This window comes from Argentina silus, assembly GCF_951799395.1.
Source record: "Argentina silus genome assembly, chromosome: 13".
Taxonomy (NCBI): Eukaryota; Metazoa; Chordata; class Actinopteri; order Argentiniformes; family Argentinidae; genus Argentina; species Argentina silus.
This window is the reverse complement of record NC_139667.1, coordinates 12,733,869-12,986,368: the sequence shown is the minus strand read 5'-3', so window position 1 is coordinate 12,986,368 and position 252,500 is coordinate 12,733,869. Positions and strand designations below refer to the sequence as shown.

Below are 252,500 nucleotides of genomic sequence, written 5' to 3'. Positions count from 1 at the left end.
AGGGCTACAAGGCTAGCCAGGTGCTGATGTCCAGCATGTGTGTCAGAGGGGAAGATGGTGGAGGCAGAAATCGGAATACAGGCTCATTGTAATTCATGTAATGGAATGAGGAATGATATCAAACATGCATGTTTGATACCATTCCTTATTCCATTCCATGCATTACAATGAGCCCGCCCTCCAATTTCTACCTCCACCAGCCTCCCCTGCTGTATCAGGACATCACTATATCAGACTGGTGCAGCTGAGCAACCTGCCTGGGAGACAAATGACTGCAGCAGAGAGACAGAGATAATATCTCCCTGGTTGCCTGGAACAGCAAAGACACCCATTGCCTGCCATACACAGGAATGCACACACACGCATGATGCACACACACACATGCCTACATAAACACACACACACACACACACACACACACACACAGAGGCAGGAACAGAACACATGCACGCATACACACACACACACACACACACACTGGGCACACACACACTAGGCACACACACAAAGGTCACCTAGTGTGTGTGTGTGTGTGTGTGTGTGTGTGTGTGTGTGTGTGTGTGTGTGTGTGTGTGTGTGTGCGTACATGTGTGCGTGAATGTGTGCCCATTACATATAGCCTAGAGAGAAACATACAAAGACCTAACCGACAATTCTCGTGACAAATATGAGATGTAATTCATATGCCCTGAGGTCTATCCAAATGGATCAAAACCTCAACTCTTGACCTTTCCTAAAGCCACATGTCTATGATTGATCTTTATTCAATACAGTTTGGCCCTACGTCTAGGAGCAGGGCTGCAGTGGTCCTCCCAGTGTGGAGAATGAGGTCAGGGGTCGCAGAATGTTTCAGTTGAAACCTGTTTTATGTCTTTGTCAGTAGATTTCTATTTCCTGATGGAGATTGAACTGGTTCCAATCGTTCCATTCTGTTGCCTCAACCTTCTGAAATGCTGTGGTATAATTCTAGCATTGTCAGTTAATGATAAAGGAATGCACAAATATTCTCTTGTTCCTGTATTCTTATCTTCTTTGGAACATTTATTTTCCTCGTCTGGCACACTGGTGTATGTTTTATGACAGTATGCAGTTAACGAGATCTGGCTATACACCAAGAGATAAACCTAACATATTGTTGGCTTCAACAGCTCAAACTTCATTTGACTTTAAACTTTCCAGATCAGCCACAAGCAAATGATCCAAGAAGGGAAAATCTCACCTTTGAACATTAACCTCTGACCTTAGTGAACTCTAGTTCCCTATTGGTGGGTTTATCTCGAGAAGACCCCCTGTTTCATTCTAATGCTAGGCTCTGTGTTGTTTTAGCCCTGGTTCTAGGCTAGCTAGCTCTGTGTTGTTTTAGCCCTGGTTCTAGGCTAGCTAGTTCTCTGTTATTTTAGCCTTTTTCTAGGCTAGCTAGCATCTCTGTTTATCTTCTCAGACTGGCCTTATGATAACATTTACAGGCTCTCCCATGATCTAGTCGGCTGATTGCTTGATGCCAGTTCAAAGAATCAAACAAAAACAGGTTCAGTTATCAGACGACCTGACCCCATCAGTCTGCAGCTTAAAGCTTTATCTCCTGCAGAGGAGAAAAGGGGGTTGGGTAAGAGTTGGGTGGAGGAGTTGTCTTAGGGAGCTTGATTTGTGAGGTCACTAAGACATAGAATCATAGAGATAGAACACAAGTTAAATTATCTCCATGTTCTTTTTTGGTTGTTCTACAATGTTTTTTTTTATCATCATAGCATTGGTTTGAGTGATATCCCTTCCCACTGACATTCCTCGCCATGGCTTTCTCATTCAGCTAGCATGAGAGCATAGTTTGCATGAGAGCATATCTGCAGGGAAGTCTGATTGTTATCATGTGTTCAGGTGGAGACGTGAGGAGAAGTCACCATCCTTCTCTCTCAGGCAGTTTGTTATGTGTTGGTGGGTGAATGATGACTATCTTAATGGCAATAATGGATTCCGATGGGTTGTTCAGGTTTTTTTTTTTATCATGAGGTCACTCACTAAATGTGTTTTGTTAATAGAACTCATATTTCAAATAGCTAAAACAGCTGTTGCATTATCCCATAACTAACAAATCCCCTTCGGTTGTTATTCATGACAAAAAGCATTATTTCATTGTTCGAAAATAATGTGTATTTGGGGGAGACCTTTCAGTAGGGATCCTATTCTTCAAGCCCTCTACCTCTGTTGTGACGTTGATACAAATTCAAGTGGAAAGTGTTGAAATGTTTCCATGTCTCTTCTTATCAACAGTTACTGAATACCCCTATTGGTGAATTTTCACACCTCTCTCTCTCATGCCTGATCTCATCTTACCTCACACCCTGCAGGGCCCTCTCTCTCTCTCTCTCTCTCTCTCTCTCTCTCTCTCTCTCTCTCTCTCACTCTCATATAATTATTTTATTGTCTGTCATTGAATGTTTCACTCTTAGTATGTCTTGTCTTATCTGTTGTGCCTGTGCACTTTATCTGTCTCACCGTGGGAGAGTGAGAAACGTCCTCTCGATTCCTTTGTATGTCTTGACATGTGAAGAATTGACAATAAAGCCACTTTGACTTTGACTTTGATAACTTCTTTCATCATTTTATATATATTAATTTGTGAGTATGTCAACCCAAATTCTCAATGAATGGATTGCTCTGATGTTGAAGTTTGGACCAATTCATTCATTTCATATCCGGCAGATATCGAATTATTCTGATTAAATCATGCTGACAGTATAATCCTTCACATCCTAGAGGTTTCATTGAATTAAATGTATAGGATTAAGTCGGGTATTGGCTACAGCTTTTTAATTTCCCTTTATGATATAGATCTCCTATGTATTTATTGCTTATTTGCTTTGCCTATGGACTAGTCTAGTACAGCCAGACGCTGTATTCTTGCATCAAAACCTACACTCACCAAACACTTTATTAGGAACACCTGCACACCTTCTCATGGTGGAGGTGGTGGAATGGTGTGGGAAATGTTTTCTTTGCACACTTTGGGCCCGTTAATACCAATCAATCATCTCTTGAATGCCACAGCCTATTTGAGTATTGTTGCTGACCATGTGCATCCCTTCATGGCCACAATTTACCCATCTTCTAATGGCTACTTCCAGCATGATAATGCACCATGTCACAAAGCAAAAGTCGTCTCAAACTGGTTTCATGAACATGACAATGAGTTCAGTGTTCTTCAGTGGCCTTCCCAGTCACCGGAGCTGAATCCAATAGAACACCTTTGGGATGTGGTAGAACGGGAGATTCACAGCTTGAAAGTGCACCTGTAAAATCTGCAGGTATTGCGTGATGCAATCACGTCATCATGACCCAAAGGAATGTTTCCAACATCTTGTAGAATCAATGCCAAGAAGAATTAAGGATGTTTTGAGAGCAAAGGGAGACCCTACCCAGTATTAGTATAGTGTTCCTAATAAAGTGTCAGTGAGTGTAGAACCCCTGGCAAGCAAGGCTAATATTAACTGAAGTCATTCATGTAATTCAAAGAGGCAAGGCTGAGTCTGAGTGTTTTTTGCCCGCTGTGCAGACTTGACCTATAACCCTGCATGCTAATTGCCCAGGTATCAAACCCTACATAGACTTTAGTCCACTGTTAGCTCCACAGGCGGAGAGCCTTATCCATCCCCAGATCTCTCCAGGTCTCCCCTCTCCTCTCCTGGAGAGCCAGGTAATGGCGGACGTAGCAGACTACCTGGCACCAGCACTCCTTGTTAACCTTGACATCTCATAAAGCCAGTGTGTTGCAGAGCAAAGGGGAGGGGAGGGCAGGGGGGCAGGGCAGGGGGGCAATATGGAACCCAATGAGCCGGAACCAACCCAGACCCCCAGACCAGAACTCTGCAGTAGCTAGCTACCACTCTCACTTCCCTGTAGGCCTCTCTTGGCTGGCTGTCTACTACATTGGAGTAAGATTAATGGGACAACAGCAATGTTTACCTCTGCCCAATGGGCCGAATCGTCTACATTTGGTTTACTGAGGTAGCACAGTTGTCAAAATGGTGAGGAAATGGGGTAGCTATAAAATGAACATGAGATGAGTGTTTCTTTTCAGCGATTTAGTCACCCAAGTAGTTCATTTTGAATAGACATTTAGTTATATGTTGAACTTAAAACTATAAGTTTATAAGTATTTTAGATGTCTGTTAAACAGACTATCCAATAGCAATGAGGAAAGACAGACATTCTGTACTTGGGTCTTCATGAACATCCATGCAGTTATTATGTAAAGGAGGTGATCGAGCTTACTGTATTTCAGTTGTCATGTATGCTGAGGGGCAACTCAAATGAAGTAGAACAAAGTTGCTCTCATAGGAAACCACATTAGTTCCACTGACTGAACGACACAGCTGAAAATAGCATAGGCCAACGTTTAATTAAGTCTTCACAGAGATCATTGGTAATGAACTCCGCAAGTCTGTGTGTGTTTGGAATACTACACCTCAAATTGAGTGTCCAGTCCACTAACGTTTACGTTATGGATACCATAACGATTAGTTACGGATACCTTTTCTGACATCATATCCTCCTATTTCATCTGATCTCCCAGTTCTCTCATGTCGTAGTTCTCTAAGCCTGGTGCTCTGCATTCCAGAACGTTCTGTGGGTGCAGAGAGGCATAAACTATTTAGCCAGGATTCCTCTCCTCTTATTCTTCCCATCTGGAGCAAGAAGGAGGTCTGCGTTTAATTCATCTGTGAAGATCTTATCAACGGCTGTGTTTGTTTTAGCCTCCATGGCAGCAGCAGGAATTCACCCCATGCCGGAGCTGAGCATCAAAGAGCTTCTCTCACTGCTCAAAACAACTCATTTCCCTTTTCATTTGGGGCTCGTTGGCGCGGGAGTGAAATCTGCTGATTACGATTCAAAGGGAAATTAATCATTATACTGCAATTATACATTCATTATAGATATACAAACGTTGTGATCTTAATTCATTTTTAAAGGAGTCCACAACACACACTGAAAAGTTTTCTTGGCCTACATCATGTCAAAATATCTCTACTAGTTTTCATTTCATACAGGGCCACTGGTTGCCAACTTTTACTCAGATCTTTTATTTTCTCCTCGCCCCATCTCCTCTCCTGCCGCGTCCACCGCCCTCCAAGACACTCCTCTCTGTGAGTCTCCGGTCCTCATGAGAAAGAAATGACATCCACTTTGTCATCTCAGACCTCGCTGACTCGGCAGGAGAAAGGAAGGACAGCCAGAGACAGCCACAAGACAGCGAGGGACAGCTCAGCCTTTCACTCAGCAACAACAGGACTGCTGGAGACTGGTGTGCTGGTGTTGAACTTCAGACAAACAACTCATTGTCCAGGGCCAGAAGCCATTGTCTTGGTAAAAGGAGAGCAGATTCTATGTGCTTGTCAATCACTTGACTTTTAACCAGCGGCTCGGCAGGGTTCATGTGAATCTGAGGGGATAACGTCCAGATGGTTCGTGTAGTAGGAGAAAAGGAATTTCCTTTCGCAGTGAGGCCTGTCTGACGGTTGTCAAGAAATTCAAACGGACGGTTATTTTATGTTGGGAAATTGATATTGTCGGAGAGTGATTATAACCATTTGACTGACACATATTAACTGCTTCTGGATAATGGCTGTCAACATGCAGATTGTAGTTTTGTACAACTGGAAAGTGAGGTAGCTATATGGGAGCCTGGGCTGTGATGGCACTGTCAAGCATTGCAATGGATGGTTAAGCATGGACTGCAGATGTTGATGTATCTTCTCAGCCTAAATGGGGCTTGAAGTGGGACAAAGTGGCTCTCCTTCCTCATCTCTAAGTCAACAACAACATCCTTCGGCATGCTCCTTGAACGTCTGACAGAGCAGGGCCGTGTTTGACCTAGTGGTTTGACCCAGTGGCTGACCCGTAGACATTTACTAGATATATCTGCAATAATGACAAAGAATCTGACACATTTTGGTCTTTGGTCATTTTTTGATCTCCTCCTCTAAGTGAATTACTGTCAGCTCTGTGGTGTCGATGTGGAACCACTTAGAGATAATCTGACGTTCTTCTCACGTTGCTGCCAATTGCAGCGGCTGACTCACAGACTGGTCCGCCATTAAATCAGTTTGTTGATTGCATTTTGAATTTATAGACAGGTTGAATGTTTCTCTATGCTCAGGACTGTTGCTAAGCTTGAGTTCTGTAAATAATTACGTACATACTGTAAATGGCTACTTGTCCTCCAGGGAAACGTGTAATTGTTCCAGTGTTGGTGAACTAACTTTTAGGGGAAACTTAACATCACGAGCCAAGGCTTAGTGTCATAGGCAGCTGGAGCAGAGTTCTCCTGTAAACAGAATGACCAAAGAGAGAGGTAGAGGGCCAGGCAGTTGTTTAGTTTCCTAAGGCAGCACAGTTTAACATAATTATAGTGAAAAAATGGGATGACTATAGGAAAACAATGAAGTGCAGTGGAGCTATTGTTTCAGGACCAGGTTGCTGGTTGGCTCAGAGTGAGAGGTGTGACTTTAGGTCATGTAACATTGCTTAGTCCACAATTTAATTAATGGTAGACACACACACACACACACACACACACACAAACACAAGTCTCACACACACACACACACACACACACACACACACACACACACACACACACACGCACACACACACACACACATACATACACCCACATGGTTCTGAATGAATATGTGGAAGGATTCACAACCTCAAGCAAACAATGCCTTCATTGTTGAAACTGAAACAATGTTAGCTACATTTCAAATTGAACAAGCTTTCTAGTTCTTTGGAAAGAATCATTCTTTTTTTTTTTTTTTTACATTTTCTTTTACTTTTCCTGGAAACCCACCATCTGCAACTGGTTGAACTGAGTCCATAGTGATAGTCCATCCAATGGGAGAGTGTGACGAATGTTGTTTTGGGATCCTTCTCATAGTCTGCTGGTGGAGCTTCTAATCTTAATTACATTACATGGTAGGTAGATAGACATTATTGGAGGCACATGGTGTTTCACATGAATAGGTCTCACCCCCTGAGTCACGTTAGCAAACGCACAACAACAAATGTTGCCTTTATTGAAACTCTAACAGCAAAATTCTTATCTCATGCTAGTGTTAATTCTGTCACACTTCTCCCACTCTAGTCTGTCTGCATCACATGCTGACTACCACAGAGTTCTTTAATCTCAGAATACTGAATTACATGGATTCCTCTTCTAAAAAAAGTGTTCAATCCACCAAATCTCGAAGCTATGATGTGGGTGCGTCTATGTATATTCAGTACAAATCCATTGGAATAACGTCACTGCCATTATTGATTTCAGCTGACACAGTTTGACATTTGCTACCGTCGCGACCAGTAAATGGGAATATCATGTACTGTACTGTAGACTAATGCAATGAGTGGAAGTTAGAAGCAGAAGTCCCCCCCCCCCTCTCCTGACTGACTGCCTGGCTTGTATTAGCCGACGTAAGTGTTCTCCCATGATCAATTACAGAGCTAACTATAGGAGAGTATGTCCGTCAGTGGCAGCAGCTGGAGCCGAGACGTTGTTGCAAGACGACAGAACTGTGGAAAGAAAAGAGCTTGTTGTTTTTTCATAAAACCTTTATTTATCCACGTTAGTCTCGTTGAGTTAAAGTTACAGATTACAAAGTACTTTACATTGAACAGTACATACACTGCACATACGGTCAGAGCAATTAGTGTTGCAAGTGTTTATACTTTGTAATATTTACAAAGAAAAGAGTTTATACTGTAGTATTTATAAAGAAAAGAGGTTTTGGACGGCAACCTGATCCCTTTCAAAGATGCCATGCTTTGGCGAAGGAGCTTGCTCCGAAACACGTCAGCAAATAAAACCTCTTTGAAGGGATGAAGTTGCCGTCCAGAACTTATTTTCTGTATATACACTCCATATTCCATGGACTGAGCAGCACTCCAGCGGTCTAACTGAAATTGAAAAACTTGAGTTTTGAGTGCCAGCACTTCTCAGCAGTCTATAGACTGTAGCTCAAAGAGGACTCAAACCCCATTCCTAAAGCCAGAGACAGCGTGCGTGTGTGTGCGTGTGTGTGCGTGTGTGTGTGTGTGTGTGTGTGTGTGTGAGAGTGTCTGTGAGCGTGTGTGTGTGTGTGTGTGTGTGTGTGTGTGTGTGTGTGTGTGTGCAAGACCTTGTTGATAGACCTTGTTCAAGACCTTGTTCAAGACCATGTTGATTGTTGTATCAGGTGTGTTAGTGCTGGGTTAGAACAAAACAATGCCCACTGGACCCTCTGGCCTAGTTGAGTATGTACTCTACTAGAGTACATACATCTGCAGCTTATTGGCATCAAAGGGTCTTTCATTCAGTCAAGTCACCAGCCTTCTCATGTATACAATTGCAGAGCAGGTTAAAGTTATCCAGGAGCTTTGGTGGCATTGTTCAAATGTTTGCGTTCTATCCTATTCATATTCTAACCCCTACTGTCAACAGCTGCCACTGGTGCCACCCTCCCGTCTTAGCAAGCGTTGATGCTAATTCCTATGTGTAAAGCCATGGGGAATTCTCATTTAGTTAATGGCTCTCAGATCCTTCCGAAGAAAGAGAGAGAGAGAGAGAGAGAGAGAGAGAGATGGCGGCTGATAAGGTTAAGTGTTTAATCCCATGATCCAACTTCTTTGGAGATCTCCTTTGTCCTCCGGACGAAACGCTGGTCGCCTCAGATTGGACTAGAATGGAGGAATGCTGGGGGTGAGGAGAGGGAGGAGGGGTGAGGAGAAGAGGGGGAGGAGAGTGGGAAGGAGTGAGTAGAGGAGGGGAGTGGGGAGGATAGGAGGGGTGAGGAGAGGAAGGGGGAGGAGAGGATGGGGAGGCTGAGGAGAGGGGAGGGGGAGGAGGGGTGAGGAGAGGGTTAAGGAGAGGGATGAGGAGGAGGAGAGTGGGGAGGGGAAGGGTGAGGATAGTGGGAAGGGGGAGGAGAGGGAGGAGGGTGAGGAGATTGGGGATGGTGAGTAGAGGGTTAAGGAGAGGGTTGAGAAGGAATGAAGGGGTGAAGAGGAAGAGGAGAGGTGGGGAGGGGAAGGGGAAGGGGGAGGATAGTGGGGAGGGGAAGGATGGGTGAGGATAGCAGAGTGTGAGGAGGGGTGAGAAGGGTGAGGAGAGTGGGGTAAGGGTGAGAGAGATATCTATCTCATGGACTGAGTCATGGTCCTCCAGTGAGTTGTCATCTCTGACAGGGAGAACCAAACCACAGACCTCCCTCTGTCCTGTGCTGACACATTCACATTCACATCCACACACAAATCCAGAGCCAGTATGACTAAAGTGCTATTTGCCTTTGTGTGAATCGAAGCATACCATCAGGAAATCCAAATGTTTAATCACAAGTGTCAGCCGAATCTAACCATTGTTGCCTTTTTCAATAGTTCTCACATAGAATAGAAACCGTTCCGTCTTTCTTAGTAATGTTGGGTAATGTGTTGAATAACAACGCGGTCGTCTAAGGCTAGGGTCAGACTCACACGCAGGCAGTGTGAATAATCACTTTGCCATGTTAATGCAGGGGCCCACCAGAGACAGCTGAGGAGATGTAGGAGGAGGAGGAGGGTTTCCTAGAAGAACCAGTCAACCCTGGCATAGTAAATGAGTATAGATTAACTCATTAACTGATTCTCAGGTACAAGCTGATTATCTGGCCCAGTGGCTCCAACATGTCTACACTGATTAATGCTTCACCCAATCACTACCACACTGGAGCCAACCTGGAGCCCTTACAACAGCCCATGAGAATACACTGCAACACTATCACAGGAATAACTAAGTCTCCATAATACTACAGCGGCCTCCTTTCCTCATCTCCTTATCTCCTTTCCTTCATCTGCCAAATCCCATTCGAAGCGGATAGGTGAAAAGAACACCCCAAGTGGGATTCAGCCATGTTGATTTGACCTGTCCTGCGACTTTAGATGTGCGTAAACGAAGGAGAGGAGACGAGGAAAGGAAGGTTCTAGATGACTGAGTTTCACCCCCGCAACAAAGTGAATGAGGAGAACAACAAACACACTCCACTGAACACAATGTATTACAGCTCCCTTCAACATCTCTGTTTGCTTATGAGATCCACGTTAATCACCACAACACAATAGCTACTAAAACCCTTTACCCAGGAGAGCTCGAGGAGGATGTAGAACAAGGGTAGAGAAAACAGGATGAAAATAGAAATGTAAACAAGTTCATTACAGGAAGTATCACGGCTCCCTACAACATCTCTGTTTGCGTATGAGAGCCACGTTAATGAATGGGGTTCAATGTGCTCCACTCGCCTCCTCACCTTCAATTATCTAACGCACAGCACCGTGTCCAGCGTTAATCTAGTTACCATAAAGTTTGAATCTAATGAGTTGCTACATGTTCACGATGTTTAATGTGTTTCCATGATGCCGAGCAGGAGATCCTGGGAGTGTAATTAAATGAGCTCCTATCCTCTGAGGAGACTAGCCAGTAGCTGCTGCTGAGTCACCAGGGGCTCTCTTGATAAACAACAGAATTATGCACATATGCACACACACATGGCCTGGCTCATTCACATGCACACGTATGCACAGACGCACACACACACACACACACACACATGGGCATGTTCGCACAAGACACACACTCACAGACACACTGATACACATACACGCGCGCGCACACACACACACACACACACACACACATGTACACACACACACACACACACACACACGCACACATTCACACAGACATGCGCACAGACAAACATGCATGCACACCCAAACACACATGCAGATGCTCAAGCACACATGCACAAACACACACACACTCTGATATTGATACAGTATCGGTGTTGTCATAATCAGGCCCATAATCAATTCCTATACATTGACCTGTAAGGGAGGCACTCCGCCATAAAACGCTGGTTCAATACCCTTTCAACTGCATTGGAAAAAGCTTGTAAAAGGACTGATTTTATGTTCTGCTTTTTCTCCAATAAACAAGCTTGGTGCAATCAGAATGAATGGGTTGGGGGGGAGCCGGGTCTGCTCAGCATATCTATGAGGGACTGGATGAGTGTGCAGTGCAGTCATGCATCCTCAGCTTAAAGGAACAATGACCTTGCTCAGGTCCCAAGCTTAAAGGAGCATACACACTGTGAGGGGAAAACAGGTACCAAGCCCCCAATAAGTTCCTACAAGTACACACAGACATATGCAAACACTCAGACATACGTACAAACACGCACTCACACGCACAGACACACACACACACACACACACACACACAGCCTTAGGCGGTCATGCATCATCAAGTGTGAGGATATGCATTGCACGTCGGCTGCTGCACGCACACACACACACACACACACACACACATGAACACACACGCACACGCACGCGCACACACACAGACGCACGCACACACACACACACACACACACACACACACACACACACACACACACACAACCCGTCCTCCTCTCAGTCTACTTTCTTCAGGGGGTTCATTTCACTATTGACATCCAAATATGATTCACACGTCCTGTGCTTAATACCCCATGTATTAAGTACCACCCCCTCCCCCCCCCCCCCCCCCCTCACCCACACCCACACCCACACACACACACACAGCGACCAAGTGCAGGGACCTGTCCCTGTCTCTGTGTCACCATGTGGTGGGGTTCTCGGGGCCCCCGCGTCGAGGCTTAATCCCCCAGATCAGAGCAGTGAGGCGGGACTGATGGGTGAACATTTGGGTGCCTTTTCAGTCCCAGGGATTAGGGTTCATTTCTAGGACAAGCCTCATTCAGTCGGAACGTGATTTCCCAAAGACAATAGGGGGGCTTTTTCCAGGCCTGGAGTCCCGCTTCATGTGATACATGGATTTTGATTCAATCAATTGTGCTCACAGACAATGACTCAGATCTGAGACACACACCATGGAGACACAGTGTGAACAGAGGATTTTTGGTTTAATCTTGAACCAACTCAACATTGACAATACAACACCTTCCCAAAGAAATGAAAATCTCCCCTTCTATACGGCTGTTGCAGGGGAGGCTGGTGGAGGTAGAAAGGACGGGCTCATTGTGATGCATGGAACGGAATGAGGAAAGGTATCAAACACGTGTTTGATACTATTCCTCATTCTGTTCCATGCATTACAATGACTCCTCCGATTTCTACCTCCACCAGCCTCCCCTGGGCTGTTGGTACCTTGTGTTTCACAGTAAAGCCTGCTTTAGTAGACTGTGGGGATTTTGATGTTTACATGTGTCAAACAATGGCAACACTCACAACCACAACAGACTTTTGGATGACATAAGATATAAGGTATTTATCTGTTCTATTAGCTCAGGACTTTATCTGTTTAGCTGCTTGAAAACCCCAAACCCCAAATCATGATTATGACAATCGTCACTGATTCCACAAAGGTCAGTATTCATTCATTCAAGACATGATGGTTGCTCTGTAGCTGACCCTCCCTAAAGGCACATTCCCACTAATATCTCCACGGTTCAAAAGCAGGACCTCTCTGTCTTTTCATGTGACAGACATACAATGGGCCAATCTCACAGCTGCCTTTCTGACTGACAGTCCAATCAGACGCAGTGACAGGAGTCAGCCGGGACTTCTATCTGTCAAAGGGTCTGCAGCCTGGGGATGTGCTCTGAGACACAAATCAACCCCTAGCTCTGATGTGCTCTGAGACTGTAGCCTTTTCTCAAATGTTAGGAACAAGACTCCTCGCCTCCTCACCTCCTCTCCTCCATCCTCCACTCGAGAGGACGTGAGGAGTTGTGTTCCTAACCATTGAGAAAAGGCTATAGTCTCTCTGAGTCCCAAATCAACCCCTAGCCCCGACCCCATAGCCACTCCTTTAGCTCTAAGAGGATTGGATAGGTATAAAGCAATATGGCGGTAATTCCATTTTGCCTATCAGAGGACAAGATGGAGCCATTACCATAGTGCTAACACCCACCTCAATCGTTCAGACCTACACACAGATGCTTCAGGAGTAGGGGCTCAAAGCAGCCGTTGTAGAACTCGGCAATCCTCAACCTCCAGGCCAACCCTCACAATCCACAACCCTCAGCCTGACAGCCACAGCCTCATAGCCTTCCTGCAGCCAATCAGCCAGCCAGCCAGCCAGCCAGCAGCGCTGAGGTTTAGTAATGTGCCTCCGTCAGCTAATGTCCTGCTCTGCTGCACGCTGAAGTGAAGTTCTCCAGCAGGAGAGGAACCAGGAAATATGACATCATAATTGCGGTCCTTCATCCAGCCATCCAGGCATCCAGCGGTGATGCACCCTGGCGTCCCCGGCGGTCATATTAGGTTAAGATGGCTTTAATTAAATCGTAAGTGCACAGCGGGTGTCGTAGGGGGATTCGGGGAGCTGCTATTAGATATAGAGGTCCCCTGAATCCAGATCAGTTTAATCCGGCCTACTTAATCGTAGTCTTAACCCCCCCTCCCTTCGCCCACACACACACACACACACACACACACACACACACATACACACACACACACACACACACACACACACACACACACAAACCTAGATAATGATGGTATTATCGTTGTTGTTGATGTATGGATGTATGATGCTGAGTGATTGTCCTCATTGTTTTAGCCAGACAGCTTGTGTCTCTGTCCCTGTGCAGTGATGCAGAAACGGTATCCTTTCTTATGGAAAGCAGTGATGATTATCACAAAGTGATTGTTGAGTTTACATTCAACGCTGCTGAAACAGGTCTAATGTACTGTGAGGGTTTTGTTGTGTTTTGTGTCCATCAGGGGAGGCTAGTGGAGGCAGAAATCGGAGGTCCTCTGATTTCCACCTCCACCAGCCTCCACTGGCGAACATGATACTGTATGTTTATACACTTGAATAATATGTGATGATGACTCAGTAGTAGCTCACACACACACTTGCATACGCACGCACACACACACACACACACACACACACACACACACACACACACACACACACACACACACACACACACACACACACACACACCGTAATAGCCTCTAATGATCCCATAATGACTTACTGTAGTCATAGCAAATGAAAAACAGATTTATCAATATGACTCTGAATACACCTCAGACTCTCATGGACTCCAATCCTTTGAGTCAATCTTTCTTTGTAGTATAGGGAAAAAGAGGTTGTATTTCTACGTAGACAACATCAGGTCCAGTATGTGAAAGGGATTGGGTTAAAAGAAGCACATTCAGTAAGTGGGCCAACTGTGGTAACGTTAGATCGACTTTGATGTCAGCAGTTTGTCTTATTAATGTTCGGTTCAGTCCAGCTGTTAAATAAATGTCCTGTCTGAAGGAAAACCACAATGTTCTTCCACTCGTGGCCGTTCTGCTCTCACAAAGTCTCTCAAAGTCTCTCCGTTTCAGATCCCGGGACCTGAAGCCTTTTTAATAAGTCCTCTTCATACATACTCTAGAACTCATAACTCATTACTTTTTAATAACCTTGCAAACATATGGACATGGTTGTGTTGATGAACTGCATTGCGGTAAAATGTACAGTATGTGTAACATTGAAAATCAATACATGCACACATATTAGTGCTGACCTTCAAGGGCTCTATACTGCCACATCCATTACAAGAAGGGCTCTCTAAATTTCTCTAAATAATACATTCTACCAAAACAAACAAGGGTGAGCCTCTTGAGGTTATAAAGGTTTCATAATAACCAGTTGCTAAATAATGCAGTCTTCTAAAACTAACAAGTGTCGATGTCTGAGTGTTAAACGCAGCATGATTCTGCTGACATTCCACTTTTCCTCTCTCTCCTGTCTCTCTTTCCTCTCTCCTGTGTCTCTCCTGTGTGTCTGCAGCAGGCTTCACTTTCCTCTCTCTCTCTCCTCTCTCCTCTCTCTCCTACCTCTCCTTTGTGCCTACACTTTCCTCACTCTCACTCTCTCTCCTGTCTCTCTCTCTCACTCTCTCTCCTGTCTCTCTCTCTCTCTCTCTCTGTCTCTCTCCCCTCTCTTTCTCTCTCCACTCTCTCCCTCTCTCTTTTTCTTTCTCTCTCCCTCTCTCTCTCTTTCCTCCCTCTCCTCCATCTCTCCTGTGTGCCTGCAGCAGACTGAGCAGTTTGTCACCGTAGCTAACTCCTGTCAGGTGGAAATGGAGGACAGATTAAATGGTATCCTCCCCAAGAGAATGCACACTCTCTTTCTCTCTCTCTCTCTCTTCTTCTTCTTCTTCTTCTTCTTCTTCTTCTTCTTCTTCTTCTTCTCTCTGCAACACTTTAACTCACAAAACTGTAAAAAGTGTGAGCATGGTCCTTGTACCAGAATAAGCTTGACAGAAGGTATGTAGATGCCAGAAGCTAGCTAGAGGCTGCTTTTCTAGAACTATGCCTGCATGTGTAGGAGTGTATTATGGATTATGCATGCACTAATTACCTTGTATGACCCTTGTTAATTCAGAGGGTAAGACCAATGTTAAACCAGGGGAGGGTGGTGGAGGTAGAAATTGGAAGGTGGCTCATTGTAATGCACGGAACGGAATGAGGAATGGTATCAAACACGTGTTCCATTCCATCCATTACAATGCGTCTGTCCTCCAATTTCTGCCTCCACCAGCCTCCCCTGCATTGAACACCATGGCAAAAAGATGCATTGCATTGGATGAGTTTGATGGGGCTCTGCTTGTGTGCAACGTCAGGTTCTTAAGAAGTAATGCCTAGGCTTTAGCTCAGCAGGCTAACACAATCCTGTGGTGCTCAGGTGACCCAGGATCGAACCCTGTCAGTCACAAAGGCAAGGTTGAGCATTTTGCCCTTCTATTCACGCTGACTGCCTGATTCAGTAACATGCAGACTGTGCATAATGGTTAGGTAACAGCAATTGAGATTCATTCATGGTTTGGGTTAATCTCCTAGCAGATGAAAAATGTCTGGCCCACCAAAGACCAAACTAATGTCTTTGATGACTGTACCATTCGACCTTGGTATTTGTTAGTCTTGGGTCCGCAGTTACGACGTTCTTCCACTTTATCTTGCGGTACCTCGCCTCGCGGAACCAGAGGCCTGCTATTGTCATTAGTCATAGTCCCGCCAGTCCCGCAGAAGCCAAGTAGCCAAGCATTAGATTAAACCAGCGGTTTGTTTAACCCTTCTGCCCTCCTCTCTGATGAAACATGTGATGTTCTTGCAGAATTTCATAATATCTCTTTTATCTTCAGTAAGAAAGTCTGGGTCTGGAGAACTACTCTGCTACGGCCGCCACAAACGGCTTTGCTAACATCTCTGCTACAAGGTCGGCAAGGTCACGCTACGATGGGAGAGAACAGCAGGGTTTAGAGGCAGAGGCATGCAGCATAGGAGCTGTGTTAAGGGTTAAGTTTTGAAAATCCTGTTGAATGTTTTGGATTGAGCCAAACGGACGGGTCAGGATGCTCACCCCAGACTGTGAGTAGACTGACTGTGTGTGTGTGTGTGTGTGTGTGTGTGTGTGTGTGTGTGTGTGTGTGTGTGTGTGTGTGTGTGTGTGTGTGTGTGTGTGTGTGTGTGTGTGTGTGTGTGTGGATGCTCTTCCTCTGCGGGAGCAGCCTGGGAGAACTGCGGGGATACATGACTCCCTTGAACGACCTCCAAGCAAAACAGAGCAGAATTCCAGGGCGCGGCAGCGGAGCGGAGAGAGGGCTGTATTTACAGGGGAGCGGGGCGAGATGTATACAAGGAGCTTTTTGTGTGTCGTCAAGTGGTAGAGCTCTGTCTGTGTGTGTGTGTGAGAGAGAGTCAATGTGTGTGTGTGTGTGTGTGTGTGTGTGTGTGTGTGTGTGTGTGTGTGTGTGTCTCTGTCCCTGTCCCTCCGTCTGTCTGTCTGTCTGTTCCTGCCTGTCTGTCTGTTCCTGCCTGCCTGTCTGTCTGTCTGTCTGTCTGTCTGCCAGTCTGTTCCTGTCTGTCTGTCTGTCTTCCTGCCTGCCTGTCTGTCTGTTCCTGTCTGTCTGTCTGTCTGTCTGTCTGTCTGCCTGCCTGTTCCTGCCTGTCTGTCTGTTCCTGCCTGCCTGCCTGCCTGCCTGCCTGCCTGTCTGTCTGTCTGTCTGTCTGTTCCTGCCTGCCTGTCTGCCAGTCTGTTCCTGTCTGTCTGTCTGCCTGCCTGCCTGCCTGCCTGCCTGCCTGCCTGTCTGTCTGTCTGCCTGTCTGTCTGTCTGTCTGTTCCTGCCTGCCTGTTCCTGCCTGCCTGTCTGTCTGTCTGTTCCTGCCTGCCTGCCTGTCTGTCTGTCTGTCTGTCTGTTCCTGTCTGTTTGTTCCTGCCTGTCTGTCTGTCTGTCTGTCTGAGGTCTAACCCACCCTCTGGACCTGACCCGCTCTCATGGACCTGATGAAGAATGAGATGAGAATGTTAGAATGGAAGTGAAGCTGTTGTTGTTGTTGTTGTTCAGATTCCTTTGGGGGTTAGAGATCTCAGAGATCTCAGCAGACAATTAGACAGGGTTTGTTGTGCCTTTTGTCCTCCGCTCAGCTCAGACAGACATGGCTAAGAGCATCATGGGCCATAAAACAACCCTAAACAAACAAACACAACACTCCATCAACACAGCAGCCAGACTCCTTCCTTCTCGTACACCGCTCACCGAGACAGACAAGGACATTCCAATAATGTGGAAATTATTGTTGTTTAGACGTGATCTGTATCTCGGAATGCTGCATGTTCTGGTGCTAGTATGAAGACTGGAAGTTTACAGACGGCCTACCCTGGTATAGAGGTTGATAGGAGCCGTCCCACTATAGTAACTATGTAATAACTATGTATTAACGATGTAATAACTATGTAATAAGCATGTTTCTATTATGTTAGTAGTGTTAGGTGTTAGGTGTTCTGGTGGTTGATGTGTATACTGGGAGTTTACAAACAGCCCTAGTATAGTTGATAGGACATGTCAGTTGAGTTGATAGGAGCCGTTCCACTGTAGTAACTATGTAATTACTACTGTATGTAATAACCAGTGTTGGGGAGTAGTTCCACTACATGTAGCTCAACTATTAGTTTAACTACAATTTGCTGTAGCGTGGTGGTAGTTAAAGTTACTAAATTTAAATCTTAGTAGTTTTCAGTAGTTAACTACTTTTTTGCCATGTGAGCTACTGTCAATACTCACCCCCCCCCAAAAAAGAAATAGGAATTTAACCATTACTCCAGCCCTTTAAATTCAAAATGTCCCTACTATTTGTTCCCCCACTGCTTCCTGTCTCCCCACTTTGCTCCACCTCACCTGTTTTTAACTTTCTCAGTGATTTCAGAGTGTTTCGATTGTTCAGGTTCTGTCATATGGACTAGTCATCTTTCTGTAACTGACCATCGCATGTTGGACAAAGTGTTTTCGATGGAATGAAGTTTGACAAATTATATTTTTCTTAAGGGTAGCTTTAGTGTAGTTTAACTTCTTCCCTTGTAAAGTAATTGGCCATTTAGTTAAATACATGTTCAGAGTAGCTTCCCCAGCACTGGTAATACCCAAGGTTCTATTACAACACTAGATACTATCTGTCTTCGAGGCAACTGCACTGCTTTCCTCAGTTAACTATCATTCCAGACCATTCTGTGTATTCTTTGCTTTGACAACTGTTCTGATAAGATCCAAGGAATACAAAGTGAATCGTTCCAAGACCACATCAATAACCCGAACCACCAAATAACCTGTAAGTGCTGGAACAGACATACAAGGAGCCAATAACAACAACTATCCTGCTGTGTTCAAATAGGAATAGGCTGGGCAGACATTTGTTTGACGGCTCCAAAATCAACTAATTGTGAAACTCAAGCTTATACTGGTGTTGAAATAAGGCTGTCTATAGTTGGGTCATGCTATAATAGAAGAAGGTGACAATGACGTCACATACAGGGTGTTGGGGACATGCTGGTCACATGCAAAGAGCTGTGTAGATGGAATTAGCCTTCGATATGAATGTGAAAGGGGTTGAATATGAGGTTGTAGGCTATGCTTCTAATCTATCGTAGTGTAACCACCTATTTTCCTAATGTAGTTGTGTTACTCTACAATGCAAATAACTCCTCTCTAACATACATGACCAGACACAGTGGTTAAATAGTGTTGTTTACCTGTTAATACTCTGCACAATGGTGGATAACTGGTTTGTCATTGACAACCTTTCAGTGTTCATACTCATTGTTTGAGGTATTACCAAATGAGTCTAAACCTGGTTGGCTGGTGGAGGTTGCCAAGTGTATGGCATCACGTGTTTGATACCATTCCTTATTACATTCCATGCGTTACAATTAAATCGCTCCCCAATTCTACCTCCACCAGCCTCCTCTGGTCTAAACTCATCTCACAAAGACCCAAAGAGCAGAAACAGAAAGCATACTGTGAGATATAATAACTCTGCACAGCGTAGCTTTGCATTATAAACCACAGGGAGACTGCAGCAGTAGCTAGCTAGCTAATAATCACACTCTATGATTTATAACACTGCAGAGGGCGTTTTCAGTTGTGAGCCATGTTTGAGTCACTGTGAAATTATATGGATCAAGAGTGGATTGGGGAAATGCTTAGCAAAATCTTGACCAATCCAATAGGTAATACTCATTTCAAGGAGTACAGCGCCACCTAGTGTTGAAGATGTGTGCCACCACCTGGCCACCATCCCTCTTTATCACAGAGACATGATGCGCTACTGCCCCCTGTAGGTCACTAGCTAGAATGACATCAAAGTAATTCTGGTCTTGCTGCACAATCACTCCATTTATCTTACTTCAAGGGTTCGAATTCCACCATAACAAATAAGAATTCTAATTTTAATGTAGGCCCCCCCTTAAATGTCACAATTATCTATGTGGGGCCTGGGACAATACTGGTTGAGTCCTCCCCAAGGTCAGTAGGTGATTGCAGACACTAATGATATTCCCCTTGTAAAGACAAGTATACCCTCTGTGATCTGATTGATGTGTTTGTGAAAGCTTGTTTATTTGAAGCATGCATGAGAGAGGTACTAGGAGTGTGGATCATTGGATTTTTAGCCTCAGAAAACGTGACTGGTAGGAGAGAAGTATGAGAGGGAGGAATGCATGAAAATAGTGTGTGTGTGTGTGTGTGTGTGTGTGTGTGTGTGTGTGTGTGTGTGTGTGTGTGTGTGTGTGTGTGTGTGTGTGTGTGTGTGTGCGTACGTGTACACAGTGCATTTGAGGTAAGAGCACAAGGAACACCACTGTGTACAGGGGAGTCGGTGAGGTTGTGAAACAGCAAACAGCTCAGTATGAATGAACCACACTGTGTCTCTAAGAAACCTCCTCAGATCAGGGGTTACTTTGCTATCATAAATAACCTACAACGACAAGCAATAATGCACATGTGTTTTTATGTTTTTGTTTGTCCTGCCACACCCAAGCTAATGCGATAGCCATTAATAGTGTGTGAATGCCTCAGGAGTGATTGTCATTGTAGGGGGAGCTGCACTGTATGAATCATCAACTGGCTCAATCCCAAAACTGTTATTAGAGCCATCGAAAACAACAGAATCCCAGATATTGTTCTATCCAGAGTAGAAGATTCTGGTTCTGCCCATAGAAGTAGAACTTCTTGGTTCCGGAATTCAATTCAAATAACGAGGAATACGCAATATTAACAAAAGCATAATGGAGAGCGACGCGGACCGCTAGCTGGACCCGAGTAATCCTCGACCCCACACTGTTCGTTTACAGCTTGTTAGATAGGACAGTCCGTTTTTTAGATTTAACGCATCATTTTCAACACAGGATTGGACAACTTTAAGGATATTGACGTTTTGCAATGCCCTCTCCACCCTGTAACTTTTCCTGGGTTGAGCCGTCCAAATTGGCAGGATTAGCCCTTCCTCGAATGACTGCTGACTACCAATATCTACTAGATAATGGCATTAAACATCTGGTTTGCTTATGTGAAAGAAAACCACCCTACTATGACACCTGTCCAGGTGTGGTCCTCCATCACATACAAATAACAGAAATAACTTTTGTCCCCCAAGTCCTGAGCAAATTCAAAGATTTTTGACAATTGTGGAGGAGGCTAACAGCAAGGGTGAGGTAAGGACAAAATACAGAAAGGAGTGGTTAATGGTTACAGTACAATGACATATGACTTATACTTTTGCCTTTTACATTACTCTAAATGAACATTAACATACTTAAAGAACACTTAACTCAGTGTGGCAGGTCTCTGGACACAGGCTTGTGAGACCCAACTGGATGAATTTCTCTCTGCTCTAGGGCGTTGCAGTGCACTGCATGCATGGCCATGGGAGAACAGGGACAATGCTGGCCTGCTATCTGGTGAAGACTAGGAAAATCACTGGGATTGATGCCATCAATGAGATCCAGGGAATGCGTCATGGCTCCATTGAAACACACGAACAGGAGAAAGCAGTGGTGCAATTTTATCAGCGGATTAAATAACTGCTTTTCTTTACAGGAAACAAGTTGGTGTTGTCAGGGTTCAAGTTACACGTTCACTCTTGGGGGGTGGTGGTGGGCTATTTTTAAGGTTGAGGGCATCCTGATTTTTTATGGAAGTGCCTTGTTACTCCGTAATCCATACGATGGCTGCTCTAGGTTTACCACAATAAAGCATTCATTTACCTTATGTGAAACATATGCTCATTTGAGTTGTTCAGTGTGAGGCAACAATGAAAACAGAAACATGTAATTCGCATTCAAACTATCTGTACCTTGAAGCAACATGCTAGAACAACATAGTATGTATTTTACTACTGAATGTTTGACTTGTTTGATCCTTCTTCTAGCATTGTGACTGCCGATGGCCCCTGGTCCGAGCATTGATTACTTTTTCTTATGATGACTGATGGATAGATGATTCACTTACTTAAACAAATGTATTTGTTGTAAGTCGCTTTGGATAAAGGCGTCTGCTAAATGCCATAAATGTAAATGTAAATGTAATTCTAATGGTTCCATCTCTGCTCCTTTGGGTTTGTTTATGATTGTCTGTGTTCCGTGTATGAGATGTTCCGTGTGTGAGGCTGTGCATTTGTTTGAATGCCAATTCAAATCCCCCTAAACAGTGTTTCTAGCTCTACTCTGCTACAATGAGATCATCATTGCAAGCACCAACAGCTGCAGGTTGCTACGTAGGTGGGCACACACACACACTTCACACCACACACTTGGCAACAAACCTCACCCCGTCTGTTTCCATGGTAACCGTGGACCGGCCCTGTCACCAGAGTGAGCTGTTGTTTGGCTCTTACAAACACAAAGTTAAAAGTCTGCTTGACTGCATTCCTGACACTGGCAGTGCTTCCACCCACACCCTCAAGCCATAGAAAGTGAGATATAGTATTTGACCTGAGTGGTTGGGACATGGGCAAGCAACCACACCCTTCAGGAGACAGTGAGTTGAGTATGTACACACACGCACACGCACACGCACACGCACACGCACACGCACACCTTCCCATGGAGATGTTTTTGAGCCTTCCACTCTCTTTGCCAAAACAGCTATTAACAGTTAACTGAAAACAGCACGATACAGCTTGACTCAATCTTTCCTTCTGCAGAAAAACACATACAAACAAGTGCATATTCTAACCCTGTGTCACGTTGTAATGTTTCTCTTTCAGGGGGAACTCCAGACCAGTTATTCGTTGTGAGGGTGTGATCTCCCAGCCAGAAGAGGAACAGGAAACAGGGTGTGGCCCTGGGTGGGAGCCAGTTCATAAATACACCCAAACACAGTCCTCCCACAGTCTACCTCTGTCTACATCTGCAACACAACCACTCAGTGACACTCACACCAACTCACAGGTACGTACATGGATTCACTTTCTATTCACTTTAGATTCACAAACTGACCATGTCTCTGTGTTTCAGCCTACTGTATATGGGAGAGATCTGTTGCTATACAGATAGAAGGGAGATACATGCATGTATGGAAGGCTAGTTTCCCTGTACGGAAACAGAGGAGGACATGGGACACTACCAGGAAATAGCCTGATACTGTAGTCAAACCTCTCTGCTGTAGTGGCTAGATCGTGTGGCTGATAATGTGTATATGAAGTAGACTTTGATGTATTAGGAAGTAGGTCTACAAGTAGAAGATGCTGGTAGATGGCTAGATCACCTATTGGACAAAAATGTGATGTCTTATCATGCTCACTGACATGTGAAGTAGCCTGTGGTGTATCTGCACTGTGAGAGGTGTGAGAGAATCATTTGTATATGGCTGTGTATCGTAAAGATTATACCTGGTGATGCAAAATGGCTTTCATCAAGTTTTATACAATTTTTTACAAAAAGGTATAGTAATACCTGTCATTAATGTAAACACTGCAGACCTGGGCAAAATACTTTTTGAAATGGTTTTAAATATTTGAAAAACATGAGGTGTGCTTGATTTAACTTGGCAGGTACAATTGAAGCAATGGAATAGTCTCAGAAGTGTGAACGTAAGTAAAATCAAGCATACCTCAAGATTATTTAAAACCATTTTTAATAAATGTTTTGCCCAGGTCTGAAACACTGTTGTAATTGTGTGAGACATTGATCGCCTCAGGATTCCCTCTCAGCAGCAGTGGTGGAAAACTACTGTAGAGAGAAATGTGTGGAAACAGTTGAGACAAGGAGCTCCTGCTTTCAACAGATGAGTCTACAACATGGGAGGCTGGTGGAGGTAGAAATCGGAGGATGGGCTCATTCAAGCTCCACACGTGTTTGATACCATATTCCACATATTCCATTCCATGCATTACAACGAGTCTGTCCTCCGATTTCTACTTCCACCAGCCTCCCCTGTTGTAGACTCCTCTGTTGAAGCAGTAGTCAACTGTTTCCACACATTTCTCTGTGTTTCTCCTCCTTCGTCACAGTCTCTCTGCATGCCCACACTTGTGTCTCTTTAACAAGCTCAGCAGTGGTGGAAATAGTGGTGGCATATCCTGAAGGAACGTCACTTGTGAACCTACCTAATCTAATCCTCATTATGTTATCTCTATGGTTACAACACAGTATATAGAGTGAAGATGTGTAGCAAGAATCCCAAAGGTACAGTGTCATTTTCAAACTAGGATTAGCCTGTATGCAGGCTTTGTCTGCTGAAATGAAAACCTCCCTTTATAATGGGTGGGGTTCAGGTAGGGTTTCTCATCGATGCTATTGTCTGATTGCAGTCTTGTGATGCTGGACAGAAAAGCATTACCCAGGACAAACACGTCACTATATATGCCTTGCTCCTTATCTTCAATATGTATGTGACTTTATTTGTATGTAAAGTTTCAAGCATTGAGCAATAATTCTAATTCAAACTTCTCACTTTCTATTTCAGATCAAAATGGATGTAAGTAATTTATTTTTCACAATCACAGAGTACATGTCTGAACTCTGTGTATATCTTGTAAAGTAAGAAAAATAGGCTTATGTATCTCAGGAAACAGCTTGACTCATTCTCTCTCTCTTTCTCTCCCTCCTTCTCTCTCTCTCTCTGCTCCTTAGTTGTCAGATGCTCTGGGCGGAGATTCCTGGCCTGGAGGACAACAGAACAATCAGCAGGCAGGGGGCGCTGTTTGGCCTGGAGGTCAACCTAACCAGCCAGCATGGCCAGGTGGAACACAGCCAGTCCAACCAGCCTGGCCGGGGCAGCAGCCTGGAGGGCCAGCCCAACCAACTTGGCCCGGTCAGCCAAACCAGCCCACATGGCCTGGACAGCCTAGCCAACCCAGCCAGCCTTCATGGCCTGGCCAACCTGGCCAGCCCGGCCAGCCTTCATGGCCTGGCCAACCTGGCCAACCTGGCCAACCCGGCCAGCCTTCATGGCCTGGCCAACCTGGCCAACCTGGCCAACCTGGCCAGCCTTCATGGCCAGGGCCACAGCCAGGTCCAGGGCAGCCTAGCCAGCCAAACGCCCCCGGCTGGCCCAGCCCCACTCCTGGACCAGCTCACCCAACAGCACCAATGGTAAAGGAAGACATTTTGTTCTCCACACAAAGAGGGCTGGTTTCCCTGACAGATTAATCCTAGTCCTAGACTGAAAAACATTTTCGAAGGAGAATCACCATTGGAAGTGTGATTTAGTCCAAAACTAGGCTTAATCTACAGTGCTCTCCATAAGTATTGGAAAAAGGAAGCATTTTGTATTATTTTAGCTTACCATTCAATTAAAGCTGAGAATCTCTATTTTGACCCCATAGTATTTGGGGTGTTTGATTTCAAACCAAAACTGTTGGGTGTATACAACTAAAATAAGACAAAATGCTTCCTCTTTCCAATACTTATGGAGGGCACTGCATTTATGAAAAACTGCCCCATAACCATGCTCTCAGGAGTTGATGTGTCAGCTTGTGTGCCCTGATGTAAATTCAACCGCTTTTGATGTTTTCAACAACATTGAATCTCTCTTCAACAGAAAGTGCCATTTGACATGAATTTACCAAATGGATGCTATGACAAGCTCCTCATCACCATCAATGGGACGGTCAAGCCCAACGCTAACAAGTTAGTAATCACTGTACTGTCCTGTATTTGTCATCATTTCATTGCAGGGGAGGCTGGTGGAGGTAGAAATCGGTGGACAGCCTCATTGTAATGCATGGAATGGAACGAGGAATGGTATCAAACACACGTTGTTGATTCCTTTTTGCATTCCATGAATTACAATGAGCCCGTCCTCCGATTTCTACCTCCACCAGCCTCCACTGTTTCATTGATCAATTATTAAATAGGGTAGATTTAAATACTACAATATTTACAACCTGGTGTTGAGTGTATTCTGCTTCTTAGGTAATCGAATGGCATCCACTGGGATATGCTGCCTGCAAATGGAAATACCACTAATCATTTACTGCAAAGCCTTGACAAAGACAAGATTATCCTATGTGTGATGCATGCCTATCTACATTAGGATTTGAACTGATTCTAATGGGAAATTGATGAGAGGATTAAAATAATCACCCACAGCAAATCTAGGTTACTAATCTCAAATTAAAATCAATGGGGCTCCTATGGAAGTGTAATCCCAGCAGGGCGTTGCGACAGTCAGACAGTCTTATTCCTAATCCTTGAACGATTACATTCTCACTAACGCAAAGACAATGGGTGAGAAAAGAACTAATGATCTGTGATGATCAGCACCAGATGCTGTGATATATCAATCACTGCAAAGTCAGACAAGAATAACTATGGTAACAGCTGAATTATCATGATAATCAGGTGTCTCTGATTGCTGTTGAATTGATGATAACCTAAATTAAGTACACTCAAGCAGCATGTTCATCACAACACACATCTCTACCTCTCAGTGCATCCAATTGATTGTGTACTACAGTCAACTATTTGATAATTGATCAATGAAACAGGGGAGGCTGGTGGAGGTAGAAATCGGAGGACGGGCTCATTGTAATGCATGGATTGGAATGAGGAATGGTATCAAACACGTGTGTATATACTTGTTAACACATTTGATACCATGCCGGACTCAAAACTACTTGTCCAGATGTTACCATCCACCATGCAGTATAGTATACTATCACAGTATAGTAGATGACATTGTAATAACATTGTAATGTTACAGTGTAATGACATACAATGACACTGTAATGGACACACTTAATTTTACGGTTAAACTGCTATCTTGGCCAGTTCTCCTTCGAAAAGCTTATTTATTCCAAGGGACTTCTTGGTTAAATAAAAGTGAAAAAAACAACAACAACAGTCTACTATTCCCATGTAGGATCACAGTGAACCTGAGCAAAGGAAAAGACATCGCCATGCACTTCAACCCCCGCTTCAACGAAAACGGGAAGAAGGCCATCGTCAGGAACAGTATGGTGGGCTCTAAATGGGGCAAGGAGGAGAGAGAGCATAAACACTTCCCTTTCACCGCCGGACAGCCATTTGAGGTGAGGATGGGGGAAATACTAGACACAACATTTTTCTCATGAACTTCAATATTACACAGTTCATCATCCTTATAGTGTGTGTGTGTGTGTGTGTGTGTGTGTGTGTGTGTGTGTGTGTGTGTGTGTGTGTGTGTGTGTGTGTGTGTGTGTGTGTATATGTGTGTGTATGCAGTATGTGTCTCAGGTTGAGTACTATGACAGCACATTTTCTAAATTTCCGTTATTTTATTTTTTATTTTTTTACAAATAAAGATAATAAATAAAGACTGTATTGTATCAGAGTTAAACACCCCTTTTTTCCTTCAAATTAAATCTTATTCTATGGCATCAATATATTGACTTACCTCGAAGCTATTGCTCATCATCATCACACTTTGATGACCAGCCTTTGATGTTTGTGTTTGTGTTCCTATCAGATGAAGATCCTGTGCAACTCCAATGAGTTCAGAGTGGCAGTAAACAAGGCTCACCTGCTGGAGTTCAAACATCGCGTTCATGACATCCACAACATCAAAAGCCTGAGTATCTACGGTGATATTGAGCTCTCCAACGTGGAGATGGACAAACTCCACTAAGCCCTGACAACGTCCCGAAGACCTCCCAGGGACTTAACGCATCACAGAGCCCACCTGAACCAGCACTGTGCAGCACTGTATAGGTTCCTCTCACACTGTCCTTTCCAGCCACCGTTTCACACACTGTGGTTGGGTGTGTAACCAGGTCAGCCCAGTACAGCGTAGCTTTGCTCAGCTTAGTTCAGCTTTGTAGTGTAAAGTAGGGTATTGTCCCCTCCCTCAGCTTTCGACAGACACCTAGCTTGCCTTGTACGTTCTCAAAGTCTATCCTATTTCATTTTCTGCGTGGATATATACAAGGCAGTTTTCGTAATATATTTTCATGGAGTATTTTCACAACTTTCTGTATGCACAGGTCCATACATAGCTTAATCCAATAAAAATCCAATATTACAATCAAACTGGTTTTGAAATGTAATTTCTCTGACTCTTCTTGGCACAGGGCCGTGATCCGTGTTGAGGCAGCTACTCTGTAAATATATTTAACTAAATTACTTTCCAATGGAACTAGTTGAACTACTCTAAAGCTTGCCAAACTAAAGCTACTTTAAAAAGGTAGTTCACTACATTGAAACTACTTTGTCCAACATACATTACAGTCAACAGTCAGTTGCTGACAGGTGACCAGTCCTTGACAGAAGGCGAGCGAATGAACTGCTCTGAAAAAAAACCCAGGTAAGGTGGAGGACATGGGGAGACAGGAAGCAATGAGGGAAGAAATACTACCAAGCTACCGCTAAATGTAGTTACACTAATAGTTGAGCTAAATGTAGTGGAACTACTCCCCAACACTGGCAATGATGCTATGAATACCCACTGTCTAACACTAGGTGGTGCGGTTGAGACTATGATAATTAAACAAGTAGGTCTGTATTTTGTAATGGTGGAAAAAAACATACTGTAGTGTATTATTCTGTACCTGCACACCCAGTGGTGGGAGACCATGAAAACACTAATTATGACAGTATTTATGTACTGAACATCACCTATATGATTCTATTCAAACCTTACTGGTGTGCCCTGTTCATCTGGTTTGAAACTGTTTTCCATGCCTAACTAAAGAAAAAATAGCTGCATCATGTGACTATAGCCTACTACTATTATACTTTGGAAACGTTACTTCAGATAGTTGGCTGCACCACTTTCCACCATGAAGGCGTGATGTTTTTATTGTGTAGGGAAACTATTAACAGATTGGCTGTTTTCCATCCCAGTTTGACACACACACACACACACACACACACACACACACACACACACACACACACACACACACACACACACACACACACACACACTTCCTGAAAAATAAGGCAACATGGGACAATGGGAGGTGCATCCCTAGTTCTATCTCTTAGTTGTTTCAACAATGATCAGTCACAACCATTACAGTAGCTGACTTCCCAGGAAACCTTGTGAATCATACATAAAACATACAACATATGCAACACATTGTATACACTTTCAGTAGATTTGAAAGACAGTGAACACAACAACAAAGAGTATGGTTGAATCCAAGCTTTCAAAAAGTAGTAACAGTTGAACGTGAACCGTTATCTTGCATTAGTTTAAGAGGGGTATTATCCATCAAATCCTTTAATTCAGACCTCCTTTGCTTATGTCGGGTCCATTTAAATATGCAATCAGGAGTTCCCAGAGCTCGCTGGTTGGTCATGTGTTATCTTTATATTGTCTTCCAAAGCAAATGATAATTCTGTTGTTTACATTACCAACCTTCAGTTCTTACTTTATAAAGTATATTTAGATGGAATATCATTTGTGTGTACAACTATGATTTACTAGTATCTTGTTCGTTGTTTCTTCTTTCATTCTTTTATGTGCAAATAACTAAACTCACAAATAACAGCCCTGTCAGTACACTTCCACTTCAAAATGGTCATTACTGCTCTTTCCTCATTCCACAGCCCTGAGGCCATGCACTGGAAGCTAACAGTATAGAGACTGATAAGATGCATGTAGACACAAGAGAGAGAAATATCTAGAGACTTCCACCATGCCTCTGTCTGTCTGTCTGTCTGTCTGTTGTCCATAATCTGCCTGTCTGTCTGTCTGTCTGTCTGTCTGTCTGTCTGTCTGTTGACCATACTCTGTCTGTCTGTCTGTCTGTCTGTTGGTCATACTCTGTCTGTTGTCTGTTGTCTGTCTCTTGTACATAATCAGTCAGCCAACCAGACCATGTCTCTTGATAAGTGTTGGTTCTTTTCCCTCCAATAACAAACAGGCAGGTAGACAAGAGGGGCACAAGGGAGAGCCATACTCAAAGACACACGTACACACACACACACACACACACACACACACACACACACACACACACACACACACACACACACACACACACACACACACACACTACTAAACAAACAGGTCAGACTCAGACAGACAGGTGTGAAGCTCATATGTGGGAGTTATAATCAGGAAGGAGGAAGTAATAATTGTGTGGTTTTGTATGTATGTTAATCTAAGTAGTTTTCATTGATGACCTTTCAGTTTGGGTGCAGTGAGTAGCCTACACCCTCTGCTCCAACCAAACCCTGCCAAGGTGTGTGTAGAGATCACATTCCTCTGGGTTTGAGGAGGCTGGCACTTGCTTTTCTGACATCTGTGTTTGTGTTGTGGGAAAAAGGGACACCCAAGTGTCCTGAAGTCAGGTCAGTGATACATTTTTAATGATGGAAACTGACTAGGAAGTCTTGATGGAAACTGAAGACAGCTGTGATTAATTATTCAAACACTGCTCTGTGCAGGCAGCCAGGTATAAACTGCTGTGAACTTAATAAAGGCTTGTACTTTATTAGGACGTTTTTTTATTTTGCACCTTTTTAGTGGGATTTAATAAACTTGCACACCTGGTTTTAGCCCTAGGCAATAGTTTACCTGTCAACAGGTAGAACAGCTACCAGTGCTATCATTGTCATTCATTTTGTGTAAAAATGTTAATGTCACAAAGTGATGATCATCGGTGTTTGTTGCCACACCATTTCTAACAGGTGGGCAATTCAATCTCACCAGGGCTCATTGGATTAATCAGAGGTAGTTCATAAAAGGTTACTGTTGTGTCAATAGTCAAACATAATTGGCGCTCGGTGTTAATTTGCTCATTTATGCATGAAGTACAGTATGTCCCTGCCTCTCTCGCGCGCGCATTTGCGGACTCGATCCCTTCATTGTTTGAAAACGTCAGAACGCCGCGCGTTATAACAAGCAGTGGACGTAGCGGTTGCCAGAGTAGGGCAGTTTCGCAGTGTGTAGCCAGGCAGAGCAGCAGCACGAATTCGTCCTCGAAAGGACGACAGTTTGACTCATTTAATGTCACATATCAACATCATATCACTTTAGGAACGATGGAAGTTTCTTTGAAGGATTCGGATGAATAGCCGAGACGGCGCTGCTTCGCATTGGGAGTGCTTTTTTTTTTTCAGCAAGCGGATTGGAGACCGAGTTATTTCCGAGTTTTCGCCCAGGCAGGTCAGCTTGAATGTCTAGTGCTAGTGCTCTGTATGTGTCTATGCCTTGACAAAGCTGGCTACTTTTGGCAGTATGCTAGCTAGTTTACATTGACTGAAACGATACATGTTTCTTTTGTGTGATAATGTAAATGACAGTTAATTTTAATTGTTTGTCCTGCCAGCGCGCACACCGTGCACCGAATATTGAGCGGAACTCACTAGTCAGCTAAGTGCTAGCTATGTAGCCAGCCATTACATTACTTTGAATGCATGCAGCATGTAGCCAGCTAGTTAGCTACATTTTCAGTGTAACTTTTACAGTGTGCTTGTTGCAAGCAGCTAAATTGCATGGGAAGTCAGTGTGTGGGTGGGGACAACACACTCTCAGACCACTCTGTATTTTATGTGTATTTATCAGATAAAGTGTTACTGAATGGAAATATTTAGCTACATATTTATTATGCACGGTGGACAGTTGAGCTAACCTTGACGTTGCGTGCCTGTACATGGATGGGAAAGGCCTTTTCTATTCAAGCTAACGTTTGCCAGCGCTGGTGCATATGCCATTATGGTTTATCCAGCTTGTAATTAACCTATATGTAAATCTCGGTCGCTGTCAAGTTAATTAGCTAGCTATCTTCTAAATTGTTAACAATTTGGCAGGTTAGTTCCCAAGCAGTACGTGTCACAAGACAATTTTAGTCTTGTTTATCAGGGCAGAGTAGCACATCACGAATTACTGGGTGGTATAATTATGATTTGATCAAATGCTCGTCTGAATAGGCCTCATTGTCACTCATCTAAAATTGAGGGTTAGCTCACAAGCCATCTCATTTAAAGAGGTTGTAGGCCTCTTGCTATGCTGATTTTGTCTATAGCCAGTTAATATCCTCTTAATTTATGAACAAGTTAACTAGTACTGTGTATTAGGTGGGTTAGGTTGTCTTTTATCTTGTCCTCTGGATTTCAGCAGCTGTCAAAGCTGGCTGGTGCTACATGAACAGAGAAAGTCAGTTGAAGGACAGTACAGGACTCGTGGGACTTGGGAACTGCAGTCCTGTCCTTAGCTCCAAATACCATAACAGAGGGCTACCTCGGTATCCATGAAGAACCTCATTCATTCGACACATCAGTGGAGGCTGGTGGAGGTAGAACTCAGAGGACGGGATCATTGTAATGAATGGAATGAGGGATGGTGTCATTATCCCATTCTATTATATGCATTACAATGAGGCTGTCCTCCGATTTCTACCTCCTCCAGCCTCCACTGCAACACATAATGTAGGCTAACCATACCTTGTTGATAACGTAATGATTGTTGAAAGTAGGCCTAGAATAGGGCCCATGGGACTTGAAACTGCAGTCATGTCCTTAGCTCCACAAGCATAACAGAGGTAGCTTTTTAGCCCTCTGTCCATGATTTTCACACATTCTTCTCCCTTATTCAACACAGTCACACAACATAGTGATGATGGTCATCTAATTATGGTGGTGATATGATATTAAAAGTAGGCCTAGCATTTAGACTACTGGTTGGATATAATTGACAGTGTTTTCCAAGAATTCATATAAAGCTGTCAGTGTCTCTCTATTGTTAAGGCAGGGCAGGTCTAACAACAGAAACTCAATAATGTATGTGTTTAATGAGCGTCTTTGTCCTGTGTAATAGGGGTGAATCACCTTGGTTTCTTGCTTTTAAGTTCGGCAGTTCCCATTAAACTGAGTGAGTGGTTTAAGATGGCAGATGTTTTTGAGGAAGTAGGGTAAACAGTTACTTCTTGTTGTTGTCGTTGGAGGCTAAAGGTTATATTGCACACACATGATTATACTATGTTTGTCTTGCAAATACACTGTTTAGGCAAACTTTGAACTCTTGGCCTGTGATTAACAAGTCAGTTGTCTTCAAGAGGCTGATGGATTCAAAGGGCCCGTCTTTGTATTTTATGGGAAGTAGAATGTCCAGAGTGTCAGAGCAGCCTATTAGTGGGTCTAATGCTGGTTCAGTGCAGTCCAGGCTTTTAGTTCTGTGTTGGCACCAGCTATGTTCAAACTAGGTTGGATGTACAGTACCCAGTAAGCTAAATTGAGCAGAATTGGCACTGTTTTCTTCTTCAGTAATGTTATGCCATTAGGTGAAACTGTGAAAACCACCCTCTCTTTCTTCAGTTGTTTACTACGGTGCTCACTAGTCTCCCAACATAGTGTTGTTGTATCCCTCGTCGAGTCAGTTGCTTGGCTTGGTATTATATCACAGTGGTGGTGATGATGTCATCATTGTTCAGAGTAGGGTTTTGATTGGCTGGGTATTACATCACAGTGGTGGTGATGATGTCGTCATTGTTCAGAGTAGGGTTTTGGCGCTCCCATGGCATTGGAACAGATGTTTTAGGGTGGATGTTGTCTCCATTGGATTAAATGTTTTAACAGCACTAGGCCTACTTCATAACACCTCCAAACTACTGTTAGTCCAGTATGTAACATTCAAAAGCTTTCGAAAAGCTTCCTAATGATTGTAATGACTGTTTATTCTGTAGCCATTGGGGATTGAGATGAAATATTGAATTTACGGATGCTGTTTTGCTCCGGGAAAACGTGCTTTCTAAAATGGAGTGTCCTACCTGACACTCGGTTTAAATATGTTACTGCCAGGGATGTTCTAGGGGAGAGGACTCACCTCTGGTGGCTGCCTCTTTGAATTGTGTGCGCATGCAGAAACACAACAGATAATATCTGACACTGCACGTCAATTTCGGGGGGGGGGGGGGGTTATATTATTATTATTATTATTATTATTATTATTATTAGGGAGGATGTTGTTGTTTAGAACTTTGAACAGAATTTAGCTGTGATGGCCGGAGGTGACAGATTTCCGACCAACTTACGCCCTGCTCCTTTAAGGCCTTAGTCAGTCACATTATCTTGTGTGTTATCATTGTCATCACTTGACAAGGCTGCATTGACAATCTGGATTTGTGATGAGCTGCTTGACGTTGCGTTATGGAAATCAAGCTAGCACCGTCAGATTCAGCATGTTCAAGAAAGGTCGACCAAAAGTATTGAATATTTGAAATAAGCTCAACAAATACTGGCATTGAGCAATAGTTGCCATGTGTAAAGACATGCAGTGCATAGGTTTGTTTGTTCGTTCACTGGGGGGAAGAATCCCCCATTCATCAATCAACTCTGGAAGAGATAGCCTCTGGCCTTGCTTGTTATGAACTATTGATGAGAGGCCCTCTGCGTTGTCAAGTGCAGTTGTCCTAATGTTCCTGTGAGTTCCTTTTAACACCTGTTAGAGTGTGTGATCCATCCAACCAAGGCAGTCCTGTCTGACAACTGGACAGCCCAGAAGTGTCAGAAACCTGTTGGGCTAGTCTGTAAAAGGAGTCGTATAGCAGGAGAGTTGTGTTCAACGCAGAAGGTGTTTCCATTGTGAAGTTGCCCTGAGGCGCTGTGGCTGATCTAGGATCAGATTACCCCCCCCCCCCCACACACACACACAAAAAATCCTAACCTGAACCAGTAGGCTAAGGTAGAGAGAGAAACACAAAAACTGACTACAGATCAGTGCCTAGCTAGGGACACCCTCTCGCTATGCCGCATAAGGTGTTTCCTACCAGGCAGAACAAGCTTTTGATTGCCCTTTGAAGAGAAATTGGAGTGGGAGAGGAGAGGAGGCGAGAGCAACAGGTTGTGACAAGCTTTTGTCTTTCAGATAAGTGGCTTTTTAATCCTGTTGCCTCCCTCTCGCTGCTGCGTCGGCTCGCCGTTCCTCCCTCTGAGCCCCAATAAGTCACCCTGGAGAACAACAACACTCAGCTGTGGTGTAGCTCACTTTCCATTTGGCCATAACGTACGAGTACTAGGCCTAATTATGTGAGTACGATTCATACTTTGATTTTTTGAGGTTTGACTATGAATGATTGATTTATGAATCTCCAAACTGTGTGAATCATAGCCTTGCTGTTAGCCTAAGTCCTTTTTGGCATGTCTTCATCACATCAAAAGCCAGTTTATGGAAACCTAATACTTATTCTCTTTGCATCGAGACTGGATTTTACCGTACTGTATAGGCCTAGACCTATGTGCGTGCAGGCTCCTGCATGCTCTTTGTCCCCTTTAGGGTTCAGTGCATTCCAACATGGCTCTCTCTTCTTTACACAGATTCATTTTTGGGAATACTGAATGGGAGGCAATTGTGATTTCATGTTACACAAATCTCACAAAGAGATGGGCCTAGTAAAATGCCTGTGTTTTGAGGACAGGAGGCCTAGGCTACAGACTACAGTCTGTATGGTGTAGTGGGATGTCTGACTACTGTAACACAAGGAAGGCTTTAGTAAAGGGCTTTGAATGGTCGATGTAAGACTGAAAAGGTTCCCGATGGGAAGGAATCCGCTCAGTAAGAGAACAGGGAAGGTTGTTTGTACAAGGTGTGTTAATACTAAACGAGGATCTGGTTTCTCTGGGGGGGAGAAAGTGGCCCAGTCTTGACGTAACTCAACAGGTTTAAGTTCTTCTGTCTTGTAGGTCCGTCTGTCTCTCTCCCTCCACTCAAACATGTGTTGTGCTGGTTGGGTTTCTACTAATACTCCTCTCCAATGAGCAGAATGGCTGGGGGGTTGTGACACACCGGGTGGGCTGTGTGGGGGTATGTGTGAGAGTGACTCCTGTGCTGCTTGTTGCTATTCCTGGTGTCTGGTGGGGTCAGGGGCAGGCGGTAGCTTGGTGCTTCAGTTGGCACAGCAGATTGGATGACAGACTTCAGCCTACCCTGCATGCAAGCACTCATCCTCTCTAGCTCTTCACAGCCCCCCGAAAGCAATTACTTGATAGGTGGGAACTTCTCAGTGGGAGTGTGGAATTCAGGACGTGCCTTGTTGGGTAAGAAGAGGCCCTCGGTCTGTGGGCTTGGTTTGCAGATTGGTTGTTATTGATACTAGTGAATCTGTGTAAAGGAGGTGAGCTCTGTTTTTTTTTTTTGTAATGTCTTAGTCTCATCATGTAGCCAAATAATGCCCTGTTGGCTACTGAACTACAGTAGTTTACAAGTAGGGAAAGTGGGTTGTTATGGTGTTTGTGTCATGGAGGCATGTTATCATGAGAGATCAGAGAGATGGAGAGAGATTATCATCTCCAAATCTGTTTCATGATGCTGACACATTGGATAGTAGGCGACTTAATCACATGGTTGCATCATAGTTATGATGCTGGAGAAGCCTGGCTCCAGATTTGTATCTAACAACTCCTATGACTAAGCTTTCATTTGATTGGTTGTCATACCATGATGCATGCACTATTGTAGCTAAAGTACAGATTTGCTGCTGGGCTCAGAGCGCGCAGCACGTGTGCGTGCGATGTTGAGAGCATAGTTGTCGCTCTACTGACTAGAGCCTTGGGGTCAGCGTATGTACCCAGCCTCCCTGGTCTGTGAGTGCCGGTGTGGTGAGGATGCTGTGTGCTTTGGCCTCGTGTGCCCTGTGTAAAATGCACAAAGCGCACGGACAGCTTCTTTATGAGGTGTTGCGGTAATGATGCAGTGATGCTGAGAACAGGAAAGCAGGTTTGTAGACGTCCAGAATCTATTAAAATGGCTCCCTTGTCTGTGTCCTGATTTATAGCAGGATGTTTTACTAGGTTTTTGGATGTTCTGTTCTGTTCTGAACTGTCCGTTCAGATCTCCTTGTAAAGCCGTGAACAGCGACTGGTCTCCGTTGCACTTATAGCACTTGTTGTCCATGAGTGCTTGGAACGGGCATCAGCAGCAGCTCCACCCCTCCTCTACTGACTACACTGTGTGGAAGCACTATTGTGTTTGGATGGAAACCCTGAGTAACATCAGGTAGAGGGAAGTGCCTTGTGAAAGAACAGGACAGCCATGTTGTCAATAGGAACCTTCTGCAGAGATTCTAGAGTAATGCAGAGATTGTCGTATTCTAGATAGAAGACAGTCTTGGAGGAGTTGCAGATGAGTTGACGTTGGATATGCTGCTCTGCGGACCTCGGTGTCATTCAGGGTGTCCTGTTTGTCTCCCTCGACTAGTCATGGGACTGAAACCGTGTGTGTGTGTGTGTGTGTGTGTGTGTGTGTGCGTGTGTGTGTGTGTGCGTGTGTGTAAGAGTCAGTAGGCTCAATGTGTTTACAAGTGTCCCAGGCTGTGTACGAGTGTGCATGTTGTTGAGTGGAGAGGCAGAATCTGACACCTACCATAATCAGGAGACCGAGGGCCCACTCTCCTTGACAGGCATTCGCAAACTATTGATTATCTGCCATATATAGACACAAGAGGGTTCAGGCTGCTCATTGGCTCACCACAAGACTTCCCCAGTGTTGATTTCCCCCCGGCAGCCACACACGTGTCTGTAAGGGGAGACGCAGCAGGGCTCGGTGGCCAATGGCAGCTGTTTAGGTGAAGCTCTCCAGGTGTCTGTCAGTCCAACCAGTCTAACCACGTGCTGTATGTACGAGGGAAGAGGGAGAGAGAGACAGGATTCAAGTGTGCACTTTACTATCCATTCCACTCTCCTGCCTGCACATACACACATCCACCCACTGACTCTTTAGATGCCGCAGGCAGCCCACAATGGGCAACAGTGTAACATTGAGTTCTTCTTGTCAGGAATCTAAGGAGAAAACGCCTCTGCAGAAGAATGTGGAGGAACCATGTAAGTCTCTCTCTCGCTCTCTCTCTCTCACAGATGGATAGAAAATGATATTTCTCTGTGGAACTATTTATCAAGAGATTGTATGATGCATTTTCTGTCTTACATCAGCAGTTCTTGTAGTCTGGTACAATTTGATTTTGTTTTGATTGTAGCTTGAGTCTGGGTGAGCAAGGCTGGATTCAAACTAATGGCGTAGACCTATTGCATTTTCAGCATATTGTGGTTTTAGCTGTTATGAAGTTCAGATTGATTCCGACCATATTTCTGTTGATTTATAATTTTCAGTAGCTGGGAGAAAATGGATGGAAAATAAATGAGGACATTTGAAGTTTTGCAAGAGAACATGTAGGGTAGTGCTCCCACCCACTTTTGTCCTCGATTGTTCTTGGGATGTGCAGCAAGGGATTCCGTGTCTCTGGAAACGAGGTCATATTAATATTGTGTGTTCTGTAATGCTTGGCCTTTTGTACATGGTTAGCTATGCAGTCAAGCCATTTTCTAATACTTGGCATTGCTGAGACAAACTGCTGTTGAAGAGAAGCAAAAGGCCTACGCCTAGGTGTGTGTGTGTGTGTGTGTGTTGTACTTAGACATTGTTGTTAGACCTTTCCCAGTGCTTTCATATCGGGAGGATAAGCCTCAGACTACATTCACTATCGGAGATGTGCAGAGCCAGAGAAGCATTGAACTACTGCTGCAGTCCCTTATCTCCTGCAAGGGCATCTAGTCTAACCTCCCTGCAGGTATCTGTCCTGGTGATTGATTTAGCCTACATATCGGCCAATCGAAAAGGTAATTGTCTATCGTCTGTACTGTATCACCAACTTGTGCCACTGTTGTAGGCCCTGAAGTTGATGTCAACACAGTTGATTTACTAGGTCGGCCTGTGCATACATTGCACATTGTATATAGTGTAAAGATTATGCATTAAGAGACTTCGATTCAGATTCAGTTGCTCAGCTGTCAGAATTACAAACACTACCGCTCTGTGCACTCAAGTACCTCGAGTGTAGCATAACATTTAGGATTTGAATCACCCTTTTCCATCCATAATTAGTCGGCCTGGTAGGGACGATTAAATTATGCCAGTACCAGGGAGTGCTGTCCGTGACTGTCCGTTCTTGAGAGCCAAGTGATGGTAACACACACACACACACTTTCTCTCTCTCTCTCTCTCTCTCTCTCTCTCTCTCTCTCTCTCTCTCTCTCTCTCTCTCTCTCTCTCTCTCTCACAGACACGCACACAATCCCAGTCCCTTGGCCACTGTTCCCAAAGCAGCTTTTGTTCAGGCTTATCTGGTCTTCATGGCTGACATATCTCTTTGAAAACAAACTGGGCTCTTGTTTTCCCCCGACCGGCCAATGAGGACGCAGGAAGGAGCATGTCCATGTTTCCATCTCACACTCTTCTGTTGTTGGCTCACTGTGAAGCTACAGTATGTACTGTACTCTGGTGTGTGTGTGTACTGAACCCTACCCTGGCCTGCCATGCCTTTAAACCATTTGGACTGGTTTCAATCATTTTGTGAAGTCTTTAGATGTAGCCTGCCTCCATGCTACACACTGCCTTTGTAGCCCCTTTCATGTGTTTTCTTCTGATTGGTCAAAGCTAGAGAATTTACTTCAGGGCCTGGCAGGGCTAATTTTAGCCTTTTGTGTTATCAGTGGTGGGTGGGGGGGGGGGGATCTTCATTTGATATAATAGCCTAGTCTTTGTTTGTATGTGGTTGATTCAAGGGGCTGTTCCATTGATAGGAATGATAGGAGTAGTATTTGTATTGGGGCTGTCTGGCAGATGTAGAGATTGCACATCAGAGAAGGGGATATGAAAGAAAGGTATTGAAAGGGGAAGGTGAAAACAACACTAACTTTGGCAAGGCTCTGGTTTTTGTTTTGCCTGTGTCTGCTTTTGTTAAAAGGAAAGTTCCAGTTTAAGCTTGCATAACATCCATTCGTGATGGGTCCGACTCAAGTTTTTGGTAATCAATTAATTGATGGTTGCAAGGGTTGAGTAATTGACCCCATACCGTGGTGCATAAATTCAACCAAACAATTTCAATTTTGCTCATTTTATTTATATATATATTTTTTTATGACTGCAGAGCTCATGCTTGACCAGCCCACCAGGAGTGATTTGATGGTGACAGTGAAGGAATGAAATAGCAGGGTCTGCTTCTGTTGTCTGTGAGATTTGTCTCATTTCATCCAAGTGGCTTGCTCCAGTTGTGCCACTGAAAGTTTAAGGAAAAGTGGTCTTTTTCGAATCATCGATTTCTACCTATTTTAATCGGTTTGGATGCCAGCGAATGACTACTCGAACCCATCCTTACACTCTATCTAGCCGTAATTCACTATTCACGATATTTAGGCCTAGGCTACTGTACTGAATCTACTGAGCAACTTCTTCCTACAGTAATTCAATGTTATTTCTGCCAAGTCTGTCACTCAATCTCCCATAGAGCGGCTTGGTTAGGCCTGTTTAGTTTGGCTCCCTGTCAGAACGTTGTTCATGGTGCGATTCACTATAATTGCTGTTGAGTCGCTGGTGACTCACTGGTTAGATAATCGAATTGGTACATTGGAATAGCATAAACATACACACACCTGTTCTGTGTCTGAGGTGGTCTAGACCAGTGTTTCTCAACTCTGCTCCTAGGTACCTACCAAGGGTGGCACATTGTGTTCCAGCTCAGCCCTATCACACCTGAGTCAACTACTCAACCAATCATGAGGTCCTTGACTAGTCGTATGTGGGGGGGGGGAGCTGTGAAACACTGGGTCTCAAATGTGATTAGCTAGCTAAACATGCACGAGGGGAGGCTGGTGGAGGTAGAAAACGGAGGATTGTAATGCATGGAATGAGGAATGGTATGATACTATATATTCCATTCCAGCATTACAATGAGCCTGTGTCCTGATTTCTACCTCCCCTGACACAAGCATGTCCCCTCTGTCACTGGGTCTCAAATGTCATTAGCTAAACATAAGCACACGTTCTCTGTGTGTGGTGGTCTTGTTTTGAACTGTGTGTTCTGTGTCTCTTATGTTTCCCTGTAGTGTGGGTGTGACCCTTAGCAGTGAGGTCATCAGATTGACCTGCAGAAGAGAAATAGAGGAGGATTGTGGGAGACAACGAGACGCCACGCCACTCTGGACCTGGGGGGGGGGGGGGGGGAGGAGCTGAATGAATGTCTGAGAAATGTCAACCTTTGAGTTGCTGCAGAGCCGCCTCTCACAGGAAACCTAGGAAACCACCATCCAACCGGCAGTCAGTCTGGAGGTAAGCCACGCCCCCCCTCTCCCCAATTGCACTTTCACCGTTGAGAATTCTGAATTCCAAATGGACACTTAGCGCCCTGTTTAAACGTTGCTTTACCTTGCTTTATGATGGTCTTTTTTTGGGGGGGGGGGGGGGGATATTTTACAATTTATCAGGGGTAGATGTAGGGGTCAGGGGGCGATTCAAAATGTGTCGTTGGATCCACCCACACTGAACCAGACTGTCTGCCATTCCCTGGGATAGCAGACAGCAGGTAAATGGTTGTTTGAATGGTGGGAGTGTCCAGTATGACTAGCTCTGGACTTTCCCAAAGTTGCAAAACACATTTATTGGTACACTATCCCCCCTTCCCTCCCTCCCTCCCTCCCTTTCCTTTACTCCCTCCCTCCCAGATCTCCTCATGTCTTTACAATGACGGCCCGTTTGTTTATGCCAAGCTATAGAGAACCACATGTGGAGACTCGTGTAGTACACACACACACACACACACACACACACTATGCTAGGACCCCCTCTACCGCAGGAAGTGTTGCACCACCATAGCCTAATTACACCTCAACAGACCACTCAGTGATTGCTCTGCTCCGATGACATCATCCCTGACTTTAGAGGAGTTGGACCTGTTCCCTGGCAGGCAGCCCCCCTATGGGGCAGGAGGAGATGTCATGGACTTGAGAAAGGGGGGAGAGGGGGAGGAAGAGGAGGAGGAGAAAAGAGTGAAAAAAAGAGTGAAAGAGAGATGTAGTTAAATTGGAGCTGGGTTGGGTATGAGCGATGAGCTCACCCCATCAGAGCCCTACAGAACCGTATGACTCACCCGTCTGTTGTGCCTCTCTGTGCTCCAGGTCCCGCTTGTTTTGATTTTACATAATGCTAGTTGTACTTCTCCCCCTCCAACTGCTATTAGCTCTGATGTTGGTTTTGGCACAGGGGGGCCTTTGAGGAAAGTCTGAGCTTACAATGGGTGGTGGAGTGTGTGTGTGGGGGGGGTGCTGCTCGGAAGGGTGGTGTAATAGTGAGTAACTGTTGTAACACGGGACCTGTACATGAGTCTGCAACATTACTGAACTTTCAGATAGAAATATATTGTGTAGAACAGGTGTGGGTGTCCCTAGAGCAGGGAGTCAGTGTTGTCTGCTCTATATGTTTGCCTCACACGTGCAGTATACACACACACACACACACACACACACACACACACACACACACACAGACAGACAGACAGAGTAGTTCCACCAGAGCTGGCTCCTGTCCAGGCCAGGCATCGCTTTCTGTTCCTGGAACTCTTTTGTTTAGTGCCTGATGGACAAAATGGCTGATGACACCAGTGATGTCAATGGAACACACTTAAGCTTTTAGACATCTTGTGCTAATGGCTAACTTCCAGTCAGGGTACACCAGGGGAGTATGGTGGAGGTAAAGGTTGGGCTCATTGTAATGCATGGAATGAGGAATGGTATCTCAACACTGTTGATACCGTTCCTCAATCCATTCCATGCATTGCAATGAGCCCGTCCTCCGATTTCTACCTCCACCAGCCTCCCCTTTTTTAGTACCTTTTGTTGACGTCTTGTCTATAGCTAATGGCTAACTACCAGCCAGAGTACACACAGCCTGTTCTTTCCAGGAGCTCTTAGATAGATTTATGGTAATGATTACGGTCTTCAACTGGGCTCTTCTCTGTGTGTGGTAAAGGACATGGAGACCAGCAGTGTTTAGTGAGGTGAATAGTTCATATTTGGTAGTTCATATAACGACGTTGCAGATTAAGAATATAATGTGGAGTACTGACATAAGTGTCTGGCATATCAGAATAGGGTATCATACCTGTTCTACACAGTTAATGTCTCTCTGAATGTTTTGTAATGTTGCAACATCTTGGACAGATCCCAGATTAAACACTAATCTCTTGAACAGGCCCCAGAAGAAACGATCTCTAACCCCCCCCCCCCCCCCCCCCCCCCATCTGAACATGCCCCAGATGAAACTATCTAACCCCTAAGAGTAGCACCTATTGAGCATGTGCCAAGGTCATGTTGTTAAAACCCAGGAAGTTACATGGGTCTGATGCCAGGAAGTGTAAATGTACCAGCTGCCATGGATACATGATCGTGTGTGTGTGTGTGGTGCCCCCAAGTCCACAGCGACAGCCAGGCAATCTGACACTAACCTGACAGATCAATTCTCTTACTGGTCTCCATAGAGCAGTGAAAACACGAAAGGAGAGAGGGAGAGGCAGGGGCTGCAGGCCTTTCAAGGACACAACAACTGCAATTCTCTACTTGGCTCCAGGCTTCACACAGACGCACTCTAGCTAGCCAATGAGTAGATGAAGCCATACAACCCCACCCCTAGAAAACAGTGCCTTTTGCATTGCAGTCCCCTTGTTGTCCTCTAACACCTACACACACACACACACACACACACACACCTACACACACGCACACCTCCCTGCATGCCACCCCCAATTTGGTCACGTGAGCTGCACCCGCATCACCCCCCTGTCCCCCATTATCAGAGCTCCAGGGCTGCAGTGAAGAATGCCTTATATGCACTTGTGCCTGTGAGCTGAGAGCTAGGTCTGTGTCTGTCCCACTGTGGCTGCCGCCGTGTGTGGTGTGAGATTGTGCGACAGTGTGTGCGCGTGGGTGTGTGTGTGTGTGACTCGGTCAGCTGAGAGCTTGTGTAACGGCCCAGCTGTGTCTGGTCTTCAGCAGCTTTGCTCCCATTATGTCAGAGGAGGGAGGGTGGGAGGCAGGGGGAACAGCCAGCCTAGTGTTTGACAGAGGAGGGAGGGAGGCTGGGGGAACAGCAGGGCCAGTGATCAGGTTCAGTGTGACACACCCTCACATCCCCATAAACTCATGCTTTAGACCTTGTTTGATTACTCTTTCAATGCATCCTTCCTTCCTCCCTGCCTTGAAGTAATCTCTGATCTGATGTGATTGTTGAAAGCAATGCAATGGAGAGCTTGCTTTGACCAATCCAATCATGTAAGATCAGATGAGCTACCTCAATGAAGGGAGGAAGAAAGGACTTTAAAGTATGCAAACAGGGCCCTGGGGGGGGGGGGGTAATCCAAAACAAAAAGGGTCACCTGTCAACCTGGTTCTGTGACATTTAAGATGTTACTCTGACCTTTGGGGAAAAAGAGAACCAATAGATAAGCTACAGAAGATAGCTAATGGTGCATACTCGACACTAAATCCACCCCTAATCTGAGCTGAGGTAGCTGGTCTCCAAACACAGCACTTTTCCACTGTGTTCATGTGTTTTCCTAAGGGAGCTTGCTTTTAGCCAGAGGAAAAGATGTTGGCTGAGGGCAGGGTAAACGTTCCCCTGGCCTCCTTTGCCTCTACCTCTGGGTGCCAAGACCAGAGCCCTGCTGTTCCTCAAGCCCTCCTCTCCATCTGCAGAGTACAGCTAGAGCTAGCCTAGCCCTCAATCTGCAGAGTACAGACAGCTTGAGCTGGCCTACCTCTCCTCTCCATCTGCAGAGTACAGACTGCTAGAGCTAGCCTAGCCTAGTCTTTTGATCCTTCAAATACTCCTGTTACATGGTAAGAGCTCCACTAGAATGGAAAGAGTTGTAATGACTCTGTAGTTCTGTACTTTGTTGAATATAGATTTGCTACGTCTTTGTCTCTCTATTCCACTCTTGTGCTCTCTTCTATCCTCCTCCCTCCCAATATCTGTCTCCCCCTCCACCCACACACTACACCTGTTTACACTATCACCTCTCACCTGCATATATTTACTGCACAATAACAAACCCTCTCTGTTTCTCTCCTCTTCGTAGGTCTGCAGCCATGCACCTCAAGCCATACCCCAAACAGCTGCTCCAGAAGAGTGAGCTTCGCCTGGAGCCCAGCCAGGACAACCAGAGAGGCCTGCACGTCAGCGTCAACTTCAGCCTCAGCCAACAGGGGGCGCTACGGACTGAGTGGGGTGTCCGACCGACTCGCGTGGGCTCGTCGAACAACGGCCTGGGCAGCGGCCGGTACCCCCTCAGTGTCATCTCCACCAATACCCTCTGCTGTGACAGCACCACCACCACCACCAACAACAACACCAACAGTAATAGCAATGGACCTACTTCCAGGCTGAGTGGAGACTTCCACAGTACCTGGGCCCGTAAGGCCACAAAGGCCTCCCCAGGATCAGGCTCCGGTCCCCCAGGCCAAGCCACCTTCACCAGCTCCCTGGTGCTCCTGGCCACCACAGGCTCAGAGAACGAGGCCCAGCTCAGCCTCTACCAGGCCGAGGATGGAGAGGGTCCCCTGGACATCTGGGCCGTCATCAAGCCCGGCAACACCAAGGAGAAGATTGCCATCTTCGCCTCGCAGCAGCGCAGCCGCACCAACAGCAGCATCGACGGGGAAAGGGAGTCGACGCCAGATGCGGAGGAAAACCCCAACGCGGTGCGGACCGTGTCCATGAAGGCCAAAGGCTGCTGGGAGAAGAGTGATGGTTCGGTGGCCAAGAGGAGGCGGAGGTCTGGCCCCCACCAGGACAGTAAACCCAGACCCCCCGAGCCACAGAGCCCCAGCCCCCCTGAGGACAACCCAGCATTGATGCCCCTCAGCCCGGCTCCCAGAGTCCCACCGTGTGGGGTGTCAGTGGAGCAGAGCTGCAAGATAGAGGGGGGCGAGGAGAGAGGAAAGGTCCTATCGGTAGTAGAGATGGTGGCCTTCCTAGAGCAGAGGGCCACGGACACAACAATAGACTCAAAACCCGTCTCTCTGCGTAGCTCCACTAGCATCACCTTATCTAAAGGGCTGTCGCTGCCCCTGACCCTATCTCTGGGAAACCCCCCAGCACCGGGCCTGGATAGCCCAGACGGTCGGTCGGATGAGGATGGCGAGAGCGTGAGGGTTCTGGACATGGTTGCCAAGCTGGAGTCCGAGTGCCTGAAGAGGCAGAGCTCGAGGGAAGGAGGGGATCTGTCTCGCAACAACAGCCTGAGGAGGAGTGTGGGTCGGGTGCTGTTAGCTGGGGCGGACGCCTGCTCTGCCGCTGCCCAACCGCCACCTACCCTGACAGAGCCTGAGAACAGGCTGGAGGAGATCCCCAGGGTGCCTGCCATCCCAGCCAGTCCCTCAGAAGGCCCAGCTAGCCTCACGGACAAACCCTGCAGCTCACCCTGTGAGTGGGCCGCTTCCTCCCCCTCCTCAGAACCTGCCTTGCCCTCTCACAGCTTGGAGTCTGGGTGTGGAGCTTCCATCCAGGCCAGAGAACCAGAGGAGAAGGCAATAGGCCCAGGTCAGCTAGAGGACAGTATTGTAGAGGTAGCACAGGACCTCCAGCTCCAGCCCCAGTGTGAGCAGGCCAGCCCTGGAAGCAGCAGGTTGTGTGAGGAGCCTCTCCCAGGCATGCTGTTCTTCTCACACCCTTCCTCCCAGCCTGCTGTGTCAGAGCAACACACACACCCTCACACACACACTGCCCAGGCCCAGAGCCAGTCCCATGTACCCCAGGACACCACCAGAGACTCTTCCCTCTCCAAGACCCTCTGTGAGCCTTCTGCTGCTGCTCCTGACTCCTCTCTACTCTTTGAAACTCATTTGCACGTTGAGGAGAGAGAAGAAGAAGAAGAAGAAGAGAGGGAGGAGGGGAGCGTTGCTCTCAGCCGGGAGCCTGTGCCTTTCCCCCTGCGCCGGCTGGTGTCCCACGAGTTCCTGGAGATGCGCTTCAAGATCCAGCTCCTCCTGGAGCCCCAGCAGTACCTGGCCTTCCTGCCCCACCATATCATGGTCAAGATCTTCTGCATGCTGCCCACACAGACTCTGGCCGCCCTCAAGTGCACCTGCCACTACTTCAAGTTCATCATTGAGAGCTACGGGGTGCGGCCCGCCGACTCCCGCTGGGTCTGCGACCCACGTTACAAGGACGATCCCTGTAAGCAGTGCAAGAAGCGCTACTGTCGCGGCGACGTGTCGCTCTGCCGCTGGCATCACAAGCCCTACTGCCAGGCCCTGCCCTACGGACCCGGCTATTGGATGTGTTGCCATGGTTCCCACAAAGACACAGCCGGCTGCAACGTGGGTCTACATGACAACCGCTGGGTCCCCGCCTTCCACAGTATCAACATGCCAATCTATAAGAAACCCAGGGAGGTTGAGGAGGAGGCGGCGTAGTGGTGCCGGGGACACAGGAGAGGACTGCTGTGCGCTTTGTTTTTGCCTATAAGGGCTGTGTGTGTGTGTGTGTGTGTGTTGTGTATGCGTGTGTGTGTGTGCCTATGTGTTGCCATATGCGCATGTGCATTTACCTGTGGGGAATCTGAGTGCAACATGGTTGCTGAAACTGATGATGAGGAATTTGCTGATTCTCTTCCCCCTTTTACCACTCCCTGCCCCCCTACCCAGCCACCCCTGTCCTGCCCTGACGCACCATCTCCTACCCCAACCCCACCCTCAGATCCTCTGAGATTGTCAGCACTTTAGCCCGTGAAGAATTCTCAAATCCTCATAGAATTCCGTCAGGGTATTTACTTGCTTCAACGTTTTTGGTTAAAGCATCAGCATTTATCCACAGTACAGCACAGTTGAGGAGTGATGCTTTAGTAAGATTTCTCTTCACTTGTCCCTTGGCCATATTTCTTATTCATTGATCCGTTTACATTGAATGGCTATTTCAGTCAAGGCAAGCCTATCAGCTTTATGCAGTGTACCCACCAACAAGTGTGATTTACTCTGACGTCTTTGTTTAAGTGGATACTTGGCTGTAGGGCCCCCATTTAGAGTGAAATGTGAAAATAGCCCCACCCACATCCCAGTTCCCCTGTGTTACTTCCTGTGTCTGCAATGGAGGGGGTGTGGCTTCGTATAGTGGGGTGTGGCTTGTTATGTGGTTTGATTGGAACTTGTGTTTACATTTGTACATAGTGCAGAGTCCTATATCAAAACAGGGTGACAGAATCACAGCACCAGTATATGACTTGAATGCATTTATCTTTGGTAAAATAAATAAAACACCTTTATTTTTACCCTGTCATGTATATATTTATGAATTGGGTGTTGATGTTCTACAGTGAGGGCCGACTGTATAACCGCTGTAACCTAAACAGGCTTGGCCACTGGCAGTGCTTTATTCTCTACCATTCTTAAATGTCAATATGATATCTCCTTTTATGATGCTGTGTTTTCTTGAAGGGAAACATTTAAGTGGGAAAACTTCACCTCAGTGTCTGTCAATGTGTCTTACATGACTTCAACTGGACAGCTTGAGAAAAAAGAATATCAGGATTGATTGCAATGGAAAAATAATGGTCGACTCTTGGAAAGTTAGCCCCAGTTTTCTTTTTAAAAGGTTTGTTGTATACTATCCCTGCTGTTTTCTGTCTGTAAAGGCATTTTACTTCAATAAACTGCATTCTTGGAGGTTTTGCTAACTGTTCTACCTTTTGCTCTGTGTCTGTATCCTAGCTCGCTCCCAGATGTCTGTGCTTTAGCCAACTCCTTAAGCGTGTGCATATCTGGGAACCAGGGGAGACTGGTAGAGGTAGAAATTGGAGGATGGGCTCATTGTAATGCATGGAACGGAATAAGGAATGGTATCAAACACGTGTTTGATACCATTCCTTATACCGTTGCATGCATTACAATGAGCCCATCCTCCAATTTCTACCTCCACTAGCCTCCCCTGCTGGGAACAGGCTATCTTTATCTTGAAAGGAAGTGTAAATGTTACGTAACATGAAATATGATTGTTCTTGACTCTGGGATGGATACGGAGGGATTCTAGCCTTAATGGAAAGAAAGGGTGATCTCTGTTCTTTTCTTTTTTCTCCAAACCTTGATGTCATTAAATAAAGAACATTTAAACGTACATCAATCTTGTGTTCTTCACAACTGAGGGCTGTAAGAGTGTAGGCCTGCCTGTCACTGTGGGTAGGGATCATGGTTAGGGAGGGTTGGGTTGAACAAAAGCACCACTGCACAATGGAGATGTATCCGCCAGGGGAGGCTGGTGGAGGGTGAAATCTCAGTACGGGCTCATTGTAATGTATGTAATGAGGAATGGTATCAAACTTGTTTGATACTGTACTATTCCTCATTCCGTTCCATACATTACAATGAGCATGTCCTCCGCTTTCTACCTCCACCAGCCTCCCCTGATCCACAATATCATGCTGTGAGTGAGAAGTAGTTCTGGTGGAGTCGTGAGAGTGGATGAGGCAGACATTTTGAGGGAAATGTACCCTCCTTGTGTAATTATCAACGCCAAACTGGCACTTCTCCAGACAAATTATCTGTACTGTCCACTTTAAAATTGCAGGGTGAGACATGTACAGTATCAAAGGGTCCTATTATATATGAACATGGTCTGTCACATATGTGCCTCCTGAAATTGTGTGTGTGTGTTCATGTGTATACATGCTCTTGTTTGTTTTAGTTTTTTTTTTTTTTGATTGGGTGGCCTTTGAATACACAACAGGAATGAGGGGGGTGAATACATGACTTGGCAATAAAATGCATGAAAAGATCCTCTTGCTGCCAGTGGTTTTGATTCCTTTCTTACTGAGTTTCAGATATCCTTATTTTCATATGATGAGTGCTTTGTGTACACTGTCATCTCTACCTGGCCGTAGGCCTGGTGTTATTGAGGTTAGCTTAGCACCCTCTGGTGGCAACTATGAAACCGGTTTTGCTGATTATAGGAAGCAATCAGGGGATCAATCGGCCGTCTGACCGTCACGTCGCAAAAGCTAGTGGCCACTCGTGGTACCGTTGTAATTTTCACTTGTAGTTCTGCCCAAAAAGACAGTTGCCAATGTAATTCCAATAGTGGAGTCGGTATTGTTCCTGGCATCGTCATTTGTTTTATAGCCCGATAGAAGCATTTCTCTTACCTCTATAAAGCGCTGACGTCGTATGTAAGAGTCTGAGCCAGCCTAGGGGCGGGAACGCGCAGGGGTTGTATCAGCACGAGCTAGGCACTGAGAACGAGCATGGAAACTTTATGAACCGTGCTAGACTTCGGCGCATTGCATCCAGAAGTGCTGCAACAATTGAACATAACCACTAAAGTACATAAAATCACATTGTGCAGTATAGGCCAGTCCATGCATTATTCTTTTGTATATTCTCAAGAATAGTTGTAACATACCGCACAATCATGAATGCAAGATAACTCTAGCCCAATAAAAATGTAATGATGATTAACTGATTTTAATGATGACTATGATGCATAATACACAGTTCATCATGACAATAAAGACACTAATGTTGAAAATTATGACTTGTGATATAAATAATTAATTTGTAAAGGGCATCATTTGATGGCAAACCATTACATTATGCCAATGAAATTTTGGCTTACTAAAGAGTTCATAAATGATGACAGCGATAATTAGGCTGCACAAAGTTATAATAATTGAGCGTATCCAACTCATATAATAGTGCAGAAATATTTGTACTAAGAATCATGTGTATCATTATTATTAATTTACTGTAATTGCATCACGTTGATGTTGATGAGCTGTGCATAAGCCTATTGGTAACGTGAGTATTTGTCGTCTTGCATCTCATATTGTAGGCATAGGCGTATTTACTGTACATTACAGTAAATATCGTGGCCATATTGAAACTAATCACTTGGTATATTTTGAACACATAGGCAGATTAGGAGTTTCTAATAAAGAAAAGAAAAGGATTTGCACAGAATTTGAATAAATGACACTACGGGTAATAGTGTACACTCCTGTCATTGATCCTAATTGGGCATACATAAATGAATTATGTGCTGTATCTGCATTTTGGTATCATCCTGAGGAGGAACAAGTTGTCAAGGACGATGTATTCTTGTGCATTACTACCACTCATAAAATGTGATTGTTTCGGACAATTTAGTTAAACTTTAGTGTCTCCTACATCTTCAGGGAAATGCTTAATCGAGGGCACTTTTATTTTGAAGAAATTCTCATTTACATACAACGCTGGCGGCGTCGAGAAGTCTATGTGAGCGGGCTTCCTCCGTGCTTCAGACTGGCGTCCAGGGGCATCCTTTGTAGCTCAGCTTAGGGGGCTAGACGGCTTTACTTAACTGTCTTGGCCATACTACGTATGCAAAAACAATGGCTTCTTTCGTGACAGAAGTGCTTGCTAGCTCTGGAAAGCTGGAAAAAGAAGACCTCACAAGTAAAATAAGCAAGCTGTCACGGAAAGTGGAGGAAACGAAGGTAAGCAAGCAAGTTAGCCTAGCTTGCTAGCTAGCTAGCTGTCAAACTTGCTTCCTAACTTGTCTGTCTGAAGGAGACATGTAAGTAGTTTTAAATTAAATTAAACATGTTGGCATCTACATCTCCAAAATAACCTACCTGGCTAACTACTCGTGAACCCTAGTCATAACATTGTACATTTGCACTAGTCTCTCTCTGTCTCGCACACACACATACTACTATTGCTACCTTATTTTATTGTTTTTATTATTAATTAATTGTTGCACTGTTGAAAAGCTAGCATGCCCAAAGCATTTCATTACACCGTATACGACTGTATTCTGTGTATATGACAAATACACTTTGATTTGATTGGTCTATTCATATTTTAACTGTAAGCTCGACTGCTGCTAGCCGCTTGACTAACTAGCTAAACGGTATACAGAGAAAAGGCTGTGTGGGTATAACTTAACCACACAGGTTCTCCGGTGTAACTACTGTCTGACAAGTTCCAATCTTCAGCTACTTGTCTTGCTGTAAATAGGTACTCAGACAGTGACTGCATGTAGCCAGGATTGATGGCTAGGCCAACAATAGCCATTCAGCTATTGACTATATGCACACCGTTGTGTTGACGTGTCACGATGGAGAGACACATAACACACAAGACCCCTTTGGCTCAATATCGCTGAAAGTTTGTCCTCATTGAAGTGAATATGTGTATACCTCACGGTATTTTAAACCAAACCTTCAACCCTCATACTTGAGGTCGTTGAACTTGCTTGCACATTTTTATTTAAACAATGAAGTTAACTAGCTTGATCACACATCATTGTTTCCAAGGAAGTAAGTCCATACAAGTTATTGTATAGCTACTTGTTAGGGAGGGATTTGCTCTTAATCAAATGCTTCTATATAGGCCTAGATCAAGTCAATTTGAATGAAGAAGCATTGAATTTCCAAATGCATATCGTGTGGGGAACAGATCACCAGCTTTATCTACCAGCCTTCAGTATCTTTTCATTATTTGATTTGCTTAATTTACCATGTCTCCCTATAGGAAGAAGTGTGTGACATGATCAACAAGAGATACAATGAGTTCCTACCCAGCATGCAGGGGGCAGAGGCGCTCATGGGACAGGCAGATGAGGTGTCCAAAGAAATTGATTTCCTCAGAAGTTGCATTGAGACTGAGGTAAGGCTTGCCAACTGTTTTTGTTTACGGTGTGGTCTTTTATAGTATATAGTAGTATAAGACTTCCATTACCCAGTTTCCTGAAACCGGGCACCAGGTCCACAAAGGTGGAAGTTCTCCCATTGACAGCTGGCATTATCAGAGACTGTTGAAAATACACACTCATACTTCATTTTGTATGCATCTTTGCCTGTACATTTATCTACCACAATAAGCAGACAGAAAGATGTTGGCAGTTAAAATGGCCTGGAATGATTCCAGGTTAACTAAATGATGTTTGTTGGCTTACGCACATGTATGTTTGCACAGGTGCAGCAGAACCTCCATGTGGCTGTGACTGAGTATGCCAAGCTAAAGCAGCAGCTAGAGAGAAACACCACAGTCATTGCGATGCTCAGACACCTAGAAGAGGTACAAACTGGCTAGTTTTCAGTTTTTCTTTAATGGGCCTTTAAGTCAGTGATCTTGGTGAATAGGAAAGTGTATTGATGTCGCCTTATCACATTTTCTTTGTGTCTTGTGTTATTTGTTTAGTTTCACAATGCAATGGAGGAGTTTCACACAGCCCTACTGGAGAAGAAATATGTTATTGCTGCCAAACAGTTAGAAAAGGTATGACTCTTGAGTTCTGATCCTTTAACCAATGGTCCATATATCAGGCATTCTATAAGCAAAATCAAATGTAATGCTTTCCCATTTGAACTGGACTTATGGATCTCCTCCCAGGCCCGGGGAAGTGCAGAGGCTCTGAAGGCTTCGAAGAGCTCTGAACTGCCCTTGCTACGAGCCCTCAGCGCAGAGCTCATCGTCCAGAGAGAGAACCTCATCTACCACTTAGGAGAGGAGTGGAAGAGACTAGCTGTATGGAAACTACCTCCCTCCAAAGGTGAATGACGTCTTGTCTGAGGGATATTGCTGGATTGATAGTTTATTTCCCAAATTGTTTTTTTTTACTTGCTAGTCATGAGCTTAAAACACATACAAGGTTAGTGTAAACAAAACCAAATCTCTCTGGGGTGTGCTACAGCAGATACTGATTGTGTGTGTCCATTCTTTTTTCTCCCAGAGCTGACTGGTATTAAGTCCTTCCTGAAGACAGAGCTGCATCTGACCCTGGCTGGCACAGAGCAAAGCCCTCCTCCTCTGCTCGCCTGTGTCCTCCAGGCCCTGTCCATCCAGGGCGGGCTCCACCAAAAGATCAAACCCTTCAGTAAGGCCCACTCTTGCATACACCCTACTTGTATTCTGCATACATTTTCTGAAACTGCTTTCATTATCTTTATATTTTCGGAGACTGCTTGCATTCTGTTTACATTTTCGGAGGATACTTTCATTGTTTATATTTTCAATGGCTGCTTGCCTTGGGCTTGTTTTAGGCCTATACACATTAAGTCTGACCTCTTGTCTCTCTTCCTCTGCCCCAGGTCAAGTTCTGCTGAAGTATGTGCTGAAGCCTCTGATCACGTACCCGTCTCTGAACGTGGAGGTGACGGAGCAGCAAGGCCAGGGCATCCTGGTCTCCTTGCAGTGTGTGGAGACCCCCGGGGAGCGCCCCAGCCCCTCGCAGGTCTACACCAAAGTCCTGCTGGTGCTCAAGACCCTACACACACATCTGCTCGGTAGGTCCCGCCACAAATATAGCTGTTTGTCCATTAGTTTATGTTATATAACCCATATATATTTTCCGGTATTATTGACTTCATTTTCCACACGCACATGGTCAAGATGTTTGTGGCACAGCAAAAGGAAACCTATCAAAATGCCAGTCAGGTGCATGTCTCATTGCTTGACATGTTGTAATGCAAGGATCATGGAAATGGACTGGTCATTTCACCTCAAAGCAACATGACAATGTGGCCATGTCTCTCCCCCTTTGCAGATGTATCAGTTGGGGAGAAAAAGGTGTCTGTCATACTGGGAGACTTGATATGGGAGGAGATGTCCCATTGCATCATCCATGAGTGCTTATTGTACTCCATACCTACTAATAACAGCCAACTAGAGAAGTATAGTGTGGTACGTATCAAAGACTAATAATCAACATGGTATCACAGAGAAACAAAAACACACGTTCTTTGTCCTAGTATCTATATCTACATATACAATATATCTATTGTACTATATACAAGAACAATACCCCAAAGGCAATACAGTTCATTTATTCAGTCATATCAGTTCAATAAAGCAGATGTTATTGCGCTACACTGTAAAGACGCATCCTCTGAGGCTTTTTAACAGTTCTACTGAGTAACAGAAACAAGGTGAGAGAACGTTTCATTTCTTTATTCATACAGTACCACCCTGTCTGTGTTTTACCACAGGTGATCAAAGAGACAGAGGAGTTTGAGAAATCCCTCAAGGAAATGCAGTACCTCCGAGGAGACTCCACAGAGCTGCTCAAGTACGCCAGAGATGTCAACTGCCACTTCGCCAGCAAGAAATGCAAAGATGTGATCGTGGCCGCACGCAAGCTGATGACCTCCGAGATGCACAATACTGTCAAAGTATGGCCTATACTCTCCATAGATCGTCTAACAACATGGGATTCTTATTGTGTTTCAGTTAAAGAATATCTAAGCATTTGGTGAACACTGAGGTGACGGTGTCATTTCCTAACCAACAGATTACCCCAGATTCTAAGCTTTCCATTCCCAAGCTCCCCAACCCTTGCTCTGGGGACAAGGGGAAGCAGGAGGCCAAGAGGTCCTCTCAGCCAGAGGCAGTGAGGCTGGAGAACGAGAAGCGTCTGGGCGCGCGAACCCTGTGTCTGCCTGTGTGTCGCATCAGCGAGTCAGTACTGCAGCTGATGGAACTGGCCCTGCACACCCTGTCTGAGGCCGTGGGCAGCTCCAGCCAGTGGTACGCTCCGCCATGACTTTTCTTTTTTTTAACGTTGCCACCAGATGAATGAGATTATAGTCACACAGCTTAGTCACAAGGAATGATTCATGAGGACGGACTTAGCCATGCTATTTAGGATATTGATTCCTAACTCACCTCACACAAAGTGATTGCAGGGAAAGGTGAAATGTTCTTCCTTCTTTCCACTAGTGCTACCCAACTGTTCTTCACTGTGAGGAATATATTCCAGCTATTTTACGATGTTGTGCCTACATACCACAAGTGAGTATTTTTCTTCAAATCTTTATGCTGTTAGTGTACTATACAATGCTTTTGAATTATGATCATTGACTGATGATTTTCAAGAATCATTTGAATATCATCAAACACATGCAAAAAGAGGTCTAACTCAAAAAAAAAAAAGGCTTCTGAAAACCTCACATAAAAATAACATTTAATTCACCTCAGGCTTAGTGTTGTCTGTACTTAGTACATTAGGGGGTCTCTCTAATTCATCTGTGTGTTTCTCTGCACTCAGAGAGAACCTGCTCAAGTTCCCCCACCTGGCAGCCATCCAGCACAACAACTGCATGTACATTGCCCACCACCTGCTTACCCTGGGGCACCAGTTCAGACCGCACCTGCCCGAGCCCCTCAGCGATGGTGCTGCCACTTTTGTGGACCTGGTGCCTGGCTTCAGGAAACTGGGTAAGAGAAGTCTTCTACTACTCCATAACCAGACCACACTGTAAATGCTGACAGCTTTGCTTTTTTAATTGAAGACTCAGAAGCTTGCTAACTCTTTTAACTGACTGTAAACCAGGTGCTCAGTGCTTCCTGGCCCAGTTGAACGTTCAGAGAGCGGAGATGCTGGAGCGTCTCTCCACTGCGCGCAACTTTTCCAACCTGGATGACGAGGATAACTATTCTGCAGCCAGCAAGGCCGTCAGGCAGGCGAGTGTCCATGGATGAAGCAGAAAGAGATCTGTGAAATACAGTCCCAACACAGACATTACATTTGTCTTATAGTATTTACAATATCAAAGTGCAGTTTTTGGTCAGCTGTTCAGTTTTGTCAGGTTGGCATTAATGAGCTGTCATATAATGAGCAAATCATTATTTTTTTGTTTTTTCAGTTTAGCCATTATGTCTCTCTATGCCCTGTCTAATGGTTTCCACTGTTCATTAGTCAGCATGTTTGTTTATTACAGGTTATCCATCAACTGAAGAGGTTGGGCACAGTCTGGCAAGATGTTCTACCAGTCAACATATATTGTAAAGCCATGGGGACGCTCCTAAACTCTGCCATCTCAGAGCTCATCGCCAAAATCATGATGCTTGAGGTGAACTCAGGTTCTTGTTTCAGAATGCCATGTGTGTTTCCTCATTGTATCTGAGGAAGGAAACAAGTCTTGTTCCTGATCCTTATTTTTTCTTCTTTTAGGATATTTCAACAGAGGATGGGGAGCATCTACACACGCTCTGTCAGTCAATCATCGAGGAAGGACCACTGGTGTTCATTCCACTGCCTGAGGAGAATAAGAACAAGAAGTACCAGGAGGAGGTGCCTGTGTACGTGAAGAAGTGGATAACCTTCAAGGAGCTGGTCATCGTGCTGAGGGCTAACCTTCAGGAGATAGTAGACCGGTAAGACTGAGACAGGAACAGGCTTTGCTTTCTGATGCCACATTTGAAAGCTATCGATTTTGATCATTAAAAGAATGAAGGTTAGAACAATCATTTAATCATTGACATTTTTGGATATAGTGTGTTGACTGTGAAGTTTGATTGGAAATTGTGTTATTGTGTTCTAATTGGTTTGTTTGTCTTTGTTTCTGGGCTGAAGGTGGGCGGAGGGCAAAGGGCCTCTGTCGCTGGAGTTCTCCAGTTCGGAGATGAAGAGCCTGATCCGAGCGCTGTTCCAGAACACAGAGAGACGGGCGGTTGCTCTCACAAAAATCAAATAGACTCTGCCCCCTCTTGCTTCCAACAAATGCTTTAGCACTTTTCCTGACCACTGAGGAAAACAGTATTCTTCAATGTCTTTGTTGTTGATTTTCATGCAAGTTGTGAACTAACACAATATTCAATATATGCTATTGTATAACCTTTTTTTTTTTTTTTGCATATAAACTGCAGCTTTATGTGGTTTCATGCCCAGCTTCATTACAAACCCTTTTATACACCAAAGGTGCCTCTTACATTCAGGTAAGCCCTTCTCGTTATTCCACCTGCTCTGCTGTAACTGACTGCATATTAGATCTATAATGCTCCACTAATCACTGTACTGTGTCACTACCAGCTAATCTTCTCTCTTTTCTTCCATTATTATCTCACTGTTTGGCACATTTCATAACATTCTTGAACCGTATTCTTTTTTGAGCATTGTCTTTCCATCTCGATTAAAAATTATATTTTGTAGCGCAGCAATGGCAATTGAATAATTAAGATAATTTGCCATCTGCTTTCTGCATATCATAGAAACTTGGTATCAGGTATTTACTAGCTGGGGGACAATTGTTCTTTTACAGTCATTGATATTATCCCGTAGTGTTGGCACTAGTAACAATCCTGTATTGTTATACCCCTTATTGTCATTAAACCAGAGATAAATAGAATAACTGGTTGTCGTGCACCAGTTCACCTCCTGTGTGTATTTCTTATCAAGAGGATCCTGATTGCTATTGGATAAAGCTAAACACTTTAGTAAAAGAGCAATCACTAGTTCGTTGGATTTGATAAATAGTTCAACCGCTGCAGTTGTCATATTTGCTCTGGAACTACATCTCCCAGCAAAGAGCCATACTTATGATTGTTGTCCCCACGAATAATAATTAATCAAATAAGCAGTACAGTCTGGCTACGACTGCAGCCTAATGCAGTCATTGGAACAAACTCAACTCTGTTTTTTTTATTTTCGGTCTTATATCACATTATTAGTAATACAGTTTGCAGTGGAGATGGCAGTATGCCCGGAGTGCACACATGCTGTATGCGTGTGACTATGACACTGGTGTGACATGATTTAGATAGAGCTGTAGCACCATGACTGACACAACATGACACATGGAAGACATGGGTTCCAATCAGATGTCTATGGCAACAGAGAAATTGCATTTATTCCTTTTTACATACGTTGTCACTGAGAAGAGTCAAAAGGTCTCTACACGGGTTGTCATTCAACAGATGTTTCAGGTTCACTGTCTTGTGAAATATTGCTTAATGTGACATCAATAGTGTAAATGCCTAATCTGCATAATCAAACTATTCTCATTAAGAAATTCCACACTCAGAAAAACAACAACAACCCACTGATGATACATGATGCTGTGACGGCTGGGTTTGGTAGCTAGCTAGATGAAAATAAAGTGTGAAAAGTGTGTATTTTATCATGTTCATATAACTGTACTGTAAAAAACAACACCACCCAGACACTCACACACACCATTGCTTTAGCCACCCACTTTACTTTACCACTTTACCTTCCACAAGCAGCCTTCAATCATAGGTCTGTTGTTTGACTGTTTCAACAAGGCTGCGTTGTACCTCCTTTCCTCCATACAGACAGAAGTAAGCATCATTTATGAAGTAATAATAATAACTGTAAAACAAAGTGCCATGCCATAATGTAGTGAGAACCCGCCCAGATTAACAAATGTCCCTTGGCGTCTAGATCCTTAGCGTTCACCATGTCTGAATGCTTCATGAGAGACGGATGATCCATAGTAATGCATGGAATGGAGTGAGATCAAACACACAGTTTGATCTCATTCCAATGAGTCTGTCTTCTGATTTCTACTTCCACCAGCCTCCCCTGAAACAGACAGTGTGGACAGAGGTCTCTAGTCTGAGTAACAGCAGAACAGAACGGATGTCGAATAAAACCACATGTTTATGTTTACGACCCAAAACCAGTCCAGTGCATTACTGTGGTGTTCCTGGTTCCTCTTGACGTTCCAGAGAACAGAACATGTCAGCAGGTCTGTAGTCTCTCCAATAACACACACTCCATCCCCAGGCTTCAGTTTAGTCTCTCTACAGTAAAGGGGAGGCTAAAGGAGGTAGAAATCAAGAGGACAGGCTCCTTGTAATGCATGGAATAGAATTAGGATTATGTTAGCATTACAATGAGCCCATCCTCTGATTTCTACCAGCCTTCAATGTTCTCTACAATATAACCATGTTCATCTCTGCTAGTTTCAATGACACAAGTCTCCTAGTTTAGAGGATGGCACAGACATTTCCCTCCCTTCTACAGTCAGTCAGGGATTCCATCATGCAATCTAGTAAAGCAAACATCCCTTCCTTGGTGTGCAGACCCAGGGGTGGAGCGAGCAGACAGGCAGGGCTGGTTGACTACAGTACAAAGTAGAAGTGTCTTGTAAATTAAATTGTCTGTTTGGGTGGTTCTGGGTTGCAAAGCTCCAGCCAGGTTTGTCCGGCTCCCGCATCTCAACCCAGCCTCCTAATCCAGGCCAGGCCATCCAGACCCCCCTTCCTTCCTCCCTCCCTCCCTCAGAGCTGGCCAGTGTAGTCTCCATCCTCCCTCTGTCAGGTATCTCCAACCAGACGCCTCAGCGCTGGCCCGTGTAGGCCCTGAACCAGGATGTGACAGAGGCAGCAGCAGAGGAGATCATGCCCCCAGCGTTGCCCACGGGCTGGGACACCTGCATGGCTGTGCTTTGGGACAGGTCCATGGGCTGGGAGGGCATGTCACAAAAGCGCGGGCTGGGAACCGTCTCCCAGTCCGTCCCCAGGTCTGTCTCCTCGTCAGTCACAGCTTCGTCACCGCTCTCCTCTGCCGGGCCGGCCGCCTCCGGCTCCACAAACTCCATACTGTCCTCCAGGTCCGCGGTCACCTCGAATGGACCGGTCCTGGACGGGGAGAGAAGAAGGACAAACATCACACACAGGCTGGGGCTGCTATGGCTCTCTGATGACAGGGAACGAGTGGCTTAAAATGATCACAAAGGCATTTAGGAAAGATCAGTGATTCTCCACTTCAGTCCTAGGATACCCCCCACCCCCTATGGTGCACATATTTATTGCAGCCAAGTGAACCAGACTATATTAACCATATCAAAAGTATCAAAATCTCTCTTACCTGCCAAGGTTCTTGTTGTCAGGGGAGACCAGAAACATGATGTTCCTCAGTGTGTGGTGGGGATGCAGCTGCTCACTGTCAACATGCTAAACAACAACAACACCACCACCACACTGGTTAGAGATATGGGCTTTTCAACACACTACAGAGATTAAATTGTAGTCTCTCTCTGTCAAATGGTCTTTTCAGCTGTGCTCTCATACAGGTGTGAAACCAGCGAGATGAGCTGTCCTCACTACCTGGGAGAAGCAGAGATGCAGGATGTTGGTGTTGAGCTTGGTGAGAGCCCTGGTGAACCTGTAGCGACTCAGGTTGTCTCCACAGAACTCACTTTGGCAGGAGACACAACATGGGGGGGGGGGGGGGGGGGGGTTAGATTGTTACAATCATGGTATTCATATACAAAAATACACTGTTATTTGGCTTTTAGGGAATGGGGGTAGAATTGGCCTTTCCTTCAAGAGAGGACAAAAGCAATCAAAGTGTAGGAGGTATAATTGCACAGACTGACTTGCAATCGGAAAAGGAGTCAAGCCAAAACCCTAGCCAGAACAGAGGAGGAGTGTACAGTACATTCCCTGAGTCTCCAAGGCATTGTTCTGGGGCTAAGGAAAACACTAATGACAGGTTGTGTACCTGTTGCACAGTTTCTTGGGCATGTTGACATCCATGATGTGAGACAGGATGTTGACGAGCTGGGTGGCGTAGCAGAGGGCAGCACTGATGGTGTGGGCTGGGTTGATGTGGTCCAGCTCTGTAACAACCCAAGGCAAAGGAAACACTGTAGAAGAAGACCAAGTACCCTGGCAGTGGAAATCTCCACATGATGCAGTATAGTCCATAGAGGACTAGAGGTAATACGAACTTGGCTTGGTTGGTCATTTTCTATTTACATAAAGAGAATTCGAATCAGACGTCTTCTTTTCTGTTCACATTCACACCTGTTTTGTACTATAAAAGACAATTAGATACTGTATTGGGTTTCTCTTGCAAAAAAAACAACAACATCTCAATTACCTCAATGAGACTAACCTGGATAAATCCAAGTGATATCAATCAGGGTTCTCCCCAGGATTTTTGAACAACGTGGCGCTGGATAGCATTATCAAAACCCGACTTGCTTTTATTCATGTCAAAATGCACAAAAAATACCGCTAAAGAAGCTGAATTCACTGAGGAACATCATACCGCTTTTGTTTTTAACAACAATGTCGTTGGAGATCAAAGATAGTGATAGTCTATCATTACTAAATATATAGTTTAATTTGCCTTGTAATGTTTACATAGTGGCGCCGAATAGTTCAGTGTGGAGCAGCAACACTCTTCCATTCTTTGGGGGAGAACCCTGCCATTTGAATGTCAGTTGTACCTGGGCCCTGGTTGGGGCTCTTCTCCTCCACCCAGGTGTAGTAGGCGGAGCAGTCTCCATTGCTGGGCAGAGTGACGCAGGGTCCGGTGATACTGATGCTGGTCTCTCCGTTCTGGTCGTCCCAGATCCAGCGGCCAGACAGGTAGGTGGTCCGGCGAGCCTCAGCCAGCTCACACACAGTACTGGAGGTCAGGGCCAGATCAGACTCCGACACCACGTCCGCAGGGTCTCTGAGGGACACACGCAGGGGCACAGAGACACTTCTATATGCAATGACAGGTGAATGTTACTGTTCAAACAGTAGCACTGGCACAAAACGGACCAACGTGTGTGTGTGTGTGTGTTATAGCCATACTGACTGACCTGCTGCCCAGCTTCTCCTCCTGTGTGGGGAGGATGTGAGTGGTGAGCTCCAGGATGTGTCCACGGCGGACCTCTGCCAGGAGTTCCAGGCGACCCTGCAGTTCCTTGGCCCTCTTGTCCAGCAGCTCCCCCAGACGCCGGTTGTGGCGGTCGATCTTGTCCCTCTTCTCCTGGTGACGGCTGGCTCGGCGCTGCAGCCTCTGGCTCTCCTCCTGGGACCGCAGCAGCAGGTCCTTACCTGAGGTGGGGGGGGGGGGGGATGTTGTGAATTTGAATGAATCTGGAAAGCATGTAGGCTAACTAAATGCATACGATACAATAAATGTAAAGTATGAAAACCAGAATTAATTCACTACATAATTCAATATGAGGACATCTCACTCACCACTCTTCACCTCCTCGTTCCCATAGCAGATGGCCTCCTTCAGCTGCTCAATCTTCATCTTGCATGACATGATCTTCCATTTCTGAAGGAAACAAAACACAATATGAGTTGAACAGGCGAGATCTAATCTCTAGGCTGTGAATATAATAAAGAAAGGAAATTATGCTCGCTCTCTCTCTCTCTCTCTTTTTGAGGGTTCATCAAGTCTGTGCCTCACAGTAGAGGTAGAAATCGGAGGACGGGCTCATTGTAATGCATGGAATGGAATGGGGAATGGTATCAAACACGTGTTACAATGAGTCCGTCCTCCGATTTTCTGCCTCCACCGATGTCTCATGATTGGTACTCACCATCTGATCTGCCTGGACCTTCCTCTCCATGGCGTTGATAACACTTGGAGAAGAAAGAATGATGTAATACAGCATTTACCAAACTTGGGGTCTCCTGATTTCAAATTGGGGTCCTCTGAGGAAATCAAACTAACCTCTATGATTTCATAAATAAGACAAGCATTTGTATTTTGTATGAAGACAAACATTGTCTGTGTATTGCACCTGTAGCCTATATTGCAGTGTTTTGGGTTCAAATCCAACTAATTAGAGCATATTTAAGGTGATTAAAATAAACTTGGCATCATTATTATGTGTTGGCATAGCCTGCAATCAAGTTGTTGGGGGTCACAGGAAATTATTCATGTCAATTTGGGGTCACGAGAACCCCTGGTGTAATATCAACATGATGACAGAGAGATCAGAGAGACTTGAAATTAAGACAGTTGCAAAGATATTTGGAAACCATAGAATATTGTTCATCAAAGCATCCTATCTTTCTACAGTGTTTGGGTTTTTCAATGACCACAACACGATTATCAAATGCAGTTAATTAACGATGAGCATACCTCTGTTGAAGAAGTTCTTTCTCCTCCTTCAACTTTTTAAGTCTTTCCAATTTCTCAATGTATCTGGAAAAAAAAAAAAGATTTACATTTATTTCCCACAGACAAGTTGAATTTCATCAAACTAGTCATTTGATTAAAACAACCGATACAATAAATGTGGCTTAGTACACTGACTTATAGTTTAGTAATCATAGAAAGGTAGTGAGTGTAAGTAGTGGCATGTACACCTCACAGTAGGCCTGTGGTTCAGACACTCATGTGGTTCCCACATGCCATGACACAGTCATTTCGGTTTCTAGAAATCACTGAGTTAAAACCACTAGCTGTATAAGAATAAACTTCAGGAGTGAGAGTTTTCTCGTGTTATTCTTAACTTGGTGCTCAAATGGCTTGGCTGAAAACATTGGCAACAACGTGTTCATATGAAACTAGGTCAGGAATAGTACCCCCCATGTAAACAAGCTAGCTAGCGAGTTACCCTGACAGGCTAGCAACTCCGAGGCTAAGCCGAGGTAGCTAGCTAGCGTCTTTCCACTTGACAGGACTTGATGTAAACAATGCAGCTAGCAAGCAAGTTAGCCAGCTAATATATTAGCATATCTTGCTGTTGATACATGCAACATTAGCTGATAAAGAATATTCATATCTGATCACCAAAGCATTTTTTTTTAACTGTACAGGTTATTTATCAGAATGTTAACACGCACCGTTCAGGATTTCTCCCGGTGTCGAAGAACACAAAGTCCCCAGCCTGGATGCAGCGGGCACAGGTCAGCCTGCGCCTGGCCGTGTTGCAGAGGGGACATCTCTCCACGGCGACGTACAAACCCTCCGCATCGTCCACCGACTCCACCATCAGACACCCGGGGGAGCCTGCTGTGGTCGTATGTAGGTGATGGGAGCGAAGCGGCGGTCGGGCCCCTGGCAGAGCCCCCAAAGTCCCCTCGCCAGGGCCGATGGGTCGGACTTCACCTCCCGCTGAGGATGCCATGGAACTGGCGTTCACTTGCTAACTCGCTAGCTAGCCAAACAATTCCCTGTTAGCAGTAGAATGCGGACTAGCAGTTTTCATTTCTTCATAACAATGTTATGGAAATGACTACCGTATAACTGTCATCATATTTAGAAAATTACAGCACAACTCATTTACTGCTAGCTAGCTCCTAACAAACTGTATTGCGGGCGAACGCGTCTGTCTGCTTCTGACTTCATACCACGTGACAGGGTTTGTTTATGTACTGTGATCACGTGGACTGTCAAAATAAAGTACTTTTACATTACATCCAAATATACAATGCAAACTTTAAGTTGATTACCTTTTTGCGAAAGTTTATTATTCCTCGATTGTGTGGAATTAATAAGGCTACATGATTACAAAATCATGAGAGTACAGAACGACAGTATCATCCACAACTTTTAGTGGAACACTCAAAATTAAACAATAAAACATACATATAATATATTTCTTCTATTTGTATACAAATTAAGATTGAAGTGCATTCAATGTTCTCATCTTCGCATCAGCAACATAAATACATCTCTTCTTCATTACTTCTTGAATCCTTTCAGAATTGGGTAAATGTTCTCAAAGGCATCATAGATTTCGGTACGTTCCTTAGCCCCTGAAATACACATTCTTCAAGTCAATGTAAAGAAATGTAAGGGGAACATGTCAATCAAAAAATAGCATAGGACAGATACAAAATATAAAACCTTCAGAACAGAGTAGGTAGACATGTACATCTGTGGATATTTCTCTGGACATTTCAACCGCCCGGTCAGGCCCAAACACACCTGTAAGAACTACCTTCCCAGATACAAAAATCAGTAACACGATTCGCGGTTTCACCATGCGGTAAATCAGACCAGGAAATAGCTCGGGCTCATAACTAGAAGGGCAAAGATTATAGCACAGGTTAGAACAGAACAGAGATATTGTTCAGGTCTGGGGTCTATTTGATTATTCAGTGGAAATGCACTTCGCAGTCAGTTAAAAGGAAAGTCTTATTTCTGACAAAAGGGGTGATTATCTAATTTCTGTTTGGATGTAATTGAATTGGTTCAGGCCTGGGAAACTCTATCCAAAGTCGACTGGATCAGGAGTTTCACTTTACTTTATAGCTGAACTGTTGGTGAGTGAGCACCAGCCTTTTAACCTGTGTGTGTGTGTGTGTGTCCAACCTGCTGAACTGTTGGTGAGTGAGCACCAGGCCTTCCAGGCGGATGGGGAAGCAGACGTCACAGCTGCCCACCATGTTCTGGATCTTGAAGTCGAGGAACTTGGCCGGGAAGCCCAGCTTCTGCACCACCCGGGCGTACTTCCTGGCAGCCAGGCGAGACTGCTCCTCACTGCTTGGACAGGCAAAGTGAACTTCATCAAAGTATAACAGTTCATAAAGATATGATACCAATGACAGTTGTTGAAAGGCTAGTCAGGAACTCTGCCTAGATGAAGAGCAGTGAAGTGGCTTGACAAATAACAGGTGTACTGAGAATGATTGCAGGGAGGAGAGCTATGGCAGAGTGATATTATTTTCAAGTGCCTGGATCAGGGGATCATCTCATCCATCCTGAGTGAACTTTGTCAAAAGTACAACCTTATAACTGTTCATAAAGGTTAAAGCCAAGTCAGACACTCGCAGCGAAAATAGAGAGCGGTTTGTGGAATTACAGGTGTACTCAAATTGATTGCAGGGAGGAGAGCTATGAGTGGGCCAGAGGAGGGCTGGTGGAGGTAGAAATCCAAAGACATTGTAATGCCTTGAGTGGGCAGTGTGATAAAGTGCATCATCTCATCTATCCTGAGTGTCCTCACCTCTTGGCTCCAGTACACACCATCTTCCCAGAGCTGAAGATGAGTGCTGTGGTCCTGGGATCCCGGATCCTCATGATGACAGCAGCAAAACGCTGACAAACATGAGTTTAAAGAGTACAATGCTCTCAATGAAGGCGTGACAACGGCTTATGAAAGTGTCTGATGATGATAGACCACAATTCCTCATTCATATGGTGTTGGTAATTTGATACATTGATATACCTTGGGGTTGTATTCAGCATTTCTGGCTTGAAGGGCGATGGATTTGAGGTCCAGAGGACAGGCCAGGTTCACTGTTGATACAATATTCCTGCACATAAACAAGCAGGGGCTCACACTCATGCACTGAGAAGTGTTAACCAAGTATAAGATGCTAGCCAAGCTAGATTACAAAGTAATCGCAAGGGCCATGTGTTTTTCCAGACCACTTGACTCGACCAGAAACATCTCTGGACCCTAGTTATAGCCTATACAACTAGGGCCCAGAGTTCCATTCCTTCCATTCCTGGGTCAGGTCACATGCTCAGGAAAAAACTCCCAGCCCTAGTCATAGTGATTTCACATCACCCACTGTAACATAGGGATAATTCCAGAACTCTCGGCCACCGGTGTCATGGGGGTCATAGGGGTCATGGGACAGAAGGGAGAGGCCCCCGGCATGGACTTGGTAGGGTCCCCCTCTGCAGCAGACTCCTCAGGCCTGTAGCCCTGGAAGATACCACTGTCCTGTGACACGTTAGCAGGGGTGTTTCCACTGGACTCCTCCTGAGTGCTGAGTTCATCAGGCAGGAAGCTGAGGTCCAGGTTATCGTCTTTGTTCTGTCCATTCAGGGTGGAGGACAGGAAGGAGGGGTCCTGAAGCTGGGGAGGACCCTGCAAGCCCAGGTCTCCCCCCTCAAACAAGTAGTCAGGAGCATCCTGGAGACCACATCAGGAATGAGAAAAACACATGCATTACAAAGAGCCCATCCTCCGATTTCTACCTCCACCAGCCTCCAGTGACATGAAGATGATGAAATCTGAAATGTGTACATCATTCAGTTTTTTTATAGCAAAGCAACTTTCAACAATGAGCAACATCACCACAAGTGACATTTAGGTAAACACTGAAACAATAGATATAGACATTGCAGTCCACAAGGTTCATTTGTCAGCCTCATGAATCAATCAACTGATATCAGCAGCACTTTCATAATTCAATCCCCATGTCCTCTCAATTAGGGATAGGGCTGTACCCCTGACTGTATGCACTTACATTTGCAATGGACTCATCAAAATAACTCTCCAATGTAGCCTCATCATCCATGGCTGACAGTGCAGAAATAGAGTCAGAACTTACTTTCAGTGGGACCTTGATGGACTCCTTGATTGACAGGAGGAACAAGCTAAATTGACAACAGGTGTGAACTTCAGATTCCCAGTGGAATGCTCTCCAGGAGCAGAACTGAACTGTAGGTGCGAAAAACAGTTGATATAACGAGACAGTGCATAATCGCAGGTATTGCAAATCAATGCATATACCTTGTTTTATAAAATGATAGTCTTAAGTCAAATAAAAAGAAGTACATTCTATAAGACTCCGGCCAGAAGAGGGAGACGTCTTCCTGCATCAATATTTGGCCATCGTCGTTTATGCAGAAGCAGAAGGAGTTAACGCAAGCGCAGAAGGAGGTAAACAAATATGACGGAGGCTGCAGCACGTTTTTACTGTGGCATGACGTTTCATAGACAGATATTTAATTGTATTATTATTATTATATTGAACAATACTCCTGGCGATTCTTAAAAGTAAAGTGTAGATATTATAGTCTACTGAATTATTCTTTGGGTTATGATCACGTTACATTTTAACGTAAAATGTAATGGCAGAAAATATAGATCTTTTAGTGAAAAAGTGTTTAAAGAAGTTTCCTCGGGAGGCACGTGGTAAGTTATATCTTCCATATCATACGAAAAGACTTTAATCTCACTGGTCTTAACTTGATCAAATCACAGTAAACGACCTGTGTCATGTTCAATCTATTTAGAGCTTTATCTCAATGAAGAGGTGCCGTACCTGGAGCAGCCTCCATCCCCTCTGGAGTTCTACCGTGAATGGATTGGTCCAAACAAACCCTGCATCATCAAGAATGCTTTCAGTCATTGGCCAGCCTTGTCCAAGTGGAATCCCTCCTATCTCAGGTGCAGTATGACAGCTACCTACCTGCACATCAGTGGAGGTAGAAATCGGAGGACGGGCTCCATTCTATGCATTACAATGAGCCCATCCTCCTATTTCTACCTCCACCAGCCTCCCCTGCTGCACATCTGAAGTGGATTGACAGACTCTTATAAGTGTGTGTTCAGCCTACAGCTATGATGACAGCTCTTTCTTTCTCTGTTCGGTCCTCTCTTCATCACAACATGTTCTTTATTTTCCCCCCCCCATGTCTTTTTTCTCCACAGGGAGGTGGTGGGTTCAAAGGTCATCAGTGTTGCCGTGACTCCTAATGGCTATGCTGACGCTGTGTGTGGTGACCGCTTTGTCATGCCCGAGGAGCGCCAGATGACGTTCTCCTCTCTGCTGGACATCGTGGAGGGGAAGGAGGAGAGCAGGGGGGTGTTCTACGTACAGAAACAGTGCTCCAACCTGACGGAGGAGCTACCAGAGCTGACAGGGGATGTGGAGCCTCACATACCCTGGATGAGTGAAGCCCTCGGTGGGTTCCACACAAAGCATCTACAGCCTCAGACTGGAGAAAGAAGACATTTTTTTTTTTTTTAGACATAATCGAATGAAAATGATGCTGTTCTTCATTCATCCTCTCTGAAAGACTAGATGAATATGACTAGTAATAGGTTTCAACTGTTCCTTTACTTTTCTATGTCTTTCCAGGGAAGTTACCTGATGCAGTGAATTTCTGGTTGGGAGAATCCAGCGCAGTCACATCAAGTAAGTTGTTTTCTAGTCATACGAGAAGGTCTGTGATTTTGTCTTGATTCCACCCATTATAAAAGAACCAACCTCTGAACCAATCTCATTGTTTTCCAGTGCACAAGGACCATTATGAGAACCTATACTGTGTGATCTCTGGAGAGAAACACTTCATTCTCCTCCCTCCGTCCGACCGACCCTTTATACCCTATGGTATGGCTGAATCCCTACTTAAACCTTATATGAAACTGACGTCAATATAGGAATTCTGATGTTAACATAAAAAAATGTGCTGATTGTGATGTCATCCCTTACCTGTGTGGCTCTGTCTCTCTCTTCCAAGAGCTCTACCAGCCTGCGACCTACAGACAGAAAGAGGACGGCGACTTTGAAGTGGTCGATGAGACAGAATCAGACAAGGTGGGCTGAGATTCAGAAAGCAAACCAAAATGCATGGAATGAGGCGCATCTCTCACACAAGTTCTCTTCTTATTCAAAATGATTAGCCTAAGCATAGATGATTCTAAGCAATCGTCTTTATAAGACATCATATTGTCAGTTGTGTAACGTTCTAATGGTCTTCTCTTCTACTGTATGCTCTCTTCCTCTCCTTCCCCCAGGTACCGTGGATCCCGTTGGACCCGTTAAACCCAGACCTGGAGCGGTACCCAGCCTACAGGCTAGCACGGCCGCTCCACCTCACTGTGAAGGCTGGAGAGATGCTTTACCTGCCCTCTCTCTGGTTCCACCATGTCCGCCAGTCTCACGGATGCATCGCAGGTACTGTGCTACTGTAACTACCAGACATGTGGAGAAAGGTGCGCTTGATTTCGCTTTCCCGGCTTGTCAGGTTGGCAGAGATTGCACCAGTGCACACAAAACAAACGCTATTTCGACCCAAACCTGAACAACTATAAAACGGACTGCTGAGGCATTCCTTACAGAGGGATGAATATGTTAATCACAGGGGAGGCTTGTGGAGGTAGAAATCGGAGGACAGGCTCATTGTAACACATGGAATGGAATAAGGAATGGTTTTAAACACTTTTGATACCATTCCTTATTCCATTCCATGCATTACAATGAGCCCGTCTTCCGATTTCTGCCTCCACCAGCCTCCCCTGATAAATATGTTCATCAGCTTGTTTTTTTGTCTCCTCAGTGAACTTCTGGTACGATATGGAGTATGACGTCAAGTACAACTACTTCCAGCTGGTGGAGTCCCTCTGTGGAGCTGTGGGGCCATTATGACAGGTCAGAGGTCACAGGTCAGGCAGATCTGAGGACAGTCGTTGGCTCTTCCTCACCAGTCAATGAGCTGAATACCTTCTCATTACTTGTACAAAACCCTTACAAGTTTCTCATTGCTGTTATGCCTGTGATCTTGAAGTCATATGCTTTCTGACGCAGTCCAGTCCCAGTCTTGTCCACCCAGCAAATGTCTGTACTCTGTAAATAAAGTGATCTGAAAACCCAAGCTGTGTGTAATAAATATGTTTATTCATTCTCCGCCAGAGAACTTGAGGACATACAGTAAAAACACTAAAAGGTAAAAACACTGAACTGAGGCCGGTGCAAAACAGAAAAACGGGTCACATCATTTCAGAAAAGGTGATTTCATATAAAAGCAGAAAGAAACTTCTGGTCCATCTGTAATTAAGACAGAATCATTATCATCATATAAAAGGTGAGACTAGAACTACTATAGCGTCAACTATGAGGGAACCAGCCAGTCAGAACCAGTCAGCGAGCTGAATGGACTCCTACAGTGAACAAGCCTAGGGTATCATAAAACCATGCAATCCTACTGTGAAACAAGCCAGTCTCAATACTCAAGCCAGTATCCTTCATGCATATATATATATATACACTCATGCTAGCGGTAGAAAGGTAGCGGTTACCTGTCCTACTGTCCTATGAAATACAATCCTTTGTCTTTATAGGGTCTTCAGTCTGCTAGGTCCTGTGTTAAACATGGCTGCTAGATCAGGACAGGGAGTAATTATATTGAATAAAGCAGAGAATTGAATGACTTTGTATTCTATGTAACAGCATTCATTCCATGTCAGTCTTTTACTACTATCTCAGATTCATTGTCATGCTTTGTACACTTTCTGCAGTCCATGCACATTCATCGAGTCATGAAACAATACTTTAGCAGAAGCGTAAAAGTTTTAAAGTGGCTGACATTTGATGTGTAAGTGTTCCAGACATTGAATATCGAAGATGGAAGAAGGACATTTGGGTCCCTGAATGGAGGACTGTTTCCATCAAAAGTGAAAAGTTACAGAACAAATCTTCTGACCTGTCATGAAGTGATGAGTCATTTTCAAACTCCTATTCAAATCCATTTGTATTATGGTCTAGGATTCCCAAGTATCGTAATCCCTAATGCCCAGAAGGTCCAACAAAGCCAATGAACTACAGCTAGGTGATTAAAAACCAGAAGGTGACTCTTTAACACTATTACTGTATTATGGTGGGACCAACACTGCCAAAACATTACAACTGTTTGAAAGCATCTGGGTCATAACGATTAGCATTGAAAAACAACAAGTTGTCCTGTCAGCAGAAGAGAGAGGTGGGAATGTCTTTTATAGCAGCTGGGCAGTGATGCAGGTACACCAGGAGAGGGCAGTGTTGCGCTAGTGTTTGCCACCATAGCTATAGCAGCAGAATATGAGTAGGACCCATCCAGAAGTAACCCCTAGCCCCAGATCCTCCTAGTAGATATTATCTGAGACAATAGGATAGGGATTATAAGTACAGTAGCCCTAGCCCTATGTTGGGGTCAGGGGAGGTTGGTAGAGGTAGAAATCAGAGGACGGGCTCATTGTAATGCATGGAACGGAATACGGAATGGTATCAAACGTGTGTTTGATACTATTCCTCATTCTGTTCCATGCATTAGAATGAGCCCGTCCTTCGATGTCTACCACCACCAGCCTCCCCTGGATGGGGTAGAGAATAGAGGATGGCCTAGGGATGGTTTCTGGACATGGCTTTAGTCTGTGAGCCTTTGAAGTAGAAACAAGAACAGGTAACAGCATAGAGACCCTGAAGGTTTAGTATCCTAAGGCTAAGCTATTACAAAGCTATCATTTTGACCTAGTACAGTTATATAGGAATGAAAGTGCTTTACATCATCATTGGGGAAACAAGGAGATAGTGCCAGAGACCAGGGTAGGAAATCTGAAGCAGTAGCAGAAATCATGAATCTTTCTGCCAGGTTTGCATCTGCGGCAACAGCTAAGAGAGTGAAACGTTTTTCTAAATATGCCAGGCATTTTGTTTTCAGTTTCACCACAATCTGTTTTCAGTAGCGCTTAATATCGATCATGATTATCCAAAGTAGAGCATTTGGGAAAGGGTGACAACATTTGCCTGTCTATATGTGCTTTAGCCAACTCATATGACTATCATTGTCATGCCATACTTATATCCTCTATAGTTTTCCAGTCAGAAGTTTATAATAACTCCTAAACATCATCTTGGGCCAGGTCCTTCCCTCGGGTAACAAAAGCCCTAAGATGGGGTGTCACTTCTCCACTAGTGTCATCAGAACAAGCTTCTCATCATTAACATCATGTGATTCCTACAGTAGTCGCTCAATTTCAGTAGTCACCTTTTGCCAGGATGCAATGCATCACGTTAAATATCCTGTTGTGGTTGATTACATTTCAAATCTAGAACCATGAATTTAAGGAGTCCATTTTTTAAATGAAAAGCTGGTTTTGAATTAAGGCACCAGTGTCCTTGAGACATGTGTATATCATTTTACACACCTTGGGTATCAATTGGGAGTACAAAAATGTCCTGGGAACACAATATATACGTTTCATATAAAATCATCCTGCAGAGTTGGGGCTGAGGTGACCATGGAGACTCATTTGATGTATTTTCAAGTCTTGACACTAACCCTTGCTCTGGCACCAGCCATACTGACACCGTCAGTAGTATCAAAACAAACTGTACAATTCACCTGTGGGGTCGACACTGTAACATGGACCTCTTACAACACAATAAATACACACACACTTCCCATGTACACAATTAGGACCTCTCAAACGCACAATGTAGAAAATCACCCAGTAAAACAAGATACATGTCTGAATCTGATAATCTGGCTTTTAAGACTTGATAGGGTCTTCAATCCCTTGTGTAATGTGTATTCAAAGTCTGCGAGCTGACCTGTGTGGTCCTTTTCATGTCTGAGTGGGTACAGCCCTGGTTGGGACACTGACACACAGACAGTTCACGTTGTAATGATCAGGGTAGTTCTTCAGCACTGGGGTCACACAGTAACAACGCCCTCCGATTGTCCAAAGGTGCTGCTTCTACCCAACATGACAGCCAGATCAGCTCCAATGCAGTCATCTCATTTCCTTCATTTATATCGAGATGTAAGAAAAGGTGGAACCGCCAACTACCTCCTTAGCAACAGCCTTCTCAAAACAAAGTAGCAGGGCACAATATTTGGCAATGGGGAGGTGGGGTGGGGGTGGAGGGGGGTGGTTGTGAGATTGCAAGTGCCAAATAGCACCCTCTATAGGGAGGTAGGATGGCAGATAGCGTAGTCTGTAGTGCAGTTCGCCCTGAGGAACCTCACCGCCTGTGCTGCTAGTGTTATAGTAGGCCTCCAGGGGGCGCTAGGCTGTGTGCTGAGCGCTGCTGCACCCCTCACAACCCCTCTTTCATCAGTCTAATAGGGAGAGGAAGAGGGACGACCAGCAGAGAAACGACAACTTAGTCCTTACAAAAAGAAAAACTTCTAAAAAACATTACAGGCGTCCTTCCTTCAGGATTTTTTAATCTGTTCATTAAAACAACATAAAAACAAAACTTTAGTTAAATAACAAGTTAGGTCCACGGAATTAAGAATTGAGCAGATATCGTCCTTGCGCAATGGCTTAAGATCCTACATCTTCAAGGAAGGGAGATAGGAGAGGATTCAGTCTTGGGGAGGAAGAGGAAGATGAGGAAGAATAGGAGGAGGTCTAGGAGAGTTTGTTGTCCAGTCTCTTCTCCACGGCCTGTAGGAGGAGTTGTGAGTACTGTTCCAGCAGAGCCAGAGTCCTCTCCTCTCCTGAGCCTAATGCTGGGACCACCGCCAGTGTCCGACTACCCAGTGGACACAGGGACCCCCTGGGGGAGGAGGGCCTGTCCTCGGGCAGGCCGCTCAGCTCTGTCCGCACCGTCTCAAAGACCTCCGACAGGACCCTGGACATCTCCTGGTGCTCCTGGCTGGAGTCAGCTGACACACTTTTCACCTGGTAGGACACCCAACCATACAGTCACACATCCTATTTTCTCAATACCATCAGATAGAGACAGGAGTTTACACTCAAATGACACAGAGAGGTGAATAGGGTGTCATCCAGGGGAGGCTGGTGGGGGTAGAAATCGGAGGACGGGCTCATTGTAATGCATGGAATCGAATGAGGAACGGTATCAAACACACGCATTTACAAGGGGCCCGTCCTCCGATTTGTACCTCCATTAGCCTCCCCTGGGTGTCATCTGAGATGCAGCCAGTGGTTTACACAATAGCAGTCAAGGTAAAACCAATATTGAAGTGAAGGTAAACAGATGGTCAAGTGACGGTTGTTGGCTCACCATCCTGTAGAAGTGGGAGGCTTTCCTGAAGGTGTTCTGCAGCTCAGCGGCCACTACCCTGCAGGACTCCATACTGAGGGAGATGTCTGGTGAACCGAGAGAGTTACACAGTCAGGTCTATGTTTATCTATTGCACTGCAACTCAATTTTAGTTTCATGGTTTAGTAAGAAAGTACTTAGTAAGAAACAGGGGAGGCTGGTGGAGGTAGAAATCTGAGGACTTTCTCATTATAATGCATGGAATGGAATGATGCCTTCCGTGCATGGACCATTCCATTCCATGCATTACAATGAGCTGTCCTCTGATTTCTACCTCCACCAGCCACCCCTGGTAAGAATCTATCCATGGCAAGTAAATCAAGAGAGTTATTTTATTGGACAACCCACAGTTGGTAAACACAGGAGAATAAAGACAACAGGACAGGATGCATGACCACAGGAGGACAATGTTAATGGAATGAGAAAAGAAAGAGAGAGAGGGAGAGAGATAAAAAGATAGAGGATGCACAAAAACAAACAAACAGGAGAGGCAAAGAGAGAGAGAGACAACAGAGCATGCCTCACCCGTCAGGAGGTAATGGTTAATGGTTGAAGAGGGTGAAGAGTACATGGGGGTGGAGGTGGAGACAGAGGCGGAGGCAGCAGGCCACAGACCAGTGGTATAGAAGTGTTTAATGGGCAGGCTCAGGCCAGGGCCCAGGCCTACACCCAGGCCCACACGCAGAGGAAGAGATGACAGGATGAAGGAAGAAGGAGAGTGCTGGAGCAAACCTGAGAGGTCCTGAGGTCCTGTAGCAGACAGCAGGTAGACAGGGCTTCCCTGCAGGGCCACCTCTTCCATCACAGGGCCCTCCTCTGTCTGTGGCAGAGTCTGATCCAGTTTGTCTGCATGGGCCTCCTGGCACAGCTTTGCCATGGGACCGCTTAGCTCCATTGTGGGACCACACTGCTCCGTCTCTGGGCTCTGAGCTGGGCTCTCCACAGGGCCAGTGATGGAGGTGGAGGTGGACAGGGCAGTGACCAGCTGGATGTTGCTGCTGGTCAGTGGAGGGGCCTGGCCCTGGCCCTGCAGGGGCGAGATGCTAACAGGAGGCCTGGAGGAGGATAGGTTGTTGTCCTCCCTGCCTGTCCGGGAGGTCTTTGAGCTGGGGGAGAAGCAAGCCAGGGAGGGCTTGTCTGGTAGGGGCTTGGAGATGTCCAGACTGATCTGAGGACGCGTGCTGCAAGTCAGCTTGGCATGCAGGCTCTTGGAGGCGGGGTTACTGGGAGGTATGTTGGTGATGAGGGTAGGGACAACCGCCACGTGGGGCATGGCCACACCTGAGGAGGAGGAGCCTGAAGAGGAGGAGGAGCCTGATGTGACCACAGCTACAGGGGGAGCGGTGGAAGAGACCACAGCGACGGGGGGAGCCGGTTTGCCCTGGGCCCCGTTCCTGGGAATGTTGGAGGAGTCTGAGGCCCGGCGGTATTCCGGCGATCCGTTCTCCTCTTCGGGAATGTTGAGGCTGTCTCCCATGGAGACAGAGCGGGACATCTTGGCCATGGAGCTGGTGGTCGGGCTCATGTAGGAGCGGGACTTGAGGCCGCGTGGCATGGTGGCGGTCCCGGTGGCGGTGGGCGTGGTCGGGGTGGAGGGAGCGTCCCGGGGATGGGGGGAACTGGGGCTGGAGGGGAGGGGCACCGGGGGGAGGGTACGGCGTGGCGTAGTCGGCAGGGTCACCGGGCGCTGCTGAGGCTGGGGGGCCACCTCCTTAGAGGGGCGAGAGGCCGTCTGGGCAGTAATTGATACTGTCTCAACTACTGAAAGAGACACAAAATCAAATGTCAAGTTTTATTTTCTCGGTTTCAATAAAAAATAAAAAACATGGTCACATTATAGTGCTTTGTTGCATAGAGACACATATAAATATTATAAATATTATATTTCTATCATCATCACGTGAGGCTGGTGGAGGTTGAAATCAGAGGACGGGCTCATTGTAATGCATGGAATAGAATGAGGAATGATATCAAACACACATTACAATGAGCCCTCTGATTTCTACCTCCACCAGTCTCCAGTAATTTGTATGCTTCTCACCCTCGGTAGGCAGGTTCTGGACTGACTGGGACTTGCGCAGGCCTGTGGAGGTGATGTGTGAGGCTGCAGCCCTGGCTACGGGGCTGATCATCCTACGAGAGTCCACCCCGGGAGGCTTCTTCTTGAAGGGGGAGGAGCGCAGACTCAAGCCCTTCTCTGGAGGGTCCACCTCCAGCCTCCCATGAATACTCTTGTCCTCCGAGACCCTCCTCTGGATCGGGGACTTGTCCTGGCCATGGGTCTGGTGGATGTCGGCCTTGTCCTGGCCATGGTTCTGGGTCTGGGTCGGGAATTGGTTCTGCATCTGAACCTGTTTTTCAAGATCAGAAAGCTTTACTCAACCTCAATGAGAAAATGTAATGTGCAGCAAAAACAGGCAAAACAGTAAATGAATCACACATGATAATCACATACCTGGGTCTGGGTCTGGGTCTGCTCCATGAGGGGTCGAACCTCTGAGACCAGGGGCCGGACGACCTCGCTGGCTACCTTCACCTCACCACCCCCAGTAATGCTGCTGGTGCTGCTGCTCTTAGACAGGAATGGGAAGGCTGTCCTGCTGGAGAAAATAGAACTCTGTCAGGACAATGTAGACAAGAGGCAGGGGAGGCTGGTGGAGATAGAAACCGGAGGACCGGCTCATTGTAACGCATGGAACGGAAAGAAGAATGGTATCAAACACATGTGGGAATGGTGTCAAACCCATGCGTTTGATTGCACACCTCATTCTGTTCCATGCATTACAATGAGCCTGTCCTCCGATTTCTACCTCCACCAGCCTCCCCTGATAAGAGGATATCTTATTGAAAACAAGTTGAGAGAAAGTGAGTGAGTGAGTGATCAGTTGACTGAAGTTCTCTATGACCAGCTGAAAGAGGAGGACTGTAGGGCTTTACCTTCCAGCAGTGCCTTGAGACAGGAACTTGGATGATATGCTGGTCGGGCTTGCTAAAGACAAAAAAAAGCACACACATTTAACACACTTTCACATACAATTCTACCTGCCTGAATATTTAGTCAACATTTAGCAGACACTCTTTTGCTTGCTGCGTGCCAATTTCCTGACTTGTTTGTTTACCTGTGTTGCTGCGGTCGGCCAGGGTGCCAAAGTGCTGTTTGAGGAAGGCCTCCTGGTCAGGGGTCTGGGGTACGACGGTCATCTTGACCTCCCCCCTCCCTACGCCCCCCCCCTCCTCGTCCTCCTCCTCCAGGTCCTCCATGTCCAGCTCTGACGAGTTCCCGTCCACACTGAGGGGCTCCGTGGGCTCAGAGTCTGGCAGAGGGACACACACTGGGAGATGAGACAGATACAGCAGTTCAGTATGTATGTGTGTAGCTGTGTGTGTATTTTCTACCTGCGGCATGTGTGTGTGTGTGTGTGAGAATGTCAAAGGGCTGTGTGTGTGCAGGTGACTGTTAAAGGGCTGTGTGTGTTTGCATGTGCGTGCGTGTGTCTGTGTGAGTCTGTGTGTGTGTGTGTGTGTGTGCGCATGCGCGCCTGTGTGAGTCTGTGTGTGTGTAGCTCTCTTACCCTCTCCAGGAGGCTGGTCTGGGCTGGACAGTCTGCTACTGCTGTAGTCTACAGAGCAGGCGCTGTCTGGGCTGTGTTTGTCAGGACCCTGGTTCCTCCTCACACACCTGGTCAGAGCATTGGGCAGCTCCGTCACCTGATACTCACTGGGGAAAACCAGTATGGGTAGAATAGAATAGATTAGACTCAGATAGAAAACATTGTCCACACAATAAGGACATTGGTCAAGGGAGGGAGAGAGAGAGGGGGAGAGAGGCAGAGAGAGAGAGACACAGAAAATAAAACCCTCATCCTTTACCTGCCAGCTTGGCTGATTCTGTCCTCACAGCCTTCAGGGTACAGTACCGGCCCCTCTGTGTCGGGGGTCTGGGGGGACAGCATGATGTAGTGGGGTCTCTGGTGACCCCTCTGACCACTCTCCTCCCCCGACTCATCTGCCTGCACAGAGCACAGAACACACACGACACATGCATCAGAACCGAAATGCCTACCTCTACACGATAATCATATTTTCCATCATAGCTGCTATATTTATACTCTTTATCTGTATATATTCCACATGCCAAGGCTACTCTTAAATGTATTACTATTGGTTGTGTATTGTGTATTGTATTATTTTATTTTATTCTTATCCTTGTATTTCACTGCACTGTCGAGCGGTTCCTCGTTAAAAGCATTTCATTGTTTTATTTACAACTGTATTTTGTGCATACAATGAATAAACTTTAATTTGATTTGGTTTGATTGGATGATTGAATGAATACACTAAAGAAAGGTCAACTCTCTCTTTTGAGTGTAGACCAGTGATGCCACTCACAACAACAAGTTTTGAACAACAAGTTTTTTTTGAGTGTAGTGGTTTTTTGAGTACACCTCACCCATGCAGTGAAGGCGGGCTGCAGGCTGACGGTACTGCCCAGGTCCTGGTCCCTGTAGAGGTCAGCCGGCTGGGCCTGGGTTTGGGTCTGGGTCTGGGTCTGGTTCTGGGTGGAGGATGGCTCCATGGAGAAGGAGTCCAGCTCCCTTAGGTCCAGCATAGACTTGACCATCAGATCCATGCTCCCCATCCGTCTGGACCAGCGGCGCCGGGGGGTCCGGGAGCCCGAGCTGTCGGCCTGGGAAGAGCGTCTGTTTCCCGGTGAGACCTCCTGCAGGACACGTCAGACAGACAGGTTCAGATGGTGTACAACAGACACTTCACTTACTGTTATACTGTGTCTGGTCAGTAGATCGTTAGAGCAGTAGACCGTTAGAGCTATGTGATTCTAAACGTAAGGCCCCAGCCACAGAAAACAGATAACAACGTAGAAGTATGAAATCACTGTTCAATTTGATCCATGGAATTGGCGGATGAACGGACTGTGGAAAGTGAGAGAGAGAGAAAGATGGAGAGAGAGAGAGAGAGCGAGAGAGAGAGAGCAAGGGAGGAGTATAGATTCAGAGTTAACTGAGGTAAGGCTACAGGCCGATACTGACCTTTCTGAGCTCCCTGCCGTGACAGTTGACAGAGTTGTGCTTCTCATCTGAGGTATCTGGAAAACACCAAAGATTCAATTACAGGTCAAGCCATCTAAATAGATTAGACTCAATTAGATTTCACTTCAATACTCCCATAGGAAAACAGTGTGGAAACCCCCCCCCCCCCACAGTGTTACAAGTTTGCGTAGCAACATGTGCGAGTTACCGACCTGTGTCATCCCCTGCGCTGCATCCAGACACCATATAAGGAGAGATCATATCTTCTTCATCCTCCTCTTCGATCCCCTCCTCCTCCTCCACCTCTTTGTCACTGTCGGAGGACATGGTGACGATGGGCGGGGCGCTGTGCACCTCTCTCCTGGCGCTGCCGCGGGCACAACACACAGGCACTCTTAGGGACACCCAATGACATTAAATGTGACCCATTTTCTCAATTACAGTAATGAGGCAGGAACAGCCCTGTTTGAACAGCCACAGCCTGCACTTCTCACGACCCTTAAGTCACAATGCTATCAACCCATTAACTTGTTATCAAGTATTCCACTACCTGAGCGTGCAGGGTTTGTGAGGCGGGGTCTTCTGGGCCGGCTTGCCGCTCTGTTTGAGGTCGGAGAGACGCTGCCTCATGCTGATGGTCAGCTCCGGGTTCAGACGCCACACAAAGATACAGCTACACACACAAACACACACTCATGTCATGATTAGCATTTCAACCCTAACGTGAGATCATGAACACTTTGGGTATGAGTCTGACAGGCTCATTCACACAGCATGAAGAAATTAAGACAGCCAAGACTAGCACATACCACTAAACACCAATTTCATATACGCACACGCACACGCACATGCACGTGCACACACACACACACACTCACACTCACACTCACTCACACCAACTGATTTACCTGTCTCCAGACACAGTTATCAGGTGTTTGCAGTCGTTGGTAAACTTCATTCCAGTCACAATCTCTGTAAACAAGAACAGAGGACGGAGATGATCAGATAAAGCTTCCGTACAATCACACACAGACTGAGATGTACAAGCATCTATTGTTTTACTAGCAGGCCTATACTTACCAGAGTGACCGAACATGGTGGCCACACACTCCCCAGAGTAGAAGTCAAAGATGCTGATGTTCTTGTCAGAGCAGCTGGTGGCCACGTAGAGGCCTGAGGGGTCTGTCTGGACCTGGGGACAGAGGATTACAGGGGCTCAACAGCTACTCACTGGCCTGGCCTGGCTTGGCTTTCAAACATCTGGTAACATGGACTACTAAGGTACTTAGAATAGGAAGAGACTGCACTTGTTTTTCACAGGTGCGTTAGTTAAGGGTATATACATGTTCAGGAAAGGATAAACCTGGACACCACTCAGTAGTCCAAAAAGTCCAAAAAGACTGCTTTTAATGCTGACGTTATTTTTGTTTTTTCGAGGACTCCTACTGAGCGGTGTGCAGGTTTATCCTTCCTGAATATATACTCTCAATATAATTGTAGTATTATGTCACCCTATACATAAGAGAATGTGTCACATGTTAGAGTCAGAAATCAGAGGAAGGGCTCATTGTAATGCATGGAATGTATTGAGATCAAACACATGTGTTTGATACCTTTCCTCATTCCGTTCCATGCATTACAATGAGCCCATCCTCCGATGTCTACCTCCACCAGCCTCCCCTGGTGAGAGATGAGGAGGTGTATTGCTTGAGTGGGAGACGGGGAAGAGTCTGCCCACCTTGATCAGGGTCCCGTCCTCTCCCTGGGAGCCCTTGTACAGCTTCTTCTGTTTGCCGTTACTGATGTTGAAGATCCTGGGACAGAGGAGAAGTTGAGTTAAACCAAGGGCAGGGCTGGATTAGAAGCATTAAGCATACCCAATGTTCCGGTGTATCCCCTTTTAATCTAAATGATGTAGGACACATACTGATATTCAAGGAGAGGAAAAAAAAGAAAGAAAAAAAAGATTTCCACTGCACAAGCACAAAAGGGCTTATCATTCAATTAGTGATCAATCAATCTACATCAAGGTCAGCCAAGTCTCTACACAGAGGACGATGAAGTCAGATACGTCAGTCACATGCTGCCACATCCTGCTACTGTCTCTGAAAACGTTTTAGATCAAGCTGAAGTCATCAGACTGAGGAAAAATGCATTTACTTTTACATTTGATCTGCAATATCCTGACTGAATGAACCCCAATAAAACAGCCCAGCTCAGTTGGTATTGTGTATGCAACCCCTCAGCTGACCACCAGGGGTCACTCTAACTGTTACCTTTCCTTTGAGTGCCAGGGGGGACCCGCCAGCCACCCAGTTAACCTTGGGAAGAGCTGGCAGAAGCTAAAGTGTGTGTGTGTGTGTGTGCGAGGGGTAAACGCCCTTATGTAAAGAAACAAATCACAGCCTGTTAGTGTACCTTGTTAAACAAAAGCCAAGCTTCAAGTGTAAAACACAAAAAGAACCCTGGAGGACATTGATCATAAAAGGCTAGTGAAACAGCATGTATTCACTGGGCTGAAATGGGAGCAGGACTTAAGGCTGTTTACAGTGCAGAAGTACTCTGAGACGGAGTCAAGCCCTATTAGGACCGTCCTTTAACTCTGCCACATTCCACGCTGTTTCACCAACTCTTAAACGAAGAAGCCTAAACTGAGGGAAATGTTTTTTTTTTTTTTTTTTTTTTTAAATGTGTCAACTGTATAGAGAGCATACTGTAAAACAAAGAGAAACTCTGCTGCATCCCAACGTCTGACTGCCCATGGCTACGCCCCATAGAAAGGACAGGCGGCGATCATTCACTAACCATGTAAACAGCAACAAGACAAGACAACGCTCGACACAAACACACAACACAGTGGAGCATGAGTGAGGTAAACAGAGGTGTGGGGGGAGCTCTGTTAGCTCCTGTCAAGACAGGCACGTGGACAACAGTATGCCTGCTGCCTGTTACCAGATTAACCATCCCCAATCCCCGTAATCCCATCCTGTGGCTACCACACCTGAGCTCTAATCCACCTGTTAGGGGTGACTGCACAGTCTGTCAGATTACAGACACATGTACACACACACACAGTATACACAAACACACACACACACACACACACACACACACACATACATTATCAATAATAACAGAAACAGCCAGAGTAAGCACCCACCTGATGCTGCGATCCTGGCAGCCAACAGCAGCGTATTTCCTGGTAGGGTCTATGTCCATGTCATACAGGGTGGTCTTGCGTGCGATGTGGTGGGTGCGAGTGAACACCGTTCCTTCATCAGTCTGTGAATGAGAGGTCACAATGGGTCACTGACTGCAATGGTAGACCATCCATCAACCATACTCCTCACAGGAGCAGTTTACCGGACACAGATGAAGCCTAATCCTAGACTAAAAAGCGATATAGTCCAGGACTAGGGCTTAATCTGTGTCTATGAAACCGCAACATAGGGGCAGTTGACCGGACACAGATTAAAGACACTGAGACACTCCATTAAAGATGCTTTTCAGTGACTGATTAGCCTTAGATCTGGGAAACCAGCCCATACTTACTGAAGAGCTAAACAAGAGGCTGAACTGTGCCTTTAGGTGTGTTTTTGAGGACGTTTTGTTATCATGAGTCATGTTCTGCTACGACACCTGGCCTTGTACGGTCCTTGTAGCTTTTACAGCTTCACCACGATTTCTCAACTAGCCTCAGGATCAAAGGCAGGAATGACTCTCTCAACTACCTTTTAATTAGATTCTACACTCTCATACAGTACCAAGGCCAGAAATATACCCTGATCTCACTGTGAAACCAATGTACTGCTGTAGAAGTCCAGTGGTTACATAAGAAACTGGTTTATATTCCAAGGGCTGAACTAAAATGCCTGTTCTTTAGGATTAGAGTACTTGACCACCTCAAGACTACATGGGTGACTTTGAGTATGTTCCCTTGATGCAGTTTTAATCTGAGATTGAGATTATAACTAGATTGCATGCAGCACTGGAAGACTGTTAGTATGATGACTCAAACACTTTAGGAGATTATACACAAGGATGAGATGGGATGATGACGTCTTGTGAGAAATTATGGGATGAAAATAAAGATGGCATAAAGTGTGTGTGTGTGTGATATCATTCTTCTCATCCTGAATACCTAAAGCTCACTGAACTGCATACCAATACACAGTAGTTAGTATAGAGGGGACAGCTTCAGTATTCTCTCCACACACAACACCTGTCCACATGATTGATGATGTAAGCACCCTCTGTGCCTCCGCAGCATTGTCAAGACACTGTTTAAACCCTGCATGGACACTGTTTAAATCCTGCATGGACACTGTTTAAATCCTGCATGGATTCCAAATTAATTACAGAGATAGAGTACTACTGGGGATAAACATATGATGTATGTCCTTGTATAGGACAGCAATGCTAATTCCTCTCTGTCCAGTCCTAGCCCTTACCCCCTATCCCCTACCCTCTAGCCCCTACCCCCTATCCTCTAGCCCCTACCCTCTAGATCTGTGTAGATCTGAAAGGATTTGGATAGATTTGTCTAAGCAAAATACCATCTCCCATCAGTCCCATCAAGATGGACAACTATTATCATGGTGCTTAAACCTATCCAATCCTCTCAGATCTACACCAGTGTCTAGGGGGGGTAGGCAGGGGGGCTAGTCACTGGTGGTTTGATCTAGGATTCAGGGCAGATGTTTGGGAAAGTGTTCACTCCGGTTCACAGAAAGCCCACGAGGAAACTCTTCATTAACGAGGGCACTTGAAACTTAATTGAGCTGTAAGTAAGTAAGAGGATCTGGATATTAAATACAGCCATGAAGAGGAGTTGGTGGCTGAAGCACGGCCGACTGAATTTGGTCCACTGCCAAAATATGTTTAGAGAGAATCACAAGCATCATGAATTATTGAGAGGAGCCAAGAAGCAGTGAAATCATATCCCTATCCTGGATCTAAAACCACAGCTGCTCAAGGAGCAATTCAGCCATGATGTTTAGACCAGGAGGAAGGAGGGAGGTCTGAGGGGACCGTTGTTCTCGGGTGCGCTGTGTTCCAGGATGGGTGTGTGATGAAGAAGTGAGGGTTTAGGGCTAGGTGAGTGAGGGCTTAGGGAGTGAAGGGTTCAAAGCAGGTGGAGTCAGTGTTTAGGACAGAGTGTGTTGCAGGGGAGGTTGGTTGAGAAATCGGAGGATGGGCTCATCGTAATGCATGGAATGGAATGAGGAATGGTATCAATCATGTACACTCACCGAACACTTTGTTAGGAACACCTGTACACCTTTTCATGGTGGAGGTGGTGTAATGGTGTGGGGACACTTTGGGCCCGTTAATACCAACCAATCATCACTTGAATGCCACAGCCTATTTGAGTATTGTTGCTGACCATGCGCATGCCTTCATGGCCACAATTTACCCATCTTCTAATGGCTACTTCCAGCATGACAATGCACCATGTCAAAGTAAAAGTCGTCTCAAACTGGTTTCATGAACATGACAATGAGTTCAGTGTTCTTCAGTGGCCTTCCCAGTCACTGGATCTGAATCCAATAGAACACCTTTGGAATGTGGTAGAACAGGAGATTCACAGCTTGAAAGTGCACCTGAAAAATCTGCAGGAATTGCGTGATGCAATCATTATGGACCAGAATCTCAAAGGAATGTTTCCAACATCTTGTGGAATCAATGCCACAAAGAACGGAGGCTGTTTTGAGAGCAAAGGGAGGCCCTACCCAGTATTAGTATAGTGTTCCTAATAAAGTGTTGATTGAGTGTATGTCACCATTCCATGCATTACAATAAGCCCGTCCTCCGATTTCTACCTCCACCAGCCTCCCCTGGTGTGTTGTAATAGGACAGGAAAGTAGTGTTGTTTACCTTCTGGGCCGTGCGGAAGTAGATGCTCTTGTCAGCTCCACAGCTGATCATCCTCACCTTGCCTTCATTGGCTGAATAGAGAGAAGAGACATTGTTACTACGTTGTTAACAATAACCACCTTGACAAACCAAACACGAGTGACCCTTTCATGACCCCTTGACCCATTAACAACTCATAGAAGGACACATTTAAATACTTTCAGTAGCATAGTTATGAGAGTGACTTGAAAGCTTGCGGTACTGGCTTAAACATCAACTATAAAACTGACTTCAGAGTAAAGACTTGAGGGCTTGAGGTACAGAGGGTTGGGTTAGGGTTAGGGTTAGCTGTTAAAGGTTCAGAGGTCAGGAAGAAGTCTCACCAGCGAATCGGACGGCGGTGATGGAGGAGGAGTGTTCATCCAGCGTCTGCAGTAGGCTGTACTCCTGTTCCGCATTCAACACGTGGATCAGACGGTCTCTGCTTGCTGTGGCGAGAAGCTTCAGCCCTGCCAGACACAACGCACACATTATACACACACACATTGTACACACACACACACCAGGACGCCACCAACAACTGCTATCCATCTCTGTGGTGATAAACCTGTTTAATCAGACTGAACCCTCTTTCATGTGTCTAACAACCGTAAAGCACCCTATTGAGCACACTGGGTACTTACTCAGCTCACAGACAGACATATTGGTTGTGTTCTAGGTCACCTACATTGCAGCCGTGCTGTACACATCATCAGATTTCACAACGCCTGGACTGTTTAAAATCTCTGGAACCACATCAATATGCTATAGCAATCTGCTGAGCTGCACAGCCTGACTGCAATACAGCCGACCTGGAACTCAACCATCATTACCTCCATATGTAGACCACGTGTGTCGTTGACTGGCTACTATCTGTAGTAGTACTACCCCCCATTAACAAACACGTTAAAGGCAGCCCTAATGAGAGGAAACTACAGTTGCAAACTAAGCTTGTTTCCTTTGAGGGTTGAGTGAGAAATGAGACCACTGCCACAGCACACAGCTTGACAGAGCCAAGCTTACTGTAGCTTCATAGGGAGCACTACTATAACAGATGGTCATAGACACATCCTCAGCCAGGATGAGCCTGATATCTCTCATCAAATGCTTATATGAAAATGAGGTCTATAAAATGGTCCAGATAAAACGTATGAAACTATTTTCTATCAATATGTTGATAGATAGTAGTGACATATTTGCTGGGACAAGGTGAGGGCATTCTTTCACAGCGATAACCAGCGTGCTTATGTAGGGAGAGAAGTGAAGTCACAAATGAAATCACAGATCCAACCGGATTACATTAGCCTAATAGCCACAGTCAACGGACGATTCATGTGGATATTATTGTGTCAACAGAATCTAATAAAGATGGAGTGGAGCAACTCCTAATCATTTGAGACATAATTGGATCTCAGAACCGATTCATCACGCTGAAACTCAAAAGCATTCTTTATCGACTGATCCTCCCCCTGCTGATGTCAACACATCCTTCGGGAGGCTTGATCAGGGGAGGCTGATGGAGGTAGAAATCAGAGGACGGGCTCATTGTAATGTTAATACCATTCCTCATTCCAGTCCTTGCGTTACAACGAGCCCGTTACGTATTTGATACCGTTCCTTATTCTATTTCATGCATTACAATGAACCTGTCCTCCGATGTCTACCTCCGGCAGCCTCCGGGAGGCATGACCTTGGTAATTTTGGACAGCAGCACTCCAATTGTTAAGCTTTTGTATTGCAATAAATTTTAAAAGCTTAACAATTGATGTGCTGTTGTCCATACTTTGTTTCCTCTGTTATTTTACGAGGATCCAGCACGTAAACAGTACTATTGGATTAAGATTTGAGTGGAGCACATTGTTCCTTATACTTCATAACTGACTCCAACCAGATACAAGTCGGGGGAGGCTGGTGGAGGTAGATATCAGAGGACGGGCTCATTGTAATGCGTGGAATGGAATGAGGGACACCATTCCTCATTCCATTTCATGCATTGACAATGAGGCTGCAGTGGAGGCAGTAGGGGGCGACTTGGAGGAAAGGGGTGGGTGGGGGCGGCATGGTAGAAGAGTGTTGACCAAGAGTCGTGCCAGGAGGGTTTGTAATGACAACCTAATCCACACAGTGTGTAATTGATTGCTATGCAAATCAGAACCCTAACCCTATACAAACAAAGATATTAATTCCAAAATGACATGAACTATTATCCTTGCATTAAAATGGACTCAATTGAAGTTATTGAGTGATTTGTTGATGACATTTTTGCATTTTAGCAAATTTTAAGAGTGTCTGAATACTTATGTACATGAGGTATTTCTGTTTTTAAATTTGAATACATTTACTGAATTTTCTAAAAACCTGTTTTCGCTTTGTCATTCTGGGATATTGTGTGTGGATTGATGGCAATTTTTTTTTCAATTGAGTCCATTTTAAATTGAGTTTATAACACAACAAAATGTGGAAAAAGTGAAGGGGTCTGAATACTTTCCGAAGGCACTGTATGCTCTGCCTTGCTTTCAACTGCACTTCACTTCAACAAGCCAGATAATGCCCACTTAATACCCAGCGTGGCACAGACTCCCTTTGTAGTGCATTCAGATGAGATTAAACCAGGGTGGCCAAACTTGCTCACTCCTTTGACTGTAGTAGAGACATCAGTACGTCAAATTATCTGAAGGAATGCACCATGACGGAAATGGAAAATGTTTTGTTTGAGTCAACAGTTTGAGTTTTTTCCCCTTCGCTTGCACAAATCCCTTGGCTTTGCTAGCGTTCATTGGAAAAGTTAATTCCTATAAAGCTACCGTATAAAGCCGGCTCATTTTTAACTGCTGGAAGGATGAACACAGATTGGAGCCCGAGCCCAGTCTGGTGAACACACACACTGGAGCTGTGAAGTGGTTTAGCCAGTCAGCGGGAGGCTGGTTGTCTGGCTACCACCTGGGGGTTAGCATAGCTACCGTAGCTTCAACGCCACAGCTTCTCAGACAGAAGGCTAAAGAACCACAGCTCTACTGTTCCCTCCCCTGGTCTGGCTGTCCAAGGCCTGTCTGCCACTCACCAGTCTCAGGCTTGGAGTACTCCAGACACAGGATCTCAGAGTCGTGGGCCTGGACGTTCAGGATCTCCTCCATACTCTGCAGCTCATGGATCCTAAAACACAACAACAACACACACATATGAGTCTCTCCATAGCCGACATGGGTCAAATACTTTCACTTATTTGAGCTGTGCTTTATTTAGTTTACCTGATGGGAAGGGAAAACTAAAAGCTAAAAAGTAGATTGCCCACTTTTAAGACCACATTTTTACTTTCAGGTACTGCATTTGACATATGTATTTGAATCAGGTCTGGTCCACAGACACTGCTGGGCTCCAGTACAGGGCTGACACAGCCCCCTATCAGTCCTGTAGGATGGCTAATGGAGACAAGTTGCCCTGGTGTTAACTGGGTCAGCATCCGGGCCAGCAAGCATCCGTCGGTCCGTCCATGTGGAAGGACACACTCAGTCAGAACTGCTGCCTGAGTGGACTCAAACCCTCTCTAACCCCCCAATACACACACACACACACACACACACACACACACACACACACACACACACACACACACACACACACACACACACACACACTCCACTCTAAACATTACTTACACATCTACATAATGACTCCCTGGTAACACCTCTAGAGTCCAATTACTAACCAGATTTAATTAGGACAGAGAGGTACCGACGAAGGGAGAGGGGGAGTTGAAGTGGATAAACAGGGTCTCCCCCCCAGGGGCTCTAGTGGAGCTAGCTACCGTACCTGAGGGTGCCCGTGCGGTCTCCCGATGCCAGGTGCTGCCCGTCGGGGCTGACACAGATAGTCCTGATGCCCGTCCGGGTCTCGGAGGTCTGGGGGTCCGCCTTCTCCGTGTTGCCTGTGCCCAGGCTCTCCATGTCCAGCAGGCCTGACGTGTTGTTGTCCATGTAGATGATCTTCTGGAGGTCCTGCAGGGACAGAGGGGACAAAGGGATTACTTTTTTGTGTCAGACTGACATTGCTGCAAGTTGGGGTACAGTAGGGTGGGGTGGGGGAGGGGGGCTTCCGGCATGGGGGGCTAGTATAGTATACTTAGTGGTCTTATAGGGGGTATACAGTTGGGTAGGGGTATTGACCCGGGGGGCTCATATAGTTAGTGGGGTTATAGAGGATATAAAGTAGGAGGGTGTGGGGGGACCAGACTCACGTTGCTGATGACGTTGCGGCTGAGGGTGGTGCTGTGACTGTCAGTGTTCCACAGACGGATGGTGTTGTCAGAGGAACAGCTCAGGAACGAGTCTGGAGGCACACACGGCTGCTCACCCTCACGGCCCTCTGGGTACATCTGAGGGACGGGGGACACGACTCAAACTCAGAAACGCAAACTCAGAAAATCAAACTCAGAAACACAAACTCACATAGAAACAGGGCAACATGGTTCAGAGTTGGGGCCAATGCCATTTCGAATTCCTGTCGGTTGAAACAGGAATTTCTCCATTGACTGGAATTTAGAGGGAATTGACCCCAACCCTGACTTGGTTTACCAAGTTACAGAACAAACACTAAGCTAACAATGCGGACTAAGGAGACCTCAACTGAACTGCATATCTCTCTACATTGAAAAGAGAGCCATGGGAACGCAGCAGGTCTTTACATAGCAGTTATTTCTGGTGTCTCTCCAGACCCTGCACACCAGTGGAGGCTGGTGGAGGTAGAGATCAGATGGAGGGCTCATCGTAATGCATGGAATGGAATGAGGAATGGTATGAAACACACGTGTTTCATACGATTCCTCATTCCATTCCATGCATTGCAGTGAGCCTATCCTCTGACTGCTACCTCCACCAGCCTCCCCTGATGTGTATATCTATTTTTGATGTCTCTCCTGGCCTTACCTCGACACTCCACACGCAGGCAGAGTGGTACAGGGCGGAGTAGACCTTGCCCACTTTGCGCAGGTCTTTGACGTCCCAGACGTAGAGGCTGTGGTCGTTGTAGACACAGGACAGCCAGCGGCTCGTAGGGTCGTAGGTCACCGCCACCGTGTCTGGGTAGCGGGCATCCATCTTGTAGGAGAAGAGGTGGCTGGAGGAGGGGAGAGAGGGAGAGAGTTAGGTGGGGTTTTTTTTTTAGAGGAGAGTGGAATCCTTCTCTCTTTTGTTCATTTATTAGGAAAGCCCAGCCCAGAGTGTTCTATAAGGAAGAGTGGCACCATTGAAGGGGTGAGTTTTCTACGCCAAATAGTTCCGTCACATCATACCGGAGCATGTTGCCAGGCAACCGGTTATTAGTCCAATAAAAAAATCGATATTGGCTCAATCAGGAAGCTATATGGAACTGTATGAAGCTCATCGGCGCCACTTTTCTAATATACCCCTCTGCCCCAGCTTTCGGGGGCAACGTGAGACACTGTAGGCCAAGTGCTGCACTGGCGAGAGGAGACACGGGAGAATTAAAAGGTACTTAAAACTAACAGGCCACGAGGGACAGTGGGGGGGAAAAAACAAGCTAGCAGTCTGCATACTTTCCTCTGTGGTTTTATGTTGATGTTCCGTTTTCTACAGTTCGGCGAGGACACCGTGTGCCACCCAACCAGGAGAAACGTCTGCCTGCTGGCAAATGATGCCATATCCCACGGCGACGTCTATATATAGAGCGGTGAGATGACCTAGACGACGTCAGATAATAACAGCCTCAACAAGACCAAAAACTACACACTACACTTCAGCCATCTTGAAATAGCCTCAACCGAAGAGGACCAAGGAACTGTGAAGCATTAAGAAGGATTCCCCCAAGTACCTCTGGACCACAGAACTACCATTATGTCCATTATCTACTTCCTCTACAAAACATAAAGTCCATGAACCAAACAAAAAAGCCAGATGTTCAGATAGATTAGCTGACTCATCATGGAGTTTAGCATACTTGTGTGGGACTCTAACAACCCCACAATCCCCCAGAGTGAACCAACGCCTGCCTCTCATTGGCCAGAGTCAGTCAGTTAGACAGAGAAGAAGAAGTGAAGCAACATTCCAGAACCCCCAGTACATATGTATGAGGAAGGAGGAGAACTCTCGCTGGAATTTCTGTGGCTGTGACAAAACGCCCATTTGAAAGACCTTGAGGAGGGGGCGGATAAACATGAATATCAAACATCTGACGTTTGCCAAATAACTCCAACTGAATCCCACATGCACCCTGGAGTGGATGAGAACTCATAATAAAAGAGGAAATTGGTCAGGGTCAGGTTTGTTATGAGGTATTTGCATATGCATGATGGTGTTACTGTATGAGAAGCAGATACCAGGCAGCCTACACCAATCTAGCTGACTGGAAGACAGAGCAGGGGAACCAAGGCTCTACTGTTCATTCTAGTCACAAAGACTCCATTTAGCTCCTTAAATCAGGCCAGGGCAACATTTAAACCGTCAAAGGACCGAGGGTAACATTTAAACCGTCAAAGGACCGAGGGTAACATTTAAACAGTCAGGGGACCTAGGGTGACATTTTCCTACTCCAAAGCAAAACATTTGAACTGTGACAGATGCAGTATACTGTATTGAACTTCTCTATTAAAATGTCCATGAGCAGGTGACAATTGATTGTATGTATGATTGATTGTAAATAAGCGCTCTGTGTGTGTGTGTATATGTGTGTTGTGTGTGTGTGTAACCCACCTGGCGTCCACCACGCTGGCGATGTCTGTGCCCAGGCAGTGTGGGCGCGGCAGTGTGCAGATGAAGTGCAGGTTGATGGGACTGAAGGCCCTGACGGTACCGTCGGCACAGCCACAGAAGACCAGCTCCTCTGTCACAGACAGAGACGTGGCCTGGGTGGTCTACAGGAGAAGAGGGACTCTCAGACAGATTCTCAGACAGACAGATAGAGCAGAAACACACACTCACACCTGTCTTTCATAAGGTAACCACATTCTAATTTTCAAGCATCCAACCATAAGGATATACAAACATTTTTGCAATGCGTAAAGACCCTATACTCTTATCTCTCTCTCTCACACACACACACACAGACACACAATCTGAACCGCTGAGGCAGCAGAACTACAGGAAAGTTCTGTCAATGATATTGAAAGTATTGAGCAAAACCCACCCAGGAGACTAAACGTTGGCACCAGAAAGACTGGCTGTGCAAATACTGATTACCAATACTCTGCTCATTTCACTTGCTAATACTAGCTTTGGCAATACCCCAGTAATCTTGAGTAATTCTAATTCGTTGGCAAAGGAGAGAAATGGCTTAAAAATATTCAAAATACTGCAGAGCAAACAGTTCACCAACACATACACTATACTGTATGAGGACATAATATGCAATATTTCACTGTGGTTACGATGGGAGAAATACAGCATGATGATATCCAGGAACTGATCACATACGTATGCTTGTATGGAAATATAGAACTACGATATGATAATACTAGATATAGACAACATTAGACAGTACCATGACAATGATTTCATCACAAAGCTTGTGCGGAGATTAAGACCTAGGCCCACAGCTATGTGACAATACAGTGCTTTTAGGGTTAGTAAAAAGGTTAGTATTGAGCCTATGTTTTATGTAATGATATTAAGCAATTCAGTCAGCTAATGCATGACAGTGATTCAACAGCCAGCCATGCAGCCTAACAAGACACATCATTCTTATCTGTCTCTCACTACAGTAAATTGGCTACATCTTTCACACATTCCCCTCTGGCCATTGGTTGCCAAATCATTCTTATCTGTCTCTCACTACAGTAAATTGGCTACATCTTTCACACATTCCCCTCTGGCCATTGGTTGCCAAACCATGCTGGGCTGGGCTCCCTCTACAATTGGTGCTATTGTAAGCCATGCCAGTGGAGCAACCATCTCAGCAGAGGAAAATAAACAAAAAATATGCCACAACGTGAGCTACAGTATATTCCATATTGGAAACATACTGCATGGCAGCCAGGCAAGGCTTCTGTGGAAGACAAGTGTCTTCTGTAGTAAAAAGAGGGTTTCGTGACAGGCCGAGAGTGATGCAGGATGCAGGCAGAGATACGTGACAGAGAGAGGGACTCATGCCTACAGCAGATCAGACACGTGATTCGCTTGGAAGAAAATGTATGTCAAATGTTCCAGTTGTTTGCTCTCTGCGTTGTCTTGTCAGTGGGATCACAGCCTCTTGGTTCCATCGTCACACATCGGTACAGTGAGAGCGTGTGAGGAGGGTTCAGTGATAACCCAGTCAAGGGGAGGTGAGGGGGGGGGTGGTGTTCTTGAGTAACGCCCCACCAGGGAGGTTCAGATCACATCAGACGGTCTGATAATCAGATTCCCAGAGAGGAATGTGATGGTGCTGCAGGACTGATGAGCCCTCAGACAGAGTAGCTATTGTCCTCCGCACTCACTCACTTTTTCTCTCTTCATTCTACAGTATCCTTCTCTATCCTTCCCTCTTCCCTCATCTTTTCTATCCCACTCTCTCCATCCCTCTCACTTACCTCTCCTCTTTCCCTCTCTCTACTTTTCTCACTCCATCTCTCTCTCTTTTCTCTCCCACCCCCTGTCTCTCTGCATGTTGAACAATGCCGGCTACAAAAGCATGATTGTACACCCACCCTCCTCACCCACCCACCCACCCACCCATCACATACCCCCCCGACCCATCACCCACCCACCCTAACCATGACCCACTTCAGCCCTGATAACATCTAGGTGCTGGCAGGGCATGACCAATCTGGTGCAGATCTCCCTCTGCTAGAGTGGTTTTGAGTCATGTGCTCCCAGACCAGACTGGGGTTGTTGAAACCTCAAGGATCTCCCCACAGCACTACTAAAACTCCCTGATACAGAGGAACACACATACTGAATGTTTGACCTGCTCATTCCCACAGCTGCTCATGCAAAACTCAAACACCCACAAGCCAATGGACCACATAAAGCCTTCAGAAAATGAGAAGTGAAATTATCCGAGCCCTCGTGCATTCCTTAAGGTTAATAACAGTCTGAAGAAGTCAACATGGTCTTACAACCCTAATCAAGACTCGGCAGTGAAGACATCAGACATACCACAGTGTATCAATGTAACAGCACATCTATTATAAAGCCCACGTGAAAGAATGATGAATACACATGTAAGTTCTCAGACCACCAAACACCATGTAACCCAGCAGTCACACTTGGCCTAGACTCTGGAGTGTGATATGATCAAAGTGATGGGGGTTCAGCTGTGAGTGACAACATGGATGGGCCAATGTCTGGTCTGTGGCTGACAGGGGCGGGACATCTGAGAACGGGGAAGACCACTGGGGCCACAGTCACAGTCACACAGCCAATAGGGTGGACGGGTGGGCATGATTGACAGCGGCGCTCTATGGAACTGTCCAATGGGGATGCTCGGTGACCGGGGGTGGGCGGGTGCCAGCTTTCAGAGGTGACATGAAAGTGAGGACTGGTGGGCAGATAAGAGGACTTACTGTGATACTGTCGTTTTTCTGGACAGTGTGAGAAGAGGAGAAGCAGAAGGGTACACTAATATTAGACAGCATGGACAAACTAACCAGAGGAGGCTGGTGGAGGTAGAAATCAGAGGACAGGCTCATTGTAATGGATGGAATGGAATGACACGTGTTTGATACCATTCCTCATTCCATTCCATGCATTACAATGAGCCCGTCCTCCGATTTCTACCTCCACTATCCTCCCCTGAAACTAACACATACGCAGTGGCAGGGTAGCTGTTGACTTGAAATTGTAGATTGAAAAGTAGATTAAAAAAGGCTTATATTGTAAGCTGTTAAATCATTTGTGAACTGTGATCTAAACAACATAGCCAGTAATCAAGTAAGCAGAGAAAGCCTCTCTGCAAAGTTTCCCCTAATACAGATGTGTCATCTGTCCTGATTCCATAGGCTACATTTCCATTCCCACGGTTGTATAGTACTGTAGATGATATCTCATAGAGACTCTCAAAGACATACTGTTACCATGGATGATACAGCTTACTACAGCCATAGTACTCTAAACAGTCTCTAGTGTCTACCAGAGTCATATACTGTACAGTAGGCAGAAATGGGAGGATGGGCTCATTGTAATCCATGGAATGGAGTCCGTCCTCAATGAGCCCGTCCTCCCATTTCTGCCTCCACCAGCCTCCCCTGCAGTAAAGCATAGACACACTAAATGCCTTTGATGTATTTTTTTTACGAATCAACTCTACTCACCCGTAGCTCCACCCATTTGTCCAGCAGGCGTTTGTCGTTGAACTCGCAGAGCAGGCCGGAGGAGGTGATGCAGAAGGTGCTGTCCGCCTTGCGGCCCTTCCCACACGCCACGTCGCTGAAGAAGTTGTTCCTCAGCTCCCCGAGGAGGCCGGAGCGGCCCAGCAGAGGAACCGTGGCATTCACCTGAGGGAGGACGGAGGGAGGATGAAGGAAGAGAGAGGGAGGGAGGTGGAGAGTCTCAAATGATGACCTGTTCACCATTTTTTTACTCTTTTACTTTTTTTACTTCTACGAGTCCTACAGTACCTGGGTTAAAAGTAGGTCACTATGATGTCATTTTAGATCTGACAAGAGAGACATTCTTCAGAGGGTTACGACAGCCTTACATGAGTTATTGTACTGGTCAGCAGTGAATGCACTGTGTTCATGTGATGTGAATAACTCAGAGCACTAGCATGCATGACATTCTGGAGAAGCTAGAAAAACAAGTATAGGCAAGTAATAGATAAGTCCAGGGGTGTTGATGTGAAGGGACTACCTTAGAAGACTTGGTGTGGTCCAGGTACCAAAACTTGACGTGTCTGTTACCCGCCGTGACGAAGTAGGAGCTGTCGTCTGAGAAGGACACGGCCGTCACCTTACTGGACACCTTGTTGGCGGCCACCACAATGTTTTTCTGAGAAGAGAAAGAGAAGAGAACAGGCGACTGTAGATCAACAACATGCTGAAGGGGGTACTGTTGTATCACTACTGTTGCTGTCTGGATGACTAACTCATTTCTCCTTAGGGAACAATAAAGTACCCTCTCATCTCAAACTCTGTCCATTTAACTATTTCTAGGGTGAGGGGGGGTATCTAACAAGTGAAGTGGCTGAAAACACTCCCTTTTTTACAATAGGGAGTTAATGACCCTGTAACAACCGACTCTGTGTGTGGGAGTTATGTGGTTTGAGACTGGGTCAGGCGGATGAGTGTGTGTGTGGGTACCTTCCAGGCCCAGACGTTGACGATCATGTCGTGCTGGTAGCCCACGCTGACGATGTACTTGCTGTTGGGGGAGAAGGCCACGCACGAGATGCCGTACTTGTGCTCCTGCAGCTCCGCCACCTGCGTACGCTCCCCCACATCCCACACACGCACCGCAGGCATGTGCCCACTCTGGAGAGGGGAGAGGGGGGGAGAGGAAGGTATGGAAATGGGGAATGAGGAAGAGGAAATAAGGGGAGATAGAGAGAGAGGGGGGGGGAGGGAGAGAGTGATTGTAGTTTGTAAGACAATTGCCTGCCTGCCTGCCTGCCTGCCTGCCTGCCTGCCTGCCTGCCTGCCTGCCTGCCTGCCTGCCTGCCTGCCTGCCTGCCTGCCTGCCTGCCTGCCTGCCTGCCTGCCTGCCTGCCTGCCTGCCTGCCTGCCTGCCTGCCTGCCTGCCTGCCTGCCTGCCTGCCTGCCTGCCTGCCTGCCTGCCTGCCTGCCTGCCTGCCTGCCTGCCTGCCTGCCTGCCTGCCTGCCTGCCTGCCTGCCTGCCTGCCTGCCTGCCTGCCTGCCTGCCTGCCTGCCTGCCTGCCTGCCTGCCTGCCTGCCTGCCTGCCTGCCTGCCTGCCTGCCTGCCTGCCTGCCTGCCTGCCTGCCTGCCTGCCTGCCTGCCTGCCTGCCTGCCTGCCTGCCTGCCTGCCTGCCTGCCTGCCTGCCTGCCTGCCTGCCTGCCTGCCTGCCTGCCTGCCTGCCTGCCTGCCTGCCTGCCTGCCTGCCTGCCTGCCTGCCTGCCTGCCTGCCTGCCTGCCTGCCTGCCTGCCTGCCTGCCTGCCTGCCTGCCTGCCTGCCTGCCTGCCTGCCTGCCTGCCTGCCTGCCTGCCTGCCTGCCTGCCTGCCTGCCTGCCTGCCTGCCTGCCTGCCTGCCTGCCTGCCTGCCTGCCTGCCTGCCTGCCTGCCTGCCTGCCTGCCTGCCTGCCTGCCTGCCTGCCTGCCTGCCTGCCTGCCTGCCTGCCTGCCTGCCTGCCTGCCTGCCTGCCTGCCTGCCTGCCTGCCTGCCTGCCTGCCTGCCTGCCTGCCTGCCTGCCTGCCTGCCTGCCTGCCTGCCTGCCTGCCTGCCTGCCTGCCTGCCTGCCTGCCTGCCTGCCTGCCTGCCTGCCTGCCTGCCTGCCTGCCTGCCTGCCTGCCTGCCTGCCTGCCTGCCTGCCTGCCTGCCTGCCTGCCTGCCTGCCTGCCTGCCTGCCTGCCTGCCTGCCTGCCTGCCTGCCTGCCTGCCTGCCTGCCTGCCTGCCTGCCTGCCTGCCTGCCTGCCTGCCTGCCTGCCTGCCTGCCTGCCTGCCTGCCTGCCTGCCTGCCTGCCTGCCTGCCTGCCTGCCTGCCTGCCTGCCTGCCTGCCTGCCTGCCTGCCTGCCTGCCTGCCTGCCTGCCTGCCTGCCTGCCTGCCTGCCTGCCTGCCTGCCTGCCTGCCTGCCTGCCTGCCTGCCTGCCTGCCTGCCTGCCTGCCTGCCTGCCTGCCTGCCTGCCTGCCTGCCTGCCTGCCTGCCTGCCTGCCTGCCTGCCTCATTGCTGGTGTTATTCAACCAAAGGACCGGAGACCAGGGAGATCAAGGAGAGCGAATGGGGGACAGGCAGGGCTTAACACAGGAGGACATTAATCAAATCCATCTCTGCCTGGTTTCTCCCATGGTTCCCCCTGCTACTGTAGGTGATTAGGAGACAATAGCTCTGCATGCCACTGCAGCTCCTTATCATGCTTTATACTGGCCATAAAAGTGGTAGGAGGCAATAAACGTGATAAGGCAATCCATTTGACCCATTGAAAATACCTCCTTAAATACCGTCCTACTGGTATGTTCTAAAGAGGCATAGCTTGACTGTTGGATGGAAGATGGGAAAACGTTTGATGAACCTCCATAGAGAAGATTAGAAGATCAGTTTAGAAAGGCCAGTTGGCTGGTGGGGTCTAGCCCATGTTAGGTAGGAGAACAGAGACAGGCTGGGGGTGGAGGTGACCTGACCTCCCTGTGGGGGACCATGGAGCAGCAGGTCTCAGTGTGGGTCAGACCAACCAACCAACCAACCAACCAGCCAACCCCACCAGGCAGGACTGAGACAGGGACACGTTGGGGGCCTGTCTCAGTCCTGCTGCTGTTGGGGGCCGGCCTTCTGCTGCTGACACCTCTCTCTCTCTGCTTCTCCCCTCTTTTCTCTATCTCTCTCTCCCTCTCGTCTTTCAGTCCCTCCTCCCCCTTCTCTTCCTCTGTCCTCTTCTCCCTACCCTTTTTTCATTCCATCCCTCTCTCTCTTCCTTCCCCCAGTTTCTCTTCTATCTTTCCACTTCTCTCTCTGCCTCTTCCCCTCTCTCTTGTATTTAATCTCTCCCATCTCTCCCTCCCACTCTCCCTTCGTTCCCTCTCTTCCACCCACTCTCTCTCTCCTTCCGGAGTCTGGCACCGTGCCCTCGACTGCCATGGCAACGCTGGAGCACACATTCACTTTCACACACACTTGTCTAATAGGCTCTTAGTCAGTGGATGCAGAGGATTAGGCAGAACACACACACACACACACACACACACACACACACACACACACACGAGTCAATGGTGCTTAGTTTGACCCTCCATAGCTATTGAATGAAAACAGGTCTTTGTTGATGTGGCAGTGGCATAGTGTCGTTGACTCCTGACAAAAACAACAACAACATGGGGACTGGCACAACTGTGTGGACTAAACTTGGCTTTATTATCTGGAGTAATGAAATGAATGTAACTGAATTGGGACTGGCACTCATCAGGAGTCGATAGTAATGCATTTATGGCCTGTAAGGTGTGTGTGTGTGTGTGTGTGCCCGCCCGTCCCTTTATGGCCCGTCAGTTGTACTTTGTAGATACAGTAGGCTCTTCTCTTTATGACTTGTGGATAGTAATATAATCATGACCTGTGGGTTGGGCTGTTCACTGTGTGTGCGTGTGTGTGTGTTTATGACTTGTGGATTGGGCTGCTCACTGTGTGTGTGCGTGCGTGTGTGTGTTCATGACTTGTGGATTGTAAGCTGTAGATATAGTTATATAATCATGACCTGTGGATTGGGCTGTTCACAGTGTGTGTGTGTGTGTGTGTGTGTGTGTGTGTGTGTGTTCATGACTTGTGGATTGTAAGCTGTAGATATAGTTATATAATCATGACCTGTGGGTTCTAAGCTGTGCGGACAGCTCTGCCATGCAGAGGAGCAGATAAAATAGTGAGCTCTCTCATCCGCGGCTGCCTGCATAAGCACATCATCACAGTGAGACGTGAGACGCGGCTGCCTGCATAAGCACATCATCACAGTGAGACGCACACAGACAATGGCAATAAGACTCACCTCCCCGGTAACCACATATTTGCCATCAGGGGAAAACGACAGCGTGGTTATGGTTTTCCTGTGAAGAGATAGAAGAAATATTTCATCACTGGGGAAGTCAAAACGTCCTGGTAGAGGAGAGGAGAGATCGCATGACTATTGAGGTTGACACCGTACATCAGGGGAGGCTGGTGGAGGTAGAAATCGAATGACGGGCTCATTGTAATGCATGGAACGGAATGGAGGAATGGTATGAAACACACGTGAGCCCGTTCTCTGATTTCTGCCTCCACCAGCCTCCCCTGCTGTGTATCCTGATCAAGAGGTCTTTCCTGTCTGTTCTCTGTACAATGGCCTTCTTACCTCCACCAGCATCATAAAACGGGTGATGAAGTACTGTACACCACGGCTTAGAGAAACTAGAACACTTCACACAGGAGGGAAGTCCTTCACAATAGCCACTGTATCAACAGTGCAGTGTGAGATTGTATTACTCTCACCCCAGTCTAGTATTTAAACAAACACAATAGCAGGCAAGCCACATGGTTGGCTCAATGTTCAATGTTCATTCTCATGGTGTCTCTTCTACTGGTGAGTCCACCATCAGAGTACTGTACACAACTACACATAGTCCATTTCAACTGTAACTGCACCTCTGAGGCTAAGGCAGCTTTCAACCAATGTTTTGCTAAGCAAATGCATCTAGCATGACTAGGGTAGGCTATAATAAACCTGTGATTATCGTTTGATATCTCAGTTATAATGAGCTGGCAGTGATAAGCTGTGAGGGAAGGGTGGAGGAGAGAGTATACACTTCCAGTTCCTCCAGCAAGGCTCGCCTAAAAAAATAACCCTTACTGACATGCATTCACTTAAAAGGGGCAATCTGTAATTGGTACATACTTTTTTTTTAACTTTAAATTAATATATAGCCATTGACTCTTGAACAAAATAATGTATAAATGCCTCATGAGCTTAGATCAATTGTGTTACCCCATCAGAACCCAAAACATAAGCTTGTTTCACTCCATTTTAAGTATAAACAAACACTGTACTGCTTCAAAAGATGAAGATGTGGTTAAAACTATATATATATATATATATATATATATATATATATATATATATATATATATATATATATATATATATTGTCGGGTGCTATATGTGGCTTGGAGTCATGTATTCAGACGGCGAGTTGTCTTGTAATTACAGCCCCTCTGAAGGGAATGAGAGGCAGGTGGGCCGGGAGTGACTTGTTAAACACTGAGAGGGAACATGAGTGATGTGTAAAGTACTGGGTTACCATGCCTAGGCCTTATGAGTGACTTGTTAAACACTGGGTTGTATCTAGCTAGGCCTAATGACTGAACAAGAGATCAGGACCAGGGGAGGCTGGTGGAGGTAGAAATCGGAGGATGGGCTCATTGTAATGCATGGAACAGAATGAGGAACACGTGTTTGACACCGTTCCTCATTCCATTCCATGCATTATAATGAGCCTGTCCTCTGATTTCTACCTCCACCAGCCTCCCCTGATCTGGACACAGACAGGAGGACCATAGGGTCACTACTTCAAAGCCACTGCTGTTCCCTACACATGCAAGAGGTCTACTTGGTCATGTCAAAAGCTGAAAGGGTGTGTGCACAAAATCAATGTGACCGCAACCATTTTACAGTGCCTGAGGTGTGTGAATGAGAGCAGGCCTCACCCAGAACCATGTGGTGTGTCTGTGTGTGTGTGTGTGTGCTCACCTGGAGCTGTTGAGGATGTGATGCTGTTTGTTCTTCTTGGGGTTCAGCAACACCACCACACATCTGTACAGAGAGGAGAACAGAGGTTAGGCCTACACACACACACACACACACACACACACACACACACACACACACACACACACACACACACACACACACACACACACACACACACACACACACACACACACACACACACAGGCGCACACACACACAGGCGCACACACAGACACACACACAGACAGAGACAGACAGACACCCTAGCAGTCAACTACCAACTCCAAACTAAAACAAAGTCTGGAAAGAAAGTGAATGTTAAGAAAAAAAACATTGCTGAGTCAGCCAACAACAGGAAATTACCAATTCCTCATCACAAACCATCTAGCCTAGAATAGGCCATGAGTCATTCTAAAACAAAGTTATGTAAAAACTTGATACTGCAGTATTTTGCTGTATTTTTAGGTTGCATCAGAGTACAGTGTGATTCCAAATACACTTAGGCCCTGGTAAGAGTGTGTGGGTGAATGTTTGAGCATGACAAAGCAAAAAATGTTGCTGCTTTTAAACTTCCATTTGTTTTTATCTCTTCAGCATAAAAAAGGAGACTAAAAGCAAACAGGGTCTTATGATTTCCCAGGACAGAGATGAGAGGATCCTTCTAGTGTTGTCAGAGAGAGAGACAGAGCTCTGTTGTGTTGGCGTAGTCAGAGAGAGAGACAGGCCTATTGGTCAGGACAGGGAGAGGCTCTGTTGTGATGGCGAGGTCAGAGAGAGAGACAGGGCTCTGTTGTGATGTTGTAGTCAGAGAGAGAGACAGGGTTCTGTTGTGATGACGTAGTCAGAGAGAGAGAGACAGGGTTCTGTTGTGATGACGTAGTCAGAGAGAGAGAGACAGGGTTCTGTTGTGATGGCGTAGTCAGAGAGAGAGAGACAGGGTTCTGTTGTGATGGCGTAGTTAGAGAGAGAGACAGGCTCTGTGGTGAAAAATGTATGTACTCACTGTAATGTAAGACGCTTTGGATAAAAGCGTCAGCTAAATGGCATATATATTATTACATTATATTATAGAGAGAGACAGGGATCTGCTGTGATGGTGTAGTCAGAGAGAGAGAGAGAGACAGGGCTATTTGGTCAGGGCAGGGAGAGACAAGGCTATTGTGATGGAGTAGTTGAAAAGGCTTTTGAACAGAGAACAGAACACTCCCCAGGTGCAGGTTTACCATCAAAGAGACAGGCACTGTGAGGTCACTAGGGGATACAAAGAAAGGTAACCTATAGAAAACACATGAGAGTACCTCTACCACAACAGCTGTCGGAGCTACAGAGACAGGGCACAGGCGGATATCTGCAGCTACGAAAAGGGTATAAACAGTCTCTAATGTTTTTTTTCTAAAGAGACAGTAAAATCCAGGTTGTTTGGACAGCATAAAGAGGATTCAATACAGGACACTCAGGATAAGAAACACGCAATAAGGACTACCACTGGTATCCAGGGAGAAAGGGAGAGATCCCGTCCAGTCGCCAGCCAAAGAGCACCGCTGCAGCCAAGTATCCAAACGTAAACTGACAAATGGTCACATCCACACGACATGTTGCCAAAAGTTACCCAACACTAAATCCACTCTGGTGTGTCTGGCCAAATTGGCATCGCCTCTGTTTCGCGTGTACCAGCTTGCTCTGACAGGACAGCAGCACGTGTGGTCATGTTTCGCCTAAAGCTCCTCCGGCCCTTGCCCTCAGTGAACTCCTCTGGAGGAGCAGGGAGAGGTTGAGCCAGAGGCTTTGTCTGTGTCTACAGCCAGACTTTCTGCCTGGCCAATAGTCTAATCCAGGGCCCTATCAGCCTCCTGTAGCTTGGTTTTAGGGAGAGAGGGCTAGGACTCGGGCACGCCGGTCTAGGTCTTATCTCTTCCATACACAAGCCTAGCTGACTCCCTCCCTGTCTCTGCTCAACCCTAGGTCACTCACATAGCCTACCCCCTCAAGGCATTCATACACAAAGGTAAATGACTCCCTCCCTGACCCTATTCTACCCTGGGTTGCTCACAATCTCACACACACACACACACACACACACACACACACACACACACACACACACACACACACACACACACACACACACACACACACACACACACACACACACACACACACACACACACACACACACACACACACACACACACACACACACACGGTTCCAAGCTTGTGATTGGCTAGTTGCTGTCTGGACGACCACAGAGAGTTATTAAAGGGACTGGCTGGAGGGCTGTTAAAGGGACGGCTGCTGCTACAGGAACTGGCCAGCAGCCAGCACCCCTGGCCCTCGTTGGCACAACAGAGAAAAAGAGGGAGAGTGAGTGAGTGAGGGAGTGAGCGGGTGAGTGGATGACTGTGTGTGTGTGTGTGTGTGTGTGTGTGTTTCATGGGCCTGTCAGTGGTAAAGTCATAGCTGAGGCATGGCTGCTGAGAGCCAATGGGTGGGACAGGGAAGAGGAGGGAAGAGGGGGGAGGAGGAGGGCAGTATCAATATCCCATTACTCATCTCCTCACCACAAACCACTCTTCCCTCTACAGCTGCAGTTCAACTACTGCAGCTCTCATATGGAAAAGAAGAGAGAGAGAGAGAGAGAGAGAAAAGAGAAGAGAATTAAGTGGAGCAGAACAGATGAATGCAGAACAGCAAGGAATAGTAGATAACTTTATTGTCCAGACATGTAAACGTGTCTAGTGCTCTGAGACAAAGAGATTGTCTAGAGTGATGGAGAGAGAGAGAGAGAGAGAGAGAGAGAGAGAGAGACAGACAGACAGACAGACAGACAGTCAATAGCTTCCACCACTCTGGACAGAGTCAAAGCACAGCCAATCACTAACCGTCACTAATAACATGATTGGATTGGCTTGTAGGCATTGGTCTACCAGTGGAGGCTGGTATATATAGGCCTCCCCTGACATATACTATATGGAGAGAGAGAAAGAGAAGACTGATTGTATGGACAGCACAGCGGGGTTCAGATCAATGACTGAGGAAGAGAGTGTCATTGACTGAAGAGCTGAAGCCATGAGTTCGCTTCCTCTCTAACAAACACTAACTCATTCTGTCTCCCAACAACACAGCGCAGCAGTGCAACTGTACCACCAGCTGTCAGCTGTGCTGATGATCCTAGACAGAGAAGTCAGTGTGTTTTTGACCTTTTTGCCTACTCCTTTTTCGATTATCTGCCTGGCTTTTTGATCTGCCTACCTGTGTACCAAACCCTGCTTTGCCTACCCCCTTCCTGGATTATCTGCCTACCCATTGACTGCCTACCTGTATACCGAACCTAAAGAGTAAAGACTATTCTATTGGATTTAAGTTTTTGTCTCTGAGTCGTGCATTTGAGTCCTTTGCCTGAGTACTCCTGCCATTACAGTTATAGCCTAAGGCCCCCGGCCACACCAAACTATCAGAAAACTGATTAAAAAAAAAACTATATATGTATGAAATCACTGTTCAATTTGATCCATGGAATTTGTGCGGGACTTTTGAAACAACCTAGCAACTGAACAATGCAACATAGCAACTCAATACGAAACCTTGTTTCTAATTGGCTAAATGGACGAATGGACTGTGGAAAGTTCAACTCCGTAAAAACTGCTGGAACGTATGAAACGGACACGGACAGACATCCGTGATCATCTCCGTTGGTGTGTCCGGGGCCTAACCCTGACAGAGGTATGCTTGGTAGACAGTTTTGACTGTATGTACGTACGGGTCAATTTTGTTTCCCATTTCCTTGAGCAGGTCGAGGTGGTTGAGCTGGTTTATTTTCCTAGATAAGACACTTGTGTTTCCACAGAGATGGGGCTGAAAGCTTTTCTACAGAACTCACATGGACAATGCTGTGCCAGGAGTAACCATCTGGGTTCCAAGGAACGGCAGGCAGATGAACAGCTTGAGTATAACCTACAGGTGTGGATAATCGCACTAGCAGTTCTGTCGTACACTTCTGAATCGAATAAACACTTTTAATATTGATATACTTGTACAAGCCCACCAGGAGGAGTCCCTTTAAGCCATTATTTTCCAAGGCATTTGGTATTAAACCATGCATTCCACCTGGCTTCAAAGCTATTTTAAATTCAATATTGACTCACTTGAGAGCGACAGTCTGCATACAGTAAGAGCCTGGAGAAAGTGCTATACAGTCAACAACAGGTCAATGGAAGCTGTCACTCATAAAGACAGAATAGAATTCTGAGGTCGGGCTCATTGTATTGCATTGAATGATGAATGGTATCAAACACATCATTCCTCATTCCATTCCATGCATTACAATGAGCCCGTCATCCGATTTTTGCCTCTACTGAAAAATGATTATTTAACAAATATAAATAATAAATGCAGTGGAGAGAGGAAGGGAGGGAGAGGAGACAGTTAAAACAATGGCCCCACCTAGCTTTGGCTAATTCATAGCTGCGTTATAGTCATGACCACCCACCCACAGTCCATCTGGTGCATGGGCGTAGCAGACTGACAGGTGGTCACTAAGTGTGTGTGTGTGTGTGTGTGTGTGTGTGTGCGTGTGTGCCCCACAGGGTTTTCCACCAGCGATGTGAGGGGTATCGGTTACCAAGCCACAGCCCATCCTCCCATCCCATCTGGTCGTCCACACCAGGGTTAGGGCCAGTTTCTAATCTTAATTCACTCAAAGCAAGAAGTGACTTGACATTCAGTTTGTGAATTGAACACGGTCCATTGTTTAAGACACATTTCATTTCACCTCCTGCATTCAGTGAATACAAATGCGTATCGACCTCAACCCTGGCTCCCGGTCTGTCATGTTGATCCTGTCTTAGTGTTCCTGTGCTCAGAAACAGATTGCACCTCCTCATCTCATCTCTGTAAGCTGCCCAGCTGCAGGTCTCCAGTCTGCCCTGCACGGCCACTTTAATAGGTTAACCACAGTCAGCAGTCTCTGCCATCCTTGCGCTAAGCTCATGTTTAGCGACACTGCTTATCCACGGTTGAACACTGGGAGAAGGTACACTAAAGACTGACTAAGATAATGGGCTACTTTGTAGACTACCTCAAATCCTAATAACAGGGTCTCATCAAATACTTAATGTAGGTTTAACACCAGGGGAGGCTGGTGGAGGTAGAAATCGGAGGATGGGCTCATTGAAATGCATGGAACGGAATGAGGAATGGTATCAAACCTCCACCAGCCTCCACTGATCTACAATAAAAACGGACATAATCGGCTTCTTTGTAGACTACCTGAAATCCTAAAAACAAGGGTCACAAGATCAAATGCATATATAGGGCTAACACCTTAGTGTTATAACACCTTAGTGTTCGCTCCCTGAAGTCTGTGTTCATTTGAGTTACATGTTTGTATTCTCTACACTTTTTTTTCACCCATCCTCCCGCATGTTCCTGGTGCTGCGTCGAGACTGCTCTGTGATTAGACTGGGGGGTTTGGTGCCTCGAGACAGCAGTGACTTTGGACTGGGAGGGCTTGGTCTGCACACCTTGCAGTTCCAGAGGCTGTGTGTGGTAGGTATAGCAGGAAGACCCTCCAGCGCTGCAATGCAGCAGAGAGACGCAGCACAGCCCACTCCTCCTAATAGGCAGCACAGCCCACCCTAGCCGCAACTTAGCCGCAACGTAGCCCACTCCTCCTGCACGTACTGGGCTAACTAACTAACTAACGCAGACTAATTGACTGCAGTGTTCCCTCTGTCTCACCCTCCATCACTCTTTATTGTTCTCTCTCTACCTACCCCTCTCTCTCTACTGTACCTACCCTCTCGCTCTCTCCCCCCCACTCTCTCTCTCTCTCTCCCCCCCCACTCCCTCTCTCTCCCTCTCCCCCCCTCTCTCCCCTTCCTCAGTGCCACTGACCCAGTTTGCTGCAGTGCGGTCAGTGTGTGCGGGGAGAGCTGAGGGTCTCTTGCTCCTCTGACACACATCTAGTCATGCGTGTTAGATTCCCCCAGCAGCAGGACGTCCATGCTGCTCAGCGTTCACTCAGGGGCGTTTATTCCACACTAGTACACACGCTGCAGTACCACGGGACCCTTTCATTCAAGTCAAAACACCCACATTCTATAGACTCAGGATATGAATCAAGGGTATTCTAGGAAGTCCTTACAGCACTGTGCCATGTTAATAACCTACAGTAGTTTGTGCTGCCTATTCTTCAATGAAGTGCCCTTACAATTCATGGTTTCATAATTAGGATGTCATGTGAGCAATAACATGTCAAAACACAGTAGCACAACAAAGTTATTACATCTGGCCTCGATAAAGATGAATTTGATTGAAAACAGGGTAGACAGAGCGGTCATTGACAGGTTTGGCAGCATGTTGATGATGTCACTGTCCTCCTCTTTAGGGGACAAAGTTATTGCTCCTTGTAAATCAAACAAACGTCGTCTTCACTAGTCATTCTGCAAATAAGCCGTTGGATCCAGATTTACCAGTTTCTCCATGGCCAGCCAGCAGAAGAGTGTGTATGCTAGCCTGCTGCTTGTCTTGCTGACAGCAAACAAGGCAACCAAGCCTAGGCACTAGGAGTTACCCAACCTAAACACTATTTACCATCCTAGGTGACATCACTTTGGTCAGCTATGTCATCAAATACTGAACGGAATCAATATAAGATCTTATATGTCACACGTGTCAATATATGCTTATTGTCCTGAGTATTAAGCCACAAAACAAACAATCCCAGGTCTCTTCAGTGCATTACTGCAGCAGAGCTGAGAGACAACCAGTATGCAGTCTGAAAGGAGGACATTACTACAGCACGGCACATTCATTTGGACTCATAAGCGGGACACATCTGTAGGGACTAGGCCAGGTCATCTTTAATTAATACGGTCTAGGCCCAGATGGAACATATGTCTACTGTGTCACTCCAGCACTTAGCTTAGCCTATATATAAGAGAAGTGCATGGAACCAACCAGACTAGGACCATCTCAACCTGCAGAAAATTACAGTACATAAACGTTCCTAGGTGAGTCGATATTGTTGAATTGAAAGTTGTGATTTTCAGAGATGAAGCTGAACTGAATGAAATGCCGTGTGGTTGGTTAACCAGTAGAATGCTGAGCCTACAATATGAAGTGTAGGCCCGGTCTCCTCAGCCCCCGGCCCTGTGTGTGACAGCTGTCTGTAACTGGCCCTCCACTCTCTCCACTCAGCCAATCAGTGTCAGACCAGCTTCCTCTCCAACCACACCATCTGCACCATAGCTTCCATATCTATAAATCCATGAACCGTATCAATGCAATATTGTTCAACATGTAATTACAGTACAGAGAAACTAGTCAGGAATTAGACACACTTCAACACCCAGCCTGGATATCCCAGCTGTGTGGACTGTGACTGCTCCACCACGCTCCAGGGTGAGCCAGCTTCCTCTCCACACACAGACATCTGTGGACCCATTAGTTCTGGAGGATCCCTCGGCCCACATCCTCTACAGCTTACGAAGCAGAACCGGGTCCAACCTCTCAGACCATCTCCGATGCGGGAATGGAATCTATAAGCTTATCTTCGGCTGAGAGGAACTAGTCGGTCGCTACTCTGCTGCATAATCAATGTTGTGCACTGGTAGCATGGTGAGACACAGGCGTGGGAGACCAGAGTATGACACGGAGGTCTGCCATAGTTGTTCTGTATTCAACTGTGGGTAGTAATCAGAGGAGGCTGGTGGTGGAGGTACAAACTGGAGGACGGGCTCATTGAAATGCATGGAAGGGAATGAGGAATGGTATCAAACATCATTGCATTCCATCCACTGCAAATAGCAGTGTTGTTCCATGCCCCCCCAGACAGGCCTACATATAGGTTGTTGTTTTTTTTTAGTCCCTGCTGGTTCAGTAAAGGCTAATTCTCAAGCCCTTGTTGACTGTGAAGGCCTGGGGAGGTCCCGGAACAAGACATGAAATACAATGTGACAAGTTCCTAAAACTCAAACAGCCTCTGTGGAATCTGACAGCATGCTAGGAGAGGGAGAGGGAGAGAGAGAGAGAGGGAGGGAGAGAGAGAGAGAGAGAATACAGACACACACGGCTTTAAAGCCTAACGAGGTAATGTGATTAAGAACATCATGTGATAGAGGGGCCGTCTCTCCCACACCCACAACACCATGTCCCCTTGAGGAGACTCAAAGATCTCTTTTTGAATATGAACAAATGAGACTCTTTCGCTGCAGAGCAATAACTGGGCTTTATCTGAGCATCACAATGCTCCCCTGCTGTTTAATCAAAACTATCATAGAAGTCTGTGCTAAACATATGTCACAGATGGGGTGACGTTCCCACTTTGAATATGTGGAGAGCTACAGTTCAGTCAATATGGCCTAATCAATATAGACAGGCTACTTCTAAGAACTGTATTCACAGATCATATGCGAAAAGCATGACATTTGTTTACATAGCTTATACCTCTGTTGAACAATGTGTAAGGGAGGGAGACATACTGTGGAGATAGCAGGCCTGGTTAGGAGTGATCATGGTAGGATAATGGGCTAACACAATTTAGACCCTCGCTAGCACCACTGAATGCTGTCATTATGCTCCATGTAGGAGCAACTTCTTTGGAAGAAAATGTAATTATATCAGTGCATGTAATGCTCCCTGAATTACCTGTTATAGAAGTGATACAACAGAGTGACTGTTGTACTAGAGAAGGCCAAGCTGGGGACACTGAATAACACTGAATAGCTGGGGACACTGAATAATAAAACATACTGCTTTAGACCGAGTATTTACCTAGTTATTTCCATGCGTAGTGTCAACCTATGACTAAACAGGAGAACTGCATAACATACTGATTCAAACCATGTGGCTATCGCACTGTCTCAGAAAGACTCTACCAACAACTAACATTCTCTTCCTGACACTGCAGTTCGCCATCCCCTGATGAATGCACACACACACACACACACACACACACACACACACACACACACACACACACACACAAAATAGGCGTGCGTGCGTGGGCGCACACACACAACAGGTACGTGCGCACGCACACACACACGCCTTATCAAAGTGCTGAGCAATTACTTTCCTCTCATACACACTCCTCTCCACTCCTTCTTGCGGTCTAAGCGAGTTTGAACTGAAATTGCATTTCAACCTTCAGAGAGGTAACTTCTCCAGCCAATTCCCCAGCTCCCTCACATGGGCTCCACTTCACTCATACGCTCAACATCAGATTGCTCTCTTCTATTTCTAAAAAGAGCTTCCATTTTCCCATGGCCATTGAATGGTAAAGAGATGAAAAGAACAAACGGAGCATGTTCTCCTGAGGCAATAGAACTACATGTCGTCTACAGGCTGGTATCCACTACTGCTCATTGCAGTGGAGGCTGGTGGAGGTAGGAATGGGAACACGGGCTCAATGTAATGCATGGAATGAGAAACATGTTTGATACCATTCCTCATTCTGTTACATGCATGGCAATGAGTCTGTGGTGTAGAGAGTGATTCTGGAGGCGTGTTTTGAAGTGTAGTATTACTCACCCTGCAGGGTAGGCCACTAGACCAGAGCGAGGGTCACAAGCCAGGGCACGGTTACCAAACGCTGTAATCCCCAACACCTTCTCCAAGATCACCTGGGGAACAAAGTTCAATTATAACACAACACAACACAACACACTATTAGAACAGACATACAAATACATCACAATATAGCTGGTTTTCACTTAAATATTACATTTGAAAGCCTGCTGTGTGGTATACTAGGGGGGGAGGGAAAGGCAAAAGTCAAGTTTGAAAAAGCAGTCTTCTACAGTAGCTGATGAGAAGCAACATGCTCCTTATTCTGGTTCAATCAGCCTCAGTTGACAGGACAAGGGACTACACAGAAGCTCTTACAAGCACAGGGACACGACAGACCAGGGCATTTAAACATCTGTGTAGTGCTATGCATGAAATGACCAAACTCTTTTTCACTTTGGAGTTTGGACAGAACATAAACTATGCATTGCAGTCGGATTGAAGGCAACATCACCGGTAATAGGCTACCCCTCCCCCTCAATAATCATAATCAAGTCTATAAGCAAAGTGGGCCATGATCCCATTCAATAACCATCCATATAAAATCATCTATTACCAATTTCACAAACTACAAAACCACACAGATAGACACTTACTGGATCTTCTCTGTGTCTCAACAGTTTCCTAAGCAGTGACATTTCTCACAGGAGAACAGATACCACACGACCAGTCAGCTCACAGATATTCCTCTCTCTGACCAACACCTACAGCCTCTCACAGATAGATGTCCTACAGTAGACAACTGAGCTCCCAACAAGTGAGTCCAGCTCTGCTTTTCCTCTCAGAACAGCCAAAGGCGTTTATCTTGCATTTTCCCCTGAGCACTGAATAACACCTGAATGGACAGACAAATAGATAGACAGATAGATAGAGAGCATCTCCCTAGTGGGTCCAGTCCAGGTCTGCATCACTCAGCTGCTCTCTTCTTCTTCGAATAGCTAGAACAGCCAGAGGCACTCAGTTGTCTTGCATTTTCCCAAGGGCACTGAATACAGTCATAACCAAAACCAGCTGGATGGCTGGATAGATGAATAGATCCTTCAGCCTCACGCTGCCTCTGGCCAATACAGTCTCTTCACAGTGTCTCAGAGAGAGATACTGTGGTACCTCCCTTGTGAGTCCGTTCCAGGTCTACTTAAGCCTTCCAGCCAAAGGCTCTCTCAGCCTCCCAGGGGCTCTGAACAAAGCAAACAGCCAACAACACCTGGATGGATCAGACTGTCGCTCCTTCAGTCTAACGCAGCCTAGCCAGACAATAATGAAGATTACCTCTCCACTCCTCTCCAACAGGGTTGGTTGATCAGCCACTAACTCATCATCACATGACTGCACTGTGGTTTCTCTACCTTGTCCAGCCTGTATTTATGGTTTGCATAATCCATCGTCTCTCCTCTCCCCAGTAGCCTCGTGGGAGGGCCCAAGGTGAGTGCTGTCTACTATGACGACTATCATCAACAGTGTTAGGAAGAACCAATTCTAATCAAACACAAAGATGCTCAGTCAATTCAGTTGTGATCATGTGGCTTGATTAAGCCTAGAAAGACAGGGAGGAATGTACTGTATAGGCTAACCACAAGAAGCTAAGGATTAGCCCACTGTAAAGGTTGAGGGCCGCTCCCAGTTGGGGAATAGTTAGCCTAGGTTACACAATTGAATGCCTCCATAGGCCCAGTGAAAGACTGAGTGGAATGTAGCCTATAGGCTAACCACTAGAAGCAGGGTCAGGCTACAGATCATCAAAGCACTGAACACACAGAGGTTGAAGCAAACTTCCAGTTGTGACCTAGGTTACACAATTGCATGCCTCCACAAATAGGCCATGAGTTCCTGAACAATGTGCTTACTGCTGTTGATATCCAGACTTCCTAGGAGGGAGTAACAATAACAACAAAGAACATCAAAGAGCCCTATCAGTTCTTCCTACTTGTAAACAAAGCCTGTCTGAGGCTGATTGTTGCAGCCTATGCTTATGTCTACCATGAACTGAGTATTGACTGGTAGACTTATACAAAAGCAAGGTAGAAATCAGAGGATGGGCTCATTGTAATGCATGGGATGGAATAGGGAGTGGTGTTTGATATGCATTATAAATGAGCCCGTCCTCCGATTTCTACCTCCACTAGCCTCTCCTGGCTGTACCTAGATTCCCAGTAGGCTGTATGATACATCCAATGCTACAGAGGCTAGGCCATGAGGTCAACAGGCCCGGAGGCTGTGTGGAGGATCAGTAGCCTACCATGGTCTAGTCTCATCTGCCTTTCAAACACCATGAGCCTGGGGATAGAGAACGCAGTCTACAACTACACACATATCTCTCATGCATCTCAAACAAAGGCATAGGCCTATTCCCTTTGTCTGGCTCCCTACGAGAGAGACAGACAGAGAGAGAGAGAGAGAGATTCACAATATGAGTGGAAGCGCTTGCCTTTATCACCTCTTGTTCCTCAAACAGAGAACAAAGACAGCTTGGAATCAAATGATGACTAGACTATGCCTACTTGTTTACCAACAACCAAGCTTAGAACATGGCAACTGAAGACTGATAATGGGAAGACTCATAACCTAGGCGCTGTCAGATGGCACGTTAGCAACAGAAATAATTCACAGTGGTAGGCTATTCACCTCTGGCTGGCAGGGTGAAACAACAATCATACTATATAGGCTAGGCCTTGCTGCAGCAAGTACAGTAACCTCAATGTTATTGGGAAGACCTGAGTCACTGCATGGAGGTTCGGCTTTGGCTCTGTGTCTGTCTTATGCAACAGTGCAATACAGCAGTGGTTGTGTTTATATCTGGACCATCTCTGCTGTAACTGTGTCACAGAGTCCCTCTGTTGAAAGCACTGAAACACCAACAACCAGAGGAATCTGGCACGGATACTATTAACCCCCCCCACTTTAGGAAATGAAACCAACCAAAACTAAACACTCCACAGCTTTTTAAAAGCTTTACTCACTTGACTATTGCCTGTCTGAGAGTGACCTTTCAATGTTTGAAGACACAATATTTATGAGTCAGGGCAGTGGGGGCATGTTAGATGGAATGGGCAAAAAAACGAAAACAATAATAAATGAACATCATTACATAAGACCCAGATATTGGAACTTCCTTATAGGACAGGAGATCAGTTGTGTGTATATGGCTGTTATACACACTGTCTTGTCTCTCAAGTCAAGTCAAAGTTTATTGAGCATATGCTCAGGATACAGGATGGAAATACAGTACAATGAAATGCTTACCTTGCAAACATTTTTTACAATAATAGCTGCTACAGTGAGTGTAAGCCTAAAGCTGTTCTAGGCACTGCCATTTCTCTAGGAAACCTTGAGGTATTACTGTACTGTACTACAGCCAGAGAGAGTCAGACACCCCCCGGGGTTTCACAGGAAGGTACTATAGTACAGTCACTCCCAGCCTCTCCTGCTGCAGTAAACACACCACCAGGATGGAATGCACCAGGATACAGACAGACAGACAGGATACAGACAGACAGACAGACCCCACTCACATGTGAGCCACATGGCAGAAGAGAGAGAACAACATCAGAGCTGGTATTCTATTGGTGACATTGACCTTTCATTGCCTGTCTCCTAAATTCACATGTTAACCAGTCAGCAGTACTCAACTCATCTAACAAACCCACAGCAGCAGCAACCAGCTGGGTGTCACAGCTGTGACCACCCATTTCTCTGAAGGAAAACAGTGAAATTATATATAGTCTCTGGATTTATTTTTTATGTATCCTTTATTTAACCAGAGAACTCCCATTGACATTCTCATCTTTTCTTCAAGTGAGCCCTAACCAAGAAGGCAGCCTTCACTGCCTTCTAGCCTATGAGAGAGCAGAGATAAGAAGATGAAGGCCAAGAAACTCTGTTAAATGCCGTAAATGTAAATGCTTCCGACAACATGCACTCGAAATAGCCTAAGTGTGCCCATGCACAATGATAACATGGCCAAGGCAGTACAAGAAGAATCAATGTAAGAACAAAGGTATCTAGACCTATCCTTCATGCCTCATGGGGTCCAAGCATATATGTGTGTGTGTGTGTGTGTGTGTGTGTGTGTGTGTGTGTGTGTGTGTGTGACAGAGGGCTTGTCAGTAGGATCACAGCTGTCAGAGGTATGCGTGACATATCCCACTTTCTCATGTCAACACTGCAGCAGTTCATTTTCAATCAACTAACAGTAAGGTTACAACAAGTGACAACATCACACTTTGCACATTGGAATCACTAAAACTAATTGGAGCAATGGATGTTTATACCAGTAAAACATTACTTTGCCTGAAGCACATGCCAAACATACTTTTAGCATTAGATATGTTTTGACTTATCAGTGACATTGACAAAAGTGTCAATTGTCAGTGTGATTTACCTTCAATAAATGTGACAGTTGCTCCAATAGGCTGTCATTGCCTGGTGTTGTGTGAACTGCCAACATTTGACAGGAATATGCAAGTAATTCCATACCGTGCAAATTACTGTGCTTAATGACCTACTACCGTAAAATCATTGGTATTATCACGTGTCTGGAGCTCCGTTGTAGGTCTTCTATTAGCTGGAGGGTTATGAATGGTGAATGTTATGTAAAATGCTTTATCAGTAATCATTATACTCGATAAACAAATGTCTGTGGGATATTACCTTATTACTGAGGTTCTCTTTGTTATTCCCAGGTTTGTTTCTCCTCAGTTTGATAGATGGCGAGCGGAGGAGATTTTTTATCCGACTCTTTATTGTAGAACCCTCCACAGTCATCTTGAAATCGAACTGAGTCTTTTTAAAATGTCTGTATGACAATCAAAGAAACCGGTGGTCAACGCCGTTTCGTAAAGCGCTTACGACCAATAGCATGTCTCGGTTAACTAGAATAAATAGATTAAAAAACAAACACTACAATTCTGCCATGCTCTCTAAATACGCGTGCAGAGGAGCCCGGTTGTCGGCAATTGTATGGTTCCCGTTCATTTCACGTCCTCTGCTTAGAAAGCTTTCTGCATGATCCCTATTCGTCCTTCTTGCATCAGTCAGCTCCGCGGAGAGAGGTGTCTGGACCATGCATGCATTTTAAGAAATCGTCCATAACACCAGATCCCGAGATTGTCAGCAGTACTTCGACGGTCGGGTCACACAGTCACGGAAGACTCCTCTAGGCACCTCCAGCCTCTTCGGTGTATTCCGTCAAAGACCGATTCCGTTGACGAATCGGAGTCTGCGGCACATAAGCACAACCCCACCAGTTCAGTTGGTTAGCTAGAGAGCTGTCTGTGAACATACACAACCCCACCAGTTCAGTTGGTTAGCTAGAGAGCTGTCTGTGAACATACACAGCTGTCTGTCAGTCTTGCGTCCCTATGGCAACCAAGACAGGTCGATTGAGCCACATGCTCAAAACAAGAATAATCCTCACTCTAACCAAGCGTTAGCGTTATCTTACGCAAACTGCCGCTTCTGGCTAGGCTAGCTTCAAAGCTGGCTAGCAGACAGAGAGCTAACAGAGAGCTACTATTACTTAGATCCATTCTCCATTGGTAGTAAAATACATGTCTAGCTTTAGCTACTTACGGAGACACATATTTGCACATGTATCTAAAACTTGTAGTCTACTTTACCATGCACTGGTTTTTGTTGCCTAGCGAACTAGTAGCCAGTATGTAGCTATGAAAGTCACCGGTGGCTGTCAGGATGCTCCTCTCAAATTTGACAGCGTCTGTTTTGATTTGGAAAAGACGCTGACCCAGATGCACATCTCAACAAGTCAACGTCGCCATCTGGTGGTTGAAGTCGGGACCATCCAGTTTATGCGCAGCGCCGTGGCTACTGTTACAATAAATGACTTGGAAGTATCTATGAATGCAACATTTGAAAGACAACAGTTGGCTAGAGACTATTGCATTGCAAAAGACCCGTGCTAAAGAAAGACATAGAAGGGGCCACACAGGGCTCTTTTTTATCATTTGAACTTCAAATTGTAATGTTGAGACTTCAATTTCATAAACAACAATGAATGTGCAAGTGACATTTTTTTATTTTTTTTATTTTTTATTTTTACAGACATCAAGTGCATTATTGACTGTTTCACACTAAACCTTTAGCAGCAGTAAAGACCAAATACAGTAACAACTTCAAATACAGTATGAAGACCAAAAAAAGTATATATAAATAACATTTATTCTGTTTTTTTTTTTTTTTTCTACATTCACATTTTGACCACAATGAGAGCAGGGGGTTGCCCAGAATGTTTTTTTCCCCTCTCTATACATTCTTCCTCCACCAACCTGTCTTACAGAGCAGCTCTCCCAGCCCCTCTCTACTCTTAAGAAGTGTATTGTCAGTATAATCATACACAGTGAAGACAATAGGCAACTCAAACACTGGAATTAACTGTTTAATCACTTGCAAAACATAAAGAGTTCACCACAAATAACTCTCATCTTAGTTTACCTTTTGGTTCTATTAAGACTTCAATTTAACAAATACATGCAAGCTGTGTGTTGCAAGTGACACCAACAACTTAATTGCTTTACAGAAACCAGAGTGCAATATTGACTTTCATTCTGAACCTATAACAGCATTAAAGATCAAATATACAGTATATCAAAGTAGATCTAAATAACAATCATCCTATTATCTAAGCTCACATTTTTATGACACTGACAGCAGGGGGTCGTCCTGAATGTCTCTTCCCTCTCCAGACATTCTTCCTCCACCAACAGGCCTTGCAGCCCAGAGCCTTTCTCAAAAGCTCCCCCGTCCCCCCCTGGATGTGGAAAACGAAGGGGTCCAGGCAGGCGTTCAGACAGTACAGCAGCTGAGAGATCTCCACTAGCAGATTAACCACCATAGACACGGTACACCTGTTATGATGGTCAAACACGGTGAAGAAGATGATACAAGCTATGATGTGAAGAAACTGGCCCGGTATCCAGCACACCAGGAAGTTGGCGATGAAGACTGCGATGAGCCAGATGGTCTTGTCGTGGCCGTGTATGCCGCTGATGGCCCACTGCTGGCGAGACTCCTTCATCCTGGCCATGATCTTCACATAGGACGGGATGATGAGCAGCAAGGGCACGGACACCTGGATAGAGTAGTAGGACATGAGGTTGTAAGTAGCTCCTCGGGACTTGTACCTGGAGGTGACCACCGCCCCGCAGTAGCGGATGCCCCTCTTATGCTCCGTGTAGACGATGTTGGGGTAGCTGAGGTAGATGAGGAGGATGGTGATGGCCCACAACAGCAGGGAGACCAGGCAAGCGTTGCGGTGGGTGCGTACCATCCTGGACTCCAGGGGGAAGACTATCGCCAGGAAACGGTCGATGCTGACGGCACAGATGAACATGGTGCTGGAGGTTAGACCCACAAAGTGGAGGATGTTACCCAGGATGCAGACGGAACGGCCCATCGTCCAGTCATAGTTTGCGTGTAAGTAGAGCGCCCGGGGGGGCACAGAAGCAAGGTAGGCCAGGTTACACAGTGCGAGGTTCAGGACACCTATGGAGCCAATACTCCAAGGTCGGGATGGTCTCAGACAGGTCCACAGGCTGCAGAGGTTCCCAAAGATGCCTAGCAGAGACAGGGTATGGTAGATAGGAGGGATGACATCGGCAGCGCAGTTGTAGAATGATTCACAGCCGTGGTAGGGGATGATGGGGAGGGAGAGGTCGATGGTGCTGTTCCATCGACAAAGGCGCCTGGAGTAGTTCGTAGGCATGGTGCTCTCAACAGGGTTCCTGAATAAAGGTAGCAAGGGACAAGAGTATCCTGAAACATGCATATTCAAACATTAGTCTAAGTAGTCATTTTCAATCATTAGTCTTAGTAGTCATTTTCTCAAATCTGTACAATACCATACATTGCAAATATAAATATGTATTTTAACATATGCCTTTGCTTTGCATATTTTTAAATTGAGATTTTCATTAGCAATGGTGCTACACTGATTTGAGAGTTTGAATACTGTATATCATATGATACCTAACCCTAACCGCTAAGAAATCAACTGTAATGTGCTTAACTTGAAGACCGGATAGAAATACTCTAATACATAATAATATAATGAAATGAACTATCAGCACCTACCCTTCGAATGAGCAGACTTTGAGAAATGATCTTCGGTGTGTCTGTAACTTCACTGTCACACATTTTCACCATAACACCGCTAGAGAAAATCATACTTTATGACTAATGCTCATGGTTAATATGACATCAACCAGTAATGGATAAGGTCAGTGGAAGGTCAACGGTTCCAATTAGATCCCAGTAGACCAATAGAAATGTCAGTTCTTGGAGATCTTTTAAAAGGGCAAATTAAATCACGACTTCTTCATATGCTCTTTCACAAATCCTCAGAGGACCTCTTCGGACATTCAAAGCTCCAAAAGGGATTTGTCTCACCATGTTTGAAGTAATTTTAGGAGTAGGGTAGTAGTGTTTCAGAAATGTACACCCAGCAGCCAACATTCATTATGATATTTTATTTAAAGGTTCTTTCCTTTTGATAACACTCTAAAGATAACTGTTACTGACACCATATAAAAAAATACTGCATATCTTTAAAAAACTGGCAGAAAACGGCTCAACTTTCCAAAACCCACCATCATCTTACAAACACAAAGATTAGTTATGTACACATGGCCCATTATAAGAAATGCTGTTACACAAAAAGAAATACACACTTTTTTCCATTTACTTAACATTACCAAACCATGGTCTTAAATGATTCAGTTAAACAAGTGGATGGTTTTTAATATTACATGTCGAGTAACCTCTAGCAGCACATAATACAAATACAGAATAATATTACAACAACTCTGTTCTTTTCACCCGTCAAAAGTGTTTCATACATACATGTTCCTATTCCTATGACCGTAACTGTATAGACCTGATCAGGACATACATCAATGAACAGGTAAAGGTGCTCAGGTAAAGGTCACTAGCACTGCAGGTTCAATGACCTGTCCATCGAGTCCAATTAAGATCGCTAATTAAGAGAGTTTCCTATGAAAGGATCTGCTTAGTGAATTTAGTCAGTTAGTGTAGCAACCCAACATGCTGTAGGAATAATCTGCTGAAATGTTCCTGAACTCTAAATTCACAAGGATCTGGTTTGCTTATTTCTTATATAAACATGAAGGTATTAAAGGTTCCCCCACTCCAATATGGAGTAAACACATCTGAAACAATCCAACATCAAACAGTACAGTACTATTATAACACAAACAGCCTGTCTGTCTGCAGATCGTTTTCCTCCAATAGACCTCATCATACACTCTACAAGGCAGAACATTGTTGGACACCCTTACATGTATGTACAGAGTTCCAGATAGCTTAATATGTCATTCATCACATCTCCTCTTTAACAATAAGGGCAAGAAAAGTAACAGAAAAAGTGGAAAGAACTGCTAACCAAACACTGTGGATGTCAGTTTCTACATAAATAGCTCAAGTAAATCTATACATACATCTTTGGGATCTCAGTTAGGCACGTTAGGGTAGTGCCACTTATAAAACAAGACAAAACAGGTGTGTGTGCAGTCAAGACATAAATAAAAAAAAAGATGTTTCACACAGACATAGATGTATGTATGTTCATGTCTATATTGTTGTTGTTAAACCTGATTGTTTCAACCACACGCAAGAGTCTTGAGGACAAGGCTATATTAACCAAGGCCTTTAGTGCTTATATGACAGACTGGGTTCGAACCCACCTGCATGCTTGTTAGCTTGTTGAGCTAAAGCCTGGACAGTCTTCAACTCTCAATTCAAGTTTCTTTTATAGCATGTCGAACCACTTGTGTTGCATTAAGTTTGAGGGTTATTTTTCAACCCTAGGGGGGCTAGTCTCGGCATGGGTCGCCAGACTACCCCCCCTTCCTTCTCCTGTGGCCTCTCACTGGGGGAGTCCACCATCTTGGCCACACCTCCGACTTTCATCTGCATCAGAGGAGGCGGGGTCAGGGCGCCACCTTTCACAGTACATTGTGGGCTCTGTAGGCTGTGTCCGTTGATAGCTGGAGGAGAGGTGGATCCTGTTTCTGCAGGCTGCAGGTCAGTGCCAGAGCTGACCTTGGAGTCCTGCGTCTGCTTCTGCTGCTGCTGGAGGTCTTTGGAGGCTTCAGCCTGGCTGTTCTCACGGGTCCCAACCAGGTCCTCGTCCAGCTTCAGGAACAGGGGGCTGAGAGAACGCTCATCGTCCCCGTCTCGGATCTCCCCGGCAGTCTCCATCTCTCCCTCCCCTGTCTCCCCCGTCAGTCTGCTGGGGAGAGCTGGTTCCCGGATGCAGTCACTGATGATCTGCTGGTTCAGGAAGACAATCTCGTTCAGGAGAGAAGACAGGCTCTCGTCCTCTTCCTCCTGGCTGGAGTTGTCATCTGTATCGTCATCATCGTCCTCACAGTCTGGAGAGTTATCCAGTGGCTCTCCCAGAGGGACCTCCCCATCCTCCAGCCCAGCCCCAGCTCCCTGCCCTGGGGTGGCGAGGGGCCCCTTCCCCTGGCCTGATGGAGCAGGAAGAGGGGCTCCAGAGGTCTGGGGCTCAGCTGGGGGTTGTGGTGCTGCCACCAGTGACAGCACAGTGGGTATGTTAGGAGCTGGAAAAAAAGGAAATTAAATAATTATTGTCTAATTCATAATCCAGTCAAGGCATTTATTAATCAAATTCCATCAGGTTCTTTCCTTTTGATAACACTCCAAACATAACTGTTACTGACACCATATAAAAAAAATACTGCATATCTTTAAAAAACTGGCAGAAAACACCTCAACTTTCCAAAACCCATTATCATCTTACAAACACAAAGATTAGTTATGTATGTATGTACAAAGATTAGTTATGGCCCATTATAAGAAATGCTGTTACACAAAAAGAAATACAAACTTTTTTTTTCATTTACTTAACATTACCAAACCATGGTCTTAAATGATTCAGTTAAACAGGTGGATGGTTTTTAATATTACATGTCGAGTAACCTCTAGCAGCACATAATACAAATACAGAATAATATTACAACAACTCTGTTCTTTTCACCCGTCAAAAGTGTTTCATACATACATGTTCCTATTCCTATGACCGTAACTGTATAGACCTGATCAGGACATACATCAATGAACAGGTAAAGGTGCTCAGGTAAAGGTCACTAGCACTGCAGGTTCAATGACCTGTCCATCGAGTCCAATTAAGATTGCTAATTAAGAGAGTTTCCTATGAAAGGATCTGCTTAGTGAATTCAGTCAGTTAGTGTAGCAACCCAACATGCTGTAGGAATAATCTGCTGAAATGTTCCTGAACTCTAAATTCACAAGGATCTGGTTTGCTTATTTCTTATATAAACATGAAGGTATTAAAGGTTCCCCCACTCCAATATGGAGTAAACACCTCTGAAACAATCCAACATCAAACAGTACAGTACTATTATAACACAAACAGCCTGTCTGCAGATAGTTTTGTTCTAATCGACCTCATCATACACTCTACAAGGCAGAAATTAAATAATTATTGTCGAATTCATAATCCAGTCAAGGCATTTATTAATCAAATTCCATCACATCAAAAACGTGTTTTTCCTACGAAAGGCAAACACAAGTTATCTGCTGAGTTAGTAGTGTGTAGGCCTAGAGTTGCGCTGCTGAAGATCTTACCAGGATCGGAAAGGGAGAGGGAAGGACTGTTGACTTGAATACCCTGGGACATGGAGGGGATGTTGATGGTGACTGAAGCAACACCTGAAAATTAAAAATCAGGAGAAAGATTCAAAATAAATATTTCTAAAGCAAAATTGAGTCAAGAATGCAACTGGGGTCACCAATGGTGGAATTACATCCCTCTGGGAACCCTTGTAAAAGGGTACACATCCCTCTGGGAACCCTTGTAAAACCACTGCATCTTCATCTTAAAACACTATTGAACATGTTGTCAAAAATAATTACTAATACTACTTATAATAACTTAAGAGCTGTATACCATTTAGCATACTTCCTTGTTCCAAAGCACGCAAATGGAGTACGATAGTGGGTTTGGAGCCTAGGGGGTGCTGTTACAAAACAGAATTCCCAATTGATCTCCTCATGTTTCACCCCTGTGGGCTCTAACAGCCATGTCTACGGCTCTGTCCCAACCTACCTGGGGTGTTGGAGGGCTGCAGGCCCAGGCCAGTAAGGCTCACCACGGACAGCATTTTGGAAGGGATCATGGTTGGATGGAACAATGTGGAATCATCTACTGGGATTGGGAAGGAAAAAAACACAATAACCAACAATATATCTTAATGTATCTCAACGTATATAAACACACAACTATGGTCTAGTTCAGTGAAGGCAGAAATCAGAGGACGGGCTCATTGTAATAAATGGAATGTATTACAATGAGCCTGTCCTCCGATTTCTGCCTCCACCAGCTTCCACTGGTCGAGTTAGTGCTAGGCTCTTGGGTCAATTAACTGCCATTGAAGACGCGAGGATTAGGCTTAATCTAGATCAGGGAAACCAGCTCTTTCTTTCTATACATGGATGACTGTGTGACTGTATTTCAAAACATCTGGATCCAAATTCTTTTTGCAATCCAGGATCAGATCGAGTTGGCTGATTTCCCCTACACAACAAAAAATCTGCCAGATAGAAAAAAATAATGCGCATCATTCTGATCTAGATTAACAGTTTTGAAATACTGGGCCCTGGGGGCAATAAAGAAGTGTTGAAATGAAGTCAATCGACCCCATCAGGTGCAGAAGTAACAGCAGAGTCTAACCTGCGGGGGACGAGGGTAGTGGTTTCCTACGAGACAGGATGTTGGGGTGGGTCCTGGGCCTATCCTTGTAGGGGCGGGACCAGGGCGTGTCTTGGGGTTTCCGTGGGGACTGGAGGAGGGTTCTGGCCTTGGCCTGTGGGTCAGAACCAGAGGACCGGGGGGCAGGAGGGGGGGGTGGAGCCTTGGTGTGGGTCAGGGGGGACAGCTGGGGGGGCTTGGAGACTGGCTTGGGCCCAGCCTGCTGAGTGCTCTGGGAGGGCGCCGGGTGGGCTCTTCTACGAGAGACTGATGAGGAGGGGGCTTTAGAGCCTCGGTACTTCATGTTCCCCTGTTCCTCCATTTCCTGCTGTCTGGAACAGATGTCCCTAAGCTTCCTGAGGATCCCCTCCTCACTCTTTCCTGAGGGGGAGACAGGTCAATGTTACTGGGTTACTGCTGTATGTCGTGTTTGTTTGCTTTTAATTTTTTTTTTTAAAAGATACATAAGTTGTATTCTGACTGTTTTTTTATTTTTATGTTTACATAGATTTATACAAAATGGTACTGAGTGGACTATCCATTTTTTCCCATTCTGTTTATTTTGTTTAAATATTGTGTGATTTTATCTGTCTTCATGTTTCTTTTATTGTATTCCCTGTTGCCATGTACCTTGTTCCTACAGGGCTCTTCTGTAAAGGATAAATCCTGGCAAATAAAAATGGATGGATAAACAAATGAGCAGACAGGAGATCAGAGTGACGTTGTGTACAGCCCATTACCTGACGTCTGAGCGATCTTCTTGATGTGGGCTGCTCTCTGTTGGTCAAGAGATGTCTTCAGCTTCTCCAGTTGAACACATTTGTCTGACAGAACACTGATCTCTTCTTTTGCCTGGGATATGAAATAAAGAGGATACCTTGTATTCATATGAGGGACATTTCAACAAAAAAACTAATAAGTCTAATTTGTTTACATTCAAAGAACAAATTAAACGCATTTCCCCGCATGAATACCCTGTATTCCACATTGGCTACATTAAAATAAAGAGTACACTGTATTTCTTGTCAGACAGTAAGTAAGTGAGTGAGAGTGAGAGTGTGCGTCATACCTGACTGAGGAGGTGCCTCTTTGAATGTGATGGACGGAGGTCCAGTGTCTCTCTTAGTGTGTCAAAACGCTCCATAAGCTCCGCCCGGCGAACTCTCTCTAGCTTGTTATGCAAGACAGCCCTCTGAGGAGAACAAGAGAAGATAACATGTACTCTGCGTCCATATTGCAGGTTACTATTTTCATTTGTATTTAACCATCTCAATCATCTATCCAGGAAGTTCATTGAGGTTGAATGACCTCTTTTACAAGGGAGACCTGGTTACACTAAACACTGGAAGGCTCTGCTAAATTATAATACTTGAAGAACACCATAAAGGGTTTTTAAATTCCTTCATAACACAGCAAGCAAGCAAGCAATGAGGTATGCAGGGAAAACATACGTTTGGTTTGGGTTGAGAGTGTCTGTCTGCAGATGATGTATGTAGATTCATGTCCAATGCATTGTTCATGCTTTCTTCATCGTCCACGGTCTCAATGTCCACAGCGTCCTCTGCCTCCTCTTCCTCCATCCCCTCATCCTCCTCTTCCTCCGCACTAACAGTCTCCTCCTGAAAAACAGATAATAAAAAGATCTATAAGTCTAAGACAATGATGTTGATTAAAAGTATGGTGGAACACTTTCAAGACATCCTGAAGAACCTCCCCCCACACACACGCACAATAAAAGAATAAGAGAAGCTTTAAACATCATGGTTGATGTTGTATTCTTACACTGAGAATGCTGATGACATCTACATAATTAGCGTCATCGTCGTCAGATGAGTTGTCCGTTTCCTCCTCTGTGTCGTACAACAGGTTCACCACAGCTTCTGGGGCCAGTGAGGACCTCTCTGCTGCACCCCCCATGGTGCCGTCACTCTGAACCCCCTCTGTGGCCCTCTGTGGCTGGGGGAGCTGGGGTCGAGTCTGCCTAGAGACTGATGAGGAGGCTTGACTCCCATGGTTCACCTTGCTCTGCGCCTCCCTCCTCTTCTGTTTTGAAGAGATGTCGTTGATGTTCTGGATGATAAGGTCTTGAGTCAGTCCTAGAGAGAAAACAGGCCAGTAAAAGGACGACTGATTAATGTATTGCTTATGTATGCATTGTATATGTGTCTATATCGCCAACCTTTTTATGGTGTGTCTATGTCTAATTTGTTTTTAGTGTGTTATGATTGTAACTTGTTTGTAATGAAAGTGTTTCTGTGTCTGTAATTTGTTTTGTGATGTATGTGTGTTATCGTTCTGCTGTCTTGGCCCAGGTCTCTCTTGGAAAATATATTTTTATCTCAATGAGACTAACCTGAATAAGTAGGTTCAATAAAAAAAAAATCTAAATATGTTTATTGTCCTTTGAGAGAAAGTCTTTCCACAGTAACAACATGTAGAGTCCATTACCTGATGTCCGGGAGATTAACTTGATGTTAGATGCTATGTTCTTGGCCAGAGATCTCTCCTCCTTCTTCAGTTGGTTCTGTTTCTCTGTGAGGACCTTGATCTCCTCTTTTGCCTGATGAACATCAGATAATACATGGTATCATCATTAAATAAATGCGCTTCCGCTTTCTTACAAGTAGCCTGGGAACCAAATACCATATCACATGAACTTTATAACACTCAAAATGGCACTCCAATTCATTCTTACACAGTACAGAGTAGATGCAGTAGTGAGGTCACAATGAAAGAACACAGTTAAATGAAAGGTGTTTCTCACCTCACTAAGGATGGAGACCTTGGTTGCTTTAAGATCTTCCAGCTCCAGCTCGTTTTTCAGACGCAGGAAACGCTGGCTCATCTGCCCGCGCCGACCCTTCTCCTGCACTTTATGGAGGTGTAGTTTCTACACAAAAAAGAGAGGAAGACATTATCACAGTCAAAGTTAATGACAGTTACAATATAGCATATAATACTGAGAGGCAAAATAGAACTCAGATACCTGAAGTGCAGCATAAAGGGATTCTTACTGTACCTCCAAATAACATAGTCTACCTTTGATAATAATAATAATTAATAATATATTCACAAACAGCCAAACCAACTAAGGCCTCTCTACTAATGTCTGTGTAAAACAGAAGAGGATCATGTGTACAAAGTTGAGTTCTTACAATGAGAGAGTCAACAACATTCTCTCCAACAACATCCTCCTCCTCTTCGGTCTCGTCAGACGAGTTGTCCGTGGTTTCCTCCTCCTCCTCCTCCGTGTCCTCCATCAGGTCGACTACATCCTCCTCCTCCACCTCCGTCTGCGAGGCCCTCATCACGGACACTCCCCGGTGCCTTGCCCTCTGGACCCCCTCCACACCCTGGACCGAAGGTCCGCTGGTCTCACCCAGACAGACCAATTCCAGATCCATCACATCAGGGTTAGATTCTACACCCAGAGGAGCCTTAGTGTTCTGGATAAGGGAGGGTAATGTGGTGAGGTCTGAAGGCTGCTTGGCTCCTCTGGTCCCAGGGCCAGCTAGCGCTGCTTGGAAAGGGACCGGGGATTTACTAGAGGTGCCTGGAGCTGTCTGGGTACCTGAGGATATGGACAAGGCTGAGGCGCTGAAAGAAGCCTGCTCATATGGAAGCACCTTAGTGAGGCCTCCAGCTGTAGAGCTGAAGTCAGAGCGAGATGTGGGTGCCTTGGGGTCTGTGTTGCTACTAGAGCCTACAGTGGAGACACTAACAGCTTTGACTCCTGTGTCTGTCCCCTGGTGCACAGGAGGAGACTTGTCCAGGGTTTTCTGGGGCTGCAGAGGGGTAAAGGACCCAACCTTGACCATAACCTTGGAGGGGCCCTGTGTTGACACCTGGGGGGACATGGTGGTGATGATGTTGGGTGTCTTTCTGCTGCCGGTGGAAGGGACAACCCTCACAGAGCATGTTCCCTTCTCGCCTAGTAACCCATGGGTGGGGGTGGGGGTCGTTCTCGGTGTGAGAGTGGGGGTGGGACAAGGCTGGAGGGTGGACGCCAGGCTACTAATGACAAACGTCTTGGTCCTTTGTAGGGGGGTGACCTTGGGAGGGGTGGGGGTAGTGGTGTGAGAGGCATGGACTGTGGTGGTGCTAGTGAAGGCAGGGTCACCGGGGGTCTTGAAGGTGGAGGGAGAGTTGGTGGTGGGTCCTGGTGCAGTGCAGAGAGGAGAGGTTAAGGAGATTGTTCCACCTGGAAAGACAAAACATAACATTTATGTTATAATCACTTTAATATTGTGTATCATTACATAAAACCAGTGTGTGTGTGTGTGTGTGTGTGTGTGTGTGTTAGCTGTTGTGAGAAGCTTAGCTGTGTGGCGAACTACTTGCATCCATGATTATCTGTATGACCTTTGTTATATTTTGGGTTCTTTGATGTAATGCTTTACTGTGAACACAAATAAAGTATTCAAGTGTGTGTGTGTGCGTGTGTGTGTGTGTGTGTGTGTGTGTGTGTGTGCGTGTGAGTGTGCGTGCGTGTGTTGTTACTCATAGACTAGATTGTATAACTGTTGAGAGGGCAAGGGGAAATTTCCACTCTAGGGTGAAGGGGAAGAAATGGAGTAAGTTCAGCTGACACAGACGTATAGAGCTGAGCTGACAGTGTCCAGTCATATCTACACTGTACATTTCTATCTGAACAATCTAGAATGTTCGGATGCTACAGAATATTTTGTATATTTTCAGCCACTAGTTCTAAAATGAGCGCTCACAAGCCAAAAACGGGTCCCAGAAAGAGGCACACCTCCCCAATCTCACAAGCAAAAGATTAACTTACAAGTTTGCTGGCCTTAAACTGAGGACTGTGTGGTCTAATGAGATATGAAATCGATTAACATTATATCAACACCTTTATCTACTGTCACTCACTTTTGGTCATCACCAGGTTGGGGTTGAGGGCCCGTAGCTGGCTGAGGGGGACCAGCTGGATGAGCTGACCGTTGGGGTTACGGTACAGGGTGGTACCAGTCGTGGAGGGGACCGGCTGCAGCACCATCCTCTGGCCGGGGGTGAGGGGGGCAAGGGGCTGGGAGGGCAGGCAGGGCATCCCCACGGCGGTGCTCGTCCCTGGGACTGGGATCATCAGCATGGGGGGCCTGGTGATAACATTGCCTGGGGGAGAGGACATCAGGGGTGACAGGGTTGATGCTTTTCCTCCTGGAAGACAGAGGAGAAAGCATGGCAACAATGATATAAAACAACATGTCCTTCATAAGGGTTAGCACAAAAGCAAGCACCAAACCAGAGCTGGGACAACATAGAACATAGAACATTGTTTCAAATACATTAGGCGTGCTAAGATTTAAACAGACAAGCAACACACAGAAACAGCTTGGAGTATTGAGTATTTGAATGGATTTTCCTCAAAATGTTCCTGACAGTATCTAAGGAAGCAACATATATAACTAAAAATTAAGTAGTCATATCTTGAGCCCCATAGGGCTAGAAATATGTCCAAAACACCTTGCAGACACTCATTATGACAGAATCCCTCTCTGATAACTGTGTCTGAATTATTCTTTCGGAAAGGTCACTTTATTACGCTGTAATACACTTAAGCATTTTCGTTGTCATGGTAACACAATTATGTGGATTACAGCGTAGTAAAGTGACTTTTCAAAAATGTAAATGCAGACAAAGTCTTCAGAGGGGGATTCTGTCATAATATTAGTTGGTTTGGAGTGTCCAAGGTGCAAGGTGTATGTGGCATATTTCCAGAATGAATGGGGCTTCTACCCTTCTCAGTGGTGAAGAGAGAGGACACAAGGAATGAAGGAAAGACATGAGACCTGTTGCCAAACAGCTACAGGTAGCCTACAGTTACCCTACAGAGCTGAGTATACCTGTTTTGGAGCTGGACACTGATGGGGAGATGGAGCCAACAGTGGCTGCAGACACCAGGGCGCTGGCACTGCCTGTCCCCTGGGGTAGAGGTTCTGTCCCTGGGAAGGCCGTGGACACCACCCGGACTTGACCCGACCTGGTCTCAGAACCAACTCTCAGTTTCTGCCTCCTCTGAGACACGCCTGGTCCTTGCACTACCAGAAAGGTAGGGGGTGCCACCGCTGGTTTCTGAACTGTGCCCACAGACTGGGTAGATGGAATCTTCAGCAGTTTGCTGGCAATCTGATCGGCCACAAACTCTTTGAAGACCTTTTCCAGAGTGGTCACAGTCGTAGTCACTGTTGGAGCAGAGATCAAGGAGGAGGTTCAGTGTCCCGTGTGTCATTCGTGGTGTTATGAATATTCATGAGTTATGAATAAATATAGAGTATTCATGAGGTATGAATAACAATATGGATATTCTTCTGCGTATATGTCTATGTAGGGAGGGCACTACACTAAAATACTGTAATGCAATGTAGTGTGTGGAAGGCAAATCATGTTGTATAACTATAATTGCATTTGTTAATCATTTTGTATAACTATAATTGCATTTATGAATCATAACTATAGTTGCATACATTGAAGAACACAATGCAGAGTAATATGTATGTACAATCAAGGTTAGTCTTTGAGACATGCACGTATGGTTGGGTGCTGGGGGGAGAGATAACTGGAAAGTACCAGCCCCATTAAGTCATGGGATCGGAATGTTGGGAAACTGGAAGGGAGAGAGAGACTTATACGGCCATACTATGGAATGTATAGGAAGCTTTGTCTCCTATAAGAACTGCGCCCTTTTCTCTGTACCCCCGACTTACTCTGGTGATCTCTTAGAGAGAGACACTATTGTACTCCTGCAAGCTTGTATTAAAACGTATTATTGATCATTGTTATTAGATTTGTGTGTGTCACTGAATTTTGTAGTTCGATAACCAACCAAATTTATTTGGGAGAAAGGAGTATTCCTCCACAAGTGTAAGGCCCCGGCCACATCAGTTCATACAATCCTTTAATTACGGATTGAGCCAATGCTTTCTCTATAGGAGTCATCCGTTGATGGACAACGGAAATGACAAGGGTCTATCCGTGTCCATTTCGGCAGTTTTAAGGTGTTGAACATTTCACAGTCCGTTCATCCGTTTAGAAAAAAGGTTTCGTTTGAGTTGCTAGGTTGCATTGTTCAGTTGCTAGGTTATTTCAAAAGTCACGCCCGAATTCCACGATCAAATCATCAGTTTTCTGATCGTTTGGTGTGGGCGTGGCCTAATGATAGGGAATAAGCATACTACTGTATACTTACTCCGCTTCAACAACACAAGATAACATTAATAGTTAGTCAACCATTCTCACCAGTAGGAGTGGAGGCAGCAGTAACTGCAGTGGCTACACTGGTAGTAGGAGTGGCTTTGGAGGAGGCCATGTGAGCCAGCTCCTCACTGGCTGTCCGTAACCTGCCTGTGACGTAAGCAGCAAGCCTATTGGCTGGGTGCAAGGCACCCATCTGACCCAGTTGTAACTTGGCCTGGGGGTATGACTTGCCATTCACCTGCAGATATACACAGAAAACACTGTGAGAGCTGTGAATGCATTATCCTCATAGCTAAACACACTGAAGCACAGTAGGGAAATTAACTGAATATTAGTGGCTGTTTTCCCAGACACAGATTACACAGATATTCCCCAGGACTAGGATTAATCTGGGTCCAGAAAACTAGCCCTGGATGTCTTTTAGAGAGAACCCTAGGTATAAAAAGCTTACCTGGACCAGTTCCTGAATAGAAACGTCTTGCCCCTTCTTATTGGCTATGAGGATGCCAGCTGGAGAGATCCCTGCTAGATAGGGCAGGGCCAGAAGCTCCCTTTTCTTCTTGAAAACCCTCTGTTCCATCTTCTTCTTCTCTTCATCCATGTCTTCCCTTGATTTTTTCACCTCTTCCTCACTCGGTCTTACCTCTTTATCCTCCTCTCTCTGCTCTTCTTCCTCTTCCTCAATCTCCTTTTGCCAGTCTTCCACACCCTCCTCCTCCTCCAACCCTGCCTCCTCCACCCTGCCTCCTCCCTCCTCATCCCCTGCTTCCTCCTCCTGCCCTGCCTCCTCCTCCCTCTCCCCAGGCTTGGCTTGGGAGATGTGGACTTTGTAGTGGACATAGCAGCTTTCCCCGTCGCTCCTCATAATCTGAGAGAGCGGCTTGATCATGTAACCTTTGACACGGAAGGGGTTGGTCAGGTTGTCCTGCGCCATGTGCTCACACACCACTCTCAGGACGTAGTTCCTGTCCACCCTGTTCTTCCATTTACACTCCGACACGATCTCCAGGCGCTTGGAGGGCTCCACTAAGGCGGTGGAGGGCTGTGGGTCAGGGGAGGACTTGTCCAACGACATTTTGGGATAGCTCGCTAGATCTAGAGAGAAATTCAACCACAGTGATGCATCTTAGGCCATGCCTTTTAGAGGATATTGGGATAGCATGAAATGATTCGTGTTGAGACTTTGTGATGGGACTTCTCTGAAATAAACTGTTGTCAATGAGGATGTCTAGTTTGACTCAGTATATATGTAGTGTAGGTGGGGAATGCCTGAGTAGCAAAACCATCAAACTCACCAGGTGTCGACTCTATGGCTTTGGACTGCTCGTCATTGTCCTGCAATAGACATGTAAACTGTGAAAATCATTCCATAAGAAAGCCAGTCAAAATGTACGCTCATTCCACAATAGAACATTCATTTCATTGTGATGTTGATGACCAACACTGGTCTAATTGCCTTACCTTCTGTCTGGTGAGGTCTGATTGGTTCACTTTCTTATTCTGGAATGCTCTCACTCTGGCACAGGTCATGCCCTCATCTCTCTCTCTCACCTGAACACATACAATCATTAGACAACTGGGACACAGTCTGGGACATTACATACCAACTTTACACAGCCAATACATGCTCAACTTTAGGCCCTGGCCACACAAAAATATGGTATCCCGTTAATTACATATTGAGCCAATGATTTCCCTATGGGAGTGATCTTTTGACGAACAACAGAGATGTTGGGTCTGTCTGTGTTCGTTTCATACGTTTTAGAAGTTATTTACAGACAAAAGGTTTGAAGGAGTTGAACTTTCCACAGCCGTTTTTCCGTTTAGCCAATTCGAAACAAGGTATTGAGTTGCTAGGTTGCATTGTTCAGTTGCTAGAGTGTTTCAAAAGTCACGGCCGAATTACACGGTTCAAATCGGACAGTGAATTCATACCTACACATTCGTACCCGTTTTCTGATAGTTTGGTGTGGCTGGGGCCTTACAATAGTATAGATTTGAGTGGAAATCTAACTGGAGAAATCCCTTCCATTCCTCACCAGTTGAGGTGGTTGTTGTGTGGAGCCAGTGGGTCCGTCAGGTGCAGGTGGAGGATAAGGCAGGTAGACTGGCGTTGGAATGTGCATGGGCTCTGGGTCCAGTTCACCATCTTTCTGCTTCCACAACGTTCTCACACGCAGGGCAGGTTCAGATACCGTTTCTGTCTCTTTCAGAGCTGAAGAAAAAAAAATCAACACTAGGTGAGCAGAGAAACAATGATCAATGAACCACGAGTCATTACAACCTTAGGATACACATTGTGACATGCACATTCATTTTAAGTCCCAGTAAGTGGGTATAACTAACTTCTGTCTGTATATAAATCTTTTAAAAAGCTATTCATATCGAGCCTCATTACTAAGTTATATTCAGTAGTTCTCTTAAGAAGGGGACACTCACTGTACGCCATCCTCATCCTCCTCTTCCTCTTCTTCTTGGACGAACCCTCCTCCGATGTACTGGAGTCTGGTCCATCTAAGTTCTTGAGCAGGACCACTTTCTGCCTGAGGCAACTGCAGCCGAAGATACAGTCCTGCTTGCCACAGTGGGTGATGCGGCGCTCCTTCCTCAGGCTGGAACACACACAGCCCAGCCGGCAGAAGTCGTTCAGGCAAGGAGGGGCTCTGCGTTTTATCACCTGAACGGGAGCGGTGGGGTTCTCACTCACAAAGCCCTGAAGAGACAGAGGGAACAAATGTTGGTGTGTTACTATGGCTCATTTCTCACAGAATATCTGAGTGTAAAATACAGTGGAATCATATAGTACAATAAACTTCAGACATAAGTCCATCTTATCAAACATCAAAAAAGTTCAAATACAAGCTTATCTTTGAATACATAACAAAATGCCAATCTCAATCTCACTCATTTTCCAATTCTGTACCAAGACATGGCCCCACACTAGACAAGACTATGAACAGAACTAGAAGTAACTTCTCTACCCATAAGGTGAATAGCGATGTGAGGGCGATGGCTGCCCTCTCCTTAGAGATGCAGGTGCGATGTTGGCCCTCCCAGACCACCCCGTTTTCTAGATCCCTCTGTTTGAGTAGGGCCTTGGTTACCACAGGTGTGGGGCGGGGTTCGGCAGTGGTAGGTAAAAGCTCAGAGTCCGATTCCAGAGGAGCCATATCAGCTGAAACAGAGTCCTGGGATTGGGAGGACCTGAGCTTCTTCCTCTTCCTTTTGATGTTGTTGTTAGTAGTACTGTTGGTTACTGGGACGGTGTGATCCACCATTGGGGCCGATAGTGGCTCAGACACAGAAGAGTACTGGGTTTGGGGTTGTAGGCTCTTTGATTTGGTCTTTTTCATCTTGATAGTGTTTTCAGTGTTGGGGATTATAGGAGCAGCAGGGTTATAGACATCAGCCCAAGTGTCCAATGGGGGTGCAGACAAAGACAGGTCAATGGTTTCAGTTTGTGGAGGTTTAGGGTTTTTCTTCTTTCTCTTTTGGACAGTTTTTTCATTGCTGGGAGTAATGGGAGCTGTAACCACAGTGGCTACTGGGGTGGTTGGGGGCAGTGGTTTTGATGCAGCTGTTGGTTGTACTGTAGGCACTGGTGTTGGTGCAGTTGTTGTTTCCGTTTTGCTATCCTTGGACTGCCTTTTCTCAGATTTTCTGGATTTTTTGGGACCAAAAGAGGGCAGCTTGGCTCTTTTGGATGGTGGGATGAAATCAATGGGGAATGTGGACATGGATGCAGGTGTTTGTTTCTTAAGCACACTGTCCAGGGTGCGGACGTAACTGGTACTCTTGGTAGGCAGCTCGTAAACCACAGGAGTGATCACAGTCTGGGAGGAGAAACTTGCAGCACGCTCGTCGATCAGCTTCCCCTCATTGGCCAGGTACTCATCCAGCATGTCACTGCAGAAGGCCGACAAGTTCTTGGTCACAACGTCTGCGCTTGGCCCAACTGTAAAAACAACATGATACATTTCAGAGAACATGGAGGTCAATGAAAAATGTATGTTTAATGGAAAAAAAATATTTGTATTAGGTATTTGTATAGCTTATCAAGTCAGACCATTTGCAGGATTATAGGATAAACTTTACCTTCAAGCTTGGAGGTCGAGGGTGGTGAGTCTTCAGGGACAAACTTCTCTCTCCAGCCTTTTATCTGGGTGACGTCTGTTGTTTTTCCTGTCCTGGAAACAAAGGGGACCGAACCACCTGGAAAAAATGTATGACAATTAACCAAGGCCATTTACATGACATAAATAAAACCATTCTCTTATAATGACAATAATGGATTGTATTAGCACATTTCCACCAGGTGCTCAAAGTGCTTTGTAGCTGTATCTCCAAGTTGCTGATTGTCATCTCAAGTGACCAAAAAACATTTTCTCAACCATTATACTGTGCAAACAAACATAGCTCCATCAGGAACTACTAACTTGGAGAAGGTTCCAGTCCTGAAGAGCCCTCTTCTGGTGATTGGAATGGTGGAGTTAGAGGGAAACAAACACCTAGGTACTGCAGGTCGATGGTCAGAGTGGGATCTAGCAAGTTCAACTTCAGCCCAACTTAAAATGGGAGTAAAACAATAAAATTGGGGGAAATATTATTTCAATGGGTTTTGCATGACAGGTTAATGGCATAAATGTAATCTTATCAAACATAGCTCACCAACATACTGAATCAGATTAAACCTCCAATTTAGTGAATTACACTGTAATAATATCTAATGAGGGCCATAATGTTGGGCCCTATACTACTGGGCAAGTAGGTTATGCTAGGTCAATAAGATTTACTATCAACTTGTATTTCATCCCTGTGTACTTTGATTGGGCTAGTCATGTCATTTACCTTCTTGCAACACAGGGTGTATGACCTGTCGATGTTTCATATGCTTTAGATCCCTCAAAAGTACCTCCTCAAAGGCAGCTATTATTTCTTCTTGGGTTTCTGGACCTTCAACTGAGAGAAAATGATTTAATTGGACCATCCAAATGTTTCCATTATAGACCAGCTTAGAAGCATGACAGTTCAAATCTGGCATTTTCCTTACCATTCTTTGTAGTTTCTGGGGTTAATGGAGGTTGTGCAGTCACCCCTTTAAGTACTGGGTCCCCAAGGTGGATTCGTAGTGCTTCCTGTAATTTGTAGATGATCGCCTTTATAGACACTAACCATTCTACATCTTTTATATGCCTATAATTCAAATATTTGCTTTTTTTTATTTATTTTTTTAGCAAATCTGGTATTTATTACTTATTCATAGCAGAAATACGTTCTAGAAATGGCCACACCATGAAATAACAGACATAATTCTCTTTCACCATTCATTTGCAAACTAAAGTCCGCCACACAATCTCCCTGTTACCTTGGAGGTGAAGGACACGAATAGCTGCTCCTCCACTTCCTCCAGATTGGGATGCATGTGGACGTCTATGGGGCCACCAACGAATGGGACGTCATCAGTCTTAGTAGATTTCCCTTTTCTAGATTTGATCTTAGATTTCTGGGGTCTACTACTTCGAGTGGGCCGAGTAGAACCTGAACTTTGTATACTAGATGTTTCGAGACTTGGAGGAAACAGTTCAGGATCCACCTCACTGCTTGGAAAGTGTTCGTCAAGGTCTAGATCATTGTTGATTGAAAAAAAGTTCACGAGATCGGACAGTGATGGGGTTGGTGACAGTGGATCAGCGCCTAATGATGAAAAGCTAGGAGATAATGCCAATGGGATAGACAGTGGAGATGGTGTAGAAGGAAGAGTTGGTAATGATTGATCATTAACTTGGAATGATGCGGCTAGGTCTGTGGGAGGTGAGGATGAGCCTGTCTCAAGTGTATGAGGGCCAGGTTGTGAGAGAGACAACGATAGGGCAGGGCGAGGGGTGAGCGAAAATGGGGCAAAATGAGATGCGAGTGAGAACGGGGTAAATGCTGTTGTTAAAAAAGGGTCAGGGGCAGGTATTACTGGGATTGGTGCTGAAAGACTAGGGGTAAATACAGAGGCTTCGGTTGGTAATCGTTCAAGGGCTTTTAGTGATGATGCAGGGATTGGTAACGTGGCTGGTGTTTTCTCTAACAACGAGGACGTATGTGTAGGCTCTAATGTGTTAGGGGAGGGTAAAGAGGGTTCAGGATCTGGTAATGATGCAGGTGACAATGGCTCCAGAACACAAAGTAGAGGCTCTGGGCTTCGTAACAAGGGGGTTGATGCAGGCTTCAAGGTCGCAGAGCCAAGTGATGATGAGGTAGGGAATGATGGACCAGTGGTGAAGTCCAATGTTACAGGCACATGTGGTGGCTGCTCCTTGACTTGTGAAGACAAGGAAGGGCTTAGTAGCAATGAGCCAGGGAGCATTGAGGACATGACCGTTGATGGTAATAAAGGGGTAGGGGGAGACAAGGAAGGTTCATGGGTAAGTAAAGACTGATCAATGATTGGTAACATTGGTTGAGGTTCTGGTAATAATCTGTCAGTGGTCGAGACCGAAGCCTCAGGGGCAGAGACTGGTGCATCAGAACTTGGAACCGATTGGTCAGTGGTTGCACATGCAGTACCAATAGCAGGTACCACTGGGTCAGGTTCTGGTAATGATATATCAGTGTCTGGAACCAAAGATTGAGTAGCTGGGACTGGAGCGTCAGCATTTGTAACCAAATGATCTATGGTTGGAACAGCAGGATCGGTGTCTGGTTGGTGTGCAGGATTGATGGCTACACCAACAGCAGGACCTGCTGGATCAGTGACTGGGCCAGAGGTTTGGCCAATGTGTTCAGTGGCTTGATCACTTGCAGGGCCAGGAACATATGAAGGGGAAGGTGATGACGTAGCAGGGGGCAATACTTGAGGAGATTTCGGTTTAATCCCAACAGGGCTGGATTTTGCCTTCAACTGCTGAAGATATAGTGCAAGGGCATTCAAAGGCACAGGTCCAGGTCGCTTGTGTGGTTTTGCCTTCTCCTTTGTGGATCCCTCAGATTTTTCTCCTTGTGTTTCTGAGCCCATGGACGAGCTGTGGGAGGCCTTTCGACTGTTTTCACTTTCCGCTGCCGATTTGGGGGATGTCTTCACCAGTTCCTGGGACAGAGATGACTTAAGGTCCTTGTCACTCTCAATGGGTCTCCCTTTGTTATGGGCCGCAACCTTTTGAACATCCTTTGAAGATAATGCTCCAGGCTGAGCAATGTTGTCCTTCACAGGTTCCTCTGCTTTCCCTTTGCCTGCCATGCTGTCATCATCCGCAAGCTCCGCTTTGCCAGTTAGGAGGCATCTTCTCAGTTTCACATGAGACTCCCGAATCAGCTCAGAGAAATTCCGTGGGGGACTTGTTTTACTGCTCAGAGGAGAAGAGGTTAATTATTAGGTGTTTTGCAGTATAACACACATGTATTATGTACACTCATAATGAACACTTAATTAGGAACACTATACTAATACTGGGTAGGGCCTCCCTTTGCTTTCAGAACAGCCTCAATTCTTCGTGGCATTGATTCCAAAAGATGTTGGAAAGATTCCTTTGAGATTCTGGTCCATGACATGATTGCACCACGCAATTCCTGCAGATTTTTCAGGTGCACTTCCAAGCTGTGAATCTCCCATTCTACCACATCCCAAAGGTGTTCTATTGGATTCAGATCTGGTGACTGGGAAGGCCACTGAAGAACACTGAACTCATTGTCATGTTCATGAAACCAGTTTGAGACGACTTTTGCTTTGTGACATGGTGCATTATCATGCTGAAAGTAGCCATTAAAAGATGGGTAAATTGTGGCCATGAAGGGATGCACATGGTCAGCAACAATACTCAAATAGGCTGTGGCATTCAAGCGATGATTGATTGGTATTAACGGGCCCAAATGTGTGCCAAGAAAACATTCCCGACACTATTACACCACCTCCTGAATGAGAAGGTGTACAGGTGTTCCTAATAAAGTGCGGAATGAGTGTATTCTATGTGCGAATCAGTATATGACTGGTATTGTTTCTGAATGCTTATATTGCACATCTGCAACACCTGGTGCCCTTTATGTCCAACAACAGCTGGCTTTCCACAGCAGGGCTTACGCTGTGCGTGCCAAGGCCAATTGCTTTTCCACAGTCACTCCCGGGTCACTCCCGGAATTGAATGTGTTGCTAGTGTCTCCATAGTTCGCCACCTTACAAACTGCAGAATGTAAACAAACTGGAGATCATACGGGGCGGGACTAGAAAGCCCAACTGGAAAATCAAATGGCTTGTTCACTAGGCTCAGAGCACAAGGCTTTGAGCACTAACTAGCTGCCAGTAAGCCTTGGCACGCACTGTCACCGCTGTCAAAAAGCGGCTATTGAGGTGTAGAGTGAGAAAAAGAAAAAGATCTGCACAGACAACATTCAGTTGTTTATATGACAATACATTCATGTTATAGAATATCCGAAGACACACAACTGCTGTGGATAACCTCTATACATTTATGATCTGAAAACGTCTACCAGAATCAAAGAGATACATATTGATTTCTTGCTGTGACATTGCTGAAATAGTGTGATCCCATACCATAACAAGTGTAATTCTACAACGGTTACATTTTAAACACAAAGCAATAATGCAAAACAACTAGCATGTAGCTTGCTGGATCATCTGGAATACTGGACTAACAACTAGCCTAACACTGGAGACCTAGGCATTTTGTTCTTGTGTCTACCTTTTGTCTTCCAACTGATTTTCATCCAATTCAAAAACCTTCAATATACAGGCTGAAAGCTGGCAGATCCATTGTTACTGAATTTGAAAAGAACTTACCAGGAATTCTGTTCAGTAGAATTGGCTTTGGCCGGTGAGACAGATGACTTGACATCAGGTCCATTAAATGTAGCATTCGGTGCAGCCGTGCTGAGGGATCCTTGACCCACTACTTTAGTGCTACGTTTTGCCATCAAAGACTTCAGGCTCTTTTTCATAGGATTAAGCTCCTTGGATGATTTGCCTTCGTCTTTCTTTGAATCATTGGAAGGATTCAGTTTCAGCTTCAGAGCCCATGAGCTGGGTCCATCCTCTCTAAATCCCTTTGCGAAAGGGTTGTAGTCAACTTTGAGCTGAGTGAAACGTGAGTTCTGGTATGCCGTTACAGCAAAAAACTCAGTCTGGGGAAAAGTGACGGTTATGACGTCAGGTCCCTTGAGCTGAATAGCCTGAGTAGCTTTGTCTGATTGAACCACATGCAGGCGTGGTAAGTAGCGGTGCAATGAGTGCAATATGACATTTCCCTCCTGATCCGCGGCATTGTTTGTGAGTTTGAGCTTATAGAATGACACTGGGTTCTGCATCCAGTAGTGGCCAGATGAAGGAGATTCTGGATGGATGAAGACCCGCCCTGGCGCATGCTTCTCAGCTTTTCCGTTAGTTTGCCAATCTTGTCCATTCCACTTGTAACGATTTTTGTCCACTGGTTGGATATCCATGACCAGAGAGTAGTTCTGGAAGGGCTCTAACCCAGAGATGCGAAAGCGGCAATATGGGAACATCCTACAGCCTTGGTTAGTTAGTATCATCTCTGTTTTACATCGGAAAAACTCATTCCACATGTTGTTGTTGTCCAACAAGAACTTGATGCTTTTGCAGGTTTTGTCAGGAGCCAGATTCTCTAGTTGGTTAATGGACTTGGCTGTGGACTTGATCGAGGGAATCGTTGGACCAGTCTTATCAACACCCACTGCTTTCTCATTGCCTTTGTCCTGTCCACCATTGCTTGCTTCGCTGGCTTGTCCTGGTTTAAGGACGACAAAGAGAGCAGGGGGAGCAGCGGCCACAGGCGCTGCCATGGGGGCAGTCGCCCCCTCTTCATGAAGCACCATCACTGTCTTCTTCTTTTTGGCGGCCATGAACAGGTCACGGTCTTCAAGAGGGCGGCCAGCCCCCTCACATCAGCCTGGCCATCTGCTCAATTAGCATCCTAGAACAATAGAAAGAATACAGTAGCCCTATTTAGTTTGATATAAATTGTGTGAATATGTGCAGTCTACAATCATTCCGATGCCATTTTATCTATTGTGTTAAAGCTTGTGAATGTCAACTTTCATAGTTCTAGTTACCCCAGTTAAGCCCTAGCTAGCCTTTCAGCGTCACTTTATGCAATGTCCGTTGTGCTGCCTACTATACTAGCTAGACATGCCAACATAAGAATAGAAATTCTGAGATGGGAAATAAAGGATTATCAGAAAACCCTCACATCAAGTTGTTTCTATGAATGTGTAGCTACACTGTAATTACTTGATTAACAGCTAGCATAGCAAAGTTCACGACCCGCCGTGCTAGTTATTGCACCAAATCTCACTTGGTAGAGATGCTAATGGGTGTTATATAGGGTGGCCTTCATACTTCACTATACCAATCCCTGATGTGGACACACCTCCCCGATGTTCCTTGGTCATCCCACCACTAACACCAGCATAGTGAATAGCGGGGTAGACCAGCGAAGATCAAACTCACAACCTCTCACTTCTCAATCAGTCAAGCTAGTAAATGTACAAAGAGTTAACCAACATGGCGTAGATACTAACAGCTTTTATAGGGTTGTTACAATCGTATGAATTGCTTTCAGTACAGAAATGCTAGGATCACTCAATGTTTATCAGAAACACTTCATCAAGTTGTTATAAATGTGTTGTTACACTGTAATTATATTGTATTACCGTATTATTATCAACTATGGAACACAGAGTACCTATTCTAGTATTATATTAACAAAAAATGCTTCACTCCAACATTGTGCAACTGTAAAGCATTGCTAGCCTATATGACAATGAAAGATAGTAATACAATGTAGGCCTAATCATTAGAATACAGTAATACACAAGTCTAAATTATATGTACTGTTACCAAATAATCGTTCACGTATTGCTTATCTGAGTGAGGTGCTGGTGAGGTTTGGTACTGCAGTATAAGGTAGGGTTGTTCTTATTACATTGCTGCCGTGACCCAGATCACATAGCTGATGCCTATGACTACTCAGTTCAGTGAAAAAAAGTGATGATGTGGACATGCAGTAGCAACGTGACATAACTTTGCCATTTGTGAGACTAAGTCTAATGAAGCTATATCATAGCTACAGTACCATGCATGGAATGAGAGCCCATCTGGTGAATGACAGCTCTTATTTCACACTTGATAACATGTCATGGCTAGGTTTTTTTATTTTTTTTTATTTAAAATTGACCATACCCTTTAGGGTTAAGGTTAACCCTAACTCATGGTTCATGTTCAGTAGCCTGTTTCCAGCAGGACTCATGTGGCAGTACTTAAATAACCTAATTATAATACGTATTAGCAACATTGACAGTAATCCAAATTCATTGTTCATGGGACTATATGCGGAAGGGCTGCTTCACAACAAATCAATAGGCTAGCATCAGTTGTTTTTTTTTTTTTTAAAGTTAAGTGTAGCGACTTTCTTTGGCATTGTTTTAAAAAAAATACATTTGAAAAGCCTATGTTGAACACTAATAATTTCTTTCAAAACACCTGTACTAAATATTTTTCCTCAAATACAGTTGGCAAATACAAACAAGCTGGCGAACCTTGTTCAACCGCACCTGGTCACCAACTTCTGCGATGGCGCGATTGACGACGCGCGAATGTTAGCCAATAAATGTCTTTAGCTATCCCTCTCTAAACGCATGCCAACAATGTATAACCTTTCTCGCAATAATCGCACTGACAACACTCTGGTACAGAATGAGGTGTCTCGGGCCTTCAACGCCCGAAGGCCGATCATACCAGCATGCCCCAACCGAGCTCAATGGCGCGTGATTCCCAAGTCAACATGGTAGTTAGGAGAGCAAGTCGGACCCCCTTGTTGAAACAACAACACTTCCATGTTGAAAAGTCAACTTCATCTTTCGACGCAGGACCATGTGCTTTGTAAAACGCATGGATTACCTATTGCATTTAAAACGGATCAAAATATGCGACCGTGGGCATCGATTCCTTGGTTTGTCCTCGCTCTATTTTTCCCAGCTGAAAACATTCTATCGTGCATCTTCCAGCTGGAGGAACATGCGTGCAGGCAGAGACGTCAGCTCCGCGCTGGAACGTCCACGTCCTAATGCGCAGGCTCACAGCGCCATTTTGACATGTTCTAAAACCAAAACATGGTGGTTCCGAGCCCAGGCAAGTTTTGAAACTCCCCACACTTTATCCGGGGGAAGCGAAAGTAGTGCAGGCCGAGGCTGCAAGCAATATAATGTTTGATGGGTGACTTTCACAGGTGGGTATGTCAATGCACGAGATCAGCGACGAGACTTAGGGGGCAGTGTGACAACAAGAACACGTGCTGTCGACAAGAAATGGTGGAGGAGCCAGCTTCAACAAAGAAGAGATCCATCGTCTTTGGGCGCTAGTATATCAGTTTAGCTGGTGTAGGATCTAAACATGAGCTCATGCAAATAATTACCTACCAGTAATCTTTGAATATAAATCAAAGTCTGTTTTTACGGGGCTGATTGTGATTATGCTAGCTAGACATGTTAGGATTTGTCAATAATGGAATGGCTTATCTCCTTACCATGCTCCAGCATATCCAAACACGCAGTTATAAACAGTAACGTTGACACCGGTCACTGCACTCGTTTTGACAGTTATCCGCAACAATGGCGTCCTCAAATCTCCGTTCATACTAGTCTAGTTCTACCGCATTACACAACCGCACGACAGTAATTATTCAGCAATGGCCGATCATTCTTTTGTCTCGGGCACGTAGATGAGGTAGCGTGCTGGGCTGCTGTCAGATGGTTGCTGGAACGCTCCTCAGTTCCAACTCCAAATGATCTAAACACGGAAAATAATTGATGGACTCATGCATTTCTGTTCTACCCTACTCAGAGAGACACGTAGGCCTACATTTAGCAGACGGCAAACTGTACTGTTATGGCAATTATCCGTTCCACATCTATCAAGAAGGTGATTTTCCGTGTGCGGTTGGTTCCCTCCAGTGCTAATTATTCCATTGCAGGTGTTCCACTTTAAATCCTGTTTCTGTCTCTCGTGACTGCTCATCGGCAGACTGACTACCACTAAAGAAGATGTGCTGCTCCATGTCAGATATTATAGGCTATCATACAATAACACGAAACAATCCAATACTTTATTTGCTTTTCAACTTCAAGTGTGAATTACATTGCAGCTTTATGTACAAATCTAAAACATCGTACGGGTAGGCTAATGATGGACAGGTGAGAACACCGTTACATAGAGCAATATAGCTTCAAGTCTGAATATTTAATGAATCTGGGTTTTTAACAGGAACGTATTTTGTAACACAATATACAAAAAAACACATTTAAAATGTACACATTAAATCTTTATATCCCTTGATATCCCATACACGGAATGCTCCAGAAGGCACAATCAAGGGTATAAGCCGTTTAAACAACAGGCTCCCATAAAACACATTAAAATAAACATCTTCACACTTTAGACTGGTCCAACTTGTTCTTGCATACGGTAGGTAGACAGGTCTATAAGGTAGACCTGTTGTGCATCACCTGGTGTCACATACAATATTCTCAAAGGAAGGCTGTTATAATACTCATCAGAATTCATTCACAAGAAACATGAGGATTACAACAGGTGGTCCAATGATATGTTCTAAAGGTTAAATAAGAATATAGGTTATTCAGAACAAGTGTGACGTACACTTTTTGTCTGGGGGGTGCATATATTATTACGCTTAGGTGTGTGAGATGCTTAGAGAGATAAAAATTCGCAAAAGCAGCAAATACAACGTTCAATGCCTACAGTGCACATTCAGGAAGGCAGTACATTGGTTCATAGATTCCCTGCTATAATGGAGCTTCTAGAAAAAGGCTCGGTCAGTGAATGCTGTGTTTCTGCTACAGTGTTTGTCTATCAGTATCAGTGAAAAAGTCTAAATTAGTCATTATTGAAAAACCTAATAAATAGTAGTCATTCTACTGTTCACTGATCAATATAATGTTAACTGAAGGCTTAAGAGGTGCTGATTGTGTCTGGGTGTTTTTAGCCTTACAGGACACTGAGACAGAGTAGAGGTAGGAATTGGAGGACAGGCTCATTGTAATGCATGGAATGAGGAATGGTATCAAACACGTGTGGAATGCTGTGATTCCATCCCATGCATTACAATGAGCCCGACCTCAGATTTCTACCTCCACCAGCCTCCCCTGACTGAGATGGAGTGAGAGTGACTGGCAAATGGGTAGAGCAGTTCAGGAAGAGAAATTTGACTTTCATCCAAGTTTGCCCATTTGAGTCATACTGGCACATAGCCATTCGTTTTCAGCAACCAACCCGCCACAAGTAACATACTGTATCAGTATGTGACATCATAGTTGCAACACCATGCCAGCTTAGGAGGGTGGGGCTAAGGACGCAGGTGTGGTCCAATAACATCACACATTAATGACGGCATCTTCCTCTTCATCTCTGAGAACGTCCTGTAAGGTATCCATGGAGTCTCCTGCCAGCCTACCCCCCTCTTCCTCCTCCATAGCGTTACACGGGCCTATGATGTAGCGGTAGTCTCCCCCTATAGCCAGGGCTGCCCCTTGCGAGACCATCAGCCAGTCCTTCTCATCCTCCATACCTACACACTGCCAGGGTACCCCCCAGGCAGGCTCCTCAGGGCCCAGAGCCCCTGCCCCCAGCCCAGCTCCGCAGCCCTGGTCCCCCTCCTCACCCTCCAGGTTGACGTAGAGCAGGGGGGCTTCCTTCATGGGTCCAGGGGACATGCTGGCCCAAAGAGACTCCAGCTGGTCTATGAGTTGCTGGAAGTCCGGGCGACACTTAGGCACGGGACTCCAACAGCTGTGCATTATCTCATAACTGGGAGAGGGAGAGAATGACAGTTTGAGCTCATTTGGATTATTCAGTCTGGCACTGCTAATCACAATGTAACTACTACTCGGTTATTTAAAAAGGTATACATACACTGATGCCATCTGATTGGGCAGATCCAGTAAAACGGATCCAGCTCAACTAAAGTCCAGCCCAGCACTAACACACCAGTGGAGGTAGAAATCAGAGAACGGGCTTATTGTAATGCATGAAACGGAATTGGGAATGGTATGAAACATGTCTGTTTGATACCATTCCTCTATTCCGTTCCATGCATTACAATGAGCCCACCTTCCGATCTCTACCTCCACCAGCCTCCCCCGTTGAACGTGTCAAGCTGAATCAGGTCATGTGTATTAGTGCTGTGATGAACGAAACTACAGTTCTCTCTGGGTGTTGAGAAACACTGCAGTAGATCACTTAGACATCCGCATGTCTGCCCTGCCCTCTGGTTATTTATATGCATTTAGATTCTGTTTCTACTGACAATAAAGACACAAGTTTACATGTCATCTCTGCAGTCTGGGGGCTGTTTCAGCCTCTCTCCCTTGATGAGGTACTCATAGATCTCAGAGTTCTCCACCCCGGGGTACGGGGTCTGTCCTCGTGCCATGATCTCCCACATGGTCACCCCAAAAGCCCACTGTGGGAGAGAGAGAGTCAGTTTAGCCCCTGAAACCACCATTTTGTAACTTCACTGGACCACTTACTACTGACATTTGCAGATGCTGACATCCAGACATTAGTCAGCAATGTGAATGAATTGACAGTCTGGGAAACCAAACTAACATTCATCTTGCTACAGTATGACGTGCTGTCACTTTAACTATTGTAAATTCTCATACACAACTGAATTAAAAATGGGTTCCTCTGCTTGTTATTTGCAAATGTTTATCTGTGTTCTATTTACTGTCCAACAAAGTCACAATATGAAAGTGTGTGTGTGTGCCACGACCATCATGAGGGCATCTGTGTTTGTGTATGTACCACATCGCTCTGGGTAGTGTAGACATTGTCAGCCAGGCTCTCCAGAGCGATCCACTTGACAGGCAGCTTAGACACAGAGCCCTGTCTGTAATAGTCGCCACTGTAGATCTTCTTAGACAGGCCGAAGTCAGCCACACACACGGTCATGTTCTCATTCAGCCTTTGAAGAACAGAAGTGAGGTCAGAATATAACCCACAAGCAGAGTAGATCTATGGGCAATTCAGTGTATAAGTGAAAAACACAGTTATATCAGCTCCATCTTAAGATGTAATCTCCAAAGCACACCACAGTACGTGACACTGTGATATGAGATCTGTGTGATACAGCATGTCTGTTATGTCTGCCATGTATGCACGTAGACTACAAACAACATTTGTAAACAGATAAAGTATCTTATCTACAGTGTCTGCTACGGCACTGTTTGTCTGCGGTGACTTCACTCACATGCAGTTGCGTGCAGCTAGATCTCTGTGGATGATGCTTTTGTTGCTCAGGTATTCCATCCCACGAGCGATGTCCAACATGAACTGGATCAGCATCTGCAGGGACAGCGTCTGTGGGAGAGAGAGAGGGAGGGAGAGAGAGAGAGGGGTACTTATAAAAGCATCTGCAGTGCGGGAGGGAGCAATAAACTGTATGAGCATTTGCAACGACATTGTCAGAGAGAGAAAGAACCATTAACCCAACAACTGTTGATAGAGGTCATCAAGCCATTTTCCTCCCAAACAGGAAGGAATGATAAAGCAGACCTTTCCTCTGTCCTGTTCATTGTATTGTCACCTTGTATTGTCATTTGTGTTTTTCATGACGAAATCAATAAAGAATGATAATAAAGAAACCAGAGAACAGGCTCATAAAAACAGTGTGCTACTGTCCTAAAGCATCTCTCTATATATAACTTTGAAGGTAAGGGTGTGTGTGTCTATATGTGTGTGCGTGCATTTAAAATGCTTTATAAAAAATAAAAAATAAAATAAAAAAAACTCACAAAGGGTTCGTCACCCAGTCGTGACATCAGCAGGAACGTGTGAAGGTCTCCATGCTTCATGAAGGGAAGGATCACCATGGGTATGGGTAACCTCTGCTGGGGTCGTCTGTGCAAGCTTACCCCTGGAGGAGGACAAGACTATCAGTCAGCAAATACAACAGCACAACGAGGGGGAGTCAAAGCTCTGCTGATGAAATTAGTGGGGTCTGTTCACCAACCGATGAGCTGGATGACGTTTGGATGGTGGAAGTCCTTCATGTAGGCCGCTTCCTTCAGGCAGTGCTCAATGTCACATGACGAGTTGATGTCCGCTGCGGGATCAAGGACAGAGAAAATGAGCCATAAAGACATTTGAGGATTTGTAGATGAGCACTATAAAACTACAGGCCATTACAGTGGAGGCAGAAATCGGAGCACAGGCTCATTGTAATGCATAGAATGGAATGAGGTAACAAACATGCGTTTGATACCATTGTTCATTCCATGCATTACAATGAGCCCGTCCTCCGATTTCTACCTCCACCAGCCTCTCCCGGACCATTAACATGTAATCAATGTTACAGTGGCCGTAGAGTCGTACTCACATTTGAGCACCTTGACTGCGACCTTCTGCACAGTGCTGTCGTCCATCTTCAAGAAGGCCTCGCGCACTGAGCCAAACTCACCTGGAGGCAGGGAGACACAGGTCATTGGCACATGTCTTTCTGTGCAGGGCCTCCACCAGCCTGCCCTGATTGGCACATTAAATGACTACAGTATCGCTGGCATATTTACTATCTTTGAATAAATCGACAATGCAAGACATCCGCATTCCTTTCCTTTTCTTTCTAGTCCTGAATGGGAGGGAGTTTCTTCCAGTGGGGTGAATGGGTTCTGTTACTATTCCATCCTATCCCAGACATGACACAGCTGATATTAAACAGCTGTTACTTAGTTATACACAATCATAACAAATGGGCCCTGTTCCCAAACAACACCACCCTTTACGGTAGCTGACATTTGCTAATGCTCCAGTCCGTATTGTGGCTTTAATAGTGGGAGCCAGCACATTCATCAACATGCCCTTTATTTCTCATATCATTTATGTATTTTGTATACAGAGTCCAGTGTAGACAGAAGGCAACGTTTAACCTTGCTCAACATCAAACACACCAACCATTCAACATCAAACACACCAACCATTCAGCATCAAACACACCAACCATTGTAGAAATGCCTTTGTAGAAACTATGTGAATCCAATCTAAATCAAGCACAGCTGGGGGGGGAATTAATCTACAGGGTGCACAGTGGAGGTAGAAATCAGAGGACGGGCTCATTGTAATGCATTGAATGGAATGAGGAATGGTATCAAACAAACACACGTTTGATGTCATTCCATGACAATGAGCCCATCCTCCGATTTCTACCTCCACCTCCACTGAGTGTGCATGTGTGTGTGAAATCCTGTGCAGGATTAAACACACCAGCCACCATCGTATAATTCTTCTTTATGGTTAAATATTATCTATTGGACTCGGCTATGTGAAATAAAGGGCTGGGTCAACACTGACCTTTCCCCAGCATGTGACCCAGAGTCAGCAGTCTCTCTGGAATCAGGACGTCCTGCAGCTTGGTCTTCAGGTCTTCGTTGATGCCCAAACTGTCCACTAGAGGGAGACAGAGAGCATTACATTCACAGCTGTGGACCAATGCCCGACCTTTCCAACTGAAATGTGCACTTGCTCACTCCCTCCCCCTCGTGCCTTTTGAAAGCATTGGACATATTGTGTAAGCAGCATAAGCTAGAGGATGTGTCCATCAGATACCTTTCCTTTTAAATGTATTAGAGGGGGAGTGAACGAGGTAGGGGGACAAGTGTACACTTTAAAGAAGGGTAGAAAATCAGATTGGAGCCCGTGTCTAATGCAGCATTGTCAATAGAGCGTGCAGTACAACACTGAGGGTACAACACTGTCAATAGCGGTGCCTGTATTTGTGGTGGCTGAGAGCCAAACATGGCCGACTTACAGGTGGAGTCCTGGTGTTCAGGGCACTGCCTGTTGAAGGAGCGTGCTGCAGTGAAGGACACTGAGCTCTCTGTCCCCGGGGGCTTGAACACAGACCTGCTGGGACACTCATACTTACAATACATTGTGTACATTGGGCTGGTACAAATCTGCAACAACTGGAAACATGCTCATAAGCTTTGCTTGTTTGGGCAAATCTATTACTCATGTCTCATAGATGCTTTTCAAGCTAACCATGCAAGTCCAAGTCTGTTTCCTAAAAGGAGTGGTTATAAGAAAAGTCAACAGCATTTTCATCACTTCGCTGAAACACAAAGTTTAAGACCGATGAGAAAGGCTGTGTTGTGGTGAGAGAGACGGCAGCGTACCCAAACTGTGTCTCCTTCCCTCTGCGGTGGACCAGGACGGTGAGGAGGAGACCAATCATGGTGGCCACCAGGAGACCCAGCAACAGACCCACCCACATGTGACCCCTCTGGGTCTGGGCTGGTACTGCTGTGTGGAGAAGAGGAGAACACACACACACACACGCACGCACAGATGCACACACGCACAGATGCACACACACACGCAAAGAGTCACCTTCAAAATCTAGCAGAAACCTTTAATACAGTGGGAGTAACATGTTGACTTCAAACAAAAACTTCAAGTTGAGCTGAATGTGTAGATAACAAGGGGCTGAACTGGAGGGGTAGAGACTGGAGGGGTAGAGACTGGAGGGGTAGAGACTGGAGGGGTAGAGACTGAAGGGGTAGAGACTGGAGGGGTAGAGATGGGTAACAAGACTAAGGGGTTACCGCAGAGGCTGGCATGAGTAGTGGATGAAACGAGAGGGCAGTGATTGGCTAGTGAGAGGGTCTCACCTGAAGCAGGCATGACCAGAACCGGCTGGCTCCAGGGTCCACAGCCCGCCACGGTACATGCCGACACCTGGAACGTGGCGTTGAAGAAACGCCCTCCGCCAGACAGGTGGGCCACGTTGTCCTTGAACAGCAACGCCTCCTGGAACACAACAGAGACAAGCGACCACACACATTCTACTTCATGTGTTTGAGCTGCTAAATACACACATTTTACCTCATCAAATCAAAGCAAAGTTTATTTGTCATATACACAGAATACAGCCGTAGACAGTGTAATGAAATGCTTCGGGAAAGCTAGCTCCTCAACAGTGCAAGTAATAATAATAATTAAAACAATAGCATAACGTAGCACAAGTATTTAGCAGCAGAAACACAACAACAATAGTGGAGTGAGTAGTAGCAGTAATAGTATGCATGTATGTGTGTGAGTGCATGTACGTGTGTGTTTGTGTGTGTGAGAGAGAGAGAGTGCAAATATGCAATGTCATGTGTTTGAGCTGCTAAATACAAAGGGAGAAAAGCTAAATATAGCCTACTAGATCTGAGAGTAACTGCATTCATTACTTTGTTGTTTTGTAATTGGATTTCGAAGACACAGATAGAACAGTGGATCATTCCCACACCTCCATCACAATGTGCTCTCCACACAATGGCTTTTCTCAGTTCAGAAATAGATTGAGCTCCAGCAACAATCTCATACTTTGAGAGAAGATTACATTGAAGGTCATATGAGTAAAACTTTAAGACATTTTCTACTTCCATCAGGGTGGTAACATGTTAGCAATCACTAGAGCAACCAACCGCTCATGACCTGCGTTTGTTTTGAGCTTTGATCACACATGTTGCCTAACATTCTGTGTTAATCATTATATTTGTTTCTAGAAGGGGCGTTGTCAGTTCATTCCACTTGCTCCAAACACACACGCAGCTCAACTCAGAGAGAACTATTTCACCTGATTGCATGATAGCTTGTCAAAGAGTCAGGGAAGGCAGGTCAGAGATGACCCATTTATACTGCACCACCCTACCCTGCCCCTAAAACAAGCACAGCCCTGATACGACCAGGTGTAAGCCATAACAATTAATGTCACAAATATTTACTACTTCACATGATAATAATACCAATTACATGTGAATTCATATGAAGCTGTTGATTGACTGTAGTAGGCCTAGCTGTAAACACTAGTTAGCAGTTCTGGATTGTTGTCTGTAGCTGTAAAACATTGTTGGCTGTTTGGCTGTGGTCTTGTTAGAGGCTGGACACTTGTGTTTATACATTTACAGACTGCTGTAGAATATTGTTATGTTTGTTGATGTTGTTTGTTTAGCTATAGTACATATAAAGGCTGTCCGTGTACCTGTCCTCCCAGGTTCCAATCTATGCTTGTGTTGTAGACGTCTACACTATTGTTGATACTGTATAGACTGCTGCTGTGGTTGTTGTAGTTCTTATGGTTGTGGTTGTTGTCCAAATTTGTACCTGTCCTTCTCCTCCAAGGTTCCACTGGACCTTGTAGGCCAGGAGTCGTCCCTGTAGCTCCTCCTCCTCCAGGGTGGCCCAGTTCAGGGACAGCTGCTGCTCCGTCAGGTCAAAAGTTAGGTTCCGGGGGGCAGCAGAGGGCACTGGGGACAGACAACACACAGAGATACAGATGTCAATGTTATTACATCTTAAGGTAAAGCACAGTGAGAGGCCTTGGTAATGCTGTCATTCTGAAATTGAAAGACAATTATGTACAATTCTCTTTCTCTCTCTCTCTTTCAATAATTGACCTATCAGTATACACTCACAAAACACTTTATTAGGAACACTGTACTAATACTGGGTAGGGCCTCCCTTTGCTCTCAAAACAGTCTCAATTCTTCGTGGCATTGATTCCACAAGATATTGGAAACATTCCTTTGAGATTCTGGTCCATGATGACATGATTGCATCACGCAATTTTCAGGTGCACTTTCAATCTCCCGTTCTACCACATTCCATAAGTGTTCTATTGGATTCAGATCCAATGACTGGGAAGACAACTGAAGAACACTGAGCTCTCTGGCCCGTAGGTGGCGCCACCGAGGCAGGGCCCAGGGAGCAGCACATTGATATGGATTGAGGGCATGCACAATGGTTCATTGTACCAGCGGGACTGGAATCCACTGGCTGGGCTCCAGGGCTGCCAGTTTACAAACATACAAACAAGGTCACCCACTCAGCAGCAGAAGCCCCTAGTCCCCCCTACACACACACACACACACACTCTGCAACCCTAATATCAAAACCCTAATATACCAGACATGGGTCAATATTTGAGGTGCGCTTCGTATAGTTTGCCTGACACCAATGGAATAATCCCTGAAGTGCAAACTTCAAACCTCAAGTTAAATAAAGCCCAAGCTCAAGCACTTCCAAACATTTCCAATGTATTTGACACACAGGCCAAGTCAATAACCCTGATTGGAAAGCAATCAAGCGCAGACTCTCTTGATTCCTACATTCATATTTAAGGGTTTCCTTGATGATACTTTGACACAGTAACAACGTTCAAATATCTATTTTGTCGGCCTATCAGATGTGTGTGAGCTACAGACAGACTGCCAACACATGCCATTCCATTCCACTGTAAAACTCTCTCCATGTTGTAGCATCACGATGAGTTATGAGGTTGTGATGTGTTGCCAGCTGGGGGTGGGGACAGGGATGGGGTTGTGTAGTCGGATGACAAAAGAGAACCAGTTGAACAAAGACCGATATGGAATGTCATCTGCTGCACACACGCACCTGCTGCGTTTCTCTTTTCCACAAATGAGAATGGACGACCATTCTTCCATTTTGTTTTATTCAGACCTTTGTAAATGGAAGGGCAGACCTAATAGTCAATGGGGGAGACAGATAGAGGGGACAAAGCAGAGAAAACACTGCTTGGGGTCAATGACACACACACACACACACACACACACACACACACACACACACACACACACCTGCTTCTGGGGTCTGGAAGTCCACCCATCTGGAGAAGGGTGAGGTCCCCACCTCGTTGTCACAGAGGACTCTGACACTGTAGTTGGAGTAACTGCTCAGTCCACTCAGAACCTGCCGGAACGGAGGTACCGCCACACGCTGGTCCGGAACATCCACTTTCCTCCCTGAACTCTTGGTCATCTGTGAGAGGTTTGGAGGGAACACATTCCAGAGGTGTTAAGTTCAAGGATAAACGGGAAGGAATGTGAACAATGGATGGTCATTTGTTATCTTTCCATTAGGATACAATTCTTGTGTTTATACAGGTATTCAAAGAAAAAAAAAAAGACAAGAAAGATGTAATTAAATGTTGATGATACGTTCACTGATGTCTCAAAGCTCCTTTGATAACATTGGGGAGAAATGTTGGAATTGTAGGTTACCCAAATGATGGTTTGCTATGGAACTAAGACAACTAGAGCATTCATATATCTCAGTCACAATGGTTGCATTCTCCTGGAACTAGGACTCAGGGATGGGTTACCTGGATGGGTCTGAGTGTTTACCTGTATGGAAGTGAGAACACTATGGGGTTATCTAGATGTTTCTGAGTGTTTAAATGGATAGGTCTGAGTGTTTACCTGTATGGGACTGAGAGTGGTTGGTTACCTACTGTAGTGGGTAGTAAGTAGTTACCTAGAGGTTACTCAGTGGTTGGTTGCCTAGATGTTTCTGAGTGGTTACCTGGATGGTGCAGGATGACAGGTCGGAGTGGCCAGTGAAGCCTGGTTTCCATGCCAATGTGACGTTGTTCTGCACCAACTGGACTAACTGCACATTGACTGGAGCTGATGGGAGAACTACAGACGGACAGACAGACAGACAGACAGACAGACAGACAGACAGACAGACAGACAGACAGGCAGGCAGGCAGGCAGGCAGGCAGGCAGACAAAGAGAGAGGGAGAGAGGTTGAGAATCAAAGCACATACAGTACTATTGTATCAAATGAACTTATCGCATCAGAATGTTGTTGCACAAGTTAGGGGCCCAATCATACCTTTTATATAATTCTGTTGTATGTTAGATAACCTCATACCAAAAATAACTTCAAAGTGATGCCAGTATTCCTAGTCTAACAGCTCACCTTTAATATGCACAGTGCCTGTGCGCGATACAGAGATTCCTCTGGTGTTCTTGGCCTCACAGTAGAACTTGATGCTGTTATTCACACCTACAGGGACAGAACCAGGGCCAGGGAGTCATGTTAAGTAGCGTTAAGTGATGCCAGCACTCAGAACTCAGTCAGCACCACAGCCCTTTAAAGGTAAACTGTCAGTCGACTGGAGCCAGAGTGAGTTAGACCAGAGCCGTGCCAAGCTAAACCAGCAGCCCTGCAGCCCTGCTTTCCCATGAACGATGGTTGGTTTTATCACTGCAGACATACCCTTATTAAAGCAGGCATGGCTCATTCCTCTGCAATGAGACCTCCGCGAAAGATGAATGCAAAAAATTCCAATTTATCACTGCTTGGATAAGACTCAAGGATGCAAACGAAGACTTCCAAAATAGAAAACCCAACCCCCAACAAATGAATACTCTATACTTCAAAGTTGACAGCTATAATTAACAATTTGTCCCAAACACTTCAATTTAACTTTTGTTTTTTCTATGAACAGATCGTCATATGCGGTGCTGTGAGTTTGCCTTCATGCCCAGGGCCATACTACTACAGTACTACTACCAGAGTAGTACACATGTTTGACACCATTTGACACCGTTCCTCATTCTATTCCATGCATTACAATGAGCCCGTCCTCCGATTTCTACCTCCACTAGCCTCCACTGTACCAGACGGTACCCCAGACATAGCAAGCATCACCAGGCTTTTCACAACCTTACTGGTGACTGTGACTGACACTGACTCACTAACACAGCTTCTCTCTACCTCAGAGGAACCTGTATATGACTCTTGTCTGGACTTGCCTCACGTTAAGGATGATAAGAGTCACAAGTTTGTCACAAGACTGCCACAAGTTTGTCATCACACAGTGTCATAAAGAAGACAGTAAAACGTTCAGCTTCTGGTCAGCAGTAAAACATGACTGCACTGTTTACGTCAGCAGTATCGATCCATCATTACTGAGATTCACTCCCGCAACCCATCTCGTCCCTCACAGGAAGGGCACCACTCCCATCCCATTCTACCCAGGAGAGAGCAGGTCCAGTTACATGTACCTAACAGAGATGGCTGCTCTTTACTGGAACCAGACTAAGACACAGCTCAACAGAGTTGAGCTCAGATGACAAAGAGGGAATGCAGGAATTCAAGGAGAAATCCAATCGATTGGAAAATGGATGCTTTTTTAATATCCTCAACCAATATCATCCACATCACTACAACAACTAATCATTTAATCGTAGGAGATTCGCAGACTATCGGACTAATACCAAAATGAATTAAAGATATACTTTCATCTGTAAATTCTGCAATAATGACATCAATCAGACTTCATTTATAAAGCACATTTCCTACACAACTGCAATGCTATGCGCTTCACAGAAAAGCATACATGATCTACATCCAGTAAGTACCATCGCTATCGTGCGCCCCTATAGAAGTGTGTTTACCGCTACACATGAGCGGAGCCATAATAACACCAGGAGACAGCCCTCACAGGAGACTCCAGTAGGGCTCTGCCCACTGAGGATAACCTTTGGCTTAGTTCTACTGTTCTATTACAAACCCTAACATACACACACACACACACCCCCACCCACCAACCCACCCACCCAATCTCATGGAGAGTGAGCAGCTACAATGCCACAAAGCCATAATCCCTTCCTTGTGTGACTAATGCTGGTGACTGGAGCTTATGACACATCAGTCTCATTGAACGTATACTGGAAGGATATCCTCTTGATTCATTTAGCCATTGATGTGTGTGTGTGTTGTGTGTGTATGTGTGTGTACACACGGGTACCGGCAACAAGGAGTTTTCGTTATTCTAGCACCATGGTTGCTACTAGCCCTCATTTCTGAAGGAGCCTGCAATAATTCTGCTCCTTGGTTGCCTCGCCGTCATTGAACACTCTTATGATATGTAGATAAGAGAGTGTGTTATGATGACTGTAATATCAGCCGTGTAAACAGGGCCTCACCCTGGACGCTGAGTACAGATGGGGAGGGCGTGACATCGCCCTTCTGGACCCCCCCCAGCCACCAGAGAATCTCCACAGGCTCCGGGGGTCCCACAGCGGCACAGGTCAGGTTGAAGGGCACCCCAGGGAAGGTGGCAACGTCCTGGGGTTCCAGAAGGAAGTGGGGGACACCTAGGGTGACGATAAGAAAGAGATAGGGTAAGTTATGGGTTAGGGTTATCCATTTTTTAAACTTAATTAATGATATATAGCCATTGATTCTTGAAGAATATTAGATCAATTGTCTTACACACACAGACACACACACACATATATATATATATAATAAAAAAAATGTTAGCTTGTTTTACTTAATTGTTTGGAAACAATGTAATTGTAAACAAACACTCTATACCCTAAAAAACATGATTAAAACTATAATGTTGATCTCATGGATGGTCAGTCCTTGCATCCATAGCTCCGTCTATGAACTTGAGAGTGGTCACATTTGTCCAGCCCCATCCCTCAGCTGTTTACCAAATTAAGTGGCCGGGTAACTGCTTTGTTGTTGTTTAAATCACAGACTGTCCCTTTAAGGAATGTTGTTTGTGCTGTAGCTAAATTGAAGGGTACTGAGGGGGAGAGAGCGATTGGGAGGGAAGACCAGAGAGAATGAGAGCAAGAGAGAGAGCGAGCGAGCGAGAGCGCACGTGCTCACGCGAGACAGAGAGGTTTAATGTGATTGGGCAACAGGAGAAAGTTAAAGAGAGTAGATGACAGTGAGAGTGAAAGGGGAGGATGGAAAAAGAGTGAATGAGAGAGCGCTGAGAGAGTGATGGAGGGAACAGGAGACGGTGGGAGAGCCAACTGTATTGATTTACCTTCTACAGTGATCCAGGCGGGCTCAGAGGAGATGGTCAGACCATGGAACTCTACCTCACACCAGTACTTCCCTGCATCCTGCTGCTGGACTGACTTCACACTGGAAAGACACACACACACACACACACACACACACACTTATCCCTATGGTTTTGCAATTCTATAATATCATACAGAGAAAATTACTTGATAATATCAAACCCATTAAAACATCACAGGATTCACGTGAACACAGCCCTCCAGATCACAAGATCTGTACTCAAACCAATACTGATGGGATGATGTCAGACAAAATACTGGTCAAAGTCAAACATCAAGTAGAATAACAGACTATAAAACGATACACATAAAATAAACAGAAGATAACCACCTTTAGGCTATACTGAGGTCTTGAGAACAGTGATGGGCCATGGGTCATGGGGAGCAATAAACTACCATGGGACAAACTACGGTAACATTTATTAATCGGATTTCTATATATCAGACCAAGCACAAGAAGATGAAGCTAAAATAAGTGACATGTAGTCAAGTAAACAAGAGTGCTGTACCAAGGAAGCTCGGTTCAAGCAGTCAGCACCCATTTGTCTTCATATATGGGAATGGGAAAGGCAACTTGCACCATTGATTTGGAGGCCATTTCACTGTTAACTTATAAAGAACCCTATTACTACCCACTCAATGTTAAAGGACCACTTCTGGGTTTGTTGTTTAGAAAACTCTAGACTAGAGAGAGCAAGGGGAAAAATAAGGCAAAAACATCACATGCCCACATTAGATGAATCGGTAGATTAATAATAATACAATTTTAAAAATATCGATGGCCCTAGTAAAAACAAATCAAGCTTAATATAGATTCCAGCATGGATACCATGTGCTGAGCATGGAAGGGATGGGTATCTATCTGGGAGATGTTTCAGGGACACGATAAGCAGCAAACAGGACATTGAGTTCAGAGGGTAACCTGGAGACCTTTGATCCAATCCACAAGCGTCTGAACATTGTGCATGAGATTAACTGAAACGGCTGCAACCGACCAGCGGCGGGAGCTCACTTTACCGCTGGTCCGCTAGTCTGCCAGCTCGCGGGTCCGGCCTCCAGCTTCCTGTTACTCACGGGCAGCTGACTGCATTCCAGCCTCTCCCGCCCATACCTCTGGGCCAGGGGCTCCTTCAGCAAGGTGAAGCATTCAGATAGAAATGCAAGGTATAGAGCAGACAGACCTGCGTAATTTATATGGCAAGACAATCATGTTCTGTTCTTCACCATCCATTTCTATCTGAACACCAACATTCTGGAACATTCATTAAGTTGCAAATAGTTATGCGTAAAGAGGTCATACAATTCCCGATTCTGCATGACAAGGCTATCGTGTCTGTTGTACATGATCGATTTCTATCGGAACATTCTGTGACGTTCTATCCTACTGGACGAGGTGTACCTGCTGGTTGGCTGGAGAGAGCGGACCAGACCCCTGGCTCTCCCCCCAGGCATATTATCGACGGGCTCCACCAGGAACAAAGACCTCTAAAGCCGATTAGCAACCCTCCGCCCCAGCCCCAGGCCTCCTGGCTACCTCACCACCCCAACATGCCCCAACCCTAACCCCAACCGTGCTAAATTCCTCAAAGTTCAGTCATGTTGATTCCGAGGTTCAAATACATAAATGTCAACGAATTGAAAGTACTAAAAGTGCTCTTGATTCTGTCTTGGAGTTTTGTACTGCATCTGGCAAACTAAATCAAGTTGACAGTTTTGGGACTATTTCCTTGGTTCCATTGCATCAGCCAAACATATATTTGACCCATGTTTGATGGAGTGGAGGGAGAGAAAGTCTTCAAAGACGGGAACAGCAGCACAGCCTGTATTTACTGTGTTGCACTGTCTGTTTGTTCAAACACAGAGGACACTCATACCATAACACAGAACACACCAAGCCAACATGCTGCCAAACCCACCAGTCATACCTACACACACACACACACACACACACACACACAAACACATTGAATTTACTGTAAGCAAGGTTAAAATACTGTAGCTTAAAGGATAGAATCATACTGCAAATGAATGTATTGCATAGATACATTCTCCATATTACAACATAGGGCTTTTCAGACTGTAGTGTCTTAGCCCAAGGCAGGCTAAGATCAACATATGTGCAGTGTATCCCTCATATGGGTCAAAAACAAGGATAGAATCTAAGACAGAGGCCTAAGAGGCTACACAAACATAAAGCTAACACCTGTACCCTACATGTCTCTGCTTCTCAATAAACTAGCACTTTCTCTGAAATATCAACTCTACCTGAGGAAGGTCTGTGATGGGACATCATCACCATCGCCTTGTACATTCACCACCAGCATGAAGCCCAGTACGTCCATCTGAACAGATGTTTACCTTTGGAAGGTTTCGCAGTGATGGGCCTCTAGGGTGTTGTACATCATCATCACTGATGTTTACCTGTGGAAGGTCTCCCAGTGGTGGGCCTCCAGTGTGATGTACATCTGGTCCGTGCTGTATAGCTTCTCCCCATCCTTCATCCACACAATCTCCGGCTCGCTCAGACCCTCGATAGCACAGCCCAGCCGCGCCATGTTGCCCTGGGTTACCGTGAGGTTGGTGGGGTTCTTTGTGAACCGGAGTCCTGTGATTGGACACAAGAAAGATGAATGATGTCATTAGGGTTTGATCCATTGTTGCTGTTATAAAATGTGAATGAACTGAAGCATCCTCACATTCTAACACAGATACAAGAAGGAAAGAACTATTTCCCATAGCTAAACTGCTCTGTGCTCAGTGAAATGAATAGGCTTCATATTCCGGCACAAAAGCATCGAGATAGGATTCATAGGAAAGAGATACTAGATGTCCCTCAAAAGGTACATCCTGGCCTCCGTTCAATGTCAATGCGCAGTAGACATTGTGACACTTAAAAATGGACTGGAGAGCAATACAATTGGGAAAAGACAGTTTGTATCTTTTTATTTCCTCCAAGAGGCTTTTGTCTAGAACTGTTTGTGTCTATTGTGTGCTTGGACTTCTGCATATTGCTTGGCCAGTCGCGGCCGGCGTGTTCTTGGCTGGCTGTAGACGTCATACACGCTGGCTGTAGAGGGGTGAAAGCTCTCTACTGTGGCAGCTCAACTACAGCTGGGGCTGGGATAAGCTGCAGCCTGCAACAGACCAACCGCCTACAGAGCGGTAGTCCACCATCAATGACCATATTCTTCTACACACAACGTAGACCAGTGAAGTGCGACCATTTGAAAAGTTATTTATACTCTGGCTGTCCCACACACCTGATGTTTCTCTCTAAGACAGAAGATGTTTCTTAGATGGATGTTTTGATATCTAACTGCCAGATGATGAGGGGGTAAACAACTTCAAACACATTTGTCATGGGAAGACTGTGATTTTGTTGCCCTCCTGTAAAAGGAAAGGGGGGATGGGGGATGGAATGACCATAGGAGGAAGTGTGTTTCCTTCATCCCCCACAGTTGAGTAATTTCAATTTCAAAATACGTATTTCTACTAATTTAATGAAAAGTGAAGTTTACTCAGGCATAAATAACAAGGACTTCATAATCGACAGGCAAATGCATTATTCAATATCAGTTGTGTTGAATAGCCTACAATTGAAAACGTCGGCTGACTTACAAAGAGAAAAGTAAAGGACAGTGATTGATTTCAGACCCAGGGCATATATTCAATTCAAATCAACTTTGGAAAATTGCTACCTAGTTGAAGGTAGACCCTAGGGATCTTGTGCAGAGCCCTTGACTGCGCGGCGGAGGTCAAAATACCCTTGTTTGGAGCGTGGTCTTGTTTTGAACTATCATCACCCGTCTACCGAACGGTGTTATTGATTGTTAACATCTCCGAGGACTGACGTCGACTTGCCAATGTTTCGATTATTAACAATCAATGATTTATTGCGCATCAATTGCTTTCCCAAGTTGGCTTTATTAGCTGTTTGTGAAATATCTTAGCAAACTTACCATGGATCCCTTCATTATTTTGAGCCAGGAACAGGATAATCAGTAGAGCATTTATCATCTTTTCATCGTCAGGTTTACAATGTTTAGAGGCTCATGAATCCGCTATCCCACGCATAGAGCCGAACAACACAGCGGTGAACAGTCGCTCCTCTCCAACCAGCTACATCAACAGTCCCGCCGAACTACGATTCCGCGCTAGAAAGTGACCACTCGAGATATTGTCGGTTAAATTCATCCACTTGTCTGATACAATTCACCAGGACGATGATGCAAAACACCGGTTGGACCTGAGAGACAAAAGTAGCTACTTTCATTCCCGTCATGTAGAAACCGATTGCTATAGTTCAGTTAACTTGTCGCAAGCTTTTACTTGTCACACGTAGTTGTTTTCCTACGAGGCTACCTCACAGGATGAGGTGATTCTATGGAATGCTAGTGGGCATGACTGCCTCCTAATGGTGAGAGAGGAAAGTTTGCAACAAAGTATCAAAGTATCAACATTGCCATAAACGTATCGCTTGAATCGAATCTGGCTTGCAGTGCAGCACACAGGACATAGATAATGAAATATAAAATACACAGAAATGTCATACATGTTTTTATTAAGAGGATGAAGGATGGGGTATCATGGTAGACCAAAACAGGGTATGCAGCCTACATGTGATACTGATGAACCATGACAGCTGAAGTTGCCCGAATGCACACTCAAAGCAGAGCTTAAATAAAGGGCTAAATGTTGATATAAATACCAATGATAAATGCCTATGGGTTAGCAAGGATGTTCCTTTCATAAAGCTGATGTCATGTTAGAATAAACACATTAAGACTGTTGAAACATTGGATTCAGATTTTCAAGAACTAAAAAAAAACTAAAAACAGCATTAAAATATTACATAAAAACATTAAATAAAAGCAGTAATTATAAACATCAAGTGAAGTTGTCATATATGGATCTGTGTTAATATATTGATACAGCTCATGGAGAGTATTCTGTCTCAATTCACTTACATACACTTGATGGAGGTAAGTTACATTGCTATGGACAGCCTATTGCAACTCCTTTCATAGAAAGTGCACCATTGATCAGCAACACTGATTAGATCACTATTAAGTTCAGGTTTAGGATCAAAATGTAAGACTTGAGACCCATAAACTCTTCTGTGGATCAACATGTTATGGACTCTACCTCATAAAATCACAATGTTCATATAACAAAAGTTCTTCAAGCAACAGAATTTGAGAGTTCAAACTGAAAACAGTGATACATGTTTTATGAGACCACCTGGGGATGAGTTAACACAGACATAAACCAGTACTAATGATGAAGAGACCAGTGAGCATTCAAGAATGATAAGAAGTGAAACCAGTAAAACCAACCAAACTGGTGGTGAGATTCCTGAAAGCTTCATAGCACTATGCTCATCCTTCCCCTTCCTGTACTGACTCTACAATAACCTTAGTGCCACAAGGTTTCCAGAAAACTCACCCCTGATTTGTTGGCATTTACTTTAGGCTGTGCTTTCAGAGAAATGTAGATGCCCTTTCCAGATCCTTACTGTCTTCCATACAACATTTAAAAAATTGCTTTATCTCATTCTGGCTGCATATAATGTATTTGTAGTGCATAAACATTCTAGACATTCCAGACCTGTCATTGCTTTGACATTCTGGAACTCTGCTGTACAGGTTTCGTTGACTTGTGGGTAACCTGCATGGGTGTTACAGGACTGAGAGTCAACAACACAACCACAATCACCATCATTATTGACGGATATCAACAGAGGAGCATGCTGCCTGCTACACTTGTACTTGTCTTGATAGTTATTCAGGCAGTCGAAAAAGCCAGGGTTGAAATGCCAATTTAAAATAGAACATCACAACTAACCACCAGACTAGTCAAGCGCAATATGCTTTTGTTAAAATTATGGAAATTTGTAAATTGGCCAATTCAAGATGCAATTTTTATGAATATTATAAGTGAGTGCGCTGTACAGTCCATAGAGTTCTGTTGACATCATCATCATTCTCTGTAATGGAAATATACGTGTTATCCCATGAGAAACCCAGTCCAGTAGCATGCCGTCTGTCTATCAGTCCTTCTACTGTGGTCCTTCTCCATTGTATCCTGTGGGAGCTGCTGCAGAAGCCAGAATATACTGTGGTGGTAGGAGTAGTAGTTAGCTGCGACCACATAGGGGCTTGGGTGTAGTTCACAAGCTGGACTCAAGGGGGAGCTCTTGTACTCTTCTTCGATCAGGCGAACTTCTTCTTGGTGGCAGTGAAGCGCTCCATGTACTGTGGAGGGTAAACAACAATTAGATAGATATCAGGCAAACGTCAGGCCGGAACACTTAATAATAACAGAGATAAGCTTCTTCAATGCTCAAATGAGTTCGGTGTGTGTGGTCCAAATTATGACTGCAATATCAGCCAGGTTGTATTATGGTGGTGGAACTCGGCCTATGTTTGACCAAAGATTATGTTAAGTACAGGGATTATGACTGGGAAATAATACTAGATCTGTCTGAGCCAGAACTTTCTTCACTTGATCCTCCTGTCCGTTTGAAATCTCATTATTGTTGAGCCCACCACTCTAGAGAAACCATCTTTTGTTTCAGCACTGCTGATAAATGCTAAGCACTGTACCTCAACCACAAAAAACAATATTTCAATTACAGATTGAGCCAAATCCTGGAAATCCTGGAAATCACACTTGCGATTCTCCATTAAATATGCTTCTCGTCCTAGGCTTAATCTGGGTCTGGGAAAACCAGCCCAAGTTGTTTAGTAAACAGTAGATTAAGACCGATAAAGGAAGGCGTGACTTACACTCTCTCTAACTCCCTCTAACCTCGGACCGACAGCTATCAATCTGGCATCTCATCAAACAGCAGTTACTCATCAGACAGCCTTCTCAGGTACCCACCTTATCATACCCTTCCAGGTCTCTCATCTGCTTCACCTCGAACAGGTTTCCCTCCACAGAGAGCAGAGAGACGGTGGAGGTGGTGAGGATGGCCACAGGGATGGAGGTCAGCTCCAGACAGTTCTCCTCCAGCCTCAGCACCTTCAGCCTTTGGCAGCTGGCTACGTCTGGAGACACCATTGAAATCTGGAGGGAATGAATGGTTGATCTCATTGTAGCTGTGGCCTTAGGGGAATGTGTCTCGCTTCTCATGTCAAACAAGCAAAAGCTTTCAATTCGTAGACAACATGCAAGACATGATTAGGCCTTCATTACATTACATGACACTGCAGTATGTAAGGGTCTGTCAGACGCGTCCTAAAGAAAAATATACTCAGGAAAAACTACAAATGACAAGGACGATGATGAGAATGTGCATCAGTGGAAAAAGAATGTGCAACCCATGTATACAGCAGTGGGAGGCTGGTGGAGGTAGAAATCGGAGGACGGGCTCATTGTAATGCATGGAATGGAATGAGGAATGGTATCAAACACGTGTTCAACAGAGACCTGGTCCATGACAGCAGCAGAGTGGGATGAAAGCAGACTACAACCCCCTAAGCCTACCTGGTTCTGGTTGAGGTTGATCTCGATGGCCTGGAGGGCAGACACCTCCCCGGGCACGGCCTGGATGTGGTTCTTAGACAGGTCCAGAACATCCAGGTGTCGGAGGGTGCCCAGGCCGGGGGGAAACTCCCTGAACATGTTCCCTGACAGGCTGAGGGTCCGCAGGGCCTTGAGCTGCCCCACCGTGGCTGGCAGCTTTTGGAGCTGGTTACCATTCAAACTCAGGACCTCCAGCTTCTTCAGCTTCCCTATCTCACTGGGGAGACTGGCTGAGAAGACACAAACAAACAAACAAACAAACAAACGCACACATTAACACACACACACACACACACACACGCACACTCTCTCTTAGCTTACACCTAACGCAAAGAGCAAAGAGGTTGAAGCGAACAACTGCACATCAATAACGCACTAAACCTGCACTTCAATTACATAGAAAAGCGAAGAGATCAATAATGTCTCAAACAGTTGCCATATACAGGAACAACAGACTGATACGACATAGCAGATTTGTCAAGGTATAGAAACAGGGGAGACGGAGACACTTACTGAGTTTGTTTCCATTCAAAGTAAGACTCTTCATCTGTAGGAAATTTCCTATGGAGGGCAGAAGCACCTCGATCTTGTTGTTGGACAGATCAACAGTTCGCAGGTTGGCAGTCAACCTCTGGAGCTCCTCAGGGAACTGAAATACAGCAAATCAAAGTGTATTCATCATATACACAGGATACAACCAGGGGTGCAATGAAATGCTGACTGGCAAACTACCTCACAACAATGCAGTGAAAAATCAAAGAAGTAAAAATACAATAATATGATCCAATGTTTGTTTTTATAATGTTTTGCATGGTGGCGCCAAAGGCAAATTTCCGTCCTCGGAGGAGGAACAATAACATTTGATTCTATTTTCTATTTTACGTTTTTAGGATTCTGCTGCAGTACCAAATTAAATGAAGTTCTCGACTATTAGTACATTTTCCACAAGACCCCAACCATAGCCATGTTAATCAGTGTCACAGTATACAGGGAATATTGGACTACAATCACACTGACCATAATCTTGAAGGCCAGACTCAGCCAGGGAAGCAATATAACAACTCCTGAATGCCTTACATGAGGTGAACAAACCGTGATGGCAAGTCATTTAAAATGTCTGTCTCTCTTACCTCTGGGAGGCCCTTCCCTGTCAGCTGAAAGACCCCAGTCTTCTGCGAGGTCTCCAGGTGGGATTTGAGTGCACTGTTCCCCATTGATAATGCTGGTACAGGCTGATGCGGTCCTCCGAGGTGATGGACTTCAACTTGACAGTTATGTTATAGAACTGATGATGTTGTAAGCTGCTTCCTCCTCGCTGGTCCTCAGTGTAACACCTGCAAAAAGGTATCCAGTTTAGAAACACAAATCAATCAGGGCTGTTATCTAACTAACACTAAGCCTGCAAAGGGTCTGAATTTACCATAGTGCCAGCTAATTGCCGAAACATACAGTCCACCCTTCGTTTTAAAGTGACAAGCACCAAGCATGTTGACATATTCAGTTGAAGTTTTTAGCGAGCTAGTTACATTCCCATCGCCCCCGGCCTAATAAATAAGGGTAGCTAACGTTAGCCATATGGGATCCGACCTGTAGCTGACATTCTAACTTGATGAGACAGACCAAGCAGATGGGTGTGGAATTCATTTAGCTCACAACAACTAGCTAGCTAGCACCAGCCCAGCTGGTATTCGTTTGTTTACTTACGTCAAGATGGAAATAGAAGTGCTTCTTTTGCGACGCTTTACGCGAGTGAACAGTTATCACTTGAATACAATCGATAACACCGGGGTTGAAAGACTTGTCGGACCTAAAATCTGACAAGCTTGGACATTGCTAATCCTGCTTCTTTGGTCCAGTCACATACACTATTTGCATCAGTGCGCATGCGTCCTACTGAGCGCTAAACCGTCAGTCCGCTAGGTGGCAGTGAAGAAAAACAGGTGTTGCACTTCCAACAACGTTCTCAGGAAGTAAACAAACCTTTCATTTCCACAGAAGAAGAAGAAGAAGAAGAAGAGTCAAAAACACATCGGCGGGCGAAATTTGAATGAAAAAAGTCATCAAAACATTGGTAGAAAACCGCTTCTTTAGCGTACATTTCACATCGCCTTACCAATTCTTCGTTTTTGAGTGAAAGTGTCTTGTGTGGGATTGGGTAGCAAATTGCTTTTCTTCTTACTATATATATATAAATAATAGTAACGTCGTTAGCTTAAAAATGTAATGCATAGTGTAAGGTTTGTAGTCTAACCCTAACCCATATAGCCACTATTGACACGTTTAACTAGCACAAGCATGAACACTACCTGTCTATTTTCCGGATCAGACGTCATCACCCTGTGAAATGAATCCGTGGGACCTTGCTCCACACTCGGTGACACCTGTTGCAAACGTCCTGGCCAGATGTGTCGTCGCTGGCGTCCTGTCCCAGGTGAGGTTCACTCACGGTCCTCAGTCAATGGTGTTTCACCGAGCTGGTAGATAAGGGGTACATTGGATAGAGGCAGCACCCATGGCTGCATGCACCACCACTTTTAAACTGAATCCAATGATGGCTAATTATTTCCCCCATTGTTTTAGGCAGAGCTTGTCATTGATCCGAGCCCAGGGCTCGTATTCACAAAGAATCTCTGAGTAGGAGCGCTGATGTAGGTTCAGGTCCCCCTTGCCCATATCATCTTATTTATTATGACCTGAGAATCAAAAGTGATCCTAGATCAGCACTCTGAGACATTATCTCAGGACATTCAATAGCAGTCTCTCTTCACAGGAGGCTCTCGACGCTGTCCCCAAAGAACCCTATGTCTTCTCTCCACATCTCCGTGATGCTCAACAGCTGATCTCAATGGAACGGGAGCTTGACACGGTAAGCTTGCCCTATCCACATACTTAGATTGAAGCTCATAAGGCATCAATACAGAGATGTCTGAATGACACCTTGATATGTATTTGTACTTCTTTGTTTTAGATAAACCTAGAGTCGGAGTTGTTGAGGTTGGAGAAAGAAAGTGCAGATGTCACTCACAAGTTCTATCTGAGTAAGTGGGGTTATGCTGTTGCACTGTGGTGTCACTTAACTTGATCATCAAGTTTTATGTTGCTGAATATCCAGAATAACACAACAATTTTGATACACTCGGTATAAATTCACCATCTGTAGCAGGGGAGGCTGGTGGAAATCGGAGGACGGGCTCATTGTAATGCAAGGAATGGAATGAGGGAATTTCATGCATTATAATGAACCTCTCCTCCGAACCTATCCTACATCCTACCAGCCTCCACTGACTTGTAGGGACACACAAGAGATCCTTTGTCATATTACATCTTTATATTAGTAGTTAATGGTTGGGGCGCTTCGTGGCGTAGCACACTAATGCGCATACCACATAATCGCAAGGTTCCTGGTTCGATTCCGACCCTCGACATATCTTGCATGTCATCCATCCCTCCTCTCTCTCACCCATCCTTCCTGTCAATCTCTACTGTCTCTATCCCAATGAAGCAGAAATGCCCTGAAAACATATTTTAAAAAAGTCAATGGTTAAATGGCAGACACAATGTTTCCTGGTCCAGGTCAGAGGTTTACGTCGTTGCAGCAGTTCACCACCCATCTGCAGGACGTGTTACGGGAGCAGAGCAGCCTGCGCCAGAGGCTGATGAAGCCGCTGTGTCAGACCAGCCTGCCCATAGAGGCAGACCTGCACAAGTGAGGGACATTCTCTTTTAGTTTTTTTAACCTTTACCTCAGCCAGGTAGCCTAAGGCTTAGGTCATTGAGAATGAATTATCTTGTGCAATATGGACAGGGGAAAGTTTCCCAAAAGCCTTGTCGATGGAAGATGATTTTTGATCTTTGCCTAGAATGGATTTGGGATGATCTTAGTTAAGAGGATGATTTTAGCGCTACAAAGTTTTATGGAAACTCACCTCTGGTTGGTGAAGAGATTAGGATATATTCTGATTTAGTAGGCTGACCTAGAGGCTGGTGGAGGTAGAGGATGGGCTCATGGAACCGATGAGGAATGGTATCAAACACCATCCTCCGATTCCTACTTCCACAAGCCAAATGCCAAGTGGGATGCAATTGCAAAGCATGCCCATATGTACGACAGGAACAACTTGAAAGGTTTGCAGTAGAGGGATACAGTAGAGGGATTGAAAATACAGTGGTGAGATGTTTTTGGGATAGGGGACTGGGGAGTATGGGCTCATTGTAATGTATCGAACAAAATAAGGAATGGTATCAAACACTCGTGTTTGATATGTTTGACACCATTCCTCATTCCATGCCATGCACTACAATGAGCCCGTCCTCCGATTTCTACCTCCACCAGCCTCCACTGCAGTAGATGGACTAAGTAAGTGAAGATAAATACAGCCTCTATCTTTATAATGTTTTCCTAACATTGTGGTCCTGCTTTATAAGATATGTTGTGGAGGTGATGAAGATGGTCGTTGATTTCATCGAGAACCTGGAGGAGAAGATGAAAACTGTTCGTACCATTCCAACCATGGATGAGTCCATGAGCAATCTGGTGAGTACGATCAAAACCCAAACTCTGGCCTTATCTTTCTCCTTTACGTCTTCGTATCTCGAAATCTTTACCGCCCTTTTTACAAATCAAACATATAAATGGGTCATGACACACATTGTGACATATGTTATACAAGTCTGGTGTTATTATGTTGATCAACATCTCTTTTCTCTCTCTCTCTCTGTTCTCTCTCTCTGCCCCCCCTCACTCTCTCTTGTCTCTCTCTCGCTACAGAACAATGGTCTCGTTCTACTCCTAGCTCAGGTGACGGAGGTGGAGAAACTCTCCAAACAGGTTCTACAGTGGAGCAGCCGGCAGCGCAGCATGCTCAAGGATGCCGCTACCCAGAGAGCAAGCAAGTCCAGCTCCTCAGAGTCCTTTACCATGGAGACGGGCAGCCTACATGAAGACAGGATTATCTGCATATACTAAATGTATTGACAATATGTTTCTAAAATACGGTAAAGGTTGTAAGAGGGAGAACTGTTGTGTTGTAATGTTATGAAAGCACCTATTAGGCTTATTGAATGTTTCCTACAACATATGCCATGTACAAACTACTGTATTACTACTACTACCAATGCAAACATTAATTTCTTAGTCAGCTGATACTGTTGTAAAGTATTTATTTTCTGTTATTTTCAGAGTTCTATGGAATATTCTGGTCCTTTTCCTCGAGTGCTGAACTTTCTACAATGTCACATGATGTGGGTGATTGTTGTTGTTGATCAGGTGAAGAGGATTCTGGGACAGGACTTGACTCTGAAGAGGACTTTAGAATGATGCGAAATGTTATTTTATTAAGTGCATTGTTTTAATCTTGTTGTCAGTTGTAGTCATGGTATATTGTTAAATAAGTTCATGATTATTCTAATCATATTTGTGTTAGCTTTGTTTTTGAATTCACATTCCTTTTCAATAACTGCATTTTGTATTTGTGCAAGTGTAAATAGCATATCTTTGCATAATAAACCAATTTTGCTTATATTACAGAGCACATTTGAAAGTGGTTATTGTGTGGCGTCTCTATGAAAGTAGAGAATACCTCAGTCACTGAAGAATCGCTGGCTAGTGGCAAATGCACTGTGGAGGGGGAATGTTTCAGTTCTAGAAAAGACAATTACCATATGTTCAGAAACGATGTATAAAGTTAGCAGGCTCACTTATACATGCACTACGGCATTAGGTCATTATTTGGCTCTACATTTCATTATTGTCAAGTTCAGTAACTTGTCCAATCCCCTACACAGATTTAAAAGCATGAATTTGTGTACCAGCCCATACTTCCACCAATCCTCTGCTTTTAAATCTGTGTAGGGTACTGGACAAGTATACACTTCAGAGAAAGGATTGAGAATTGGGACACAGGTCAATCTCAGTCAGTAGTAAATTGTAGTCACCTCTGTAGCGTTCCTGCAGCAGCTGTGATATTGGTAGTGTGTCAGATTGGCCTCCATTTCCCAGAAACCTCCTTTGCTGCTTGTACATGCCCTCCAGCTCCTCTATTAGCTGCACCTTGTCAGTGATGATGCGCTTGGTGCACAGCCTCTGGACCTGCAAACCATGGACCCATATTCACAAAGTGTCTCAGACAGTGGAGGCTAGTGGAGGTAGAAATCGGAGGATGGGCTCATTGTAATGCATAGAATAAAATTAGGAATGTCCACCAGCCTCCCCTGGTCTCAGAGTAGAAGTGCTGATCTAGGATCAGGTCCTTACCTGTCCATATAATCTAATTCAAAAGGCAAAACTGAACATATATCAGGACTTCTACTCTGAGACACTGTGTGAATATAGGGCTTTGTTCAGTAGGGAACAACGTTGACTCAATAATATCGTCAGAGGAAGATATGACTTTCTGACATGTAGAGTAAAGAAGAGATCACACATACCTGATCTTTGATCTTATGGACCATGCCCTTGTCACCCTCAAGGCCGTAGCCATGGGTTTTGAGGAGTCCTTCTATATGCCTAAGAGCAGATAAAACACAGGATACAGGTAAACAATACATTAATTACTACATAATCACAACATTTGCATTAGATGTAGATTTGACAGGGCAGCTTTGGGTGGCAGAAGCCACTGCCAAAATATCAAGCTCTTCATCTGTCTAGTCTATTAGGAGGAGAGTCTGGTGGAGGTAAAAGTAATAACAATCCTGCCCCTAGACTTTACAGCTACATCAAGAGAGGCAGGTGGAGGTAGAAATCGGAGGCCTCATTGCAATGCATGGAATGGAATGAGGAATGGTATCAAACACAACATGTTTATTTAAAAAAAAAAAATGTTTTACCTCCACTAGCCTCCTCTGAGCTACATACAGTATGTGCTAGAGTATATTCAACATTCGGCTGTCTGGCTCTAGGAGATGAAGTCTGTTCTGGCTCTCACAAAGAGGTAGTACCTGTGAACCTGAGAGTGTGGCTCCAGTACGAGGCGTTCTTGCAGGAGATGCTGCAGCTCAGGCCCCTTGACTTTGAAGATCTTCAGAGCCTCGCAGGCAGCGATTCGGACCCTGGGGTCCTCCTCGTGATGTAAGGCCCACAGCAGGAGGTCCTGGAGGTTGGCAGTCAGGCAGCCGATCTTGCCTAAAGCTGATACACTAGAGGGCTTTTCACACTGCTTAGCCTAAGGACCTTGGTCAAGGTTTTTTCATGTTTTGTCAGGTCAAAACTCTTCTGTCGGGCTTTTCACACTGCAGTTTCTTAGTTTCTCAGTTTCTATCCTTAGCCAAGGGTTAAAACTGGCCCAGGAATAGCTTACCCTCAATCTACACATACATTTGTTAACCCGGGGTTAAGTGTTATTGAATTCCATTGAAGTTAAGTCTGGTACCTGTTCACACTGGCTATTTTGGCACCAACGTGTTTTGGGGGATTTCTGGGGCGAACCCTGAAAAGTCGGACCTAAGAGCCTGACGAAACGTGACCAAACATTGTCAATTGGAGCGTCTTGAATAAATCGCCGGGGAGCATTACAGAGTTGCGGACATTACTTTTTTTATTTACTTGTTTTTTTCCTGCCCAGCACCTGATAATTGAATGTGCGTATTTTTCACTCTCAGTGAGACAGTAGAAAGGTATGACACAGCACTACAGCAAGCTGTGTATCTAGCTGCATGCACAGTGGTTACGCTGTTTTATTTTCTAAGACATGCTTGAAACCCAATTTTAACATCTAGACTACACTTCGGAATGTTCTTTATGCTTACCATTCATGGCAACAACTTTGACATCGCAAGCTGGGTCGTTCTGCATCAGCTGAATCAGCTGATTCAAGACCTGCAACCAAAGATAAATGTCATTTCCCATCATTCTAAAGTCCTCTTCAGAGTCAAGAGTAAATATATGAAAGTAAACCCAACATAAACACAGTCCTAAACAAAGCTACACTTCCCCTCACCCCTCTCACCATCTTGTCCTTCATCATCAGAGCGGCTGAGGTCAGACAGGCTTGTTTGCGTACGGCCACAAAGTTGTCGTTGAAGCAGCGCAGGAAGGTGGGCAGCAGCTTGGCCGTCATGATCTGTAGCTGGGAGACCAGGACCAGAGCTTCTACCCTCCAGGTCGTCGGACCTTCTTCCAGCTTCACTCTAAAAAGAGAGAATACGAGTTCTGTATTTGTTGGTCAGTTAGAAGGGGTGTGTGCTCCACTCTAAACCCATGCCAGGCATCAAATACATGCACTGGACACACAAGAACGCACGTATGCACGCACGCACACATACCCGCGCACACGCCTACACACACACACACACACACACACACACACACACACACACACACACACACACACACACACAGACACACACACACACACACACACACACACACACACACACACACACACAAACACACACACAGGTTTAACAGTAGGAACAGAGCGTGATCGCCAGCCGACACCTCATTGGTAACCACAGCATCCCAGTCAGTGCCATGATGATACCTGAGCTCGTTGTGGACTTCTCTGGCCATTCCTAGCTTCCCCAGAGTCTGGGCTGCAGCCTGACGTACTCTACCATTCCAGTCATTCCACATCAGGTAGATCAACTTGTTGGTCAGGTCCTACAAAAGACACGTTTAATATGAGTTCATAGTTTATATTCTCATCTAATACCTCTTAGATTAGGCACATCAAATATAGCACAGACACCCGACTCAGCACATTCAGAATTGTGCTGATGATAATTGATGATGATGGGGATGATGATGAAGATGATGGTAGTCACGGTGATGATGATGATGATTAGGAGGAGGAGGAAGAGGACTATAAACAGATACCTTGTTAATAGGGCCTTTCAACTGGGAGATGGTGTTGCAGGCCAAGAGTCTGGTTCTCCAATTGGCACAGTTCAGCTCCTCTGCCAGCAGGGAGCGCACTAGAGTCTAAGAGGGAGAGAGGGCAGATCTGTTATGATGGATTCGCTAAACAGAATGAAATAAGATAGGAATTAATCCATCCACTTACTGAGTTGATCATTTAGGACTGGTTTCTTGGACCTATATTACCTATACCTAGACTAAAAATAATGTTTAAATGGAAAACTCCATTTAAAGTATGATACTGTCCAGGACTAGGCTTAATCTGGCTTTGAGATTAATATGTTAATATTTCATTGGTACTACAATCACATAGTGCATTGTTTGTGGGGATTTAAAGCAGAGAGATGCTTACCGTCTTGCTGCTAATGCTGGCCAGTAGTATAGCGGCCTGCTCCTTGTCTGTGTGAGCCTCGTTGAGGAAGTGCTGTGAGAGAAGTCTCTGTATGACAGCCCTGCTGTGTTCACCTTCCATGGCCAGGCACTGTGCTGCTACCCAGCTGTCTGCTCCCATACCTGCAGAGTCTGGCATAGAGACAGAGACACATCCAGTCTGACACAGAGACAGAACCCTAAGTCTGCAGAGCATGACACAGAGACAGAGACACATTCAGTCTGACACAGAGGCAGAGATGTTAGGTTTGAATTCACAGTGTATGCTCCTTTCCTATGAAGATAGTCCCCTTAGCAATATATTGTTATTATTATTATTATAGTGTTATGGACTTCCAGGGAGTCGTGGACGATATGTTTCTTTGGGGTTTTTGGAATCGATTCATGGAGAATTCCAGAAATGTCCTGCTATAGACAGTGTATTACTCATTACTCAGGACACAGTAAAGACGCTCTGAGCCAACCTTGGTGGAGTGCGTTGCGGAGGATCTGTCGGGCGCGGGCGTCTGCGGTGCCCATGGCGTACTGGCACACGGCGGCTGCCATCTGAACCCTCTTCACTGGGTCATCTAGGGCCTGGAGGAGGAGAGGCTGGAGCTCCTGGGGAACGGGCTGGATGTCCCAAGCACGGCCGTACTGGACTGGGGAAGAAATACACACACACGCACACGCACACGCACACGCACACGTACACACACACACACACACACACACACACACACACACACACACACACACACACACACACTTTGGTTGACTGATTGATTGACAGTTGTCCATATCCTCTGTCTATTGTGCAAAGATACACTCCACCATGACAGGTAGCATATAGCTAGAATATGCGCTAATGATCACCAAGACACATCAGGAAGTTGAGTGACAGGGGCACTTCATTAGGGTAAAGCTCACCGCTCACCAGCGTCTATGGGCCTGGGCTCCTTCCTGGGCCTGTTGACGGCTCCTGAGGCACAGGTGGCTATAGCAGACAGGCGGAGGTGGTAGTGCAGGTCTGTCAGGGCTTTCTTCAACCCCTCGATCGTCACACTCTGCCAGGTGGTCTCTGGGACACAACAGGGTCAGGGTCAAACATAGTATGAGAATGTCTGTTCTACTCATTCTAAATTCTATGGGGTCAACTCAACAGCCTCTTCAAGATGATGGATAAACTGAAGTGAATCTAAAGAGCTGATTGTCTCCTATATTGTAGCAATACACATTATCTATGGAGTACAGTATGTCTGGGCCAGTGGAGGCTGGTGGAGGTAGAAATCGGAGGAGGCTCATTGTAACGCATGGAATGGAATGAGGATTTCTACCTCCACTAGCCTCCCCTGATGTGGGCATACTAATAATCATATCTTAAGTTGGCTCACAAAGCACATATAGATCTGGGACTGGGATAAATAGTCATATTATCAGAGCCTACAATTTGTCACTGGAAATAAATGACAAAAGACAAAGTTGACACCTGAGCCTTGTCATTATATGATAATCAGACACACCACTCGAATTTACACTACAGTGCTGGACTGAGCTGAGCCGAGCAGAGCAGCAGAAAACATCATTGTGATTTTTGTGCAATTCTCTCTGTCTGGATGTTTCTTTTATCTTATTCCCTGATGCCATACACCTTGTTCCTACAGGGCTCTTATGTAAAAGAGACGCAGGTGTCAGTCAGATCTCCCTGTTTTAATAAAGGATAAATAAAAACATTTAAAAAAATCAGAGCGTGCATATTTTGGTTGTGTGTAAAGGCCCCCTGGGTTTTGAGTTGGCCCATAGTGTGTAAAGGCCCCTTGGGTTTGGGGTTGGCCCTGTAGTGTGTAAAGGCCCCCTGGGTTTTGGGTTGGTTGGCCCCATAGTCTGTAAAGGCCCTCAGAGACCTACTGATCTTCCAGGCGCTCCTCCACTCCTCCACGGCGTAGCGCAGGGAGGAGAGCTCGGCCATGGGGTTGTAGAGGAGCTGCTGCCTGGGCACCTCTGTGTCCTGACCGCTGTAGTCTGGAGGTCTCAGACCCACCTCTGTGGTGTAGTCAGCTGAGGTAGGCAGGCCCACCCACCGACGGATACCCTTCTCCACCCTCTTCATCCCTATCAAGGGGGGGGGGGTATAGATTAGTAAAACTGTGTTTTTTTTTGTCTGTTTTAGGTTTACTAGTCAATCCAGAATTATGTATCGATTTATTTAACCTTTATCTGTTTTTCAAGAAAGACCTGGTGAAATGATGCCCTACCGCCTATACCCTACGCAATATCTGATATGACAGGATTTGTTAGGTATAGAATAGATGACAATAGCTCCATCTGGGCCTCTGATAGGCTAGGTAAAAATGATGATTCCACCAATCCAGTCCTCTCAGATCTCCACATGTGAACATAGGGGCAGTAGGAGCTTGATTTGTGGTTTGGATCAACACAGAATTAAAACAACAACAATGTTAATATGATCTGTGGGGATCAAGTCTTGAGATCCTTACCTTTCTGTGTGTCTGAGTATGGGGCCGTTGCTGAGTCTTTACTCCATTTCTCTGGTCCGCAGGGGAACAACTCCTGAAGGTTCTTCTGGTACTCTGACATGTTGTCCATGATAATGCGGTCATGGTTCCGTGGGTCACGCTGGTGGACCTGTTTGGCTATTCCTATACAGTACCATGAAAAGTGAATGACACTGAATGATGAAATTCTAGTACTCATACACTATACTAGTACAATTCCTATTCATATTCTAGTTTAAGTGATATTATATTTTGTAAAATGTCAGACATGATTTCCCCATAATAAGTTGTTTAGATTTCCTAAAGTGTCAGTCATGGTCTGAAAGAATGGAGGATGTCTTGTGTAACAGTAGAAGATATGATCCATGCCTTTGAAATCAAATCAAATCCAAATCTGAGGTAAAACTGATCTATAAAGCAACATGAATGATATTGCTGAATAGTACAGTATCTATAACTTTGCTGTATTGTTCTTGTGTATTTGAGGGGGAGGTAGCACAGTACCAGAGAAGAGCTCCTGTTCAAAGTTGTTCTCAGTGTGGAGAACATGGCTGCCGGCGCGTGGGTTCAGGCTGTCCTGAAGCCGGGGGGGTTGGGGGGTCTCGATGTGTTTAACCGCCACAATGTTGGCTGTCTGGTTCAGAACCCCTGGTTCATCTGTACACGCAGGGGGGAGAGAGTAGCCCTGCACCCTGGAGCAGTAGACATCAACTTAATATAATTATTATTGGTTATTGATTATTAATATGACATGATATCATGATATTATTTATTCTTCCTGTAAAGTGTGTTGCAATGCATTTGTGTATGAAATGTGCTATATCAATAAAGTTTGATTTGATTATGATGATTCCATTCATTTACTAAGAACTGACTGGGGATTGGGGATAATTCAACATTAGATTGAGAGGAGGCTTGTGGAGGTGGAAATTGGAGGACGGGCTAATTGTAATGCATGAAATGGGATGGGTTAGGGTTTGATACCATTCCTCATTCCATTCTATACATGAATAACAATGAGCCTGTCCTCCGATTTCTTCCTCCACCAGCCTCTCCTGATTAGGATGACTCCTGTCTCCTTGCCTGTAGTAAACAGGTAGAGGTGTCTCCGCCCTGCTGCTCTGCAGAACCCTCTGCTTGGCCGTCTGCTTGCAGAGGTTCTGGTAACTGCAGAAGTCCTCCTCACACATGGGTTCCTCATTGACCAGGTCCGTGGCGCTGGCCGACCCGTACTGGTCCCTCAGCAGGGACTGTAGTCGGGTCTTGTTCTGGCACTGGTTGGGTATCTGTTGAGTCACAATCCACTGAGCCGTGGTCTTGGTCAGCTTTTTCAGTACAAACTCATCCCAGTGGCAGCTCTTGGACCGGTCCTCCCTGCCTCCTGCGGACGCCTCCTTCAAGCAGCTGTAGACATTAGGAACCCCTCGTAGTCCTGTCCTCTTAAAAGAGTCCAACAGGCCCCCCTGCTGGCCGGGGAGAGTAAAGGATTCTTTGGCAGTCAAGGGGGTAGTTTGGGATACCTGTAACGCTGGGAGTGGAGAGGGAGGGCCTCTAGGACCTCTGCTATTCTCTGCATGGTCCTGTGGGGGACATTTATAAGACCTTCTCCTTGTGCTCTTTGTCCTGGTGCTTGGTGCTAGAGGTCCAGAAGCATTGAAGAGCCAATGGAAGTCGGCTTGACTGTAGGAGATGCTCTCTGAGCCCATCTCACATACAACATCCTTGGAGAAAGTGAGGCCGCAGGTGGCATTGTTGAGCAGCTGTCTGTAGAGCCGCTGGCCTCTCAGGTTCTGAAGGCAGCTCACCTTCGATTTGGTGCGTTTCATCGAATCCATGTAGGCTACTAGCTACCCTATCCTCTTGGGGAGCAAGCCATTCATCTGAAGAAAAAAATAAATAAACGGATTTGGTAAGATATTTGTGGGTTTAGCCCACATACACAGGAGCCTATAAAATCCCTTAAAAGTAGCCTATTGAGATGATTAAAGATAGCCTGGAGTCTAGACTTTCTCTTTCTGGTGTTCTACTGCAGCCAGTCTGCTCAATGAATCCCTGAAAGTAGTATGGGAATTAAGGTACCTGGTGTTCTCACACAGAAAGTAGGGCAATTCTATATCTCCAATAGTTTTTCCTACTAAATCTTTCATAGTAGCCCTATAGGCTACTGTAAATGTTTAGAATGTTTAAATAAATCATAGCTACTTACTAGACTAGACTTTTGTTGTATGTCTCCGTGAACCTGTGGTAGAGAGAATCCGGTAGAGAGAATCCGTTGTCATGGCAACTAAGGCGAAGTCCGGGCTCTCAGCTGGCTGTTTTTGCGCGAAAGGGAGAGGGAGATACATTTGCTACAAAGATGTAGCTAACAACGAACAGGTGAATCTACAAAGTAATTGCGACATTATTATATGTATATTATACTATACCTGCCCCTTGTTACAACTTATGGATAGAAATAGTAACCGTTGCCAACGGGTTGTGTGGCTATGACTAACCTTGACGACTGCAGGTGTTTCCCACCTGTTCACCTCACCTGAGGTGTGTGTCTGTTCAATAAATCGTTCCTGCAAGTATGTATTGCAAATGCAATTTATACAACATCTATTTTTACATATTATTGAAGTATTTTTCATGGTGGAGAATAGACAGAACACCATACAATGTTATTAGATGTCTCTTTTATTAACAGTCACTGCCATTTATAACAGCACAGTTCACCTAACATTAGGACATTATTGCTCTCTGACTCTGTATGCTGATACATATCATCAATCTTTTTTTTTATTCATCAATCTCCATAATTAATCCAACTTCAGTTCAATAAAGCCGATCTTCCATTCAATGCTATGACTATATTCTGTCAAAATGGGAAATAAGATATTTGAAAATGCTTTGGTTGTTGACTCACATAGACTATAACTTTGGTAACAATATTACAATCGTAGCTTTATGTCAACATGCACCTCCTGTATGCAGACCCAAGTTTAGCTACTGAACCTGAAAAAGAAATTTTTGCTGCAACCCAATATCAGTTAATTCAACAATCCAAACACTCACAGAAACATCAATTTTGTTGCTGTTTTTGCATTTTAAAGTACATTGAAAGGGGAATTATTGGACAGCAGATGGGGTGAAGAGATGAGAAAACTGAGTTCTTCAAGATTCAAGGATCAAATTAAACAGAGCCAGAGATCAGTGACTTTGGTATATTCTTAAAAGGATTATTCATGCTGCGATGAAATGATGAGGGCATTCTGAAATACTGGTAATAGTTTGAAACAACAGTGAAAGCAATAACAAATTGTATCTTCCCTTTTTGCCACAATTCCAATAGCTTCCATCCAAATGGGCCAGAATAAAATCATTTTTTGAACCCATTTACGTGTATATTGTATTAAGACAACTTAAAAGGCAGTCATTTACATTGTTAATGCTGTATAGATAGATAGATAGATAGATAGGTACTTTATTGATCCCCGAGGGGAAATTAAGGCGTTACAGCAGCTCACATCACAAACAACAACAAAATAAAGTGACAATAGAATAATAGAATAAAATAGACATCTGAAACATTATATACAGTAAGAATAGTCCAGTATGATTTAACATCCCCCAGCCTGACTCTGATCACCCCGATCGAGCCAGCCGGAGGAGGAGTTGAACAGTCTTATTGCAGCAGGCAGAAAAGATCTCCTATAGTGCTCCTTAGTGCAACGTGGTTGTAATAATCTGTTGCTAAAGGAGCTTCTCTGCTCTGCCACAGTGTCATGTAGGGGATGGGAGGGATTGTTCATGATGGCCAGGAGTTTGGTCCTCATCCTCCTATTGGCCTCCTCCTTCACAGTGTCCAGACACCGAAGACAGAACCAGCTTTCCTAATAAGCTTGTTCAGCCTCTTGGCGTCACCTTCCTTGATGCTGCCCCCCAGCATACCACCACGTACAGCACTACACTGGCCACCACTGACTGGTAGAACATGTTCTGCATGTACAGCAGCACACGCCAAAGGACCTGAGCCTCCTCAGAAGATAAAGCCGGCTCTGGCCCCTCTTGTACAGGACATCTGTGTTACCAGTCCAGTCCAGTTTATTGTCCAGGTGCACCCCCAGGTACTTGTAGCTCTGGACCACCACCACGTTCTCTCCCTGGATGGAAACAGGAGACAGGGGGACCCTAGTCCTCCTAAAGTCCACCACCATCTCCTTTGTCTTGCTGATGTTGAGTAGCAGGTGGTTCTGCTCACACCACTCAACAAAACTGTCCACCAGTCCTTTGTACTCGGTCTCCTGGCCTCCACTGACACATCCCACAGCAGCAGAATCGTGCATGAAGTCTGAGGTGTACAGGGTGAAGAGGAAGGGAGCCAGAACTGTCCATTGGGGGGCACCCTATAATCACTGCATTGTGAGCTTGTCATTGAATGGAAAACCAAAAACCAGCCCTTTATTTGACTCACAATCATATCTTCAGCTGCAGGACGAGAGCATATCAGGGGAGGCTGGTGGAGGTAGGAATCGGAGGACAGGCCCATTGTAATGCATGGAATGAGGAATGGTATCAAATATGTGTTCATGGTTTGATACCATTCCTCATTCCGTTTCATGCATTACAGTGAGCCTGTCCTACGATTTCTACCTCCAACAGCCTCCACTGATATGCTCTCGCCTACCAATGTGTTCAGATTCATATACTGTAGCACACACTAGACAGACAGAACTGTTCACACAATAACATTACTGAATTAGTTCTGTGATTGGTTAAAAAGTGATTCTCTACCACCATTTTCAAAGAGGCAGTCTATGTGAATGGGACCATACCACCCAGACACAGTGTGAGACCCACTTCCAGTGCAGTCTATAGATTAGTGTCGTCCATCTTTAGTGTCTCACTCCTAGACCTCCCATAAGCTCTCAGTGGGAATATACTGCTCCCTAAATCATCCAAAAGAGTCTCTCTGACTCTCAAAGTGAGGTCTCTAGGCAGCAGGACCCCCGGCGTACATAATACCTCCGCACATCCGTAGTGTCCCCCCCTGGCTCCCCGCCGCCGCACCCCTCGGGGCGGTGCACGATGAGGACGGGGAAGAATCGAGCGTCCCGGTAGGTGGGCGGGCTGTCGTTGAGGGCCAGCTGGCTGGAGTAAGAGCGGCAGCACTGTTCGTCGGCGCAGCAACGGTCCGTCAGGGTGCTGCTGCGGCTCCGCCACAGGCCCACGGTGCGCCGGGAGCCATACATGCGGCAGAGCGAGAACCGCGACGTGTCCAGGGAGAGGCGGGAGTGGAAGGCGTGGCGGGAGAAGATGGAGGAGCAGCTGGAGCTGGTGGTGGTGGTCCGTCTCCTCCGCCCCCCTCCTCCTCCTCCTCCTCCTCCCCCTCCTCCTCCTCCTCCAGTTTCCTGGAGCTGACAGCAGTGCTCACAGTCCTGGACCAGGGTCCCATAGCTCTGGGCCGGGCCTACGCCTTGGCTGCCTAGGAGGAAAGAGTTAGAACCCACAATGATGTCATCACCCCCTGTTCTAGAATCAATGGTTCTAGAATCGGAATCCCCCAGGTTCAGGAGCATGGCCTCTGAGTAGCTGGGGATGAGCTGGCGGTTAGAGCGTATGTGCCACTCCAACTCAGTGCTGTCCACCGTGTCGACCCTGGGGAGGCCGCTCCTGATGGGGGCCTCCTCCTCCGTAGGAGAGGGGCTGCTGTGGCTGTACTCCAGGCCAAACAGCTTCTCCACGTGGTAGTGGACAGAGGCTGTGTGGTACTCTATCAGGACTCTCAGAGGCCAAGAGAGCATCAGCAGGGCAGCCAACCAGAAGGCCACCTGGGAGGTGTACCAGGGTAGATGATCGGGGTCCACGTAGGCGATCAGGTGCTCTTTAAAGTCCACGTTCTTCAGCTGCATCCCCTCCCTCGCCTCCATGTAGTCATCCAGACCCTCGATCTCGGAGAAGAACCTGGCGCGCTGGTTGAGGTAGGCATTCTCCGGACCGGCTCCGGCGAAACTGAAGCACTTGGTGAAACAGAGCCGCGTGGCCGAGTGTCCATCCAGCCCCTGCAGGTCCCGCGACACATCCCTCATCCCGCAGCGGCTGAAGTCAAACTCCCCCTCGGCCACGTGTGTGTTGACCCGCTCGTGGTACACTTGCGTGGTGGTGTAGGCGTCCCCATTACGATAGCGGGTCACCTGTCGGCTCCTACGGACAAAATGGTAGCTGATGGCCTTCCACCAGACACGGGGCCGGGCCTGGCGCATCCTCAACACCCTCTCATACACACTGTCCACATCCGCCTTGCTCTGGAGCTCGGTGCGGGCGCGGCAGTGCCAGCATTCCACCAGGTACACAGTGTATAGCATCAGCAGGAAGGCCAGGGGAATGTAGACATATCCGTCGGCGCAGGGGCTGTCGTGGTAAATCATGGAGCGGCCTCCCCCGCCCATGCCCGCCCCCCTGAGCGAGGAGGAGATGGAAGACGTCAGGGAGGAGGTGACGGATGGGTCGAAGCTGAGCTTGGTGACCCGGGTGAGCTGGCACCAGGCCAGGGTGCCCAGACAGCTGTACATGAGGAGGGACAGCAGCAGGCAGCGCCAATGGGACTCTCGGCACACACAGGCACTCAGGGACTGCTTCACTGGCCTCTGCTGCAGAGAGAGAGAGAGATGGGGAAGAGAGAGAGAGAGAGAGAGAGAGAAAAAGGCAGGGTGAGATAAAAGGAGAGGAATGAGGTAGAGAGAGTGAAACAAGGGGGCAGAGAAGGAGGGATTGAGGAGGGGAGAGGGCGAGAGAAAGGGAGAGAGGGAAAGAGAAAGAGAAAGAAAAAGGACAGTGAGGAGAGAAAGAGGGAGAGAAAGAGGAAAGCTTACATACACTAATTTTCACAAGATAGTTGTGAATGACAAATGGCTAAATTTAAATAGCCCTTAGCAAAGGCTTTAGGATGATTAACAATAGTTGGAGCACACTGGTTGAAGCAGTTCTTCAGGCTAGGCTACCTCTAATGAATGTACAGCAGTTTCTTAGACCCTGTCAAAACCCACTTTGAAAAATGAACAAAGCTCATTTTCATTAATTGATTAAAATCTAGCTCTCTGGTTCTTCAAACATTACAAAATATACAAGGATGCATGATAGATGCTGTATTGGAATGTATAATGAACGTTGTGTAGAACTGGACCATACCAGTGGAGGCTGACGGAGGTAGAAATCGGAGGACAGGCTCATTGTAATGCATGGAATGAAATGAGGAATCGTATTAAACACGTGTTTGATACCATTCCCTCATTACGTGCAATGCATAACAATGAGCCTGTGCTCCAATTTCTACATCTGCTAGCCTCTCCTGGTCTATACTGTATGTATTTAATGTTCATACAGGCAAAGGGGTTTGTTTTTAAGAGTGAAGAAAACAACCATGTACCATACATTATTGAGCCATAAGAAGCAGAATGTGAACAGACGAAAACTGAGCACACATGAAAGAATCCCAAAACGAGAAATGATTTCATTGCTTTAGGCTCTTAAAACCCAAATTAGCTTGATGTAGCTGTAATCTCCTGAGCTTTTAAAACTCTCAACGTACAGTAAATCAGGCTGGATCATGACCATGTAGCTCATTTGAATTCAATTAATAAGACTACATGTTGCACAGTAGAAACTAGCAACTGACGATCCCACTCAGGTCTGTGTGCCACCTGAACAGGTCCCCTATCCCCTAAGACAGCTCACTACTGTATTTTCATACTTACCATTTGCATCAGGGGAGGTTGGTGGAGGTAAACATTGAAGGACAGACTCATTGTAATGCATGGAATGGAAGAAGGAATGGTATCAAACAATCGGTATCAAACATCTGATTTTTACCTCCACCAGCCTCCCCTGATTTGCATCTACTGTGTATACAATTCTCCAATGCCTTTAACAATATGACATCAGACCTCTACTAAAATAAACATGCTATTTTTAATTCCAGCACAGCAGAATCAAACCCAGGTCAGTGGGCTACACATGGTGTCTGTGCCCTGCAGGCCTACGCTGGCCTAGTCTTTATCAGTGTCCAGTGGAGAGCTCGGTGCAGCAGCCCTGGCCCAGTCTGTCCTGGCATCTTCAAAAGTGCTCACATTTGCACAGCTGACTGCCAATGAATTTCTCCTTTTCAGCAGAGAGGCTTTTCTCCCAGAGCTGCTCTCTCTGCCGTTCCTGTACAATGATTATAGTACAGGAGAGGCTTGTGGAGGTCAGAGGATGGGCTCATTGTAATGCATGGAATGGATGCATGGCATGGAAACGTGTGTTTGATACCATTCCTTATTCCATTCCATGCATTACATTGAGCCCGTCCTCCTATTTTTGCCTCCACCAGCCTCCCCTGTTATAGTACTATCCTGTGTGTGGAGAAGAAACAACTGGTTAGAGAAGGTGTTGTTTTTCCCCCTTATGTAGTAAGAAAACGTGATGTTTTGGCCATCATTTCAACTCGTGGAGGTGGAGGTGTGATGATATTGACATTGTAAAATGGAAATCAGGGGAGGCTGGCGGAGGTAGAAATCGGAGGACGGGCTCATTGTAATGCATGAAATGGAATGAGGAATGGTATCAAACACGTGTGTCCCAATAGTCTCTCCTCTATTCCTTCTATTCCTCTGTCTTCACTTCCTTCTCAAAATGCATTGGATGAGATATCTAAGGGGAGGGGCCTTGGATCTCCTCCTCCAATGCAATTTGAGAAAAAAAGTGAGGAGAGAGCATGTGAGGAATAGAGGAGAGACAGTTGGGACACACCCCCAGATGTGTTCTATTCAGAGAGAGCCAAACCAACAACCAACCAGCCATGAGGATCAGCTGAGGTCACAGAGAGCCAAACCAACAGCCCACCAGTCATAAAGATCAGCTGAGGTCAGAGCCAAACCAAAACCAAACCAGCCATGAAGATCAGCTGAGGTCACAGAGAGCCAAACCAACAGCCCACCAGTCATAAAGATCAGCTGAGGTCAGAGCCAAACCAAAACCAAACCAGCCATGAAGATCAGCTGAGGTCACAGAGAGCCAAACCAACACCCAACCAGCCATGAAGATCAACTGAGGTCACAGAGAGCCAAACCAACCAGCCATGAAGATCAGCTGAGGTCACAGAGAGCCAAACCAACACCCAACCAGCCATGAAGATCAGCTGAGGTCACAGAGGAAAGGTCAGTGCCACCTCATAGAATTCACCTGTCTATTTATGGAAACATTTCATTCACCTGACGCACAGTCAGCAATGAAGAGCTCTCTTGATCCATGTGAACCTCTGGAAAACCACATACATCTATACTCTTAAATTAAAAAGCATCTTTAATGGAGGGTCTCATGTGAAAGTGTAATTTTGTCTCGGACTGTGTCTGGGTTAGACTGCCACTAACTCAATATGTTAGTGGTTCAGATCCAGATGGTTGTGAACTAAACTAGCTTCGCCACAGTGGTCACACAGAAAGGGCTGACTCAGACCAGACATGGATAACAATACAATCCAGGCATTGATCACACAAGTCAAATATAGCATTGACTTTGGACCACCTCTTTCATACAGAGGGGGAGGGGGAGGGAGGAGGGGAGGGGGTGAGGCAGTCCTCATCCTCAACACAACAATCCATTACCTCTGGGGCTCTCTGACAGTGGACTTGAAGTTCAAAACAACTCCCTTTGTCATTTTACGGTCTGTCTCTCCTCGAAGCTATGTTTCACGGTAAGCTGCACACAGTCAATTCCCCAGATGAAATCACTGTAATTACAGCATGGCAGACAGACTGCCATGGAGGTACACCTCACAGAGGACTGACTGAATACACATCATTACTGAGCACTTAAAGCAAGTTCACATTTCTGTACCAGACATGACCTATCTACTATAGCAAGCCTATACCAATGAGTTGAGAGCATTATCAAAGTAGACCTGTATCATCTTTGACATACGGAACAGTTTTACATGTACGTATAACCAACTGGGTTCGAACCCGGGAAGCCTGAGACATGTGGTCGCTTCTCAAGCTAGTGCCTAGGCTTTAGCTCAGCAGGCAAACAGTCTTGTGGCACCCAGGCATTTACTGTATATCAGTGGCCAATGGCCCTACAGAAGCCTATAGGCCCCCCCATCATGCTGCTTATGACTTCAGCAGTGTTGGAGCATTGATATGCTCAGCAGTACTCTGGCTCTATGGAGTAGAACACAGCAGCGTTCCATCGGTTCCGTCACCTGGACTTCTAGAATTAGAATGCCATAGAATTAGAATCATGCATTTGGATTACCTCTGAGCAACTATGAAATGTGATAGAATCAAATAACCCCTATACCCTACAGAAGGGCTATGATATCATTCTGCTAGTAGTGAATCAATTGTAGTGATTCCATTAATAGACCCCAGAGAACAGTGGATATGATTTTGCGGTGTACCCAGTTTCAGTCAGTATGCAATTTCCTCTATTTGGTGAATTGCAGAGGACTCAAATAGACATTGGATAGATAACAATCAATAAGATATACCACATAAATCCATGCAGAATTTATTGTGAACATTTTCTGCAGAGGCTATGGCATGCACTTGTTTGCACTATTGAAACAGTAGCCTAATCTTACATCAAATATGAAACTAGTAGTACAGTGGCTCAGTTTGAGCCACACACATGAATATGTGGCCCCTACAATGCTGGCATGACATTCCAATCATCGACTGCATAAAACCGCACACACACAGAAGTGTTGCGCTGTCTGACTCTCACCTCCTCCAGCACATCAACGCTAACCGGCGCATCCGCGTCCTCCTCAGCATCATTCGGGGTGCTGGGCGCTGTGTCTTCCGCAGTGGTATCAGTTTCCAAATCGGGGGAGAACATGCTGCTGTCTTGACATGGCAGAATCAAGCCTGAGCTTCCCCGTAGTACAGTACCGCTCTTTTATCTCGTCCCCCCCTCTCTCTCTCTCAGCGGCAGATCATCTGGGCTGGAGCCAAGAGGAATGGGGATCCCGCCGCGCCGCTCTAGGTGTTCCCACCGCTTGGACCCGGGGGGGCGGGGACGATTTGACCGCAGAGCCTTGTCGATACATTAAAAAATAAATAAAAAAAGATAGAAGAGACAGAGAGTTGCTTTAAGCGCGCATCTATAACAAACATGTGCGCGCCTCGTACGAGGACGAATGACCTACCGACATAGGGTAGATGTTAGGTCACACAGCATGCAGAAAAAAAATAATGACAGAGTTCAGCAAAATGATTGATGCATTTGTCCGATAGTGTCAGGCCAGGCCCGGGGGGTGGGTTTCTGTGTGTGTGTGTGTGTGTGTGTGTGTGTGGGTGTGGGGGGGGGGGGGGGGGGGATCCCATAGCCACCGCCGGCCTTGGATGGTGTGCAAGTAGCCTATCTATCACATCCGCATTTCCTCCGTGAATAGAATACTTGCAACACTAGGCTTTTAATTTTGGCCTCTCAGACCCTTCTTTATTAAACCACATTCAGTTTGTCGCACTTGTCCTTACATCAGAAGATAATAAACGCCAGACTCCTCCGCGCAGGCAATCCATCGTCTGGCACCACATGTCGTCTGCAGCCGGCAGCGCTGTCCGTGGTGCTGGATGAGGTGATCATGCTGTTTCCCGGGAGAATCGTTGCACTTGAACACGTCAGAGCTATGGTCTGGGCTAAGTCCTCATCCTCGAAGTAGGCTTAAGTATGTATTCCATAATACAAATATGCCTTCATCATCATCAGCATCATCATCTTCATCATCACCATCATCTTCATCATCATCATCATCATCTTAATTATCATAATCATCAATATCAATATTGCATTTTTTTATTGTCTAAAAAACAAAAAATCGGTTTACATCGGGACAAGGGGTGATGTGCAACTTGTCCAACTAGTATAACCAGAGCTCTTATTGCGTGTAACACTGGACTTTTATTTTGAAGGCGCTACTATTGGTGTCACAGGAAATACGTTCCCCCTGTCAGTGTGGCATGAGTTTTCGGAGCTGTCACATTGTTTGCACAATTCTGTGAATTATAATCCATAGGATTCCTTACTGAAGGTGAATATTCGTTAAACACCTATTTAAACATAAAAGGACTTGAATGTAGCGTGTGTTATTTTGGGCAGAAGTAGCTGATTGCAATGGTTCCCCTGATAAACGCAGTCCATCTGTAGCTTGCTAGCTAATGTTTGATGCTGCTGTATCTCCGTGGCTATCTATCTAGATTCTAGACTAGCTAATGCATGTTATTTATTGTAATAACTGGCGACAGCACATTGCAATGACGAGCTACTCTGATAAATCTGTAAGTCTGGTTGTCAAAATGTGGCTATTAACGGTATCTAGCTTGACTTGACATCCAGGTGGTTGCAAACAATATCAGTTGATGGTGTGGACACTTGCTTACTGTTTGATACAACAACAAGAACAACTGTAAATGATAGATATTATCGTTTAGTATTTTATAATGTACCACGATGTTGACAGACAGTCAAATGTCATTGTCTAACATTATTCATCACCTTATGTTCGGTGTGTTTTATGAAATACATTGCCATGGAATATTGTTGACATGCATGAACGTGATTGACCGTCTGTACAGGGATGTTCCGGCGCCCCAAGCCCACTGACTCTGAGGCGGACCTCCTCCATGAGCAGGAGAAGTTTCTGGCCTCAGGGACCCCCTCCACGGTCAAAGTGGTCCGGCGACCTGACAAGAGGAGAGGAGAGCTGGGAGGAGCAGTGGGAGACTCGGAGGGGTCTCCAGCAGGCCAGAGAGATGTCATCAACATGCCAGGTTCATATTAACTCAGTCTGTCATACTGGATGTCAAGATCGATCATATATGTAGCAAGTTAAATCAAATGAAACTGTATTAATGTGGCACATTTCCTATGCAGATCCAATACAATTTTCAAAAATAATAATAATAAGTGTATGTCTCTGTGTCGTTATAGATCTTGTACCTAGACACCTCAATGTGTGGATAGTGGATTGTGTATGGAGCAGGGGAGGCTGGTGGAGGTAGAAATCAGAGGATGGGCTCGTTGTAATGCATGGATTGAAATGTGAAATGGTATCAAACATGTGTTTGGTAGCGTTCCTCATTCCATTCCATGCATTAGAATGAGCCCCGTCCTCTGATTCCTACCTCCACCAGCCACCACTGGTATGGAGCCTGAGCAAAATCTGCCGGTGGATAACATGACGCTGTTCATCTTTTGCTTTAGATCTCCCAGATGAGATGCCCTCTCTGACCCCAGCTCTCCCTAAGAAGTCTCGCTTCAAAGCGGATCACGTCCGCTTCGAGGATGAGGACCCAGCAGAGAGGCTGGACAGACACGACACTCACGTCAGTGCTGTGCTCTCCAAGATCATTGTGAGTCACGCCAGAGATTATCTATATATGGTCATACTTCCTCAATCATCTAGCCCAGTGTTCGTCAACTCCGGTCTGCAGGGTGGAGACCCTCAGCTCAGGGTGTGCACATTTTTGTTCTAGACCAGCACTCAGTAACACACCTTCAGCTGATGAAAAAGCCCGATCATCAAGTCATTGATTACTTGAATCAGGTGGGTTAGTGCTGGGTTGGAACAAAAATGTGCAACCCTGTGTGGTCCCCAGGACAAGACTAAGAGCCAGTCAGGTTGAAACGTTGTCCATTCAATATATTATTCACTTTTGTCAGCAGCAACCAGTGTGCAGATTTTCTTAATGCTTTTGTCTGGTCATGCATTTCCACATCTTTATCTCAAGTTGAAATTCCTCTCTTCTCCTCTGTGTGGCCCTCCTATAGGAGAGGGATACCAGCTCTACCTCAGTCTCCCCACCAACATTCACAGGCACTGCTTTCCCTAAAGTACTGCACCGTGGCCCTGACACTGAGAGCCAGGTAAGGACTCAGTTACGATAATGAAACGATATTGCTATTGTGGATGTAGACGGCTTTGTAGACGGCTTTGCCAGAAGTTGAACTATGATCACAGAATGATACTCCACAAGTTGTGGGTGTACTTTTGTTGTTTTATTTTATTTTATTTTACAGTTTTTTAAATGTATTTTCCCTGTAAAGCGCATTGTATTGCGTCTGTGTATGAAATGTATATAACGTTTGATTTGAATTCAAACTATGCTCTCCCTCTGTGCAGGTGCAGGTTCCAACTGGTGGGAAAATGAGCCTCTTTGCTCGTCAGATCTCAGCTCAGAGACAGAAGGAAGGGGAGGCACCATTACACTCTGCCGCAGCAGACAGAGGTCAGACACCTGGAAACAAGCTGGTGAACCTCCCTCCTGAGTCTGCTATGGAGATGGATCAACTGCCCTCTAGCTCTGACAGTAAGTATCAATTAGAATGCACTCATTTCATAAAGGGCAAATGTAGGTCTATCTACTTCTAGGGCCTTAATTGGCTTTCACTGAATTGACTACTGTCCTCTCTCTCTCTCTCTCTCTCTCTCTCTCTCTCTGTCTCTCCCCCCCCCCCCCCCCTCCTCCTCCTCCACCCCCCTCCTCCACCCCCCTCCTCCAAGGCAGCAGTAGTGCAGCAGCAGCAGTGGGGGGTCCCAGGCTGATCTCAGGGCAGGGTCTGGGGGGGCCAGGCAGTACGGTAGAGTCCATGAGGATCCACCAGGAGAACCAGGCCAAGCTCCAGTCCATGTCCCAGACCCAGATCCTGGAGGAGCAGCAGAAGCTGATGGCTCAGCTAGGTACTGGAAGATCACACGCCTTTCTCACCATAACGCTTTGAATGAGAATACACACAAGATTGTCTCTCTTTTTTCCATACACAATGTATTAGGTCCGGTTTCATCCCTCAAGCCTTCTCAATAAAACTAAATGATTCCATTAAAAAAAAAAGAGAAGAAAATGACACACACATAAATGTTTATTTATATGAACCAGGAGAAATCAATTTATTTATTTATTTTAATATGTTTTTAGGGCATTTCTGCTTTAGGTGAACTGGTACAAGCAGGCTTCTCAATAACACCGTCCACAATCTCAGAAAAGATGCTAAACTACATTTGAGGCTTTATTAGCTTTTAGAGTGTTGCTCTGTGTCTGATATGAGCCTAATGGCACTTCTGCTTCTCAGATCCCCGGCTCCTGAGCTTTGTCAAGTCCCGCAAACAACAGAACGCCCCGGCCTCTGTCCCGGCCTCTGCACCGGCCTCTGCCCTGGCCTCTGTCCCGGCCTCTGTCCCGGCCTCTGTCCCGGCCTCTGTCCCGGCCTCTGTCCCGGCCTCTGTCCCGGCCTCCGCCCCGGCCTCCACCCCAGCCTCTGCCCAGAACATCACCACAGAGACAGACACCAAGAGGCCAGGGCTGGATCCTCTGGAGGTGGAGATGACGAGGGAGGAAGAGGAGGAGCCACAGCCAATCAAAGGTTGTGTATGTGTGTGTGCCTGCCTGTGTGTGTGTGTTTTTGTGTGTTTGTGCGTTCGTGTGTAGGTAGGGCTGAGGTCCAATATTCCACTTCTCCCAGAAGTGTGCACTCACTCACGGATTTAGAAACATTGGATTGGTTTAAGCACGACTAAGGAGCTTCACTCTTAGTCTTTAACTCCCTGAGAGGGCATGAACAACTGGGAGACACTTGGGAGAGTACAGTACACTTTGAGGTAGAGAACCGGACTGCAGCCCAAAAGAGCTTGCCTAGTCTGCACAATCAAGACCAGGCAGTGCACCTGGATGACTGCCAACACTGTCCCTCCCTCCTCGCTTCTAATTACACAACTAATATGGTATTGCAGAATAAGAAGCCTTGGCCTGGGCTTCGTGACTAGAATACCAGAGCTGATCATCGATTTCACTCTGTCTGATTAGCAGAGAGCCAGCCAAGCCAGAGCCAGAACCAGAACCTGGGCCCGGCCCAGATCCACTCTGGGTAATGGAGATGGTAGGGACAGCTCAGAACATACTGTATGAACAGAGTCAGCGTGTCAAAGAGTAATGGTGGTGTGATGGCTGCTGGACCACTCTCTGTGTGTGTGTGTGTGTGTGTGTGTGTGTGTGTGTGTGTGTGTGCGCGTGGGGGGGGGGGGGAGTGTTTATTTTTGTGTGCGCGTGCACTTGTAGTTTCTGGACCACTGTGTGTGTGTGTGTGTGTGCGCACGTTTAGCTTCTGAACCACTGTGTGTGTGTGTGTGTGTGTGTGCGTGCGTGCGTGCGTGTGTGTGCCTGCCTGACTGCAGTATCAGGATAGACAGCACTGCCTGCTCTGCTTTTATTCCTCATTAGAGTGATTAGAGAGAAGTGTTAGGAACTGATGTCGATGAAGGCATTAAGAGTTCCCCAGAAGCCTGAGAGGAGGGCTTCGGGTTTACATCCTTGATTTGGGACTCATAATTGGGCTCTTAAGATCCTTTGTTTGCTTTCTTGTTTAACTTGTTGAGTATTTTACGAATCGTTTTACTGCAAATGAGCTGTCATGATGTTTTATGTTTTTCTACGCAGAGACCGCAGATCGAAACGAGCTGACTGGTGCATTACTATACTTAGGGTGTACATGATCCCTGTCCAATAAGGGAATTAATGAATGAGTGAATCAAATCAATCAATCACGATTGAATGAATGACCATGTGTAGTGCATGATCAGACTGATAAGTGAATGAATGAGCTAATGAATGAATGAATGAGCTAATGAATGAATGAATGAATGAATGAGCTAATGAACGAATGAACGAACGAACAAACGAATGAATGAGTGAGTATACTGATGATGAGTTGTGTTATGTTCTTCCAGAGGAGGATCTGCCTGTCCGGCCCCAGAGGGACTGGGTCCACATGGACAAGCTGGAGCCTGAGAAGCTGGACTGGGTCAGAGACCTGCCCGCTCCCCGGAGGAAGAGCACCAAGATGGTACGTTATCATGCATAAGTGTCGGCCCGGCCCAGAGGGTGTATAAAACTGTCGGGATGCCCTCTGCACAGACATGGAAACATGGTCTCGTCCAATGATAACCTTTCGTTTCTCTGCTCTGATAGGCAATGCAGGCTCGCTTTGACTTCACTGGGACCCTGATCCTGCCCACAGAGGACCTGCCCACCCACCTGGGCCTGCACCACCACGGAGAGGAGCCGGAGGTCAGTAGAGCATTGGAACTCATCTGTCTTAACATCTGCTTTAGCCCTAAACTAGCACGCCTGATTGAGCTGTTTATTGGCAGAAGGAGTGAATGTAACCTGTTGATCACCCTCTCCTCCTCTGTCTTGTCCAGCTGGCAGGCTACTCTCTCCAGGAGCTCTTCCTTCTGTCTCGTAGTCAGCTGATTCAGCAGAGGAGTCTGGCCCTCAACACTCTGGCACACATCCTCACCAAGGTCATACACCATACCGTACCATACTGTACCATAACATACCATACCATACTGCACCATACCATACTGTACAATACCATACCACACCACCATACCATACTGTACCATACCACAACATACACTACCATACCATACCATACCGTACCATACTGTACCATACCATACTGCACCATACCATACTGTATAATACCATACCACACCACCATACTGTACCATACCACAACATACACTACCATACCATACCATACCACACCACCATACCGTACCATACTGTACAATACCATACCACACCACCATACCATACTGTACCATACCATACTGTACCATACTGTACTGTACCATACCACACTGTACTGTACCATACTGTACCATACCACACCATACTGTACTGTACCATACCACACCATACCATACTGTACCATACCATACCATACTATACTGTACTGTACCATACCATACCACACCATACCATACCATACCATCATCATTTAGCTGATCCAGCAGAAGAGTCTGGCCATTGACAATACAATACAATACAATACAATACAATACAATACAATACAATACAATGCAATGCAATGCAAATGCTACACAGGTATGTCTGTGTAGGTGTCTTTATCACAAGACAGTTAAACCCATGTTGACTTTGAAGACCCCTCTCTGTGCTCTCTCTCTCTCCCTGCGTAGGCCCGTGCTGGGGTCTATGCCTCTGCTCTCAGGGGCAGTGTGGTGTCCACTCTGCTGGACGCCGGCCTCCTCTTCCTGCTCCGCTTCTCATTGGACGACAGTGTGGAAGGAGGGATGTCAGCGGCGGTGCACGCGCTCAGAGCGCTCCTGGTCTCCTCAGACGATGAGGTAAGGGGATTCACAGACAGACACACAATTCTAAGTTGACTTTATCCTCTTACAGGCTTAGTGGAATCACAAGCTCCCAAGGGATAGGGGATGATTTGGGATTAAGACACAGAGAGCTGTTTTCACTTGTACCCCAGTTTGGCCCTGTTCTGTGTGGAGAACAGATGGGTAACCTCCCTGTCTGTCTGTCTGTCTGTCTGTCTGTCTGTCTGTCTGTCTGTCCGTCCGTCCGTCTGTCTCTCTATCTCCCTGTCTGTCTCCCTGTCTATCTGTCTGTCCGTCTGTCTCTCTGACCCCCTGTCTGTCCCCCTCCCTCCCTCCCTCGCTCCCTGTCTGTCTCTCCGTCTGTCTGTCTCTCTGACCCCCTGTCCCCCTGTCTGTCTCTCTGTCCCCCTTGTCTGTCCCCCTGTCCCCCTGTCTGTCTCCCTGTCTCCCTCCCCGCTGGTCTCAGGAGTGTCTGGACAGCACGGTGTCATGGTTCCAGGGCCTGCCCTGCTTCCCTCTGCTGCCCTCCGCTCAGGAAGAGGAGGATGAGGAGGACGAGGGGCTGCCTGACATCATGAGAGAGACGGCCAAGGAGAAGGAAGAGAAGAAGACGGATCATGACGTAGCGAGGGATGATGTCGTCAAAGTAATCCTCTTTTCTCTCTTTTTTTCTTCTTCATTTCTTTTTCATGATCTCTGTTTCTGTTTTAAGTTTGTCGTGAGAAATGTATGTTATGATGAAATTAACTAATTAATCATTGAATAAAAGAAGGAAGGAAGGAGTAAATTAATGAATGAAAGGATGAGGATGAATGAATGTATATACTGTACTTTATCAACCTCCAGCGTTGTGTTAATCTGTGTGTGTGTGTGTGTGTGTGTGTGTGTGTGTTTCCCCTTGGATCTCAGGGTCTCCTGAGGATGAAGCTGCTCCCCAGGCTGCGCTACATCCTAGAGGTGGTCCGCCCCTCGCCCCGGGCGGTCCAGGACCTGCTGGAGGTCCTGACCCGCATCGCCCGCCACTCCTCCTCCGCTGCCACCCAGGTAACCTCCTGCACCAGCGTCCTATACGGGCTGTACCGGGCCCTGTCCATAGACAGACATTATACCCATCTGTGAGCCCATCTTAGCTATGACTGAATCTGAGCTCACCCACCAAAACGCTGTATTAGTATCTGTAAATGTATGGGAAGCAGGGTTCTCCCCGAAGAATGGAAGAGTGTTGCTGTGCCATGCTGTGAACTTTTCGTGCCACTATGTAAACATTTCAAGGCAAATTAAACTATATATTTATTTAGTAATGACAGAGTAACTATCTTTGATCGCCAACGACATTGTTGTTAAAAGCGTGAGTGAAAGCGTTAGGATGTTCCTCAGTGAATTCAGTGTTTTAGTGGTATTTTCTGCGCATTTTGATATGAATAAATGCGAGTAGGTTTTGATCATGTAGTCCTGAGGAGAACCCTGGGAAGTAAGTCATTTTGCGCTTGGAGGTTATGTAGGGGATGTTTTATTCACGACCTGGGCTCCCTATGCTTTATTTATTGCCTGTGAGATTAATAAAGTTTGATGTCTCTGTAGGTGTTGGACTGCCCTCGCCTGATGGAGACGGTGATGTCAGAGTTCCTTCCTTGTTCTTGGCTTCTTCCCACCTGTCCCGCCCCCCAGTCTGTGTATGGACTGCCATTGGCCAGTGCCATGAAGCTGCTACGCATCCTGGCAACCTCTGGCAGACACGCCTGTGCCAGACTGGTGAGTGTGTAGCTAGAGCAAGGGAGAGGCTGGTGGAGGTAGAAATCGGAGGACGGGCTCATTGTAATGCATGGGCGGAATGAGGATTGGTATCAAACACACATGCATTACAATGAGCCCATCCTTCCGATTTCTACCTCCACCAGCCTCCCCTGAGCTCGACAGATGGTATTACCATGCCAACCACCTGTTTACTGTGCCGCTGATGAAGTCATAACTTGTCTTCTATTCTGTTCTATTTTGTGACAATAAACCTATTCTATTCTATTGGGTGTATTCTTCTATCCCTCTGTTGAGTTGAAGAAGCTGCTATCTGTAGGCATCTTAGTATGCTTTTTTTATTGAACAAAGTGATGATGGAGTGAATGTATTTCATGTTTTCTGGTTTTATTTGTTTGTTTGATACCCATTAGCCATAACAATGGCAACACCTACTCTCCAGTGAACCCTAACAGTGCTGGTTGTTGGTCCCCAGCTGAACTCTCTGGGGGCGCGGGAGCGTCTGTACCGCCTGCTGGTGCCGGAGCCCAGCCAGCTGCAGCTGGAGCAGGGGGAGGCCCTGAAGGTCAGCACTGAGGCCTACAGGCTGTGGGCTGTAGCAGCCGGCTACGGACAGGCCACCAACATATACATGTGAGTCAGACAGACAGACAGACAGACAGACAGACCATCAACATATACATGTGAGACAGACAGGCAGGCAGGCAGGCAGGCAGGCCACCAACATATACATGTGAGTCAGACAGACAGACAGGCCACCAACATATACATGTGAGTCAGACAGACAGACAGACAGACAGACACACACACTAGCAGACAGGCAGACAGACAGGCAAACAGGCCACCAACACATGCATATGAGTCAGACAGACAGACCAGCAGACAGGCCACCAACACATGCATGTGAGTCAATCAGACAGACAGACAGGCAGGCAGGTAGACAGGCCACCAACATATACATGTGTTTGATACCATTCCTTATTCCGTTCCATGCATTACAATGAGCCCGTCCTCAGACAGACAGACAGACAGCCAGACGGGCCACCAACATAAGCATGTGAGTCAGACAGACAGACTGACAGACTGACAGACAGGCCACCAACATATACATGTCAGACAGACAGACAGACAAACAGACAGACAGGCCACCAACATATACATGTGAGTCAGTCAGACAGGCCTCCAGTCTCACTCCTAGTCCCAAATCAACCCCAGACAGAATGACAGAATGACAGCTGTCGTAAGACAATGCCCCTTGGCACCTCACCCCAGCCAGATAGACAGGCAAACCCCTAACCCACACAAGTTTCAGTCAGCCAGGAGGGACACCTTGATACGTTTTCTGAGCACGCTGTGGTTGGTTTCCTACCAATATCTCTTTCAAAGGGAATGTCTAAGATGGCAGACAAAGATCAGATGACTTTTAGATGATATGTGGGAAGGAAGGCTGTGTCAGCTAAAAGTCTGTTCTTTCATGTAAAGGTCTTATTTGAAGCTTCAAGGGGATTGCTCGCTCTCTGAAGTCTCCCTTAGTGTGTGTCTCACAGTGTAAGCAACAGGGTTGAAACCTGCCCTGCCACAAGACAAGACTGTCAGCCCACAGACATGAAGCTTTTTTTTAATTTATTTTTTTAAATATGTTTTTAGGGCATTTCTGCTTTATTGGGATAGAGACAGTAGAGATTGAGAGGAAGGATGGGAGAGAGAGAGGAGGGATGACATGCAAGATGACGAGAGTCGGAATCGAAATCGAACCAGGAACCTTGCGATGACGTGGTAAGCGCATTAGTGTGCTACGCCACTAAGCGCCCCCGGGGAGGTAGCTTCTTACCTTAGGTCACAGGGAAGGTTAATCATCACGCTCGATTCCTTTACGATATCCGTTAGAAAACGTATATTCTGTTCTGTGTCATTTTGTTCTGTGTCAGACATGTGTAGATATTCACTGAGCCAACGAACCACCTCCATAACAACAACAGCAAAATACATTCTCTTCCCTGTATCTCCCTCTGCCACATCCAGAGACCTGTACCCCGTCCTGGTGAAGGTGTGTCAGTCGGCCCACCGGCCGCGGCCCCCCTCGGACCCCCTGGTGCACCTGGAGCTCCAGAGGATCCAGGCCCTCCTCACCCTGCTCACCCAGGTCACGCACACCGCCGGCTGCCATCAGGAGCTGCAGGCTGGCCTCGTCAGGTAACACTGGCTCTGGAGCTCCGGGCCCTTCACTTTGATTCTACCCTGTCGGTGCTAGTGTGTCCCAAGGAACCGGACAGGTGTAAGAAATACAATCTACTGTAGAGCCGCTTGGTGTGTCCATCATCATATTTCTGCAGTTTTAAAATCTCTCCTGTACTTCTGTCCTTTGCTGTTTTTGCATTGATTTCCATTGACTGATTGATGTTTCGTACTACAGTTCCCAGGGGGCCGAGTGTCCTCCTCCTTCCCCAGTGACGTGGGGTCATGTGACCGGGCTTCAGCCCACCTTGCTGAGCCTGTTGAAGGGCTGTGTGAGGGGTCTGGAGGACCCCACCCAGAGGGAGAGCTGTCTGACGCTGCTGCCTGCCTACCTGCTCTACCTGGGGGCCTTCTACTCCCAGCTCTCCAACCAGGTGAAGACCACACACACACACACACACACACACACACACACACACACACACACACACACACACACACACACACACACACACACACACACACACACACAGTGGTCCAGCAGCCATCACACCACCATTACTCTTTGACATGATGACTCTGTTCATACATAATGTATGACAACACACAACACACCATAGCAGTAACTGCAATGTGAAGATTAACGCCCCTTCCACTTATGCACTTGTGTGGACGTGTGAAGGGCCTAGGGGTTGATTTTGGGTTCAGAAGACCAGGATTTAGTGGAAGCTGGGCATTGAGCTCAAAACAGGTTCTCCTTGTCCAAATTACTTTCACACTGTTCCCCAGTCCCCCCACCCCCTCAAATTCACCCCTGGAAACAGACTGTCAGATTGGTAGTCTATATTGTCTAATATTATGATCTCTCTACCTGCCTTCTCAGAGCTGTTTCAACCCTGTGGAGACACTGCAGGACCTGGAGGTGATGACATCACAGGTGCTCCTCCCCCTGCTGTCCCATGAGGCCGTGCAAGGGCGCATCAACAACCTCAGGTGAGTCTCAGGTACTCAGGGTCTGACTGTGTACACATGGCTGGATGGGGATGTCCTCTCTTCAGTGCTCTCATTCACTTGGGTGCATTCATGACAACATCGAAAAGACAAATGCAAACTTGCTGCTGAGTTGAATCTTCTCATCCTTCATCAAAGTCACATTAATTCTTCTCCAGTGTCCCAAGTTCTGTTGTTAGTGAATATACATCTGTGTTGTCACCCCCCCCCCCCCCCCACCCCCCCCCCCCCTTCCCCTAGGTCCTGCTCAACCGTGTGTAACCCCCAGTCCGGTCGCCCTGGTCCGGAGTCCCTCCCCAGCCTACCTGGACTGGCCTGCCCAGGATGGAGGTCTCGTTTGGGGCTAGCTGCCCCCAGCTCCCCCATCCCTCTCGTCACAGCCCTCTGCTACCTCCTGGACACCATCACCACCATACACAAAGGCCTCCGATGCAAAGTAGGTCCTCAGACTTACTATTTTTACTTGGTTATTAGGGACCTTCCTGTTTGCAGTGTGTTTCTGAGGGGAAAGTAATGCACAGCTGCTGCCATCTAGTGGCTGAATGGATGTACTTTTACTTTGTCCTTTTTACTTGCATTTGTCCATGGATGATTTCAAAGATGTTGAGCTATTCAAATACTTGTACTAGGCAATGGGGTTATAATCTCTCTTCTTTCTCTCTCTCTCTCTCTCTTCAGTTCAGTTCACTGCTCCTGTCAGAGTCCGTGTTGGGGTACCTGCGAGGGTGTGTTCAAGCCAAGCCCACCCTGTCCCACCACACCAGCGCCTGGCTGCTACGTCACGAACACCACTTGATCTTCCTGCTGCTCAGGCTGGCATACAGGCTGGTAAGAGTCTCACTGCTTGTTGTAGCTGTCAGTCTGGCCTAGCAAGACTAGATAGTGTATGGTCTGCTTTCAGTCATTGGGTGTGTGTGTGGGGGGGTGTGTGTGGGTGTCTGTGTGTAGGTGTGTTGGTGTGTGCATTTCAACTATGTCTGGATTTGACTAATTACCTACTCATGATGACTGGGATTGAAAGTTCTTTCACACATTATTTCTGTCATTGTTTTGTTTTTTATAGATATTGATAGTTTACATTACATTACTTAATAATTTACTGTGTGTGTGTGTCTGTCTGTGTCTGTCTGTGTCTGTCTGTGTGTGTGTGTGTGTGTGTGTGTGTGTGTCTGTGTCTGTGTCTGTGTCTGTGTCTGTGTCTGTGTGTTTGTATGTGGGATGAGGTCCAGTATGTAACCCTCTGTCTCTGTACCCTCTGCCCTCAGGTCCCCGTTGACCCTAAAGTGGCGCAGCACGCCTCTCTCTACCACCAGGTGGCGCTCGTCATTCTGCCGTGGCTGCTGCCAGGCAGTGAGTACCTGGCCCACGAACTCATCTCCACCATGATCTTCAACAAGGACCTGATACCGTGAGTCTGCCATTCATGTCTGTCTGTCTCAGGGGAGGCAGGTGGAGGTAGAAAATCGGACTTATTGTAATGGATGGAACTGAATAAGGAATGGTACATTACAATGAGCCCTGTCCAACCAGCCTCCACTGGTCTTCATATACGTAGATGTATTGTAGACTAGTCTAGTATATTTTATTCCATTCTAGTCTAACCTAGTCTATTTTATTCTATTCTAGTCTATTTTATTCTAGTCCAGTCTATTCTAGTCTATAAACCAATAAGTAGTTCTCCTTCAGTCGATCTCCATATGCTCCCAACAAAACAAACCGATACTTCCTGAATTCCTATGCCTTGAAACATTTCCACTTTTGTCAAAGTAGAGACTTTGTTGAGAGACTTTGTTTGTTTTGTCCTCCTTGAATCCTCACTTTCAGCCAGCGTGCTTTCCTCTCAGCCACATGTGTTACATCAGCACAGTACACCAAGCATCAACCGGTTGATCCACGGTCAGAAAAATGTTCTGTTTTATGACAGCGGTGGAGTGGACCGCAGCGGGCATCGTTTTCCAACCGAGCTGCATGAGAGGCTGTTTATTCAGCATCGGGCCCCTAATCGCCGCCATCCATCTTTCTCAAACACATACAGACATACTGTTGCTTTCCTTTTGTATTTGTCTGCGTCTAATTGTTGTGAAGTTAAATGTGAAACAGGTTGGGTAAAGGTTGTGACTATTAAGAGCTTTTGATGTGAAGTACCCCTGTCGCACAACATCAGCTTTCTCTTGGTTAACATTTATTTTATTTATTTATTTATTTATTTTATTTTGTGTGTGTCTTTGCCGTACTAAACAGATGGGTCCACTCTGAACATATGGAAGCTGTCTGGGGACCAGCAGTGGAGGCAGAAATCTGATGATGGGCTCATTGTAATGCATGGAACGGAATGAGGAATGGTATCAAACACAACGTTCTGAACAGAACATTCCGTTCCATGCATTACAAAGAGCCCGTCCTCCGTTTTCGACCTCCACCACCAGCCTACCCTCCTGGGAAACAGTGATAATAGCCCTCTGTCATCTGTCTTTGTCAGTGTTGTTGTTGAGGTTGAGTCCCGTGGCTCTAAATCATTCCCAGCATCATTTCAAAGACTCAAAGGATGTACTACTCCCCATGATAAATGAAGGCTAGCCTTATGAAGGCCCCTTCTTCTGGTGAACACCATTCTCTTTGTCCTCCAGAGAGGGCTGCTATGATAATGTAGACACTATGATAATGTGCTGTATGCATCATTATAACAGGGGCTAGGCTAGCCGACCTTTGACCTTCCTCATGTCTTTCAGAGAGGGCCAGAGCGGAGGCCCAGAGGCCGCCGACCTGTCAGAGCTCCGGCTCCAGGAGGTCTCCTCCCCCTCCACCCCCCACCCCCTAGGCCCCCTCCTCAGGGAGACGTGTGTCCAGCTCCCCTCGGTCCGTGGCTGCTACCTCACCCACCTGGCCCACCTGGAGCCCTCTGTCCTGGCCTCCAGGGACTCCCACCTGGGCCGCACGCCCTGGGTCAACACCCAGCTCCTCCCGGAGCTCTCCGGACCCTCCCTGCCCTCCGACTGGCCCTTCATCCCGCTCATCAGCCTCTTCGAGCGAATGGGGACGTCGGAGGGCGGCGGCCTGCAGGTGGAGGACCTCCCCGCAGGCGCGGTGCAGTCGGTCACACACTGCCTCCAGTGGCTCCTCCTGCTGGAGGTGTGGAGGGAGGAGGCGTTGGCCGTGGTTCTCCCCGTGGCGAAGCTGGCCCGCCTGGTCTGTGTCTTTCTGTGCTCCAGCGACCTCTTCCTGGAGCGTCCGGTGCAGAGGCTGACCTGGGCCCTGCTCCGGCTGCTCATCAGGCCCTCCAGGCTGGATGCGCTGGACCTTAACACCTCCCCTCCGGGCCTGGCCTCCTTCCACGACCTGTACAGCGCCCTGCTGTCCCAGTACGAGGCGGTGTCGTTCGGGGACCCTCTGTTCGGCTGCTTCGTCCTGCTGGCGCTGCAGAGGAGGTTTAGCGCCACATTGAGGCTGGCGGTGTTCGGGGAACATGTGGGGCTGCTGAGATCCCTGGGGGTGTCGCTGGAGCAGGTGAGAGGGACTGGGGGGTGTTTGGGGGCGGGGGTCTGGGTGGGGAGGGGGGGGGGCACAAAGACAGTAGTGTAGGATGACTGTAATCCAGGGGAGGCTAGTGGAGGTAGACAACGGAGGACGGGCTCATTGTAATGCATGGAATGGAATGAGGAATGGTATCGTCCTCGGATTTCTATCCTGCTGTAATCTATCTCAGTGGCGATACAGTATGTCTTGCACCATGTCAAAACATTCAGTTACTATAATACAAGAGAGAGCATTGCATACATTACAGACCACAGTGGCAGTACACCAGAAAGAATGTTGCTCTTTTGAATGTTGACTACCAGTAGGTGGCGCTATGGCGCTCTGGAATGTCTACCTTAGATATTTGTATGAAAAGGTTGACATATAAGAGTCCTCATTTGGTCTCTCTCTTCCTCCCTCTGTCTCTCTCTCTCTCTTTCTCTCTTCCTCTTTCTCTCTCTCTCTCTCTTCCCCTCTCTTCACCTCTATCTTTCCCTCTCTCTCTCTCTCTCTCGCTCTCTCTCTCTCTCTCTCTCTCTCTTCCCCCCCCCCCCCCCCCCCTCTCCCATAGCTGTCCATCCCAGTGGAGAGGTTTACGTCCCCCCCTGAGGACTCCCTCCCTGTGCTGAGGCTGTACTTCAGGGCCCTGGTGACAGGGACACTCAGACACTCCTGGTGCCCTGTCCTCTACACGGTGGCTCTGTGTCACGTCAACACCTTCATCTTCTCCCAGGACGCCGCCTCACAGGTACAAGCACACACACACACACACGCACAAATGCACTCTGTACAAGCACGCACATACACGCACACACACACACACACACACACACAGGTATGCACATAGTGAGTATTAACTGGATCTCTCCTCTCTCTCCGTGCAGCAGGTAGAAGCAGCTCGCCGCAGCCTGCTGAGGAAGACCTACTACCTGACTGATGAGGTAAACGCTTTATCTATCCTCTCTACCCCCTCTCCACTCCTCCTGTCCCCTTCCAAACTACCTTCCATCTCTCCACTCCTCCTGTCCCCTTCCAAACTACCTTCCATCTCTCCACTCCCCCCCCCACCCCTCTGTTCTTTTTTTCTTCACTTCTCCATTTACCACCCTCCATCTCTCCCCTCCTACCCTTCCCACTACCTTCTAGTTTTCCACCCCCCCCTCTCCTCTCCTCTCCTCTCCTCTCCTCTCCTCTCCTCTCCTCTCCTCTCCTAACACCAGTGTATCTGTCTGTCTCTTTCTCCTATCCAGGTGCTGAGAGGGCACCTGTTGCTGTTCAAGCTGCCCCAGCAGCAGAGCTCTGATCTGGGCTTCACCACGTACGAACAGCTGCCTCCCATCCAGGCCCGCAGACTGGAGTGTGTGCTGGGAACCCAGGATGGGAGCGACCGCAAGGGGGACTGAGGAACAATAGACTGAGGGAGGAGAGGAATGAAGAGAAGCTGGAATGTGGAACAAGAAGAGACGGAGAGAGGACAGGAATGAAAGCATGAATGATTGACTGAAAGAGGAGACCTTTGTTCACCCCTGCATAGATCTGATAGCACTGTATAGGTCAATAGAGGCTCGTGGAGATAGAAATCGGAGGACGGGCTCATTGTATTAGATGGAATGGAATGAGGAATCAGGGTTCTCTGCCACTATGTAAACATTTCAGAGCAAATTAAACTGATGTTTAGCAATGATAGAGTAACTATCTTTGATCGTCTATGACATTTTTGTTAAAAGCGTAAGCGAAAGCGTTCCTCAGTCAATTCATCGTTTTGGTGGTATTTTTTTTGCACGTTTTGACATGAATAAACACGATTGGGTTTTGATAATGCATTCCAGCGCCACCTTGTTAAAAAATCCTAGGGAGAACCCTGAGGAATGGTATCAAACACACACGTCCTCTGATTTCTACCTTCACCAGCCTCCCCTGTAAACTGGAGCTTACACATATCCAGTCCAACAGCTGTCTCGAATGACATGCTGCCCTGGTTTTCACTGTAGCTCTATGCCAACCGAGGGGTGCCAGGCCAGGAGAGACTGGTTGCCAGCTGTGAGGAATTTGCGATGCTGTAAAAGTGCCTGGAAGTGTCCATATCCCAAAATATTATTTTTTAATAAATATGCCTTTTGTATGTACTGTACAAGTAACTTGAGCCATTTCTGTGTTTTTCTCAATCCTTTAATCTTTGTAAACGTGCAACACTTTTTTCTTAACCTAACCTAATGTAATGTAGAAATGGATTTGGTGGACTGCCACACACGCACACACACACAGAGAGCACAGCACAGCACGTAATGTTCCGCCTGGCATTCTCCAAATCCAAAAATGAAGTACAAATCATGTCAAATGAGTTTTGTTTTGAAGAATATTACGTTGGCTCCTCTTCAACTGGAATTCTTATTACCCAGACAAACGCAGAGTATTCTGTCTTTACATTGTTAGCATTTAGACACTGCTCACTGTGAAATCCTACTAACTCTCACCAGCGTGGACGACGTTACATTACCATTGAAGCTATTTAACCAGTGCCTGTGTGAAATCAGATTTGGAAAATGCCCACAAGCGGTGTTGAGACAAAGGGAATGTTTGTGTGTTCCAGACTGTGGTAGTTCAGACAAGCCTTTGGTTTGGACGACCGGCTTCACCATATGGTTGAAGTGGCTCCCTTCCTCTCCTCGCCTCCTTTCCTTCATCTGTACTTAAGTGAGACGATTGGACAGAAGAAAACTACATTTCCTTGTAGACGTCAATCATATTGCTTGATTCTTTCATCTATAACCTATATCTAAAACCTAGGATATCAGTGCAGACGTGGCGCAAGAGAGGGTTAGGGTTAGGGTTAGGGTTAGCGAGGAAGCCACTTTAGACTATTGAGATGTGGCCTGGTGTCTGCTCCCCTGATCCATTGGGAATAATGAAGCCTCCTTGTTCGCAGCTTATTAGTCTCCCCATGTGGCTGTGTCTACGCCTGACCCCTAAACCTCCCACCATGTGTTCCCGATATTCACTTTATCTATCTCATCCGTCGCAACACCACACAATGAACGCTCTATGTGAGTATCTGTTTCTTATCCAGTCCTGTTGCTTTTCTATTCTTTTTTTTTTTTTTTTTTTTTTCATCCAGTGATTGTTTGCAAAGCAGGTTTTTCTCACAGCTCCGTGGGCAGGGGTAATATCAAAGCTGGCGCCTCGGCCAATCACGTCCAATAGTTTCTTTCAGACTATTGGACGAGATTGAAAGAAGCTGTGGACGTGCTGAGTCTAGGCTTCGGCTTTGATGCTGCCCATACCCCAGCCTCGTTGGACGTGCTCAGTCTGGACGCCAGCTTTTTGTACTGCCCATACCCCAACCTCGTGGAGACCGTACTCAGTTTCCTAGTTTCGGGAAGCCTGGGGAAATCCTTTGCAGAAAGTAGCTACCAAGGGATGTAAAGCCGTTTGAAATGAGTGAGGCCTTGAGAACAACGGTGTCACTCAGGCGTGAGAACAACGTGATTTAAAGGTATGGTTGTGTGAGACTACCCATACTCATCTCTATCGCTTTCTGAAAATCCTCTCTCTCTCTTTCTCTCTCTCTCTCTCTCTCTGTCTGTCTGTCTCCATCTCTCTTTCTCTCTGTCTGTCTCCATCTCTCTCTCTCTCTCTCTCTCTCTCTGTCTGTCTCCATCTCTCTCTTTCTCTCTGTCTCCATCTTTCTCTGTCTCCATCTCTCTCTCTCTCTTTCTCTATCTCTCTCTTTCTCTCTGTCTGTCTCCATCTCTCTTCTCTCTCTGTCTGTCTCCATCTCTCTCTTCTCTCTCTCTGTCTGTCTCCATCTCTCTCTCTCTCTCTCTTCTCTCTCTCTGTCTGTCTCCATCTCTCTCTCTCTCTTTCTCTCTGTCTGTCTCCATCTCTCTCCTCCTTAAACCCTTCCTGGTTGGTTGGTGGGTTGGTTTCTTGTTTGTTCCCTCAGGAATGCTGGCCGTTCCGTTTGCCAGTCAGGGAAGACAACGGGCACTCCTGTAGGCTCTAATACTGATCACACAGTCCCCCTGCCACCCCAACCCCCCCTCCACATCTGGTCCCCATTGTTCCAGCCTTCCGGCTACCTTATAAAAGCTCCCCCATGCACAGTACAGTACACAAACCCAAATCACTACCTGATACCATATAAAAGAGTCTGAGTTACACAGTGAAAGGCTGTAATGACTATTTCCCAGGGCTATGTACTATAAAAAGAAGAGTGTCTCCACCATCCCCATGCCTTCTGCCCCATCCCGAAACGACCCCTGGCCTCCTCTCCCTAGACACTTCTCATTCCCTCATTCCCATGGCAGACGCCATTCCTGATTCCATTCTATGCATTACAATGAGCCCGTCTTCCCAATTTCTACCTCCACCAGCCAGTATATCTATCCGAACCTCTCAGAACTATACAAGAGCCTCGGGCGAAGGGACTAGGGGTTGTTTCTGGGCCTGTGTCTTTTCACACACACACACACTTACATGACTCCCTGGGCCATGAAGGCTTACGTGTGTTATTGCCTGTGCTGCTATTGCAGAGGGAAATGGTTAACATTCCAAGTTGTATACGTTCCATGGGACAGTTTAACACCTGGCATCGCGACCCTCAATACATTACAGGATAGTTATTGCTCTGCCAGGACATAAGGTATTAGACGACATGACATTCATCATTATGGATTCAAATCCCTTCCTCTTGAGTCTTGAAACATGATAATGTGCTATGCTAATACAACTGATTACACTGGACCCAACAGATGTTTTCTCTATTAAAACACAACATAACGTTAGTTTTTCTCGTACTTTGTTTGAGAGAAACTGATGACAGACAGACCTCCATAGATAGGGGAATGGAGAACCCTCTTGTAACAACATTCCAACATAAACGAGTCCCTCCTGATTTATGCTGGTTTCCTCCAGGAGCTTATTTACGGTCCGTTAAACGTTGGACTGCAACATTAAGTGTAAAAGCCCATCCCTGAGGCGTACTTAGGTTTTAGACAAGCTATGTTTTGAGGAAGCGTGGAGTCAGTCGAGACTTTCCACTGAAATCAGGAGCTGACGGAATATGGGTGGGGTGTCGGTAGAACTATTCCAGAGAGGAATTATCTCACCCACCACTTGCCACACACCTGGCAATCTTCATTCAATTATAATGTGCTTAACTTATACAGTCCATCAGGGGAGGTTTGTGGAGTTAGAAATCCATTCCATGCAATTACAATAAACCGTCCTCTCATTTCTACCTCCACCAGCCTCCCCTGCTGTCTATAGTACATATGCAGTAACTTATAACGTGGTAGATGAACTACGAGGCTCTATGGATCTATGGCTTCTGTGAGAAAAGAAGAGGGCTTACTTCCAACGAAGTAGCTGAGGATGGCTGAAGCAGAGGATGTCTCCATCAGTGGAGGCCGGTGGAGGTAGAAATCAGACAGGCTCATTGTAATGCATAGAGCGGAATGAGGAATGGTATTAAACATACGTGTCTTATACCATTCCTCATTCCATTCCATGCATTACAATGAGCCGTCCTCTGATTTCTGCCTCCCCCAGCTTCTACTGGTCTCCATGCAAATGAAAAACATGCATTCTCACTGTACTGCCAAGAACTCTGGCAAGTTATTAACAATAAATAACAAGAGACTAACTTCTGGGGACAGTATCTTCATTATTTATGGGGAGCGGTGCACCCTCAATTACTCAGATGCATTCTTCGAATAGGAAGCTTGAATAGAAAAATAATATTTTTCCTTGTGAAAAATAATCTCTCTCTGGCACTGGTTGTGACAGTCCTTCTGCAGAGGAAGCAGTCAACATTGATATTAGTATTCTAATATATTCCATTTGGTGTTTTTTTGTTGTTGTTTTTTTGGTCAAGCTCAAACAAACTCATAGTCAACTCAATGAACTCCTTTCACATACAATGTAGTATTTCAGGACAGGATGGAGGACGGGCTCATTGTAATGCATGGCATGGAATGAGAAATGGTATTGTGTGTTTGATACCGTTCCTCACTCCATTCCAGGCATTACAATTCTACCTTCACCAGCCTCCCCTGTAGTAGCTGTATAGCCTGTATCATGGTAGAATGAACTCCCAGAAGGGTTAAGTCTGTAATCCATCTTGATAATGCATGAGTAACAATGCTCTTCAGCATGTATATACATTATCAGGGGATTAGTCCCTGGCTTCCTGCGGTGTGAACAGACAATGTCATAATACAGGATGTGAGATAAGTTCTAGCTGAGTCAGAGTCACAAGGTCACAACCAACTTTAATAATACCTTAATAATACCTTAATAATACCTTAATAATACCTCTCTCCATAGGTGTCTGATGGCTGATGAAGTAGATACATAGTTCAGTGACAGCTCACTGGTCTGATGTAGGCTAATGTTACAAGAGTGAGATACAGTACATTGTGGCCAGGCAATGTAGTGGGTCAAAACAAACCCTCCTAATGCTTCTTTTCATAGGTGTCTAATATCGCATTGTGATTAATAGCAGATCCTTCAGTGACACGACAGGGGCCATTGGAGGTCGAAATCGGAGGACAGGCTCATTGTAGTGAATGGAATGAGGAATGGAAACAAACACACGTGGTGGAGGTAGAAAGCGGAGGACAGGCTCATTGTAATGCACGGAATGGATCAAACACACGTGTTATCAAGTGTTGTCATTATCACGTGTGTTTGATACCATTCCTTACTCCATTCCATGCATTACAATGAGCCTGGCCTTCGATTCCTACCTCCACCAGCCTCCCCTGTTAAAAAAATGCTTTACATGGACCTGGGGAACTGAGTGGCTGATATGTAACAACAGCGTCTGGCTCTGTTTGTGATGTGATATCTGGGTCCTATATTAGTATCATATGATTTATTGAACCTTTATTTATTCAGGGTAAGTCTGTCTCATTGAGATTAAATCTATTTTTCAAGAGAGATCAGATACGTGACCGACCTGGCACCTTTCATAATGTACGTGACAGACCTATATCCTTTGCTAACATATGAGACCTGTTTGTAACATACACTCACCGAACACTTTATTAGGAACACCTGTACACCTTCTCATGGTGGAGGAGGTGGAACACCTGTACACCTTCTCATGGCGGAGGTGGTGTAATGGTGTGGGGAATGTTTTCTTGGCACACTTTGGGCCCGTTAAATACCAATCAATTATCGCTTGAATGCCACAGCCTATTTGAGTATTGTTGCTGACCATGTGCATCCCTTCATGGCCACAATTTACCCATCTTCTAATGGCTACTTCCAGCATGATAATGCACCATGTCACAAAGCAAAAGTTGTCTCAAACTGGTTTCATGAACATGACAATGAGTTCAGTGTTCTTCAGTGGCCTTCCCAGTCACCGGATCTGAATCCAATAGAACACCTTTGGGATGTGGTAAAATGGGAGATTCACAGCTTGAAAGTGCACCTGAAAAATCTGCAGGATGAAATCATGTCATCATGGACCAGAATCTCAAAGGAATGTTTCCAACATGTTGTGGAATCAATGCCACAAAGAATTAAGGCTGTTTTGAGAGCAAAGGGAGGCCCTACCCAGTATTACTATAGTGTTCCTAATAAAGTGTTTGTATGTGTTGCCTGGGTCGTAGTGTATCATATGTGACAGTCTTCTGGCCTGCAGTCATCTACAGTTTCCCTTGTCCTCTCGCTGGCTGGCATGGAGCCTTCTGGAACAGCCCCTGGCGCCTGGCTCCTGGCTCCTGTGGAAGCGTCTGGTGGAGCAGACGCTAGAGGCTGATTCTCTGACAGCAATGGATGATGGATTGGTGGCCAATGTCTAGTTTGTCACAATAGTCGACGCCTAGGTTGTCCTGTCCCAATAGACAAGGCTGCTCCAATAGACATATCAGGACACTGTTGAGTGAAAGATGCTGTGGGCCAACTCTCTGACAGCAGAATGATGGTTGGTGGCCAATGTGTAGTTTGTCCCAACAGTCTACTACAAGGCTGTCCCAATAATGTATGTGTTGTCAGGGTGTGTGTGTCATCCCCCTGTCCCCTGTCCCCTGTCCCCTGTCCCCTGGCCTCTGGTAAAGTGTTTGGTGTTACAGACATTGGAGGCTGATTCTCTGACAGCAGAAAGATAGTTGGTGGCCAATATCTAGTTTGTCCCAATAGTCTGCGACACCTGGAGGTAGAAATCAGAGGACAGGCTCAATTTAATGCAGGCTCATTGTAATGCCTGGAACGGAATGAGGATATATTCCATGCATTACAATGAGCCCATCCTCCGTTTTCCTCTCCAATTATAACAATGATAACACCAGAGTTATCTCCAAAGTTTGGCCAAAATGTTGACCTTCAAGTGCAGGTTGTAAAGCTTCCCTTGTCCAGTAGGAGGTGCTGTTCGGACATCTGAAACCTCCCCGAGCCAAGACCAGACACACTGTGTGAATGCAGCCTGTTGGACGAGGGGGGGGCTAGCGAGCCCCAGCACCATAAGTGGCCTAAATGAGTGTCACCAGGTCCTAATGGCATTACCTCGCTGTAGTAATTCGCTGGGACTGATTATATTAGCTGGAGGACATGATGCTCTGCCGATGGCTCTGTCCCCTAACAAAGACCACATTCAGGCCAAGTCACCCTCCCCGCAGACTGAAAAACAAGGACAGGGAGGGGTAAATGCATATTTTACTTTACTACGTACGCTCCAGGGACCATAAACAGATAGGCTTCTGTTTGGTAGTAGTAGAGAATGAGTAAGGCTTAGAACAGGTATTGTCATTTACTAGTGGAACATACCAGTGTGGGATAAGAGTTGAGGAGCTGATATGGCTGCTTGCTTTGTGTGTAAGTGTGTGTTTGTGTGTGTGTGTGTGTGTGTGTGTGTTTATTTTGGTCTAGGGGTGGCAATTGATATAGTGTCTAATGTTATACTCTCTTTCTCCTCCAGTGTCTAGGTAACAAACAGAGTACAGAATGTGAGGTATTCACATGTTGTTGAGGTAGACAACCCTTTCCCAGAAATCTGGGTTGAGACAGGCCCAGTGATTCAATTAGCGCCCAGCTTTGTCACACAACCGAGAGAGAGAGGCACAGTGTACCCACAATCCTCAACCGCTGGTGTATCAGCATAAATTAATGACATTTATGTACATGTCAGGGGAAGCTGGTGGAATTAGAAATCGGAGGAGGGGCTCATTGTAATGCATGGAATGGAATTAAACACGTGTGCAAATGTGAAAGTTACCATTGGAGATCTCCTAATTCAGCTGATTTTCCAGACAATTATACGGTACACTGTGCACTGAAAGGACACTAAATTAAGATAGAAGTATGTTAATTTGGATTTGTAGAATTATGTGTCGAATTATGTATGATTCAGACGACATTGGAAGTATTAGAGGCAGCAGTTCATGCTGGTTCACAGTTGTAGGCCTATAATGTGTTTGACGGGGCAGTAACTATCAGGGGAGGCTGGTGGTAATGCATGGAATGGAATGAAGAATGGTATCAAACACGTCTTTGATACCATTCCTTATTCCGTTCCATGCATTACAATGAGCCCGTCCTCTGATTTCTACCTCCACCAGCATCCACTGGAGTAGAGCTACCACTGAAAATGATTAATCCAACAGACACAGGGATTTGTTTTTAAATGGCCTGAGCCTACCCCCACAGAACACCCTGCAAGGTGGTCGACTGGCTAATGTCAATTGTGTATTTCCACAAAATAATCACATATTTACTCCCCTCACTTCTTTGACTTTATCATAGTCTCCTTAGTCAGACTCTCCATATTAACTTCAGAAGTATAACTATAACTATGAGTCATTATTAGACCAAAGCGCAGCCTCAAACAGCACGCTACGTTCAATATCATCAGGTTCAGATCTACGTCATCCTCACAGCATGGGTTCATGTTTAAACCAACGATGACGCAAGTGTGCTGCCAGCCTGGGTTGCGTTGGTCCTGAGGATAGTAGCCTCTGACATGACATCTTTGAAGAGCAACGCCTCTGATGTAAGCCGGACGGGACCCCAGAGTAGAGCCGAGCAGACAGAAGAACCAGCAGGATCCTAATGCGATTGAGCGAGGTCCAGTCAGTCCACACAGTTCTCTTTCTCTTCCTCTCTCACCCTCTCTCTCTCTCTCTCTCTCTCTCTCTCTCTCTCTCTCTCTCTCCCCCCCCTCTCTTTCTTTCTTTATTTCTCTCTCTTCTCTCTCTAGCTCCTTCTCTCTCTTTTTTTTCTCTCTCTCTCTCTCTCTCTCTCTCTCTCTCACTCTTCTCTTTCTCTATCTGTTTCTTCCCCACCCCACCCTGTCTCCTTCTTTCCCTCTCCCTGTAGTTTGGGGCATGTTCATTATTTATTAAAGTCCACTAACGAGTGCTGTTCTTTTTAAGTCAGGCAGAGAGAGAGAGGCAGGCCAGAGCCCGGCATGAAAGCCTTGTGATTGTTAGATTACTGCTTCACAGAGCTTCAAGAGAAGGCTTGTAAATGAGAGCTGGGGAATTCCTCTCTCCCATAGGAGAGTTGGAGAGAGGGAGAAGTTACCTGGATTTGAGAGCTCATAGTAAGAGATCCCCCCCCCCCCAGTTTGTCTTCTACTGGTTGCAAAACAGGCCTCTCAGGGATGATACAGTAAATATTCTCTCTTCCCCCCTGGGGTTATAATACACATTCTTCATAACTAATGCCTCGATGTTGATACTAAAACTCCATTCTGTTAGAGGAGGTTTGATATGGCATAGAAGGGGAGACCGACACAGTGAAACTACCTACAGGAAATTCTTTAAAAACAAGGCAGAGGTCACAGCAGAGACACAATAGAGTTGTCCGCAGGCACCCTCAGATAATTACGGTGTGTCTCTCAGAATGAGAGGAATTTTTCATCGACACCCAAACCCCTTTGTCTTCACTGCATAAATACCCTGATATCTGGACATGATGGATTCAAGCAGGGGAGGCTGATGGAGGCAGAAATCTGAGGACAGGGTCATTGTAATGCATGGAATGGAATGAGGAATGGTATCAAACACGTGTTTGATACCATTCCTCATTCCATTTCGTGCATTATAAGTCCATCCTCCGATTTCTACATTGGATTCAAGTCAACGGTGGATTCTCTTAATCACTGATGTTTCTCTTAAACACTGATGTTTCTCTTAAACACTGATGTTTTCATGGGGGTGTTTTGATCAAGCTCTCAATGCTATGTAATTTAGTAACACGCTTTTCAGCCATCTACATTTTAAACCAAATAATCTGACATTAAAACCCTTTTTTCCAGATAGATTTACTTTTCTTACCTCACTTGCACGTGTCATGTTTGTTGTATTCTACTGTCATCATTATCCAATACCATTCCTCATTCCATTCCATGCATTAGAATGAGCCTCCAGTCCTCCTATTTCTCCCTCCACCAGCCTCCACTGAATGAAATATCACAACACTAAACTCTGGCTAATTGGCTTAAGTGTGTCAATGCAAATTGACATCCAGATACAGAACCCTTAGTTGATATCCCATGCTAAGGACATCAGCAGCACGTGTCTGCCTCTAGTACAAGAGAGAATAAGCCACTCAGCTCCAATTAATGAATCAGGCCCTGCAGCGCTCTGTGCAGCAGTAGCAATATTTATCAAAGCCATCATTAAACCAATCAATAGTCAAGTGATCATTTGGAACAAGAGAGCTTGCTAATTGGATAATTGTTTAACACCACTCACACACACACTCCTCCCTGCATGCAGCAGCCTCCAGGCAAAGGTGGGCTAATTTGGGTTAATGAATGTGTAAAGTGGCAGAGGGAGGCATAAAGAGCAAGAGTAGCGATGTGTGTGTGTGTGTGTGTGTGTGTGTGTGTGTGTGTGTGTGTGTGTGTGTGTGTGTGTGTGTGTGTGTGTGTGTGTGTGTGTGTGTGTGTGTTTGGGTGGGTGTGGGTGTGGGTGTGTGTGAGAAAGCCAGCTGTGGTTTCCCTCCCTGGGCTACAGACATTGATCCTCTGTGTGCTTTAGTGTTTATCAGAGCTGCTGGGGGAAGATCATGCCTCTGGAATTAGAGGACTGAGGCCTTCAATTACTGCCTCAGCCTCAGCCTTGCTCGGCACACGCACACACACGCACGCACACACACACGCACGCACACACAAACACACACACACACACACACACACACACACACACACACACACACACACACACACACACACACACACATACACATTCTGAACACACACACGCACACACAGTCTGTTATAATCACCACCACCACCACTGACCTGCATCGGAACAGACTAACAGGGCGAGACGTTACACAGATTGATTTAAAGCTTTTGATTTAAAAGGGGTTTCAAAGGCCTAGACTTGAGGGGTTTTTTCACCACTTCTCTTACACCAGTCCTTCCCTTTCAAATAAGTAAGGGAAAGTGTACACTAGAGGAAAAGAGGTGTGGAATGACGCCGCAGCTTTGCTCTCTAGCTACAATATCCACACCAGGGGAGGCTGGTAGAGGTAGACATTGGAGGATGGGCTTATTGTAATGCATGGAATGAAATGAGGAATAATTTGATACCATTTCTCGTTCCATTCCATGCATTACAATGAGCCCGTCCTCCGATTTTTACCTCCACCAGCCTCCCCATATCTACACACTAGCATACCTTTAACAATTCACAGCTGATACATTATAGACTCTGACTAGTCTGCTATGCTAGTGTGGATAATGGAAGAACATGCCAGTGTAGCGGAGGGATCACACTCTTGTGATGAGGTAAACTGTGTCGTCCTTGGACCTTGAGGATGTCCTCTTGGCCTAATGGTAGACTGTGTTTGATACCATTCCTCATTCCATTCCATGCATTACAATGAGCCCGACTTCCACTGGCTGGTGTGGATAATGGAACACAGTCTCTCTCTCTCTCTCTCTCTCTCTCTCTCTCTCTCTCTCTCTCTCTCTCTGTCTCTCCCCCCTCTCTCTCTCTCTCTCTCTCTCTCTCTCTCTCTCTCTCTCTCTCTCTCTCTCTCTCTCTCTGTCTCTCCCCCCTCTCTCTCTCTCCAGGTGCCATCTCAGCTCAGCTCAGCTCAGAGCACATTAGTTCCGGCTGTTTATGCAAGCAGCGTTGACATTCCATCTGTGCAACATCCCGTGTCATCTCACATTCTGCATTGCTCCGTAGGATTGGACTGCTTTCCAGGAAGTGAGATGAGGGATGGAGCTGCGTGGCCATCGATGTTTACTGTAATAATCGAGGGCCATTCTTAGAAAGATCGAGATCATTACAGCAATTTTCAGGAATTTATTGACAGTTAGAAAGGAACATACAAGAGTATGTTCTGCATGTTGTAGGAGAGAGTTCAAGGTAAGGTACTGTATACCAGGGGAGGCTGGTGGAGGTAGAAATCGGAGGACGGGCTCATTGTAATGCATGGAACAGAACGAGGAATAGTATCAAACGTGTTTGATACGATTCCTCATTCTGTTCCATGTATTACAATGAGCCCGTCCTCCGATTTCTACCTCCACCAGCTTCTTCTGCACTGTTTACACTGTACTGTATGCTTGACACACAATCCAGTATGTGATATTTCACATTATCCCATCATCTTCACATCAGTGTATGCTGTTCACATTTCCACGAGCATAGTTTCAACAGGACCTAGGCTAGATTGATGGGGACCTCCTGCACGCTAACATGGGATAAGTCTCCCATAATTCCTATGAGCTTCACCATGAGCCAAAGAGCCAAAGAGCCAAAGAGCCAAAGAGCCAAAGCTACACATAGAAAGAGGTCAAGATTTTGATGTCATCTGTGTTGCACAAGAAGAAATTAATGGTTATCGTTAAACATTTGCCATCTTATAACAAATATGTACTCTACTAAAAGGATAGTAGGTTTGAGCTTTAACGGCTTGGGCTCATGAGGGGTCCAAAGCACTTTTCTGCCTCACTCACACAGTCTAACATTACATTGCCAAAAATACACAATGAAGCGGTAGTGTGGTGGTGGGGGGGTTGCAAATTATTTCGGAGAAAGCCATATTCTGTCCCGTATTTGTTCATTTCTGCTTTTCCCTGGGCAATGGGAAACATATTAGAGTCCTGCACGGACATAAATAACCCTGGCTTTAACATTAGAGTCTGTCACATCTACTGTTAGAAGCCAAGGCTATGTATTCCCTTAATTAAATCACTCCGAACACCTGCTTTCCTCTGCTAGTATCCAGGCTGCCACAGGAGTACAGCAACATGCCTGTTAAAACCATCCAGACTTGTCCTAACACATATGGGGAAAGACCTGGAATGTTCCGCCCCCGCCCCTGGGGTTCCATCACTACGCTGATAAATGCATCGTCAGATTTCACTGCTTTCCCCTCAGAACGTTGTCCTGCTTTTTATAGCAGCCATTAAACACTGGGTTTCGTAGCTATGTATGATCTGTGGGACCGAAGAGTGATGGAGAGAGAGAGAGAGAGAGAGAGAGAGAGAGAGAGAGAGAGAGAGAGAGAGGTGAATGACACAATTTGAAGAAGTCAGCAATCTTACCTGATCCTCCCTCTCTTCCTTTTTCTCCCCCACTGATGACATCGAGGAGGGGGCTATAATTCAGTCTCTGTCCATTGGTATGTGACACGCTTACTTTTGCTAATCTGTATTTCAGATGTTCAATGTCATTCTACCCTAACTGCTACACTATTTGCTGCTTGGGATTGTTCATTCAGTCGTTATCCCCACTGTTTATCCTATCAAAGTCCTATCACCTCAGGAGAACATGTTTCCCTTTTTTTTTTACAAAAAGTAACAAAAAGATTATAAATTGGAGAGCATCAGTGTATCTATTTCAAAACCCAACACTGTAAACTAAATTGTGACTTTATATCTGTACATTCCTCAAAAGCGTAATTTTGAACTGTATGAATATTGTGAATGTAAATACATTTGTGCTTTCTTCATATTCTAAATCATCAAATCAAAATCAAATCAAATCAAATTGAAGTTTATTTATCACATGCACAGAATACAGTGGTAGACGATGCAATGAAATGCTTAGAGCAAGCTAGCTCTTCAACAATGCAGAAAACAACAATCAAGTTGTACAGGGGAGCAGAAATACGGGGAGAGGTAGGGGGGGCAGTGGTAGTGTCAGTTGAGCGGGGGCCGGGGGGGGTGGGGGGGGTGGGTCAAGCTGGAGAGAGTAGATTTTTCAATGTGTTTAAACAGTAAATGAAAACGTCAGGACAACATATCATAATTAAACGAAACGGGATGTGGTCATCTGATGTTGGAGTTGGTGTTGGGGCTGGCTGCTTATCTGAGGGGTGAAGGGGGGAGACCAGTCGGTGCCTGGCGTTCTTCTGGTGCACCCTCAGCCCCGCCAGCTGGGAGTAGGCGCCTTGGCACACGTGGCACTTGTAGGGGCGCTTGCGGTGGCTGCAGAGGGAGCAGTTGAAGGGCTTGTCCAGGGTGTGGATGCGCATGTGCAAACGCAGATTGCTACGCCTGGACAGTTTGGTAGGTCTGGTAGGTGTGGTAGGTTGGTTGGTGTGGTAGACCTGGTTGATGTGGTAGCCTGGTTGGTGTGGCTGGTGCTGTAGTCCTGGTTGGTATGGTTGGTGTGGTACTGTAGTCCTGGTTGGTGTGGTACAGTAGTCCTGGTTGGTGTGGTTGATGGGGTAGTCCTGGTTGGTGTGGTTGGTGTGGTAGTCCTGGTTAGTGTGGTAGTCCTGGTTGGTGTGGTTGGTGTGGTCCACACCAACCACACCAACCAGGACTACCACACCAACCATACCAACCAGGCCTACCAGGACTACCACACCAACCAAGACTACCACACCAACCAGGCCTACTGGACCAACCAGTCCAGTAGGCCTGGTTGGTGTGGTAGTTTTGGTTGGTGTGGTAGTCCTGGTTGGTGTGGTTGGTTTGGTAGTCCTGGTTGGTGTGGTTGGTGTGGTAGTCCTGGTTGGTGTGGTAGTCCTGGTGGGTGTGGTTGGTGTGGTAGTCCTGGTTGGTGTGGTTGGTGTGGTAGTCCTGGTTGATGTGGTTGGTCCAGTAGGCCTGCTTGGTGTGGTAGTCCTGGTTGGTGTGGTAGGCCTGGTTTGCCTGGTTGGTGTGGTTGGTGTAGTAGTCCTGGTTGGCCTGGTCCGCCTGGTATGCCTGGTCGGTGTGGTGGGCCTGGTCGGTGTGCTGGGCCTGGTCGATGTGGTGGGCCTGGTCGGTGTGGTGGGCCTGGACTCTGGGCCTCACGGCCATCACCTGGACTTTGGGTCTCACGGCCAACACCGGGACTCTGGGCCTCACCGCCATCACCTGTCCTGAAGATTCTCTCCTGAAGATTCTGAAGACTCTGTCCAGAAGACCAGCAGGTCTCACCCTGGGCCTCACAGCCATCACCCTGGGCTCCCAGTGTGGTGTGGTAGTCCTGGTTGGTGTGATTGGTGTGGCTGGTGTGGTAATCCTGGTTGGGGTGGTAGTCCTAGTCGGTGTGGTTGGTGTGGTAGTCCTTGTTGGCCTGGTCCACCTGGTATGCCTGGTTGGTGTGGTGGGCCTGGTTGGTGTGGTGGGCCTAGTCGATGTGGTGTGGTTGGTGTGGTAGTCCTGGTTGGTGTGGTTGGTATGGTAGTCCTGGTTGGTGTGGTGGGCCTGGTTGATGTGGTGGGCCTGGTTGGTGTGGTTGGTGTGGTAGTCCTGGTTGGCCTGGTCCGCCTGGTATGCCTGTTCAGTGTGGTGGGCCTGGTCGGTGTGGTGGGCCTGGTGGATGTGGTTGGCCTGGTTGATGTGTTGTGGTTGGTGTGGTAGTCCTGGTTGGTGTGGTTGGTATGGTAGTACTGGTTGGTGTGGTGGACCTGGACGATGTGGTGGGCCTGGTTGGTGTGGTTGGTGTGTTAGTCCAGGTTGATGTGGTAGTCCTGGTTGGTGTGATTGGTGTGGTAGTCCTGGTTGGTGTGGTGGGTGTGGTAGTCCTGGTTGGTGTGGTTGGTGTGGTAGTCCTGGTTGGCCTGGTCCGCCCTGGTATGCCTGTTCAGTGTGGTGGGCCTGGTCGATGTGGTGGGCCTGGTCTGTGTGGTGGGTCTGGTTGATGTGGTGGGCCTGGTCGGTGTGGTGGGCCTGGTCAGTGTGGTGGGCCTGGTCAATGTGGTGGGCCTGGTCGATGTGGTGGGCCTGGTCTGTGTGGTGGGCCTGGTTGATGTGGTGGGCCTGGTCGGTGTGGTGGGCCTGGTCGATGTGGTTGGCCTGGTCGATGTGGTGGGCCTGGTCAGTGTGGTGGGCCTGGACTCTGGGCCTCACCGTCATCACCTCGACTCTGGGCCTCACCGCCATCACCTCGACTCTGGGCCTCACCGCCATCACCTGTCCTGAAGATTCTCTCCTGAAGATTCTGAAGACTCTGTCTAGAAGACCAGCAGGACGCACAATGGGCCTCACATTCATCACCCTGGGCTGCCAGTGTGGGGTGGTAGTCCTGGTTGGTGTGGTAGTCCTGGTTGGTGTGGTTGGTGTGGTAGTCCTGGTTGGTGTGGTAGTCCTTGTTGGCCTGGTCCACCTGGTATGCCTGTTCAGTGTGGTGGGCCTGGTCGATGTGGTGGGCCTGGTCGATGTGGTTGGCCTGGTCGATGTGGTGGGCCTGGTCGATGTGGTGTGGTTGGTGTGGTAGTCCTGGTTGGTGTGGTAGACCTGGTTGGTGTGGTTGGTATGGTAGTCCTGGTTGGTGTGGTGGGTCTGGTCAATGTGGTAGTCCTGGTTGGCCTGGTCCACCTGGTATGCCTGTTCGGTGTGGTGGGCCTGGTCGAAGTGATGGGCCTGGTCGGTGTGGTGGGCCTGGTCGATGTGTTGTGGTTGGTGTGGTAGTCCTGGTTGGTGTGGTTGGTGTGATAGTCCTGGTTGGTGTGGTTGGTATGGTAGTCCTGGTTGGTGTGTTGGACCTGGACGATGTGGTGGGCCTGGTTGGTGTGGTTGGTGTGGTAGTCCTGGTTGGTGTGGTTGGTGTGGCTGGTGTGGTAGTCCTGGTTGGTGTGTTAGTCTTGGTTGGTGTGGTTGGTGTGGTTGGTGTGGTAGTCCTGGTTGGCCTGACCCGCCCTGGTCTGCCTGTTCAGTGTAGTGGGCGTGGTCGATGTGGTGGGCCTGGTCAATATGGTGGGCCTGGTCGATTTGGTGGGCCTGGTCGGTGTGGTGGGCCTGGTCAGTGTGGTGGGTCTGGTCGGTGTGATGGGCCTGGACTCTGGGCCTCACAGCCAACACCTGGACTCTGGGCCTCACCGCCATCACCTCGGCTCTGGGCCTCACCGCCATCACCTCGACTCTGGGCCTCACCGCCATCACCTGTCCTGAAGATTCCCTCCTGAAGATTCTGAAGACTCTGTCCAGAAGACCAGCAGGACGCACCCTGGGCCTCACATCCATCACCCTGGGCTCCCATTGTGGTGTGGTAGTCCTGGTTGGTGTGGTTGGTGTGGTAGTCCTTGTTGGCCTGGTCCACCTGGTATGCCTGTTCAGTGTGGTGGGCCTGGTTGATGTGGTGGGCCTGGTCGATGTGGTTGGCCTGGTCGATGTGGTGGGTCTGGTCGGTGTGGTGGGCCTGGTTGATGTGGTGAGCCTGGTCGATGTGGTGTTGTTGGTGTGGTAGTCCTGGTTGGTGTGGTTGGTATGGTAGTCCTGGTTGGTGTGGTGGGCCTGGTTGGTGTGGTTGGTGTGGTAGTCCTGGTTGGCCTGGTCCGCCTGGTATGCCTGTTCGGTGTGATGGGCCTGGTCGATGTGGTGGGCCTGGTCGGTGTGGTGGGCCTGGTCGATGTGGTGGGGTTGGTCGGTGTGGTGGGCCTGGTCAATGTGGTGGGCCTGGTCGGTGTGGTGGGCCGGGTCAATGTGGTGGGCCTGGTCGGTGTGGTGGGCCTGGTCAGTGTGGTGGGCCTGGTCGGTGTGGTGGGCCTGGTCGATGTGGTGGGCCTGGTCGATGTGGTGAGCCTGGTCGGTGTGGTGGGCCTGGTCGGTGTGGTGGGCCTGGACTCTGGGCCTTACGGCCATCACCTGGACTTTGGGTCTCACGGCCAACACCGGGACTCTGGGCCTCACCGCCATCACCTCGACTCTGGGCCTCACCGCCATCACCTGTCCTGAAGATTCTTTCCTGAAGACTCTGAAGACTCTGTCCCGAAGACCAGCAGGTCTCACCCTGGGCCTCACGGCCATCACCTTGGGCTCCCAGGGCTCACAGATACCTCCAGAGCTCGCAGTTATCACTCCATCTGCTGCCGAGGTCCGAGCTGTCAATGAAGAGGAAACAGCTGTTAGATAGTAAAGAACAGTATGATAAAGGACAATATGGTAACAGATAGCAGCAGTTGGACAGTAGTAGCTAGATATACATATTTATTCCACAAGATAAACACAATATTAGGAAGAGACCCTTTCACCTGAGGAGTTTGCCATGTTGAAGAGATGGAGAGAGAGATGGAGCAGGAGAGGGTTGGGACAGTAGCCTCTGGGCTGAGGGACCAGTAGAGTCCAAAGGAACTGGGGTGGTCTTGAGGTGGTGGGATCAAGCCAGATGATAGTTGAGCTATTGTACAGTACAGTAGAGTCAATATTGCTGCAAGTAAGATCTCCAGACAACATTACATTAGGCCTAAGTGATAATTCTATTAGAGAATCAAATTAAATTGGGTACAGTATTCAAAGATCATGAATTTTTCTTAAATCAAAAGGAAGTTTGAAAAATGAATTAAAAAAAATACACCCCTACCTATTTCTCCGAGCTAATTAAGCATGCAATTGAACAACTCCGCAGAATTAATTGTCACACGTCTGTTCTTCATCAGCAAAATGTGTCTTATGAATGCATTAATCGTTTCTTGGTTTTTATAGAATATAGAAGTCTACTGTGACGTATTGGATGATTCCATGGAGATTGAGTTATTTGTTGCTATAACAACATATGACGTCGTTTTTGTTTGAAATTACGTTTTCGATTGTGTTACTATTCAGCGGGAAACCAAACATATGTTTCACGAAATGACAATGAATTTGACAGTCAAGGCGCTTCTAATGCTAGAAATTTAAAAAAAAAACAATGTATCCTCACTGGGTTCCGAGATTAAAGAAAAACATTTAAAAAATGCATGCATTCATTTTTGTTAATCTAATCTGTATTTCACCCACTGGCGGCAGACGACGCTCTGTCAAACGCATGGAGCTAATCAGAATCAAAGAAGAAGACAAGTGCAGTTACTATTAGTTAAAACTTCTCCACGAACTCTCCCTGCGAATCAACTAAACTAATGATTGATTTGACAGAGCGATCAGGATTTACACACTCACAGATTAAACGTAAACCAGTAAATTGTCCGGTTTGGGGGGACGCGTTCAAAGCGCGGCTAATCCAGGTCAATTCTTGGTGACCCAGCAATAGCTTCATCATGTTTGTATGTTGGAGAAATAGTACAACATCACTATAAAGAGAACTTTATTGCATTCTTTGTTACTCTTTGAGATAATCAACACTCTCAATGCAAACCAGAACTCCATTTAGAAAAAGGGGACTTTATTTGTCCATAGTCTTCTCTCTTGCTGTGACCTTAATTTCCCAAATGAATTAATTAAATTGTCTTTATTTTTAGTATTACAGTATTTCCCATTAGTCAGGACCTCATTTGGGTGTCTATTCTGTATATGTGAGTACATTTCTATATTAACAATATATTGTTTGGCTCAGCATTCATATTTTATCAGTGGTTATTTTCATGGGTTGAAAGTGACATGTGTGTCAGTCTTTATGTGCACTTCAAGTTTAGTCACTAAACGTCTTACTGCCATGATTGAAAAGTCTGTGACCTGGCTAAAGATGGGTCAAGGTTCACTTCAGATGCTTGTTTTTCTGCCATACTGTATGATGAAACAATACCATTCCTAAATCATATATACTTCAAACACCCCATTAATGTGGACAGTTTGATAACACTTTCTACGAGGCACACTAATTATAACTCTTTATACTGTAGGCATGTATGATGCCTTATAATGTCTTCATAATAGGTTATGTCTATCTGTACAATTTGTTTTTTATCTGATGAAAAATGACTGATAATGGCACCTGATCATTATGAGATGATGTAAGACATAATGGAGTATTACCAATATTTCTTACACTAAACATAAGGATAACATGTTTACTGTACATTTGTTTATTATAGAAACAAAACATTTATGATCTTTGGCATTCTTCCTTCAATATCAAGAGAGGAAAATTAGCCTGTAAATTATACCCAAAATTAACCTAGAAATGAAGAAAAACAACCTTCTCGCAGTCCTGTATCTCAGAAGAAAGATAAGGGTGTAATGTCATCTATCATGTGATGAGGTTCGGCTGGTAGGCCCCTGTCATTAGACTGATGAAAACTATTTCATAACAGCCTGGTCCGATAGATCAACATATAAAGGAAGAGAAACATCAAGAGAATGTTCAGCTGACGTCCCTCAAATATGAAACAGGAAAAAACTACCTTGTAAATGTTTAATGACTAACATCTAATGGAAGGCCTTGATGTTACAGTTTGATGGTGGAATCTAGCTTTGAAATGCAAACATTCAACAAATCAAGCTAATTATACAGTATGTGTATCATACCTCATGCAAGGCTATATTTATTTATTCTTCCTGTAAAGCGCACTGTATTGCATCTGTGTATGAAATGTGCTTTATAGATGAAGTTAGTCGTAGATTTGATTTCATAGACCTTGAATGTCTAGAATGTTCTTGGGACTCAAGTGTGTGTGTGTGTGTGTGTGTGTGTGTGTGTGTGTGTGTGTGTGTGTGTGTGATTGTTTGAAAGGGACCCCTCAGGACAGTCCCTATGTCAACAGAACCCTCTGATTTCACTCACATTACCATTCCATTTCCATTACAATAACATAAACAGACAGTCCAATACGAGAGCTTTACATGACAGGTCTAATTGAATTAAAAGAAACAAAATAATAAAAAAAATAATTCCATGAGTTCTCAATGGACTTTCTCAATGTCCTCCCAGAATCAAAAATTTCATATGAATAAACAAAACTCTGACACCATGACTTCGTTAAGTGGGTTGGTTTATTGTGTACTGTTCTCTGTCAACATATTTAATTTTAACCATATGTCTACAGATTTAATTGAATATTTGCCCAAAGATATAAGATAAAAATGTGAACATATTGTTCAAACTAAAAAGAAAAGACGATGGCTCAAACACCTCCTTGGTGGAAAGTCAGTAGTGGATTGACTAGTGAGTGCAGGGGAGGCTGGTGGAGGTAGACATCGGAGGACAGGCTCATTGTAATGCATGGAACGGAATAAGGAATGGTATCCTCAACTGAGTGAGTGTCTTCTACACCCTGCTTCAGTGACCATCGTGCCAAAACCAGACTCAGCACTTGACTTGACACTGTTCACCTCTTCTCCTGCAGCACCCCCACCCCTCCCCTCCTACATTCCCCCCTCCTCCCCTTCCCTCCCCTCCTGCATTCCCCTTCCCACGTCAAAGAAGGTTCCGATGAGTCAGGTGATTTTGCTGTGTCTTTAATTATGAAAGCAGGGAGGATTTCTGCTGCTTTAACTCTTTTGTAAGGCCAGGAGCTGGTCAGGGTCAAAGGTCAGTTGGTCCCTCCTCACATGTGAATCACACCTTCCCTACGTCATCCTCCTCTCCTAGTCTCCTCAGTCCCTTGTCTTCGCTCTCTCCTGCTCTGCTAATCCTTTTTTAAATGGTTAGAAACACGACTCATCGTGTCCTCTCCTCCGTCCTCCATTCTCGTCCTACTGACAACTCATTGGAGGAAAACATCTAGCTTCCTCTGGTTTCATATTCTCCTCCAATGCTTCTTGCAGACGACACGAGTGGAGGTCAGGAGTCGTGTTCCTTGAGGAAAGACTCTAGTCTCCTCGGCCCCTTGTCTTCCCTTGCGTGGCCTGGTAATGGAGTCTGGCAACACGAGAGTCCCGCCCGTCCTCTGAGGAGAACAGAGACAACTTCAGCAGACACCTCAGCAGACAGTACAGTGCAGTGCAGATATGCAGTACAGTAGATGTCATACGTACATCAATTCCACAGGTTTCGTCTAAACTAGGTCTTTAGTTTCTGTGCCCGAGTACATGAAAAGACCTTCAAAACAAACTAAAATCTAATTTTTGGCACTTGGTCAGTTTAAAACTTAATAAACGATCTGTCATCCAAGGAATGTACATGTTTAAAATGATTATATTGTGTACATTGACTTTGTAATTGATATGTCATTAATTAACCGAATTATGTTGTTCATTTTTAATGTACATTTCAGATTTTTTGTTTGTTTGTAAGCAGGGCTCCTCTGCAAAAGAGACCACGGCCTCAGTAGGACCCTCTGCCTAAATAAAAGTTTAATAATAATTATAATAAATGGCATTAAAGGGACAGTTCACCCTAAAATCAAAGTTGATCAGACAAGAGAGAAGAAAACACCAAATAAAATCAGGGCTAGGAGTTGTTTTTGGATTTTCCACAACGGGGGGTGAAGTATTGACTGCTTCCTGTTGTCCTGCATGAGATCCCATTTAGTGTTAAACTGTGTCCTACTGAAGCATCACAGGGATCAAGCGCTCGATTGATGGGGGCCTGTCACATGACTCACTGTTTAAACAGGTCACAGACTCTCTCCACACGTTTTAATTACGGTAATTAACGGTCAATGACCAAGTGGAAACATTAGCTTGGCTAACAACTGGGACAGCAGAGATGAATGGAAAAGGATGTTGTTCAGACACAAACTGTCAGTGAGCCATACATGGGTTTTGAGGCTACCTTTCTAAAAGATCCCCCATGAATAAAAAAACATGGCAAAGTTGTTGACAGGGGAAATGACGTGGAGTGAATATAGCCAAATCTTTACCTTGTCCTGTAACAACCCCTAGCCCCTTCGCCCTGGACACTTGTGTAGATCTGAGAGGATTGGACCAGGGGAGGCTGGTGGAGGCAGAAATGAATTACAATGAGCTTGTTCCACCAGCCTCCCTTGGATTGGATAGGTGTGAGCAAGATGGTACAGTGAGCTCCACCTTGTTGTCGGATAAGCTAAGTGGAATTTCCCCCATCTTGCTTTTACAGTATCTATCCAATTCTTTCAGATCCAGGAACCATCTAGAGCTGAGAGGCGAGGCTCAAAGTGTTTTTCATTGGAAGCCGGGCCACCATCTTGGCAACCCCTCCCAGGGTGCTTGTTTTATAGATTGGTTGCCTGATACATTTATATATATATACACAGTGGCCTGCGTAAGTGACAGTGAAGCATTTTTTCTTTTTTTGGCTCAATACTTGGATTTAATAGTTTGGATTTTAAATCAATTGTAAATAAACGGTGAAACCAATATAAACCAATATAAGTGGAGAATCTCTACTTTAGCTTCATTATAATTCTTTGATTTAAAATCCAAACTTTTGGAGTGTAAAGCCAAAAGAAGGAAAAATGCTTCACTGTCTCATTACTCATGCAGGGCACTGTATATATAATCTCTGGCTAGGTTGTTTTTAGACAGGACCCCTTTCTTAAAGCCTGGTCCTAGTCATTCTGCTCTGTTCAGCTGTTTCTGTAGAGTACCTCTGGACTCCCCACCTGTGGTGAAACTATGTCCTTAATTCCTTTACAAGACAGAAATGAGATGTTTTTATTATTGATGAGAGAACAGAGGACACTGTCACAGCAGGATATTCTCTCTCCCATCTACTTCTGTTATCTCAACATATTTTTAATGGAGAGAGGAGACACCTGTCAATGCAATGTCCTCGGAGGAAGCTAATGGTTGCTAACTGGCATACTGGCCATACCAAGGGAGTCTGCTGGAGGTAGAAATCGGAGGGAGGCAGGGACGGACTGGGACGGATTGGGACAATCAAATGGCCCTGGACTTTCAGCTGATGGGGTGGGGGTGGGGGGTGGGGTGGGGTTGGAGATGACACAAAATGTTCTCCATACCCACTGACCCCACCAGACGCTAGGTATATTCTCTGGTGATGCTCTATCAGGTCTGTACTGCAGCCATCTTCAGTTGTTGTTTATTTTGAGGTATTTTTGCTGAGAATCTTTTCATCATGAAATGAAATTCATGTTCAATTAGATTTAAATCTGAAGATTGACTTGGCCAGTCAAGAAAACAGTTTGGCCCTGAAAAACTCCCTAATTGCTATGACTGTATGTTTTGGGTCATTGTCTTACTGTATAATAAAGTGCCGTCAAATTAATTTGGAGGCATTTGCTTGTAATCGAGCAGACAAGATGTTTCTGTACACTTCAGAATACATTCTGCTGTTGCTGTCAGCAGTAACATCATCAATTAAAACACGTTAGCCAGTTCTTGTGGCAGCTATACATACTGAAACCATAGCAGCCCCTCCACCAAGTCTTCCTTAGCCTACCAGCCCGTTTGTGATTGCTGAGCTCACCAGTGCTTTCTTTCTTTTTTAATGATATTACAAACTGTTGATTTTTATAAGTCTAATGTTTCGGATAGATTTTTCTGATATTTCAGCCTCATAATGGCTTCCTTGACCTTCATTCATGACTCTTTGGGCCTCATGTTGTCAATCACCAATAGCAGACTCCACAGGCAAATGCAAAGCCTAGAATCAGTACTAGACATTGACAGCTGTCTTGTGCCTGCACAAGTTTGATGCCCTGAAATAGGGGGATTATGTATAAAAAGGGTTATCATTTCTAAATGGTGAAAGCAATCTGAAAAAAGAAAACATTGAATAAAGCTGTGAATCTCTACTTTAACCTTTTAGTAATTTGATTCCAAATACAAACTGGAGTGTAGGAGTGTAGAGCTAAAAGTGCCTCCACAGGAGATGACACAAAATGTTCTCCAGTCAATTTGTTTTGAGTCCAAAATAGAAGCATGTGGCGTAATCGACTAAAGATTTGTCTTTGTTATTATGCTCTCTCTCTCTCTCTCTCTCTCTCTCTCTCTCTGGTGTCCATTTACTCCTGGCCTGTCTCCAGTAATCATCGTTAGGATCTGGACGTGACTCAGCCTGTTGCAGTGACACAAGGCAGAGGCACACGTCATCCAGGGGAGGCTGGTGGAGGTAGAACGTAGTTGATCCACCACAGGTCCTCTCTCCTGGATGTGTCAATACAGTACTGGGTGTCCATTAGGGTTGTAGGCATAGCAAACAGGGGAGGCTGGTGGAGGTAGAAATCGGAGGACAGACTCATTGTAATGCACGGAATGGAATAAGGAATAGTTAATAATATCACATATTTGATACTGTATGTGGTTGATACCATTCCTTATTCCGTTCCATGCATTGCAATGAGCCTGTCCTCCGATTTCTACCTCCACAGCCTCCGCTGATGTCAACTGAAACAGATGATAGTCCTCACACTGGTAGGGTAGACACATCAATCTATTAGGGAAGGAACAATAAGCAGAAGTAAATGCATATTCTTTAAACAGTTGATGTATCATTAAGTTTCAATTAAGTGTTCATATGGATAGCAATATTGATTAATTCTGTTTTTCTCATTGTTTTTGCACATAATTATGTGATCTTTATGTGAATGATTAGTATTTAGACAGCCCAAGTCTGTTGGTCTGTCTGAGAGAGTAACAGTTTGTTTGGTTTGGCTTGCATTAAGATAGATATGTATTCAGCTACAGTGTTCTTATCAAATGTGATAAAGTATCTCTCTCATGTGCTTTATTTTACTGTCCTGTGTGATAGTGGTAGCAGGGGAGGCTGATGGAGGTAGAAATTGGAGGACGGGCTTATTGTAATGCATGGAACGGAATTAGGAATGGTATTGTGTTTGATACCATTCCGGTATCGTGTCTGATGATTCCATTCCTGATTCTGATTTCTACCCGAGAAAATTGCATTCATCATTTTGGATGCAGTTACTTTAAGTTCTCATTAGAACCAGACAGTGAGGGACTAGATGATGTTGGTTTCAGGCCACCATGACTTGGAGCTGGGTACAGAATGTGAGGACAGCACAGCATTCCACTGTGACATTGATGGCTGCATTGACAAGAGCCGAGTGTGTGACTTCCACAGTGACTGTCCTCTGGGGGAAGACGAAGGCTTCATCTGTGGTGAGTGAGGTTTCTCCTTCTGACAGGACGCACGCACGCACGCACGCACGCACGCACGCACGCACGCACGCACGCACGCGCGCGTGTGTGTGTGTGTGTGTGTGTGTGTGTGGGTGTGGTTGTGAGTGTGAGTGTGAGTGTGGGTGTGAGTTATGAGTGTGAGTGTAACTGTGTAACTGTGTGTGTATTTGTGTGTGCGCACATGCGTGTGTGTGTGTGTGTGTGTGTGTGTGTGTGTGTGTGTGTGTGTGTTTGTGGGTTTGTGTGTGTGTGTGTAATGGTCGAAACATGACTGGGCCCTTCAGATGGATGTGACAGGCTCAGGATCCCAGCTGTGATGATGATATCTGAATGAGCCAGATGAAATATGTTCCCTTCTCAACCACATGGCTGCCTGCCCAGACCAGGTAATATGCAGCCCCCGCCCCTACCTCTCCCCACATCATTCCACTGTTTCTTATTGATGGATTACTACTGCTTTAGCCCATATCAGTGCCAAGCCCCTCCACCGCACACCCTCATCCCCGCCCCTTGACGGAAATGGAGACACAAAGTGACATCAAAATTTGGCAGTCGCTCAGACTTCCATAACTTTATTATACTAGAAGAAAATACTAGAGCATATTGTAGCTCTATAAGGAGAAATATGTAGCATACTATGCATTTAATCTGATGCCCTGAACAGACTCCAAAGAGTCCGAAAGAGATGCCTCAAGTTAGCACACTGACTGAAGAAATGTGTCTTGTCAATATTCTTACAATTATCTAAGTAAAGGGTTAGGGTTAGGGTTAGGGTTAGGGTTAGGTAACTCGAACCCTAACCCTAACCCTAACCCTAACCAGTAAAAACAAGTTTGTGTCCAAAATGGCTTTTTGCAGTATAGTACAGTAGCTATGCTTTATCTCTCTTTTGGCTTTTCTGAAATAATTATATCAATAATATCTACACAAGCTGGACAGAACTCAAAATATAATTCATTTCAGAGAGAAAATTGTATCCCCATCTCCCTAGCAGCAAGACTCCAATAACAGAGATAATTACAGCAGGGCAGCTGCTGTATGGACTTGCCTCAGGCACTGTTCTTCCCTTCTGTCTAAAATAAATGCTTTCACATTTTCATCTCCATCAAAAATCCCTCTTACCTCTCTTCCCTCTCTTCTCGCTCTTCCCTCCTTAACATCTAACTCCTTAACGTCTCTCTCCAAGTGCCCTCAGAGACGGTCCCCCCATCATGGCCCTCAGAAATGGTCCCCCCATCCCCTCCTCCTTCCCCCTCTGCTATGGTACTGCACACCCCCCTTAAGGGCCTCGTTTGTGAAAACACTGTTTTTACTCTCCGTCGTAATCTGTGCAATTTCTATGATAAGGATCGGATTTCTTGGATTTAGAACTACATTTTTGTGAATTTGCTTTAGGTTAGAGCGTAACAAAGGCAAGCACTGTGCAGGCAGAAGGAAACTAGATCCAGTCAGCTTCATTTGCCAGTTTCCCGATAACATCCACAGGACTACCTCAACTCAAAACCTTTCCTGTCTTCTATTGGAGTCTTAAGCCATAATCTGGATCAATTTGTCATTGTGATTAGAACGGGCAACTTCTCAATCCCTGTGGATCAATTGTACAACCCCTTAATTGTGGTGCTTTGATGTGGTTGTGTAATCAGCTGGGTAATGTGATAGTTGTACTCCTAATGTGGTCTGTATAGAGGCTGTTCTAATGCGCCCCGCACATAGAGGGAACCTGATCTGTTTGGTATTTATAGACCCATCAACACACTCAACAATACAAACTGTTCTGTTTAATCATCACTTTAACACACACACACACGCACGCACGCACGCACGCACGCACGCACGCACACACACACACACACACATAATTGACCACTGATCGATCTATCCTTTGCATTCCTCTTGCATGTTAACGTCAACTGATACCCAATTGCTTTCAATGTATAAATAATGGTTTATACATTTGTGCTACTCTGTATGCTATTGAATAAGCACAAATCAAATGTAAATACATTGAGATAAGACTTGTACAAACCCATTCATCATCTGCAATCTCTTCAAATGTTCAAAATACTACCTGCAAAGCTCGGCCATGTTCATAACGTTTGTATACAAGATATATGACTATATCAAGTATTGAAATCAAACAAGACGCTAAACAATATCATACAGAACTATATTTAGTCGTCTCAGTCCTGTGAGGACACTGTGGTATTGGCTGTTGAGTTCAAACATCAGAGACACAGGAAGTCCATTGGGGGAGACACATCCTGACAGACTCAGACAGCCACTGTCTATGACTCTTATTGAATTAAACATCAAGACCCCATCGTTTCCTGTTAGTCTGTCTGTGGTCAGATCTACACGTACAGATCTGGGACCAGGCTAAAGCACATACTGATCTGGGACCACGCTAAAGCAAGTACAGATCTGAGACCAGGCTAAAGCAAGTACAGATCTGAGACCACGCTAAAGCAAGTACAGATCTGAGACCAGGCTAAAGCAAGTACAGATCTGGGACCACGCTAAAGCAAGTACAGATCTGAGACCAGGCTAAAGCATGTACAGATCTGAGACCAGGCTAAAGCAAGTACAGATCTGGGACCAAGCTACTATACATCATATACAAACCAGACACATTAACAAAACACATAACATAAATAAAAGCATATGGGTACACAATAATCAACATGGGTAATGGGGAAAAGCAGTGAGGAGGGGAAGTTGCTAAGGGCAACTGTATGCAGCTTTAAAAAGGTGGGTCTTGAGGTTAGTCTTAAAAGTACAAGGGCAGGCAGGCTATTCCACAGAAGTGTCGCTTCCAGCTGTTTTCTTTTTGACTCGGAGGACGACAATCGATCCAGCATCTTTCGATCTGAGTGTGCGAGTGGGTTGGTAGGAGATCAGATCTGCTAAATGCTGAGATGCAAGACCATAAAGGGCTCTATATGTTAAAAGCATGACCTTGGAGTCGATGCGCTGTTTTACTGGCTAATGCAATGATGATAGAACAGGGGTGATATGATAACGTTTTCTGGTTCTGGTGAGGAGTTCAGCAGCTGCATTTTAGACTAGTTGCAGACTTTGTATAGCTGTGTTGGAGGAGCCGGATAATAGTGTGTGTGTGTAGCTCAGCGAGCTTCCATGAGTTTTGTGGTAGACAGAAAACCTGGATTGGAACCAGGGGAGGTTGGTGGAGGTAGAAACACGTGTTTGATACCATTCCTCATTCCGTCCCATGCATTACAATGAGCCCGTCCTCCGATTTCTACCTCCACCAGCCTCCCCTGGTTGAAACCCGGGTTGGTTACACGTGAATACGTTAGAAAAAACAACCAGCAGACTTTGTGTTACTGTTAGCTACAGTAAAAGGTTGCCAAGTCACAACGCGCTCTGTCTGCAGCTAACATTCAACACAGAACATAATTGACTTATACTGTAATACTGCACTGGAAACCATGGTCATATTTGAACTATGTGGTGAAAACAATCTTTAATCTTTGTGAACGGAAAATGACTACGGTATGCAGGGAATCAATAATTGTTTCATTGTAAAATGTGAATGATTGGTGGGGGGAGGTGTATAATATAACCTTCAACAAATCATGTTCCGGAAACGTTTCTCAAACAAGGCTAAATTAAATCACAGGAATCGTTTTATTTATCTCCAGCCAAATCAGATAGGAACCAATGAAGCTGAAACTGTATTCTGGACTAGTTGAGAGCCAGAAACTTAGTACAGTAGATCTCCCACTGTTTCATCCTGGAACCCAGAATCTAGCAGGGGAGGCTAGTGAAGGAAGAGATTGGAGGACTGGCTCATTGTAATGCATGGAATGGAATAAGGAATGGGTGGAATGGAATGAGGAGTGGCATCAAACACATGTGTTTCATACCATTCCTCATTTCATTCCATGCATTACAATGAGTCCGTCCTCTGATTTCTACCTCCACCAGCCTCCACTGATTTGGAGAGTTTGACTTTGCGAGACTGTCCACTGTTTGACAATCACCTCACATTACTTACCATGTAAAACACGTCTTGATGGACAAGTCTGCCTGCCTGATTGTGTGAACACACAAGTGTTTGATACCATTCCATGCATTACAATAAGTGCGTCCTCCGATTTCTACCTCCACCAGCTTCTATCTCCAGGGTCTCTGGTCTACTAATATTCACACAATCAGATAGAGAGACTTGTCCATCAAGTTGTGTTTTACATGGAATCGTAACACCAAACCACAGTCAGAACATATTCCAAAGCATGTCCCGACGGGCACGGAAGAAAAACTGTGTCCACTGTTGTTGTCACGGCCTGGTTAGTGTCATACTGGAAGAGAAAGTGGAAAAAGCTTCAAAAGCTTCACAAGTCTCAAATCACTGATACGAGGAAAAACCACCTTGGTCTTTTGTTTGGCGTTGTTGCTTGTGTGAATAACATTATCCTGGTGAATTGGCTAACATCTGTCAACCCTGTCAGCTGGAGTTCGGCCGACCTTTGCTGCTACACTGGGTTCTTTCAATGTGGGTTCGAATCCCAGATCGGCCTCTGGCAGCTATTGTATGAGGGATGGCTGTCATTATTCCTAATTCTTTAGTCTCTGCTATTGTTACTGAGTTAAACATTGTTCGGGTGTGTAAGCTTTAGTACAGATGGAGTTTCAGTGAGGAGGCAGACATGTTGCAAAAAAACCCTTTGTGGGGCATTTTATTGGTACCGATCTCACAAAAACCAACCCCCAATGGCCACAACAGCCCACACTTAAATACCCTCCCAGGTGACAAGATTAACACAGGACAAACCAAGTAAGAGGGGAGCTCCACAATGTACACAAACTACCAAACTACATAATCTAACATCTATTTTTACACATAATCACACATAACCAAGTATCACAGGTAGGTAAAAACAAACAATCACTGTTAGGCTATGGTAAGTGCAAAGGACACAGTATATTCTCCAGCCACAAATCCCATCCCCCCGTTCAATTAACAATGGGAGCTTCCGGAACTATATATGCTGTCCCTGTGGCTTGAGGACTCCTTTTGCCGGTGAACCAGGAACTGCAATCACAAACGGGTGAGTATATACACACATTCTACATTTCATTCATCTCCCATATACAATGTAAAATGTAGAATACCAATGTTTCACAATAACTCAAATGTTATTTATAGTTAATGTTATCTACAGCTGTGAGTACCAATGTGTTAGCCGCGTACTCATACCTTTTATTCTTTGCAGAACTGCCCCTCATGTCTGCCCAACAACCGCAGACCCATGAGTCCTCCCCTGCGTTGCACAAGCACCTAAACACAACATATACCCCTGCACCCAAACACACCCATACACTCCCAACCTGTGATGGAATGATCTCCATCACAGGGTGAATTAGCTAACTTCCCTGTGGAACCTTCCAATAATAGATTGTTCTCCAAGTGTGCTTTTGATGTGGGTTGGAATCCCAAGTCCACAAGTTGCAGGGATGGTCCGACACTACGATACAGTGCCCTGTTTAAGTCATGGGACAGTGAAGTGTTGAAATTTCTAAATGGTGAAACCAATATGTACACAAATACCATCAAATAAAACTCTATATTAGCCTTATATTAATTGTTTGATTTAAAATCCCAACTTTTGGAGTGTAGAGCCAAAAGAAGAAAGAATGCTTCACTGTTCCATTACTTACGCAGGGCACTGCACTAGGGCATTGGAAGGCCCATAAAGGCTTTCATCTTTCATATATGTCTTATGTCATATGTCTTCTATTAGGTGCTACAGTTATTTTATTTTTTTATTTATTTAATGTTTTGTTGTATACTGTAAAGTGTATTGAGGCACTGTGAAAATGCACTTTAAATAATGCCTGACTTGACTTGACAGTATAAAGGACTCCTATCATAATTATTTTCTATTGTCCAGCCAGTTACTGAAGCTTCAATCTGTCCTGTAATTGGGCATTTCAATCATAAACAACGCCTCCACTTTCAGAGGAGACCTCCGCTGTAGAGGCTAACCTACACCATGAGTGACTCATTTAACATGTCTCTCCCTCTCTCTCTCCCCCTTACTCTCTCTCTCTTTTTCTCTCCTGTGGTTGTCGTGTTCAACCTATTGATTATAATTATCTGGATGCTCGGTGCAGGCTAAAAGGGACTTGACTGTGCGGCATTGTGTGTGTGTGTGTGTGTGTGTGTGTGTGTGTGAGCGTTCGTGCATGTCTGTCTGTCTGTCTGGTTGTGCGGCTATCTTTTTTTTGGGAGCTGTCTACGTCACTGGTGGCCCTGAAAGATGTGCTGAGGATGTTTAAAGGAGAGTGACAGGTTCTCACACATCTTGTTGCCCGACTTGGTGTGGAATGCATTGAGTGAATTAGGCAGCTTCACAGCAGCAGGTTTTTTTTGACCAAGCAGCAGCAGAAGCCGCATGAGTAGTTCCAAGTCCAACCTCCCCGGCCTTAGAATGGTTCCAAGTTCCCCTGCCCTGGCCTTAGAATGGTTCCAAGTCCAACTGCCCTGGCCTCAGAATGGCTGAATGGAGGTACATATGAAATTGCCGATGGCTGTCATACGCATCATGCTCCTCTAATTAAAGAATTAAGAGGCGAAACACAGACATGGGTTAGTGGGTTAGACTCAAAGACCCCTTCTCTTATGCTCCGGTCGTCTCCCTCACCCACACCCCCACCCCCACCCTCACCCCTTGCCTCCCTATAGGAGCAGAAATGTCACTTAATGAGCGCCAAGACAAAGCATTAATTCTGCAGCCAATTGAAAGTAATGACGTTCTGCTAATCAAATCAGCTGATTAGATTTGAGATCATCCTGAGAGAGAGATGGATAGCTGCAGTCATAGGGAGGTCAGGGAACAGGACTGGAGGACCCCAGACAGGCCCTGTGGTGCAGGAAGGCCCCAGGGTGCAGGCAGGCCCTTGGTGCAGATAGGCCCCATGGTGCAGGCAGGCCCCATGGTACAGGCAGGCCCTATGGTGCAGGCAGGCCCATGGTGCAGATAGGCCCCATGATGCAGGCAGGCCCTCTGATTGGGGCCACAGTTTACTAGGATAGGCCCCTATGGATGGTCCCACCATATTTGTATTGCATTTCACCATTGCAGTCATATAACAGCAAACAATACCCCTCTCCCCTCCCAAACCCAATCCACCCCACCTCTCCCCAGAAAAACTAAACTAAACAGTATTGTGTAGTCCTCTTGTCCACACACCACACAGATATCACAACATAAGTCTCCAAATTATGCATAAGAATACTTCATAAGTCAGATTTAGGTTTATTGACATAGTTGGTTGATCTTTTTTTCATTCTGTAGTTTGTTAAGCATCTGTAGAGTGAATTAAATGAAATGTTAGGCAGTTCTGAGATGGACTGAAGTGATATGACATCCTCAGTGGAGGCTGGTGGAGGGTAGGAATCGGAAGATGGGGTCATTGTAATGCATGGAACAGAATGAGGAATGATATCAAGCACAAGTGATGTCCCCTGGACATCTCTAACTCCATATACTATTTTATGTCTAGACTCCCTGAACACACAATCTGTATGGAGGTTTCAAGATGCATGTATTTGTCAGAGGATCCAGACACATGCTTAAGTAATACCACTGAGTGCATATCTTATGCCCACATACACATCTGTGAGACTAGCAAATCCACAGGCATGTTCGAGTGTTACTACTTGAGCATGTTTTTGGATCCTCTGCAAAATACATGCAGCTTGGAATCTCCATAGAGATTACGGCTCATTTCCATTCCAAATTGACAAATCCCCTTCCCTTTCCTATTGAGTGAGGTGAAGTTTTGAGTGAGGGATAGCCCGAACAGCCCTTAGTGGTCGCTGTTTCATACCTGTCTGGGTACGTCAAAAGACAGGTATGAAACAACGACCACTAACGGCTGTTCGAATGTGGTGAATGAATTGCAATAAATCGTCTTTGCAATAAACATTTCTGACATTGCAATAAATCGTCTTCGTGCTGAAGGGGTGTTTTCTGTTGCCTTGGTGAAGGGGATATTTGGAGGGGATCGAATCCCCCCTTCCGTTGCTTAGAATGGAATGGAATTGCCCTGCTGTTTGCTGCCATCTTACATCCGGGTAAAACTGGGATTTCCCCCTCGAGTGAAGGGAAGGGAAGGGAAGGCACTGAAGCAAACATTTCTTTTGGAATGGAAAGGAGCCTATATGTTTATCTATAGTTCAACATACAATGATTAGGTCAAGGTTGTTGATCTTTCAAACAAATGCAAATGTGCGGAAGTCATGATCATGCACGAGGCGCAATTCAATAAACTGCAGAAACTACAATTAGAGATTACCCTACTAATGTTTCGAAGTATAAACTGAATATTGTAAATAAATCTCGAGATAAAGCATGTGCCTTCTTTATCTCTATGGCACCCAGCCATCTTGTTATTAGCATGTAACTGAGACTAATGTTGCCTTTGATCTGCAGTAATCTCTAGTAAGACTTCAAAGACAGGAAGCCAGTTATCAACAGACTTGACAGGCTTGCCCTAATCCTCTATTAAAAACAGATGTCAAACATACAGTATGTTGGACCGATATAGAGAGATAGATACAGTACCCACATGCATGACTGATTGGGTTTGACGATGGTGTGTTAGCCCGCTAAGCTAAAGGCCATATGCATAAGCTCGGAGAGCTAGTCTAAGGCAAGTCTGTAGGTATAAGACAACTTTACTCATCAATGGAGTGTAGCTCACGAGCCACCTCAGTTACACTTGCAGGTGTCTAGTACACTAGTACAGGAGATACGATGGACTGAAAATATGATCTATAATCTGGACTAAAACATGTTCAAGTAGGATGTCATGATGTAGTTCTACCCCGGATAGAGATCCAGCACTTGCAAAATGACACTTAGCTACAGTAAAACTATTGTAAACAACTGAAATTCTGAAATGACACTGATTGGCTGTGGGGGACAACATGTTTACTGTGGACTGGTGTGATCATGGAGTAGTACAGTTTGAACTCACACACCTCAGGTGTGGAAACGTGTTTGTTTTCTCTCTAATATCATAATAATTTGGTCTTGTGACCAGTAACACCTATTTTTCAATGTATGTGTCCTGAACTCAATCATAGGTCTAATGATTTTATTCACTCATACAGCAGCAGCCCATGTGCTGCAACTATAAGTGCAAGTTCTGGAATACTGAATACAAATCCAATGGGTCTCCCTTGACTGAAAACTGCTTAATGAAGAAGAGCTAAGAGTCAATGCAACATTGATTAGGCCTGTAGCTGGAGTGCAATGATACCAAAACTGTGGTAAATTATAGCGCTTTAAAAAACAACAAAAAAGAACACTGAAACTTCATCATTCTGTTCCATGCATTTCATCATTTTTAGAAATGTGATTAGACCATGCTTTCTGGGTGGGAAACGAAACGAAAATAAAAAATATATAAAGTGTCAAATAAAACCCGCACAGATGCACTTAGGCTGTGCAGGAGCTTCAGTTCCCACAGAGAGGCTTTGATAGAAAAGCATGATATTTACACATACAATTTACATTTCATACCTGCTCCGTTGTTAATCTCCATGAGCAAGAGTGGGATACCAAAGTCTATGATGCCAAGGACAAAATGACCATCAGGCTTTAGGACCAAGTGTCTGAGAGAGGTGACACAGAAGAGAGAGAGAGGGATGGAGAGAGAGAGAAAGAAAGAGAGAGAGAGAGAGAGACCTGAGAGTGAGGGAGAGGGAGAGAGAGAGAGAGCTGAGAAAAAGAGAGAGAAAAAGAAAGGGAGAATGAGAGGGGGAAAAAAAGAGAGAGAGAGAGAGAGAGAGAGTGTGTGTGTGTGTGTGTGTGTGTGTGTGTGTGTGTGTGTGTGTGAGAGAGAGAGAGCTGAGAGTGAGAGAGGAGGGGGGGAGTAGTTTGAGTAGGATCGTCAGTTGATCCCTAAAGGCTGCAGCATCAGCATCATCATCATCATTATGCATTACGGCACGAGGGAGTAGAAACTAAACACCCGCTAAGAAGAACAGAGCGCGCATTGGACTTGTGGACATTCTGAGAGCGCGTTTGGGTTGTTTCTCATCTGTTCACATGAAGAAGTAAATGTGTCAAAAGTCTAGGGACACTTTATCCCAGGATCATAGCCATGGATTATATAAGAAGAACGCACACTTTGATGAATTTCGCCATCAGCATTTTGATAGGTAGGCTAAGTAATGCGGCATGAATCACTGTATGAGTCTATTTCATAAGTGTTTGTGTGTCATTTGTAAATGGTTTGAGTTCGGTTTGGGTAAGCAGCTGAAAAACACGCAACTTTACTCAAACTTTAACCTGCACCTTCTGCACTTTCCTCTCTCTCTATTGTTTCCCTGTAACAGGCTATGGAATCAATTAAAAGCTAATTAATTTATTTGCCACTCTGTCATTACAACCGACCAATTCATTTGCCCATCTGTGAGAGATGGGATCCATCTAATTTGCGCCAATTCTCAGTGAAATGCACGAAAGAGCTCCATCTGTATGTATTGGCAAGGCTGTGGATATCAATTTGATAAATTGTCATGGACTTTCATGGGGAGATGAACATCATCGTTGTTGCCGCGTTTGATGAGATGTGTAGGATATATAGTCCCTATATCTTCATAGTGTGATTTAATGCAGCTTCAGCGTGAGAGAGCTCAGTCCTGGTCGTAAACATTACTGCTCGCTGCCAGTGAAACAGTTCTTTACTCTCTGACACATTTGTGTTTCTGTCACCCTGTGGAATGGTTATTAAAAACATACTCTCATGGTTAGATAAACCCTGCTGATGTCGATGCTCTCGAGTGTATGGAGTTAGTGTTGTTATTGCTCTGTAGTTATACTTCTTTCCTATCGGCTTGTTCTCCCTGTATTCTCTCTCAAAACACAGACTGCCATGTCCATACGCCAACCTGCTCCACGATGTCTCAATCTGAGAGTATTTGAAGTGCCACTGTTTTGAAATGGCTGTTTTAAACAGAACTGTTCAGACTCAACGGTGTTTGACTATGATATAGCCATATTTCTGCAGGATTTACATCTGAACATTGACAAATTAATCATTATTTATTTCAAGAAATCGGTCCCACCGTACAGGTAGGCACACCACCTTTCAGGCAAAAACCCATTGCCAACCTTATGATGACTCATAAGACTGCGGTCGTACACTCACACTTTGTGTTCTGCTATTCAATTATCATTAACAACAAATCGACTGTCAACATATGGTGTAACCAAATACGACAGGGAAATACACTTGTTGATTAGTTGAAATTCATGCTTAACCGTAACCATTTATTTAAGTGTATTTTTTGGTTTCCAAAATATTATTTACATAAAGAGGGGAAAAGCTGATTTTTTTATAACAGTTTGGCATGTTTTTTTTTATGTATTATTATTTTATTGACTATTTCCTTGTGGTTTTCTACGTTCTTTCTCTCAATATTCCTCAGATTGTGATCTGTGAAGCAGGTTACAAAGAGTATCACAGTGATACGTAATATTACACACAGCATTTCAGCACATCATAACTAATTATGTAGTAATTACACTGTAATTAATTATGTGGCTTTCAAGGAAAAATAAGCAGGGAATACTACAGATTCTTGGAATATTTTCATAGCAGCCGGTTGTATGAAAGGATTTACTGAAAACAGTATTTAAGATCAATTATACGCCTCAAATTTCATTCCATGAAATTAGGTATGAAAACAAGCAAATCAACCAAAACAAATCAGCACATTTGAGGATAAACACAGTCAATGTCTAAATCTGTTTACTAGCTCTCAATCTGCACAGCTGCTTCATGACCTGACGAAGGAAGATCCGACTCGTATCGAAATCTAGTCTGGTTTTGTGCGTCTGAATTAAATCACCATGGGAGCATACCAGAGTTGCGGACATTACTTTTTTCTTTGGTACGTTCGTCTGTCTTCCACAGGATGAATTAGATGTGCATATTTTTCAACTTTTTCTTTGGCAGCCGCTACCATAGGACTGCACTTATCTGAACTTTTCAAATCAGTGCAATGTCCTTCATGGCAACTTTTTAACGTCTGTAAATGTTTGCTGTAGTTCGCTGTCACTATGTGACTATCCCACGTTATCTACCTACCTACAATATTGGCACAGTTAATCCAGGTAGCCTATAGTACCGCTGACCCCATCACTGCATCAAACTACCATGCACATTCGCAAATTACATTATTTTCCAGTTTACAGCTGATTTGATGCACATTATGCGCGTAACTGATTATACTGTACATATAACCGTATCAAAGTACAGTACATTTTATGTACAATATTTGATATGGAAGATGCGCTTCGGTTCAGTGACGTAATCTAAAACAGACATTTTTTCGAAGGCAAAACTGGTCACAAAAATATGATGATCTCTTTCCGACTGAGGCAGTAGCTTGTACTATATCATTTCGACCGCTCTCGCTCAAAGCTCACACACGGAATCAATGAGTTCTTCTACAGAATACTAATGCATAAAGATAGCCAGTGTGTCTGTGCGTCTGACATCTTAGTATTCAGCACATGCTTGGTCATTTTCTATTCAGCAGATGACCAACTTCTTTCTTTTCTTTTTTCCTTCTTCCAGTAAATGGCAGTTAACTAAGGCCATCAGAATGACCGTTGTACAGTACAGTACGTTTCGGATTCTCCGTCTGAAATTAATACTCTTGAGTTCTTTGTTTGGGTTTGACTCTATGCTTTTAGTGTGATTGAATAAGCTTCTGTCTGAGCTAAAGATGGAATCTCAAACCTGATTTGAGGTTACTTAGGAGAAAATATAATTGATTCATGAGAATACGGTATGTACTATCCAAACCCAGAGAGAATCTCACTGAAATGAATGAGCTGTGTAGTGGTGCATGGACTGTGGGGCTGTTTCTTTGCTGTTTACTTGGGACTTTCCTAGTGGTCAGCTCCTGTCCGATCAGGGACCTAGTCAAGGTCATGTGTGTGCACTGATCAAGACCACAAAAAAAGTCTGATCCCTCTCTGCAATCACTTTAGGTATTCTGACTAAGTTCAGAGCAGCAAACCGGGAATTACTCAGGAGTGTAGTCACACAAATTCACTGTATCAACACACATGCAGCTTTACGGTCTACATTAATTTTCTATCAGATGTGATTTACCTTAAAATTAAATTATTTTGAATCAAGGTACTGTATGAGCTGAAATGAACTCAAAGCGATTACAGTTGGCTATCAACTTCCACCCGATTTGTTTTGGAAGGTAATCAGCATCTACAACTCAGTTTGACCCTGCTCAGACTGCTGTCAGAGATCTTAAATGAATAGAGGAGTAAATTGATTATGTTTAGCGTACATTACATGGCTATGAGAGAGAGCTGAGAGTTGGGAGCTTTGAGTTAGAGTACCTGTTACTGTGCCAGTAAAGAAACTTGTTATTCTCTCATGTGAGACCGTGAGGGTATTTACTGTAGACCTGATGTTAAACTTAGGGTATTTGTGTCATTGCTGTTGGATAACTGACAAACCAATGTTATGGTATAGTTTTTGACCACAGTCTTTCATAATTCATATTGTGTATTATTTATTTGCGTTGTCATTATTATTCTTGTGTGTTTGCTACCATTCCTCATTCCATTCCATGCATTACAATGAGCCTGTCCTCCGATTTCTACCCCCACCAGCCTCTGCTGCTGTTAATTCACCGTGGTTGGTATCATACTGGGTAGACCTACCCTGCTGTAGTTAGATAATTAGAGGGCTGTGTGGTTCAGCTGCAGCTTCACTTCAGAGAGACTCTGACATGGAGACACAGTAGAGGAGATCAAAGATCTAGCTGAGGGTATCACATGGCAGGTGATGAACATGATCCATGCAGGTGTGAATAGAAGACGCATCCCAGGCTGCCCGCTACTATAGGCCATTCAGTTCTATTCAATTAAATTCAGTTAAATTTGACTTTATTCATGTACTGTACAGTATGGCGGTGAGCTTGGCAGGCCATTGTTAAAGAGTTTCTATACATTCTCTGCACTTTTATTAATCTGTCACAGTATTCGGTATGTTAGTGTAACAGGAACTGTGGGTGGGATACAGGTTCTTTAGAATGGGGATGTTGAACTTGCCAAGAAAGGAATCAAAGGATGGATTTTTCTCCCCTTAAGGTGCAATTTGTAAAACTCATTTATCCACAGATAACCCAAAGTACTACCAGCATATTGAAGTGAAGAAGAAAAAAACCACACCAACCCCTTCTGTTTACAAACAAATGCAGTAACAACACTTTTGACTGGAAATTAAAGAGACAGATTGCACCTTTAAGACCTACATTACTGTCAGAAGCCACCAATCCTATTCTCACTGGAATTCCAGAACATGAAGGGCGTTGTTACTGTAGAAAGCGTTTAGTAATTGCACAGATGGTCTGTGAATCTAATTATGCAATTCATTGTAAAATCATATCTCAATGAGCAATTAGTGCAAATTGTTTCTCTGTTTGAAATGACTTAGCTTTCCTCATTATCTTAACTTCATACATGTTATTGTAGAATGACAGCAACAACTCAAGGTCATTTTAGACAATAGAATAATGTTCCACAGATGGTGTGCAGATGTGGCTAGTCATGCTTTACCACTTGATTCTATTAGCTCTCTACATGATCAAGTATAATGTGTTTGGTTTAGTGTATTTGACAATTCTAAAACACAAGCACACATAATACAAAACACATACATGTATACCAGGGGAGGCTGGTGCAGGCAGACATCGTAGGACAGGCTCATTATAATGCATGGAATGGAATGAGGAATGGTATCAAACACATATTTGTTACCATTCCTCATTTCGTTCCATGCATTACAACATTGTAATTAACGACAAAGCAATAGACTGTAGTCTATTCTGCATCTGTAGGCTACAGCTCACTCCAGCAGGCTGTGCAGACCCAGGTTACATTCTAGACCAGGGGGTCTCCTACACGGGAGGCTGGTGGAGGTAGAAATCAGAGGATGGGCTCATTGTAATGCATGGAGTGGAATAAGGAAGGCTTTACACACTACAGGTTCCAACCTGAATCATACTGTGCTGGCTCTGATATTTTACCTTTCAAATTGTACTTTTCAGCATTGTTTCTGCAACTACGGTGGATGTGTAACCAGGCCAGCTCAGCTTTGCTCAGCTCAGCTCGGTTCTGTATTGTACATCAGGGTTTGGTGATGCTGCTTTGTGATAGGCTGTACTGTACTGCTGTAGTCAATCCCCTGTTGGTTAACCTCCATCTGTTTTATGATGTCAACACCGTTTATGACATCTGTTCCTTGATTACTCACAGAGGGGCCGTATTATATTCATGCACTGGAAATTAAGATTCATGATAACGTTCTATAATAATGTATTATTAACCCCCTTAAGACATTATTCTAACTGATAAAGACTTTAAAGGTCCTGTCAATTAATCTCTCCCTCGTTTGATGTGAAGTGAATGGCAGTTAGATTGTAATCACGGTGCTCTGTAGGGTTTCCCTGATTAGAGTACAATGTAAGTCATGTTTTAAATGTCTCCTTGCAGTGTTTCACCCCTAGGGGAATAGTGTGGCTATGAATCGACTGGAGCATCGAAAGCTTCTGACCTTTTCTGATGAGATTCTCTTGCCTAATGTATGACAACCAACAGAAAATGACATCACACATCACAATAACATGAATCGTTCTTATCGGCAGGGGAGGCTGGCGGAGGTAGAAATCAGAGGAAGGGCTCATTATAATGCATGGAATGGAATGAGGATTTTCTACCTCCACCAGCCTCCCCTGGTTCAGAGTCTTTTTCACTTAAGCTTACCGGTAGATGCAATAGGCCTACTGCTGAGGCCAAAAGAGATGGGGGGAAGAAAGTCATAGCCCAGCACATTCATAATGACTATGGGTTATCCCTGGGCAACACATGTGGCTCTACAGCATCAGCTTATGATATTAATCTAGAAACTCTCCCATCAGTGAAAGCATTGTATTTCTCAAATAAAAAAGCTTCCTTCTAAATTTTGTATTAAAGCGCCACCAGTCAACAGAAAAACTATCATTTATGCTATTGGATCATTATAAGAAAATGTGAGTATATGTGTGTGTGTGTGTGTGTGTGTGTGTGTGTGTGTGTGAGTGTGTGTGTGCATGCGTGTGTGCGCGTGTGCGTGTGTGCGTGATGGTTATTGAATGGATTGGAGCCTCACAGTCTGTCTCTGTCCTGTCCCTTTTGAAACATCTGTCCTCTGAGTTGTGGGAATAACCGTCTGACCGACGTCCAGATATAGGTCTGCATGAAACATCTCACTGTCAGAACGGATCCTCCTTCACATGTGGTCAATACTTTCTCAGCAGTGATTTGGCAGAGGGACTCTCCCTTGAATGAAAACAGGCTCGCTCAAAAACCTAAGTGACAAAGCAGAACTTAGTGTGTCTAATGTTATATATCCACACACTGAATGTGTGAAGAAACAGGGCTTGTTTCAGGGCTAATTTGCAAGCCATCGGTCCTTTTTTAAATGTATATTAAATGTCAGCTTGTATTTTCTCACAACACTTGATCTCAACTGGTAATAGCAAGGAATGTCATGTTACAGGTGAGGCTGGTGGAGGCAGAAAACTGATGAAACGGGTAGTACCATTCCTCATTCCATTCTATGCATTGCAATGAGCCCGTCCTCCGATTTCTACCTCCACCAGCCTCCCCTGCAATGTAGATTTCACACCCCTCATTAGATGCAGAAGTGATCAAAGCAGGTCTTAGAAGCTGTAGACTCAGGCTTCTTGGCACTTGAATAAAATCATTCCCCCCCCCCCCAATTGTTATGTGCAGCAGTGAGAGGGACCTGGCCTGTATTTAGCACCTGGAAATATACTGGAGCCCCATGTAGCCAATAGGGTCCCAGAAGTAGGACTTGGATACATGATCATGAAAGCCCTGCTGCTCATACATGTATTAATGGAAAGGTGAGTGTGTGCATGCTGTTGTGCGTATGTATGTGTGTATCAAGGGGGGGCAGCCAGGATGTCTGAGTGTTATGGCCCTTTAGTCAAAAGGGAAGGACAGCAGTCTGAGGAGCCCCTTGCCTACAGTATATCATCTAATTCAAGCCAAGCTGCAACCAATTAAATTAGAAATTGAATTATGGGGCTTAATGTTTTGGAAATGCCAGAAGACTGATTCACTGCATATGAATAGGTCTTTAGTGTAATGGCTGGAGTAGGCAAAAGACTCAAACGTACGACTCGGAGACAAAAAGTAAAATCCAATAGAATAGTTTACTTTCATAAAGGTTTGGTACCCAGGTAGACAGTTCAAAAAGGCAGACAGATAATCCGAAAAGGGGTAGTCAAAAAGGAAAAGTGTGAGGGCTTTTAAGAAACAAAGGCAAACATAAACTAAGAAACAGGACGAGATGTTACAGTACCCCCCCCCCCCCTCTAGGGACAGCACCTGATTTCCCAGGCAGATCAGGATGGGCTCAGTGGAACTCCCGGATGAGGTCAGGGTCCATGACGTTCCTGGTGGGAACCCAAGACCTCTCCTCAGGCCCGTACCCTTCCCAGTCCACCAGGTACTGACGGCCCCGACGACAAACTGCCAGGAGCCGCTTAACTGTATATACCGGTCCTCCATCAATGACCCGGGGGGTGGGGGGGGCCTGGACGCAGGAACCAGCAGACTCTCTTTCGTCGGCTTGACCCTGGCCACGTGAAAGGTAGGGTGCACCCTCAGGGATCTGGGAAGTCTGAGCCGCACAGCAACAGGATGAATCATTTTAGAAATGGGGAAGGGACCCACAAACTGGGGAGCCAGTTTGCGGGACTCCACTAATAGGGGGAGGTCCCGAGTGGACAGCCATACCTTCTGCTCCGGCCGGTAAGTCGGGGTGGGAGTTTGCCGATGGTCCGCCATCCTCTTGTACCAGGCCGAGGTTCTAAGGAGCACCTGCCGGGCCCGGCTCCAGGTGCGGCGGCACTGCCGAATGAATTCTTGGGCAGAGGGGATGCTGACCTCCGTGTCCAGGTCCGGGAACAGCGGTGGCTGGTACCCGTAGGCAGACTGGAAGGGGGAGAGACCAGAAGCAGACCCCTGCAGGGTGTTGTGGGCATACTCGACCCAGAGGAGGTGCTTACTCCAAGTGGCTGGGTTCTGGGACACGAGACACCGAAGGCAGGTCTCCAGCTCCTGGTTGAGCAGCTCGCTCTGGCCTTTGGACTGGGGATGATACCCGGAGGAGAGGCTGACGGTGGCACTGAGAATCGAGCAGAACGCCTTCCAGAACCGAGAGATGTAATGTGGCCCCTGATCTGACACCACATCCCTAGGGAATCCATGGATATGGAACACATGAACCAACATTGCCTCCGCTGTCTACTTGGCGGAGTCCAGGAAGGGGGTAGGCAAGGCAGGGTTTGGTACACAGGTAGGCAGTTCAAAAAGGCAGGCAGGTAATCGAAAAGGGGTAGGTAAAAAGGCAAAAACAAACTTGGAGATCAAAAACCAGGAATACTTATCACTAGGAAATGCTGGGACGTATGACACAAAGGTACAAAGATGATCTGGCACAGAGACAGGGGAACACACAGACTAAATACACAGGGAAGGATGATGAGGAACAGGTGAAGCCAATCAGGGCAGACAGGGGTAGATAATCACACAGGCGGGAAACACACAAGGGAAAGTGGTGATGTGTCTGAAACGAGAGACAAGGTGAGTAAAACAATAAATTAATAACATGAAATAAAGACAGACATAAACTAAGAAACAGGATGAGACGTTACATTTAGAAGTATGGCAGCCAGGAGAGAAGCTAGCGTTTTACTGTCACAACAATCCCTGTGTTTTAGTAGCAGACTCACAGCACAGTAGCCATAGTCAAACCTCTCCCTTGCAGCAGATATGAGGTAGCTCCGCCTGAGATCAGAAAACTCAAGTGGTTACCCATGGATCTTGAGGATGTCCTCTTGGTCTAATAGTAGGCGCTTGTGTCTGGGACCTGGGTTCCAACCCCCACTTGTCAGACTCCAACTCCCAACTTCCAGACTCCTGTGTACTGTATGTAATCCACAGCACTAGATATAGGGACCTGTAATAACAATCTGTTATAAAGTATGACTTTCCTTCACCATCAGTATGAGGATTTATGAGTTGCAAAAGTGAGACTACTCTCTGGGCTGTGTGGGCAGTCACCTGAACCCTAGCCCCTTGTGTATAGTTGATGCACCACACATCTTCTCTACTGGATGTGTAAGTACAGTACAGGGTATCCATTAGGATTGGAGGCATACAGTAGAGATCAGGGAAGGCTGGTAGAGGTAGAAATCAGAGGACAGGCTCATTGTAATGCATGGAATGGAATGAAGAATGTGTGTGTACTGTATGTGTTTGATACCATTCCTTATTCCATTCCATGCATTACAATGAGTCTGAATTTCTACCTCCACCAGCCTCCCCTGATTGTATCTTTATGGTTGAAGGGGCCCAGTCAGTTCTGTATTGTATGGTTGGAGGGGCCCAGCCCAGCCCAGTCAGACAGTCAGTACCGTCCAGTTCTGTATGGTTGGAATGAAGACAAATATCAAATCTGAAACACAATTTCCTGTCAGATGACTATTTCTGTTGGAATGAGTTTTTGGAATGTCACATTCTGTTATCATAAGGTTGGCTTTGTTGGTTTAGTCAAGGACGAACCCTCCTATTGGGGCTTGAGTTTCTCACACTGACATCTTCCTTGGTGTTTTCAACAATGAGCTTCAGTGAAGAAATTCCAGTTCATAATCCCTACCTGGAAGGCGCCAAATCGAAGATTGTGATTTGGTACCTACCCCGGTTCAAAGCATAAGTATTTCCTAAATTACCATTTAAGTCGTTTTGACCTTGTTCTTGATTCTTCAGGCAACGTAAGAATAAAAGCTACTGTATTCTCAGTCAGTTTTAGCACAGTGTTTCCTACAGTACAGTCAGTGACACTGAAGAGTGCTATAGTAGGAAAAGAAAAGGCAAACTCGGAAAAACTAACAAAGTTTTGACACTAAGGCACAAAGACAAATTGTCAACGAGACAGGGGAGACACAGACTAAATACACACAGAATGATGATGAGGAACAGGTGAATCCAATCAGGGCGGGGTAGACGATCACACAGGTGGGAAACACACAAGGGCAGGTAGTGAAGTGTCTGGAACGAGAGACACGGTGAGGAACACAAAAATATACAGGGAACAATAAATGAATAACATGAAACACAGACAAACAAACAAACGAACAAGACGAGACGTAACAACACCACAGATTGCTACATTAAACATTAAATTAATGAGGAAAACATGGGCAATGACAGGCATGGTGAGGAGCGCCGTGCGACTATGCAGCTTGGAGCAATTATGACGGTTTTCACAGCCCTGGCTGGGGCTAACAAATGACTTGATACTGTGGGGAGGCTTCTCTTGGAAGCTGATAGTGTGTGTGTGTGTGTGTGTGTGTGTGTGTGTGTGATAATACACAGATTTCTCGACCTTTTTACACAAGCACTAAGCTATGTACATAAAACATTGAGGACAAACAAACAGACGGATCTATCTGTGAGGCTGCTTTCAAGGCTGCTTTCAAGGCTGCTTTTTGGACGACTGGTCAAACCCTTTATGAATAGGACAGATGTGTATTCAGCAGATGTGTTCTATGTTTATCAGTGAGTTCTCTGTCTGTTACATCAGACTGCTGCTCCACTCCCCAAGACTCAGAGAGCTGGTTTATATTCAAGGTTGAATATAACTGCTTCACTCATGAGAGAACGACTGCTCCCAGGCAAATGGGATGTTAGACTGATGTTCAAGCTCAACTGTATTGGATATGTCTCTCGATGCACAAGGGCCTCTCACAGATATTTGAAGATCAAGTCAACCACTTGATCTTTATCTCTACATTGAAACTAAAGTCAGAATTCAATCTTCGTACAGACAATAAAGTTCTATTCTATTTGTTATGTTATTCTTTTCTATTCTACATATCAGATATTATCACACTTTAGAGTGGATATCCAGGCTGTATTGGATATGATAGCAAGCTCTTCTCCTCTGACAAATTAAGACACAGATAAAAATCAGTTATTGTAAGAGCAAGTCAACGTCTTGACCTGTGGTTCTACAAAACTCACTGTCCGTCAGTAACTCCCTGTTTCAAACACACATGATTCTTCTCCTCATTATTACAGAGGGTGATAAAGTGATCTTCTCTAGTTTGAATGTATCTTGGGGAGGTGAATTGGATGTTGGATCACCACCACCACGGTCATTTGTCTGTTTTAATTGTACTGGTTCCATTACTGTCTGCCTGATAGCATTCCTCCACGCATAGAGAATAATGGAGATGTGCTTTGGCAGGTTTGGGGCAAGAATGTCCTTGGTTTGGGGCCTTCATCAAAGCATTTGTTATTGGC

General features: G+C 45.6%; 15 protein-coding genes across 26 annotated transcripts; 6 read left to right on the top strand and 9 right to left on the bottom strand.

Annotated features, from left to right (window-relative positions):
- Positions 1-24,297: 24,297 nt before the first annotated feature.
- On the top strand, positions 24,298-27,853 carry lgals3b (lectin, galactoside binding soluble 3b). Its single transcript, XM_083683609.1, has 5 exons — positions 24,298-24,326; positions 24,482-24,943; positions 25,392-25,480; positions 26,715-26,883; positions 27,300-27,853. Exons 1-5 carry the CDS (start codon positions 24,321-24,323, stop codon positions 27,456-27,458), a joined length of 885 nt encoding a protein of 294 aa, XP_083539735.1. The 5' UTR covers positions 24,298-24,320; the 3' UTR covers positions 27,459-27,853.
- A 2,833-nt stretch (positions 27,854-30,686) lies between these two features.
- On the top strand, positions 30,687-48,256 carry fbxo34 (F-box protein 34). Of its 3 annotated transcripts, none has more exons than XM_083682927.1 (3): positions 30,687-30,947; positions 40,652-40,874; positions 44,674-48,256. In XM_083682927.1, the coding sequence occupies exons 2-3, from the start codon at positions 40,783-40,785 to the stop codon at positions 47,009-47,011; spliced, it is 2,430 nt and encodes an 809-aa protein (XP_083539053.1). In that variant the 5' UTR covers positions 30,687-30,947; positions 40,652-40,782; the 3' UTR covers positions 47,012-48,256. The 3 variants fall into 3 exon arrangements, with proteins under 3 accessions (XP_083539053.1, XP_083539054.1, XP_083539055.1); XM_083682928.1 differs by lacking the exon at positions 30,687-30,947 and adding an exon at positions 34,585-34,804; XM_083682929.1 differs by lacking the exon at positions 30,687-30,947 and adding an exon at positions 37,558-37,594.
- A 2,641-nt stretch (positions 48,257-50,897) lies between these two features.
- On the top strand, positions 50,898-58,498 carry zw10 (zw10 kinetochore protein). Its single transcript, XM_083683373.1, has 16 exons — positions 50,898-51,057; positions 52,097-52,231; positions 52,541-52,642; positions 52,766-52,843; positions 52,958-53,117; positions 53,298-53,441; positions 53,656-53,850; positions 54,111-54,247; positions 54,553-54,735; positions 54,855-55,090; positions 55,283-55,354; positions 55,611-55,780; positions 55,896-56,026; positions 56,284-56,415; positions 56,517-56,719; positions 56,919-58,498. The coding sequence occupies exons 1-16, from the start codon at positions 50,953-50,955 to the stop codon at positions 57,037-57,039; spliced, it is 2,304 nt and encodes a 767-aa protein (XP_083539499.1). The 5' UTR covers positions 50,898-50,952; the 3' UTR covers positions 57,040-58,498.
- On the bottom strand, positions 58,153-64,386 carry atg14 (autophagy related 14). 2 transcript variants are annotated; one of them, XM_083683374.1, is made up of 10 exons: positions 63,899-64,386; positions 63,192-63,254; positions 62,644-62,686; positions 62,294-62,375; positions 61,909-62,146; positions 61,546-61,808; positions 60,813-60,930; positions 60,416-60,506; positions 60,177-60,262; positions 58,153-59,947 (listed from the first exon to the last, which is right to left on the bottom strand). In XM_083683374.1, exons 1-10 carry the CDS (start codon positions 64,180-64,182, stop codon positions 59,647-59,649), a joined length of 1,569 nt encoding a protein of 522 aa, XP_083539500.1. In that variant the 5' UTR covers positions 64,183-64,386; the 3' UTR covers positions 58,153-59,646. The 2 variants fall into 2 exon arrangements, with proteins under 2 accessions (XP_083539500.1, XP_083539501.1); XM_083683375.1 differs by having other exon boundaries at positions 61,546-61,775.
- Positions 64,387-64,739: 353 nt separating this feature from the next.
- Positions 64,740-67,312, bottom strand: tbpl2 (TATA box binding protein like 2; the record flags this gene model as incomplete). Its single annotated transcript, XM_083684150.1, has 7 exons — positions 64,740-64,813; positions 64,986-65,080; positions 65,373-65,540; positions 66,007-66,098; positions 66,229-66,316; positions 66,578-66,924; positions 67,262-67,312. The coding sequence occupies 7 exons, from the start codon at positions 67,310-67,312 to the stop codon at positions 64,740-64,742; spliced, it is 915 nt and encodes a 304-aa protein (XP_083540276.1).
- Positions 67,313-67,692: 380 nt separating this feature from the next.
- jmjd7 (jumonji domain containing 7) lies at positions 67,693-70,217 on the top strand. The gene is made up of 8 exons (XM_083684165.1): positions 67,693-67,932; positions 68,034-68,187; positions 68,452-68,705; positions 68,882-68,938; positions 69,038-69,133; positions 69,264-69,340; positions 69,541-69,700; positions 70,083-70,217. The coding sequence occupies exons 1-8, from the start codon at positions 67,869-67,871 to the stop codon at positions 70,169-70,171; spliced, it is 951 nt and encodes a 316-aa protein (XP_083540291.1). The 5' UTR covers positions 67,693-67,868; the 3' UTR covers positions 70,172-70,217.
- Positions 70,218-73,909: 3,692 nt separating this feature from the next.
- On the bottom strand, positions 73,910-116,350 carry mapkbp1 (mitogen-activated protein kinase binding protein 1). 4 transcript variants are annotated; one of them, XM_083684161.1, is made up of 31 exons: positions 116,041-116,350; positions 111,358-111,449; positions 101,826-101,888; positions 100,092-100,149; positions 96,746-96,916; positions 96,297-96,434; positions 95,759-95,941; positions 92,223-92,383; positions 90,441-90,630; positions 89,753-89,890; positions 89,329-89,513; positions 88,580-88,671; positions 85,863-85,988; positions 85,501-85,571; positions 82,784-82,905; positions 81,362-81,437; positions 80,704-80,815; positions 80,532-80,595; positions 80,174-80,296; positions 79,836-79,990; positions 79,624-79,679; positions 79,026-79,295; positions 78,446-78,585; positions 78,148-78,293; positions 77,695-77,907; positions 77,513-77,564; positions 77,031-77,172; positions 76,617-76,926; positions 75,308-76,336; positions 74,537-74,622; positions 73,910-74,190 (listed from the first exon to the last, which is right to left on the bottom strand). In XM_083684161.1, the coding sequence occupies exons 1-31, from the start codon at positions 116,152-116,154 to the stop codon at positions 73,918-73,920; spliced, it is 5,151 nt and encodes a 1,716-aa protein (XP_083540287.1). In that variant the 5' UTR covers positions 116,155-116,350; the 3' UTR covers positions 73,910-73,917. The 4 variants fall into 4 exon arrangements, with proteins under 4 accessions (XP_083540287.1, XP_083540288.1, XP_083540289.1 ...); XM_083684162.1 differs by having other exon boundaries at positions 75,308-76,333; XM_083684163.1 differs by having other exon boundaries at positions 76,617-76,920.
- A 1,683-nt stretch (positions 116,351-118,033) lies between these two features.
- LOC310814250 (S-geranylgeranyl-glutathione receptor P2RY8-like) lies at positions 118,034-119,110 on the bottom strand (the record flags this gene model as incomplete). The annotated part of the gene is made up of 1 exon (XM_083683548.1): positions 118,034-119,110. The coding sequence occupies one exon, from the start codon at positions 119,108-119,110 to the stop codon at positions 118,034-118,036; it is 1,077 nt and encodes a 358-aa protein (XP_083539674.1).
- A 770-nt stretch (positions 119,111-119,880) lies between these two features.
- mgaa (MAX dimerization protein MGA a) lies at positions 119,881-142,988 on the bottom strand. Its single transcript, XM_083683547.1, has 27 exons — positions 142,919-142,988; positions 140,145-141,294; positions 136,731-138,696; positions 136,416-136,500; positions 136,214-136,324; positions 135,802-135,930; positions 135,461-135,577; positions 134,347-135,320; positions 133,805-134,078; positions 133,405-133,580; positions 132,827-132,916; positions 132,661-132,700; positions 131,817-132,460; positions 131,408-131,603; positions 130,015-130,353; positions 129,041-129,328; positions 127,315-128,360; positions 126,924-127,049; positions 126,608-126,719; positions 125,942-126,255; positions 125,611-125,778; positions 125,229-125,351; positions 124,900-125,011; positions 124,142-124,540; positions 123,518-123,616; positions 123,037-123,120; positions 119,881-121,988 (listed from the first exon to the last, which is right to left on the bottom strand). Exons 2-27 carry the CDS (start codon positions 141,221-141,223, stop codon positions 121,201-121,203), a joined length of 9,879 nt encoding a protein of 3,292 aa, XP_083539673.1. The 5' UTR covers positions 141,224-141,294; positions 142,919-142,988; the 3' UTR covers positions 119,881-121,200.
- A 1,473-nt stretch (positions 142,989-144,461) lies between these two features.
- Positions 144,462-162,426, bottom strand: tyro3 (TYRO3 protein tyrosine kinase). Of its 3 annotated transcripts, none has more exons than XM_083683729.1 (19): positions 162,034-162,426; positions 160,496-160,679; positions 158,035-158,135; positions 157,175-157,345; positions 155,160-155,246; positions 154,758-154,873; positions 154,034-154,214; positions 152,541-152,683; positions 151,061-151,199; positions 150,566-150,692; positions 150,199-150,293; positions 149,742-149,837; positions 148,774-148,854; positions 148,408-148,500; positions 148,190-148,311; positions 147,646-147,755; positions 147,201-147,360; positions 146,720-146,856; positions 144,462-146,201 (listed from the first exon to the last, which is right to left on the bottom strand). In XM_083683729.1, the coding sequence occupies exons 1-19, from the start codon at positions 162,089-162,091 to the stop codon at positions 145,769-145,771; spliced, it is 2,634 nt and encodes an 877-aa protein (XP_083539855.1). In that variant the 5' UTR covers positions 162,092-162,426; the 3' UTR covers positions 144,462-145,768. The 3 variants fall into 3 exon arrangements, with proteins under 3 accessions (XP_083539855.1, XP_083539856.1, XP_083539857.1); XM_083683730.1 differs by having other exon boundaries at positions 150,566-150,689; XM_083683731.1 differs by lacking the exon at positions 162,034-162,426 and having other exon boundaries at positions 160,433-160,552.
- Positions 162,427-162,631: 205 nt separating this feature from the next.
- Positions 162,632-167,447, bottom strand: lrrc57 (leucine rich repeat containing 57). The gene is made up of 6 exons (XM_083683738.1): positions 167,309-167,447; positions 166,735-166,938; positions 166,118-166,253; positions 165,566-165,834; positions 164,960-165,145; positions 162,632-164,328 (listed from the first exon to the last, which is right to left on the bottom strand). The coding sequence occupies exons 2-6, from the start codon at positions 166,816-166,818 to the stop codon at positions 164,287-164,289; spliced, it is 717 nt and encodes a 238-aa protein (XP_083539864.1). The 5' UTR covers positions 166,819-166,938; positions 167,309-167,447; the 3' UTR covers positions 162,632-164,286.
- A 133-nt stretch (positions 167,448-167,580) lies between these two features.
- On the top strand, positions 167,581-171,114 carry haus2 (HAUS augmin like complex subunit 2). Of its 4 annotated transcripts, none has more exons than XM_083683734.1 (8): positions 167,581-167,675; positions 167,931-168,035; positions 168,375-168,470; positions 168,573-168,642; positions 169,178-169,310; positions 170,030-170,138; positions 170,373-170,572; positions 170,784-171,114. In XM_083683734.1, exons 1-7 carry the CDS (start codon positions 167,652-167,654, stop codon positions 170,568-170,570), a joined length of 735 nt encoding a protein of 244 aa, XP_083539860.1. In that variant the 5' UTR covers positions 167,581-167,651; the 3' UTR covers positions 170,571-170,572; positions 170,784-171,114. The 4 variants fall into 4 exon arrangements, with proteins under 4 accessions (XP_083539860.1, XP_083539861.1, XP_083539859.1 ...); XM_083683735.1 differs by having other exon boundaries at positions 170,373-170,599; XM_083683733.1 differs by having other exon boundaries at positions 170,373-171,114.
- A 6-nt stretch (positions 171,115-171,120) lies between these two features.
- heatr4 (HEAT repeat containing 4) lies at positions 171,121-179,181 on the bottom strand (the record flags this gene model as incomplete). The annotated part of the gene is made up of 15 exons (XM_083683546.1): positions 171,121-171,245; positions 171,539-171,692; positions 172,031-172,109; positions 172,544-172,733; positions 173,351-173,420; positions 173,551-173,731; positions 174,085-174,203; positions 174,420-174,524; positions 174,814-174,983; positions 175,316-175,492; positions 175,768-175,911; positions 176,739-177,005; positions 177,329-177,490; positions 177,851-178,038; positions 178,430-179,181. The coding sequence occupies 15 exons, from the start codon at positions 179,179-179,181 to the stop codon at positions 171,121-171,123; spliced, it is 2,883 nt and encodes a 960-aa protein (XP_083539672.1).
- Positions 179,182-182,307: 3,126 nt separating this feature from the next.
- LOC310814357 (transmembrane protein 151B) lies at positions 182,308-188,203 on the bottom strand (the record flags this gene model as incomplete). The annotated part of the gene is made up of 2 exons (XM_083683732.1): positions 182,308-183,978; positions 188,090-188,203. The coding sequence occupies 2 exons, from the start codon at positions 188,201-188,203 to the stop codon at positions 182,308-182,310; spliced, it is 1,785 nt and encodes a 594-aa protein (XP_083539858.1).
- Positions 188,204-189,304: 1,101 nt separating this feature from the next.
- On the top strand, positions 189,305-206,051 carry rpap1 (RNA polymerase II associated protein 1). Its single transcript, XM_083683615.1, has 25 exons — positions 189,305-189,398; positions 189,943-190,137; positions 190,571-190,719; positions 191,138-191,233; positions 191,490-191,676; positions 191,871-192,047; positions 192,437-192,727; positions 194,088-194,203; positions 194,329-194,427; positions 194,562-194,663; positions 195,348-195,515; positions 195,967-196,146; positions 196,410-196,544; positions 197,082-197,252; positions 197,728-197,885; positions 199,275-199,445; positions 199,666-199,861; positions 200,311-200,420; positions 200,679-200,874; positions 201,117-201,266; positions 201,704-201,846; positions 203,168-203,942; positions 204,523-204,699; positions 204,836-204,892; positions 205,202-206,051. Exons 2-25 carry the CDS (start codon positions 189,945-189,947, stop codon positions 205,352-205,354), a joined length of 4,350 nt encoding a protein of 1,449 aa, XP_083539741.1. The 5' UTR covers positions 189,305-189,398; positions 189,943-189,944; the 3' UTR covers positions 205,355-206,051.
- Positions 206,052-252,500: the final 46,449 nt, after the last annotated feature.

Bases quoted from the DNA above. Each gene is read 5' to 3' on its own strand.
- mapkbp1 (XM_083684161.1), bottom strand. From the start codon at position 116,154: ATGACTGTGGAGGGTTCTACAATAAAGAGTCGGATAAAAAATCTCCTC. The intron at 81,438-82,783 runs GTGGGTGCTTAC...CCTCTGTCCCAG, and splicing joins TGCCAGGATCGCAGCATCAG to GATCTTCAACATCAGTAACG. The intron at 76,927-77,030 runs GTATGTGATTAT...CTTGAAAAACAG, and splicing joins AGACCCAGACCCAGACCCAG to GTTCAGATGCAGAACCAATT.
- rpap1 (XM_083683615.1), top strand. From the start codon at position 189,945: ATGTTCCGGCGCCCCAAGCCCACTGACTCTGAGGCGGACCTCCTCCAT. The intron at 190,720-191,137 runs GTGAGTCACGCC...GCCCTCCTATAG, and splicing joins CTGTGCTCTCCAAGATCATT to GAGAGGGATACCAGCTCTAC. The intron at 196,147-196,409 runs GTAATCCTCTTT...CTTGGATCTCAG, and splicing joins CGAGGGATGATGTCGTCAAA to GGTCTCCTGAGGATGAAGCT.
- lrrc57 (XM_083683738.1), bottom strand. From the start codon at position 166,818: ATGGGGAACAGTGCACTCAAATCCCACCTGGAGACCTCGCAGAAGACT. The intron at 166,254-166,734 runs GTAAGAGAGACA...GCTGTATTTCAG, and splicing joins CAGGGAAGGGCCTCCCAGAG to TTCCCTGAGGAGCTCCAGAG. The intron at 165,835-166,117 runs GTAAGTGTCTCC...GTGTCTTCTCAG, and splicing joins TTTGAATGGAAACAAACTCA to CCAGTCTCCCCAGTGAGATA.
- haus2 (XM_083683734.1), top strand. From the start codon at position 167,652: ATGAAAAAAGTCATCAAAACATTG. The intron at 168,036-168,374 runs GTGAGGTTCACT...CTCTCTTCACAG, and splicing joins TCGCTGGCGTCCTGTCCCAG to GAGGCTCTCGACGCTGTCCC. The intron at 168,643-169,177 runs GTAAGTGGGGTT...TTCCTGGTCCAG, and splicing joins CACTCACAAGTTCTATCTGA to GTCAGAGGTTTACGTCGTTG.
- zw10 (XM_083683373.1), top strand. From the start codon at position 50,953: ATGGCTTCTTTCGTGACAGAAGTGCTTGCTAGCTCTGGAAAGCTGGAA. The intron at 54,736-54,854 runs GTATGGCCTATA...CCTAACCAACAG, and splicing joins AGATGCACAATACTGTCAAA to ATTACCCCAGATTCTAAGCT. The intron at 55,091-55,282 runs GTACGCTCCGCC...TCTTTCCACTAG, and splicing joins GTGGGCAGCTCCAGCCAGTG to TGCTACCCAACTGTTCTTCA.
- fbxo34 (XM_083682927.1), top strand. From the start codon at position 40,783: ATGTCTGAGAAATGTCAACCTTTGAGTTGCTGCAGAGCCGCCTCTCAC. The intron at 40,875-44,673 runs GTAAGCCACGCC...TCCTCTTCGTAG, and splicing joins AACCGGCAGTCAGTCTGGAG to GTCTGCAGCCATGCACCTCA.
- tyro3 (XM_083683729.1), bottom strand. From the start codon at position 162,091: ATGATAAATGCTCTACTGATTATCCTGTTCCTGGCTCAAAATAATGAA. The intron at 152,684-154,033 runs GTGTGTGTGTGT...GTCTGTCCCCAG, and splicing joins CTTCCAGACCCCAGAAGCAG to TGCCCTCTGCTGCCCCCCGG. The intron at 146,857-147,200 runs GTACATACACAA...TCTCTCCCACAG, and splicing joins ACACTACCCAGAGCGATGTG to TGGGCTTTTGGGGTGACCAT.
- jmjd7 (XM_083684165.1), top strand. From the start codon at position 67,869: ATGGCAGAAAATATAGATCTTTTAGTGAAAAAGTGTTTAAAGAAGTTT. The intron at 69,134-69,263 runs GTATGGCTGAAT...CTCTCTTCCAAG, and splicing joins CCGACCCTTTATACCCTATG to AGCTCTACCAGCCTGCGACC. The intron at 69,341-69,540 runs GTGGGCTGAGAT...TCCTTCCCCCAG, and splicing joins ATGAGACAGAATCAGACAAG to GTACCGTGGATCCCGTTGGA.
- lgals3b (XM_083683609.1), top strand. The intron at 25,481-26,714 runs GTTAGTAATCAC...ATTCCCATGTAG, and splicing joins GTCAAGCCCAACGCTAACAA to GATCACAGTGAACCTGAGCA. The intron at 26,884-27,299 runs GTGAGGATGGGG...TGTTCCTATCAG, and splicing joins CCGCCGGACAGCCATTTGAG to ATGAAGATCCTGTGCAACTC.
- mgaa (XM_083683547.1), bottom strand. From the start codon at position 141,223: ATGGCCGCCAAAAAGAAGAAGACAGTGATGGTGCTTCATGAAGAGGGG. The intron at 136,325-136,415 runs GTAAGGAAAATG...ATTTTCTCTCAG, and splicing joins CCCAGAAACTACAAAGAATG to TTGAAGGTCCAGAAACCCAA. The intron at 128,361-129,040 runs GTGAGTGACAGT...TTGTCTTTCCAG, and splicing joins CAACCTGGTGATGACCAAAA to GTGGAACAATCTCCTTAACC.
- atg14 (XM_083683374.1), bottom strand. From the start codon at position 64,182: ATGGCATCCTCAGCGGGAGGTGAAGTCCGACCCATCGGCCCTGGCGAG. The intron at 62,687-63,191 runs GTATGCTCATCG...TTCTTCTCCAAG, and splicing joins AAAGAACTTCTTCAACAGAG to TGTTATCAACGCCATGGAGA. The intron at 62,376-62,643 runs GTGAGTACCAAT...TGTTTCCTTCAG, and splicing joins AGGTCCAGGCAGATCAGATG to AAATGGAAGATCATGTCATG.